At 37.9% G+C, this 271,504-nt stretch overlaps 42 protein-coding genes, 2 long non-coding RNA genes and 2 other non-coding genes across 73 annotated transcripts in view; 17 read left to right on the forward strand and 29 right to left on the reverse strand.

Moving 5' to 3' along the window:
- Nucleotides 1-904: 904 nt before the first annotated feature.
- LOC140759356 (protein YABBY 2-like) lies at nt 905-5,724 on the reverse strand. 3 transcript variants are annotated; one of them, XM_073095897.1, is made up of 7 exons: nt 5,571-5,724; nt 5,290-5,386; nt 3,119-3,238; nt 2,654-2,780; nt 2,496-2,544; nt 2,340-2,415; nt 905-1,255 (listed from the first exon to the last, which is right to left on the reverse strand). In XM_073095897.1, the coding sequence occupies exons 2-7, from the start codon at nt 5,356-5,358 to the stop codon at nt 1,142-1,144; spliced, it is 555 nt and encodes a 184-aa protein (XP_072951998.1). In that variant the 5' UTR covers nt 5,359-5,386; nt 5,571-5,724; the 3' UTR covers nt 905-1,141. The 3 variants fall into 3 exon arrangements, with proteins under 3 accessions (XP_072951998.1, XP_072951997.1, XP_072951999.1); XM_073095896.1 differs by lacking the exon at nt 5,571-5,724 and having other exon boundaries at nt 5,290-5,545; XM_073095898.1 differs by lacking the exon at nt 5,571-5,724 and having other exon boundaries at nt 2,654-2,771; nt 5,290-5,544.
- Nucleotides 5,725-9,387: 3,663 nt separating this feature from the next.
- On the reverse strand, nt 9,388-21,541 carry LOC140759045 (ubiquitin carboxyl-terminal hydrolase 8). Of its 3 annotated transcripts, XR_012104198.1 has the most exons (16): nt 20,917-21,541; nt 20,525-20,767; nt 19,783-19,924; nt 18,811-18,870; nt 18,620-18,712; nt 15,814-16,152; nt 15,559-15,699; nt 15,260-15,430; nt 14,870-15,127; nt 14,587-14,732; nt 12,917-13,471; nt 11,735-12,008; nt 10,913-11,282; nt 10,519-10,573; nt 10,292-10,429; nt 9,388-10,173 (listed from the first exon to the last, which is right to left on the reverse strand). XR_012104198.1 is itself a non-coding variant. In XM_073095507.1 (13 exons), the coding sequence occupies exons 1-13, from the start codon at nt 20,997-20,999 to the stop codon at nt 11,172-11,174; spliced, it is 2,616 nt and encodes an 871-aa protein (XP_072951608.1). In that variant the 5' UTR covers nt 21,000-21,541; the 3' UTR covers nt 10,581-11,171. The 3 variants fall into 3 exon arrangements, 1 of the variants encoding a protein (XP_072951608.1); XR_012104199.1 differs by lacking the exons at nt 9,388-10,173; nt 10,292-10,429; nt 10,519-10,573 and adding an exon at nt 10,581-10,768; XM_073095507.1 differs by lacking the exons at nt 9,388-10,173; nt 10,292-10,429; nt 10,519-10,573 and having other exon boundaries at nt 10,581-11,282.
- Nucleotides 21,542-22,560: 1,019 nt separating this feature from the next.
- Nucleotides 22,561-24,441, reverse strand: LOC140759066 (pentatricopeptide repeat-containing protein At3g62890-like). Its single transcript, XM_073095532.1, has one exon. The coding sequence runs from the start codon at nt 24,439-24,441 to the stop codon at nt 22,561-22,563; it is 1,881 nt and encodes a 626-aa protein (XP_072951633.1).
- A 428-nt stretch (nt 24,442-24,869) lies between these two features.
- On the reverse strand, nt 24,870-34,484 carry LOC140759163 (histone deacetylase 15-like). 4 transcript variants are annotated; one of them, XM_073095648.1, is made up of 17 exons: nt 34,346-34,484; nt 32,749-33,325; nt 32,477-32,588; nt 31,867-31,928; nt 31,147-31,222; nt 30,890-30,954; nt 30,277-30,332; nt 29,604-29,727; nt 29,336-29,461; nt 29,124-29,174; nt 28,426-28,494; nt 27,812-27,920; nt 27,281-27,360; nt 26,634-26,716; nt 26,492-26,537; nt 25,649-25,817; nt 24,870-25,236 (listed from the first exon to the last, which is right to left on the reverse strand). In XM_073095648.1, exons 2-17 carry the CDS (start codon nt 33,292-33,294, stop codon nt 25,064-25,066), a joined length of 1,947 nt encoding a protein of 648 aa, XP_072951749.1. In that variant the 5' UTR covers nt 33,295-33,325; nt 34,346-34,484; the 3' UTR covers nt 24,870-25,063. The 4 variants fall into 4 exon arrangements, with proteins under 4 accessions (XP_072951749.1, XP_072951748.1, XP_072951750.1 ...); XM_073095647.1 differs by having other exon boundaries at nt 34,314-34,462; XM_073095649.1 differs by lacking the exon at nt 34,346-34,484 and adding an exon at nt 33,689-34,064.
- A 656-nt stretch (nt 34,485-35,140) lies between these two features.
- Nucleotides 35,141-35,903, forward strand: LOC140759188 (protein CHLORORESPIRATORY REDUCTION 42, chloroplastic). The gene is made up of 2 exons (XM_073095680.1): nt 35,141-35,441; nt 35,690-35,903. Exons 1-2 carry the CDS (start codon nt 35,182-35,184, stop codon nt 35,790-35,792), a joined length of 363 nt encoding a protein of 120 aa, XP_072951781.1. The 5' UTR covers nt 35,141-35,181; the 3' UTR covers nt 35,793-35,903.
- A 143-nt stretch (nt 35,904-36,046) lies between these two features.
- Nucleotides 36,047-39,911, reverse strand: LOC140759186 (syntaxin-132-like). Its single transcript, XM_073095679.1, has 13 exons — nt 39,730-39,911; nt 39,242-39,352; nt 39,110-39,166; nt 38,692-38,740; nt 38,487-38,575; nt 37,964-38,037; nt 37,835-37,877; nt 37,251-37,311; nt 37,119-37,144; nt 36,964-37,041; nt 36,802-36,882; nt 36,386-36,451; nt 36,047-36,215 (listed from the first exon to the last, which is right to left on the reverse strand). The coding sequence occupies exons 1-13, from the start codon at nt 39,745-39,747 to the stop codon at nt 36,048-36,050; spliced, it is 921 nt and encodes a 306-aa protein (XP_072951780.1). The 5' UTR covers nt 39,748-39,911; the 3' UTR covers nt 36,047.
- Nucleotides 39,912-40,598: 687 nt separating this feature from the next.
- Nucleotides 40,599-43,763, forward strand: LOC140758844 (uncharacterized). Its single transcript, XM_073095181.1, has 2 exons — nt 40,599-40,755; nt 42,135-43,763. The coding sequence occupies exon 2, from the start codon at nt 42,160-42,162 to the stop codon at nt 43,603-43,605; it is 1,446 nt and encodes a 481-aa protein (XP_072951282.1). The 5' UTR covers nt 40,599-40,755; nt 42,135-42,159; the 3' UTR covers nt 43,606-43,763.
- Nucleotides 43,764-43,904: 141 nt separating this feature from the next.
- LOC140758843 (indole-3-acetaldehyde oxidase-like) lies at nt 43,905-53,347 on the reverse strand. Its single transcript, XM_073095180.1, has 10 exons — nt 53,086-53,347; nt 50,786-52,534; nt 49,559-49,818; nt 49,156-49,365; nt 48,023-48,241; nt 46,328-47,293; nt 46,140-46,235; nt 45,938-46,036; nt 45,089-45,278; nt 43,905-44,428 (listed from the first exon to the last, which is right to left on the reverse strand). The coding sequence occupies exons 1-10, from the start codon at nt 53,219-53,221 to the stop codon at nt 44,196-44,198; spliced, it is 4,158 nt and encodes a 1,385-aa protein (XP_072951281.1). The 5' UTR covers nt 53,222-53,347; the 3' UTR covers nt 43,905-44,195.
- Nucleotides 53,348-54,434: 1,087 nt separating this feature from the next.
- On the reverse strand, nt 54,435-58,347 carry LOC140759566 (multiple C2 domain and transmembrane region protein 16-like). The gene has a single exon (XM_073096162.1). The coding sequence runs from the start codon at nt 58,078-58,080 to the stop codon at nt 55,006-55,008; it is 3,075 nt and encodes a 1,024-aa protein (XP_072952263.1). The 5' UTR covers nt 58,081-58,347; the 3' UTR covers nt 54,435-55,005.
- Nucleotides 58,348-59,502: 1,155 nt separating this feature from the next.
- LOC140758936 (uncharacterized) lies at nt 59,503-67,291 on the reverse strand. The gene is made up of 11 exons (XM_073095343.1): nt 67,126-67,291; nt 65,291-66,135; nt 64,961-65,138; nt 64,446-64,674; nt 63,729-63,868; nt 63,159-63,448; nt 62,488-62,700; nt 61,864-62,355; nt 61,116-61,772; nt 60,100-60,624; nt 59,503-59,862 (listed from the first exon to the last, which is right to left on the reverse strand). Exons 2-11 carry the CDS (start codon nt 65,558-65,560, stop codon nt 59,617-59,619), a joined length of 3,240 nt encoding a protein of 1,079 aa, XP_072951444.1. The 5' UTR covers nt 65,561-66,135; nt 67,126-67,291; the 3' UTR covers nt 59,503-59,616.
- Nucleotides 67,292-72,197: 4,906 nt separating this feature from the next.
- LOC140758826 (5-methyltetrahydropteroyltriglutamate--homocysteine methyltransferase 2-like) lies at nt 72,198-77,733 on the reverse strand. 2 transcript variants are annotated; one of them, XM_073095149.1, is made up of 14 exons: nt 77,610-77,733; nt 76,055-76,404; nt 75,859-75,946; nt 75,380-75,507; nt 75,102-75,293; nt 74,823-75,025; nt 74,582-74,745; nt 74,230-74,310; nt 73,973-74,139; nt 73,779-73,884; nt 73,326-73,576; nt 73,168-73,240; nt 72,914-73,042; nt 72,198-72,825 (listed from the first exon to the last, which is right to left on the reverse strand). In XM_073095149.1, the coding sequence occupies exons 2-14, from the start codon at nt 76,402-76,404 to the stop codon at nt 72,457-72,459; spliced, it is 2,301 nt and encodes a 766-aa protein (XP_072951250.1). In that variant the 5' UTR covers nt 77,610-77,733; the 3' UTR covers nt 72,198-72,456. The 2 variants fall into 2 exon arrangements, with proteins under 2 accessions (XP_072951250.1, XP_072951249.1); XM_073095148.1 differs by having other exon boundaries at nt 76,055-76,407; nt 77,610-77,721.
- A 2,539-nt stretch (nt 77,734-80,272) lies between these two features.
- Nucleotides 80,273-86,528, reverse strand: LOC140759788 (25.3 kDa vesicle transport protein SEC22-1-like). 4 transcript variants are annotated; one of them, XM_073096453.1, is made up of 7 exons: nt 86,387-86,522; nt 84,422-85,376; nt 83,274-83,516; nt 82,574-82,734; nt 82,319-82,465; nt 81,967-82,043; nt 80,273-80,775 (listed from the first exon to the last, which is right to left on the reverse strand). In XM_073096453.1, the coding sequence occupies exons 3-7, from the start codon at nt 83,459-83,461 to the stop codon at nt 80,692-80,694; spliced, it is 657 nt and encodes a 218-aa protein (XP_072952554.1). In that variant the 5' UTR covers nt 83,462-83,516; nt 84,422-85,376; nt 86,387-86,522; the 3' UTR covers nt 80,273-80,691. The 4 variants fall into 4 exon arrangements, with proteins under 4 accessions (XP_072952554.1, XP_072952552.1, XP_072952553.1 ...); XM_073096451.1 differs by having other exon boundaries at nt 83,274-83,520; XM_073096452.1 differs by lacking the exon at nt 84,422-85,376 and having other exon boundaries at nt 83,274-83,520; nt 86,387-86,528.
- Nucleotides 86,529-89,202: 2,674 nt separating this feature from the next.
- Nucleotides 89,203-91,601, forward strand: LOC140759175 (plant cysteine oxidase 2-like). Its single transcript, XM_073095662.1, has 5 exons — nt 89,203-89,756; nt 89,840-89,961; nt 90,063-90,222; nt 90,315-90,518; nt 91,287-91,601. Exons 1-5 carry the CDS (start codon nt 89,519-89,521, stop codon nt 91,412-91,414), a joined length of 852 nt encoding a protein of 283 aa, XP_072951763.1. The 5' UTR covers nt 89,203-89,518; the 3' UTR covers nt 91,415-91,601.
- A 227-nt stretch (nt 91,602-91,828) lies between these two features.
- On the forward strand, nt 91,829-100,352 carry LOC140759814 (probable inactive leucine-rich repeat receptor-like protein kinase At3g03770). 4 transcript variants are annotated; one of them, XM_073096496.1, is made up of 11 exons: nt 91,844-91,956; nt 92,499-92,572; nt 93,554-93,620; nt 94,910-95,938; nt 96,054-97,445; nt 97,900-98,033; nt 98,274-98,514; nt 98,614-98,822; nt 98,914-98,960; nt 99,292-99,403; nt 99,587-100,352. In XM_073096496.1, exons 5-11 carry the CDS (start codon nt 96,113-96,115, stop codon nt 99,860-99,862), a joined length of 2,352 nt encoding a protein of 783 aa, XP_072952597.1. In that variant the 5' UTR covers nt 91,844-91,956; nt 92,499-92,572; nt 93,554-93,620; nt 94,910-95,938; nt 96,054-96,112; the 3' UTR covers nt 99,863-100,352. The 4 variants fall into 4 exon arrangements, with proteins under 4 accessions (XP_072952594.1, XP_072952596.1, XP_072952597.1 ...); XM_073096493.1 differs by lacking the exon at nt 92,499-92,572 and having other exon boundaries at nt 91,829-91,956; XM_073096497.1 differs by lacking the exon at nt 94,910-95,938.
- A 323-nt stretch (nt 100,353-100,675) lies between these two features.
- On the reverse strand, nt 100,676-103,643 carry LOC140759468 (ubiquitin-conjugating enzyme E2 2). Its single transcript, XM_073096043.1, has 5 exons — nt 103,391-103,643; nt 103,253-103,278; nt 102,052-102,141; nt 101,806-101,894; nt 100,676-101,179 (listed from the first exon to the last, which is right to left on the reverse strand). Exons 1-5 carry the CDS (start codon nt 103,513-103,515, stop codon nt 101,051-101,053), a joined length of 459 nt encoding a protein of 152 aa, XP_072952144.1. The 5' UTR covers nt 103,516-103,643; the 3' UTR covers nt 100,676-101,050.
- Nucleotides 103,644-107,332: 3,689 nt separating this feature from the next.
- LOC140759069 (LOB domain-containing protein 20) lies at nt 107,333-108,604 on the forward strand. Its single transcript, XM_073095535.1, has 2 exons — nt 107,333-107,656; nt 108,317-108,604. The coding sequence occupies exons 1-2, from the start codon at nt 107,333-107,335 to the stop codon at nt 108,602-108,604; spliced, it is 612 nt and encodes a 203-aa protein (XP_072951636.1).
- Nucleotides 108,605-109,058: 454 nt separating this feature from the next.
- Nucleotides 109,059-113,820, forward strand: LOC140759725 (uncharacterized). 2 transcript variants are annotated; one of them, XM_073096358.1, is made up of 10 exons: nt 109,059-109,263; nt 109,640-109,832; nt 109,913-110,070; nt 110,165-110,310; nt 110,854-110,916; nt 111,059-111,151; nt 111,694-111,855; nt 111,947-112,044; nt 112,111-112,280; nt 113,289-113,820. In XM_073096358.1, exons 1-10 carry the CDS (start codon nt 109,137-109,139, stop codon nt 113,597-113,599), a joined length of 1,521 nt encoding a protein of 506 aa, XP_072952459.1. In that variant the 5' UTR covers nt 109,059-109,136; the 3' UTR covers nt 113,600-113,820. The 2 variants fall into 2 exon arrangements, with proteins under 2 accessions (XP_072952459.1, XP_072952460.1); XM_073096359.1 differs by having other exon boundaries at nt 113,294-113,455.
- Nucleotides 113,821-114,797: 977 nt separating this feature from the next.
- LOC140758914 (BTB/POZ and MATH domain-containing protein 4-like) lies at nt 114,798-117,742 on the forward strand. 2 transcript variants are annotated; one of them, XM_073095312.1, is made up of 4 exons: nt 114,798-115,469; nt 116,091-116,448; nt 116,562-116,835; nt 117,430-117,592. In XM_073095312.1, exons 1-4 carry the CDS (start codon nt 115,048-115,050, stop codon nt 117,453-117,455), a joined length of 1,080 nt encoding a protein of 359 aa, XP_072951413.1. In that variant the 5' UTR covers nt 114,798-115,047; the 3' UTR covers nt 117,456-117,592. The 2 variants fall into 2 exon arrangements, with proteins under 2 accessions (XP_072951413.1, XP_072951412.1); XM_073095311.1 differs by having other exon boundaries at nt 114,799-115,469; nt 117,450-117,742.
- A 192-nt stretch (nt 117,743-117,934) lies between these two features.
- On the reverse strand, nt 117,935-123,205 carry LOC140758915 (replication factor C subunit 5). The gene is made up of 12 exons (XM_073095313.1): nt 122,700-123,205; nt 122,466-122,576; nt 122,329-122,361; nt 122,030-122,198; nt 121,110-121,291; nt 120,491-120,627; nt 120,275-120,373; nt 120,048-120,117; nt 119,897-119,971; nt 119,468-119,513; nt 118,344-118,448; nt 117,935-118,266 (listed from the first exon to the last, which is right to left on the reverse strand). Exons 1-11 carry the CDS (start codon nt 122,781-122,783, stop codon nt 118,390-118,392), a joined length of 1,065 nt encoding a protein of 354 aa, XP_072951414.1. The 5' UTR covers nt 122,784-123,205; the 3' UTR covers nt 117,935-118,266; nt 118,344-118,389.
- A 420-nt stretch (nt 123,206-123,625) lies between these two features.
- Nucleotides 123,626-140,493, reverse strand: LOC140758984 (probable polyribonucleotide nucleotidyltransferase 1, chloroplastic). Of its 3 annotated transcripts, none has more exons than XM_073095420.1 (26): nt 140,107-140,493; nt 139,474-139,542; nt 138,669-138,775; nt 138,548-138,590; nt 137,556-137,639; nt 137,137-137,201; nt 136,891-137,047; nt 136,163-136,219; nt 134,928-135,041; nt 133,646-133,909; nt 132,540-132,614; nt 132,297-132,410; nt 131,111-131,203; nt 130,752-130,930; nt 129,797-129,980; nt 129,617-129,664; nt 129,420-129,492; nt 128,107-128,180; nt 127,899-128,006; nt 127,720-127,814; nt 125,839-125,902; nt 125,466-125,519; nt 125,349-125,390; nt 124,533-125,009; nt 124,169-124,250; nt 123,626-123,900 (listed from the first exon to the last, which is right to left on the reverse strand). In XM_073095420.1, exons 1-24 carry the CDS (start codon nt 140,401-140,403, stop codon nt 124,623-124,625), a joined length of 2,847 nt encoding a protein of 948 aa, XP_072951521.1. In that variant the 5' UTR covers nt 140,404-140,493; the 3' UTR covers nt 123,626-123,900; nt 124,169-124,250; nt 124,533-124,622. The 3 variants fall into 3 exon arrangements, with proteins under 3 accessions (XP_072951521.1, XP_072951522.1, XP_072951520.1); XM_073095421.1 differs by having other exon boundaries at nt 123,626-123,924; XM_073095419.1 differs by lacking the exon at nt 123,626-123,900 and having other exon boundaries at nt 123,978-124,250.
- A 3,529-nt stretch (nt 140,494-144,022) lies between these two features.
- LOC140759382 (cation/calcium exchanger 1-like) lies at nt 144,023-146,130 on the forward strand. Its single transcript, XM_073095927.1, has 2 exons — nt 144,023-144,826; nt 144,921-146,130. The coding sequence occupies exons 1-2, from the start codon at nt 144,163-144,165 to the stop codon at nt 145,961-145,963; spliced, it is 1,707 nt and encodes a 568-aa protein (XP_072952028.1). The 5' UTR covers nt 144,023-144,162; the 3' UTR covers nt 145,964-146,130.
- A 3,848-nt stretch (nt 146,131-149,978) lies between these two features.
- LOC140758753 (glucan endo-1,3-beta-glucosidase 8-like) lies at nt 149,979-152,570 on the forward strand. Its single transcript, XM_073095029.1, has 2 exons — nt 149,979-150,773; nt 151,133-152,570. Exons 1-2 carry the CDS (start codon nt 150,445-150,447, stop codon nt 152,244-152,246), a joined length of 1,443 nt encoding a protein of 480 aa, XP_072951130.1. The 5' UTR covers nt 149,979-150,444; the 3' UTR covers nt 152,247-152,570.
- An 856-nt stretch (nt 152,571-153,426) lies between these two features.
- On the reverse strand, nt 153,427-156,760 carry LOC140758752 (protein SINE1-like). 2 transcript variants are annotated; one of them, XM_073095028.1, is made up of 4 exons: nt 156,609-156,760; nt 154,662-155,784; nt 154,457-154,586; nt 153,427-154,027 (listed from the first exon to the last, which is right to left on the reverse strand). In XM_073095028.1, the coding sequence occupies exons 2-4, from the start codon at nt 155,774-155,776 to the stop codon at nt 153,509-153,511; spliced, it is 1,764 nt and encodes a 587-aa protein (XP_072951129.1). In that variant the 5' UTR covers nt 155,777-155,784; nt 156,609-156,760; the 3' UTR covers nt 153,427-153,508. The 2 variants fall into 2 exon arrangements, with proteins under 2 accessions (XP_072951129.1, XP_072951128.1); XM_073095027.1 differs by having other exon boundaries at nt 154,457-155,784.
- A 306-nt stretch (nt 156,761-157,066) lies between these two features.
- Nucleotides 157,067-157,147, forward strand: LOC140759826 (small nucleolar RNA R12). The gene has a single exon (XR_012104278.1). It is a non-coding gene; the product is annotated as a small nucleolar RNA R12 (small nucleolar RNA).
- A 138-nt stretch (nt 157,148-157,285) lies between these two features.
- Nucleotides 157,286-157,372, forward strand: LOC140759823 (small nucleolar RNA SNORD24). The gene has a single exon (XR_012104275.1). It is a non-coding gene; the product is annotated as a small nucleolar RNA SNORD24 (small nucleolar RNA).
- A 1,182-nt stretch (nt 157,373-158,554) lies between these two features.
- LOC140758754 (NADPH-dependent aldehyde reductase-like protein, chloroplastic) lies at nt 158,555-159,600 on the forward strand. Its single transcript, XM_073095030.1, has one exon. It carries the CDS (start codon nt 158,722-158,724, stop codon nt 159,517-159,519), a length of 798 nt encoding a protein of 265 aa, XP_072951131.1. The 5' UTR covers nt 158,555-158,721; the 3' UTR covers nt 159,520-159,600.
- Nucleotides 159,601-161,299: 1,699 nt separating this feature from the next.
- On the reverse strand, nt 161,300-162,826 carry LOC140758755 (NADPH-dependent aldehyde reductase-like protein, chloroplastic). The gene is given in 2 exon segments (XM_073095031.1): nt 161,300-161,720; nt 161,722-162,826. Coding segments are annotated over 2 exon segments (777 nt in total). The 5' UTR covers nt 162,147-162,826; the 3' UTR covers nt 161,300-161,368.
- A 3,002-nt stretch (nt 162,827-165,828) lies between these two features.
- Nucleotides 165,829-170,675, reverse strand: LOC140759786 (2-oxoisovalerate dehydrogenase subunit beta 2, mitochondrial-like). The gene is made up of 13 exons (XM_073096449.1): nt 170,424-170,675; nt 169,632-169,743; nt 169,341-169,376; nt 169,104-169,163; nt 168,292-168,349; nt 168,123-168,220; nt 167,822-167,911; nt 167,515-167,583; nt 167,357-167,443; nt 166,869-166,964; nt 166,710-166,787; nt 166,149-166,235; nt 165,829-166,077 (listed from the first exon to the last, which is right to left on the reverse strand). Exons 1-13 carry the CDS (start codon nt 170,582-170,584, stop codon nt 166,042-166,044), a joined length of 1,068 nt encoding a protein of 355 aa, XP_072952550.1. The 5' UTR covers nt 170,585-170,675; the 3' UTR covers nt 165,829-166,041.
- Nucleotides 170,676-171,117: 442 nt separating this feature from the next.
- Nucleotides 171,118-174,338, forward strand: LOC140758919 (uncharacterized). The gene is made up of 7 exons (XM_073095320.1): nt 171,118-171,652; nt 172,733-172,787; nt 172,947-173,021; nt 173,111-173,202; nt 173,474-173,555; nt 173,897-173,980; nt 174,080-174,338. Exons 1-7 carry the CDS (start codon nt 171,330-171,332, stop codon nt 174,197-174,199), a joined length of 831 nt encoding a protein of 276 aa, XP_072951421.1. The 5' UTR covers nt 171,118-171,329; the 3' UTR covers nt 174,200-174,338.
- A 232-nt stretch (nt 174,339-174,570) lies between these two features.
- On the reverse strand, nt 174,571-176,791 carry LOC140758918 (ADP-glucose phosphorylase). Its single transcript, XM_073095319.1, has 3 exons — nt 176,208-176,791; nt 175,607-175,897; nt 174,571-174,977 (listed from the first exon to the last, which is right to left on the reverse strand). Exons 1-3 carry the CDS (start codon nt 176,694-176,696, stop codon nt 174,717-174,719), a joined length of 1,041 nt encoding a protein of 346 aa, XP_072951420.1. The 5' UTR covers nt 176,697-176,791; the 3' UTR covers nt 174,571-174,716.
- A 1,370-nt stretch (nt 176,792-178,161) lies between these two features.
- Nucleotides 178,162-185,444, forward strand: LOC140758751 (casein kinase 1-like protein HD16). 2 transcript variants are annotated; one of them, XM_073095025.1, is made up of 17 exons: nt 178,162-178,465; nt 179,199-179,713; nt 179,913-180,038; nt 180,107-180,180; nt 180,265-180,334; nt 180,412-180,467; nt 180,547-180,618; nt 180,714-180,808; nt 180,987-181,053; nt 181,128-181,257; nt 181,344-181,562; nt 181,675-181,805; nt 182,262-182,436; nt 182,534-182,624; nt 183,422-183,579; nt 184,318-184,506; nt 185,121-185,444. In XM_073095025.1, exons 2-17 carry the CDS (start codon nt 179,282-179,284, stop codon nt 185,178-185,180), a joined length of 2,145 nt encoding a protein of 714 aa, XP_072951126.1. In that variant the 5' UTR covers nt 178,162-178,465; nt 179,199-179,281; the 3' UTR covers nt 185,181-185,444. The 2 variants fall into 2 exon arrangements, with proteins under 2 accessions (XP_072951126.1, XP_072951127.1); XM_073095026.1 differs by lacking the exon at nt 178,162-178,465 and adding an exon at nt 178,491-178,885.
- A 197-nt stretch (nt 185,445-185,641) lies between these two features.
- On the reverse strand, nt 185,642-188,801 carry LOC140758750 (pentatricopeptide repeat-containing protein At5g03800). The gene has a single exon (XM_073095022.1). The coding sequence runs from the start codon at nt 188,664-188,666 to the stop codon at nt 185,988-185,990; it is 2,679 nt and encodes an 892-aa protein (XP_072951123.1). The 5' UTR covers nt 188,667-188,801; the 3' UTR covers nt 185,642-185,987.
- Nucleotides 188,802-189,417: 616 nt separating this feature from the next.
- LOC140759303 (uncharacterized) lies at nt 189,418-190,680 on the reverse strand. The gene is made up of 2 exons (XR_012104221.1): nt 190,014-190,680; nt 189,418-189,604 (listed from the first exon to the last, which is right to left on the reverse strand). It is a non-coding gene; the product is annotated as an uncharacterized lncRNA (long non-coding RNA).
- Nucleotides 190,681-192,021: 1,341 nt separating this feature from the next.
- Nucleotides 192,022-198,195, reverse strand: LOC140759458 (glutamate dehydrogenase 1, mitochondrial). 4 transcript variants are annotated; one of them, XM_073096026.1, is made up of 10 exons: nt 197,761-198,195; nt 196,024-196,175; nt 195,568-195,681; nt 194,839-195,060; nt 194,663-194,737; nt 194,331-194,447; nt 193,642-193,892; nt 193,283-193,358; nt 193,119-193,205; nt 192,022-192,547 (listed from the first exon to the last, which is right to left on the reverse strand). In XM_073096026.1, the coding sequence occupies exons 2-10, from the start codon at nt 196,129-196,131 to the stop codon at nt 192,362-192,364; spliced, it is 1,236 nt and encodes a 411-aa protein (XP_072952127.1). In that variant the 5' UTR covers nt 196,132-196,175; nt 197,761-198,195; the 3' UTR covers nt 192,022-192,361. The 4 variants fall into 4 exon arrangements, with proteins under 4 accessions (XP_072952127.1, XP_072952130.1, XP_072952128.1 ...); XM_073096029.1 differs by lacking the exon at nt 197,761-198,195 and adding an exon at nt 196,293-196,533; XM_073096027.1 differs by lacking the exon at nt 197,761-198,195 and adding an exon at nt 196,284-196,533.
- A 3,361-nt stretch (nt 198,196-201,556) lies between these two features.
- Nucleotides 201,557-204,789, reverse strand: LOC140759172 (small ribosomal subunit protein uS13z/uS13y/uS13x). The gene is made up of 4 exons (XM_073095659.1): nt 204,662-204,789; nt 204,383-204,543; nt 204,009-204,197; nt 201,557-201,825 (listed from the first exon to the last, which is right to left on the reverse strand). The coding sequence occupies exons 1-4, from the start codon at nt 204,662-204,664 to the stop codon at nt 201,720-201,722; spliced, it is 459 nt and encodes a 152-aa protein (XP_072951760.1). The 5' UTR covers nt 204,665-204,789; the 3' UTR covers nt 201,557-201,719.
- Nucleotides 204,790-205,399: 610 nt separating this feature from the next.
- LOC140758686 (5'-3' exoribonuclease 4-like) lies at nt 205,400-221,822 on the forward strand. The gene is given in 25 exon segments (XM_073094932.1): nt 205,400-205,743; nt 207,178-207,280; nt 207,377-207,453; nt 207,540-207,731; nt 207,882-208,001; nt 208,076-208,138; nt 208,274-208,426; nt 208,578-208,742; nt 208,915-208,992; nt 209,218-209,304; nt 211,592-211,666; nt 212,202-212,294; nt 212,879-212,949; nt 214,003-214,131; nt 214,222-214,298; nt 214,418-214,458; nt 214,552-214,626; nt 214,735-214,909; nt 214,912-215,077; nt 215,184-215,259; nt 216,595-216,677; nt 217,037-217,721; nt 220,012-220,141; nt 220,633-220,808; nt 220,974-221,822. Coding segments are annotated over 25 exon segments (3,861 nt in total). The 5' UTR covers nt 205,400-205,536; the 3' UTR covers nt 221,538-221,822.
- Nucleotides 221,823-222,278: 456 nt separating this feature from the next.
- LOC140759071 (late embryogenesis abundant protein D-34-like) lies at nt 222,279-222,713 on the reverse strand. Its single transcript, XM_073095537.1, has one exon. The coding sequence runs from the start codon at nt 222,711-222,713 to the stop codon at nt 222,279-222,281; it is 435 nt and encodes a 144-aa protein (XP_072951638.1).
- On the reverse strand, nt 222,698-226,718 carry LOC140758685 (uncharacterized). 2 transcript variants are annotated; one of them, XM_073094931.1, is made up of 2 exons: nt 225,808-226,718; nt 222,698-222,716 (listed from the first exon to the last, which is right to left on the reverse strand). In XM_073094931.1, exons 1-2 carry the CDS (start codon nt 226,296-226,298, stop codon nt 222,713-222,715), a joined length of 495 nt encoding a protein of 164 aa, XP_072951032.1. In that variant the 5' UTR covers nt 226,299-226,718; the 3' UTR covers nt 222,698-222,712. The 2 variants fall into 2 exon arrangements, with proteins under 2 accessions (XP_072951032.1, XP_072951031.1); XM_073094930.1 differs by lacking the exon at nt 222,698-222,716 and adding an exon at nt 224,236-224,699.
- Nucleotides 226,719-227,992: 1,274 nt separating this feature from the next.
- LOC140758688 (uncharacterized) lies at nt 227,993-231,308 on the reverse strand. 2 transcript variants are annotated; one of them, XR_012104142.1, is made up of 3 exons: nt 229,901-231,308; nt 229,399-229,827; nt 227,993-228,097 (listed from the first exon to the last, which is right to left on the reverse strand). It is a non-coding gene; the product is annotated as an uncharacterized lncRNA (long non-coding RNA). The 2 variants fall into 2 exon arrangements; XR_012104141.1 differs by lacking the exon at nt 227,993-228,097 and having other exon boundaries at nt 228,163-229,521; nt 229,659-229,827; nt 229,901-231,307.
- A 598-nt stretch (nt 231,309-231,906) lies between these two features.
- Nucleotides 231,907-233,198, forward strand: LOC140759256 (non-specific lipid transfer protein GPI-anchored 15-like). The gene is made up of 3 exons (XM_073095765.1): nt 231,907-232,318; nt 232,507-232,638; nt 232,898-233,198. Exons 1-3 carry the CDS (start codon nt 231,997-231,999, stop codon nt 233,017-233,019), a joined length of 576 nt encoding a protein of 191 aa, XP_072951866.1. The 5' UTR covers nt 231,907-231,996; the 3' UTR covers nt 233,020-233,198.
- A 1,423-nt stretch (nt 233,199-234,621) lies between these two features.
- Nucleotides 234,622-235,790, forward strand: LOC140759678 (non-specific lipid transfer protein GPI-anchored 15-like). Its single transcript, XM_073096307.1, has 3 exons — nt 234,622-235,028; nt 235,153-235,293; nt 235,507-235,790. Exons 1-3 carry the CDS (start codon nt 234,707-234,709, stop codon nt 235,623-235,625), a joined length of 582 nt encoding a protein of 193 aa, XP_072952408.1. The 5' UTR covers nt 234,622-234,706; the 3' UTR covers nt 235,626-235,790.
- Nucleotides 235,609-238,722, reverse strand: LOC140759677 (protein ANTAGONIST OF LIKE HETEROCHROMATIN PROTEIN 1). 2 transcript variants are annotated; one of them, XM_073096305.1, is made up of 3 exons: nt 238,450-238,721; nt 235,974-237,000; nt 235,609-235,750 (listed from the first exon to the last, which is right to left on the reverse strand). In XM_073096305.1, the coding sequence occupies exons 1-3, from the start codon at nt 238,601-238,603 to the stop codon at nt 235,654-235,656; spliced, it is 1,278 nt and encodes a 425-aa protein (XP_072952406.1). In that variant the 5' UTR covers nt 238,604-238,721; the 3' UTR covers nt 235,609-235,653. The 2 variants fall into 2 exon arrangements, with proteins under 2 accessions (XP_072952406.1, XP_072952407.1); XM_073096306.1 differs by having other exon boundaries at nt 235,612-235,750; nt 235,966-237,000; nt 238,450-238,722.
- Nucleotides 238,723-239,213: 491 nt separating this feature from the next.
- LOC140759056 (proteasome subunit beta type-2-B-like) lies at nt 239,214-241,645 on the reverse strand. The gene is made up of 3 exons (XM_073095521.1): nt 241,402-241,645; nt 241,180-241,303; nt 239,214-239,693 (listed from the first exon to the last, which is right to left on the reverse strand). The coding sequence occupies exons 1-3, from the start codon at nt 241,557-241,559 to the stop codon at nt 239,361-239,363; spliced, it is 615 nt and encodes a 204-aa protein (XP_072951622.1). The 5' UTR covers nt 241,560-241,645; the 3' UTR covers nt 239,214-239,360.
- A 430-nt stretch (nt 241,646-242,075) lies between these two features.
- On the reverse strand, nt 242,076-243,960 carry LOC140759074 (vicilin Cor a 11.0101-like). The gene is made up of 6 exons (XM_073095539.1): nt 243,525-243,960; nt 243,270-243,445; nt 243,105-243,185; nt 242,757-243,011; nt 242,372-242,672; nt 242,076-242,224 (listed from the first exon to the last, which is right to left on the reverse strand). The coding sequence occupies exons 1-6, from the start codon at nt 243,958-243,960 to the stop codon at nt 242,076-242,078; spliced, it is 1,398 nt and encodes a 465-aa protein (XP_072951640.1).
- A 1,588-nt stretch (nt 243,961-245,548) lies between these two features.
- On the reverse strand, nt 245,549-265,302 carry LOC140759543 (uncharacterized). Of its 2 annotated transcripts, none has more exons than XM_073096130.1 (31): nt 265,157-265,302; nt 264,928-265,050; nt 264,299-264,456; nt 262,865-262,909; nt 262,461-262,539; nt 262,305-262,378; nt 261,927-262,033; nt 260,593-260,775; nt 259,957-260,160; nt 259,636-259,843; nt 259,452-259,526; nt 259,022-259,371; nt 258,739-258,931; nt 258,367-258,622; nt 257,948-258,284; nt 256,720-256,900; nt 256,491-256,631; nt 256,115-256,376; nt 255,533-255,985; nt 254,543-255,009; nt 253,531-253,667; nt 253,169-253,350; nt 252,666-253,067; nt 252,425-252,547; nt 252,291-252,356; nt 249,880-251,687; nt 249,524-249,803; nt 248,211-248,441; nt 246,574-247,119; nt 246,287-246,419; nt 245,549-246,063 (listed from the first exon to the last, which is right to left on the reverse strand). In XM_073096130.1, exons 1-31 carry the CDS (start codon nt 265,220-265,222, stop codon nt 245,807-245,809), a joined length of 8,127 nt encoding a protein of 2,708 aa, XP_072952231.1. In that variant the 5' UTR covers nt 265,223-265,302; the 3' UTR covers nt 245,549-245,806. The 2 variants fall into 2 exon arrangements, with proteins under 2 accessions (XP_072952231.1, XP_072952230.1); XM_073096129.1 differs by having other exon boundaries at nt 258,367-258,628.
- A 3,112-nt stretch (nt 265,303-268,414) lies between these two features.
- Nucleotides 268,415-271,504, reverse strand: part of LOC140759782 (type I inositol polyphosphate 5-phosphatase 4-like) — a 5,124-nt gene continuing 2,034 nt past the window's right edge. Inside the window, exons 6-14 of the mRNA XM_073096442.1 lie at nt 271,177-271,504; nt 270,887-271,022; nt 270,510-270,703; nt 270,289-270,397; nt 269,880-270,028; nt 269,541-269,791; nt 269,249-269,327; nt 269,042-269,086; nt 268,415-268,940 (exon numbers count right to left, since the gene is read on the reverse strand). The exon at nt 271,177-271,504 is cut by the window's right edge and continues 170 nt beyond it. Coding sequence (XP_072952543.1) covers nt 269,557-269,791; nt 269,880-270,028; nt 270,289-270,397; nt 270,510-270,703; nt 270,887-271,022; nt 271,177-271,504 — 1,151 coding nt within the window. The 3' untranslated portion in view covers nt 268,415-268,940; nt 269,042-269,086; nt 269,249-269,327; nt 269,541-269,556. The remainder of the gene's footprint in view (nt 268,941-269,041; nt 269,087-269,248; nt 269,328-269,540; nt 269,792-269,879; nt 270,029-270,288; nt 270,398-270,509; nt 270,704-270,886; nt 271,023-271,176) is intronic.

Below are 271,504 nucleotides of genomic sequence, written 5' to 3' on the forward strand. Positions count from 1 at the left end.
CTCGGGGTGCGATGATTACAAAGAACACCCTATCGTTTCCTTATTATCAATTTCACCCAATCTTTTGAACCATCCTGATAGAAGCGACATGCATTAATGAAAAAGTCTGGTCTCGTAGACTTTCTATATATCTTTTACTTTTTACATGCTAAGAAAACACCACGCATGCGTAAAGTCTAACTGCGACATGTATCAAATGAAATGAAAGAAATGGAATGTTCTCTTGATATACCGTCAAATTACTACACAAAAATAGAGGGTGTTATTTGTAAAATTTCCAAGACAATATTAAAAACAAACACAAGAGAGAGAGAGAGAGAGAGAGAGAGAGAGAGAGAAAAAGGCTAGCATAGGTGATGCGGCATGTGACTGTCACCACTTACACATTCTGAAACACTGTTGATAGTGACACTTCATCACCACCACCCCCTCTCTCTCTCTCTCTCTCTCTCTCTCTCTCTCTCTTCATGGGTTTCGTATTCATTGCTGGTCACATACCACAACCTTCTTCACACTAATCATTCTGCAATCCATGACCACTCTCTCTCTCTCTCTCTCTCTCTCTCTCTCTCTCTCTCTCTCTCTCTTCTTTAACCTAAGAACTTTATTATATATCTCTTTTGTTGGCTTTTTGCTTACATGTACAAGTTGCGGTGTTTTTATACGTTGCGTTAGACTTTGACATGTTCCAGTATTAGAAAGAACGAAGAACTGCGAATAGCTTGGCTAACGCTATGATCAATAGTATCTGTGAGAGTTTACGTAGATTCTTTTAGTTTCAGATTATCTGATACATAGAATAGTTTTTCTTGTTCTACAGAGGTTTCAAAGGTTTTGGAAGCTAAGTTAATCATCCTTTTATATTATATCAAAACATCTAAGATGTATAATTTTCTTGCTTAAATGGCTGATAAAGAATGGTAGTATATAGCTAACACATTGGATTTATAGTCCACAGATACATAAGATTACAAAGTTGCTAACAGTCACAGATCAAATAAGAATCTAAGATAAAAAGGGGGAATCATAACATATTGTTCTTCTCAGGAGGAAATCATACTTTGACTTGTTGAACACAAGTTCAATACACAAATAAAATAGCATCGATCTAGTCACAATATATATATATATATAATTCACCTCAATAGAAACCTTGAACTTTTGGTAGGCCAGGAGCAGCAATGGCCTCATCCATCTTTGTTTGCTTACCCCCATCAAGGGTTAGGCCAAAATGGATGTGAGGAAAATGTGCCCACTGCAAATATTTGTAAATAATATAACAATTGTTCGTCAATATTCTAGAGAAGTTAGATGTTAAATCCCACTAGGAAGAACAAAGTAATAGTTGAATCATTTACATGCATGGAGAATCTAGATAACAATGTCCAAAAATAGCTAGGTGGATGACCCAAATTCAATAAAAAAGATTCACTAAGTTGATTACCTATATTTCATTTTAGATGAGACTTTTTCTTTTTTAAATGGTTGATGAGCCATTCATTTTATCCTATAGAATAAGAACTTTTATAACTAATATAGTCTGCAAAAAGTAAACAAATATTGTATAAATGTTGAGTTTGACGTGCATCATATTCATGTTCTCATCCTCTTTTTCTATATTTTATTATGTTGATCCATACGTGTTCCTAGGCATTCTATTCTTTTAAGCAACATTATTGCTGTGTATTTATATCATCTTATTAACTGCATGTAAGGGATAACGTGATAAAAAATAATTTGGGAATGTCGCTAAACCTTATCAAGTTACATGAAGCAAACTGAGGTAGTATTAAAGATCATATGTCAGATTATATGTGATCATAATCTGGTAATCTGATGAAAATGGTAGGCAAAATGATGATGATGATGATGATGCTTATGAAGAACTTGAGACTAGAAATTTTGCATGCTCTTCTAGAAAAGGAACTAAGTAAAACTCATTGACCTCTACTTCTTGAATGGAGAAAAGGTAAAGTCTAATGATGGAACACCACCAACATCAAATTCCTATCCAAACATAATTGGTTTCCTTCTACATCAAACATTTTCCTATGTTCTGCTAGTTTAGGAAATGTCCTTTATCTATCACCGATCGACCTAAGGGATCATGATCTCTTTTCAGCATCAATGGTATTATCCAAGTACTTTCTGGTCTTCCTTTTTCCTCTTTGGAAGTTTCTTTTTGATCTGAAACTTATCCATGGTGCACCATTTATGAATATTTTTTAATGTTAATGTAGCTAATTAAGATCCAATGCGCTTTATTAACTCATATTGATTTATTTAATTTACCACCTAAGTTTCATTTTTATTGTAAAGATATATAGTAGAATACTTACATTCTTTGCTGCAGCACTGAATGCTTCTCTGTGGCTAATGTCAGGATTGTTGGCTTTTATCCTTTGTATCTCCTCCCTGTGAGGAAAAGAACACATGAAAACTATTACAATCAAAAGAAAAAGAAATTACAAAGGTGATAAATTACTGAAAATTACTTGATAAATCGGTTGTATGCAGAAGGAACACGTTGCCGCTTCTCTGGAGCTGGTAATGAGGAAAAGGGTAAAGATTATGGATTAATTTGGAGTGCTAAAATAGAGTATAAATAAAAAGAATTACTCAAGAGAACATAACGAAAAAAAGTAAGGCTTACGGCGTATTGGTAGCATTTGCTGTTGATTATTAGGCATTGAGTACATCATTGGTGTTCTGTTGCATCTCGAAGATGATTCATATAACCCACAGTTATCATAAAATCCTAAGTTGTGAGCCTGCATTTTCTTCAATCAGTAAATGATTCGTTTAGTGTCGAGAACAACTAGTATACTGTACTGAAGAAATTAGTAATGGGAACAGTCACTATAAGAGAGAGAGAGATACATTTTTTTTTCCTGAAGAAAAGTAACTTCATTCATCTTAGAGAGTTATTACATATTATAAGCACATAGAATAATGAGAACAAGTTTCATAACAAAAACCTTAATAATCACCATATACTCTTTTGATTAATCACAGTAACAGGAAGTATATTCAAAAGCCTTTGTGAATCCAGAGAGAGAGAGAGAGAGAGAGAGAGAGAGAGAGAGAGAAAGAGTGACAGAGAGAGGATCTTTTGAACCTGAAGATCTTGGAGAGTGGGTTTTTGAAACAAAGATCCCATGTTCACAGACAGAAGATTAGCACAATGTCCACATCGAACGGTTGCATAGCTGAATACACTGTTGCTTGGGACACTAACCTGCATTAAGAAGATAACAAATAAAACTAATTATATGGATAGCAACTCAGGTAGAATTATATATAAAGTTTAGTGGAATATCACAATGACATTAGTAGTTTATAAGGGATCTATGAAGTTTAAGCTCATATGTACCAAATGCAGTATTAACCATTTAGAAGGAAGAGGAGAAGGGCAGGAAGAAGAAAGAAGACAAAAATGAAACAACAATAAATAATAAAAAAAAGGGAAAGATATCTTAGAAAAAGTTTACACAAAAAAGCCTAGTCTATTTATTACAAAAGGTTAAAGGCTCCATGAATGCATTCCTTTTCTCTTATAATGTTTACAAGGGAATGTTGCACTTTCTTCACTATTCGGCTTTTATGATCGATTCAAAACCTTTTGGAACTGTAGCAGTAGAATACTCCATCAATGAGAGGGATGCATGTTTACCATATTCCTGTACTCCTCACTCATATATTTTGGCATATATCTATATATACTCTATAGAAGAGAATAAAAAGGAAAAACTTATCACAAAACCACTGGTTCAGTGAATTAGCATCCTTTTGAGATGAAAGGATCATGTCAGCTTCTCTCTTCTCTCTGAATCATTCTGACCTCTCTCTCTCTCTCTCTCTCGCAACTCCCCTCTCTCTGACTGCTCCGAAGTTATTAAAAGCAGGTAAAAGCTATACCAACATCAAGAAAGAGAGAGGAAAACGACATGACGAATGGACCCACCTACGCACCTCTCAAGAAGGCGAGAGAGAGAGAGAGAGAGAGAGAGAGAGAGAGAGAGATGGTCTTCGTTATGAGCAACACAGAAGGAAAAGAAGAGCTCTATAGCCCAGTGAAAAGAAAATAGAGATATCCTTTCCTTGGTCGGAATAAATAAAAACAAAGATAACCTTGCGTTTTAGATAGATAAATGACAGAAGCAACTAGATCTTCAAAGCATATAGGTAGGTCTGGTTACCGGACTGCGTTGAAAACTGTGTAATGATCTCTCTTCCACGGAGACTGTGCATTTAGCTTAGTTAGTTGGTGATATCTTATGGCATCTTGGCCAGCCATTCAAGGTATTAGTAACTGAAAGAAATATTTGAAATAACGCAGTCATATGGTGCATGAAGAAATATAAATGATATGTACTTGGCATCTTATGATGTATAAAAAAATATAAATATAGATGATATGTACTTGGTATAAGATATAACAAATCAGTGTGCCTTTTAGAGTACTATTTGAAACCATAATTATAAAACCTCCAAATATAACAAATCTTTGTGCCTTTTAGAGTACTTGGTGTAAGCTATAACAAATCCTTGTGGGAAAGTGATTACATAATTATGTAACCTTGAAACCATAGAGACGTACATTCTCTCTCTCTCTCTCTCTCTCAACAAAAAGAAGAAAAAAAAATGCCAAGAGTACTAGATCTTATCGTAGCTTCAAAAAATAATCAAAAGTGCAATCCTTTATTAAGAAACATCAGATAAAAACAAATAAAGAAGCACATATCCATTTCCCCTATCAACAAACAAATGAAGATTTCTTGCTTGTAATTTTATGTATACAAAAAAAAAAAGCCTTGCGGATCCTATCTTGAACATGAATTAGATCACCTTAGATGTTTACAAAAAAAGAAGAAAAAAAAAACTCGAGGTAGGAAAGAAACTAAATAACCTATTGAACTCAAGAACTAATAACTAAGAAAGAACCCTTAACTCTTCCTTGCGGCAGCACCGGGACATCGCAAATTAACCAAAAGCCTATCTATAGAAGGGGAAGATGAGATCATATATGCCAAGAAAATTCAATTAGCACAATTGAATATCTGATTACTGTTGGTGCTAGTAAACAGTCATCAACTCTAAAATAGCAGCAATACTTACAAAACCCCAAGCATAAAGAATTGTCGATCATCACCGGTGCACCGCTAGAGCAGCTGATAGATATAATCATACCTTGTGATTGTTTCTAGATCTAAAGTCCGTTGTAAGGATCATCATCACTAGTATCATGATTAAGCAAAGAGTACGAGAGAGGTAGGTAGGATCGGGTACCGCGAGGATGGTGTTGCAGAAGTGGCAGTGGACGTAGCAGACTTGCTCCGGTGCAATTTGGGCCGACATTTTCCGATCTCCGAAGGCGAGATGGGGTCTACGTACATATGAAAAGGGAGAAGGAGAAGAGAGGAGGTGAGGAAGAGAGATGTATGATGATATAATTTACTTATAAGATGTGAAAGGATAGAGTTTTCCTTTCTCTCTTTATCTTTTTCTTATTTTGTTTTTTGATTTGTGGAGATCGAGGAGGTACGAAAAGATAGTGTGGGGGAGATAACCTGCAGGGTGGGACAACGGCCGGCTGTGTTCGAGAATTAGGGTTTGAGGAAAGAGGAGGTGGAGAGTGTTATGATTACAACAATGAGTGGGTGGGAGTCAGCTACTTCCTCTCTCTCTCTCTCTCTAGCTCTCTAGCTCAAAATCAAGTGGGAGTAGGAGAGGATATTAATGACTCACAGAGAGAGAGAGAGAGAGAGAGAGAGATACCAAACTGTGATCTTGTTTTGTGGAATTTTACGACAATGAGAATCAAAAAAGAAAAGAAAAGGGAAAGAGAGAGACCTAATAATATACGTAATTACTAGGATTTCTTGTTCCTTGTTGCTAAATATGGTAAATGGGGATATAAAGTTTTGTAGTGCAGCTCTTTCAAACTTATGGAACACAGCTTGCACGCCAAGATTCATTGGAAGTGACCTTGTTCTCATGAGCTAGTCAATTAAACTAAGAGGAAAAAACAAAGACCAAAAGTACAAGAAGACCATTGAAAGCAGTAAGTTTCTCATATTTTTACTGCCTGTTTAACTTATTTATTGACACCATTGATAGAGGAATAAGGGGCTCATAGTGAGATCATGGGTTAAATTTAAGCTTGATGCAAATGGCTAAAATAGTATTCTTACTATTTCGTATAATTATCAATCAACTAAAAAGTTATTACTACGGCTCAAGTTTAACCGGGACACCACCCAATTCTTACTTTTCTGAGAAGAAAAAGAAATAAGATTAGACGCTATAAATAAAAGAAAATCTAAATAAGTTTGATTGTTGCATAGATTAATTACAAAAAAATTAACTAAAAGAGGAGCTCGAAAGGGGAAATAGTAACACTATATAATATTTGAATTAATTTGTCGACTTAATGACTTTGAGAGAGATAGAGCTATAAGCATATCAAGGTTATATTGGCTGAAATAGATATATATATAGATGCAATAACTGTGTTACTACGTAGAAGTAGTACTGTTACTCTTCGAAAAGTACAATAATATTTCTCTGGTCGTACACGTAAGCTATAAAGTAATAAGAAGGGTCTAATGTGGGCTCCTAATATTTGGCTCTTGCCTTACCTTTTGGATGTTAAAACTTAAAAGTACTTTGAATTCATAAATTACTACTGTTCCTTTGCTACCTTGGGTCCAACAACCCTAATAGTACATATAATATGCCTAATTATGGTGTAATTTAATGTGCAACATTACTAAGGAGAATTTGAAGATTCCCTTCCATTCCTTGTTAGCCAAATATATACTATAAGTTTAGAAGGAAAATTCTTTGCATGCATTTTGACTAAATTTTAAGATGTGGTATTTAGTTTAGAGAAAAGAGTACTCTATAGATATCCAGACTAAAATAACGACAACAACAACGAAGAATAAACGGATTCATTTTGCAAAAATATTATGAGAAAATGGGCTCATTTGCAGCATAATTCAGCATATGCAATAAGTTAGAAGAGCATTTCCCACTGTTAATTAAGACACGTACAAATCATGGCAATAACTACACCTACAGGAGCCCAAGTCTAACATCATTTTGATTAGACAGTTGGAATCCCTATCGGAAATCGTGCAATGATTGGTTGGGTTTTTTTTCTTCTTTTTTTAACTTTCTATGGCATTCAAAATACCTTTTTTTTTTTGCATCCTGTTGGTAAATATTAAAAAAAAAGAAGCTTTCCTTCTTCTGATGAGAAATCTATGGCATTCAATATACTTGGTACTATTGTGATCACTTGAATCAATTAACTAATATATCATATGTATTTAATCACCGAGAATTCCACTTGTTCAAGTCTGTTAGACACCTGTCATTTTATTTTCTTTTCTTAGGAGACTAGACAAGCTTTTATATGATAATGACCCTCTCGTTCGGAAAGCCATTAAGATATCCCTTAATTCTCCTATAGCACTCTCTAAGATGATAAAAACAAAATATGTAATCATACTCACATACTTCTCCCGTAATAGAATCTTGACCGACCTCGTACGTAGCATCATCGTGACATCCCATCTACCATGTCGCTTCTCAAAGCATCTACATATTTATATAAATAAATAAAGGTTTTGACATTATTTTTTCAGACAAAGGTGGTGTAAGTTGTAATGGAGAGAGAGAGAGAGAGAGAGAGAGAGAGAGAGAGAGAGAGAGAGAGAGAGAGAGAGAGAGAGAGAGAGAGAGAGAGAGAGAGAGAGAGAGAGAGAGAAAGAAGTAATAAGAATTTATTGACCACATCATTCATGCGTGATACGGTCTGATTGATGTGACCATGCATGCCATCCATAGCGTTACGACCGGCAGTCATGTTAAGAAGAAGAAGAAGAAGAAGAAGATGCGAATGGAAATGGCTACGACGACAAGCGAGGGGAATCGACAAATTCACAAATTTCCTCTTTCGGGCAGGAATCGTCACATGTTTTGGTGGGTCCGGGAACGTCCTTTTCAAAAGCTATGAGGTGTTTGCTATCCATTGACTAGGATTTTCCTACGTGGTAAAAGTATAACTGGAACTTCTTGACATATATTTTGTCTTAGAATTACTAATAACACTCTCACTATCTCTGCTGCAGAAAGACAGTATGTTATAATAATAAACGTCTCAGTATCAGATGGATTTGGATATGGAAATAAACACTTTTATACAACATCTGAGCATAGCTAGTGACAGAGTACTTAGCTCGCTCTAGAAGGGGCTGGCTATTCTTTTCTTTATAAATTTTGAGTGAAGGTAAGAAGAGACAAGGTAGATGAGGCTTGAAGCCCTGTCCCTTTCCATGAGATAAGGGTGATTTGATTACAGGGAGGTTGCAAAAGAGAAAGAGCAATAGGGATGGGGAAGGGGAAGGGGAAGGGGAAGGGGAAGGAGAAGGGCGTGGCCATGTCACATTCTCTCAAAAGACTGTTAAGTCTCAGCCTCAGCTTCTCCATTGACATGTCTGTCCCCCTTTCATTAGGCTTATCAGGTGGCTCTATTCGTTATGGAGGTTGGGGGGACCATTCAACTCTCCCACACACTTAGCTTCAAGCTAATATCTTATATCTTTTATCCAACTGGGCTGGTAAATTTTGACACGCTCTGACACCGTACGAAATTTGAGAGAAGAGATACAGAACGGCAGGAGTTACATAGCCCGGATTTCAATCTCTTGAGATTGAATCCTATTTGATTACTTGTTTGGATTTTGGACGTGTGTCCCGGCTATCATGGTTAAGAAAAGAGAGAGTGAGCTGATGTTAGACTAAAATGAAACTGTTTGAGAGTATTCTTAAACAATAAATGTCAAAGGCAAAAGCCAGATCATGGCGACCCAAAAAGGCAATGTGTGAGAGATAATAATAATATGGTGAGCGACATTGGATTTGATCTAAGAAGATTGTGAGAGTCAACGACTGATTTTGCATGAATGGATGTTTGTTAAACACCTTGTAACTGAAAATTTTATTAGAAAATTGCAAGATAGCGCAAGCAAGATGCCCAGATTACGGCTGGCCATAGGGTGACTCGATCAGATGATAAATATATATAGGTCTTGCGTCTGAGTAAGTTGGTCCATATTGTGGATGAACATTATTAGGCTGCCTGCAGACACTAGTAATCGAAGGGCAAAGTTTTCCATAAATTTATCTCAAAGCTACAACACCACACACTAATGTCCTACCGTGTTCGTGTCCTTTGGGTCTAAAGTAAAAGACATTAAGTGTTGGGCCATATCAGAAAAGGGACAAGTCGTCTGAGTCGATCGCCAAGATTCAAAAGAGCACATCCAATTCTTTGCAAATTGGACAACATGTCTTTAAGGACATGTAACATGACAGCTAGCAAACCATGTGCATCGGGAAAAAGGACTGTCAGCTTTTCTCCGTGCGCCGTTTAACGACGATCACACCGGGCTTGAATGGTTGTGTGAGTACAACAACAATTGATACGGTGCTGATGATAACCTTCAACGATTAATGATGAAGAAGAGAGAGAGACAGATAAGAATACATACACCTTTTGGACTCAGAGAGAGAGAGAGAGAGAGAGAGAAGAGTGAGAGATAAAAGAATACACCTTTTGGACTCAAAAAAGTGATCCTCGCACCCATCAATATCCCAACTGTAGCTATTGCTTGTACTTCGAGTCCACACACACACACACACACCCACCAAATGGCCAACATTAAGACCTAGAACAAAAAGCAGGAACCATGCACATGGAGAGGATGTACTTTGATGTCGATCAAAAATGGTTCTTGTTCACAGGCGAAAAGGATCCATGCAAGGGCGGACACCACACCGTGCTTGGAAATTCCCCAAAATGTTGACGGTTTTGTCATTGTTAGGGCAGGAGTAGTAGCAGGTAGACATCATATTTGCACTTGGCCCTGCCCACGCCACGGGATCTACTAACAACCAAAAATATCATAAATTCGTAATCCAACTGGTCCCTACTCCACCAGTCAGTAGTAAATAGTAATTTCTACTTGCACATTTGGATCGGATCTCTATGCCGACTGGGAACTACTTTGAGCAGTCAGTCCGCTGGAACTGCAGACACACATGACTCTAAATGGGGGGGCTGCCCGGGATGTCACAGCATGGGTAAGCTGTGCTGCATGCCTTGGAAAGAACAGCCAACAGTGCAGGTTAAGACGCCAAGAACATCAAGAGAAATAACAGCAATTCAGAGAGAAAAAGACCATCGAACACATTCTGCACACTATTAAGGGTGGTATACCTGGTGGTTACCGGAGAGTTGAGAAGCCCATTGCTCCATGATATAAGGGTATCGACCTCTTGAATGGGATGAAGTCATATGATTTTGTCATCCACTGTCCGAAGATGTCACTAGCAGTCCACTTTGCTCTCTCTCTTCCTGTACATAATGAAAGAAAAAGAAATAAATCTTGGCATATAGATTTGAATATAAATAAACAAATACCCTGGACCGTCTTAAAAAGCTACCTGTCCATAAGTAAGAATCTAGGTTGCAGCGTCCTTGTTAACCACAATGGAATCACTTCAGACACTCAATAAAATTCAAAGTTGTGTCAGATATAGCCAGAAAATACCATAGAAAGTGAGATACCCCAAAAATAATTCCATGATTCATGACAGTTGAGTTGCACGGGACATTCATCACTTGTAACAATCTTAGAGATAATAAGCTCAAAGCCCAAGCGAAGAACTAGATTGTAAATAAGAATCAAGGAATCTAATAATACAAAATTTGAGAAATAATTAGAATTAAATAGCAGTTGATATGCTCATAAAGAATTACAAGAAATTAGAATAATAAATCTTTCTCCTCATCATGAAGATATTAGTGACAAAGGGATTAGAAACTAGAATAACCAACCGGCACCAAGTATCTCTGTTTGCAAGAAGTCCTATACAGGCGGATGATTCGAAGTAGCTTGATTGAAAGAAGACCTCCCCCATAACTATGTCAATAAGAACTTGTGTTTCTTCCTCCAACTCAATCAAAAAAGCAGCAGGGCTAGAAAGAGCCTCGTTATCTGAAAGAATGCAATGTTTTGGCTCTGGATCATCCAGCAACTCTGCCTTGACTATGACATGGTCAGAATCTACAGTAATGGTGTAATTAAGCTGTCGCTTCATATTCTCCTATAGAAAAGAACATAAGCAGCTGATGTCTTTATGCTTTCCTCAGAGATAGGGCCAACATGGTGATCATCAAAGTCATACCATCGCTTCTCTCCTTCATGCTACAATAAAACATTGTCAACATGAAAAAATTGTCTGTTAAATTTGCAGATAGGAAATAAATTTAATGTGTTTGTGAGGAAGCTCACAGAAAATATCACATAGACAATCAGATTCATTAGGTTTCTTAAATTCATTTTCTAGAATAACAAAATAAGTATGTGATCTATCATCTCACACATCAAGTTAGGCCACGACAGTATGTATGTATATATATATATATATATATATATATATATATATATATATATATATATATATATCATTGAATGTAATAACAGGCAAATGAAAGATATCAATCACTAAGCTGTCAGCCACCAAAAAGTGAAAACAAATGCTCTGAACTATAGGCATTTCAAAAAGAGACCAGCAGCAGAAATTCTTCTCATGATAGGCAACAAGGCAATCAATCAAATGCAATAAGAGGAAACATGCGAGTCAAAATGCAACTCACATAGACATATGCAGTGTAGTGTCCACCCCCCATATTTCCATAATGGTTGCTAATAGCATACAACCGATAGTGGTTGGATGACTCTTTGTTACTATAAGTAATATACGTTGACAAGTCCAAGTCATGAACAGGGAAGTCTACAAATGTCTCCAGCTTGTTTTTCATGAACCGACTGTATGAAAATCTTTTCAGATGTATAACGAGAACTTCAGGCAACCTCCAAAGATCTAATTTCTTACTAGCTTGCTGATGCTTTTTGCAACATGGGCAATACCTGCAATCAAAACATAAACAGATAAACAGATGGAATAACTTTTTACTGCATGTTATCAAGTGCAAGCACATAAACAGAGAAGAAAAGAGTGGTGTGTTTTCTTTGGAAAGGTGAATGCCTGTGCGTGTGAGAGCAAGTAGGGATAGCTCAAAGAATAATCTGAAGTAAGCCATGTCGCATCTTGATAAGAAGAATTATTTTACTGATCACAGTCTATCAACATTACCAACAAGGTTAACAATTTTGTATTGGTTAAGCACTATTCATATTATTCCCAGCTAGATCACAAAATCTGAAGATTCTTAAAAACAAAGGTATTGTCAGAAGTACCCTTACCATATGCAGAAGGAAAATTGAATCCCCACTGCAAAGGCAAAGAAATCTTAATCCTTATTTCCTATGATAACCTAACTCCACCTTTTGCTTACCTTATTGTTCATCCTTCAATATCTAGTAACAAGATCAGATAAAAGAGAGCTGCTTTTAGGTAGCTTGGCAACCAAACATAAAATGGTAAAAGTACTGTTAACAAACTATGAAGATGGATTCTTACAGCTCCTTTTCCTTATTATGGTGATTCGTGAATTGAATTTCCAGCAATGATTTCTTATCTCCCTTTCCTCATATCAGTCAGTCACTGGTCATATACCATAGCCAACCAATTTATAGGAAGACTAGTATACTTATGGTTATATTTGAGATCGCTCATAAGATACAATAATCTAAACAAAAAGTGTTATTATAAACCTAATAATTGCTTTCTAGTTTCTACCACAGAATACTAAGAAAACGGAACACGAAGTGTTAAAGACAACCTTATGTTGTAATATCTTTTCGAGGTTGCTGCTACAGACATCAGAGACTAACACAAAATACAGTACTGTAAATTATTGATGAGTAACACTTACCACATGTCTTCTGGGCCTAGTGGTTCCTCCTTTAAGAAGGCTTCAAGACATGCATATAGAGTAACAGAATCTTGAGATCGCTTCGGGAAAAGCCCAAACTTGTGTATCTCAGGTAAAGAGTTTAGAAGGCAAACATCATATTGTTCCAATGTTTTATCTTGCCAAAAGACAATCACATGCAAGCGCTTTTGTGTAGTAGTTAGCAGAACTGGTTGATCTATTTCAATTTTTGTCTGTTGGCAATGATTCCTTTCATCTGCCAAGTAAAATTGCAGTTCATCATCATCATCATGTGTGTCCTCTTCATGAACCTCATTTGTGCGTTCACAGTCTGGCAGATGCTCATCCATCTCATCAACTTCATCAGCATGACTATTTGTGCAAATTTCTTTATCACCATCATCTAAAATGACATTCTTGGATCGTCGAAATGGATTCAGCAACTTCAGATAAAGAGTGCGGATAGTGGATCCATCTACAGTGTCAGGTAGCGTTTCAACAAGAGGAACTCCAAATGCCTTCAAGCGTGAAGTCATTTTGCCAAAAATGTTATTCCTAAATGCAATGACACAATCAGATGACAGTAAAAGAAAAAAAAATGTGAAAACCAGTATTTAGTATTACTAATAATCTAAAGACTAAAACTACTAATCCTGCAGAATGAAGTAATACCAAACTCCACATCAATTACATCTCTTCAGAAAAAAGGTTAACTGTGTAAGTCAACATTTAAGAGCTTACTCAAAAGACAATAAAAGTTTAGAAGAGCCAATAATTAAGAATTAGTCCTTAAGGAGGTATAGACAAATGCACTTCTATTAATGAACTCTGAGATGAAGGAAGTTTCAGATCTCCATAGAGAATTTTCCTATGATTCTGGTGGTAAGAGAAAAATGATTTAATATAATCTCAACAGTATAATCCAACCATAATCCAACCAACACAGTATAATCTACAAAGCATGAAAGCACAGACTATAGGATAATAATGATGGTTTAAGAGTCAATATTTTCTACATATATGGCAATCAAGTCAGAAGAATGCAGGGGTGATATATTAAACTTTGAAGGCATATTTGTCAATGTGCAAGGCTCCATTGGCATCTTGTACTTGAAAGAATGCACATGTCAGCACTCAGTACAACTGAAAATATCAAGTGACATAATCATGGAAAAATTTAAACTCATTCCACGAAAAACAAATTAATTTTAAATCATTTCTAAGTTGGACTAGAAACTTTGTGTAAAGGTTTAGAAAGTTTTAACACTTTCAGAGCCATTGATTGTTGAAATTTTGAAAAGCTAACCTCAAGATGTTAAAAATTGTCAAAATTTTAATGGGAAGCTTGTAGTTTAACTTATAATTTTTAAGTTCAAGATATGACTTGAGTCATACTTGTTAATAATGGTTCAGATATTCAGACAGCAGAGTACTACAAATTCACAATGGTGCTCATAAGTAAAGATTCATTTTTGATAATCAAAATTCAACATTTAGCAACAAAGCAAGATTGTTGATCATCTTAAGTTCAAATTCCAAATATAAAAGAAGGTAGAAGTTGTGGAGAAAAGCATGACTAAAACCTCAGGGTAGTAAAATTAAGCTACTAACACTGAAGCAAAGATATTAGTTAGCAATAAAAAATCTCTAAAAATTTGAATATAACTTACTCCATGCGTTGGTGCATAAACACCACAAGTGGGGACTTTTCATGTTCTTTCCGTAGCCGGTATGCTGCCAGTTGATCTCCATCTCTAAGTAAGGAGATCAAGTCAGAAGGCTCCTCCAGATAACGGATGATACGGTTATTATAGACCTGCAGAAAACTCTCCCTGTTTGTAAAGTAATTTAAGATATATCTCATGCACAAGCAGCTTGGTAATAGGAAACAGGCACAAGTAGTCCACTGCCTGGTCGCATGAGATAAAAGGTAATGCAGAAGAAAAAACATACCTCAGCAACCAGCAGGCTCTCATCATCTCTCAATGAACAAGCAACACTTAAGGCCTGAATAAAATCATTAAATGTTCCGAATTTCGGCACAGTAATGCTGTAAGGAGATGGCTCTGTATGGCCATCAGTACTGAAAACTGTTACAGTCATCGTTCTCATTGCCGTTGAAGGCAGGGGCAAAGATAAGTACATGAATGGGTCAAATGTGATGGACACTTTGTTGCAAACAGGGCAAACTAATGTGGATTTGTACTGACCCTGTCATTTAGAGAACAAATAATGAGTTACTGCAACAATGAAGATCATGGCAAAACTAAAAGGTAGAATGTCTTTGTAATGAAAAACAATTGATAAATTATCTGAAAGCATAAAGAAATAAATGCCACTTACTTGGCAAATGTTAACTATAATAGAATTATTTCGAGCTAAATGATTTTCCCAGTATTCATCTGCTACTTCTTCATCTGGACGACCATTTGAATCCTGGGCTTCTACATAAGGCTTATGTTTTACACGGTTAAGATCTTCATGCAGTCCATCCAAAAGAAAAGCAAGAAGCTCCTAAATTAAGCAGAAAATATCTAGTCAGAATTAGTATCTCTCTATCAACAAATTTTATCAATCTTAAGCTACCAAGTTTCCTATCACAACAAAACCCGAATAGAGTTTGAGAAAGAAAAACCACTAACTTGTGAATCATGTTGGTTGTAGCCACTAAATTGAAGGGCAAACCGAGCAAGCTTGGCCTTAAAATGACGTGCAGCAACTGGTGTTCTGTCAAGAGCCCATAACCTCCTTAGCAGATCCCCAAATGCCAAAGCAAGTTCACCCTGATTAAGAAAAAATCATCAAATAGAACAACTTATAGCCAAGACCTTTGCTTAGTCAACAGAATATAGTCATTTCTGAAAATAATAAACAGAAAAAAATAAATCTTAACTTACATTCATTCCTAATGGATTGTGATGATTTATATCTCTGTGATAATCTCCAAGGAAATAATCAACAAGATTTGAAGTGTGAGCCAAGCACTGGATTGCACTGTTCATGAAGCATGTATTTCCAAGATTCTCCAATCCTGTTAACCCCAAAGAACTGGCTCCACTGAAGCTTCCACCTAACAAATCAGAGTCCATATCCCTGACATTTCCATTGCTAAAAGAGGAAACACCAGAAGATAAACCAGCGCTTTTAATCTGTTGAGGTGCCAACTCATTCTTTTTTCCATCAACCCTGGAAACCAATGACTCTGACAAAGCATAGACTTGAACTTCTAGAAGAATCTGCATACTCAACACCACCAAGATAATCAGAAATGCAAATGCAAATCATAAGTTTACATAATTTCGATCAAAGTCTTCTCTGGTTGTGAACTAACTAAATGTGTATTAAGACAATCCAGTGTTCCTTTGCTGTTTTCTTCTTTTTTTCTCTTTCTTTTTATAGGTGGGGTGAAGGTGAAACATAACATCAGAAAACAAGAAAAGCACGATTTGTAGCATTGAACCTAAAGTTGAGTCAATCATGAAAAGAAAACGATAGTAGCATAAGAGTACTCCACAGAAAAATCACAAGCAGAATTTTGATACACACAATATGGGATGTTACTTTGTGTTGTCATGTATATATAATAGAAGAACTGATGCACGAAGAACTGATGCACAGAGCAAGAGACAGGCAATAAAGTTTTAGATCCGAGTCGTGACTGAGTCTAATGAAGTTTTAGTTTATCTAAATAATCTCTTTTATATGTTTATATTTCTTGGAGATATACTCTTCTTTTCATAGTAACCTCATGAAAGGGTCTGATTTAGGTACGCTCAACAATTAGTGATTAATTATGTTTTTATAGTACAATAGGTAGATAAGTTCTCGTTTGTCCTATCAAAGCTAATTAAGTTTATTAAGGAATTCTCATCATCTAAGGACGTATTAAAAAAGAACTACCAGATAGTTGTTTGTCCTAACATAAGATATCATACTGTTAAGTTCTTTAGCTGCCTAATCATCATGTAATGGCTTATAGAATAGATATTAACAAAACAGGAGACTCTCATTCTTTTGGAAATTTCCATGATTGTCAATTATCTCACATACTCATCCACTATGGCATCACTATGTGCCCTCGTAGATTGTGCCAGCAATCATGTCGATAATGCAAGTGCTTAATTGCCTAAAAGCTAAATAGAAAGATGACAGGTGATTAATTGTTATCATCATAAAAATAACTATAAGATTATCTAGGTGCCTAACTATCAAATGAAGCATATTGATGGCACATGGAGGAGCTTCAGGCCTTTGGCAGCATAGGCAGTGACAAGAGTCAACTAGCTCGCTTCCTATAGTATCATTTGGTGTGACGGTAAGACTTGGCCATTGCATCCAAAAGGTCATTAGTCATGACTAAAGTCTTGCAAACAACCTCAAAGGTTAGGGCAAGATTATGTACTTCTCCCCTCTCCAGACCCATGTAAGCTAGAGCCTTGTGCATTCCAGACCACATGTAAGTTAGAGCCTTGTGCACTACAACACCTTTTTCTTAACGAACTCTTTTTCTTTGCACATGAGCTATTTGTTCATATTCTAATACAACTCTAGGTTAGGGTCCTCTCAAATGGATCAGAGGTCGGCCAAGAAAGGAAGAAAGGGGACTCAGCTTAGGGCACACGAGTCTGGCTGGCTAGATTTGATCTAGATAGTTAGTGCTTATGAGCATCACGTGCCCTTTTGATATGAATCTGGGCTTGCCACTTGATTAGAGGATGGTCTAGGTCTTAATGAGAGATGACCATGGAGAGGGCCTAAGGATTGGGCTAGGACATATATCAAATGGGCAGAAAACTTAAGACTTGATAGGGTGACATGACTCTATTAGATGCAGCTAAAGCTTTGGGCTAGTTGTGGCCCTTAGAGGTAAAGTTTGGGGCTGAAATTTGGTATAGAAGTAGGCCTGAGTCTTACCTAGATATGGGCTAATGTCATGGTTCCAAATTTTGGTCGTATCGGCCAATCTCATCCAATACGGGCTCTCCCCGTCTCTTTTCTCTCTTTTCTCTCTTCTCTCTATCTTCTCTCTAATTTTTTTTATTTCTTCTCTCTCCGTTGCCCCACTCTCTCATTTCTCTCTATTCTCTCCATTAGATAATAATTATTTAGTTCAATGATGTTAGGAGAATGCACATTAAGTAATTTTGAAGCATCTATTATGTGTGAAAATGTGAAATCCTAGGTACTACTTTTCAATGATGTAAACAATTGAATATGAAAAAATCTACCCAAAGTTTATACATAATAGTTGCATTAGAGCTCATATTGTTCTATATTCTGATTTAGTTTGCATGATCTCAATTATTCACAAAGTTGATCACTAGTCATAAAACTCATACATGCTTACTTAATCAGACAGATTCACAAGTGGTAGATGAGATCAAGCTTTCCAAAAACTTCGGCCTTAAAGTTGCCCTCTTAGGTATGAGCACAAAATCTAGATCATAAAATCCACTGAAAATTTATCAAAATCTGTAACAATGGGAAGAAACTTCAGATGCACAACTGTCGGAAAAGTGGCTAGAGAAAGATGTATAACTCAGCACCACTAAATGATACACCAGATTTTGATTGAATTAATATGAAGGAAAACGTATCCTTAAAATGCAGACCAACTCAGGGAATATTTTTATCAGATAATCATTTCCTCAGGCAAAAGAACAAGATAAAAACATCAATTGCATTAAGTTATTTGCCAATTACCTCCTGATCTGGCTGACGACAATCTAGAGGTAACTTGTTCCATTCATTCATTAGTATGAGATTAGTTTGCCCTGAAAAATCCCAGATATGAACCTGAACCCAATGTAAGATAAAGTGAATAAAATTCCCAGAATTGCTATAAATTTCTGCTTAAAGCTCAAACTGGAAAACATCTACTTGATAGTACATACAGGTTCAGAATCAACAGTAAAAATCTTAAGGGCCCTTTTGTAATTCTCGACTGCATTATCCTGAAAAAGAAACAAAGTAATAATGATGAGGAAGCACGATAATCTTCCATATTTAGATAAATAGTAGAAAAAATGTCACATCTTCACAGTAGCTTACACTTACCGCTGCTACTTTAGCATTTTGTCCCATTATATATATTTTAAGTATAAAAACTAAAAAGAAAACAAATTTTGACCTAAATGTCAAACCATCATTACAACAGAGAACTTAGCTGCATGAAATGACAAAAGTATAAATGATATGGTTATACCGTAAGGCATTTGGTTTGACTTCATTCAAATACAGGTACCGTTAGATTGCCGAAGGAATAAGAGGAGAGGGCAAAAAGGTAGGGGACAGCAAAGGAAAGGGTTAGGGAAGAGAATGGAGGAGGAGGGGGGGGGGGGGGGGGGGAGAGATGTTGTTATACTTGTATCCATCAAAAACAGCATGGTCATGATGGCTAAGCCACCCCTGTAATAGAGGACAGGAGGTAAAGGATCAAAGAAAGAGTCAGGGATATAATGATATAGGAAAAAGTACAGTGACCACAATTGCATAGAGAACTACTATGATGATCTTAAATGGTAAAAGTAGAAAAGTGACGGCTAATTGATGTAAAATAAACCCCATACGTAAAGTTCATTAATTCTAGAGATTACATAAAAAAGTTGTCCTGCTGATAGTATGACATAGCCAGGTTACTTCACAAGAAAATTTATTCAATCTCCCAATATTTTCCATTTCCAACAAAATTCTGATAAAGAAACTTTGTATCTCAACCAAATTACCAACTATAGGGGAAAAAGAAAAGAATTACCAGTGCACGTGTGGGTAAGCATACTACGTAGGACACCAATTAGTGCCAATAAAGGAAAAATAAGATACATGTTCAGCTGTAAGCGAAAGAGCATAGGGACATCGTGACAGACCTTCTTGCTAATTTTTACAGTCAACATATTTGTTTCCCGTATAACTGAAATCCTAAGCATCAAAGGATAAACATCAAGGGAGCCCACTTCAGCAATTGACACGTTCTTGTTGCTCTTTAACATCATATTATAATCACTATGCCTGTGGGAGTAGAGAAGAAAATTTTGTAAATGATAAGCATGAAGAACTCGAACACAAAACAAAGTGGCAGAAAAATAACGTATATCTGCAGGCCCAAAGAAATACCAAACTAAACAATGTGAGGCAACCGGATGTACATACAGCCAACTAAATCAAAGTAACAAGCTCAATGACACCTGTTCTGTTGTCTTTAGTTAAAACCAAAAAGGTATCCACTAAACAAATCGAGCCACCTAAATAACAACTTACGTGCCATGAGCTAAACAGGCAGCAAAATAACATCATCCCTTTTTCCCTCTTTATCTTTTCAATCTGCTCTTTTAAGCCCTGAATTCCTACTGAATCCTTTCTCTCACAAATTAAATCGCTTGCAATGAAAGTAGTCATTGCTACTAAGTGGCCTCTTGCAGCATTATCCTTTTATGGATAGAAGCTTTCCATATAACTTAAGGTGATCGACCAACATCGCTTAGGCATCCGACTATGCAAAATCATGCTACTAACTAAGTTTCCCAATCAAGCAAAGTAGTGCAGAAAACCAATCAAGAAGTATTAGAATATTAATTCCAAGAAAAGAAAAGGACACTAGAAAACACTCACCATTTGATCGCACGGTACCACAAATCCAATGGAATCAGCGCGTAGCTCCGGCTTGCGGCATCCTCTTCTGAGTCGCTCTGCCTCGCACCATCGTTGCGCCGAAGATTGAAAACCAGATCCGAATTGAAGAAGTTGTTGATAATCTTCATCCCATAATACGACGATGACGACGCCGACGTCGCAGCGTAAGGGATCCCCCTGAGCTCGTCCTCCGCCATCGATTCTTGCGCCACTCTCCACCACCTGTCCCGCACAATTCGGACAAAGAAATCGAATCAATCAGTCTTCGGCAATGCGCTATCTCACGCGTTGGTCAAAGGAACAAATGGCCCATTAGGGTTCGCATTAGAACCCTAGCCGATTGATTCGCATCGAGAAGATTAGGAATCTACCGGTAGGGAACGAGGTAGACTCTATCGTCCTCGGCGCCGGCGGGCTGGTCGGAGGCGGCGGCCTCCTCGAGGGCGGTTGCCATTGCTTATAAGAATGGGGAGGTCGGGATCCAAAGAGGAAGAGGAGGAGGGTAAACAAGATCGCGGAGAGGAGAGAAGAGAAGAGAAGCGAAGAGAAGAAAGAGAGAGAGGCAGGGAACTTTATAGGAGGAGAGATGCGGAGAAAGTAGTGAAGGAAAGTGGAGGGGTTTCTAAAAAACTACACAAAATATAACCAGAAGTGGGAACTATGTAGGGGTTGTTGTAATTAAGGAGTTCACAGCCAATCGCAGCTCGACAACTGTGCAGAATCTAGATAACTCGTGCTATTACGAATGCAGGCGATCCGGGGGAGCCTTTGGATATCCTACCATGGAAGCGATCTGGCGTCGCTGTCGCTGGGGCCGGGAAGGAGATGGATTAGGATGGGGATTAACGGTGGATTAAGGGGGGATAAGCGTGGCGTTTTAGGACTTAAAAAAAGAGGAGCTTTCTTGAGGCCGGATTCGGAAAGCAAGAGAGTGGGATGTGGTGGTCCAGACTCCAGAGAGGGAGGCAAAGTGGAAGAAACGGAGCCCAAGGAAAGGCTTCAAGCTTCAGGCTTCTCCTTTTTTCTTTTCTTTTTTTCTTTTTTTTTTCTCTTTTCTTTCCTTTTTATTGAGTCACAGCATCACAGCATTCGCGTGGACCGTGGGCTTTGATGTTGAGCTGGTGGTGAGCAGAGACACGGCAAGGACGCCCAGTAGATAATTTTGCTATGATTTCATGAGTGCTAATGCTAACGGGTATATCTTGGAACGTAAGATTTTTGATAACAAAGTGGTACGAAATAGAAGATGATGAGTCTATTGTAGGAGCACAAATTCGGTATGGAGGTGATCTAGATTGTGTGTATATAACCGTAGAAAGTTAGCATATGAAAGTTTTTTCCTTTTTTGTCTATAACTGGCTAAACTCCTCAAACAGTTGAAATTATCATAGTTACATGTCATCAAAATTATATAACTTTGGCATTTTAACTTCCTCATGCAGAAAAGGTCGATCAAGGATGACAAATTATTGAAATCTAAAGAGGATTTACCTTTTGATGTAGCAGATCCTCTCTGCTTCCAAACCATTATCTCCATACTACAATGAGAGAAAAATCAATTAAAGAATTGTTAATGAGTACAAAACCCTTCAACAATACAGATTGAGCAAGAGCTTACCAATCTTCCAGTGGTTCACAAACAAGCGGCAATCGCACCACCACTTCGATTCAAAAACAAAAGCACACTAGGCACTGTGAGTTGAAATCTCTGTGCTTCTCAAAGAGCTTCTTCATATCTATTATAGTTTTGCACATGCCTTCACTGCATTGGATGCACCTGATGCGACCGAGGTGATCATAGATTGGCACTGTTATGCTCTGGGCTTCTTCCTCACTGCTTCTTGAAGGGATTACCTTGTGGGGCTTCTTTTTCAGTGTCTTCTTCCCGAAGTGTAAATCAGGAAGATGACCAACATTAAAGAGTGCAATATATTGCAGTGTCGATGAGATTCAAAAGTGTAAATCATGAGCTATGTGGATACACAAGATCAACAATTTTGAGTAGATCTAATTGATCACCAGTAATCAAGGCAAGAGCACTTACCTTCCTTAATATGGTGAAACCTACTACCATCTCTCACAATTATCTCCCTTTCAAATACTTTTGTTACCATCTTACTGAACTCATGACAATCCCCACAAACCCTCAAATTTTTCACTATACGAATTGGATGGCCAATCTCAAACACCATTAGACCAAATGCTATAGCCAACCGTTCACTATGTTCCTTGATTACATGAACCTTCTCTTCATCCCCTATATCATGCAAAACTGATGATACATCGGGGAAATAACCTGCCTCTGCCAACCTTCTTCCAACCATTTCAAGGGTTTTGTATATCTCTAGAGAATCCCTATGATTTTTATCTCCTGCAATGAATTTATGCACGCTGCCATGTGCCTCAATCAAGCTCCAACCTGCAACCTTGTTAGTTCCTCGGTTAGACATCAACTTCCTGACCTTAATAACATCCTCCCATTTCTTTGCCTTAGCGTATACACTAGCTAAAAGAACATAATGCCCATCATGGGCAGGCTCTAACTCTATCAGCTTATTCCCTATAGTGACTCCCATGTCCACTAAACCATGCATCTTGCAAGCCCCTAGAAGAGTACCCCACAGTACTGGGTCTGGTGGAATACTCATTCTTTCAATCAATTCAAGGGCTTCAGACATGAGACCAGCTCGTCCCAAAAGATCAACCATGCAGCCATAATGCTCCATCTCTGGCTGAATTCCATGTTCTTCCACCATTGACTTAAAATACCGACGACCTTCAATTACTAAACCAGCACGGCTGCAAGCATTCAGAACCCCAACAAAGGTCACATTTGTGGGATGAAGGCCTTCATGAATAAATTGCTGGAACAGTTCCACTGCCTCCTTTCCCATTCCATGTGTGGCCAACCCACATATCATAGCATTCCAAGCAAACACATCTCGCTGTGGCAATTCATCAAAAACCTGTATTGAAAGCTTGATGCACCCGCATTTCGCATACATGTCCACCAATGCCGTACCGAGATTCAGACTCATCGGAAAATTAATTGACCGAATGATGCCATGAACAAACTGGCCGTTCTCAAGCAAACCAAGTTGAGCACACGCCGAGAGTACCGTGACCAACGTGGCCTCATTCACCATCAAACCCTTATCTATCATCTTTCTGAACAATGACAAGCCCTTTTCCAAGATCCCACCTTGCACATAGCCTACAATCACGGTACTCCACGAGACCACGTCCCTCTCAGGCATTTCAGCAAACACCTCCTCCACCACATCCATCCGCTCGGCTCTCGCATACCCCGCCAAGATCGCATTCCACGAAACCACATCCCTTGCTACCGGGAACTCGTCAAACACCCTCCTCGACCGACCCATCTCACCACACAATGCGTAGAAGTGTATCAACGCATTCCTGACGTACAAATCCATATCCAACCCAAGTTTGACGAGATGGGCATGGACTTGCTCGCCTTCCAAGACATCGGGATCGCCACTACACGCCTGGAGGAGAAAAGGGAAGGTGTAGTTATTGGTCGGCACGCCTACCCGGCGCATGTCGGAGTAGAAGAGGAGCGCGTCGCGGGGCGGCGCGCCGCCACGGGCGAGGCAACGGACGAGGTTATTGCAGGCGAAGGAGTTGGGCCGCTCGATGCGGGAGAAGATGGCGAGGGAGTAGCCGATGGGGATGGAGGGATGGCAAATGGCGCACAAGGAGAGGAGGTGGCCTACGGCGGCACGGGAGGCGGCGAGGCCGAGGACGACGAGCTTGGCGTGGGCTTGGAGGAGTTGGGGAAGGGAAGGGGAGGAGGGGAGGGAAGAGAGGATGAGGTGGTGGTAATGGCGGGCATTGGAGGAGACGGGGAGGAGAAAGGAGTGATTACACCGCATTAAAATTGAGAAATATTATTGGTCACCCTGAGGAAAGGGGTACACGGAACGTTAAACGTAGGCTGTCTCTCAGGGAGATCAAATTAACAATGGAGATATTTTTAGCAGAGCTCACTATCATCGACTATAAACAATGTAGATATTCAATTTTATATGCTAAATTAGAAACAAAGAAGCAATTAAATAACAAAAGCCTCCATTTTAGCAACTCTATTTATTTAAAAAAGAGAAAAAACTCACTCGTGATAAAATATATTTTACCCCTTCAAGGTTAGGTCTAAATTCACAAATAAAGTAAGTAATTGTATGATTTTAGGTCCAGCCAGGAAGGGGTAATATATATTTATCAGTTAAAACTTAGAACTTGCATTAGATAATAAGAACAGGGAAAAAAAAATGCTTGATCCAATAGAGGTGAAGTGGTTCACTTTGAGAAATAACCAACTTTCCAAGTAGAATTTGTATAGCTGTTTAACAAAATAAGCTCAGAACTAACTAATTTCTCATGAAATAGTAAATATCCAAGGCAAAATTCTGTGCATAAAAATCTGCAAGCACATTCTGATGATGATCAAACAAAACAATGATGCAGATTTCTTGACCAGGCAGAAATAAGAAAACTTCAGCTTCCTGCATCATCTAAGTTTGCTGTCAAATCAACAGACTCCTTGCAGTCGTGTGTCGATGACCTTTTCCGGTGAAGACCTTCGTACAACAACTCGTAGATGAGTCTTTTACTTCCCCATTTCCACCAGAATGGTCCGACCAGACGCTTCCTCTTCTTCAGATGGTTTCCTAGGTTCATCAGATAAAATGTTTCATCCAAACAAAACAACCTTCAACAATCAGATACATGACAAACTATTAGAAAGAATGACTTTAGTTGAATATGTGAAAAGCATGAAGCATGAACAAAGTTTGATTCCTATTCATAAATTAGGCAGAAAATTTTAGATGGACTACAATACAAGAGATTCCATCTTCTAGGTTTGCCATTTGTTCTATGCCACCTTATTTATTGAGATATATGCAAGCCCTGACGGACCAGGAACAAGTACAATGCCTTCCGAGTTCCGACTCTATTTTATCATAACTTAGAATAAATTAAGTTCCTCTGGGGCTCGAAAAATCGATATATATGTAACCCTGTGCAAGAGCACATACAATATGCTGATGTTCAATTACAAGAATGAGATATAGCACTTACTGTTGTTTGAAGAAATCAATCCCCAGTGTGACTGCAGCAATGCATAACATGATTCTAAACTTGGCCAAAACTTCAGCTGAATTCTCAAGACTTGCAAAACGGTTTGTAAGCCTGCTTTTGATGGCAGTACATTGGTCATATCATAATTAGGACTCTCTCCAAGTAGCACCTGTAAATTCACTCAAAAGGAAAGAAAAGAACAAAACATGTATAAGCACAAAAGATACATCACCAGATTGACAAGAATTTACAGGAATATTCATTAGCACTAAATTAAAATCCTATAGAAAAGCTCTGCAAATTGTACATATCTATAAATTGAAACTACCAGAGGGTCCTTCAGGATTCTGCTAAGCAGGGAAAACTTAAAAACGAAAAAGTGAAATGAAGGCAAGGCAGACACGTGGAGACCAGGTTCCACAGGGAGTTGTCATCTGTGGTGAGAAAAGTTAGCTCTGATTTGAGGGACGAGGAAAGGCACAGGACTCATAGATAAGGAAAGTCAGGACAAGGGCTTGAGCAGCATGTACGAATTCTCATTCGCAATGTAGACAAGCATTAAAAAAAAAAAAGATGAGGTTTTGTCAACAAGTCAAGATCTACTCAAACTAAAGAGAGGCTAGGAAACCCTTCTCCGAAAGCTCCGCAGGGCGGTAGTAGACTACAAAGCAGCTTGCTAGATAATTCATCCAAGATAGAGAACAGTAGCAGAGGAGGGGATCAAGAGATATTATCATATTAGAATTTAAGAAAAGGAATAGTTGCAATCTGTGATTGAACCAATAGTGATTTACAAATGAACAAAATGCTTCAAAAAGGTAAAACCAAAGGCAAAGATAGTACCTTCACGACCGCTGTGGCTGACGAAGATATTGAATGAAGGTTATACCTATAAATCATACAAGCAACCACATTTTAGGATACACTTGAATGAGGAAAAAATGATTGCAAATGACCAAACAATAGAAAGGAGTGAAGTACCCACCCTCCCTCTAGTATAACCAACATTTTACCCTCTGCAAAAGCAGACAACATGTGTGCCATCTGTGCATATCCAGCAGGAGTAATCTGTTATATAGGTACTTTTAGTTACAACAGATCAAGGGTCAAAAGTGGATTTTCAGTAGGCATGCCATAAGCAGTTAAATCAAGCTTGTATACCACAAATGCAACTAGAATACAATAGCCGCTAGAATCTCCTTGGTAGATACATTCCTATTATATCAAGTTATTAATACATTCAAAAGTGCAGAAAAAAATATTATATCCAAAAGTAAAAAGCATTATTCTTTGCATTGGTAGAATTCCTCCAACAATGCCATCTGATTAGCATATGTAAAAAAGTATTTTTGGTAAAAGATGACATATTCATATGTGAAGTACTCAGTCATCAGATATATTCATATGTAAACTGTAAAGTCCTCAGTTTATCAGAGTACATAATGGGAATATGGTATAACAAGTTTGTATCATTAATAAATTGGGCTCTTTCTTAATTATAATGTACATAAAAAGTAATAATCAAGCATATCAATAGATAAAGAAAATACGACTCGTGGAAAGTGCAAAAGAAAAAGAAGGAACACCTTCTGCATAAGTTGTTGTAGTAAAAGATAAGTTATAAAGTCTTACATCACAACAGCCAAGGGGATCACCCCTTGCTGCATCAAATCCTGCAGATACGATGGTGATATCAGGGGCAAACTCTAAAGCTGCAATTGAAATCAGACTTTCAATGGTTAGTCAGGCTATAACACCAAGTAAACCACACTAAAAAGTTGAACTTATACAGCCAATGGAACTGAACTGATATTTAAAACACATGATAGAAGATGCATTTTATAGGTCTACAGAGAATCTGAGAAATGCTTGGAGCTGGCAATCATGTTTCCTGAAATGAAAGATCTTATCCAAAAGGTTATTCTTCCTGGTTTCAAAGAAGATTGTGGAATCACATTTATAGCTGCATCCTACAATTTTTCTTAAAAAGAACAGTAAGATTTGGTACCAAAAGAGAAAAGGAGATTTACATCTTATAATTCTAAGATTGTTCCTGTGTTACCTACTTATTTGTCTATTAATGATGCCTACAGGATTTGAACCACAAAAACTTTTGAGAAACAAAAAGTATCCCACTGACTGAATACTCAAAAATGAGAATACCTATAGGAATCACAACATGTTGAAAGGCAAAGATGTAATCATTGTCGCCTACACCTCCACAGCTCCAAGGAATATTGACTGAGTATCCTTGAGCATCCATACTTCCAACCTATGATGAAGATCCACAATAACAATTAATATAAACATGATTGCAAACAGTAACAATAACACAACGACAACAAGCCTTTCGTCGCATATATTTGCAGGTTGGCTACATTAACCTAATTGCTTTCAGAAGTAAATGCATGAAAGTGAAAGAAATAAAAAGCTGGATGCATATTGTCAAATAATTAAACCAGAAATAATGTGAAAGGAGAGTTCCCAAGACCAAGTATAATATTCTGGGAATGCAAGAGCTCCTTTCTGGAATTTCAACTTTTAATTCTAACATGGATAGCATGTGACTCAAATTCAAATAGATTATCTGCTCTTAAGTGATGGCAGAAGTCCAGTGATGAAGTAGTACTAAACATTAACACTTAACAGATTTTCTCCCCATTACATTTGAATTGTTTCAACCACTTGGCATTTACTTCTCTGACACCATTCTTGATCTAAGTAGAGATAACTACATGATTGGACAAAGTGATATGGTTGGAGCAAATATTAAGTACCTCCTCAGCAGCTCCAGTCCCAGGATAGAAGCTTCCACCCTCGTGCCGATGCAAAGATATATATAGGACCTGACAGCACAGAAATATCTCAGCTTAGAACAGAAAAAAATCTAAATAGCTGCAAAGAAAAGCTAATCTACTAGCAATTGTAATGCTAAAATAACTTAATGTAAGGATAAGAACCCCATAGAAGGAAAAGAAAGGGAAACAAGGAGAAAGCTAATGATTTTAGAAGTTATTTTGTGTATATGAATAGAGAGACTTCATATGAAAAGCAAAGAGGTTATAAAATGATCTAGCTATCCTCCAAAACATATGCAGTAAGGCCTTATTCTTATTCTATATATACTATTACCTGCATGCATATTAAATATTTTGTACTATCATATTTGTAATTTTCAAGTATATTTGTATTGAGTAGCTTTCCGTCAGTTTCAGGAAACCTTCAATAAGCAGTATATCTACATGCTACTCAATTTTTAAGAGTTCAGGAAAGTTGACACTACGAATAGATCAATCTTTCTTTGCTCATCCAAAAAAAGATTAAGCAATACCCCTAAGAAGCAAGAATTGCATTGTCTTTGTTAAAAGGACATCCATCAGACTGACATAATCGGCTATAACATAAAGTGACAAAGATATATCTTTATGTATAAGGACTCCATAAATAAAGAAATAATCAATCATATAACACTAACCGATTTATTCCCCTCAAATATTTCTTGTGTGCCATTGCCATGATGTACATCCTGCAACCACCATAGAAAGTACAACTTGATCAAGAATTAGCAGTCTGGAATCTCACCATTTCTGTCCTAAAAAACTATGCATGAAAGTTTTTGAAGGCATTATAATGTCAGCAGAATGGCGCAGCCAACAAAAATAAACATGAATAGTCACTTTGAGTTACCCAGTCGAGTATCAAAACTTTCTTGGCACCAGCTCTCTGTGCAGCTAATGCAGCCACTGCAGCATTATTATGAAGACAAAAACCCATTGCTTGTTTTACACCTGCATGATGACCAGGAGGTCTTACCTGACTTATAAAAGACACCATCATTAGTGCACTACTAAATCATCTTTATAAGAATTACCAATAGAAATCTTGAGTATTACCATAAGATATTAAAAATGTAACCAAATAGCTACAAAATTGTAATATGAGAAGGATGACTTACCATGGCAAAACCATTTCGTGTGCACCCAGACATAATTGAGCTAGCAAGATCTGCACATAATCCTGCAGCAAGTCTTGCGGCACAAGCTGAATATTCATTGGCATATGTGTCTGAAGTGAAGTAGCTGCCAGGTGAATCCAAATTGAAGTCATCACATTTGATGTCCTCTTGAGCATTCACACAAGCAAAAAATAGGAACATAAAATTCGCATAGCATTGAATGTTTTCACATCATCACCATGCAAGACTTTCTCACTGAGATGGGTTAAATTTGAAAGCCCTTTCTTAGCAAAAAGGCTCTATGATAGGTAAGCAGACTTACCAACAGAAAAGGATGAAATCTTAAAGGGCAGGAAAAAAAAAAGCATGATCTAAACATTAGAAGAATGAGAACTGAGTTCCTGAGTAGTATTATCCCACCAACAAGTCACACTCTTACAAGCCACTCTTTCTTGACTTAACATTATCCTTGAATTTTTAAAAATTCCACCAACTTGTTGAGGTAGGGAATCATATATGAATATAATTGCCATATACGTTCCTTCCATGGAGCTTTCTCAATGTTGAGCTTTGCTCCATAATTTGATTCAATATTTGATAAAAATTCTTACACGATAATGATGGTTAATGCACATGAAATTACAATGATACTATAAGGTAAAAATCAAATCACCTGTAAAGCATATTCTTTGTTTGTTCAACAGCTTCAATATGATCTGAAGAGTGAACCTGCACGGACTCAGAGCTGAAATCACGTAGGTTTAACAAAAGAACAACGAAGATATCAAAGTATGTTTCCTAAAGTGTTGAATTAGGAATAACAACTATTGATCAATGATCCTGGAAGATGTACAACCTTAACCAAGATCATAAACACAGATAATTTTCAATGGAGTGTGCAGCTCATGCTGACTGAATTGAGGTGAGTAATATCATATCAGTGCCCTACTGAGGTAGATACAGTGGTAATATATCTATACAATGTCTGCCTGGTGACAGCCTAACCATACCAACAACCCACATTGACTGTGCCATATTGAGATCCATCAGGAAGGAACATCTCTACTGGGGATGTTCTGATGTGAGCTAATCATGTTGGTCAGCATGTATCATGTTGATTACTTATCAGCACAGGGTTCCATCATAGTAACTAAACCCTTGGACAGAATAGCCATTTACTACGGAAGAAGAAACTAATTAATCTGGTTCCAGCTAATTAGGCATCACGACAGTGTAACCTCCAAGTGATACAATGTAGAAGCCAACACACAATAGCAAATACTTACCATCAGAAGCTCCTCTCGTGTTATCTCTCTAGCAGGTATCAGGGAGCACTTTGCAGGAAAAATTCCTGCATGATGGAAAGAAGAATTTAGAATAATAATACTGTTCTGACTTTGACAAATATTAATTTAACAATCAATGTAAGGACTCTAAGCATCAGATAAAGCGAGGAAAAAAATTCTTAGTACTGTGAAGAAAATGAAGTACTAAATGCTAGCAGAAATTTTTATAAAGCAGTAACTAGAATCTACTGGTATACCTGCAGCTACAAGGCTGGCTGCAATTGCTCGAAGGCGATCAGGTCTTTCTGGGTGTGGATGTGATTTCATCTCTACCTAATAATCAGAGCAAGAATTCTATGACCAGTAGTCAATTGTTAAACTAACCAAGTATATAGTAGGAGGTCAAGAATATTAAAATAAACAAATTTAATAAGCCATATCAATTTATCAACATTGTAATTTATAAACATCTAAACACACCAACATGAAATGCAATTCACAACTCAAATCAGTTAATAACTGCATCTTAATATAACTGAACTGACATACTATTAAGAACTGACTAAAAAATTACATGGGAATAATAACTCAAGCCAGCATTGTTATGTGTCCCTGCTGACTTCTTAGGTCATTTTGAAACAGCACTAAACCCTAAATAGGCACAAACGGTGGAAACAGAACTGTCCAAGTGTGTGGTGCAAGATTTGTTGGATAGTTCAGTTCACAAAGTAGCAAAGCAGTAGCCAATATATAATCATACTTGGTCTCGTACTGATATGCATATTGTCAAATAACATGGCTTTGACAGTAAATTTGATCGATAATCAAGAATAGAATCATGATATAAAAGTCATAAATGTTTATGCAATTATTACTTTACTACTTCATTACCCTATTATGACCTATCCACTATCATATGTGGAATATACTGAAATCAAAACATCACATCCCAAACAACGCCAATCACAGAGACTTACTTCACAATGCAGCAACATTCTTTCATCAAAACCGATGGCCGTACAGGTCTTTGAGGAAGATGCTGCACATATATTAATTATTTTAATTTCTTAATATGGTGTCCCACAAAACTTCCATAATAACATCCACAATTTTATAAAAACAAATTAGCTATGTACTTATATAATACCAAAAAGAATATTCATGGTAGAGCAGAGATAATATCAGAACAATAGTAAGATTGTATATAGACTAAGTCATTCCTTGTAAGAATGAAAGCTTTTTATGTACATTGCAATTAGGTTGCAGCAAAAAGAACAATAAAACATACAGGTAAGGGGAAAAATCAGAGAAATTAGTATTACCTGCATGTGAACATTTTAAGTTTCTTTTCTATCATACTATATCAGAACACCTATATATAAGTAATAAAAGCAGCTTGATCAACAAGGTAGCCAGACTTATTCAAATTGGGGACCACTTGGCAATTTATACATAAACATACATAAAAAATAAAGATACTATTTGAATAGTCCAGTGGGTATAGCCCCTGACTCTATGACTTTTGCCATTGAACTAATAAGTCCTCTAAAAGAAAGGCATAAGATGAAAGAAATTAGAGGTATGCACCATGATAGTTGCAAACTGCATCTGCATCAACAGAAACACAAGCTTCTTTTCCAACAAGGGATTGGAAAACGTCGTATCCACTTAATTCAGACTCCCTAGGCTCGCCACATACCTTTATCAAAAATAATAGAATTTAAGATAGGAATAATAAAGTATCTAAGAATATGAATATGATGGACTTATTGCAATGCTTCTTTATGATCAGGTTATATTGGAAATAAGCATACTGCAATGCAACTATCACAAAGGAAAAAGAAAGTAAAAAATCATACATCACAATGGGAAACATCATAGAAGTTTGACATTGTGCAATTAGAGCAGAACCATTTCTTGAGAACAAAATGATTAACAGGTTCCCAGTCACTATCTTCATCGTCCTCATCATCATAAGCATCTTGCAAATACAGATCCTCCAATGTACTGCCGTTGTGAGTCCTCTGACAATTTTGTGGTTGTGCACACTCACATGCCTTGCAGCTTTCGTTTTTATCATGCAAGCAAGCATTTTCATCAGCGTTTCCTATGCTTCTCAAGTTCGGTGCCAAATTAAACGTTTCATATGTAGACACAATATCAGAATGGATGGTGCTAGGGTTGCAATGCCCATCATTTTTCTCTTCCAAAAGTCTCTCTTCTAAGTTTCTTTCATTGAGATGCAAAGTGCCATTGACTCCATCTGGAGACGATCTTTTATTGCATTCAAACGGGCAAGAGAAACTGCTCTCCCACGGTGCTTGATGGATCTCACTATGTACTTTATTCTCTTTGGAGAAATTCCTACCCTTTTGACTACCGTTATGAAGTGTTTCAGACTCCATGTCAATAAATCATTGAAGCCTTTGTTTGAACCTGTAAACAGAGTAATTAATAAGTAAAAACTGAGAACGCGGAAACCCAGTATAAATGGGGAATCCAATAAGGCAATAATACATTGTTGCAGTAAATATGAGTATGTACTGCTCTTTCTACCAATGGAACTCTGAAAGGTATTCTTATGAAAATTTTCAAACATAATGAGAAAAGAGGCTTCTCTTCCCCGTTATAGCAAAAGATCTTGCACAAAGATGAATATTTGTCATACTGCAACTAGTAAACAACCATCCAAGAAGTTGTACACATAAGAACGGCAAACTAATGGGAAAAGAGATTTAGCATCCTATCAGCTATACTTTCCAGTGAATAGAACCAAACTAACGAGACAAGCAAATTAACCTTCAAAATTTTCCCTAGTGTGCTATGTTGGAGGATCTGACGGCTCTTCAACAAATAACAGGTGGTTTTCTTTCAAATCTCGATTAAACTGGATATTGCGTTCTCTTATTCCTTTTTTTCTCTGCCCCTCCAAACCTATTCAAGTAGAATAATTCATCCAGATCCATCAAATATCCTACGCACAAGAAACCCATTGCGACAAACCTCGAAATCATGGCATTCGTGAAACTGCACTTCGAGCTGCCAATTCTTGGCATTGACCAGTCAAACTTCTGACCATGCCCACTCTATCGCAACATAGGATAGATTGTCTACCAACCAGAGACCAAATATCTTTCCATTTTAAACCTCCTGTCGCGATCTCATCGTCACGGCTCCAAAAACAATAAACCAAACACCTCACCCAACACACAAATCCCTAATCAAGCTCCAAAAATCCAAGCCCCTCCACCCACAAGACACCGACTCACAACACCCTAGCCCTTCCCGAGGCTACGAGGGGAAGAACCGACGCGTTACCCAAACCCTAATCGAAGCATCAAATCAGGGCAAAGCAGCAAGAATCATCACCAAATCAATAACAAAAAAAAATCCGAAACGGAGAAATCTAAGAACAATAACTTACAAAGATCGCAGAATAGATGGCACGAACGCTACCTCGAGGGAATCCGAAGAGGGCACCAGAGAGAGAGAGCTCGCCGGCGAAACTACTAAGAGTAGCAAGAGACAGAGAGAGGGAATTAATTTACTTTCTTTCCTTCCTTCTATTTTTAATCTAAAAAGCACGGATTACATAGGGACGGGGTACGGCGTTTCAGTTGAGGCGTCGGGCCCAACGGCAATCGGTGGGCCCCCAACGGTAATAATAAAAGACTGGGGGCGCGGCTCACGGTATCGAGTGCCGACTCGTGACTCCGTGATGTTAAAAAGAGGTCTCTTTTTTACATTTTTACACGCTGTCATTTCGCTATTATTAATTTGACCCCTGCCCTTCATTAAATCATAGAAACTTTATTCGAGGGATGCTTTTTAAAAATCAAATAACGAAGTCCCTCAGGGTGTGCTATGGTATTTTATTGGAATCGCAGGGTGCGGATGAGAAAATCCAAATGAAAAAACCCGAATGTATACTTTTTTTTGTGCATAAATAGAATTAGTTAATTGTTAAAATTTGAATCATTTAGATATAAAAAGATAAATATGCTTAATAGTATTTTATCTTTTTATTAATTATTAAGGTTTAATCTTTTTTTATATATGAAAATGAGATATTTATTTGAATTAACTTGAATAGCAACTATTACCTCCCAAAAAAGAATGGTAGCTATGGAACTGCGTTAGAAGTTGGATTATAATTATCCACAGGAAGGATAATATGCGTCTATTCTTCCTTTATTACGTTGCCCAATCTCAGGATTGGTTCATTTATAACCACAGAACACAAACTTATATGTTTCTTATCCATCTCTAAGTCTCTCATTCAGAGAAGAAGAATGCCAATGGCTACTGCTCTCTCGTCTACTCTCTCATCTCTTTCACCTATCTCTCCACTGCTTGAATCCAACTGCTTAAAGTTCCATGCCCAGAGAAGACCAGGTCTAGTGGTTAGATGTGAATCGAGCAGTGGAGAGAAGGAGCTAAAAGTAGGTTCTCCCATTGTTGTTATCGAGGCTCCACCGACCTTGAAGACCGCCAGCCAGATGCCTTCGCTAAGGGTTAATGCTGGCTTGGTGAAACCTGGTGATGTAGGAAGGTAGAAAGATGATATAGGATAGTTCCTCCCATTGTTAGCAATCATGTTAGTTTATGTAATGTTAGGATGCATGGATGTAGTATTTATGTTTAGAGAACATCTATACATAATCTTTAGAGTAGTGTTGTTCTCTAGCAAAAGAAATGAATGGAATGATGAAATTGCTCACTTCTTCAGACATACATCTGCAATTAGTTATACAAAGTAGTCATTTTCTTTTGAAATAAAAATTGATATTTATACTGCAGAATTGTCGCGAGGAAGCCCAAAGATGTGTGGGCGGTCCGCCTAGCGATCGGCACATATCTCATTGATGGCAAGCATTTCAAGCCCTTGGATGTTGATGAATGAGACCTGTAAAGGGGAGGGAAGAGTTTAATTTTGGTACAGAAATTATCAGCATGTAAGTACATGAAGATTTGCTTAGCTCATTAGACTGTGTTCAATCCCCCCTTTGAAACAAAGAGAAAGAAGAAAAAGATCCACCGTTCCACTAAAACGGAACGATCGTAGACAGTGAGGTTGTACTTTCAAAAATTATATATCGATATATATTGCACGAAAGGCAAAACAATTTATAAGTGTTGTGTTTACATCACATGTATCCTAAGCACCCTTGCTCCATGGTTTTATCATAACCACGACAACGATCACAACAATTAGAAGAAGAATAATAATGGCAATGCACATCCACTTGCGAGAATTCTTCTGTAGCTTCTTTGCCTTCTGGAGAGCAACTGTCCCAGATTGCACGTGGTCGATAGCAGTTGAAACCTTCAAAGGAAGCAGCATAGAGACTCAAGATAATTAATCAACTGAATATAAGTTGTCTTTCCTGAAAAGGACTTGTATCTTGAAGTTACATCAATCTTAGCTCAATGAAAATATAACTTCCTATAAGTTTAATGAATATGCTTCCAAACACGCAAAGTTCTAGTTCTTACGTGTGATTCAATGTTATCCAGCATGTCTCCTTGAGCCTCAACCAACACCGCCATATCAAGGAATATCTATGTCAAGATACTGATTTATGATTAGTATAACAAAAATAGTTCCTGATTGAGGTGAGCCTAATATGATATAATTTCTTTTCATATTGAACATAAAAATATGAATTATTATGCATATTAACTTGATCGTGGCTTCAACAACGATACAATGAAACACAACCTTCTAGAAAGATAGTCATAAAGCACATACATGGTAACTGTTGAATATACAAGATACTGTAGTTCGCCTAACCTGAACTTTTTCTTAGATTTAGTGGTCCTTATGAAAACAGAAAAAGTATGATCCCCAAAACTTGTCCAAATGACATACCCCCTTGTCTAAGTTTTAAATTTTGGGCAAGCAGACTTACCTGTTGCAATTCAAGAAGTTTCCTCTCTAGTTCCCTGACCGTGTCATGGCGCTCCTGTATCTCAGCAAGGGTATCCATTACCTGCATTTGCAGTTAAATCATCATGGCAAAATCTGGATGCATATATTTAGATTCATAACAAAAGCATTAGACTTGACAAACTTGGCCTCGCCCTTGTTCTTGGATAGCATCTTTAAATATTTGTTCACTTTTTCCTGTCTCTATCAGTTGGTCAATTGTCTGCGGGACCAAAAGAGTACCATAAGAGTTTCATCAGAGCTTTGACCAATGGATTATTCAGAAAGGATGATCTTTACCTCTTCATTAGCATGATTGCCTGTAACTGTTGAACACAAATTTAGAAACAAAAAGAAAGGGCAAATTGTTAGTCCTACAGCATAAAGGAAGAAAATACTGAAGATTTTGTTCATGTTGAACAATGAGGGTACCAGTGAAAACCCTTCTTTCTACAACTTCTCGATGTTCTCTCTGGATAGTTTCTCTAAGAGTCTGAAATACAAGTAAAGTAAGTACATAGTTATGAGAATTTGATAATTTTGTAAGCAAATTAACCAAAAATGGAGTATTTATCTTTTTTTCTTCCTTTACATAGAACTAAAGTAACACTGCATACATAGTCAAAAACTTCTATTCTCACTCTAATTCTCTCTTTTTCTTAATTCACTGCATTATTCGACAGAAGTTCTTCTTCCGTCAGTTTCCACAGTTCAACTAGATAACTGTAACCAAATTCTCAGCAATATATTAGCAGAATAGCATGATCAAATGATATTAACCATAAGCTAGTAAAAACAATTTCCAATTTATCCATCGTATATTATTTCTACTTTTTCCCTTATCATTTTTTTAGTTTTTGGGCATTGGGTCTTTTTTTGTGCATTATCCCTCTAGATCACATGTAGCAGTTTAGAAGTACTCAACAAAATGTATAGGCACACCAACAATAGCATAACAATTAATTCAGGTATGCTAGGTGGATATTTCATCTGCAAATATGGAATGCAAATACTACCTGAAATTCATCCATCCGCTCTTTCAGTTTCTTTTTCAATGCTCTGCAGTAACCATTAAAATTGATACATGAGAAAGTGAAATAAAGCCGTTCATAAGAGGAATTAAAAATGGTGAAAATTCAAGTTACACAGTGGTTGCAGTTCTTGATCTATCTACACTTGACCCCTTTCCACACCCTGGCCTCTGTCTATTTGTTAAATTCTGCCTCAAAAGAATATCAGCCAGTAAGCCAGAACATGAAACTTGATAGCAACAAGTAGAACAATGTCCAGATGACAAAAAGAACAAATGTTCAAGCTATAAATAACACTTCAATAAGAATCCCATATTAAACATAGATGAATACTATTTTTCTAGAAAATAAAGCAGCATAATTCAAACTCCTTTAGCTACAAGAAGAAGTTTAAGAAAATTAGTTGGTATCATGATTGAATTCCACAAGAATTTATTGTTTGCAGGGGTGACATTCTAGGAACTCCAGGTAGATCCACAAGATTCTATTAAGCAGGACAACAGATCAAAACAAAATTCATATGCTTTTGGATATTGAAAACTGTTAATACATGGGACTTGGTGGCAGTTTATCTGTCATTCATACTTAGTAACAACTACACAAGTAGACTACTACGTTCAGAAGAGAAAGAGCATACATCTTTGTCCAGTTCGTCAACCTTTGACTTTGCTAGACGAGCAATTTTACCCACTTCATCAATATCTGTCTCCATCTGGTGCTTAATTGCTAAAACCAAATGCATCGTTGTGATAATTATGATGTAGAAAATAAGATAGTGGAACGTAAGAAGCATGTGAATAACTTGATCTGAGTTGAATTAGCTTTGAACTAGATTTACTTACCTTTCATAGCAGTTGCCCTGGTAACAGCCTTAGACTCCCGATTTGCACTCTGAAAATATATGAAGCCAAAAGATGCATTAACACTAATTGAATAATCAGATATTTCAGTAAAACCATGATTCATTAATAGGACCACCAAGATTCAGTCCAAGAATATGAACTGATAAAGTTAACAAGTTTTACAGTTATAAAAAAGGGAATCTACCCCACTTTGAGGTGTTCGCTATATGGATCCTTTTTCCCCATTCATACTTATTAACAAGAATCATCCAGATGTTGCTAAAATAACAATGACGATAACATCGCCAGAGAAAGTTAGACTGGTAGACAAACTTGTACAAGAGAGAGCTTATAAGTTCCCTTTTATTTGTCCAGTGATAGACAATTAGCTTAAATTCGAAACAAGGAAAACATATACCTGAAGCTTCATCAATAGCTTAGACAGCTTCTCTATTTGTTTCTCAATTTCCTGAACCTGAGAATAAACCACGGCAATAAATTGAAGTGCCTAGGGCATCCTTTATAAGACTAATGTTATGCTGATTTGCACCTGTTTAAAGAAACATTCCAGCCCCAATTCTGCAGGATTCATTGGAGCTTGATTTCCTAATTCAATATCTCTATCTCTCGAAGCTTGACCCCGTGGAAGCTCAAAAGATTCCTGCAACAATGTACTTATTATCATACACTAGGTTAAGCAGAATACACAAAATGTAACCTGACAGAGATATTTCACATCGGCCAAAACTACCAACTATGAAATGAAGGATACGCACAACAACTATACTCTATATCTAATATAGCCTAAAGGGATCAAATAAATTTTATTCAATGAGATTTCCTCAAAAATAGGGCCTTTGTGCATCCAAACATTTCCCACAGTGAATTCAACAAGATACTCCATTCCAAAAGACTGAAACATGGAGACAATGAGGCATCTCCCGAACCATAAACCCACAAAAAAAAAAATCAAACCAAACCAAACCAGATTGCTCAAAACAGATAGAAAAGAAGGATTCGAAGAGCAACAAATCCTACCGTGAGGAGGTTGTTCATCTTGGAACCAGGCAAGAACCGACCGACCACTAAGACGAGCCTCGAGGTGGTCGAATCGAGCAATAGAGAGCTCACCAACGAGATCTAGGAGCTCGGACCTCGCAATGAGAACGGATCGAAGTGGTTTCCAGTTTCCAACTCGCGACGAGGAGAGGAAGCTCGAACTCGAGATTACGAAGCTGTTACTCTTCAGCACGGAGGCGAGAGGAGAAGGGTGATTAGACGCCACGTCGGATTGGGAGACGTTAGAGGCGGGCCCCACTGAAAGGGTGCGCTGAGCTGGACAACAACTAAGTGGAGCTCATGACGGCCGTTTACCAGTGGCTGGGGTATTAAATAATAATTCAAATTACTTGCTTCTTATGAACGATTTGTCATTAGAGAAAGAATGTTATAATAAACATTTAGTGTATACAAAATAATAAGGATTATCTTTAAACAATTAAACTAATTTATAAAATTATCCTCTGTCCATGTTCACGTTTGGGCTGTGGAAAATCGAGGGAGTTTGAATGGAAGGGATTGTAGTTATTACAGTGAGAGAGAGTTCATTATATTTGTCATATTTTTATTATTTAATATTTAATAATTATTATTTTTAATAATCTAAAATTTTCTATTTAATAAGTATTTTTAAGTTTGACTTATAAATTAGTTAAATATAATATAAATAATAATTATTTTTTAATAGATTAAAAAATAATTTATTAAGCAGTGTCTTATTGGCGAAATTAATTTTCCCCTAGATTTACTTTGGTCAAAAAACTCAAATAATGTCACCGTAATAGACCATTTGGGACTTCCCACGTCCGTCTGGGAGGGGAAGAGGGCGAGTCTTCGTCGCGCCGCGTGTCGAATGTTCTCGATGACGACGCGGCTTCAACTCGGTGTGTCTCTTGCTCTCGAGGGTCCCTATCGAAGCTTTCCCAGCATCCACCTCTATAAAAACCCACCCAGATCGTAGCTCAGGGGGAGGTAGAGATCGATCTCAGAGTCCTTCGACCAGAGGTGAGATCTCGCGATCTTTTCCACCGATCTTACGTTGCCTAGTCTCCTCCTTCCGTCTAATCAATGATAGATTTGCAATTTCCTGCTTAGTTTGAGGATTTTTCTGCTTCTCTTCTTCCTTCCCTTTTGGTATTTAGTAGAAAGATTTGTTTATAATCTTCGACGGGTATTTTGGATAGATCATAGATCTGTTATCTATATTGCATGAGTTTCCTGGATTGATTCGTATGTTTCTGTGATACCTATGATCAAATAGTTTAAGAGTACAAAAATCATCTCGGAAGTAGAATTCAATCCGTCAATAGGCTTGAAATGAGCTACAATTTGGGAATAATGTACTGCAATTGAAATGTCTCCTGTTCTTAATGTGGGGAAAGGGTCTTTACAAGTGAGCTGGTTCATGATAGATGAACCATTTCTATAATTGTTCTAATGCACTACATTCCATGATTTATAGTAAAAGCCATGACAGGATTACATTTGCTGCATTGGTCATGTAAATTTTAGATGGGTTATTTTTCTCCATTCATATGGTGATCTGGTGGTGGTTTATGGGGTTCATGTATATCATGAGAAGGCAAGGTTACATAACCTTGCGTAGGCTTATATAGATGGCTTCTTAACAGAGAGAATTTAGAAGCAAACATACTAGCAAAGTCATCTCGGAAGCATGATCTTAGCCTTTTAGATTGAAAACTTTGGTTGGTTAGCTGCCTACTCGGTCACCCATGCCAGGTTCTATTTCCTTTTTTGAGCTGGATTGCCCCATTGGATTGGCATCCCATCGCTTCTCCAGTCTCAAAGGATGATGAGCAGTACAGTTGCTGATAGACATATGTCTTTAGCCGACTCTTGAGTGACACGAGGTGCCTCACTTTCCTCGTGCAGCAAATGAAATGACCCTTTTCGATCCAAGTTGAACTTCACTCTCCGGTAGCTGGGAAGGGAGTAGTCATTTTCGATCGATCCGCTTATGTACAAAACAAGACAAACCTTCCTTGTACTCTTTGCCTTGTCTTACTGAAACGGATGTCATCCTTGTGATTTGTCGTCGCAAGTCGCATGATGGAGGCAGTGCCCTGACGTTTCAGATATGCCATCTGGTTTATAACATTTTTGTGGATTGTTTCTCTTAAAAACCTTTACCTTGATCAAATTTTCCTGCATCTGGATCATTCTTGTTTCACTTTTTTTATTTTTGGTTGCAATAAACTCCTAAAATAGGGTCTGACTTCCATAATAGCTAGTTGGGAAATTGGAAATTTAGAAGAGCTCCTTTCTTTATTCTTTTAACTGAGGATTATGTTTTTAAAGATGAGCTTGGATCCTTTAGAAGTATGAAGCAAGTATAAATGATCATTTCTTGGTTATTTTTGAAGGTCAAGCGTATCAAACAATTCATAAATGGAGAAGCAATGTGACTCTAGTGCTGACATAGAGGGAGCAGAGTTAAAAGAGGAAAAGAAAGACTCAGAGGAGGAGTTTCATGTCAAAGTTAAAAGCAAAGAAAAGGTTTCAGGGGTAGAAGACGAGAAGAAAGAGATTGAAATTGGAATAAAAGCAAAATCCATGGAAAAGAAGAAAGTCAAGGACGAGGAGGATGAGGTTGCAAAACACAAAGAGGGCAAGAAGGAGAAGAAGCAAAAGGAGAAAAAGGAAAAGCATGGAACAGCTAAAGAGGAAGACAAGGATGAAGAAGATGAGGAACTGAATGAAGAAAAGGACAAGAAAAAAAGTAAAGAAAAGAAAGGGAAAAAGAATGAGAAATGTGAAGACAGGGAGAAGGAAGTAAATGAAGAGTCTGTTGCAAAGGATAAAGAGAAGGATGGAACTGGAGAATCGATGAAGGAAAAGAAAAAAGATAAAGAGAAGGACAAAGATGGAGAGTCTAAGAAAGGCAAGAAAAAGGACAAAGAGAAAGATGAAGATGATGAGTCGAAGGAGGACAAGAAGAAGGATTTGAAGATCAAGGAAAAGAAAAAAGATAAAGAGAAGGACAAAGATGGAGAGTCTAAGAAAGGCAAGAAAAAGGACAAAGAGAAAGATGAAGATGATGAGTCGAAGGAGGACAAGAAGAAGGATTTGAAGATCAAGGAAAAGAAAAAAGATAAAGAGAAGGACAAAGATGGAGAGTCTAAGAAAAGCAAGAAACAAGATAAAGAGAAAGATGAAGATGGAGAGTCAAAGGAGGATAAGAAGAAGGATTTGAAGAACGAAGACGAAAAAGAAGGGAAGAAAAAGGATGAAGACAGAGTATATTCAGTAAAAGAAGATGATGCCGATAAAGAGATCGACAAAAAAGGAAAGAAGGGGAAGAAGAAAAAAGATAAGCATGGAGATTTGGAAGTTAAAGAGAATGATGAAGACTTCGAAGAAGGTAAAACGGAGAAACATAAGGAGAAGGATGGAGACAAAAAGGAAAAGAAAACAAAGAAGGGGAAGGAGAAGGATGAAGAACAAGAAGAGGATAAAGACAAGGAAAAGAAAACCAAGATGGAAAAGGAAAAGGAAGGCGAAGGCCTGAGCACAAGGGAAGTGAAAATTGGAGAGGACTCAGAGGACAAAGATAAAGATAAAGAGGTCACACCTGAGAAAAAGAAGGAGAAAAGAAAAAAAGATGAAGGGGAAGAAGCAAAAGAAGAGAAAAAGGACAAGGGCGATAAAAAGAAGTTAGATGGCAAAGAGAAAACTAAGGATACTGGGAAGCTAAAGAAGAAACTAGAAAAGATAAATGCCAAATTGGAGGCTCTACTGGTCGAAAAGCAAGACATATTGAGAATGATCAAAGAGTTGGAAGATGGCGAAGCAGTGGACAAGCTGAAAGAGGATAACAAAGTTCATGCTGTCTGATATTTGAACCTGGAAACTAATTTGCCTAATTTTGGTGTATGTACTAATCATATGTTTGTGTGTGCGCGCTTTGAGTGTAGCAGTATGTTGCTGGATTTCTTTTACAATAATAGACTGTAAAGCCGAATAATATCTGAATGGAAGAATTATTTTATGCATATCCTTCTTACATATTGTTCTTTTCCCGCATTTGAGATCCTATTTTGTAACTATTAAATTCATTTACTAATGATTGACCTTCTTAGGTTTGAGAATTTTGCTTTACTGAAAGTAGTCTAAAACATGTGAATCTGCCATATATCGTCCAAATAATAAGAACATATGCATTTATCAAAACATAAGAAATTAAAATATATTCTTTTCACAAGTTGACCTTCCAATTTCAGCCGAGACACAGTTAAATTTTCACTTATCTTTTTTTGTTCTATAAAAAAAAATTCATTATTCGCATCACACGGCAGAGGAAGTCTACGATTTCTCCAACAGCCGAATTCATGGTTTTGAAAACAACTCCAGGAAACTTGATGCTTATTATGCTCTTTTTCCTTCATCTAATATGCACACCATAGCATGGAGGAAACTTGATACTTTCATGGACTTGCTGAAAGATTAGCAGAAGGTAAAGTCTCCAAGTACTTCTCCACATTGTCCAGCCCACACAGCTCCTTGACCACAGGCATGGTAGCGGGAACCTCCAATTGGAATGCCAAAGGGGATTCTTTAGATCCAATGCGCGAAAATAGCTCTGTTCTTGCAGATCTGATTGCTTCTCTTGTTGCGCAATGAACTGAAGCTGCGAGAAGTAGAGGTGGCTCCCCCGAAGCTGCAGGAAAGAATCAGCTTCAGTTCATCCAGAAGAGGTTACTATTACTAATCAACAGAAAGTAAGAAACAAATAGCCAAATGGAAATAGTTAACTATATAGCTTCTACTAATTATACTAACAAAGTTAATAGCATAAAAATTTGGTTTATGTAGCTAAACATTGCAATACTGGCTTCAGTGGATCTTCCTTGTTGAGTGAGGCTTTAGTGAATTGCAATCACTCTTCTTACAGAAAACAACCACTTCGAAATTTGTCAGAAGCTAGAACAGAACAGGAAATAGAACACAATATACTAAAAATCATATTAAAGAAATTATTGTAAAAATCATATTAATTAACTTCTCTTTAGGAAGCTATCAACCTTCTATCATTTATAACTTTGATCTATTTATGTACGGAGTGGTTAGCATTTAATTGTCCCGTATGAACAACCCTAACTGGTCCATGTCTTCAATTATTTTGTCAAATATAACTCTTTCCAAAGTACCAAATCAACAAGTAATTTACTATAAAATTTTAATTGCTGGTATCAGTACATCCTCTCTTAACCACCATCATAAGACAATGGAAATCATGAACTCATAAAAGTAAAAGCTAGACACATTTTAGGAAGAGGAGCTAATGTAGAAGTCAAACCAGGGGATAATAATGTAGTACCTTTGGAAGAGAGAATACACTTTTTATGATGTCCACTATTAACTAACTCAACATTGAACTGTTTTGGAATGGTGTCAACTGTTGGGATCTTGTATGTCCAAGTACCATCTGAAATGACCAAACCATCTGAGTTGGTCACGTACTCCTCGCACATAAAAAAGCCTATTCCTTGCACAAAGGCACCTTCAACCTGCAATTGGGGAATAAGGTATAGGATTGTCTTAAAACCAGGACATACAAAGTTGACAGGATTAGTTATGATCTCAGTTGAAGGGGAACAACATTGGCTTTTCTATTATGTAGTTATTAAAATTTTAAAAATTCTAATATTACCACCACTGCATTAGGAAAATGAAATGCTAACTACCATCTAACTAACTAACCTTTGAAGTTTGAACAACCTAGCACATTTGCACAGAAAGCTATATCAATTGATGCATATAGGCATATCTCATATTCTAATAAATTGTCCTTCTGGAAAATGATATCCTTAAGGACAATATGAAAATTTTACCATTACTACTGTTGAACTCAGTCATCACATCAACCTCGCCATAATGAGCACAAAAATCCTAGACAGACACAGAAGTTAGTACTAAAACTAATTAGATGCATGTCATAGGCAAACATGATTGCCAGGACTTTCACAAGTCATTTGATTCTTCTAAATAAGGTGGCAATTCCTCTGAAGATCAGAAGAATAGAAGATCCAAAATCACAGCCTACCTGCCAAGCATACTGCAAGAACTGTGATGTGATTGAACTCACTTTAAATATTGCAGATGCCATCATAAGGCAAGTAGCGACTTACAATCAGAACACACCAGTGAAGAAGGAGGTATAACATACCTGCCCCAAATCCACTGCAGGGTTTAAGCTCTGGCCACAATCATAGCTAAGGTCGCTCCTCAAAATAGTAGTAGCACCTGTGAGAAGATCTACTTCCACCTGCAAGGCCCACAATTTCCTGTGACATAGAACTCAATGGGATTGAAATAAACAAAAATAGACCAGTGCAAGTTTGGCCATAATAAGCATAAGTATGGTGTACCTCGCTTATTGCAGCTCCATAATTTAGATAGCTCTTGGATTTGTGGTCAGGGACCCAGTAAGCACTTGCTGATAAATTTATGCTTTGCAGATACGCCTGCATGTTAAGGGGCAAAACACTAGGACCATATGACCTCACGAAAGTTTTTTTTCAATGTTCAGTTCAAAAGTATAAAATCAAATAGTAACCTGTGAAACCAAGGTATTCCATGAAACTGTGTCGTTCTGTTCTTGTAACCTGTCTTTAAGGTATTGTAGCCTCTCAACCAGGACATTACAGGCTAGCCGAACTGCTTCACAGCTAGACTCTGATGTGGTGCTTCCCGTAGTCCATCCTCCTTGTATCAAACTCAAAGTATCTGCCTGAATAACACGGACCATCTCAAGAAGATCTTGGCTTCCATCAGCCCACAACTGTCCAAGAGAGAATGCTGCCATCTGCTTCACTTTTGTCCAGAGCCCTTGACCTAATTCAATCCCTCCAACTTCAACAACAACAGAACCATCATTAAGAACTGAAACTTTTCCTGGTTTACAAAAAAGCATTACATTGTGTATAATTGGTACACAGGAAATCCCTCGTTTTTTCCATCTGTTGTCACTATTAAAACAGTGAATCATTTCAACACGGCTCTGATAGCTTGTAGATGAAGCCAATTTACCAAAAATAGAAGGTAATGTGTATTCATAACTTTCTCCCTCACTACCTTCATAAAACAACAGGAGGCTCTCAAAGGTATGAAGATTCTTTTGTCTGACAGAATTGGCATCAGTAGACAATGCTGATGCAACATGTTCGATAATAGCTTCAGCAATGTAAGATCCCTGTACCTCTCCAGGGCCCCGCATTGCTGACTTTGTTGAAATATTTGTTTTGCAGACCTTCACATTGAACGAAAGAGCACCCCAATTGTATTTCTTCAGTGCTCCAATCAGATTATGGGGTATCACGGGGCTCACATCTTTAGTTATTCCTGCATTAATCAATAGATCTATATGCAAGGCTGTGATCTTCCCATCAGTCTTGAAGCCCACAGAATAGGACACTTTCATAGGATGCCGTCCTCCCGTCATTATCATATCAGTTTTGCGATCAAGATACATTCGAACAGGACGTCGCAACTTATATGCTGCAAGCGCACATGCAGTTGCCACCTATCATCACAAGACTCAAACCATTAGTTGTTTCTCCTTGTTCTAAGCCGATCATTTGACACTTCTATCTATACAGACATACATAAATGCATGTCTATATATAGGCAAGTGTGTGTAATCTACTTTCTAGTTCAGCACCCTAGATGGAATAAATGATGTAATACTCATATATGGTCTACTGTTATTTGCAGAACATGGAGAAATAAACATTTCTGTATTACTGACAGAACCTCAGTTATCTAGTATAAGCAATTAGAATCTTCTATGAAGCAACTGGTTCCAGAAGTCATATTGCTGTTAGGGAAATGATTGAGGTTTAGGTGTTGGTTTTCAATTTATATATGTACCTTAATCTGGTTTACAATTCTCATTTATGTTTTCTTCACACCCAAGAGTTCAATTAGATAATACATCATTTAATTTTTTTTTTTTAAAAAGCTTGGTCCTTGTAAACAGCTTGATGCACTATCAGCCTTCAACCTTGAAAATGATAACCTGACATGTGGACAGCATGATCATATATGAATATTCACATCTATAAGCAAATCCATGTGTCCACAGTATCCCTCCCAGAATGAGATTTTAAATTTCTATAATTCAAAAATCCATAGGCTTTATGCCTAAGCAAAAAGTATATCAAGGATTCCTTTTTCTATAGTTATTAGCTATTTGTCTAGTTAAAATCATACTATAAAAGCAACTCGACATTGATCTTATCAGTGCACTTACAGGTAATGATCTAATTGCCTTCCCTCCGAAACCTCCCCCAACTCTTCTAGTAATAACACGGACATTGTGGAGAGGAATACCAAGGCACTTTGCAATGACACCATGTGTAATCTCAGGGCACTGACTCGAACTGTAGACTACCATGCAATTATCTTCATCTGGAACAGCTAAAGCTGTTTGTGTTTCCATGTAGAAATAATACTGAGAATCAAGTTTAACCTGGATAAAGGAGTTGCATATCCATTAGTTGTTAAATAATGTTTGCAAAAGGGTAATTACAACCACAGCCAAGGGCCTGAGGAGGTTTAGTCTACACCAATATCACCTTTAAATCTTTAATGGATCGGAGCAAGATAACAGAAGTTTGTTGAAAAGGAAAAGATAATGCTGCAATCTATTTAGTACCCAAGCTGACTAAATCAGAAACATTGTACAACAGTAATAGAAAAACAAAGTTATAATATCAAGTCAAAAAATATTAAAGGAATATGTAAAGTGCATCTTGTTTAAATCAAGGAAGCTAGGTCATATTAATTTGTTTTTTCATTATTTCTGTGGTTACTATTAGAAAACAGTAAAAGACCTTTACTGTGAAAATATCTCATTCTATTCTTTTCTGTTATTTATTCAGAAACTAGATTCCGAACCTGATATCTCTATATTGAAGATATTAATTCTATTCATAGAACATCAATAAATCATATGATAGTTCCGAAGTGGAATGAATCATCAAAGAGACTTAAAACAACATATCCAAGCGTTATCCAAAATAAGTTGATTGACTATGCAAATTGGATAATCAGTTATATGCTCCATGGATGTCCAAGAAGAAGATACATCTGAATATAGGTAAAGCAGTAAATGAATAACAGCTCATTGATCAGATGAAGGGCTATAACTTTCTAGTTCCAGGGGAGCAGATTAGCTGGAGAGCTCTCCAGGTATATTCAAGATTTTCCTTCTCCAACATGAAATTGAGAGTATAGGAGAAAGAGTACCAAAGGACAAACCTAAAATAACAAGCAAAATGATGTGAAGATCTGTTTCCAAGCAAGATTTGATAAGACCTCAATAGTCATCTTGAGACATCGAGCTACAATGAATGAGGGAAGCAAATGAATATAGAAAAACACCTCTGCTGATAGAATTGTGTGATCAGCTTCTGTCATTCCTTTGGAGAAATCACCAATTTGTTTAGGATAAAGTACCGAGGGAACTTCAAAAAAACTGCATCTCCTGACAGCCTCTTCTACAGATAAAATTGGTGGTTCCAAATTTTCTGTGCTATAGGTAACAACTGCATTCTTGGCAGCCATGCTAGCAAATCTTTGTGTTTCTGCAACCTGGATTAGTTACTATGTTAGCTCTTGGAAGTGATACGCAAGGAATCTTACCAAACATCTTTATTCAATTAGAGCTGCGCAACAATTCAATTCAATCATAAAGAAAACCTTAATATAGAAAAAGGAAAGGAAAGGAAAGGGAGTTTTAAGCTTAAGCAATAAACGAATAGTAAAATTAAACTGATGAGGATACCACAATGCTAAGTGGTTGACCAGCATACTCGGTAAGTGATTCAGCAAATAGTGGTTCAGGTCCAAATATGCTGCTCGCCCCAACATTACTTCCTCCTTCTGGAATGTCATCAACAGAGACAATTGCAATAATTTTCCTCGACACTAGAGAAGAGTCAAACTTGATGCCCTTTATGTGAGCCAAAGGTCTTGTGCTATAAACAAATGTCCCATAAAGACAGTCTTTCGGAGAAGGGATGTCATCCACATAAACAGCTTCACCTGTTTAAGTTATCACAAGTTCACAATATTACTGCTAAGAAAGAGAAATAATTGTACTTCTTGTGTTGTCAATGCAAAAGGATATTACTTATTTATAGGTTTAGTTTTTGCACAAGCCCTAACCTACCTTAACATCTTTCCATGGAAAACCACTTCAAGCTGATCTATTTGCAAACTGTTTAGTACTTTAGACCCTTTACAGGTATGTCACAAGAATCCCCTAGAAATTAGTTGCCATTGGGTTCCATCAGTTTATAGGGAACATTGCCCTTCACTTTTTTAAGGTTATTTTTTTCTTCAGCCTCATCCTAAATCCTCATCCTACCTAATCACTCTTGATAGATCTTAAGAGTTGAGAAACAGTCATTTTGGTTAGTGTCACCAAAGATTGGCCACGCACAAAATAGACCACTACAACAAACTAGCTGCCCTAAGACTGATCTCAGGTGAATTGAGTTGTGACTTGTGAGTCCAGCTGGGGTTATTGAACAGAAGTAGGTATACATGGTTAGTTCTTTCCCGTACTTGGTTACAAACCGGCAGTTCCTCCCATGACAAGGAATTAATCTACAAAAAGGTAAACCTGAACCTTGAAGTGGTTTTCCCAATAAATTGATAAAGGTAGACATCACTATGCAAAAAGGAAAAAAAAACAAAGAGAAAAACTGGAACTGTTATGTTATTATTTCAAAAAAAAAATCATTAAGACAACAAAAATTTCCTCATATTACTAAAACAGTGTTGAAGATATTAAAAACTATTAATGACAATGCACTAGGAAAAAAAATCTAGGAGCACCATTATATATAATTTTCTTTCTTTACCAAGCTAAATGAAACAAAAAAGAGGAGAAATAATTCACATCAAGCATGCAGATGTCAGAGAGAATCAAATATGCCACTAAATTGTGAAATTAAAATATGATGTCAATAAATGTTAAGCTCGCCGATAAATGTAAACTACACACCAGAAGCTTGGATCTCAGCTCCAACTTTTTTAGTTGGCTCACCAACAGGATAATAGTTGTTGCTGAGTTCCACAACTTGATTTGAGGACAAAAGAATGTGATGGTCACCATATAAATCAAGTTTTGCAGGTTCCAATTTCTTATGACTGCCATTTGAATACTTGGCACTAACAGCAGGGTTAGATACTTCAGTCTGGAGAGCATTTCTGGGCTCTGCCAAGTCCTTAGCAATTGGATGAAGAAAACTGAATAGAAAGGCAACGGCCAAGCTTGACCTGTAGGCAGCATGTGGTGTGCCTTCTTTTGCTACGACGGTTTTTCTGAGCAATCTGATTGCTTCAAGTAGAACAGAAGCAGTGATAGGTTTACCCACTAAAAAAGTCTCAACCTGCCTAGCCCTAATGGCATGTTCACACCCGTAGGCACCGAAAGCCAAATGCAGATTGTCCAGAACATGATAACCAGATGCTTTATCTAAGGATATGTGAGCCAGAAAAGCAGCATTAAGATAAGCCACAGCACCCCCAAGAGGGCGAGGAGCTGCTCGATATGTTTTAAACAGCACATCTGCTTTTTCTGTAGCTCTGGAACCCATAGTTGCTATATTGCCAGAGAAACTACTGGTACTCCAAGAAGGAATGTACACGCTCACAAGTAGAGTTTTATAATCGCACGGAGGCCTCTCCAAGAATTCCTCCAATTTTAGGCTTAGTATTTCTGATGAGGTTTGGATACAAACAATTGAACCAGCAGCAAGAAGTATCGTAGCAATGTCTGAGGGGAACTGGTTCCTTTGTGCCATCATTAAATTTCCTCCTAAGCTTGCTGTATTTCGAACAAATTGGGAAGCCACTTTATCCAAGTGATCGGCAATTTTATTAAATACTGATCTCTCATCTGAAATGAACATGTAATCATCCTTTTTTCTCAGTACTTCAATAGTCCTGGAAATTGTTACAGCTGCTCCTATTTCGATGCCTTTATGGTCACTTCTGATAATTGTTAGCTCTGGAATCCCCTTGAGATCAATATACTTGTCATATAGGTCTAATTCCTTGTACACACCAGAGCCAGTGTTCCCAACAACCATTTTAACACGACCCTCACTGAATGTTTTTAAATCCAATATTTTATAAAGCTTTTCAATGCTTTTTGGGCGATACCAACAGCCCCCTCCAAAGGATGTATGCTCCGAGACATCCAAATTAGTCAAAGAGGACTTGATCTCAGATCTCAAAAACTCAGGGAACGTGCAGATTCCATCACGATTATAATAGGGAAGTCTGCCAACATTAGCATCTTTATTTCCTTTCTTCCAAAATGCATTGAGGCCCAAATCTTCCAAATCAACATCAGCTGCGAAGCTCTTGCAGGTGTCTACAATCGGTCGATAACCAGTGCATCGACACAAATTGCCTGCAATAGCTCTCTCTGCCTCAGATACTGTGAGCTTTGAAAACCCATCCAGAGGCTCGGGCCTATCATTTTTATCTGCATTGACAAGGGCAGAGAAAATAGACATACACATTCCAGGAGTACAGAACCCACACTGAGAAGCATGAAACCCAGACAGCCTCTCGTGAATTGGATGGAACCCATTCCTAATATTTCCAAGCCCCTCAGTTGTTGTAACTGAACAGAAATTTATACTGCAAAGAAGTGTCAGACACGAGCTCACTGAGAAATCAGTCACCTGCTCAGTGATAGGATCATATGTTGACAGAAGAACAACACAAGCTCCACATCCACCTGCAACAGAGGGCAAATAAAGAAATAAATCTTTTGATTTCTTTCTTAGAAAAGGAACTTGCCTATCAACTAATTCAAGAATAAATATAGAGATATAAAAAAAAACTACACCCACAATCAAGGGGTAAAGAAACTAACAAATCATTGGATTTTTTTGTGCCTACTAGTTCAACGGTGCATATAAATTTTTTACCACGATGAATAATTACTAATCATATAAAAATAATAGTATTCATCCTATACACCAAAGTTTCCCCAAGTGAGTACATTATACTGACTAGATGGAATTTTCCAATTTCTACTCCTTATCCAGTACTTCCCCTGGCCAACTCGAAGAATAAAATGTTCTGAGCACAAAGGCGCGGCCCACCTCATTTCTCATAGCACAGCAGCAGTAGAATACCAAAAACACCAACAAGTTAAAGAAGAAACCAATCTTACTACCAAAGGTACAAAAAAAAGAAATCTAACCAGCAAGCCAAACGATCAAGAATCCATCTCGGTAGCAAAAAAATAAAATTAAAAAAAAAACAAAAAAATCGCTCCATCACCTTCTCCGCAACCAAGCTTGGCGCCCTTATAAGGGGTCTGAGTCCTCAAGAACTCGAGCAAATTAGTCGAAGGATCCACCTCCGAGAGCTCGAGCTCGAACCTTTCTCCGTTCACAGCGAACACCAACTTCTCCATCTCACTTCCCCTCCTCCCACTTCTCCACTACCGGGATTCCATATGCTTCTTATCCTTTCTCGATCGAAAGCAGGAAGAAGTAAGATTATTTACGAAGATTAATAAAGAGCGGCCTCTCAATCGGGCGTCCTTGTCGCCTTTCTCCATCTCACCTCGGCATGGAAGTACCACACGTGGGGTTTGTAAAATTGCAAATTACAGTATAAAAAATATCGTAAATATTATTTTCCGTTTTGTAAAGTTTATTTATTTATTAATAATTTAGTTTATATTAATTTAATAAGACTCATTAATTTTTCTCTCTTAGTCCCTCGGTTAAAATTAAATAATGCTAGATAAAATTAATTACCATTTATCCTTTTAATTTGTAAGAGTAAGTCAGCAGTATTTTATTTCTCTTTTAGTATTATTTATCCTTTTGAAGTCGGCAGCCTTCCAACTTAAACCAAGCAAAACTTTCATTTTACACCCCCACTTTTTTCATATTTACTAGTATTTATAATTTGAGCCCTGTCATTTCACCAAATATTTACAGCAGTAGCATATGAGCAATTTTATTTTATTATTTTTTCTTCTACAAATATGTGATCAGATATGGGGGTTAATTTGTAAATATGAAAATAAATAGAGTCAAAGTGAAACTATTTTTATTATTTTAGATTCGAGCACCATATTTTATTAAATATTTTTAGAAACAAACATCATATTATTAAATATGATGAAAAATGAGGGGGTAAGATTATCCTCAAATTTATTTTTATTTTTCTAGACTATGAATAAATTTGAGTTTAATTAGGATATATTACTTCTCATGTTTAAAATTAAAATTTCCAATTAAAAATAATATGTTTTTAAATTCTGAGTTGAATTTTAAATATTAAAAAAGTCATGTATAAATTTTCCACACATTTTTAAAAAATAATTATAAAAATAAGTAATAAATACTACTTACCATCGAATCATTATCTATCTAAGATAGATACGATTCTTTTATTAGTGTTTTGAAAATGAAACCGAGTCATTATTCGCTTTGTTAAAAATAAAGAATATAAATCAATCGACAATTCGAATCGAATCAAGTGAAACAAACTCAATTTCACTTTCACTACTAATAGTCTAGTAGAATGCAATTAAATTTAATAACAATAACAATGTTTTTTACGTATTCGACCGTATAATTCACCGTATACCCGAAGCTACGGTCTCCTACTCATCTCTTTTCCCCACTCTCCCTCAATGGTGGTGGCCCAATGGGAGCTCTCCGCCTCCGCCTCCGCCTCCGGCTGCCGTCTCCCTCTCCCAAGCTCTTAACCTCCGAGAGCCTTCCTCGATCCGTCGGATTGAACCGAGCTTGGACTATGGAATGCTTCGAGGAACCACGATCGTCCGCTCTTATGGCTATGCCATTTGGGAAGCCAACCAAGTCAGTCTTCCTATTGTACGGCGTTTGATTTGAATGCGAAATGGAAGCTGAGGTGATGATTTGCTTTCTTTATTTGATTCATTTATAGTTTGGTTCATAATGGGTTCGACAGCACACGCGAGGAAGACGATAATTATTTTGATAGGAAGTTAAAATCGCAAGGTTTTGATTCTAAACTTGCTCAGTTAAATCGCAAGATAGTTCTTATTGTTTTAGTTCTCTATATTCTAGTATTAGAGCATAAACTCACCTGCAGAGAATCTATTAGTAGAAATCCAGTGACCTGAGTGATCTACACAGACTTGTCAAGTTTCCAGCCACGATAAACTCAGACCGGCAATGACTAAGAACAAACGGAGCTCTACATGATACGCTCGGCCATGGAGGGCAGCCGGCGGAAATAGTTGAGCGCCCGCGGCGGCATCCTATCCCGAAACATGGGATGCCGGAGATAGTAGAACCCGGCGACCACCGCCACCACCCTCGACGGCACCAAGTACATCACCACCGCCACCGCCACGCACAGGGCTATGAACATCCCCGTCGCCCTCGGGTCCCTCCACGTCACCAGCGCCTGCACCCTCTCCACCTGCGCCGCCACGTCACCCAGCATTCCCTGCACCCTCGCCCCCACCGCCCTCGCCCTTTCGTACCTCGCCCTCACCGCCGCCTCCCCTCGGCTACTCGGCACCGAGTCGAATTCCTCGTCCAGTTCCTCCCTATCCAAAGCCGCCTCCGCCATCGACGCCTTCAGGCACGGGTGCGGCGCCGGCCCGCGTGGCCGTTTCCTGTACCTCCACGTCCCCATTGCCGCCACGTGGAGAGCCAGCGTGGGCACGATCAGCTCCGGGTACCATACCAGCAGCACCAGCACCACATGCGACATCATCGTGGCCGTTGGATTCCGCCACGTCCGCATGTCCTCCATCCACCTCGCCAGGTCGGCGACCCACGTCACCGCCGCCGCGATCCTCTGCCAGTTGGCGCGCACCTTGCGCATGCTGAACCCGCGGGGCTCTGCCGCGTCCAGCATCCAGAGCACCACCTCCCGCCGCAGCGGCGGGTCGGATCGGGACAAGTGGCCGGCGGAGATCCGCGCAGCCGCGAGGCGGAGCGGCTCGCGCTGGGACGACGGGATCGGACGGACATGGTGCATCGTTGGCAGCATCGGCTGGCCGTACACGTGGATGAGGTCTAAGGCGGACCCCGCGCGCGCGAAGCGGACGGCGAGCTCAATCTCCCCCATCCGCTTCGCCCCCGAGGGAAGCATCAGGAGAAGCGGGTAGGATCCGCGGTAGATCCGGTCGTTCTCGAGGGTCGAGATCCGGATCCGAACCTTCCCCATCGGGCGCGATCCGACGATGGGGTCTTTGTCACCGTCCACTGTAGTTGTTGACTCGTCGAAGACGCCGACGGTGAGCACGGTGCAGGGGTCGTAGACCGGCCACGTGTACTGCTCGTTCCAGGCCGGGTCGAAACAATCCGCTACGGTTCGGGTCCGGGCCCATTTAGGTCCGTATTTAGCGACCGCATACGCATCCGTGGACCCCTTCCCTTCCACCGTCCGCATCGGGAGCAATCCCTTGCATCCGATCACACCAAGCTCGACGGCGCCCAACGGTGGCCGCCACAGCTGCCTCGCCGACGGCCGGAAGTCGCTGGCTGCGTACGGTGGCTCGTCCGCCACGTGATACCCTCCGTCCAGGCAAGCTCGCACGTGCAGCCTCCCCCCGTGGACTTGCCTGGTCGCCGCCTTCCTCCCCTTCTTGATCTCGTCGTTTGGGAGGAGGTCGAGCCACCGCGACGCCACCTTTCGATCATCGACGCGGCGCTCGATAGAGGAGAGCCCCATCGTTGCGGAACCCACCGCAATCACCTCCTTCCCGTGGCGGATCTCGAGGCAGAGGACCAGCCTCTGGTCCTCGTCGAATGGTTCCGCCACCGTGAACACCAGGTCCTCGTTCCATAACGGTCCGCCGTTACGGTTAACGGTTGAGCGGGTCTTCAGCACCTGAAATCCGAACGCGGCCCTGACGCCGATCCCGGCCTCCCTCGGAGGCGGCGCCGTTAAGGTGTCCTGCGCCTCGATGACGGTGACGCGGAGGTACCAGAGCTTGGGGGACAGGTAGACCTTCGCCCGCGAGCTGACCTGGCTCGGCGGCGCGTCGGCCTTCCATGCGCCGTTGAACGATTCGTCCGCCTGTGTCCCAATCCACGTGGCAAGCATGAGGTCACCCTTTTTGCTGCCGCCGCCCTCCAGGCGGTACCACTGCGGCGCCAGTGGGCTGTTGGGTGGGTCCCTCGTCGACACCTCCGACACGTCGAAGCAGAGCCCGCCGAGGAAATGTCTCTCTTCGGCGTCGGCCACGGCGTCGGAATCTGGCGGGAGGTCCCACACGGAGACCTCGAGGGTGGATGATGAGTCGACGGCGGAGGGGTCGCGGACGAAGGCGAAGGTCTGGTCCCACTCGAGGAAGGCCCCCCGCCTTGCCTCTCGCGTGCTGACGTGACGTCCAAACGCGGCGACGCGCACGTGGGGCTTGGCGCCGCCGGGGAGGGAACGTGCGCGGACGACGCGGACGAACAGGTACCGCATCTTGTCCACCAGGTCATACTTGGACGCCTCCGGCGTCGCCGGCCGAGGAACGTGACGTGGAGGCGGCGGCGGCGGGACCCATCTCGGAGGCACGTCTTTCTCCAGTTCTGGGGGAGCCAGCGGCGATGGCTCTGCGGCTTCCCTCACGGGCTCCGCTGGAGGTGGCTGGTCGGGCACTGACGGAGAATCGATCGCGTTCTCCTCTAGCGGAGGAGGTGGAAGCTCGGACTCTGCTGGCTTCTCCGCATTCGGCTCAGCTTCCTGCTGAGCTGGCGGCGGTGGCACTTCTGGATCGGAAGTTGAGATATCTGCAGGTGTTCCCGTTACAGCTTCCGCCTCTGGCTCTGCCGGCGCCGGCTTTTCTTCTCCGTCGGTTGCCGCGGGCTCATTACCAGCTTCCACAGGCGGCTCAGCGACCGCCTCAGGAATCGGTTCGTCGACATAATAAACTCTCAATCCAATCTCTCCTCTGATCCAACTAAAGAAGTTCTTCTTCTCCAACGGGAAGTACATCAAAGCCTCCTCCCCCCTCTTCACAAACTGCCGCGAGTCCAACCTCACCCGGCCGAGGAAATTATTCCTCCGGCTTGGCCCCACCCTCACGTCGTGGAACACGTTGACCTCCAACGGCTCCCCGGCCATGTCGACCGACCCGGCGACGTTGAACTCCAGCGTCTCGTTCCACGCCGGGTTGAGCTCCCGGTGCACCGTGCGGGTCTTCCGCCGTTGGCCATCCAAGTCCACCCTCACGTACGGGCTCGACGTCCCCGTGCCGTCCTTGGGGAGGAGGTTGTGAGCTTCCACCACCTCTACTATAAGTTTTCTGCCCATTGCGGCCATATCAAACACAGCGTCGTTAGGCTTCTACGGAACTGGAACAATACTACTTAGGCAATGGCTGTAGTCTTCTTCGCTTAACATGGGAAAGAGGGATTCTAAGCACTAGGAAAAGAGCCGATCAGTATATATAAAAGCTAAAGAGCATAAGAGAGTTTTAGTGTAGACAAAAGATATGCACTAAAGCTAGTAGTACAAAGGTTCTTACTCTCATCTGCAAGTAATCTCTCTTCTACGGACCTTAATGCAGGAACTCCATGCGATGGGGTTACGTGGCAGTCTGATAAAGGCTAATCCTCCCTGTAATCTGTATTATAATATAGTAGTAGCTTAGCCTACGATCCCTCTTATTCCTCTCCCTTTAATTCTCCCCTTTTTCTAATGGGCGGTATACGCTTTACTGAAAGATTCCCTATCTTCTTTCCCATAACTTTCTGGGTAACAGTGCTTCGTGCCTATAATAGAGAATTTTTGACCAAAATGGGTCACTGCATAAAATATTATTCATTACCAAAGTGAGTATTTTTGTTCATTGATTGATTCAGATATAGAAAGGCATGCAGGAAAGTGATGGGGAAAAGCTCACTGTCGCATTGGATCATCGCCGACCACGCATCACCTTTCCTCACCCAATCTCAACGTACATCGCACATGACGGCTTGCTGGATCCTGGTAGGAATCCTATTTTTGTCTGGCCCATAATTAACATTCATGGCGGTGCCTGCTGCTTTTGGAGGAGATGGGAAGGAGATTGGTGTGTTCTTCGAGGCTTGTGACGAAAAAGGAGGGAGAAGAAAGAGTTTTTTTCTTCTTCTTCTTCTTTTGGATAATTAGCAGGTCAGCCAGCAATTAATTGCAAAGCAGAAGTGGGCCTAATTCAAAGAACAATAATAAGAACAAATAATTATTATTTTTAATGTGATATAAAGTGGAGAAAAATATATATTTTTTAACTTTTTTGTGAAATTATGATAAATTTTTAGATAGATCTCAAGGATAAATTAATAATTAACTAGTGTTTAGGATCTTTTATTTTTTTCTTTTTTTGGGATATATATTCAGGCCCATAAAAGTGACAACGATGCTTTTGCTTTTTGTCTCCAAAAAGAATGAGATAGAGTCTTCTTTTACTCTTGAGGACGTGGTGAGTGCTAAAAGAGCCAGTGATCTAGAGACACCTAAACCGAGTAAAGCATACATGTGTTCACTAACCAACCATACAAGAAAAGCATTCCTTTGAGCACAAGTCATTGTTCAGACCGCTCTTTTTATCATAGCCAAGAAGTGAGTGCAGTGTAGTTTAGACAAAAAAAAGTGGGGGGTATAATATGTTTAGATGCGCATGAGCTCCACTGGTCAGCAAAAAACGGTAGGAGTATACACACACAACAAAAGGTTGAGAGAATGTTTACCTGTAGGCTCATGTGGCAGAAGAGATAATTTATTACACTAAACTAAAACATACAAGTAAACTGTACATCCAGTCAGATTTTACAAGGATGGCTAGATGCGAAAAAGGAGGAGATTTTACATTACGGATCACGATGATTGGGGCTGCGATTTGACCAGTTTCACGCTGCTGTAGAAGCGTTTGAGGTCCTTCATCGCTCGCTCCTCTATCTGTATAGAGCGAATAGAAGACGGAGCATCAATCTCGGGCTTAAACCAACGGCTGGGAGTCGAGTCCTTCGGATTACCAAACTCTGACGGCGAGCCATGACAGGGAACTGAGAAGCCTGATGTCCTTATTTTTGGGCTGTGGGAGATGCTCTGATGCTTCTTTTCCTGGTAAAGTAACATACATAGCAATTTCTTTGTTATGACGAGTAGATTTAACTAAAAAGCACATGATGCAAGCAAGCCCATTGCGAAAAAAGAAAAACAAGCGACCTATATATTTATAACATCATGAAAACATAGCCCTATATCTTCTTCACAAGGTCCTAATCCACAGTGGCACCTCAAGATGTAGGAATCGATCACAATATGAAGATTCTACGATGCACAATTAGGGTTCCTTACCTGCTGCATTTGTATGTCCCGTAATGATGGCCGGGAAGGAGTAGGTGAATTTCCCGCAGATGACCAAGGAGGTGTGCTCTTCTCTCCTTCAAAAGCTGACCCACCACGGGCAGGAGCAACAGCTATTGGACTTGTAATTGGCCCTGTTAAAAATGACGCCAGTCGAATCTGTGCCCCACTTACAGCCTCCAATGATTCTTCAAACCGGTCCTTCACTTTCATAGCCATCACCATCTCCTTTGTTTTGCTTTGCTCATTCTGAATATCACGAAGAGATTTGAGTTCTTTTGCAATTTTAACCCCACCCCATGCAGGTCCCTCATTCTTTGGTGTAGGTGGTGGTGGTGGAGTAGGTTTTGGAGAGTCATCAAGCGCACCACTGAGAAACATTGAGAGACCACCTTTCTTATTCTTCTTTTTTGATACAGTTGGACGCGAAGCTTTATTGTCCGAACTAGGAATGGCTTTTGAGCTATGGAGGGATATATCTTCAGAAATCTTGCTTTTACTGGTAGTGTCTATTTCCTGTTGAAAAGCAGAATAGTTTATCAACAAATGGACTAGAATTCCCAAATAAAGCTAAACAAGGTAATCAGACAAATGATTCAAGAGTGATTTATATGAAGTCAAACTTGTTGACAGATTCTATGAACCATAATCATATAACATCCAAGAGACCAGAGAAGTGGAGATGTAGCACAGAGAAGGAAAAAAAAAACAGCAGCCAGCTAAATTCCTTAATTGACAAAAGAGCTATCATGAGAAACAACTTTATGCATATGGAGAAAGAAATTGTGATTCACATCTGAACTTCAAATTAAAAAAACCACCAAAAGAACAAGCAAGTCAAGAAACAAAAAGGATCATATATAACCCTGCGATGTATTCAATATCCATATGCTAGAAAACTCCTAGCTGAAACTGTCTATTAAATAGTTTGTTGTCTAGGGACAATACTGAAAGTAAATTAAAAGCTCAAATTATAGACACAAAAAAAAGAGTTTTTAAAAGCTGACCTCTTCCTTAGAAATGTGAAGAGATATGACATCTTGAAAATCTTTAATTGGGTTCTGCTCCATACTATTTACAGAGAGATTATCAGATTGTGCAGCCTTCTGCTTGTTTTTCCTCCTCTGTTTTCTAGAAACCTCAGGCTTTTTATTCATCTTTCCATCAGATAAATCAGAAGAAGTTACCGGTGCTTCCATTTCAAAGGGAAAGCCAAGCTCCAAAAGTGCACATTCAAGGTCAGATCTGGTCCCAAGCTTTGCAATTTGTTGATCATCGAGAAGATGACCATTCAATTGTTTAGCTTCAAGCATCTCTATCTGCTGCAATTTCTTTCTGATTGCCCTAACTTGCTTAGATACTTCTTGATCAGCATGGCTATTTGTTTGAAGAAAGCTCTCACCTCGCATTTCTCCATGTATTCTTGGTATAGGTTTTTGGTTGTATCGAAGCCTAATAATTCCTCTCTCTACATCCCCCTCCCCGTCACTATCAATGATAGCAGGAAAAGTAGCTGTCATTGTGGGTAGGCGACGGTAACTCCAGGACTCCGAAGATTTTGCATCCAGGAGCCTCTCAAGCTTTGCAAGAATTTCTGATGAAGCATTTGCAATAGCAGGGGCCGCAACTGTAAAAATATAATCAAGGTTCCGTACAGCTATCTCCTGCACAGCATGAGTTGCTAGCTTTCAATACAAGGGAGCTCTTGGAAGATCAAGATTCACAAAATAAAACAATTATTGAATTTTGAAGTACCTCACAATGTTTTCTAAGCTCATCAGCCTCTAGAGAATCTGCTATTTCCATAAGTTGTATCACATTCTTTGGCTCCACAAGTAACTCAGAAGCAAGTTTCTCACAAAGGCTTTTCAAACTTGGTGCAGCCTTGCTACATACATCATCATTTTGTACAGCTGTAATGCGACTATCTGTCTGATTGTCGTTGAACAGGAATTCTTCATCCAGTTCTTCCAACTCAACATTCTTCTCACACAATGGCTTCTGCTGGCTTGCTTGAACTTCGGAAGAACAAATGGAATGATAAAGAGCACAAAGAACTAGCAGATGTGTTTCACCAATACATACTGAAGTAGCTCGCTTAACACCATGCAATCGAGTTGCAACAGGAGTATCATCTTTATACTTCTTCCCATCCCACATATAAACATCTCCAGTTGTTGTGACAGCAGCGGTCCAGTATTTTCCAGCAGATATACTCACTATGTTCCTTCTACACAACGAGTAAAGCTATATGCAACAAAAACCACAATAAATTTAAATAAAGCAAACAAATAGCATGAACAAAAATGGGACATAGTTGCTCATAGAGCAGCCTACGTATCCACATAGTTAATCAATGAGTATCCTTGTAGTCCAAACCTGTTGACATCTTAAATTAGGATCTGCGGAGACCCAATAAAAAACTGCACCATCATCAGTGAGAGCTGTGCTGTGGGTCATTCCAGCAGCAACTGAAATAACATGAAGCCGCTCCATGCGATGAAATTTTAGTGGAGTATTTCCGCTCTTCTTTAAACTTCTAGCGATTACAATGCGCCTTGGGGTCACAAGGCGATGGCCCCAAGTAAACACCTACAAGACAACAGGCACAAGATTAACATATCTCAAAGGTTAGCAAAGTTCCAAGAATAAACTCATGAAACCACCCTGTCCAAAATTGGGATCTTCAAGGATGTGAATATTGATCTGGTTACAAGAAGTCAGTAAGATCATATTTTGGAGGCAGTTTTAAAAATTCTAACAAAATTAAGTCCCTGATACTAGTAAAAAATTCTAGCCTCATGCCAGTTCTTTTTTTACTCAATACTTCAATGAATAACATAGAAATATAAGACTTAAAGCAAAGAAAATACAGATAAGAAAGAATATAGAGAAAAACTTATGCTAGAAAAAATTGTATTAAAGGTATACCCTTCGAATGATGCTCATTGAACAACCCCTATTAAAGCAAATCTCTATTAATATAGAAGTATTTCATCTTGTTTCTATAAAGAATAAAACTAATGGACTTATAGAAGCACTCCATTTACCTCTCCATCAGCTCCTAATGCTATAGTATGATACTTTGCTGCTGAGACTCTGGTGAAAACTTTTCCTTTCAAGTACTCCACCATTCTTGGAATGTAATTTGAGGCAGAGTTGGAGGTTCCATAACCAAGCTGACCTTCTTTATTGCATCCCCAGGTGAAAACTTCTCCAGACTCGGCAACTGCAGCAGAGTGTTTGTTGGCAGCAGCAACAGCAATGATTTTTGCCTTGAGGGAACTCACACGTCGTGGTGTGGGTTGTGTATCAACTGAAGTATAACCAAGCTGACCCTCTGCATCAGTTACTTACACAATTAGGCCAACAAAGGAACAAGAGAAGAAAGAGCAAATGAACATCCAGGTTGCATGTACAATGGAGACAAAAAAGTTTGTAGATGTCAATATGATTGAGTACAGAATGTTTTTATGCCAAACGACTTATTTGAGAAAGGGAAAGAGCATCATTATCCTCGATATACATGAATTTAGAACCATAAATCAAGCATAATAAGTTCTAACAATCTCGACCCTAAACCCAGGAGAAGTGCTATCACTCAAATGAACAAATCTGACCTCTATTTGATCCCCAAGTGAAAACTTCCCCAGCCTCAGTTGCAATTACAGTGTGATGCTTGGCTGCTGCAACAACCTTAACTCGACGAGAGCCCAGTCCTAAAGTCACCAAGCGAGGAGTAATTACAGCAGCTTGGCCACTGCAGCAATTAAAGTCAGCATATCAACTAATATAGTGCGGACTGCTGAATAGATTTCACACTAAAATGAGAAAATACATCAGAAAACACAGAATCACAGATAGATTCCAGCAATTTTGCAATTAACTTAACGAACTAAATCTAAAATGGTTCGCCAAATTCTCCTCCGGACAACCAATAACACGGATAGCTACAGGTTGAAACCAAAACCTATCTTATTGTAGAACTTGAAGAAAGCAGTTATGATCCTTAAAGCTCCATCAATTACCGTATCTTGAAGCTAAGGATGCAAGACCCTGTGGAATATCAACTTAGTGTAACAAGTAACAACACTACTCCAATTCAAAAAGAAAAATCACACTGAGTAGAACTGGAATATGATGTGGTCTAAAGACATTAACAAATTCATGATGCTTTAATTGGAGGCTGCACAGTAAGTTGACACTACTAGGCACAGCCTGGACCTTTGCTTTCAGAACATTGTACCCAGAGATTAAAAATATGAATTTGCAAAAAGAAAAGGGTGTACCAACTGAATAATGCAAATTTGTAAAATGAAGGAATACATTAATCATACCTATGAATATCAAAATCTGGGTGCCCAAGGCGGCCACCCCTTCCAAATCCCCAAGTGTAGAGCTCTCCATTGGAACTAACAGCTACACTATGAAACCTTGAAGCAGCCACAATCTTGATATGTGATCCCTGGAGTGCATCAATTTTACATGGCAACTTCTGTATGTGCGCATTGCCTGTTCCTAGCTGATAGTTTGCCCCACTTCCCCAACTATAGACTTCTGTAGCAACTAAAATGACAAAAAAAATCCAGAAGAAAGAATTACAAATTATAAAAGTAAAAAAAAAAAAACATAAAGCAAAATTAAGAAGCATTTGAATAAGAAAAATAAAATCTCCTATGCAAACAATGAAAGTGGTAAAGTTAAAATGCACGCTCCAGTAAGAATATTCAAAATTGAAATGAACTGTCTGGACTATCCAGTCTGAAAATGAGACAAGTTTTCTGGAATGACTAAACATAATAAGTAGCTAAATATATAATGTCTGTCTCTCTCTCTTTAATGGAAAGAGTACCTGAATCATGTGTACTTCCAACAACCTGAGATACAGGACCAGAGAGAAGATCTACAGGTGTTCGACCTTTCAGGTCCTCCAAAGTGAGGGATGCGCCAGATTGTAGAAGAATGCCTGCTACAGCAAGATGACCAAAATGGAGCGCCCTATGTAAGCTGCTCCAGCCAGATTCCCCGTCCTGAAAGAATTGGAGATTAAGTATGAGCAAACCTGATATGACATCCTCTTCATCCAACCACCATACAAAACCAAATATGAGTAATTTACCTGGAAACATTATATAGTTATTATTATAGCAGAAAAAAAAGGTATAAAACGAGTACAACACACCCTAGCATCAGGATCAGCGCCAGCAGCAAGAAGCCTCCTCACGATAGGCACATGATTTCTCCATGTTGCAATATGAAGAGGAGTAAGGCCAAATGCATTCCTTGTGTCGATACTTCCACCATTCTTCTTCAGTAAGATCAGAGCAGAATCTAATTCAGCAAGAGACCCTTGTTTTGAAATGAGCCACAAGTCTCTAAGAGGACCACTTAAAGTAAGTTTCCGAGTAGGTGTGTGCTTTACTGTGCCTGAAGGTGATATCAAATTGTCCATGAACTTTTAAAGAGACCAGAGTCTCTATAAGAAGGATCACAGAAAACTGCAACAACACTCTGTTTAGAGTGAGAAATCAGTTCTGAGATGCCGAACCAGAAGGAAGATTTACAAAATCTGTCAAAAGCCAAAAGTCCTGTGCTGCCTCGTAAACCAAGTCAGCTAACTGCTTACCCTGAGTATGAAATTTTGTAAGTGCCAAATGCTTCAGATTTCACTTGTAACAAGAAAGATACTATCTTGGACTGTCTAATTTTGACTAATGTCGCGAAACATTTTGCTCTGGTGCATATATCTGAAGAACATTATAAGGAAAACATCAATCCCATTCCATCAATGATTATTAATCTGAAGCGCCAATTTCATTTCCATCTGTCGCAAATCCTCACTAATTCCCAGTGCTAGTGATCAGTCTAGATGTTAGTATTCTAAAGCACCAGATGGTTTCCATATTCCCAATATTAGATATTCTTACAACTTGACCATCAGGTTAGAATATGCATTTCATCCATATTGGCGGCACAAAAACCTGACCCAAGAAAGGAAACAAGCTTACAGGATCCTTGTAACTTTTCCTGCAAAAATGGCATCAAAACAATGTCACAGATATAAATTCATCATATCATATGAAGAAAAGTTAGGGTCTTAAATGTTTAAATAATGTCAAGAGATTCAGAGGCGATATGCAAAATTCTGAAAACTCAATCCAGATTATGATAGCCAGAAAGATACATCTAGATGCATAAAATGAGACAACTAAAACATAAAGATAACGGGAAAAGACATATTCCTGATGACCATCAAAAACAAACTCGCCCAACGAGAATAAAGAGATACAAGTTTACTGAGCAACCAACACCCAGAATTTAGTCAAACAGATTATCATCCATATTACCAAAACAAAACAAAAAATCGACCCAAAAGAAACGTGGAATGGGTAATAAGTTAAACAAGATAAAATTCTTTTATTTATTTATTTATTTAGTGCAATCGAGAAATATACTAAAAAATCAAGAATCCAATTATCAAAACCATTGCCTTGTTAGGAGAAACAGAGCTTACACAAGATTATACCTAAATTTAGCGGCAGTTCACATATCAAAATCAAAACGAAGAAAAAAAATCTACATTCTTATTAAGCCAAATGCACAGGACTCGGGAGATCACAAAAGAAAATTCCAAGCCGAATAATCATGAAGAACAAATCAATCACCGACCGTAAGAACGGTTCTAAGAACAAAGATCCAAAGCCCCACTCGTCGACATTCATCAAAATTGAATCTTTCAACCTAAAACATATAAAAAATGAAAAAAAAAATCAATTATACGAAACCCAAAGGGAAGATTTTGAAAGCATAATCGAATACCCAGACAAGAAAACCGCACAAAAAGTTAACCCGCTTGAAATTCAAGAAAAATAACACGAAAAAGAAAACAAAAACAAGATTCTGGCAATGGAAATTAAACAAACCCAAACGTACCCATTTGGAAACAGACCCAACACTTCAAAGCAGCGCAATCAGATCAGCAAATAACGAATAAAGAAAGAAAGAAGAGGAACTGACCTCGGATCTCCAGAAAAGGCGCAAGAAATGCTTGTGGTTCGCTCGATTTCCTCCCTGGCTTCACGTTTATGGAGAGGGAGAAGAGGATCCACGCACGGAATATACCACCAAGGAGTCTCCAAACCCCAACTTCTACTTCTCTTTCTCTCTCTCTCCTCGCTCTTTTTTCCGTTTCTTGCGTTATTTTTTTCTCTCCACACGGCGTTTCGATATTCCAGGGGCATTTCCGGAACAAAACACGGGGTGTCTCAAGATTTCTTCTCATTGACCAAATTGCCCCTTTTCAAACTTCCCTTGTATACTACTACGAGTGTTGTCAACTTATATGCAAATAAGAACATTTTCAATAATAATAATAATAAAGATTATATTTAATAAAATTCCCCTAATTAATCTCCTAATTGAAATCTCAATGTGTGGCACAAATTAATGTTGATAATTAGGATCTTTCTATGCGTGGTAAGAGGTTAGTTTATTTTGAAACTCTATTGACATTTCTTCAAATTGTTGTCATAAGAAAACATAATCAATTAGAACACTCAAAATTTGGTCTGATTAGTATACTTTAATTATGATTAGAAAATATAATTTTCTCTCTATTTTATTAAGAGTCACACAGAGCACCAGCTCACAAATAACTAACACCACATGATTCAAATCAAAAGGAAGTGGATCTGTGGATGTGGATGACAAAATAAATAAATAAATAAATAAAATAAATACTAGTTAAGCCAATTTGTGCAAGGAGCATGGCAAGGGTAAAATGGTCATTTTACCCACCTTAACAGAGAGATTAGTGGAGCAGTCCAAGTAAAAGCACGATTAGGGCTCACAAATCAGGAGGTTTGGAAATGAAGGTGCCCTTAACATTTAATTAATGACGATTTTGCCCTTCTCATACTATTTACATATGGGACAGGAAGCATCATGACATGTGGCTCAATCTGATCTCCACTTTAAATTGTGCAAATTATTATCTTTCGGGTGATTTTGCAAGAAAATAAAACCATTTTAATTGAAAGTTCCATTTTTGCAAATTTTATAATTTTATTATCTAATTTATAATTATTGAACACTTGTAATTATTAGCGATTTTATAAAATTTTATCTTTTATTTTATGATTTTTTATGTAATTAGTAATTATTAAACATTTATATTTCTTAAGTTTTCAGTTTTATTATGTAATTATAGTTATTAAACACTTGAATTATCTAATTATCATTAACAAAAATTAGTTTAAAGTAAAGTGAGAACATTATGATCTTAATTTTAGCATTAACAAGAAAAAAAAAGAGGGAAAAAATATAAGTGTTGACCGTTGACCTCCCAACCGACTTTAGGAAGAGATGTTGATCTCCAACCGTTAAGGATGTAATCTTCCTTCCTTCAACTACACCTAAATTTCCCCACCAAACTTTATGAAGGCAGTTGCTTTAAATTTCGTTCTTATTTATTTTCTTAGTAACTTAAAATTAACCTAAAGAGAGGTAACACTATGCTTACAAATATTTCTATTAGCAATTTCTTTTTATTTCACTTTAGAATTATCTTCACCGTCCACTAACGAGACAACGGTGTGCTTTCGTTTGAAACTTTTAGATCAACTAATTATCTAATATAGTATCGAGGTTAATATTTCTAAATGCTAATTATTATCCATTTATATGTACATTTGCTCTCTTTTTTAATATATTGACACTCTTTATTTATGTAAATCCTCTAAAATAATTCTTTTATTATTTTGTCAATTATATTTTTAATTAAAACTAATATATAAAAATCCTGTGATAAATTGTAGGCTATGCAATGATCATTGTACTCTTATTTGAGCTAGAAAATAAATGAAAATAATAAATATGAAATAATATATTGATAAGGTCAATTTGTCCATGTGAAGAATTTTCTATGGTTAAAAGGTTATGAAAAAATAACCAAAAAATTATCCCAAAATATAAATAACCCACAAACTATAATTTCTACGTAAATAACTATATTCCATTTCATGGAAAGAGAAAGGTACATAATTAGGGGGTGAAGGTGAAAAGATTCGGTGAGATAGTGTTCAACCTATATCTGAATTCATATTTTTACTCTAAATACGGATTCGAATATGGATATTAAATTGATAATTTCCGGATAGAGGATCGGATCTTAAACGGATGTTGATCGAATTTTAGACAAATTATGATATTTTATTTTAGACATAATTAACACAAAAATATTAACATTTTCACAAAAAATAATTTTTATATGTCAAATATATATAAAATTAGATAAATTAATCTCTACAAATTAATATATAACACATCACTACTAATAATATCAATATTCATTATTTAAATAAGTAAACTAAAAACTTTAAATTATTTAAAAAAAAATATGCAGTTAAACAAATATCCGATATTCGTATCCCAATTCAAAAATTATATTTGACCCGTATCCTATCTATATCCGTATCTGAATCTGACCCGAGTCCAGTCGGATAGCGGGTCGGGTCGAAATGAATCCGACCGGCTTTCACCCCTAATATGAATAATCTAATTAATGTTCCATTGAGGTCATCGAATCCAAGAACCAAATAGAAAATATTAAATATATACCAAATTTTGGCTGGCGAATAGTGGTGGCCCACAAAATGCAAGCTGTGGATTACATTCACAAGCATTGTTTTGTCAACTATGCAAAGTTTAATTTTAATTCCAGCAAAGAATTTTTCTGGTTGACTAAAAATTAGAATTTGATGGTCCCAATCACCAAGATCTGATTGACCATCCTTGGAGGTGGTTCGGTCTTTTCATTACAAGTTAGTTGGTATACAAAAATAGGGAAGTTATACTAGTTTGTGCTAATTTCTTTTAGATTTTAATGGATTTACCTTCGAATTCTTCCCATTTTTTATGAAATTTGCACCCAAAAAATAAAATCTCGTTACCACCCTTTGATATTCCAAAAAATGAGAAAAATTTTTAGAAACATTCTATATTTTATCTTTATTTTTTATTACACTTTTATCGTGCATAAAGATTTATCATTTGACCTATATATTTTAGTTTTAATATTTCATAAAAACACCTCGGTATTAGTTTTTGTAACAATTAAAACATAAAATATCGGTAATATCCTTAATTTAATTTTTGTAAGATTAAGGCGGAATATATTTGATGTTTTTGAGAGAATGGAGGCAAAATATAGGAATAGCTATATGATTAGGGTGGGGGTAATTATAAAAATAAAACATTGTGCTTGTAAACATTGTAGTGCAGATTGTGGTCGGATCCAGGCATTTCAATTCGTTTTAATAAATTGCTCTGCAGGAAGAATAATTAATTTTGTTAATCCAGAATTCTGCACGTTTTCCCAACGTAATTAACGAACCAATTTTATATATAGATACTCGACTGTACGGAGAGAGTCATCGTCCTTGTTTGATTAATGGTAGATTAGGGGCACGAACAAATATAATCGAACGAAGTAATTGCATTAATACTACCAAAAGATGTAATTATAATTAATACTCACAATGTGAAGCAGTGTGATCGACGAATTAACCCTAAGATTAAGAAGTAATGCGTAAGAAGAAACAACTACTACTAGCTAAGTAAAGTAGTTTAGATCGATCGATCGACCGAGTAAATTTATTTATCTAAATCTTCCTGCTCAGCGTCAAGCACAGCCAGACGACCTCCCTCTTGACTTCGGTCTTCTCCTGGGTGACTTCGTCGATGACCTCCTCCTTCACGATAATCTTGTGCCGGAACGCCCACATCTCGACGACGTCGCCTTCCTTGAAGTCCCCCAAGCCCGTGATCAGCCTCCAATGGTGCCCCTTCAGCACGGTGGCTTCCGATGCGTCCCACCGCGTCAGCTTCATGTCTAAACGGAACTGCCTCCTGATGACCACCTTCACGTCCAGGCCACCGTGCTCTCTCCCCAACTCCATCGGCCTCCGCCTCTTCCCCCCGCACTGGCACGCCATCTGGCTGCTCTCCGCGACCGGGTACTTGTACTTGCGCTTGCGCCCGACGTTGTCGTGGGCGTCGAGGCTCGCGAGGCGCCGCTCCTCGTCGGAGAGGATGGGGAGGAGGTTATCCTCCACGAAGCGGGAGGGCAGGAGGAGGCGGTTCTGCTGCAGGTCGAGGTCCGACCTGTGGATCCTCTTCTCCATGATGAAGTACAGACGCCGGTCCTCCACGCTCGGGGTCATCTGCCGGAAGAGGTCCGACTCGATCCACCGCGGCGGGGCGCGGGGGATGTGGACGTCGTCAACCGCCTTGCCTTTCGACTCCATGCGAGTTTAGCCTTTCTGCTCTTAGAAGAGAGAGAGAGAGAGAGAGAGAGAGAGAGAGAGAGAGAGAGAGAGAGAGAGATTTGGAGAGGAGAGTATGAATGTGGGTCACGTAGAGAATGAAGCATAGGAAGAAGGTATATACGTATATATAGGGTGGTGTTCGAACTCCGAAGATGGTTAGGATTAGGGTTTAGGAAACATTTTAGCACTCGGAAAAGGGAGTATAATTAGGGTACTTGGGGCATTCCGATTGGCTGGTGGGATAGATAAATGAGAATGTATAGTTTCCGACTGGGACTGGGAAATGAGTGACCACAGACGGTTATGAGTTTGTGATTCGCATACGATTTCTCCCGGTTGTAAAAGATATGGGAAACTCGTCTAATGAATCTTAGCCGTCCGTAAGTTGATTAGCGGAGCTGATGTGGGGGGAAGGAGTTGATTCCGAGTTGGAAGTGGAACTGGCCCAAATAGTAGTAAATAGCCTTTTTATGGAGATAAACATAAACACTCTATAGATGCGTTCGAACTTTGTTACGACGCCAGCAAGTCTGGATTTGATGAGATACGGTGAACTTTCCTAACTGCCGTGAAATTCCTATCCGGCAGCTTCTCGAATGCATATTTGAATTCAAATAATACATTTCGATTCCAATAAATATTTTCGCAGATATAGTCAGGTGCGGAAAGATAGGAAAATAAAAATGAATTAGCTATTAAATTTACCGATTGAATTCAATGCATAACACAACCTCAAATTTTTTCAGCCCAAAACCCAGAACAGAAGGGAACGTAGAATTCCTACATTTATTAATAACTCATCAGTAGTAGCATCTCATTGGCCTTCCGAACTGACCAGATTACATGACAAACAACCAGCTCAATTAGCTTTAAAAGAGAAGAGACAAAACCGATCAAAACAAATAGACTAATATTCCTAGCCACATGACCCAACATACCACAAAACACATTATTAGGGACGAATGTAGAATTGCTGCTCTTCTTTTCATATCAATGGTAGGAACTAGGAGAGGAATAGGGCTCATTTGGCGCTGGCCAGCTGGGTGCGGAGGAGCTTGGCAGCGGCAACCATATTGGTGAGGGCTGGCTTGACCTCAGCGTACTTGCGGGTCTTGAGACCACAGTCAGGGTTGACCCACAGGATGTTAGTCTCCAGCACAGCAAGCATCTTGTTGATGCGGTCAGCTATCTCCTCTGTGGATGGAATTCTAGGAGAGTGGATGTCATACACCCCGGGTCCGATACCGGCACCGTATTTCACTCCCTCACGGAACACAGAGAGGAGCTTCTCATCGGAGCGAGAGTTCTCGATGGTGATCACGTCGGCGTCCATGTCGATGATGGAGTGGATGATGTCGTTGAAGTTAGAATAGCACATGTGGGTGTGGATCTGTGGAATGGAAACATTAGATGCTGCTTTCAATAGAATTGCAATTTTGCGAAGAAAAAAATTAAGATTTGCAGGCAGCGGAAAGAACCTGAGTGGTGTCTTGGACGCCGCAGTTAGTGATCCTGAATGAGTGGACAGCCCAATCCAAGTAGAAAGCCTCCTCTGACTTGCGAAGAGGCAACCCTTCTCTCAGAGCTGCTTCATCAATTTGGATAACCTGTCAAACCACCACATCGCAGAGAACACAAGAGATCAGAACAAGCACTAACTGCACATCAATTTCATAGAAATCAATTCAATTGCTATCTGGACAAGTTCATCTATACAGGGAACAAGACTGACCTGAATACCAGCAGCTTCCAGATCTTCGACCTCTTTCTTTATTGCAAGAGCAATCTGATAGCATGTCTCAAACCTGGCAGAGAGCAGGTAACCCTTTCAAGTTTCAATTATGTAATGATTAAGGACTTCGTAATGATTAGTTTGGTGATTCGGCTCACCTTGGTTGATCATTCCTGACAAAGGACCAGTTAAGGATGGTGACAGGACCAGTCAACATTCCCTTCATCGGGCGAGAGGTCATGCTTTGCGCCATAGAAGACCAGAAAACAGTCATGGCCTTGGGACGACTCACATCGCCATAGATAATGGGGGGCTTAACACATCGAGATCCATAAGACTGCACCCACCCATTCACTGTGAATGCAAATCCTGATAGTTGTTCCCCAAAGTATTCAACCATATCATTTCTCTGCATGAAAGGGTTAAGTTTAGTTTACGTGACTGATAGACTAATGTCTTTTCATAATGTAGATATTCTAATACAAAGTTCAGCTTTTATTGATTCCTAACAGGCTGTTTCATTTCCAACTCATATTTTCTAGGTCCTGTTAGACATAAATCCAATATTAACTATAGTCATGATGCCATATACAAGAAAAATGAATTCTTACCTCTGGCTCTCCATGGACCAGGACATCAATGTCAAGTTCCTCCTGAAGCTTGACAACCTTGTTAATCTCCTCCTTGATGGCACTCACATATCCCTCCTCAGAGATTCTGATAGAAAATGTTAGGTTAAAGGAAACAGGAGAGAAGAATGTAAGAGGTCAACAGAAAGAATGAATTAAGAAATATAGTTACACACTTGTTTGCCTTGTACTCCCTTCGAACTCTCCTCAATTCAATTGTCTGAGGGAAGGAACCAATAGTAGTGGTAGGAAGAACTGGAAGATTGAGCTTCTTCTGCTGTGCATCTAATCTGGCACTAACATTTGTAGCTCGGCGGTGGTCAGAGCCCTTCAAAGCAGCAGCCTGAGAAATGTGCAGTAGCATGGCCAAGTTAGTTCTTCAAATCCCCTGATCAGAAATTGGAAATTGGAAGTACAGATTTTAGCTACTTACAGCCTTCTGGACTTCTTCATTGTTTACTCTAGGGGATGACCTTCGAGAAGCCTGAGCAGCCGCATTTTCTGAGAAGAACGCCTGCAGACAGATTCCGAGCACGATACTCACATTGATACTGGAATAATCTTACATGCCAAAAGGAGCTTTCAAAAATTGCTAACTTGAATCACTTTATCTAATTGCAAGATACCAAAATGAATTGAAGTTATCCAATTGTTATCTCTACTTCTAGATCCTAAACATAAGATGGCTAGCAATGGATGACCGACCAATTTTAGATAAAGTGACCTCATCTTTCTGCATGTTAGATACAAGGAAGCCATCTCTGAATATAAGGAAGTCATCATACCTCATCTTTCTGACCAGCCAATGCTTTGGCAAGTGCATTCACTTCAACCACCTTTTGTGCGGCAAAAGCCAGCCACGATTTAATTTCACTGTCCAACTTTGTCTCATTCACAAGATCGACAGCAGTGTGCATAAGCGAGCAGGAAGTTGAGACCACAAGTTTGTCTGCAAGAAAACATCATATACCATAAGAGGACATCAAAGGTCCAGCCTAACAAGAGAAAGCATGTAAGTAAACGTACCCTTGCCAACAACATCCTCAAGAGCCTGAAGAGTGCTAACTGAGGCAGAAAGATCATTGGCCCAAATGTTTCTACCATCTACCACTCCAGCAAAAAGATATTTGCCAGCAGGAAAGCCAGCAGATTTGATGACATCAAGGGTCTTTGTTCCACGCACTAGGTCAAAACCAATACCAGAAATGCCATTCAAAGCAGTGATGGTCCTGAAATTGGCAAAAGATGAATGAGGTTAGCATTTACTAATTTTATACATAATATACAAAGTACGAATAAACTAACTTGTATGCTGCTTCAGGAACATCAGCAAAGTAGGTTTCAATAAGCACATTCAAGCCAGAAAATGATGATTCTAGTTCAGAGTAGGCCTCATTGAATGCTTCCAATTGGTAGGAATCAAGATCCTTCACAAGGGTGGGCTCATCAAACTGAATCCATGAAGCACCTGCTGCCTTCAACTCAGCAATAACCTCCCTGCATGTCATTATACCATGAGTATGCAAATGTAAAGAAATCAAGTAAGAAGCCAAAAATAACTAATGGGTAGTTTGGATCTTTACTTGTAAACAGGCAGAATACTTTTGAGTAGTGAAAGAGTAGAAAACGACTTCTCTACACCTTTAGCCGGTTTTGAGAGCAACAAGTATGTCACAGGTCCAATAAGCACAGGTACTGTATCAACCCCAAGCTGCATCAAGGGAAAAAGGAATTAGTCCTTGAAAATTAGATAATGTAACAACTAGACAATCAGATTCACATTAATATCCAATAGATTTTTCATTATTTGGTATCCAGTCTGCATGCTCAATCAATTAGCATTATTCACAAGTAAATAAATGTTGCATCAGGATCCAATTACACCAAGTGAAATTGTTGCAAATGAGAATACCGAGCAACTTATTGTTTGCACTGACTATGACATGTACACAATTGAGAATTAAGATGATATGCTTCTTCTCTCTTTGATTATTATAAAATCTCTACTTGAAAGAAGAGGCCTATCAGCAACACTGAAGAAAATCAGCAACTAGATGCATACCGCCTGAGCTTCCTTGTATTCAGAGACCGCCTTGTGAGAAGAATAGGCGAACTTGGTGTTTGGGCCCAATTCAGGGACAATGAAATGGCTGGATAAACAAAGCCAATATGTCAATGAAAGCGTAGAACAAATGAGAAAATTCTAACAACATCCACTAATAAGGCACTGTATGACTTAACATGGATGGATTACTTACTAGTTGGTATCAAACCACTTGGTCATCTCCATAGCAGGTACTGATGCATTTCCTCTAGCCATAGAGAAATAGGTGTCAAAGCCTATCTCTCCTCCTTTCCATGAATATCTCTCCGGAACAGCACCAAGCATAGCAGTGGTATCAAGCATTTGATCATAGTACGAAAAGGTGTTGCTGGGGATGTATTTGATCCCAGCATGAGCCATTTGCTTCCAAATGGAAGAACGGAGCTCAGCAGCAACCTTCTGCAAATCTTCGGCACTGCTCTTCCCATCCCAAAATGATTCCAATGCAAACTTGAGCTCTCTCTTTGGTCCCATGCGAGGGTATCCAACAATGTGTGATGCCATCTTCTGGTTGCACAGACAGAATAAATTATTAACTCACATGAAAGGCAACTAACTTCTAGAGAAATAAGCTATATAAAGAGAGAAACGATTCGGTTCTAAGGCACATAGCACACAAGAATTATCTATTAGACAGTCCTTTTTAAAATCTTTCTCAAGGCAACAGTAACTTGTCATGCACTATTAATCTTATGTGCATATTTTACTTTTCTTAGATCTGACTGCCTTTATTATCAAAAATGTAGTACATATGCCTATGAAGACTTCGAATTTCCTTATACTTTCCATTTGGAGGGAAATCAGTTACCTAATGAGGAAAGCAGAGTATCTAAGATTCTATACACATCGGTAGTTTTCCCCAAAAAAGTTTCATGCGACATCTATCGACAAAGAATCATTAATTACAAAATGACACTCAAACAAACAACCAAACAGACATAAGCTATGTATAAAGACCAAACTGATGATAGATGCCTGGATCCGTTTTTAAATAAGACAACTACAAGTACTAAAAACAATATATATACGACACTGATCCGACAAATAAAATTACAACCACGTGCAATACAGAAGCGTATCAGATCAAGTAAGAGCAGAAAAAAAAAGGTACAAATGTACAAGACCCTTGGATCTTGTCACTGTAGAAGCAAGAAGAAATATTAGATCTGATCATTCCCATAACCAAAACATCGAACAAGTTCCAGATCCATCAACTTAACTCAATCCAAGAGTAAGATCTAAACCTATCCAAGTAACATCCAGATCCCAATATAAAATACGCACAAATCCCGAATCAGATCCAGAAACTACCCATTCCACCGATCCAGATCTAGGCAAATAAACTCAAATGAAAAAAAAGAGCATTTAGAGCCAGCAAAACACATCAAAATCCAGAACATAACGATCTCCAGAGCTCGATTAGAAGCAAGTTCAAAGAGAAAACTAAACTTAACTCCAGATCTGGACGATCTGCAACGGATCTGATGTCAAAAAGCGACGAGATCAAAACTCACCGGTATAAAATCTCGAATAAACGAATGAAAAAGAAAAAAAAGCTACAGATCGTGTACGAGCAGATCTATCGAAAGGCGATGTTCTTGGAGAGGAAACGAGAGGAAGAAGCGCGAAAGCGAAAGGTATAAAGGCTCGGAGAGGGAGGTGGAAGAGAGGAGAGGAGGAGATCTCGGGAGAGGAGAGAGAGCGCTTACCTTTGGGAGGTGGAAGAAGCGGTCCTAAAGAGGAGGAGAAGGAGAGAGTGGAAGAGCAGAGCGAGTGAAAGAGCGAGAGGCGCGAGTGATGACGAGAAGACGATTATTTATAGAAGTACACAAGTGGGCAATGGGTGGATGCGGTGGCACAGTCGATTGTGTTTAACTAAGATGCACGAATTTCCTGCGTTCAAATATGGCAGCTTCTCATTGGCTGCAAACTCCCGATCAGACCTACATTTATTTTGACACTGTTATAATTTTATTTATATCACTTTTACTTCTTTATAGTTATATCCAAATTAAAATTATTTTTTTAACCTATTTAGCTAATCTATATGTTAAATTTAAGTTTTGTAATACATCTAAAATAATATTAATCGAATATTAAATAATAAAAATTATTATATTTTATCATTTAAAATTTATTCGGTGTTATTTTAGATACATCAAAAATTTATTTAATTATCTAAAATTTTATATTTAAAGAGTATATTTAAATTTAACATATAATTTAATCCATGGTTACCCGCCCGATCCAAACTCTTCTATCTTTTATTTTCATTTTTTTACACATATATTTAGCTTCGTTGAACTCCAAAGATGTAAATTTAATTTCAACGAACTCTAATATATAATTTTTTTTATTATTTTTTCGTTTTCTTCTTCTTCTTCACTATACCGAAGGTTTTTTTTTCACTTATTTTTCTTTAATCTCTTATTCTTTTCAGTTTTTATCGCATCATAGTTTTTTTATATAATTTTTTCTAAAATATTGTAAAATAATTATATTTTTAAATAATATTTAAAATTTATATAATTAAAAATTTTCTGATCCAATCTAATCTATCAATATGACTTATTCCAAATTTTTAATTTTATTTCAATTCGAATATAATAAAAAATAATAATTATACTTTAATCTATAGCACAAGAAAAAAGTGGCAATTTGGAAACAATATGTAATAATCTTTTTTGAATGCAGGAACCTCATAATGTTTTGCAACCATAACAGCAGACGATCTATAGAGAAGAGAGATAGCAGCAGATCTGTCGGCATAGTTGGTGGATATACTGCTGGAATTGGCTTCAGATAAAAAATAAAGAGATACTGCTGGAATTGGATTTGAATTTGGATGGACAAAAGCGGAAAGGAAGGACGAAAGAAACAAGGGCCAATCACGTGAGAGGAAAACAAAGAACAGAAAATTGGAGAACAAGGTGGTGGGGGTTGGTGGGATAAACTGATAAAAGGCAAGTGGTTCTTGTTTCTATCTTTCTTTTATTTTTATTTATTTTTTTTATTGTCGAAGATAATAATTTGTTTGTTTTTTTTAGGGGTTTTAATTTGGTTTTTATAACCCTCTTCAATCTAAGTTTTATATTTGTATAAAGTAATAATAAGCACAAAAAAAAAACTGCCTATTGAATGGATTCAATTTTGACCATTAAAGGGACATCAGGGGATAAATATTATTTTTAGAGGAGTATAAAAGAAAAGAAGAAATACTAGAAGAATATGCATGCAAAAGAAAACCTTGAATTTATTACTTTTTATTAACTTACTAATTAATTTAAAAACTTAAGCGGTCAGATAACAATAGACCGTCACCTGAGATATTTGTGTTAAATTATGGACTTCTAAGTCTTTTGTAATTGATTTTGATAATTGTCATGTATTTATATATTAATCAGGGATGGTGTTAGACAATACGATTGATGTTTAAACCTCCACCAAACAGACCCTGAGCTGGTCACCAACCTTAGAATTGAAGGGAAAGAAACTATGAACAGGAGAAGAAGAAAATTAACTTGCAGCAAAGACTTTTTAGCTTTTCCACCTACATTTTTTGTTATTCACTTTGTCAAGTACTGGAGGTTAGGTGATGAGTCAACACACTTGGGTAGCTGATCTCATAAGGGAACTTAAGATAGTTGTTTTGACCCACCACTATAAACAAAAATTTTAAAAGAAGTGGAAGGCTGGGCTGGCTCATGGAGATTGCTTTATAAATTCTGGAATTTATCAGCCATCCTCATGTTGAAATGTCCTTGTGATAGGTGAGAGGTTTGGAATTTGTCACAGCTAAACTAAATAGAAAAGTATCAGGTTTCCTACTCCTAAGGAGAGCACTAGAGTTTTGTTTGTATAAAGGAAATTTGAGTACAATTTGACAACCATCACTGCTACATTCATCTAACTTCTTTCTGTCGCCATCTACGATCTACCACAGTCAAACAAGTTCTTATTGGGAAATTGAGAATTCCTTAATAGTTGTGGCTCACAAAAATTAAAATTAAAATAATAATTAACTTTTGTGTTAGACTTTATATAGATAGGCTCAGATCCTCACGTGCAATATTTTGACATCCACTTAAATTAAATAAACACTAAAACACATTATCTTAATTTTTAATGAAAAAGAGATGCATGACTTTTGTTAACATTGATATTCTATTTAGAATTATAAATGCTGTATGAGATTAGGTGTTCCTACTTCTTGCGGTAGGTTACCCGTGGTGGGCCACTGCAACATCTCAATCAGGTTAGGTTATTCGACCCATTTGCCCATCAGTAGCTGTGTAACTTCAATTTGATGATGATCTAACTTGAAAGTGCAGCACAGTGTACATGCATCAAGAAATTTCTGTCAGCCATCTCTCATGATGATGTAACAAATTGAATAATAATTCAGAATATCCAGAGACTGTAAGAGACTGGTCCAAACCTCCAAAGGTAGAAGAAGAATACTACAAGTGCAACTATAGCATCTTTGTTTAACTTTAACATCATTACGAAAAAAAATAATCAGCAGAAATGGCATAAACTTTACAGAGTAATTTAGCAGCAGTTGTCAAGATTATAATGAAGTATATCTCTTCACTTTGAGGCTTGAGCTCTCATGGTGGTGAATAATGCAACCATGTATTTGCTTAAAGGAGCAGACATCTGGTTGGCGGAGCGGCGACCAGCATTCATAATATACTCGAGATTGTGCAGGCCTTTCTCCGCACAAACCCCCAAGAAAAGAAAAAAAAAGAAAAAAAGAGAGAAGAGAAACTCTGTTGCCAATCAGCAGAATCACCATATCTTCTTTCTGACCCAAAAGAGAAGCAGGACGACACCCAGAACAATGGCAACAGGAGCCCATTTCCGTATGAAAGCCTGTAAAATCCAGCAGCATAATGTTATGTGGAATATACAAGACTTCAAGTATGGAACAAACTGATATATAAGTATTCTATTTAGGTTATCTCATAACAAATGTCAAAATCTAATCAGAATATATGATCCATTGAAAGAAGAAAATGGTGATCAAAGGACTTCATGTTATGTTACATAGAGGTCATAGAATCTGCAAAATGAAGAAAAGCTGATTGTGGATACCCGCAGCAATGGCAACTCTAAGAGTGAAATATGTAACGGAGCAGTCCATCCTGTATTTGGCCCTCGATGGCTGTCCCAATGCAGGTCTGCCCCTAATGGCTAGTGCATAAAATCTACAAGCTATACTTACTATCAGGAGAAAAAAAGTTAAAAGCTATGAAATGAAGAGAACTTGATCACGTTGCAGACTCTTAGCTATCAAATTCCTAGAAAAATGCCTTTCATACTCTAGTCTTGTTTCAAGATATGACAGGTAAGTGCCCTTTGAATGCGGCGCTTGTTCTTTCATGTTGGCACTAAATTAAACATGTGAATTCCAGATCCATAACAGCAAATTATGTCATGTGTGGAGTCAAAGACAGAAATTATTTAACCATGATAAGGAAAGGTCAAGTCTCCAATTGTCCCCAGGAATTAGTTTTTTATTTTTTTTATTGACAGCCGTCCTTTTCTTCTCAACTGGATGGATCAGGTGGGATGCTATTTAGTTTTCACAAATATAGAGATGGCCAACTAAACTCCTATTTATAAACAATAACCAGGCTATAAAGGTGAAAATGCATGAAGTTGTTGTGGTAATAGACACCTCCTTTTGTAACAGAGAAAGCAAGGAAGTTTCTCTCCTTTTCCCAGACTTCACCAAAAATAGAAATATTTGTTAAGATCTATAAAGGAAATATCTATAGATTGAGTTTTCCTTGAAACAAAAGAATTGAATTATTTCTATGCAGAAAATTGTTCTCAAGGGGGAATGCAAGAACTGACTATAGCATGAGCAAATCCTATATTTGCCTTTGCTACCAAGAAAGACAACTTTAAACTGATGGAATTAGACATAGTTCAAGCTGAAATTTCAGATAGAGAAGTGTGAAGAAAGGTGTCTATGCACGTTAATTTAACATGTGCAAAATTCTCAGGATACCAGAAATGCTCATAAAAGGTAACGATGCCCTACCAAGAAAGCCTTACCTGCCGATTTAGATCCTTTGCCCTGTCTGCATAGATGCGAGATTCTGATGTTAACCTACTAGACATTTCACTGACCTCTGCATAATCATGTAATTAAAAGATTTCAACAGGAAGTACATGAGAACTGATATCTAAGTTGCTGCAAATAATCAGCATGAAAAACCAAAAACCTAATGCTATGTAGGTGAAAAAGTGATGGAACTTAAAGGGCATTAAAATTTAAAACCGTGACAGTTGTGTGAATTAGCTCTCATCCAAGGATTGTTTCTGATAATATGGACAGTTCTGGGGATCATTCTACCAGAGGCTAGAAAATTACAATACTTAGCAACTACAATATTTGTGAACTTACGGTCCAACTTTTCACCAACACCAAGAACTTCTTGAACGTTGCGAGTCATAATTTGGTGCACTTCGTAAAGTTCATCGTTTAGCTTCGAAAGGTTCCGTTGGGTCCGCGTATCTAAATACAATTTCTTGGTCTTCTGTATGAATGTGTCTGCATGTAGCAAGAAAGAGAACAACCAGAATTATAAATCATTATGCAACACAAGGAAGATTCTACAGAAAAGTTAAGATAGATGAAGAACCACTATAAGCAACATACCAAACTTAATAAAAGCATAAGGCCTTGCGGCAGTTTCAATTTGACTCCCATTGACTCTCTCAAATTCATTTTTGAGGTCCTCCAGGTATTGAAAAGCAAGTTTCTTTGGATAAGAACGATCACACATTGTCAGGTAACATACACGGCCTTCAATTATATAGCTGCATACTTGAGTCAAAGGTAACAGTGCAACAGAAACTTTCCTTGACAGAAAACAAGTATAACCATTGAAAGTCACAATTGCTTTAACTAGAAAATGGCAGAACATGTTTCCTATCAAAGGAAACAGATAGTTTACATAACTCACACTGAACAATTAAGGTACAATAAAATATTATCAAGGTATAGCCAAGTCACAGTGCTGTTTAGTTCAATCAGGTTAACAATGAAATAGAACCATAGGAAAGCAATTAAGGTACGAGCAAGGAACTTCAATACTTATTTGGATACCAGTTCAATAAAAAGCCACAGAATGAATCCCCTACAGAATGGTTGAAACACATCCGCAGTCACAAAAATATGGATTGCAGGTATTCTCAACTCATATTGTAGAGAGTTGAAAAACACTCAAGACATAGCAAGGGATAACTGGTTAAGGCTGCCTTCATCATGAATTTCTCACCATTGGAAGAAACACATGCTATGGGATGCCCTTTTTCGAAAAGAAGGTACACACAAAAGAACATAGATTATAGGATACTGGAAATAGTATGGTCCAGTCTCAATTGACATCCGTGAAGCCTCATGATGTCCTTTGGACAGGTTCTTGAATAGAAGTTTTGCTTGTTGCTTATAGAAATCAGAGTCTTTCTGATCACGACCGTCATCCAACCCTTCTGCTAATGGAAGTCCATCAGTCACGCGTGCTATCATTGTTAATTTAACCATTTTACCCCACAAAACTGGGAACAGAGTACAAAATGGTGTGGATGACCTTCGGAACCTACCTACACAAAGAAAAAGAGTGAAGGGGCAAAATAACAACCTCACATAAGATCTAAGAAATGAGAATTCCAATTTTAAATACTAGCAAACGGGTTTGGTATGTCATGTGCCAGATTATAACAATTCACCGGGTCAAGTTTCAACCTGCCAATCTTCATCAACAATGCATTACAGGATAAGAATGTGAAACGTCAGAGCATCAGTAGTTGTTCAACCCGACGAATTCATTATGTGCATTCCATGCTCCCAAATAGCTAAACATTTGGAGCTTCTAGTTACTAATTAGCGACATCTTTTTACCATACTAAATAAAGTTCAGATTCCATATCCAAATCATACCAGGGTTATGCCAATATACATGAACATCCTCATAAATAACCTAGACAGATATCAACAGAAACATTAAATTTTCCAGTACTACTAGACTACTACTCTCTTTATCACAAATGTACAATGTTGAAGCAGGAAGTAGGTTTCACAATAATTTTTCTGACTAATTCCAAAAGTTCCATGAGTGAATAGGTCCCATTCTGAAAACTATTCTCGTGATTCAGTTGATCCATCTCATCTCCTCTGGGCTGAGGATATCATTATGTGTTATTTTCCCGTCGTCCTCGCCAATGTCAAATAATTAAAGACTAAACACGAAGAAACTCGAAGGGTACCAAAGTCTCCACAGACTCCATCAAGATCCAAACCTTTAACAACAGTAAACGAATGTCGTAAAGACTAATAAAACCAGAAAGCAAGATCGACGGATCGATAGATCAAAAGAAGTACTCATCTTACATTTACGAAATCCACGAGAATTATAACAAAAACACTACCAAATCGATCTTTCTTCAAACAATGAGACTCTAAGATCGGGAGAGAAGAAGAGATTACGGACGAATCTATGCTTACGGGGTCAATAGCTGCTGCTCGAGATCAGTGCTGAGGTTGGTATTTGATGGTGGTTTTCTTCCTTCCTTCTTCCTTCCTTCCTTCCTTCGTCGGCGGGTCGTCGGCAAGAGGAGCGAGAAGAAGAGGGGGAGAGAGAGAGAGAGAGAGGGAGAGAGGGAAAGAGGAAACGAACAGTGGAAGGACGGGAGAGTAATTATCGAATAAATTATAGACTGGGTTAACTCGGATCCCGGAATAATTTGTTTAAGAAAAGCACGTAATTAGTATTTAATTACCCCGGTTATAAAGAGCCAAATTAAGATCAAAGGTTAAAAGTTAGTTTGCGAAACTAATTTTATCTTTCAACTCTTATAATCGTTAATCCTCATAAAACACCGACCTATTTTTTAATCAAACAGTAGCTAATAAAATAAAATAAAAATATTCTATTTACTTTTTAAAAGATAAACTTAAATACCTATAATATATTTTATTTGACTTTAATATTTGGTTCTCCTTTTACCCAATATCTAAAATCGAGTTAATTAATTTAACTCAATCAATTAAGAAATCTGAAGGCAAAATAATCGTACGGTATAAATGGTAATAAAGCTTGATTTTAGCAATGTTAATTTTCCTTTCCGAAAAAGAATGGCCTTTCTGATCCCAAGAAATTAATTCAATATAATAATAATAATAATAATATTGCCCTTTTGTTTTCTTAGGGAAAGTAATATTGCTTCCTAGTTAAATACCAATCTACCACCAACTTAATCGAGTGGATCGAAAAAGTTGGAAATTTTGATATATTAATAGTTTGTTTCTAATATAACCTTGATCAAGTATTCTGAGATCATTCAAGAACATAGATAAGAGGGAGATATTCCACAATACTTCTCAGGAACACAGCCAACATCTCTTCCTTAAGATTTGAGGATGATACTCTGGGAGTCTCAAGGGAAAGAAGTAGATATACCTGGTCATCCAGATGAAAGGTTTAAAAGTATAAAGAGAAGAAATAAAGTGAAAATGGCAAAATTATACTATAATCTGCTATAAGGATTCGAGTCAGTAAGACCTCAAGGCCTTACCAACCAAACTCAGAACACTATAACTTCAACAAAGCATGGAAGTATGAGAAGCAGAGAATTAGCACTCCAGAACCTCTCATTAGACTTTGGAGACTAAATCCAATGCAATTCTATAATATGCTTGCGTACCAAATAGAATGATGAATGCCTCACAAGGACAAGGCTTTCTATGTCTATCTTCAAATCTATAACAATAGGTAGTAGACATTCCTCTCTTTCAAAGGTCAGATTACACTCTCCTGCCAGAAGTTAAATTACTAATACTTGAATCAGGAACTGATACAATTGTAATCCTGCCGAACATTGGTAAGCTGTTTCCGGTGACAATGCATATGATTTCCTGATATTGCTCACACATAACCTACCATTCATGAAGAAGTTCCTTGCAATGAGATAAGAAGACAATGCAAATGTTGCAAGTACTTATAGTCAACGCCAAGCTAGTAACTGGCTGGCATAAATAAATTCCTTGCAATAAGTAATGCATAAAAGCTTCACTTTTGGTTGCTTGCTGGAGACTGTGCAATCCTTTTTGCACAATCACGAAAACCGCAACCTTTATATGTTGCTTCTGGATTGAAATTGAAGCCCAAACACGAAAAGATCAATAGCATTTCAACATTTTGAAGAAATCCTGTGTATTGCAATCCTCCAAAGAAGAATGAAATGAGCAGCAGTTTACTTCAAGTCAAGATACTTCTATTGGAGCACCTGGCATTATTCTACTGCAGTGACTAATTCTTAGAAGACATCCTAAGTCTAGAACAAGGATCTATTTCCCTTCTCATATAGAAAATTTTCGTCCAGCTTACAGCTCTAAGCCAACAATAGAATCCATCAGTTCCAAATTTATATGAACTCAAAAGGGACTAATTGCGAAGGGCTAAACCCTTACCACAGCTGATGCCAGTTCGGGGGGCGGCAAAGGCTGCGCGAATACCGGCGCCACCGCGCCGGCCTACGGGACGGCCAACTCCGGCGACGGCGTGGGAGTCGCCCAGATGGGTGGGAAATTTTAAGGGTTTTAAGATTTCTTAACAAACAAAGCTCGAGGACGAGCTACACGTGCCATACACGTGCGTCCGGTTGCAGAAAAGTACCTATAGTTTTAGCTATTTCGGCCGAACTCCGCAACGAGTTCCACGTCATAAGCCTACCCTGCCCTCCCGACTTCAGTCACGAATGAAACATATATGTATAGGTTCCTGTCGTTAGACGTTGCCAACTCATCTACTTCATGACATGTCCCCCTGCATGCAGTTAAGACCACGACACGTGGGTCGCTGACGTGGCCCCCTCGTGCCAAGTGGTCCGAGGAGGGCAACACAAAACGTCGTGGAGGGTAACGAGAGCTATATGTACAGTGGTAAAATAGTTGTAACAATTGATGGGCGACCTAAACGCCATAATGCATAGAATCCACCCAAAAATAGTGAAGCAATTTTCGTTTATCACGAGGAACAAATATATGTTCACAGTACTGGATCTCCCGATTAAGATTTTTCATTAGAATATAGAAGTTTAAGCACGCTTTAATACGAAAAGTTTATTATTAAAAGCATTCATTATTTTATATTATTATCAATCATAGTTTATTATATAAATATTTCTCCTTCAACAGTGACTAATAAGAACCTTTTTCTTTGAGTAAGAAAGTCATAGAATTGATTTCGGTAGAAAAAATTATTTGATAGTTTAGTAATTTAGCTTAACTCAGTTGGTGATTTAGCGACGTAGACGACTTAAAGCCTAGGCTAGACTGATTAGTATATTAACTAAAATTTAGTGCAGTCAAGTGAGATTCTATATACTTTATTAGTTATTATTAGGGTAAAATAAAGATATTTCTGAGAAATTAAAATGTGAACAGTAATAAAGAGGGAAATGTTCGCTGTTACCGCAATAGTATTTAAACATGGACTACTAAGACTACTAAGATTCCCTACCTAAGCTAAGGCGGTAAAAGGCGAGCCCAACTGACGGGTTGGTGCGGTCTTCGCCTCGGAATTCACAACGGCGAAGTGCCACCTGTCATGGAATATTGCCACGTATCCTGTGCCAAAGTGGATAAAATCGTAAAACCCGTGTCGTTTCATGGATATTTTTGGCCAGTCTTAAACAACGTAACGTATACGTGGCGGTCTCTCAACGTGTTATCATTTTCCTTTCCGCTGTACCGGGCAATACCAGCCACGGAGCAATCTAGAAGATTTAAATTTTCCACCGACTTTCACGTGGCAATCACGTGAAATCTAGTGGAGAGTCGAAGGCCAATTGCGACAATGCACACGCCACCTCAAGCGATCCAGATCCCATGCCAAAACTTCCGTTAATACCCTCGATCGTAATAAACACAAAGCCAGGGTGCCAAGCTGGAAAAGACTTGCAATAGGGTCAACGGATCGTAGCCGTTCTTTTTTAGTGGAATAAATCGTAGCTTTTCTCGAAGCGGCCGAGTCGCTTTATCTCCGTCCAATTTCGTGGACCCCGCCACCTGGCGCTAATCGCGACCCCGAACTGGAGCGAGTCGCGTTGGCCCCGCTCATATCCAGACCGAGATGACTAGCAAACACGTGGCTGGCCCCATTCTTCTTTCCCAAAATGGCAAAAGGGAGAGGAGAGGTTCCGGTCGCCGCCGTAAGCTCACCTTCCACAGACTACTACTACTCCGTGCTCTCTAATCTGCGAATAAAAACACGTGAAAACTCCGAGTTTTGCAATTTACTTATATTTAATATTTTTATTTATAATAATGAACTAAGATTTAAATTTTATACGCTAAATTTTAAATTTTAAATATTTTTTTTACACTAATTGCATATTGAGCTCTTAATTATTGCCAACTTTTATATAAGCCTTCTGGTTTTTTCTTATTATAATTTAATCCTTAGCTGTACAATATCCCTCACCTACTACATGGATAAAACGTACTAGATAACTATTTTTATCTCCAACCTTTATAAAATAATTCATAGAGCATTAAAATTAGATTGTGACATATCGACAGTTTAGACACTTAGAAAATTTTCACATAATTGAGAGGGCAATGTGACAATGTGTCTTGTGAAATCGTTCACTTGTAAGGAATAATAAGTAAATAACTATTTAAATATATACTAATATAATCATATATATTTGATCAACTATTATTTTAATCCCTCTCTTTGTTATCCTCATCTTAAACTTAATATCACATTAAATGTGACGAGAACTTCTAAATAAACGACGACTAAAAGGAGGTGGATGTGGTGGACCTACTGAGCATGGTTTTTTATTACTAAATTAAGCTAGATATATTAAACATTTAACCTCTCTAACGCTTTTATCATCAAAAGATGTGCTAATATGACCCTCCTCTATTTATCCTCTCTGGCCCCTACCAATAAACAACTTTTTCCTCTGTTTTCCATCTTAAATAGACAACTACTAATTACTAATTAGAGTACGTCCACTTTAACGGTGCATTGTTTAATCCAAGCTTAATTTTGCATGGTTGATAGAAACTCCGGTTTCCTTTTACCATTTTTGACTTTGGCATCTTGCCAAGTTGCGAAGAAAAAGGAAGTGAAATAAATAGTCTCTCTCCAAGGAGGTGGCAGGCATAGGGAGGGGTAATTGGGTCATTTAATACTAACCGTTAGATACTTAAGCGGAGAGCCGGGGATTTCAAAACTGTGTACGGGTTGGAGAATAAGAGGGGCGATAAGTGTCGAAAACTAGCAGTTTTGGTCTTGGTTGGTTTCATTCTACCCTTTTCCGGAGCTTATCCATGGCCCCTGGTTTTGTTCAACCCCCTTCCTTCCTTTCTTCCTTTATATCCCCCCAGCCCTCTCCTTCCCTCGTTATCCACCCCTTCTCATTGTTACTGTTCTTCCGGAATAACCTATCCGTCCTTGTCCGAAGCCTTGTCGAGGTTGGATTTTGCGATCTGCGTCTCTCTTCTTCTTTTTTTTTCCCTTTTTTGCGGCGGATTTTGGTGGGGGCGGGGGAGAGGCGAGTTTGGAGAGGGATTTCTTGATCGAGCTGGATGAAAGTGGAGGAGGGCATTGGGGAGGAGGAGAGGGAGCGGAGGGGGAAGAAGAAGGGTTCGGCCATCAGGGCGAAGATTAGTAAGAAGAGGAGCTGCGGCCGGCGGGCGGCGATGCGGCGCGTCCAGGCCGATTCGATGGCGATTCAGCGGCTCTTCGTCGCCTGCAAGTCGGTGTTCAAGGGGCCCGGCACCGTGCCGGCGCCGGCCGACGTCGATATGCTTCAGAAACTTCTCGGTATGTTTATTATTTACCTCTCAACTTTCTGCAACATTTCGAGCTTTCTAGCATGACACTAACTTTTGCTGCGGTGTTTGTAGATGGTATGAGACCAGAGGATCTACGGTTAAGCATGGATATGGATTTCTTCAATGCTAAAAAAGCCACAAAAGGAACTCCAATCATTAGATACACGATCATAAAAAGATGCGAAAATTTCTCGGTAAGCAAAAGCATTTCTTTTTCCCATAAAGTTAACGATGGCGAACGTCTAATTCAAGCCCTAAATGATTAATATCTATCGTTCTGCATTCTAATTTGCAGATGGTTATATTCTTTTTGCCTCCCAAGGCGGTGATCCCTCTGCATAACCATCCAGGAATGACTGTGTTTAGCAAACTACTCCTAGGAGAAATGCATATAAAATCATATGACTGGGTTGATCCAGCTGAATCAAATGACTCCAAAACTCCCTCAGATCAATGTGAGAACCCCACCCCGCCCCCTCTCCTGTTTCTTTACCTATTGGGTTTGGAATCCTATAATTAGTCCACTGATGAATTTTAATATGTGCAGCGAGACTGGCAAAACTGGTAGTGGATTCAGATTTCTCTGCACCATGCAACACCTCCATCTTGTATCCAACAACTGGAGGCAATCTCCATACTTTCAGAGCCATTAAAGCTTGTGCGGTGCTCGACGTTCTCGGACCGCCGTATTCGGCGGAAGACGACCGCGACTGCACCTATTACAACGATCAGAATTTCTTCAGCTATTCAAGTAAGCAAATTTGATGGTTCTCCTCAAGATTTATCTGTCCACTGTTATTGATTTCTAACAGCTAGTGATCTGCAACACTTGTTGAGGAAGTAGCACGCAACTATCAAATTTGAATAAGTACTACATGCAATTCAGAACTGATCAGATTATATGCAAAACCCCCAAAACTTTGATCAGTATGTGAATGAATATGGACATGAGTTTTCCCCTTGAGTATTAACAAAAGTTATGTTTAACCTATCTGAACTGTGAACATATCTTTACTGCATATTTGTTTCTTTACTCTTTGGCTTTACCTTTGGTTCACAATTAAAAATTAAGTTAGAAACTAGCTCAGTATCAAACTATATATATATATATATGCATCACACCAAACCAACTGCCCTCATCATCTTGCACTTTAATACTGTACCAGCATATCATAATGGAAAACTACCCCTGTTTCTTGGTAGCCCATGGATTAATCTTTTACTTCTGGGAATACATATATTTATATTTATTTATCATTCTACTAGGGTAGACAGGATACATACAAGATAATTTTTGAAGAAAAGTTCAAATACCATGTGCTTTAGGCTCCCTGGTTTCACATATATGCTGGTACCAAGTCACACTTAGCAACTATCATCCTGCCAAACTTTATACTCTCTACTTAAAGAATATTAACATTTCTTATATAAAAATTATTAATTTTTAACGGCATAAGTTTTTAGAATAGTTGATGAATTATCACTTACTCACGCAAGGATATACTTTTTATTCTAACAGATGGTGCTGCCACACAAAATGGAGAGGGAAATGAACGGATAGGATGGTTAGAAAAGATCGACGGCATGCCGGAGGAATCGTATATGGAATGGGCTGAATACCTTGGTCCACAGATCATTGATGTCTGATTTGAGATAATTTTTACTTTGGTCCTCCATTTTTCTAACAGCAGCAAAGATGTCTTGTTTACTGTTAGTTTCTTGTTTCTTCCTGTACTCTTCTAATCTCTGTGTACTAGAAGATGGTCGGATCAAACATGCAGCTGTAGATTGTCAAATTCTTCAAGTTAATTAATACAACCACGTTTTTTTTTCCTCCTCCTGTTTCTCGTGGACAAAGTTAAGGTCGTGTAATTAAATCCAGTCTAATAAAGGTGATTTAAATGTTAGATTTTTGAGATGCAGTACATTTATTTGAGTTAGGTGGATTTTGTACGATAAAAATGGAGTCAAAAGTCCTCCCCAAGGGACTCTTTTGCAAATATACGGAAATAAGGGTGTGCAATTGTAAATATGTCCAAACGAGATAAATTTCGATAAGATCAGGTGTAAGTACTAAGCGGAACCCCTCTCCCTCGTCGCCGGTTCGATCCAAATTCGATGCTTCCTATCTCGGTTGCTGTTTAATTTCTTCTACTGGAATCTTCGCATGGTGATAATTAGGGGAGAAGGTAACTCTAATGTTTGTTTGGCATCTTTTGGGTCATTAGATTCGAGTATTAGAGAACATCCCTTCATCAATCCTATGCTTCTTTGGTTGCTTTTGAGCAATTCATGCCCTTGTTTCATGTGATTCTAGAAACGAGGTAATGATGTGAAGTATCTTGCAGTAAAGTCTGCAAACTTCACTATCGAGTGTGCTTCTTGCAGTAGATGATGTATCTATTATCTTAGGTAGGAAGAGATATCTTTCGAGTATTCTATAATTGCTTGATAAAGTCTATGTGGTTGTGGTCATATATCTAGTTTAATGGACTTCCAATATTCTATTTCTTGAAAATGTTTGGGGATGGACAAACCCTAGGTAGGGAGTTTCTGTCAGCTTTGATTTCAGATACTGTACCCTTGTCTTATAGCAGATGAAAGATCTTGACTTTTCTCCAAGAAGGATTTGGTTACAGAGGTTGAGATGCTTGTTGAAGAAAGTTTTCACACCCTAATATTAAGATATATGGTATCCACTAAATCTTTTTGGTCTTTAATTATTTCTCAGATGAGCTTTGGATGAGTATAGGAATTAAACTCTCAAGGAGATCTTGGTAGAACATATAATTTCTTGGAATTGAGGTAAACTCAAATCAAATTCATAGCATTCATCTTAAAATTTCATTATTTGAACCCTCTGAATTCCATACTCAAAGTTGCGATCCGACACATTTCTTAGATACCTGTAGGGGCTATAATGGAATTGATTCTGATTGCGGATCAATCTACAATCTTTCTTGAATAAGTCCTTATAAAGTCAGTAAGGATTACATTAAAAGGCTTATTGTCTATTGGAGGCTCTCCCCTTTGACTTGTCTTCTCTTCCAGCTTACCTGTTATTAATGCGGGAAAATGATTGGATAATGACGATGAAGGATTGCACTATGGACAAGTTCTTAATTAGAGATTGGTAACACAGTAAACGTGCAATATTGATGTTGATTATCTTTTGTTTAGAACATTGTGATCTTTGCTTACCAATTGCTGTAGAAATATCTAACCATCATTTTCAAGTTACTCAGCATGCATGACGTCGTCATACTGTATGGAATTTGTGGAATACTATTATTTTCTTATCGTAGCTATTAATGTCATTTAGTTGGAAAACTAAGAAGATAGAAATTGTCTTTTTCTTAAAAAAAACTGAGTCAAGTCGAGCTTAAGCTTAGCTTCAATCAGTTTTGAGCTGGGAGCTTAGCTAAAACACCTGTTTTTTGATGTCATATATTGTAAAGCATAACATTTAGTTCATTCTTATGCATTTCCTTGGTGTGTTTGTAGAGTTGGTAATCACGTCTCTTTGACCCACTGAAGGTCTTCAGTTGGGAGTTTGTTTGGCACCATGAATTTGCTGAACCAAAAAGGTCAATGGTTGCTGCTTGGTTAAGCTAGTTGTCTATTGACACTTAAATTACTGCAGGACTAAATTAGATCAGAATCCAGTAGTCAATTCCTAAGTCAACCACTCCATTTATATTATATGCATCTCAGCTTCTATTGCTTAATGACCAGCTTCAAGGTCCTTGTCCAAGTAAATAATCTAACACATTTCCTTTGTTCCAGACTTGCTTGTTGTACCCGGGGAACAAATGATAATTTATTGAAAAATGTTGAGGAGTTGCAGAGACTGGTGAGTTGTGAGAAGTCCTCACTGAATCTTTCTCTGTAATTGGTGATAGTTGTTTCTTTGTTTGCTCTCGAGGCAATTTAGTAATCATCATAGTAGTTGGGAAATGAAATAAGATTCTATCCATATCCTTCAAGTCTTCAACATAGATGGAAATATTAAACAAGAGAGTTTGCGCTTGCCAGTGCTTGGTATTCTGGGCTTAATTATCTACCTATTTATGATGTTGTTATCAAGGAGCTTTGGGTTCTATGAACTTAAGAAGCTCTTTCTAGGAGTACGATACACCCGACTGCAGGGTATTCCTACGACCGAGCCTTCGGAAACTCTGCTACTGAAGAAATTGGCAGATGCTCACGAACGATTGGCTGGTGATTTATAACAACCACCAACCAACTATAGTAAAATAGATGATCGTATGATTGACTCTAATTTTAAATAATTATTATAAAAAATTTATTTAGTAGTTTAATAATTTAGTTTAACTGTTCGACTCGATTAATTGATGATTCGACGGTGTAATTGGTTTAAAGAAACAGCTCTCCAATACGATAACTTAAGAATATGTCTCATCAATATTTAGCATATTATTTGGAGCCTGAACTTAAAAGCTTATTATATTATTTAAATCTTAGTAAGATCTAAGTACTTTTGTATTCATAAAGGACTGATTTTTTGTCGGACTTATGTTTAGCCTCGGTGCTCATAAACGTACTTTATACAGAACAATTTTAATAAAGTTGATGGGTATCTTTGTTATGCTTATTAAGATAGCAGGAGTTAACTTCATCTCTATGTGCTTATTATATATTATATATAAAATTGCTTAGTCGATAGCTTGGCTCAACGGTCATCAGCTGATTCTTTGGAGCAGCGGATTTCCTACAGAAAGGGTATGAAATGGGGCCCAAGAAATTGATACTTCCTAACATTCGACAGGAGGTGTCGCGCTCACCTTTTTCTTTTTTTTTTTTTAATATAAATTGTTATTAAATTTTAAATTGTTATAGTTTTCATTACATTTCATAAATTATTATAAATGCCACTAATTTTTTTACTCTCATTTTTTAACACTTATAATATAAAATATTTATCAATATTTTTTTTTCTTACATAAAATAAGATATTTTGAATAATTATTAAATTATTTAAAATAATTTATAAAAATGCAACCTGGTCTTCGGTGATAACTATATCATTTAAAAATATATATAGCAATGGTAATTGTGACATTTTGAAAGTTTCTAGTGACAACAAATATGTTTAAAATCTTTTCTTTTATTTTTTTTCAGCGAGGCATACGAAGTAGAGAACGTGGCACGCACTTAAGCAATCATGTCCGCTTAATGCTTCAGTGCATCATAAGACGTTGAATAATATTATTGATAAAGGTTGGTGTTAATTTGCATAAAAATATAATAAATTACAAAATGCCAGGGTGTAAATTCTAGAGAAAGAGGAAAATTTAAGGGATGAGAAGAGGGTAAGAGGCATCCAAGTCCACGAAATGAATAAAATTAATAGCATAATTAAGGTCAAAATATTTAAGATAAAATAAAAGAATAAGTCGAGACGCGTATTTGGACCCCAAAAAAAATATTACAATCAGAACCGTCCAAGCTCAGCCCATCGCCACGAATCGGATGGCCGGGAGGTGCTGGCTCACGATATGCCGCATTACACTACAAATCCACCTGAACGAGGGTATTTTCGTCAATTTAGATTGAATAATGGCGCGAAGCAACGGCCACGAAGAGAAGAAGGAGGGAGACCAACCTGACACCGACGCAACCATCTACAGAAGCCTCTTTTTTTTTTTCTTTTTAATTTTTTTCTTCCTCTCTTCTCTCTCCCTCAAACTCTACCAAAGGCGTCTCCTTTCCTGCTCCACCATAGGGAGAGATGCTCTTCTTTTGCTTTCCCACGCTTTAATGGTGACCGTGGAGGAGGAGAAAAGGAAATAAAGGAATAAATAAGCTGCCTTAAATATGAAAGAGAGAAGAGAAGCAAAGGTGTCGCTTGTCATGGTGGGGAAAAAAGCGTACTTGGGTTTGTCTTATTGTCCTCTCCCCTGCATCCGTTTCAAGCTCAGCTTTCGGAGACCATTTGACCGTTTGCCCATTTCTTATCCCCGTCTTGGAGAGAGACAAGGCATCTGACTCACCTTAACCTCTTCAAAGTTGGGTTTTCTGAATGTTGGGCTTTGGTTCGATCTTGGAGCTAGCTTTTCTATGGGTTGAATCGAGAAAAACGAAATAATCCGATATTTATGTTCCTAGTTTGTGGTCCTTCCATCTACATTGTTGTTTCTGAGGAGAAAGGTACGTTCTTCTTGCTTGCCTGCGTTCAAGTTAAGAATTTTTTTTCCCTTGGTCTAGTAGAAAATATTTCAAAAGGTGGAGATGCCCACATTTATTTTGGTTTTTTTCTGTTTAGTTCTTGTAGAAAGAAGGATTTTCTGTTAGAGTTTTGAGGGAGAAGATTAGTACTGATCAATGGCTATTCGAAGCTACTACTCTTATCTGCTCATCTTCTCAATATTTGCGGTCTTAATCCTTTACACAGAACAGCTGCAGACCTCACAAACATGGTCTCTTCTAAGAATCAAGCAGCTCTTGAACTACCCATCTGTACTTAGTGGATGGAATAAGCACACTAACTTCTGCGAGGTCCAACCCACTGCATCTGTTACTGTAGTTTGCTATAAGAACAGTTTGACCCAGCTACATATCATCGGTAAGCAGGGTTCTCCACCTCTTCCCAGAAACTTCTCAATAGATGCCCTCTTCATTACTCTCACCAGGCTTCCAGACTTGAAAGTTCTCACCTTGGCTTCTCTTGGACTATGGGGTCCCTTACCTGCAACGATTTCTCGGTTATCATCGCTGGAGATAGTCAACATGAGCAACAATTTCCTTTCTGGAGCAATTCCTCAAGCAGTATCCAATCTGACCAATCTCCAGACCCTAATACTTGATTATAACTTGCTTACTGATGGAGTTCCAGATTGGTTGAATGCGCTTCCAGTCTTGGCTGTTCTGAGTTTAAAGAACAATACATTAAATGGTTCTCTGCCTGATTCTATAGGAAAGATGGTATCTCTAAGAACACTTGTGCTCTCGTCGAATAATTTAACTGGAGAATTGCCTGATCTCAGCGATTTGACTAACCTTCAAGTGCTCGATTTGGAGAACAACTCACTTGGACCACAATTTCCGAAATTGGGAAAGAAGGTGGTGTCTGTTGTTTTGAGGAAAAACAGGTTTGGTGGTGGTCTGCCTGCTGAATTAAGCTATTTTTATACACTCCAGTTGTTGGATGTCTCTCTCAATAGATTTGTTGGTCCATTTATGCCACCATTGTTGTCTTTGCCTTTAATTCGTTATATAAATATCGCTGGAAATAGATTCACTGGAATGCTCTTCAAAAACATGTCGTGCAATGACGAACTTGTGTTTGTGGATTTGTCGTCAAATCTTCTGTCTGGCAACTTGCCTGCTTGCTTGAGTTCAGGTTCTAAGGAGAAGGTGGTTTTTTATTGGGGAAATTGTTTAGACACCAATGATCCTAGCCAGCACCCATCATCCTTTTGTCAGAACCAGGCTTTGGCCGTGGGAATATTGCCTGAGACACCAAAGAAGAAATCAGTTGGAAAGGCAGTTATTCAGTTCAGTGTTTTGGGAGTGGCAATTGTATGTGCTTTGCTCGTTGGTCTTCTGATATTTTTCACAACAAAAATGATAAGGAAAAGAAGAATGAAAGAACCCCCAGGAAAGCTAATTGAGCATGCTTCAAGTGGGTATTCTACCAAGTTGCTCGCTGATGCAAGTACAATCTCTCTCTCTCTCTCTCTCTCTCTCTCTCTCTCTCTCTCTCTCTCTCTCTCTCACACACACACACACACACACACACCCCTATCTAGTACTCATATATAACTGGAAGGAGTTAAGTGACATGTAATTGAACAGATAAAATTCTACTCAGTTAAAAGATACGTTATTGAGGGAGCGAATAGGTAGAAGTGTATAGGTTGGCTTTCAAAGTAAGACTAAATATACAGAGCTGCATTGCATCATGTTCCATTTTGGTGATATTTCTCTTGTGGGTTTCCTATAATTTTAGTGTTGTTCTTATGTAATATATGCAAAACTCTTTGGCAATCTTATTGTACTTAGTAATCCTTGGAATAAGTCACTGCATTTCATTTTGTTTTGCTGTTAGTTAACATACTTCATCTTAATTTGAAATGCTACTGATCTGAATTTCTCTTCTCAAAACAAAGGGTATATATCTCAGACAATGAAGTTGGGAGCACTTGGTCTTCCATCTTACCGATCATTTTCTTTGGAGGAACTTGAAGCAGCAACGGATAACTTTGGGACATCAACTTTCATGGGAGAAGCTCCTCATGGTCAGGTATACATTGCTCATTATTGTTATGCAACAGGTTATTGAACTTTAACTGATCAAATATTATGTTGTTAGCACATATTAAGAAATATGTACTCCATTTTGTCCATTCGGGATAACGTGTGTAAACATTATAGAAGCTCTGACAGGACCAAAGATACAATGAGATTCCTTTTTTTCAAAGCATGTGAAATATCATAATGCTTTTACACATGATAGTGAAACAAAAATTCTATATACTTCCAGATGCACCAAGGCAAGCTCAATAATGGCATGTTGGTGACAGTATGTTCCTTGAAACTAAAAAAGAAGCAGAGTTCACACAACTTTAATCGTCACATTGAGCTGATATTGAAGCTTAGGCATTATCATTTAGTTAGTGCACTTGGGCACTGCTTTGAATATGACCTTGACGATTCCAGTGTCAACCAACTGTTTCTCATCTTTGAATATGTATCAGACGAAAATTTAAGGAGTGTCATTTCAAGTAAGTTTACATTTTCTCCTTAATTTGTTGAGCTTACATCCACTTGTTGCCTTATCTACTTCTACTTACAGTAACATTTTGTAAAATGCCATTTTGTAGAGGGACTCGAAGGAAAGAAGTTTATCTGGACACACAGAATATCGGCTGCCATAGGAATAGCAAAGGGTATTCAGTTTTTGCATGGAGGTATCATACCTGGCTTGTTTGCAAATGACCTGAAAATCACAAATATATTTTTAGATCAGAACCTTGTTGCTAAAATCAGCAGCTACAATTTGCCTATACTAGCAGAAAATATGAAAACTGAGGTAAGAAGAAGAAGGACCTTCAAGTAGAGCTTAAAATGTTCGGTCAAGTCAGTATTGTTGATTTGGCATCAACCCTTATGCATCCTTGCAGGTAGGAGCTGGAGAATCTTCTCTTGGGTCGAAGGAATCTATCAAGAGGTAATTAAGAATACTTTGTCATTTTCCAGAAGATTTGAAAGAAAGGTTTGCTTATGATGCAGTGAGCCATTTGAGAGTTGATAAGATCAAGGATATAAAACTCATAGTCTTATCACCTTATGAAATTATAACTTCTTATGCAACTTAATAGAGTGAGTGATCAGTATCCTGAAATACTGATAAACATGCACCCAAAAAGAAAAGTAAAGGAGGCAAAGTCATGCATTGGATGCACTTCATTTATTTTGCATATACAGCAACATGTTTTCTGCAACTCTTGACTCTTAAATGGAAATGATTGCTATAAACCACCTTCTCTGGTTGTTTGCAGGGTTAAGCATGGGGACAAGATCGACATCTATGATTTTGGTGTAATCTTGTTGGAAATTGTGTGCGGAAAGCCAGTCACATCACATTATGAGGTGAAAACCTTGAAGAATCAGGTACAACTTCGTTTACTTACAACTGCTTTTGTTTACATTTAACGTTGATTGGAAGGCTAGTTCTGTAGTTTATTCCATATTTTGCTAATTTTCTAGTTTGATCTTGTGCCAGTTTGTTCTGTAAACCTATAATTCTTATCTAATTATATAAGTTTTTGTATTTAAATTTGGCTACTTGAACAGCTACAATCAAGCATTATAGTTGATGGGGCTGCTAGGAGGAGGAGAATTATAGATCCGGTGGTAAGTAGGACTTGTTCAGGTGAATCGTTGAAGACTGTTATGGAGTTGTGCATGCGATGTCTATCTGAGGACCCAACAGAGAGACCTTCAGTCGAGGATGTGCTTTGGAACTTGCAGTTTGCTGCCCAAGTCCAGGATGCATGGAGGAGAGATTCTCAGAGCAGCGAAGATTTCCCACCTTCACCTTCTCAGGACCCTAATTCACCAGTCAATTAGAGTTGAACTGTTATCCCCGACGGAAAATTGCTAACTGCAATAAGGACAACCTTCAGTTCTGTTCCAAGTTCTTGCCGGTTACTGCATTGCTGTGAAATGAATTCGAGCAAATATATGATCTTGTCTGCTAAAGATGAAGGTTTTATTTTGCAGCTGTATTGCCATCTGTCAATAGGAAACCTTTGCAGCCTCCCAAATTTCTCAAGCTGAAGTTGCAAAGTATCCTGCAAGATGTGTACATTCTGATTTTGTGTTCCCTTTGTTTCTATTCTTGGTGTGCAAAAATGCTACTACTCGATTCACAGATGGGTCATAAGAAATCTGTTGGCTTGACACTCTGAATATGTAGTTAGTTAAGTTTTTGGTTTTTCATCAGATCATTTGAGGCTTTTACATGTGCCTTCGAATGATAGTGGATGCTGGATAGTACTTCCTTTTGCCTTTTTTTCTTGAGAAAACTAAGAATCTGCCAATAATTTTATTCACCTCAGAGAGGAGTTTTTAACTCCCAAACTACCTGATTTTGAGAATGAGCTCACCTTTTTGCATTGTTCCCTTTGATTGACTAGCACATCACTGATTCTTGGGAGTTGCACAAGACAGTGAAGTAACACAATGACATGCACCATTCTTAGCCCTATTACACAATTACAAGATGCAGTATGGTCACTGTCTAGTGCCATTGTGCCACCCCCTATTCATGAAATAAACCATAACTGGGAAGTATCCCAGTTTTCTCAACAGGAAAAGCAAATGCTGCATGAGAAAGATTAATCATGAAGCTACTTCATCAACATTCAACAGAACCCATCATAACCCAAATAAAAAGAGCAATCTGCATTGCAGTTCAGAGTCTTGCATATACAAAATTACTAATATCAGCATCTATATCAGAAGCTGAAGCACTACCTACCAACTTTCTGAAGTCTTTCCCTAGTTCTAAGAAGGATATATCACCTAGGAAATTGTTGGCTATATCTTACATAAAAGCATTTTGATCCACATAATATGGGTGATTACATAGGAAAAACACAACAGGCAACTCAGAGACCAGCACACAACATAAGGATAAATCCACAAACCAATACTTGAAACGAATGCTTGATAGGAGCATCTGACAAGCCAGAAGCGGTAAAAGAGTGGCACATTGCTTAATTGACATTCTGTTGTAGCAGAATTTCCTCGCCCTTAATCTGCAGTCCAGCTCTGCTCAACTATTTCACGAACTTTGCGGTTGTACTCGCGCTTGTTCTCACTGAACATTCGAGCTGCCTCAGAATTTGCAGGAGAGTTCGGATTCGGGTCACAGAGGAGAGACTGAAAAAGGGATGCATAGAAGCTGGGTTGGTTGTTTAATGTCGAAAACAAAAAACTTTTTTTTTATACTAAAAGTGAGTAAATCACGAGTTAAGTGCAAAATAAGCTACAGTAAGCAAACAACTCAATTATGAGAACTACTGCCTCTGAGTAAAGCACTATACCAACATACAAAACTTTAATGTGATAAATACATTATGTTGCCCACTATGTAAACAATCATAATGTCCTTGAAGAACATTGGTGTAAAATTACTAACATCCAGCAGAGAGGCTTCTTGGTTCCATAAGGAAACTGAAAAACTAGTTCAATGTGGACTACTCAATTTCCATGTGTTTATTTTGCATATGACAAAATAAGTACTGAATCCATCTTATCTTCCATGAAATTACTATCAGAAAATAAAAGAAATCTTCTCTTTCCATAAAAAAACTTCTCTCAAACTATTAAACATATTTTCCACATGTAAATAGATTCCAGATATGCCTCTATTGTGCTTGTATAGAGACACCAACGTAGATACTTTAATAATAGACTACTAGGATTTTCTTCGAGTATCTTCGTAGAAGGCTTCTTTTTTCAAGGAAAAAAATACTTTCATTCTTCCTACAAGAAAACAAGAGTACCTGAATAGAAGTAAGTATTGCAGCAACATCATAGATAGGGCTCCACTGGTTTTGTAAAATATCCAAGCAGATGCTTCCATCTGCATAGACTGGAGAAAGAAAAATAAAAAACCATGTAAGCAATGACTACTACTTTAGTAGAGTAACCGTGCTAATCAATTAAGAGTGGTAAATTGGTGATCATATCTACTTTAGTGAAGCAATAGTTCTAACAAATTTAAGAACATATCAAAGGCCGCAACTTACTGTTTGGGTGGAACATCCGCGAGACAAACCTAACAGTTGGTGGTTTGTTAGGATAATCTTCCGTAAACTGCAGGGTCAATTTAAACGTGCCTACATGGTAAATTGAAGAGTTAGTAAAAACTTGACAGTTTACCTAGTAGCAATAGCAGTAAGCAATTCAACGCTACGATTGCGTTCCAAAAGAATTTCCTGTTTTGACTATTTTCCCTTATCATGCACGATGGCATGAGTTAAGATTTTTCCCTATCTCCAAAAATATTTCCTGAGATTACTTGAAACTCAATGAGGATAAGAATAAAGAAATTAAGAAGAATACTGGCACATTAAAAGAGAGGCGCAACTACAATAAGGTGAAGAAGCTCCCTGATACATTCGAAGTTACATTAAATCCAATCTTACAAGAATTTCAAACTTACAAAGCAAGGAAACTCAAATCCTTATGGCCTCTTACGCAAGAAGCACAAATAGAGGATAAGAAAATTCTTAAGGTCGAGATTTGTCAAAAATGTGAACCAAATGTCAATCGAATATATCCATGCAATACATAAACACTCAGCAGCAGATATGCTTTGAGCAAGAAAATAAAATTAGTGGGTATTTCATGGTAAAAGAAAGAGAACATCAAGGTTCAAGGGTAACAAATGCAAAAGGGAGAAGGAACAAAAAATTTAGAATACAATCACATGCCCTAAACACTACCTAGGATTATGTAGTGAAAAACCAAAGACCAAATCAGAAACAAAGGACAAGTTTAGAGGTGGCTTCGGGCCAATAAAGACACACCGAGCAAGTTAACTAGGATACAAACTGTAGAACGACGTCATAGTTTACAAGAACCATTGAATCCAAGCCTTCTCCCAACAATAAGGGCTCATTTAGAGCACAATAGAAGTTGAGAAGGCTCCACAGACGAATATAACATTTCTATGATTAGGTTGGCCTGTAACCCTAACATCACTCTATATGACGGAAGCAAGCGAAGAAAGGAAACATCAGATGTACCAACCCAAGAAGAGAGAAGCACAAGCAAGACAATTTAATTTAGGCTCCCATGGATCCAAATCCATCACAGCAAAAATATCTGAAAAACCTCAAATTTAACCGAGTATTTTCAACAGGAATAACAATCTTAATGGGATCTGCGCCGCAAAAATAACCAAAGATCCAATCTTGACAGGAGATTTAGCACCGATCAACTCACCACCATCCCATGGAGTATCATCGGGTCTGCAGATTAAACGGGAATAAGAAAAGAAAAAAAAACCCATCAAAACCCAATCATCCAAAAGACCCAATCACAAAAAGTTTCCAAGAAACCGAATTGGATCGCGAAACCAACCCGAAGATGACGGCGTTCCACAGCATGATGTTGTTGTCGTGCGGCGCGCCGCTGATCCCCGCGGGCGGATCCTGCTGCAGCCGCTTGAAATCACGCATCAACCGCTTCCTCGCCGGCGTCGACATCGCCGTTCAACCCACCTCGCGAGAAAGAAGTGAGATTTTGGGCCAAAACAAAAGGTGGGATTTTTAATACTTATATAAGCTCCTTCCTCCGTTCCCCCAATACGAGAGAAGAAGAAGAAGAGCTGGATCGCAATGGCCGGGGAGAATCGCCTCTTATAATTGCCATTTCGCTTTCTAAAGTAATTGATTCTCTACATCACTGATTGCAGGAATACGCTATATATCACATATTCACACTACACTCTTAAAACAGTAGCAACTAAGTTGCGGTTTTGATTTTTGTTCTCTCCGTATTGATCTAAGGATGAAACAAAAAATAATTTTGATCGAAATATGATTCGTTTCAGTCGACAATAATCTAAAAGACGGATGAAACTTCGATTAGTAACATCAAATCAAGCATTTGAGCTCATTAGAGTATATTTTTGACGGCATAACTATTCGCATCTATGTTTTAACTGTTTCTTTTCCAAAAAAAAAGGGAATTTTTTTCTTGGCATACTACTGTATAACTGTAGAGTTAGTGTTAGATTAATTTACAGCAGTGAAAAGTACAAGGTGTGAATACTGGAACTGATATATTAATGGCTCAGAGTCCTGCAACTGGAGCTGAAGAGGATCTTAGTACCACTTTGTTCAACTTTCTACTGATTCCACTTATATTTAGTCTTTTATTTGGGTGGTCCATCTTGTGGTGATTGGTGCTAAGATTCCTCCCCCATGGCCACCACCACCCATGCATCAATGGGCCCCTTTATTGCTGTGTGACTTTCCATAAGAGTGCATGTCACTTGTCTGCAATTTGCCTCCATTCTGATTCCCTTTGCTGTCTAAACATTGTGGTAAGTAGAACTCCAGAACTTGGTCACATTCTAGTGGTGAAGTTTTTATGATATGTTTGGAATCAATTCTAGATAGAATTCGATTGAGTTCATCTAATCATGTTGTCTGGAATGAGAGGAATTCATTTTCATAGTGTGTTTCCTTGTTTTGCTCATAAGCTTTATTGATGATATAACAAGTTAAGGTTTAGTTTTGAGATTTGAAATATAACTTAAGTGGCAAATGAACTTCATTTAAATCTGATCTAAAATCATCGAATTTCATTACATACATCGAAATCTATTTAATGATATCAATTAAAATCCTGTCACTGGTTCCAAACAGCAAAATTTGGTAAAATTAAAATTTTGAATCAATTGAACTATACCGAATTGGTGATTCAAACATGGTGTTTTTGTTTAGGCATCTAGTTGCAGATCATTCCCATCTGGGTTGTTTATTTTAATTTATATGTGGCAAAAGTGAAGAATTATTCATCAATATATATGTAGAGAGAGAGAGAGTGAGAGAGAGCATAAGGAAGTTTATTACGACTCTAAAAAGTTTCAACAAAAAACTAGTAGCTCAAAAGAACATGAAAGGAGTCATCTCTTCTTCTTCTTCCAAGGACTTGGAGAAGACTACATCTTCACCAGGAAAAGTTACATCCTTTTAGCCTCATCAATGATCTCTGAGTTCAGGAACTCTGAAGCAACCTTACCATATGCTCTCTCTATCAATGAGCCCATGTATCTCTCTTGTGCACCCTTCCTCATTTCTACGTGCTCCTCCACCTCCTTCTTGAAGTCAAAATTAGAATAATTTATCATTAACAAACCTGACATACTATAAAGCAATCTTCTTGGAGAACAATTAAAGACTACCTCCATTTGATCTCGAAGAGTGCTGCTCTGACTGGTTGACTCACAGTGAACTCCAAGAGCATTATTGCATTTAGTATCTCTTTCTCTGCTCCAAGAAATATTTAAGAAAACAAAAACAAAAACATTGTTAAAAAAGAAGAAGAATGATTCTATTGCTTACTCAGTGTCTGCCGGCACGAGATTCGCCCGATCTTCGGAATCCAGTCCTCCGATGAGCTCTCGGGTCTCTGGTGTATAGAATTTTATGTCATCTTCTTGATCTTTAATGTGATTTGCACTTGTGTGAAGAAGAGTAGAGTCTGAAGTACTACCTTTCTTTGGTTGTTCCTCCTTGGCCTTCCCTGATTTACAATTAGCTCTGTACTTCTGACAAGCCGAGCAAAAAAAGAGAGAGAAGAGTTTACAGAGGATGAAAGATTGAATTAACTCAAGATCGATGTATAGGAGAGTAGATACTACTTGGAGATGGCTTTTGACATGGCGAAGAGTTAGGCCATGAACTCCCATCGCCTCCATTGCTTGCTTTATGGCAGTAGGCTTCGCTTCTGCAGTTTGCAGTGATAAAAACCTTCAAATCTCTTCATCATCAAACATATATTGTGATACAGCTTCTTTGATACAAAATCAACATGCACTTTCAAGACAAGAACACGAAAATCCTAACCGTTTGGACCTCCAAGCCGTGCAACAGCTACAACAAATCGATCATGGAGATCAGAATTCCATCGAAGGCGATGTTTTGGATAGAAAGCATAGAAGCAAGACGCAAACAACGACGACGACGATGACGGTAGAATTTGATTACGAGACATTCTCTTTTCCTTTTTTCTCTTTGTCGAGAGAGATCCTGAACATAGGAAAATAAGAATAGCTAAATTAGTCACTAAACTAAGCTTAATTAATTCCTCAAAAAGAATAATAAATCTTACGAAATGGTTATATATTATTCTGGAGCAACACAAACTACCCTGGAAGCAAAGATGTTGTTATGCATGGGCTCGTTATATATGGCTTACGGCCAACTCCTTTTCTGGGGGAAAAGACTGTTATGCCCTCAAAAGTTGTAGAATGTTTGCTTGTAAGAGAAGGGTAAAAGAGTCTATACGCGCCACTGTTCGTTGATAAAGAGAATCCACAAAGTAGATATCCTACTACGTACGGAGGACGCTAAATCTAACTGAGAGTCTGAGATCCAGTGCTATATTATGCATGGAAATGGATACGCTAAATCTATCGAAGATATTCTTGTCGTCATCAACTGAAATTTCGCAATTTAGATCATTTGCTAGATTCAACTTAACACGGAATTAATTAGATATTTATCTCTCTACGTAGAATGCCTATCGGGTTAAATATTCTTGTATTTACTGTCTTAAACTTTGTTTTGTATTTCTAAGTTTTAGTGTATTTTAACTAAACTATAAATACAAATGCCATTAACTAAGGTGATAACTTAAAATTAATCTTATTTATATTATACATATATTTAAATAAAAGGTACCATTAAATTCTCAAAAATACTCTATCGTAGTGCACTGTAATTTCCCTGCAATTAACGTACGCTTTTTTTTTTCAACTTAGTTACATTATATTTTTTAATTGCGAACAATGGATGCTCAAAATTATTTACTCTTCGTTATGAAAAAATAAATGCTTGTAAGAAAATATTCCACTCACTTTTGCAACAATATTGTTGGACATTCTAGGAGACGAATTTAGTGAGGGGGGTATTTTAGATGTTTTATATTTCTTATTTTGAGAAGTAACGAGATAATGCCTGTTGGAGGGTGTTATTTGAAAAACTGCCAAAAAGAAAAATGAAATATTGCAGAAAGACAGGGTGAGACGAGAGAATTCACCATCCTCTCTTGCATGCATGCAAGAACCCTCAAAAAGATCTCATCCTCCCCACGCCACAATTCTTGCGTGCTGTCTTCTTGCATGCCCTCCTCCTACCCCCGCTTTCAAAAAATAAAATAAAAATAAATAAATAAATCTCGTCTCCTTCACCCAATCCCCCACCACGACTCCAACGTGGGCGCGCCCACACACACACACCACAGTATACAACAACTGCACGAGAGGACGGGCGGCACCATCGGCCGGAATGCATGGCCACCCGCGGCGGCGCGAGCGAGTCACCGGGCGACAGGTGTCCTAGGCAGGGCCAGCCGCCGTGCGGCGCGTGCAAGTTCCTGCGGCGGAAGTGCACGGCGGGGTGCGTGTTCGCGCCGCACTTCGGGTCGGAGCAGGGGGCGGCGCGGTTCGCGGCGGTGCACAAGGTGTTCGGGGCGAGCAACGTGTCCAGGCTGCTCTCGAGGGTCCCCCTCGGGCGGAGGGACGACGCCGTCGTCACCGTCTGCTACGAGGCCCAGGCCAGGATCGCCGACCCCGTCTACGGCTGCGTCTCCGCCATCCTCGCGCTCCAGCACCAGGTCGTCTTTAATTGTCCTTCGTCTCTTTTGCCTTTTTCTCGTCATTTTTCATATTAGATCTCCTTATTCTGTTTTGTGACACTTTGGCCCTCAACTATATAATATCTCACACCTTACATAAATATAAAACATTTTAAAAACAGTTTACCTACAATATTTTTTCATTTTTCTCTCTCTCTAAATAAGAGTAAAATAGTTATCGAAATGCTTAAAATTAATCACAAAAAGAATTTGAAAGAGAAAAGCAAATCGATAATTTTATAATTTACACCTTGTACTATCTTTATTCCCCTGAAAACACCCTAAAGTCAAAAGAGAATAGGAGAAGGATAAATTTGCCAAATGGGAACCAGTCCTGAGATTAAAAGAAGAAGAAGAAGAAGAAGAAGGATAAGCTGAGTATTTTAGTTTTCTAAATTTGAAAGGGATAAACTTATCTTGACAAATACTCATCTGCGGGGGTTTAAATCAGAAAAATTCTCTAATTTTTTGAGAGACCGAATATCGAAGCCTCCTTTTGCAAATATTGAAGATGTAGGGATTAAATCATAATAAAAGAACACGAACGTTGCAAATTTCCCTACTAAATAAATAACTCCGAGCTTTCTCTCTTCTTCTTCTTCTTCTTCTTCTTCTTTAACCTCTTCCTCCATTTCGAAGGTGGCGGCGCTCCAAGCGGAGCTCTCGATCGTGCAGTCGCAGCTAATAAACAGCAGGTTGGCCTTCGCCTCCACCCACGCCCACTCACAGCAGTTGCAGCCCGCCTTCTCCAACTCCTCCTCCTCGGCCGCTCCAAACCACTCTGCCAACTTCGCCGCCGCCTTACCATCGTCCTCTGCGTTAGATCTCGCGGATTCGGATCCTTCTTCTTCGCAGGGCCTTGATCACGAAGAGGAGCGCAAAGATCCGATTGCCTTCGCCAATCGCTTCCTCCATCATCCCAAGTGATTTAAATTAATTAATCGTTGTCTAATCATGTAGAGTGAATCAATATTATTTGTTTCTCTGTTTGTTTTATTAGATCATGGATAAGAAATAAAGTAGTATTAGGCAATTTGAGTTTTCCATTATAAAAAATGCGAATATTATTTTTTTTTTCTATTTGGTAAAAAACCACCTTTGGTTTTTAAAATTTACAATCTACTCCTCATTCTTTGGATGATAAAGAATATTATATATGTATTCCTCGTTTTGTAAATGAACATACAAAGAAAATGCGGGATATTTTGACTAAAAATCTGCGAAGGTGTAAATATTTAAAATATAGGAGGTTTCTCGTATAATCCGAAGTATGGGTGATTATTAACAAAAAGAACCCCTAATTATTGGATTTTCTTATTCATAATTCGGGCCCCGATAAGAGAGGCCTTATGACCCGGTAACTCTATCGGGCCTCTAAACAATACGGCAGTCCAGTCTTCGGCAAAAGGCGAAACCCGCGCTAGTGCCTCGTTTTGCGTGCTCTCTCCACTACGGGGAGATGGGAAGAAGACCTTCCTCCACTACTCTGCCCTCTCTCTCTTCTCCTCTTCTTCCCCTTCTTGTCCTTCTTCTCCCTCTCGCCTCTCTCTTCTCCCTCTCTTCGAGCGAGCAAGCGCCTCTCAGAGGTATTCTTCTTCGCCTTCCCGAAAAGAAGCCTTCTTTCTTCGTGTACGATGCCCTAGAACTGATTCGAAGCTAGAGGATTCGGTTATGGTGCCGAGTATATGTTTTTTCTTTTCGACTTATGGGTTAGAGTTCTAGGGTTTTCCGTTTAGATACAGGTTTATTCTTAAAACCTTTTGCGGTTGATCTTTGTGTTTTTGTAGACTAAATGGTTTTCTTGTACTTTCAGAACTTTCTTCTATGTTAAAAGGCATTTCTGAGGAAAAAAGCAAGTATATTTTCTGATTTTTTATTGCATTTTTCATCTCAGAACCCATTTGTGATTGTAGCAACGTTTTCTTATAACTCGTTTGATCTCTTTGTTTTGGGCCATGACAGAAGTTAATTTGGAGAACCCTAGTATACGCTTTATTCCGTCGTTCATTGCCGGACAATTTTGCGAGCGAATCCGTATTTCTGGCATATCAAGGTTAAATCTTAGGAGCTATTCCAGTACGAGAAGGGTTATATTCAAGGTTTCAGAAGCCGTGCCTGAAAGACTTCATGGGACGACAGAGGTTTGCTTTCATAGGTAAGTGATAAGATTCTGACTCTTTGGAGTTCGTTGGAGACTTAGATCATTAGAGAATCTAATTTGGAAACTATTTGCAGGAACAATTCTATTGGCTTATGCAAATGCGAGATGGACGAATGGCAAGCTCTCCAGAAAGGGCAGTGGCGTGCTACAATATCTCCTTATGCGAACAGATATCTTGATGTAAAATTGAAGGATAAAATATCCAATTCCTTCACACTTTCCATTGAGGAAGGTATTTGAAATGCCTTTTATTCTAATTCTTAAACATTGATTTGATGTTAGTTTGTTCACTGAAGTTGAACATGATTTTCCTTCCATTCATGCAGAGTTTCAGCAATGGCGGTTGGTTTGCCTTGGTATTGGTTTTGTCCTGCTGCTCATGGCACCCATTGTTAGCAACTGGGTTCCATTTTATTATAGTAGTTCCATGGTTTTGGGAGTTGTACTTGTTGTTCTGATCATTCTCTTTCAGGTATTGTTTTATCATTGTTTCAAATATTTGAAGTTCTTATTATGAAAGATTCCTAATCCTCAGTTGGCCAAAACTAAAACCTAAAAGACTTGTTATCCAAACCCACCAAGCTATAATGATTACATACTAAAGCCATAAATTATGTATCATGACATCAGGAAAATACCAATATTGTGATATTGTATAAGAATGTTCATGTGGACCTGCACATATCTGCTGATACATCCTGATAAAACTAGTGAATATTTTAACAGTAGTAATTAGTTTGACCTTATGTCTTCCCAATTGATTGCTATTCCCTAATGTGGATTTTGTGGTATTATGTCATGAAACAGCAATATGTGTATTAAATCAGAGATCAATTTTTGTTGAGGTTTGTAAAAGTTAGTTGCTGATAGGTTACTTGAGAAATGACTGAACTTGTAAAAGTTGTCTTTCATGCTTTTCTTTAACTTTTTTTTTTTTGGCATTTACCATGGAAACTCTATTTGTCTAGGAATTTTCTATTGCTTACAGGGCACTGACTTTCTTGGATGGCTGTAGGGGATGAAATTGCTACCCACTGGAAGAAAAAATATCTTCTATCTAACAATTTATGGATCTGTGGTATGGATTAAATTTATTATTTTTCCATCTTATAGCTTGTATATCTAAGATTTTATAATTGGAATTCTGATTCATTTTAGTATGAATAGGATCATCTTGGCCTACTGTTTCTGATTGTTATTTTTTTTTTCCTTAATATTAGTTAGGTGTCGGTTCGTACATTGCGCACTACTTCTCCACATTGGTCAATTCTATTCTTGTGAATTTTGGGTTGAGCGAAGAGATGCATAACCCAGTAAGTCCATCTACTTTAATTGAAGCAGTGATATGGTATTATGATTCTGATTACATCCATATGTGTAAGCAGAAATTTTTGGTGTCAACTTCTCAAACTCTACACTTAAATATGTTATTTTTAATGTATCTAGTTCATCAAATGTTTTTAGGTAGTGATGATAATGTTTTTATGAATTTGAAGTCTTTAAATTTGAAGGAATATGGACATTGACCCTCATATTTGATCAGATTATGAAATACCACTTGGTGGCAACATGCCATCTGAAATTTTGATTTTGGAAACATATGTGATGATTGCGACTTCAATGAAGTTGAAGTTTATAATAGTCATCTTCTTTGAACTTGTTTTTTTTATTTACGCTAATTGAAGTACACTGGTGCTTTTTACAGTTTTCTTATTTTAATATGCCTCGATGCAGTAGTAGATTATTCTTTTTCGCTTCGATTTTCTTTTCTGGTTCTTGTTGTTAGTTGTTACTAGTTCTGTTATCTCTATTGCCAAATTTTCTGCACATTGCTGAAAGTTTGTGTTGATTACAGGTTTCCATTTTTATTTTAGTAGGAATAATCTTAACGGGAGCAGCTTTAGGCTACTGGATTGTGCGGAAATTTATACTTTCAAAAGAGGGCGGTGTAGATGCTGGGATAGCAGAATTTGTAAAATGGACGATGCGTGTTATTGCTCTTGTATTTGTTTCCCAGGTGTGTTTTTTTAATGATCTCTTTACTTGAATCATGTTTTGCGCTGAATCTTGTAGTGATATATATGTTTCTCTTTCTTGTTTCTTGCCAGAGCACTCTCGATTCTCTACTAGCATTGGTTGCTGTTGGTGTCTGTTGGAGTATTTGCTACCTAATTACTAAATGGAAGTTGTCACGAACAATTAAATTGTAAGTTCCACATAATCTGACATTTATTTCACGCCGAGACACTTAATATCTCAGTTTTGGATGCAGACAGCAGACACCATTGAAAAATGGAAGTTTGTGGCAGCGAAAGGTTAGGCAGGTATCTGCAAATAATAAACAGGCAGAATTTTTCAGTCGATCAACTAGGAAAGATCCGGGACAGAGTATTTGGGGGAGCTCAAGCAGTCCATATGCTTGGTCCAGATCACCAAAGAAAGGTAACAAATAAAGTGGAAAACTTAGCTTAATGGCACTTCTTGATATGTTTGTCATGTTCTAACTTGTGCTTTGTTCAGTAAATTTTGATTAGGCACTGTGTGCTAAGTTCATCCTGTTTGGCCTTTTGGGGATGTGATAACTTTTTCCACAGCTTGCTTTGTTGGCCTCTGTACATGGGATTTCTTTGGCATATCAAATATTTCAGCATGCCATATATAGATCATCTGAATGTGCTATTCTTGTCAAATTTGCCCGGCTATGAGATTTTTGAGTATAAAATATTTGGGAACCATAAGAAAAAGAAAGAATAGACATATATAGGATGAGTGTTAATGTACATTCCTTCTCACCTTGCTGTTAATAACAATGAAGATGCTAACCTTCAGTGTATTCATGAAGTAGCTTATTGAATAGGGGTATATGTAGATTACATCTCTATGGAAGAATTAACATATATCAGCTGACACCCACCCCAACTTTTGGTGAACACTGCAATGCTACTGACCTGGCCACCCATTGTGGATTTCTAATCTTGGAGTTTGATGGCCTTGAGACTTGAGACATAATTTGCTGGGGACTTTTTTACACACTGCATCAAGTCTCCTAATATGTGATGAATGAGCGGACTAGTATATAGTTAGACATATCTTCTTTCTCATCAAGTTGAGGACATAGATACTAGGTATTGTGTCCTCTGAGATCCAGTATATGATGTATTGCCTTTTTGTGAGCTAATTTATACTGATGAAATAGTTTGGTTTCCTTTATCTGGTTAGCTTATAACCATCATCTTCTATGTGCCTTATGCCAGTTTTCCTTGCATGTTATGCACTGATCTAAGAATATCTTGTGTCCCTCGTTAGTATTCTTCTATGTTTACTTCTAGATTTTATCCGATACTTGCTACTTTTATGGTGAGCAATTTCCGGCATTTCATAATTCTATTGTTTTCCACATACAGCACTTTTTCCTTAGAGGTTTTGAAAGATATAACCTTGTTCTTGCAGGACAGATCTTCACATCACCTAGCATGAAAATGATAAACCAGTATGAAGATTATTACTCAAGTTATCATAAAATGCCAAAACGCAAATTCTCCAAGAAGGATTGGGAGGACTTCACACGTGAATCAACTAGGGAAGCTCTGACTGACTGGGCTTCAACCACCGAGGTTGCAGAATGGCTTGCTGATAATGCTCATCGCCTGCGGGTCGATCGAGATAGCAGTTCTGACGAGAGCATGGCAAGCTCATCAGGTTCGTCTGAAGAAACTGCAGTGGAGAATTGCAATGCTCTAAGTCTCTTAAAGTGGTACTAAACTCAGCCTATTGTTTTGTTCATGTGTAACATAACGAAAATGAGGATGAACTGGACTAAGCTACCTCATTTTTTTACTTATCTTTTCCATGGTGGTCCTGTTGTCCCCTTGTCAAGCCAACTTTGATGGCAATTTTGGTTACTGTGGTTCCTCCCTCCTATTAGGTGATGCACAGTTGATGTACTTTGTCTAACGTGGTGGTAACTCTGGTTTTTCTTTTCCATGGTGGTCTTTTTTCCTTCATTTTTGTGTAATATGGCAATTGTAGTCGTGTACTTGTGTATAGCTACGAGGATAGCTACAGTTTTTCTGATTCTTTTTGTCTTCTTGAGGTAATTCTGCTTATGCTTATGCTTCCACAGGTTTCACATCTAAGTCACCATCCTTCCTTTTTCTATGATTAAGTCAACTCCTTGTAGAAGAGCAGTATATTATCAGGTTGTTCCGAGGTCTACCATCAGTTGAAAATTTCTTTTACTGAATGGTGGCTGAGGACAGAGAGGAAGTTTCAGAGAAGAGATAGGAGAAAAAAAGAAAAATAGAGAAAAAAGAGGCAGAATACCTCTCCTCTCCTTCTCGTTACTTAGGCGAAGAGAGGGAAGAGAGGAAGCTTGTCGAGAAAAACCCTCTCTTAGTAGGGAGAAGATATTCTATTCCTTATGTGAGATTTATACCACATATTATTTGCATGTAAGGTGAGAACCAAGTTTGTCATTGTCTGAAGGCTACAGCAGACGTTGATGTGCTGCATTTATCTACACACTCTTCAAACTTGTTGATCTATTGCTTTCATATCTCCCAGTAGATGCTTTTATTACCCCGTGAGTTAGTAGGAATCAACCGTACGAGCGAACGTTGACTAGTTTTTACGGCACTCTATCTTCCTCACAAAATAAAGTAAAATTTTAAATAAAAATAATAAAAAAATTTAAAAATTTTACTTCTAATTTATTTACTAAAATATTAAATTATTTTTACAACTAAATATATAAATTTTTATATAAGCCAAAAAAAATTTGGCTACTAAGATATTTAAATATATATTTTTAAATATTTAAGAGGCTAATAAGAATAAGATCAAAACTCGAGCAAACGGATAAGCTTGAGTCCAGCTTTGTTGTTGTACTGGTTGGGCTGACCGAAATGTATTTCTAATAAGATGGCAATTCCCTTGCAAGAAGGCCCCTCTACTCTTTCATTTTAAACCTCGCTCCTTCTGGGGACTAAAAAGAAAAGAAGGGAAAAGGTAGCGCTCCGATTTCCGAGAGAAACCTAGCCGTAACTCCTCCACCCCCAAATCTTCCCCCAACCAATCTCGAAACCTTTCCACCAATTTCTCACCCTTCGGAATTATCCCCTTAAATCGACCCGAACTCTTCCAATCCCGACGAAAACTTTACCAAATCTTACCAGGCGGATCGCTCCATGGTCGCATCGCACCGCCACCAATGATCCCAGAGCTCGTCCACCCCCCGCCGTCGTCTTCCTCAGCGACGGCGAGGGACCTCGCCGACTCCCCGACGAGTTCTCGATCCGTGACGGAGACCGTGAATGGATCCCACAAGTTCGTGATCCAGGGCTACTCCTTAGCGAAGGGGATGGGGGTTGGGAAACACATCGCGAGCGATAACTTCACGGTTGGGGGTTACCAGTGGGCGATCTACTTCTATCCAGACGGGAAGAATCCCGAGGACAATTCCGCGTACGTGTCCGTCTTCATCGCGCTCGCCAGCGAGGGCACCGACGTGAGAGCGCTGTTCGAGCTAACCCTAGTGGATCAGAGCGGGAAGGCGAAGCACAAGGTGCACAGCCACTTCGATCGATCGCTCGAGAGCGGGCCGTACACGCTCAAGTATCGCGGTAGCATGTGGTAATAGATCGCGAGTATTCCTCTTTTTGTTTTTCTGTTCCAAAATTCTGGAATTTTCATGTCGGATTTCTTACCCTTTTTTCTTTATTGGTGAGTTGTCCATGAATTCATAGGGTAAGATTAGCAGTTGTTGTTGTTGTCGTCGTCTTGCTTTAATTTCATTTCCTTAATCTGGTATAGTTAAGTTGCTGAAACTTGGAAATTTCTTGGATGGATTATATTGGTAATTGGCTACTGTTGTTGCTGTAGCATTATCCCTCTTTGGACAAGCATAAGAAATATAATTTTTGTGCTAATCAGTAGCACAGGTTTGCACAATTGGAAATATCTGATGGTTGAAGTTTCATCTAACTTGCATTACAAGAACATTAGCAGCTAACCATATTGCTAATAATCTAGATGTAAAATATAATTAGTTCAATCCTAACACTTCATGCATGGGAGGCATTGTTGCTGGGTGGCTAAGTTTTAAGCTGAATATATATCATTTGAAAGCTGTTATAAAACTTCTTAGGTATTCACATATGCTTTTTTCTCTTTCTAATTTCGTTAATATTTGTCGCAGTGCGACTGTTATCTTGTATTAGGCTTCTTAACTTGTAATGTGATTTGTCTCCTTAGGGGTTATAAGCGTTTCTTCAGACGAACGGCACTTGAGACTTCAGATTTTCTTAAAGATGACTGCTTGAAGATAAATTGCACTGTTGGTGTTGTCGTATCTGCTACAGATTGTTCCAGACCACATTCAATACAAGTACCCGATTCTGATATAGGTTTGCACTTTGGCATGCTTCTTGAAAATCAGGAAGGCTCAGATGTTGTTTTTAACGTGTCTGGAGAAAAAGTCTATGCCCACAAGTTGGTTTTGGCTGCTAGATCTTCTGTATTCCGAACTGAATTTTTTGATGAGTTGGATGATGGTAAGGATGATGGTAATGATGAGATTGTCATTTCTGATATGGAACCAAAGGTCTTCAAGGTGAGGATGTTTGTTATCTTCTCCATAACTACATTATCATGCTGTCCTAATGAATGCATAACTGCTTAAAGGCTGCTCATCAATTTGGTAATATCTGAGTTTTTTTTTGGCAGGCTATGTTGCACTTTGTCTACAAAGATACTCTTGTTGATGATGACTTGTTAGGTGCATCAAGTTCTGTATCTTCAGTATCCGACTCTTTGGCTGCAAAATTATTAGCCGCAGCAGATAAATACGACTTGGGAAGGCTTCGATTATTATGTGAATCTTACTTGTGCAAAGATATATCTGTAGATTCTGTTGCAAGCACTCTTGCATTGGCTGATCGTCACCATGCCATGGAACTTAAAGCAGTTTGTCTAAAGTTTGCTGCTGAAAACCTTGCAGGTATTTAATTTTTTATTTGTAGCTGTTATTAGCTCTCATTATATTTAAGAGGCCACCATAGGGTCAAATTGTTAAAGGAACATGCCCGGATTTTGTTAAGGGGGAACATTTATATTTTACCAGTTTGCTGTTATACTCTTTGCTGGTTGGCAGTTTCAGTGCATAAAGATCTACCTTTTGCATGGTTATTTGTTGAGTACATGTTCACGCGTAGCAGCCATGCCAACTTTCTTGATTGATTTGCATTTCTTTCTCTAGTTAATTATTGGCAATTTCAATGTATAGATTTTAATTTTGTAGAAACAATTCATGCTCAGTGTTAAGAAGTGGTTGGGAATATATGTTTATTGTAGGAACTTCCAACATAATTAGATGATTTTTGTTCTCTCGTCAACTTTGGGCATCATCTTCTGAAAAGCATAATATAGAGTAATAGCCATTCAAGAAATCAGATCAAATTGTTAGTAAATATCGCATTTCTCTCTCGAATATTTAGCTATCTCTATTGAATTACTTGAAGCAAGCTCTTCAATTCTACATTACTGAGCTTATGCTGTGGTTTCAGTCGTTTTATTAAACTGTATGACATTCCAGACAGCCTTGTCTCTCTGCAGCTGTAATCCGGTCTGATGGATTTGAGTATCTGAAAGACAACTCTCCATCACTGCAGTCAGAACTTCTGAGGACGGTCGCAGGTTGTGAAGAGGAGTGCAGCAGTGGGGGAAAGAGCCAGAGTGTGTGGGCACAGCTTTCAGATGGCGGTGACACCAGTGGCCGCAGGGTGAGGCCAAGAACTTAATAGTGATTAACTGACAAGCTCTCTTGTATAAACAGACTCAATTTATGCGTGTCAGGGTCTGTAATACTGCATTTTATTCTATGATGTTATGTTCTCCATTTTCGTTTCTGTCCGTGGTAATGGTGGCATTAGTCTTATCATTTACTGGTATGTTGACAATATACAAAAGTAAAATAGGCAAACGTGATTGTCATTAATTCTGAAGAATGTGTCTAATAGCCAATCAAGAATGATAGATGCTAACTCAATTGGTTTTCAACAGAGTTTGAGACACATTCGAATGGTGTCCTCGGATTCATATTTGTTTGGCTTTGCATCTCAATTTATCTGAGCCAATATCCATATATCCATCATTTAAAGAACAAAAGGACAGCCTTTTATAAATAAGACTGCATATTTAATGAGAAAAGCTTCGGATCATACAAATATCAAGTTCATAATCAAGGATATCATCTGTAGCGCCTGCTACGTAAAGATTTTGCTAACAGCAACAAACAACTCATTTCTACGGTTTTGACTGTGGGTAACAGCAAAGAGAACGCCAGAATATTGTGATCCCATACATATAACATTATAATGAAGCAGAGAAGAATGAGGTGCCGACACCGATTGACTCGAACTGGATTTGTCAGCTGACAAGAAGAGAAAATTTTGAGTGTGATTGATCGACAGAGACATTATCTATTTAATGGTGAAGAAGCTGCAATACCTTAAAGGTTTCAGATGTTTCTATTCCAGAGCTTGCTCGATCTCATTCAGCCAAATGTTGCAATAAGGAACTGTTTATAGATGCTCATGAACTTCGCCACAAAAGCTGTGCGGTGATCCCCAGTCACGAGATTACGTTACACAGTATATGGAAAAATAAATCATATATCACTTTATTACATTACTCAATCCTTCAAACATCTGAGACTAGCAATGAAAATCTTAAGAAGAGCATCAGCAAAAGTAAAATCATTAAAACATCCAACACGCTCCAAAATTTACACTAACAATCTCTACATGGGAACTTGTCACGATGATTCTAGATTATAGAACTATGAAAATAATAATAATAACCAATCCGTCATCCAACAATTTGGAGTTGGCTATGTGGATCCTTTTCTTTCATCTCTAATAAGTGGATTGGTTTGTGTCGAGTGCGCTATGATATCTTCTCTAACTTTCTCCCTGCATGTTAGTTTTAATCTTCCCCTCTTAAGGAACCTTCTTTGTCCAACCAACATGATCGACTTCAGGACTTTATGCCAATAATATATCTAAATTTAGGTAATTCTTGCCATTTTCCTGACTTCGGAAGCAGAAAAAGTGAAATAATTTTGTTCTGCCTTTAGCTGCTGTATGAGAATATATTTGCTTGGAGAAGTTACAGGGTTCTGCTTCTGGTGGCAACAAGCTATTGGGTAGTCGTGCTTGTGGGGTCAACTCAATATGTTCTAAAAAAAAGATTGAATAGCCATGAATGGTGATTGGATTGGATTGATGATAACGTAGAATTTTGGGTCCATCAAATCAACACATAAAAAAAGAAAAAGACTTATGGAAAAGAATATGATAGCTGGTAGCTCGGTAGATTTCCCACGTACATTATCAAGCTACCAATACAGTATCAATCCCCTACCTATCTACCATCTAAATTTGTGCACTATTCCACAAATCATGACATATCATGGCTGTGGCCTTGACGTTTTAGATGAGGTACCACTCATGTCACTAATATGGACCTGATGGCTCTAACAAGATGCTACTAACACTAAAGGACATAAAACAAGTATGAACATGTATATTAGAAAAGAATGTACAACTTGCTAGAAAGGACAACTCAAGCACCTTCTATGTGGAATATTGGTTTTGCCCCAAGACGCATCTTGTGTTCCTGCAAAAATACATAAAAGAAAATATTAAGGAAGTAAGGCCTCTTTCAGCACCTCGATATCATAGAGGGGTCACAAGTTTCTCTACAAAACTGAAGGTAAAGCACATTTATAAATGAAGAAATCGGAATGGAATGTCACTATAAATGAGGAAAGCGCTTAGTCCTGGGTGAAGGAGCAATTTGATTGTCAATAGGAGGATCAGACTCGCACTCACCATAAGATTCTGAACATGATGATCTTTTCATAATTTTGATGGTTTTGAGTGCGAACATAAAGTAAGAGATCTCTAGGATCTAATCATAGCTATCAGCAACAAATCCAACCTCAATTTATTGTAAATATTTTATTCTTGACAACTTAATTCTTTACCCGCTGTACTTACATAGTATGCAGCCCAATGACAAACTTCATGTTTTAACTCAGAATCCAACTTCTTCAGTAATTCTGACAACAATTTCTGCAAAATGTAAACAGCTAAGTAAAGTAGAAAGGGAATAATCAATTGAAAAAACATTATACGATTATCCTTTCACCTTCAAGATAACTTCAGGAGGAATACAATTAACAAGTAGCTCATACAATTTTCCACGAACTGAAAATAACCTGGGAACATGGAGAGCAGAAGTGTTCACATATGAGCTCTGTAAGACAGTTCAAGTTGGTAAGCTAGATAAGAGTTTTATCAAAGAGAACCAAAGTGAAACACAGTCATGTAAATGACAGACAAGAAACTTTTCACAATAAAGGAAAAGATTGAAACCTTTTAGGGCTCTGCTCCTTCATGATATCGGATGCTATCTCTGAGACATACTGCTCCCAGTCAAGTGGTGGCACCACTTGATTATCAGTAAATGGATATCTAGAATCCAGATAATGACATACTAACATCAAACCAGATGTTATGAGGCCCGAGGTACAATTACAGTAAATATAAAATAAAATTATGTAAAGAGCACAAGGTTTCAAGAAAGCTTACTGCTGCACTCGGCAAGTCTCAAAAAATAATATTGCCCTTCTCAAATTGCGATTGGATTGTGCAGCTATACGAGCTGATAATCCAACTGGAAGATGTAGCTTCTCCTTCTTTCCAATAAACTCTAACACTCCAATAATCTGCACAATAACATATCTACAAGGCTTAAAAAACATATTCTAGTGAACTCTGCAACACAAGATTATAAGAATGGAAAAAGTATATATCTCTTGAATTTCCCTCTTCTGCCAACTTTGATGATAACAGATTTCTAGAATTAAGTCAATTTGCTTCAAGACATTTTTAGGACTTTAAGTCATGATGAACAGTGCAAGTTTTCAACTTGGAAGACTGATTAATTTACACCAATTCAACATGACCTTGTAAATTCAATTCAGCTTTTGATATTCTCAATGTTTCCTTTATAGTCTTCATGCATCTCAAATAGTTTCATCTGTACCCATATATGAAAGATCTCAACAGAATATGCCCTTACTCAACAATATAAAGAAGACAAAGAAATCATGTGCAGAAGGGCAACAATGCTAAGGTAATTAAAAAAAAAATGCAGGTAGGAAGCAAGAAAATAGTGAGCAGCAACACTTCAAATAGAAAAATTAACCTGTTCTTCAGTGGGTGCATTAACACGCACATTCAGACAACGAGACCTAACAGCCTCAGTAACTTTTGAAGAGCTATTGCAGCACATAATTAGCCTGCAGGATGCACTATATTTTTCCATCGTTCTCCGGAGAGAATGCTGAGCTTCTCTTGATAGCTTGTCAACTTCATTAAGTACTAGAACTGCAAGTTACAAAATTTTTGTTAATGCAGTATTATATTAGATCCTTTGATTGTACTTGCCGTATTTTGCATAAAGAGGAAGTACTGTAAACACATAGCTGGATTCAATCCTAGTCTAACTTCTAAACCTAAGCCAATCCACTGAGTCAATTTGGATCTGATACCCAAGACACAAGAAGTCCAAGAAAAAGTCCCAAGACACAAAAAGTCTAACATGACATGACCAAGAAATATTTTTGACTGCATTGAAATACATTTTGTGAGGTTTGCATAAGTTTGCTCCTATGGTTAAATTAGACCTGCTAGAACTTCTAAAATAGATCCTCCAATAAATAACACTGGATTTATACAGAAACTTCATGGTTTCAGAAAAAATAAATGTAAACAAATAACCAACAAAATTCTAAGAAATTCTGGCTATCAAATGTATCAAATAATATGCAACAGTAACCTTAGTTCCCTATACGGGTATTTGCTTAGAAACTTTAAAAAAACTATTTAATATAAATTAATTTCTTAATATATGAATAGCTTAAGATTTTACACAACATGATCTCTTCACATTATATCAGAGCAACCTGACATTTCTCTGCTACATTCAGGACTACATCTAGGTGTAATTCCCAGTTAAGCAAGCATAAACACAGTTTGCAAATTGAGCTTCCAATCTCTTCAAGGACACAAAAAAAGGGAAAAATCCTACATCTGCACTACTGATAATCTAAGAAAAAGTTCTACCTTTAAAACCCTTTTTCCCTTTGGTGTCTATTGGCCTATTCTTTGCCATCTCTTTAATGATCTCCTGAACAACATATCTATCCTGAAAACCTGCATCACTTGGATTCATCTCCACATGGTGGCTGCTTGACAACATAGTCAATTCTAGCTCAATTGTCCGAGTACCAGCCTGCACAAGAAAATTTATTTTCCATATCTTAAGAGATGAAACTGAAAAGCACCCGCACCTCATGATAAGTTCCAATTCGACAGGAAAATAACAAAGAAAGGATAAGAAAGAAAGAGAAATTAAAGCTCACATTAATCTTCCACATCTTGCTCTCTAATTTCACCTGCAAAGATGGTACAAAACCACTGGATCAAAGAGAGAGAGAGATGAAAATATATCAACTAGAATTCGTTGAATTAGAGACTAATCTAGAAAAAAAAAACATACCTTTTCCGCTCCGGGCCCGAACATTTGCTTGATCAAGGCCATGATTAGGGTTTTCTTGCCCGAGCCAGACGGGCCGTAGAAGAGGAGATGGGGACAGTCCTGCTCCGATACCTACCAAGAGAATCGAACAAAGATCCTAAAGAATCCTTCAAAAAATGGGGGAGACTGGAGGACCGCATCAAGAAACCCTAGACTAATGTGAGGGAAATCGGAGAAGGTATCGGAGTAACGCACCAGCTTCTTGAGATTCTTGGCGATGTCTTCGTGGACGACGATCTTGTCTAGGGTTCTCGGCCGGTACTTGTCGACCCACAGCATCTTTCCTCGTCGGGGGGAGAGAGTGAGAGAGAGAGAGAGGGCAAAAGAGGAGGAGAGAGAGAATTATGAGGGCAGTGAAGCGAGCGAAGTGGCGGGAAAGATGACTGTCGTATAGAAGAGGCAGGCGAGAGAGGGACGGTCGGATAGGATTACTAAGCTGATCGTCACCGTCCAAAAGTATGAAGGTTGCTGCTTTGCTGCTAGGGTGGTAACGAATCGGATTCAGGTTGGAGAACCTACTCGGATGTAGTAATCCATCATTACGTAAAAATCGAGTGTCTTTATGCAAAAGTTGGCAGGATATTGGGATCTGAGCACTAGCAGTTGGGTTAATAAGTGGAACTATCATTTTTCCCTTTTTAAACGATTCTAAGCACACCTTGTTGAGAAGCAATTACAAGTTTACAACTCATAGATCATTTTTATATATTCACAATAATATATTTGAATCAAAATAGATAATAGAGCATAAAGTTTCAACATTTTAAAATTTTCTTTATATTTATATATATATATATATGTTTCTCGTTTGAGGTTTAATTAAAATTATTACATTCATTATCTTTCATCTTCACAACAGCATATCATGTCTAAAATAGACTACTGAATATAAGGTTATAATCTTCCAAACTAAACAGTTCAAAATCTTAATAAAATATTAAACAGTTTAATACATTTAACAAATAATGCGATTAACTATTCTATATTTAATATAAAAAGGTATAATCATCTTCTTTTTTTAGTAAAGCGCTGAAATATTTGAAGTTTTCTTTCAATAAAAATACTGATAAAATCTAAAATTAAATGTTAAACTTATCTATGTTCTCCTGACAGATACGATAAACGATTTTAATAAATAAAGTTAGTTTAGTCAAAAAAAAACTCCTGATATGTTTGAAAGTACCTGTAGATTTAAAACTTAGAAGTACAGATCACCTTGAAGTAAAACAAAATCTAACGCACTAAATAAGCTGCTTCGCTTGCTCTTGGGTAATGGAGAAACCCACTTCAGTTTTGAACTTCTATCGTGCATAAGTAATTCAAGTTCAACCTTTCAAGATAGCTTCTGGTCCACTTCACATGCTCTATGCAGAAGAGATGTATCTCCTCTCCTTACCTGTAGCACAAAATTCTCACTACCCTTTGTAAGAATTGGATAGCAAGCAAGCAGCAAGCAACCGATGATAAATTCCAGGTCAGCAGATTGGTAGCTGTCTTATATAAATGGTTTTCACTATACAAAATTTTAATTATCTTTATAGCCGATGACTTGATAAATTAGAACCACAACGGTGGAATCAAAAATTATACACTCTAGCTACTTGGTTAACTTAGCTCTTACAAAAATGGGGGGAAAAAATTGCAAGATCAATTTAACTTCTTACTGGATACGACAGATGATAAAAGTATCATGTGATTGCTTGCACCAAGGAGAAAGTAGAAGAATTGCACCTCCGCAGGGACAATCTGTCAAGAGAAACCAAGAGTAATTGATCAATGATTGAAGAGAAGCTTTATATAAAAGACAAAATCAGAATGCATATGTCTGAGGGTTTTGCTTATGTAACTGTAAGGCTTGCATCATGCACCCTTTTTTGCAAGTTCTTGAGTTGTTATTCAAACTTCAGTAAGATGACCTTTTTAATCGCCAGAAAGGGTCATAATACCGAGTAAACAGTAACAATTGAAGCCTGAACCTATGTAAAATAAATTGTTATAAACCAAATTATTCAGCTCCAAGAGACCCACCAGGTACATCCTCTGACCTCAAAATTTGAAGATACTTTATCCATGTATCTCTTTTGAAATTCTTCCCACTGGAGCTTAGCTGCTGCTCTATTAACTGACTTTATCTTCAGAAGTAACCATGCCGGTAACTGCTGTACTGTTACTCTTCTTTGGTTTGTCCATATCAATGTTAACTGATGTCTTGGTGAACTCCTGTTTCTTTCCAGCAGACTTTCCTTGCTCTGAAGCAAAATCCTTTACTGGTGTCTTGACCTTCTTCTGAAGGTCCTTGTCCATCTTAGCTTTTTCAGGTGGTTCTCCAATCTGCTCGCTTTCATTCTTACGTAAAGGTTTCCTTGTTGCTATCTTAATAACCCCATCTTGGGGAGGTATGTTTTCTTTCATGGAGCTACTTGTTTGTTGCCTACTGGATTTCTCTGGATTTACGTCAGGAAGTAGGGCTCGATAACTCAATCGAAGATGGCCCTTTTCATTTATCTGTATCACAAGATAATCAACACTCCAGAAAGCAAGTAAGATAATCAACACTCCAGAAAGCAAGTACGATAATCAACACTCCAGAAAGCAAGTAATTCCTACTCATAATAATTGATTCCTCAATCTCTCTAGGATGATAGAAGTCCATTTGTAGGCAGTCTTTCTAAACCAGCTTAAATAAATAACATAAAACTTCTTTGTAATTAGATAGAGAAGATCAGGCGCAGAAGTTACTAATGCATAAGGTTTTGGAAATTGGTAACATCAGGGAGAAATAGATTCAAGCTGACAGATAAGTTTTCATGTTTTATAGCAGGAATACATGAAAGAGAGAGTAACCTCAATAAGTTTGACATCAATACGGTCTCCAACTTTAAAGACCTGAAAAATAAGAAAATAAGCTCACAGAAGTAACAAATTAAAAAAATAGAATTAGGCAAAAGACATTGTCCTCACATCTTCAGCCTTTGCTAACCAATTTGTACTCAGCTCACTGATATGGCATAGACCCTGGCAACAAAGGACATGACAGAAAACTAATAAGCATAGAGAATGAATCACAACTGACACTTTCAATATGAGAATATGAAAATATGCAGCTGTAGACAAAATAAATATGGTTCATCAGTAGCATCAAGTTTCAATGATCAATGACAAGAAAGATTTTCGTGCCAATTTTTGTCGGTCACTATATTCAACTCTTGGACATGTAACAACTAGGAAAACTGTCGCTAATAGCATTCTCTGCAGCACAGGAATTATTACTATCATAAAAGGCATGTCTATTGGCTAAGCTTCTTAGCCTACATTATAAGAAAGTTAAACATACCTCACGCCCAGGAACAATTTCGACAAAAACTCCATAAGGTGCTATCGACTTGATCTCACAATTCCTGGGAAAATTATTAAGAAAGGCCTCAGATTTCGAATTTGTTAAGAAATATTGTAAAAAAAAAAAAGAGAAACTATCCTTCAACACAAACCCAAAGAAAAGAAGAATAAAATCCTGAACACCTACAGTTCCGCACCAACATACACAAAGAAGAAAGATATACTCACAACATAACAATCAAAAGTCCTTTCAATTTCATTGAAGGACAGCACCATGACATCCAAAACTTGCATGATAGAAACAGCCAACTCCAGAAGATGTTTATACTTTATAGAACTTTGTGTACAGCTATAAATTTTTCTAACACTCATTACTTAAGTGTAAAATTGCTATCTAATAATGGAAACTACTAAGTTTTAATACTTCAATGATATATTTGTCAACACACATTGATTTCAAATGTAAGAGCAGGGGGTAACTATTTGGTTATTGTCAATTAAAGCTCTGAGGAATTGATTTTGAAGGAGCAAGATCTGAATTTAGATCTGTCAAAATAAGGGTTAATTGAAGTAGGAATCTTTTTTATGTTTACTAGTTATCATTTTATTCATGTCACTGATGAGTAACCGTAGCCTGCATTTCATCTTCAATCAATGAATTGCAAAATGTTTGCAAATTTTGCTGGATAATGCTTCATTAAGATAGCCTCTCTCTTGAGCCTTTAACAATATAACTGCTAAATTGAGTTCTCAGAGTAAAACTTAAACTCTCCTTATTAAGAAATGAAAAGATAAGCTGAGAAACAATTTTCTAATTCTTCCACAGGAGGTGTCATGCAGCTCAAAGAGGAACACTTGCACAACTATTTGCTTTTTCTGGATGATACTGGATGTTCAATCATGGTATCGAAATTTGTTTTCAAGTCATGCCTGTATTACAAACTGTTAAATGTATGGACAGGTCTTCTCCAGGTGGCACTCTTAGGCAACATCTGGATGTGGTTTAGGTTTATTTTTGAACCAGTTTAGTGAGCACCAAATTGATTTTAGTACAAATACCAAAGGTAAAATAGGCTTAAGACGACCTACTTAAACCTATTCTTCTTCTCTCCTCTCCACTCCTCTTTCATCCAATTATTTATATTTACCAACAAAATTCAATTACCATATTTTCCTTGAAAATACATCACTTTAATTCTTCCCTCCCTCTCTTTCCTCTCTCTTCTTTCTTCTCTCCTCATCCATCCATTATAAAGGATATTTTGACTATTTGATAGAAGATATCTCTTACATTCACTACTTTTTTATATCATATCAAGTGTAATCATGACACCACTAAACTGATTTATATCCAAATACCATATTTTTTTAAACGGTTTAAGCTAAAGTTATTCAAGTTTAAGAAATAATAGTAGCTAACCAGGTTTAGGAGTAAAACTACATCCAAATGCCACCTTAGATATCACCTAGTAACTGCAATTCTAAATAAATGATAATGAGGACTGAACAAATATAATCTTTGGTCACCAGTAATCATTGTTCTCGATTGTGGTCCGTAAAAGACCATAAACATTGAATCAATGTTGGCTAAAGTTAGAAATGATGTGTCGCATCTTGCCAATTGGTACATAATGGAATGCTCAGAAAGGAATAAGGAAGTCCCTGGTAGCAAAGAATGTTGAAGTGTAGGACAAAAATTCAAAAATATATACATATATATGTTTGTCAAGTCTCTGAATAATGAAAAATAAAGAAGCCAAGGTTGTATTTTTTAGAAGCAACCAAATATCTAGTTAGAAATAAAGGTTAAGTACTAAGAGATTCATATGTTCAATAATTCATGGAATGTCCCAGATGTTAAAGAGAAGGAAAATAAGACCTGTAAACATCACCAATGGTTGGAACCATTGTCAGATTGGCTATTATGGCTTTTGACTTCTCTAAGCTCAATAGGTCCCTCGCAGTAATCTTCACCTGTCAAATGCAGCAATCTAAAGTTGACGACAATACAATGTAAACAAATAAAAGTAACAACATAATTTCTCATTTTGTCCTCACCAATCCATCATCTTGGGTGTCAATAGCTTCTACACCGGTCTCTTCTATGATGCTCTTCACCTTCTTCCCACCGGAACCAATTATTAGGTTAACTTTCTCAGGCTTGACCTAGAATGTTATTGTGCAGAATTTAAAGAACAGATTAAAAGGTTATATCCAATATTTGGATAATTCAAATAAACTAAGGTGATCCATTTAAGAGTCTGACCTTCATAACATGAATTAGCGGAGCATACTGGGAAAGTTTCTTGGATGGTGGAGGTAAGCACTTGGACATTTCGTCTGACGAAACAACAAAATTATGACCAATTATTAGAATTAGAAAAAAATGCTGTCCAATTATGAATAAAAACCATCTTGACAATATAAAGATTGCATCTTTCTAGATAGCACATTAGCAGCATGTCCATTTTTATCTGGATATTGTTTAGCATCTCAAGAAATGGTAAATTACTGACTAAACTATACATTACTGCCACTATGTGCCAACTGCATCTCTTGTAGACTTTTCACTGCAAAACCTCTCCCAATAGAAGTGCAGAAAACATGACTACTAGTAGCAGTTATGCATGGGAGAGATGCAAACACTATAAAATTGACTGTCCGAGAGAAAGCTAACTTATATTATTTTGTTATGGCTAATTCCCTCTAATATTAGAAATGCATTTCCAGTTCAGCTGATAATCATTCCCATTGAGTTTTTGTCGAACTACACTCAGACGTAATTTAGTTGCATTGATTTTCCTCATAAATTTAACTACATAACAACTAGCTGCCTAGCACTAGTTCTATCCTGGTAATTGGTATTCAAGGAATCATGGCATGCCACTTTCCCACCCAAGTTACCCTGTAAATTAGTTGCATTGACATCCTTTTCTCAGAATCTGATAAATTTGCATCTTTCATGAATTAGTAGTCAGATAGATCGAGCTAATATACGAAAGTTCAGGATTAAACTAGGGATGTAAAGTGTAAATGAGCCGAGCTTGAGCAAGCTAAGCCTGGCTCGGTTCGGCTCAAAATTGGTTGAAGCTGAACTCGAGCTCGGCTTGAACTCGAGAGAATCCTAAAATATGGGCTTGACTTGCTAAAGTTATTGAGCTGGCTTGACTCGGCTTAAGCTGGCTCAGTTTTCAAAAGTTTTATAACATATTTACTTCCTAACTACAATACTATAATTTCAGATGATATAAAGACAATTCCTACTTCTTAATTTCCTGATGTGATGTGGGAGTACCGGAGTAGATAGCATCCCAACCAATTAAAAAGATTAATCTCCTTACATGTATAACCAAGGACTCAAACCCGAGCCCTCTCATTTGAGGTTGAAGCGCACGAAGAACTGTGCTAGAACATATTTTTGCAAATTATAAAATAAATAATATATCTTATATTACATTAAATATATATATATATTAAGATAATTCGAGCTGAGCTGAGTCTAGCTTAGTTAGAGCTTGAGCTGAGCTCACAAGCTTCACAAGCCAATAAGCTTTTTTGAGAACCCTAGATTAAACTTACTTAGAACATGCTTTCGGCCATCTCTTGCTTGACGAAGTGCTTCTTCCATTACTGGTAAAGTAACTCCAGAAATCTGATAGATTAACATATGTACTGAGTTTATTTGAATACTTAACAAAACCAAAGTTAGAATTACAATAATATGTTTGAGGTCCTAAGATTTAATAACTTCTAAAATGTGGTATAACAAATATAACCTTAATATCCATTTGGAAAGCAGTGATACCACTCTCATTTCCAGCAACCTGCAATACAAGATGGTGGCATATCATTAGAAGGATATTCAGAATACACCAAGACAGAAAGGAATCATGAATTTACTAGCATAGTTGCTGAATAAAAGAGTTGAACACAATTAAAAGGGGATAAAGCAGGACCTTAAGATCCATATCACCAGAAGCATCTTCAGATCCACTGATATCAGAAAGAATAAGAGGCCGGCCATCTCCACCAAATTCTATTGTGTCCATGACCAGACCCATTGCTATTCCAGCAACAGTGCACTTCAGAGGAACTCCAGCATCCAGAAGTGCCAAGCAACCTCCGCAGACGGATGCCATGCTGATAATCAATTGCAAAAGTCATAGCATTAAACAAAAGATAAATTTTAACAGTGGAACAGCAATACAAGGGGAAAGGGTAGGACAACATGAAAAGATTTTGTTACACAAGAAAATACATGTGAATGCAATAAGCTCTTGTTAGGCCATTGCCACATTATTAGTTTCTTCTATATCCCCATGTCAGTTGAAGTTAATAAGCAAATTACAAGAGAAACTAGAGAGATCAAGGAAGTTTATCTCCCAATACATGCATGTTAGAAATCATGATCCTGATCGTACGATCTTACAATCCTATGGTCCTGATTTTACTAAATGATCCAGATCATGGTTAAAAGTCATTTCAGACCTTCGGTAAGGAAGGCCTGGATCAGGATCTGGACCCCTTAGAATCATAGGATTATGATCCATTGGCTGATTTAAGTGATCCTAGTACTAGTTATTGTGAACATTGTGAGGCGTTGATTCTGATCAAATGCCTCACAGCTAAGTGACTTAGAAAAAACCCTCGCATGAGAGCCAAGGGTGTGCATGACAGCTCCCTTGTTTCTTCCCCTTTCTCTCTCATTTCTCTCGCAGGAAGGTGCCCTGCCAATGGCAGCTTTATCTGGACCTGTGCACTCCAAGATAGACAACTTAGAATATTGCAAGATCTACAAGATTCCAACCTCCTTTCTACAATAATGCAAACCAGGCAGTAGATTTCAAGTGCACTAGGAATTAGGCATCCAATCAAATCCCTCAAGAATATTAATTGAGACGATGGAATCACCTGGATGATCCATTACTTTCAGTAATGGTACTCTCAACACGAATAGTGTAAGGAAAATCTTCTTCTGAAGGCAAAATAGGTTCTAATGATCTTTCAGCAAGCATTCCATGACCTATTTCTCTCCTACTAGGTGCTCCCATGCGCCGAACTTCTCCAACACTGGATGGTGGAAACGAGTACTGCAACAAGGAACAAATTGATGCCAGTTAAGAAAGTTTGAAACAGAAATTATATAAAACTATAAACAGCTTTATCCTTGTTTCTGATAAGGTTGTTTTCAAACTTATGGGATATTTATGAATAGTAAATTGGTTAGTGTTCAGAAAATTAGGTTTACCAGAGAGATCGATTTAACATACCTGAAGATAAAATCTCTTCAATTCCTCCGTATCTACAAGGTTATCTATTCTTTGGGCCATCTGTTTATCCCCAAGAGTAACCACTGCTAGTGACTACAGATCAATAACATAATACATCAGCAAAACATTATCTACTCTATATCTAAACAAAAGCATGCTATTATTAAAAAAATCACACAGAAAGAACCCACCATAACTATTCAGCATTATTAGAATTTGCAAGTCGTAGGACAAAAGTAGTAAGCAAATCGCACCTATATATCTCAATGATTACAATGCCAAATTGATTATTCAAGTGCGGCTTTCTTCTTAATTACAATATTATTGCATTCAACTTGTTAAAACTTGATGGAAAAAATGAGGCAAAATTCAAGTCATTGTTGCTGGAAAGAACATTGAATACAGTGTCTGAACAAGCTATTAGTAGTACATTTACATCCCTTTTTGTAGTACATTTACAGGATATTGTGCTAGGAAAGTTGAACAAGAACAAAGTGATGTCCAAGCAAATTATTAGATGGGGAAGTGTATGTGAAACTTGCAACCTTCTGCACAGCCCATATACTATATTTGATAGCCATACAACAAAAACTGGCTCAGCATGTGGAAGAGTACTACAACAGGGTTTCCTGGAGTCCATGTTAAAATGCAATAGTGTTAAAGAAAGGTTGCTGTCTTCAATTCTAAATGATGAATTTGTGATGTGGCTTGTTCGATTGCCCAAACATACCAGGCACTGGTTTTGACATTGTCACCGATAAAATCATTTCAGTTGGATATTTTAATATTTTTCATACAGTTTTCACATCACTACAAACTTTAAGTAAAAGTCTTTTTACCAACAAGATTCACATCAGAATTTGTTTAAAAATACTTCCGAAGTCTAATTCTAGATCCAATCTAACTTCCAATTTTGAAAATTTAGACTAAAACTATGGACCATATTTGTTCTCGAAAAACAGAAGTTAGGACTTAGAGCTGCTCAATCAGAAATAATTTCTTTGAAATCACTTACAAATAAAAGTTATATTTGGAAAAAGAAAAACACTTAGTAGTAGAAATTTAAAATCAGGGTCTAGATAAGATTATGTTACTGGAAACAGGGAAGGCACAAAATAGAAAAAATTCCAATAAGGAAATCAGTGGACCTCCTTAATTTATCAAATTGACAAGCACATTACCTTACCTGTGTTTCTCCTCGTGTAAATAGTGCACTTCCATGTGCTCTGGGAAGAAATCCACATTGTGAATTGATTGGACGAACCTCCAAAGGACTCCGTCCATCACTTCGTTTTCCACCCTTCAGTCAGCACAAAGCCACAAATTTAAACTAAGGATACTAGAAAACCAATAAAGCATGCACAGGAGTCGAGTTTCAAAATAAAGACTAAACCTACGAAAAAGATGAATGATAAGAACAACTGTCCACCTCCACAATACGCTTGCGCAGAAATTTAGATGTAACTTCCTTGAAGACCAGCTTCACATCAACATCAGAGAATAACTGTACAAATAAAGATAACGCACATCAAAAATGAAAAAATAAATAATGTAACCTTGTAGATGCTCATGTTGACTTAACATGGAGTATTTCAAGTTTTTAAGTGCAGGTAGGCACAGTAAAGAAGATGAACAGCATTGCATCATGATCAATCAAGAAATAAGCAAAATACATAAATGCAATAGCCATACAGAAGACAGTAAAGCATATAAAAGTAGGAAAAGAACCTAGGAGTCCTAATCTCTTCACTTTTCCTAGAGAACTGGAGTGATAATAGAAATCTAAGCGAAAAGAAGTTCGTAACTATTAGCATAACTTAGCTGAGGACTATCCAAAGCAGCTAGGAAATCAGAAGCAGCAAATATCATATTTGAGATGCTTCTACCCTCGTGGATAAGAAGTCAGACATGAGATCCATCCCAACGCTTCTGGAATTTTATGTCCTTTAATGCTAAATGATCTTTTACGAGCTTAATTTCAAATTTATAGAAGAACATGTATCAACCAGACCTCATGTAATGGTTAAAAGGTAATTGTCTTTGACGGACAAGTGACACAAATGCAGAACAGGTCATAGCAGCAGTCAACAAGCATAAGAGACAAACTCAAGAAAATGATATAGCCGGAGAACAAATGATTCTATTTCTTATAAAATTCAACTCATCTCAGCGTACCAAGTCTGGAGAAGACTTATTTCAAGTGGTAACTGAGCTCAACATAAAATGGTTTCTGGCACTTATACCTTTAGCAATTCAGTAAATTGTACCTCTGCTGATTTTCATTGAATCCTAATAGTCATCAATTCATCACACGCTTAGGATTTCTGTTACTCAACTAGAATAAATACCATAGTACAGAATTACAGTGTACAGCTCATATGCAAAATAGATCATGTTTTCCTACCCTAAACCTGGCTCTTAACCAAAATTAAGAAAGTTAAAAAGGAATAATTGCTACACATGGCTAAGCCAGGAGAGCTCAAAGTAAAAGAACTTTTACATTACAACATCAATTGATTTAATAGTGACCCTTACCAAAGGGATCGGCTTCCGTGGTATTGGCTTTATATGAACATCGCCTTCATCCACTTCACCATCTATAACTTCTACCTCGTCCTCGTCCTCATCCTCGTAATCATCTGTTAAGACTTCCACAGCTCCAGATGCTTCATCCTTGAAAACATACCCCTGTTCAGAAAGTATTGTTAATACTTTCTCCTCTAATGCAGAAAGAGCTTTCCTTCTCGGAATTTTGTTTCGTATTTGCAGTGCCTTCACCAACTCATCTCCAGCAATATCCTGAGGATTAAGAAAAAGTATTTTATATCAGCATACAGAATAGATTAATGAATTAAATTGAACATAAGTATCTTGGATCTTAGAACATAGCACAATTTTTTGCCAAATCTCATATTAGAAAAGTCAAAAAACTACCTGCGCAAACAGAAAAACTGTCATTCAGCAACTAATACTGCTTGCAAATGGCACATATGATGAATGTTAAACAAGATGATCAACTTAGCAGATAGCCACAGGACTTCATGTAAGATAGTGCTGTCATTTGTTTTATCATTTAAAGACTGTACATGCTACTGCAAATCTGCCAGTAGACACATGAAAAGGAAAGGCAAATATACTCGCAAAATAACCCTCGGTGTGGGGCAACTCTCAGTTCGGCAAAGTTTCAGGGCCCTGAAGAATATTTCAGATAATTTATGTCATCCAACTAATATTACACTCTAAGATAGGTTCTCCAGTGTTTCTATGATTCCCAAGTGGTTGAGTCAGGTGCTCCAGGAGCTTTTATACCTATATGGTTCCCTTCATGTGCAAGTAGGAGATGGTCTACGCAAGAAGAGGAGCACAACTTAATGGCTTCATGTACTGCAGCATAATGACTGTAACTTTTGGCAGTAGAACACAATTCTCAGCACAGCAAAATCACACTCAATAATTGCAAGAAATGTTGATCATAGGAAAACACTTTTTACATCACAGAGACAAGTACTTTCTACTAAAATAAGTAAAGAACATGCATTTCTAACTTCTAACAGAGAACCAGAAGGATGTCATAAGTCCAAAGACACAGATTTGGGGACTGAAAAACATTTTAGAAGTTCAATCATATAATTAATCTTGCAGATAGTAGTATTTCTCAAGGAATCGAAGAGGCAACAGAAAAAGGTTGCATTAATCATAGTACAACATATTAGAACCATATAACAGTGTCCAAGACTAGTCAAGAAAACATAGAAAAGGGATTAATCTCTAACAAAAACACGTGCATTCTTAAAGGAAAGCTGATGGAAGCTCATACCTCGACATGCCTATAGAGCTCACTAGGAGGTAATTTTATAGCTTCAACCATTTTTGGTTTTCCACACTTCTTGACCAAAGCCTCCACCTCATTGCATATATTTCGTATCGCCACCTGGTAACAAAAGAATATAGATGTTATATGAACAGGATAAACGAGTGAGAAGGATATAAAGCAGAAGAGATTACACATTGTTAAGTTCGCAAAAATATTCTTCATAAGAAAATTGATTTTTAGGAATTGCAGTACATTTCTAGAAAGAGTGCAGGAGAAGAAAACAAAATGTACTTTGAAATAGTATCAACAATGCCTTCTCCATGCCATATACCTTCACCATCGACTCAAAAGTAATCACATACTACTAGCAAAAAGAAACTGACATAATCTTAATGAACATTATTAGAGATGTGACAATGATGCATTATCTTCGAAATGCAAAATCTGCAACCAGAAGGTAATTGAAAACAACGCTAGTTCATCACATTCTCAATTTAGAAATGGCAGCTGTTTAATTGGTTCTAGGTAACAATTTATGCATATGCAACATATGCATACAGCAAATAACAACTTATGCACGTACACCACACAGGAAATTCCAAAAATATTTGGAGATTGTCAAGTACACATGCAAGGCATAGATTAAACTCCAGAAAATGCATGTTTATATGAAAAATATTGCAATCCAAAGCATTTCAAAGTGGTGCCTTAAGTTTGAATTATTACATCTTTCATCAAATGCATAAATATTCAACAGAATACTTGCAGAAACAAAAAAAGCATTCATGTTAAGTTTGTTCAAATATGCTTTAAGATGTTAACCCCAGAATAAAGAGTTCTATCACATAGGTTCCTCATTCTACAGAAATAAGAACAAATGATCTACAAAAGCAAGTGCAGGAATATATGCTAATAAAATTGTCTTGAGTTGGACCAACTTGGGTGAGAGAAAAGAACAAAGAAGAAAATTTTAAATAAAAAAACAAATAACTCATAAAATATGCTCCGTGCATTATTGAGAATTATTTTCTTGGACAAAAAGTTGGCACAAAGCTAAGCATAACAGTGAAGAATTAGGTGTAACTGGAAGAAAATGGACACAACACCATGACCAGCATTCAAATGCTTTATGAAGCAGAAGTGAAAAACTAAGTGAGAGCAAAGTCCGTATTATCAGTATTACAACAACATAAACTGTATATGATATATAGCAATAAGCATGGTCACAACATATATACCTGCCCTATTTCCACTGCTTGAAGCAACCTCTCTTCTGTGAGAAAGTCACAGTAGCCCTGTCAAGAAATAGGGGCAAAATTCAATAATAGACTTACAGGAATACCAATTCAATAAAGAATAGATCTTTTGCTAATTATTTCAGGTAAGCTACTATCACCATAGAAAACAAAGCACTGAAACTTCAGAAATATAAAGTTATATTATAATGGCTATATATCAGGAGGATGTCATTTTATGCTTCGCTTTCCCTTTTCTCATATTTCCACGGGTTGTTCTTTCTTCCATGTTAAGTTTCCTACTCTTTGTTTGACCAGAAAGCTATGCTATACACTACTTAATCCAGTTTTGAGCTCTTGTTTAGTTATAACATTCTCACTAAGGTAAATTATATTCGCATAGCTCTTAAATATTTGCACTTTACATGATACTAACAGAAAGGGTGGTTTTCATGAAAAATCAGTAGAAACCCACTTCGACTTACATTAATATGTTTCAGAAAAGGACAAGAAACTTAATATTAGCTTCAATTTTAAAGCAAGTGTGTAAGTAGAACATAGCTACTAAGAATTAAGTGGCACATTTGGACCGTTCAATGGTTCATAATTAGACAGCCAAAGTTCTTAGCAGAACATAAAGCATCTACAACTGATCAAAAAAGGTTTGAAATTCAAGATAAATGCATATAACATTGGTGGTGGAAATAAGACTAAGTTCACGGAATGCATACCTCTATCATCAATATAGCACTATCAGTCCCTGCAATCATTAAATCTAACTCAGACTCCTCCATTTCTTTAGTAGTTGGGTTTACAATAAATTGGCCATCAATGAGGCCAACTCTTACACCAGCAATTGTTTTTGTGTTTGGTACTTCTGATAGAGCTCTGCAAATAAGCAGCAGGCAAGATTTGGTGTTTACCTTACAACATCAAGTTCTAGCTGTAAAGCAGGTAAGATCTGGTGTTTAACTTACACTGCTATACCAGCAGCTGTGACAGCCAAGCAATCAGGGGAATGAAGACCATCATAGCTGAAGACCTACAATCATTGGATACAGATATTTAGCTTAATGCATATCCTATCAAATCCAGCATCATGTTGATAAAAGGCCACAGTATATAACTCAACATTCACATGATAGACCAGCTAAAGGCAATTACTTCTATCCACATAATGCATAGGTAAGAAATAAGAAAAGTATAAATGCTGTTTATCCCTGGATGGAGAAGCTAGGACCTAGGTGGAAAGTTTAAAATCAAAAGAAGGCATCATTTAATTCATTACATGTTAAATGAGCATAGTACTGATGGAAAATGAAATAAAAGCAACGCCCTGTATGCAACAAATCTAAGGACTGAATCCCAGAAAATAATTAATGTCAGGATGTCTTACCCAAGATAAAATTTGTGTGTCATAGTAGAAGCCCTTTGGCATGGTAGGACGCAAGGGTCTGTCGATCAACCTGCAGATGAGAACCTGCACATGTAACAAAATATATGAATCTGTACTGAAATCTGGAATTAAATAAGAGAAAAATGCATACTATGTTGTACTATCATTGCATAGCACTCAAAGAAAAAGATATGATATCTAAACGAGCTGACAGTATAGCAATTTTTCATCAAAACCAGTGTGTTGCATGTGTTTATCTGTGATAAAAGGGGCATAGATGCTGATCACATTATACTATACGAAAATGGCATAGCATATTAGAGCAGTATCATGTATCTCTACCAGATTGAGTGTATTGACATCATAACTCATAATAGAAAGAATAAGTCAATACATATTATAATCCTATTGTTATTTCCAAAGTTTCAAAACTAGGTATCAGAATCGGGATCTACGGTTAGAAAAAACAATACGTATCAACCACTAGTATCGAATCAGACTATTTTTAATTACGTAAAATTTTAAATATTATTTAAAATGCAGAAAAATTTCTAAATATTATTTAAATTAGACCTAAATCTTTTTTTAAAAATTAGTTTCAACCGATATTGTTGATTTCGGCCAATACATACCGGTCAATCCTAGACCGAAACTAGTCTAGATCAAGATCGGTTATGGCCGATCCAAATTGGGATTGGTTATGGCCGATCCAACTCGGGATCAGCCGATTTTAGAATCCATTGTTATTTCTTTAATCAATTGCAAGAAATTATTGATCGATCTGGAAATGGCCCGTGGATAAATTTTTACTTTTCCATAAAAGAGGCCAACCATAAAGGAGAAAGAAGTTAAGGGTATTCGGCTTTCCAAGCACAGAAGCAATCATACTGTATAGCACACAAGTAAGACAAGAAACAAGAGAATATCAAAATAATACAGAAGTTTGATACAATAAAATTAGATGCTCCATTTTGGAATTTAAGTCCTCGTACCTCATGGTCTTTCGCCCTTCCTTCCCGTTTGAAGAACCCACCACTGAGACCGGTGGCCCAAACAATTACAAGTTAAAAAACATAAACATAATAATGATAAGGAAAATCATTCAAATTATACCTAGTCCGTCCTGCAGCTGAAAGCCGTTCCTGATAATTAACTGACAGTGGGAAGAAATCAGAAGGCTCACTAGGAACATCAGCCAAACAAACAGAAGAATAGACAATCTGTCAAAGTCAAAAGAACTTCCAATGAGATTTAGTAGTTAAATAATTACTGATCATCCTCCGAGATAAACCATTTGAGAAAGCTTATTCTAGTATAAAGCATAATTTATATAAAATGGAGAAATGAAAATATTAGGTATGAACTAAATGGTAGATATCATCCTCTAAAATTAAGCATTTGAACATGCTTATCCGTATAGAAGAAAATTTGTTTAAAATAGAAAAAATAATAAGATCAGGTATAAAACAAGATATCAAATTAGACGACAATGACGATAACAACAACAACAAGGTTAGCTGATGGAGCATGACCTCTTCCAATATATTCCAAGATATATGATCAGAAATTAATTATCAAAACCAATGTGGACCATGTAAACATAGGAAACAGAATATTTTATAACTCTTTCAATTATCCACCTGGTCCCAAACAATTCACAAGTTTCTTGGTCTCTTCTCACCAAAATGTGCCTTTTCTTCCTCTTCTAGATGCAGAGAGACCATGTAGTACTATGATAGATTTTAACAATATGCATTGCTATATCATGTAAGCCCTTTGCTAATGCCTTTGAGCTTTTTTATAATTTTCCAGATGGATGTCCATCTAGTTCCATTACTATGTGGCCTTTGATCTTGTCAAACCACTTCACTAATCAAAAGAAGATATCAAAATAATATCAAACAAGGTCTCAACTTACAGTTTCGCCATCAGTAACCATCACAGAAGAACTAGCTTGCCTCCCAATATGGCCTGTCTCCACCAGGATCTAGAACATAAACCGGGTCTGGTTAGCACAATTAGACAATACATCGAATTGGGTTTAGAGAAAGAGAACATATTTTCATATTAATATTGTACATGACCCAGAAAAAATAAACTGACCTGGAAAAAATTACACAACTTATAAAATCCAACTTACTCGAAAGAAATATGTCCCACAAAGTAAGAAATTCCATGTCGATAGGCAATGAAATTAAGAATTGTGACACTTTTTAGAAAGAGAAATCAAGCTGAGACTGGAAGCTTCACTATATCTACATCAAATCGGGTGGGGGGAGGTATGGAAGAACCTTCTTTTTTTTTTGTTAAACAAAAAATTTCAACTTAGTAGGCCAAGTAATGGCACTTACTTAGACAGAGAAATCAAACTCCACCTAGATGGCAATAACATACCGAGAAATCGTTTGCCAAAAGTTCCAAGCCCATTATTGTCGACAATTAAAATAAAATTTCACATCAATAGGCCAAAACTCTTAGGACAAGCTCAAAAATATCTTTTCAACTACAAACGTACCAACGAAAAACAAAAAATTAAGACGGGAAAACTCACGTGTCTGTTGCCCACTGGAATCTTCACGGAGTACTTCTGGGGACCCGGGACGACTCCATCTTCAGACGACTCCAGTACGCTCTCCGACTGCTGCGAATCCACCATAGCCCTAACCGTAGAACATTTCTTGATCCTTAGCGACTGGAGCGAGGAGAGGGAGCTCAAGGACGGCCTCGAGGGCCGAGGAGAGCAACGGCACGAGGACGAGGTCAAGAAGAGCCTCCTAGACCGGCATGGATGCAGAAGGGACGGTGGAGAAGAATGAGCTACGCCATGGAGGCTAGGGTATGCGAGCATTCTTCTTCTTCTATATCCCTCTTGCCTGGGCTCTGGAGTGCGACTGTGCGAGAGAGAGAGAGAGGGGGGGAAAAGAGAGCGAGAGGGAGGCAAAGCTACACGCTTTATCTTATCGCTCGTTTTCTTTTTAAGTAAATAATAAATAATTTCTTTATCTGGATGACAATTTGCAAGATAATTCCCTTTAACGATTGCATTAGCAAGTATAAATTAAAATGCATGTTATTTGCAAATAAGTACTACTTTAGCTTATTAAAGAAAGGTTTAATTATGTAACACTTACGGTAAAAACTATATCCGATTTTCATGGAAACCCCCTAAATATTTTAAATTATAATATTACTCCTAAATTTTGAGACAAGTGAAACGACGAAAAAATACAATGACATGACCAAAAATACATAACAACCAACCATACCACTAATTAATTTATCATAATATTATTAATTAAAAAATATTAATAGTAAATATCTTATCGTCTTCTCTCTCATGTCTCTTAACTTACTCTCTTATGTCTCCTTATTCTCTACCATCTCCACTTGTTCTACTCTTTTCTCTCTCTTTACTCTCGCGACCTTCTCTCCGTCCCACGTGACGCAGCAACTTGGGAAAGGAAAGAATATAAGTGAGAGGAAAGGAAGGAGCGAAGGAGATCAGGAGTATAAGAAGACCGAATATAATATAAGAAAAATAATTCTTTATTATAATTTTTTTTATTCTAATTTTATTAATAGGCCGTGTAAAGATTATGAGGGCAGATAGGTTATTTAGAATTAATTACATCTAATATAATCGTCACGTAAGATGACTCGTCAATTTTTGACAATATTATAACCTAAAAAAAATTAGAGGGTCTATGTGAAAATCGGGTATAGTTTAAGTGGTATTAACATAATTAACTTTTAAAGAAATTACATCATTTGTTATGCAATGCTCATCTTTATCGATATATTTTACTTGATGTAATTCTGGTGCCGCCAATACATTCTCGATGTTGAAATGAAATCTCTGACTGCATTCATTCTCTAAAAAAAGAATCATCTGTCTACCCAAAATTGAATTAAATTTTTAAAAAAAATATGAGAGAATTTTAGCAGCTCTTTCCAAAAAGGAGAGCAAAATAAAAGGAGGAGAAACGATGGAGGAAAAGAATAGGGCGAATGAGCAACTCCTTCCAAGGCAAGATATAATTCCGTATTGACAAGTTTCCACCACCATCTGCATAGTAGAGAGAGATACTAGCATATCTACAGATTTCGGAACACTGAGATCTACTTGATCCTTTGACTTGCAACCCAATCTCCAATGACAAGCCAGTCAAAACCACTGCAAGAAGAAGAACCTCCTTTCTAGTGAAGTTGACTTTTACAAGGACAACCCTGCCACTGATCAAAAGTATTTTAGGGGACCATCTCGATAATCGCCTCAAAATTTTGCTACCAATCCTAAATAGAAAGTTCATTTGCCTTGTATATATGGTAATCTCGGATATCTGACCGAAAGCGAAGCTGCCAAGGAACAATCAAAAGTATGAAGGATCCAAGAGCAACGAGATTTCTAGAAATTGATCTTGAACTCTAAGATAGATTCAAATAAAAAGGAGAATAAACCTTTAGATTCTTAAATGAAGAAATATCTAATTTCAAGAATAATATGATGCTGTTGCCAATGGTTTCTTCCATCTCCCCTTAGCATCTCTGTCTTAAGAGGAGAGGAGGGGGCATTTCCTCCATTCTTGAGAGGCTATTTTTTTTTAATAATATTTCTTTATGTCTTTTTTTCTCCCTTTTTTTTACCTATTTCTCTTCTTTGTCCTCTATCTCTTCATCTTTTATACTATTGCTCTCCTCGTCTCCGTCACCACCTCCCATTTCCTTCTAATGTCGCCCCTCTGTGTTACCATAGCTCTCCTCTTTTCCGTCGCCACTGTCTCTACTATTCATCAATGTTGAGCTATACAATTCACTATAGGACCGAAAGTGATCTGGGTTTGTCATTTTCGATATCTTTTTTCTCTATGTAGTGTAGATAAACTCTTTGGCCGGCCCAAATTCTTAATGGTCGTAGTGAAATATTAAAAGCTAGGTTTTCATATCATTATAGCCATTTGGGCAAATTTTTTTCATTTTATTCTATGTGCCCTTCGAGTTTGATACAATGTATATTCTTATCAGGCCCTTTTTATTTTTGTATTAGGCTTGTAAACATCTAAGTAACATGAATAATATATGTCATATTCGGGTTTTGTCTAAGAAATAAAATGAGAAAAAAAGATTCCTCAGCCGCAATTCTTTTTAAAAGATACTAGAACTGATCGAGGAAAGACAACGATCAAATATCAATGATAATATCCCAACAAACTGAGTCAAAAACTTTTTTTTGATTTCAAACTCTAATTTGATAAGTAAGCCTTATGATTGACTTACGTTAGACCAAGATAATAATAATTAGCAGCCATAAAACTATCCAAAATACTTCTTCCTTTGGTGAAAGCCGATGATTGATTAGGAGGGATAAAGAATCCATAAAGCACACAAGCCTATTTGCCAGGAACTTAGTAATAAACTTCTTAATATATTACCCTCCTATACACAGTTTTAACTTCAGCATCTATAGCATATTATCTCAGGAACTTACACCTATGCTAAACTATAGAAGGGAAGTTTTGAAATATAGAAAGCATAATCCATGGAGTAATATGCAACAAGTAGGACTAATGCAGGACATATATGTTGAAATATAAGGACATTTAATGACTATGCTCCTCATGTTATCTATTAAGGGTTTTTTAGTATATATATTATCTCAAAATTTTCTTATTCCTTGCCGTCGTTTTCTATATGACTCTTCAATTTTTGTTATTGTTGTGATACATAGATTCTCTGAACTATTCGTTGATTTTTCTATCCATAAGTTATCGGTGCAAATCACGTGAGTAGTTATATGATAATAATAATTCAAGAGTATAAGTGTAATTATCCTATATTTTTAACGGAAAGAAATATATAAATATAAACTTTAGAAATATATACACTGAATAAATAATTTGAGAAGATTTGCATGAAGAGAGAAACCCTATGTTTTATGGTCAACCAGTTGAGAGTATTTTTTGGATTGATCGTATATATATTTATAACTTTGGCCTATTTAGTTATTGTTATCTACTGGTACTAGTATTCTTGGCATTTGGGAAATTTCGTGGAAATGTCTTCCTCCAGAATGTTCCGAACGTTTAAAAAAATAGTCCATACGACATGACATGTGAACCAGGCCATCCACTTCTATTCACCCTTAAATTTTCGAATCGCCTCTGTTCACACACCAAACACCGGAAACCACCAACCACGTACATTATTTCTCTCATACCCACCAATTGTTTAACGAAACATCGCTATTTGATGCACGCCGTTGGGCAGCTAATCTTCGAGTAGTTGGGAATAGCCTTACTACGCCATTAACGGAACCGGATCGTCTGTATCCCTGGGCTGCAGGAAGGATTTGACGGCCATTCAGAGTCCGCCAAGTAGAGAAGGACGTCCCTTTTCTTTTTTCCCACTCAACAAACGAGCTTATATAATGGTGAGGAATCCAAAGCAATCCAACTCCTCTCATACTTGCCACCTCAAAGGCCGGCGTAGATCGAGCAAAGCCCATGTCGTCTTGGATCGAAACACTTCTTCTTCTGAGCCTTTCTCCACCCATGTCTTGGATCGAACGCTTGTTCTAAGCCTCTTTGTGCATGCCAGTTCGATCGATCAAATGGCTTTCACTCTCTCGAGCAAGCTCAAAGCCTTCATAAACGCATCGTTCCTTCTCTTGTGCTTTTTCTTAACATCTCACATCCGTTCTCCGACCACTTCGATCCATCTCACGTCTAGCCTTCAAACTCCTAGAGGGTTTGGTTGCATTGAGCTGCACAAACTCAAAGAGCACCATGAGAAGTGCCACTACTTGCAAACTCACATCCCTTGCGTCTCCCAAGGATATGTTAACTATCTCAGAGTCTTCTACTGCCTCTGTGGGAGTTACCCTCCGATAGGATACGCATTCCTAGTTATGTGGCTTTTGGTGTTGTTTTATTTGTTAGGTAACACTGCTTCCCAGTACTTTTGCTCCTCGGTTGAGAGCCTCTCGCGGCTGCTCAACCTCTCCCCCACCATCGCCGGCGTCACGCTGTTATCGCTCGGCAACGGCTCGCCGGATGTGTTTGCGAGCATCGTCTCGTTCCGTGCGGGCTCGGGCGAGGTCGGGCTCTGCAGCGTGCTGGGCGGCGCGTTCTTCGTCTCGTGCGTCGTCGTTGGAATCATTAACATATGCGCCAGCTCGTTATCGCATGTTATTCGCGTCGACCGGTCGAGCTTCGTTCGCGACGTCTGCTTCTTCGTCGTCGTGCTCTCCTCCCTTCTCGTGATACTTATCGTCGGTATGACTTTTCGCTCTCATGCCAATAGTAACTCTGATAAAAGTTTTTTAAGCTTGGTAAAAGATGATAATCTTATTGTTATATATTCTAACAGGAAGGGTCAACATATGGGGCGCCATGGCATTCACATCCCTCTACTTCGTCTACGTCTCCATCGTCTCCGCGACGCACTTCTGCAGGGGGAAGTACGACCACATGCTCGTGCCGATTCTCGACGGCACCAAGGACGACCTCCACACTCCTATCTCGCTCGAAAAAGAAATGAGCTCAGAAGGGAAAGAAGAAGAAGAGGAAGAAGATAACTCGCAGCCGCCGCCGTCGCCGACGTACGTCAGGCTTACGACGATGATGCCGTACTACTTCCGATGGTTCCTCTACCTCATAGACATGCCTCTATACCTCCCGAGGAGGCTAACAATCCCAGATGTCTCAGAGGAGAGGTGGTCAAGGCCATTCGCAGTGGCTTCAGCTACACTTGCACCGGTCCTAATCGCAACCCTTTGGAACTCAAAGAAAGGAGTGCTGGGCTCCAAAGAAGGCTTGACCATCTACCTGTACGCAAGCCTGGTCGGGTTCGTGTTGGGTCTCTTCGCACTTCACACGACCCTAAAAACGAACCCACCGAAGAAGTTCTTGTTCCCATGGCTAGCAGGAGGGTTCTTGATGAGCGTCCTGTGGACATACATCATAGCGGAGGAGCTGGTGGGGCTGTTGGTCTCCATGGGCTACGTCTTTGGAATAAGCCCTGCCATTCTGGGGTTGACCGTGCTTGCATGGGGGAACTCCATTGGGGACCTAATCGCAAATGTCGCCATGGCCATGAACGGTGGCCAGGACGGGGCCCAGATTGCAATCTCAGGATGCTATGCTGGGCCCATCTTTAACACGTTGGCTGGGTTAGGGTTATCGCTGGTGGTCTCGGCTTGGGCTGTGCACCCTAATCCCTTTGTGATCCCGGTGGGCCCGGCCCTGTTTGAGATTGTGGGGTTTATGATAGGTGGGCTGCTGTGGGCCCTCGTCATTTTGCCGAGGAAGGACATGAAGTTGGATAAGATGCTGGGAGTTGGGCTCCTCGCCATCTACTTTTGCTTTCTCACCCTCAGACTCTCTCAGAGCATTGGGTCGGTTCATCTGTGAAGGCTGTTCTTGTACTACTTTTCTTTTCTTTTTCTTTTTTTTTTAATTTCTTTTTTTCCTCTGCAAATGCTAGAAGAGGCAGATTGATTGCTAGTAGTGGAAAATGGGTTCTTTCTTTTCTCCAGAAAGAAAAACTCTCCCCCGGTTTATGTAAAGGGGTAATTTGCAACGACAAGAAAATTATCTATTTTCGATCTGTGATCTAAGGTCAACTTTTTAATTTTCGATCTAAGGTCAACTTATTTAGTTGTATCAAATACATCTTATAGCATAACATAAACAATCTTTTCTTCTCCATTGATCGTTCAACCCTCTAAAGGGAACAAAATAAAAAACAATAAGCTCTCTTTTTTCTCCATTTTTCTTCTCTGTTTCTATGACAAAAAAGAAAAACATTCTCTTTTCTAAAATCCCATACCATATGCTTATTCATGGTTACCCATTATGTTGTAACATGAAGTGTTAGTATTAATTAAAAATATAATCGGAATATGAATAAGAAATAGGTTTTGTGAACTATGACATAATGGCAAAAGATGGGAGGAAATTGAGAGAGAAGGGAGGACAGAACAAATGAAAACACTTGCATTTAATGCGATGGGTTTCAGTGGAACTCGTATCCAACCAAGTTGGAGATAGAGATCTATTTGCAATAAAGCCGGTGGATCCCATTTGGACATGTGTCGAACATAAGCGAGAAGTGATGTTTTGGGGGGAAAGCTAGGAGAAAAGTGAGCAATTAGATTAAAAATCTAATAACATATCCATTACATATAGTCTATATTAATAATATATACTAACTTCTTTAGCCTCTAAATCCTAGCAGTTATATAGATTAGGTCCCACTTCCAAAATGCTAGTGGATGTTAGCATCGTATATTAAACTAAAAGCTCAAACGGTTTAATAACAAATCAGTGTCATTCTTCAAACTCATCATATTAATAGGTTAAACTGCCTTTTGTGAAAGCTAAACGCCGTCCAGGTTTGAAGTTTATTCATGCATACTTATGAGCTTTCCGGCGACCAGTTTCCCTGAAAAATAAAGAGGTTTATTATGTTTTTCGATCACAATCTGAAGTCAGAACTGACCGGTTTGGCAGCTTTTGTCTCTTCCATGATGTCATAGAATCGTGGAAAAACAAATGAGAATCAACAAGACTACATGCATGAGAAGACAATATGCTTAGGCTTTTTGAGAGAAGCTATGTTTAGCTTTTGGCTTACACTTTTTATGGTGCTCATGTTATCCTTTTTTTCTCTTGCTTTCTTACTTTCTTTCTTTCTCTTATTTTGTTTCGTTATCCTCCTCCTGGAGCTCTACACGGAACCATACGACGCTTTCAATTAAATTCTGGGCTCGTCTCCGTGATGCCCATGCAACGCCTTTTAGCTACTGTCCCTCGTAGCTACCGAACTTTTCTAGCAGCAGCAGCAGCCAACAACCCTCGCACAGTTCTCCGGCTCCAGTTACATGCATGGTACAGGAGAAGAAAGTTCAATTCAATTTGGAGTTGATGAGCATGAGGAAAAGATTACACTGGAAAATGACAAGAGGTTTTTGGAAATTAGCTCTCCAGATTCCATCACTGCTCGCTGCTAGTACTTGCGTCACTGTTTGTCTATATGATCTGTTCCTCTTATTGGAGGGAAGGAGCTCCGAAAGCTTCGCCTGGTCGGACAGTCGTCAGAGCAGCAGCATCGATCTTGCTTGGCCTTTCGACGAGTATCCTCTCTCTCTCTCTCTCTCTCTCTCTCTCTCTCTCTCTCTCTCTCTCTCTCTCTCTGCCTTCATTTTAATGTCAGCTAACTTTTACGGAACGCCTTTTCTTCTTCTCTAATTTGGAGGGATTAGTTTGTTTTTAAGAACTCTTTCGAAGGAATAGACGTCGGTCTCCGGTTTGACTCTCGTCACCGAAAGCGAGTTCCGCTTTCGCTGCTAGTAATTAATGCCGCTCTCGGGCTCTCAGATATTAACGCTCTCCCTCACTCTCAGTGGTACCCTTGTTCACCGTGCGCGTGCATACAAATGCTATAAATAAAAATAAATAACTCATGAAAATAAAAAAGTACTCGTTAGAATTAAATAATATTTTGGAATTAATTTTCTTTTGATAATAACTTCAGCACCTATAGATTTATTTTTTTTAAAATAATAAAATCTATGTATAAACTCAGGTTTATATACTACTAAATTAGATATTGAAAAAGAAGTCCGCCACAGGGCGGACCCCCCCCCTCCCCTTGGGGTTCAATTCCCGAGAGGCGCCGGTGGGGGCCCAGCTCGGGAAATAGTCGACGAAGGTGGTGGGCCCCAGCAGGCTCAGTGAACAGGCGGGGTCCCACTTTATCTTTAACCTTTTAATTCCTGTTTCGACTTCATTTCTAACTGTTGCAGTCGCACGGAAAAGGTGTCGCATAGGCGGTCATCGTAACGTCATCTTATCATTTACATAGACAAAAGTGGTCCCATTATACGGCCTAATCAATACATAGAAATGTAGTAAATTATTGGCCATCGATTCTCTTATTATATTATTATTAAATACCACTAGAGCATATATATATAAATTAATCATATAAAGTTTTACCCATCATCCAAATATATGACATAAATATGGTTTAATTAGTTCTCCGGTTTCATCATTGCCTTAATACTTATATATAGTTTAGAAAATGATGGTAGAAAAAAGAGGAGGAGGGGGAGGAGGAAAAGGTGGCGGTGGATGGAACAGTAGGCGGTAACGGCGGTGGTTGGACGAGGGGGAGAGAGGGGAGAGAGAGAGAGAGAGAGAGAGAGAGAGAGAGAGAGAGAGAGAGAGAGAGAGAGAGAGAGAGAGAGAGTGAGACAAAAAGTACAGAAAAGGGGGAAAAAAAGTGAAGTTTGACTTAATACTGTTCTTTTAAAAGGGCGTTTACTGTGGAAACTTCCCTCAAATTCCAAAGTCCTACAGGCTACTTGTGTGAATCCAAAACAGTCCCTTAGTTGCAGAGGTGGGTGCTAGGCCTAACAATGATTCAATGTACTTCAAAATTGTAGGCCCAAAACCCTAGAAGAATGGCCCAATAACTGGCCCGAGAAGCTAAGAGAGGAGCAAGAAGAAATGGGTCAGTTGCATGACTAGAGATGCCTCTCTCTCTATCTACCATGAGGATTGAACAATTCCAGTTGTTTCTGAGGAGAGGTGGCCTAAATTCAGAGTAGAAGGTAACAGTCTATTTGTTTGGTGGATCAGTGGGAAAAAATAAAGTATATTCAATTTCGATATGCAGATTAATTAAATATAAGAGTGAAGTAAACTTAGACACAACCATCAAGATATATACAGTTTATTTTTTTAAATAATAAGATGGTTATTATTATTAGAGAACAAAAATAAATTATACGAGAAGATAGAAGATTACACGCGTTTCTCTTGTTAAATTAATTTTTCTGCTTGGTAGTCGATCGCTATCCGTATGGTAGTTAGCGAAATAATTAGAGGTAAATATGTTCTGTTACTCTATCACAACATGCACCAGAATTTTCTTGAAGTCTTGAAACTTTCTAAAGGACCAAATGGTTCTTTAATCATATTTTAGAATAAAACTGGAACCTGAACTATAATAATGAGCCGTTATAATCATACTTTAAATTAAGTTATACAACAAATTTCCAAAGATCCCACTATTTTTCTAATAATTATTCAAATAGCTTCCTCAATAGATAGCCAAGGGGATATTTCGGTCAAAGGAACAATAAAACGGTCAAAATTTTCAAATGCAGATCTAATCCCTCTGGCTGCAGTGCTATTCGGACAATAAAAGCCCTGGATCTTCGAATAAATAACAAAAACGCCCTCGAGGCCCTCGAGTCGTGCCATGGACTATGTGTATCCACCCCCCCCGCCCCAAATGTCGGCTGCTGTAAGATCTCGACAACGCTTGCCACGTCATATTCAGCTCCCTAGATCTCCTTAAATGATAAAACTACCCCCCGACAAATGATTATATTTAATCACATACATCACATTGCGATCCTCTCTGCCCATTCCATATCTGAGGAGGAAAAGGGGCAGAGGAAGGCCGCAAAGCTCTATAATACCTTATCCTGCCGAGCCTTTTTGCTATCCTTTTTTCACTTTCTTCCGTTCGTTCTTACAGCTACTATCTGCATGAGAAAACCGTGTTTTTGAACTGGGTTTTTGCTTAAGATCTAGCTTCTATGTTCAACAATCTAAAGGGAAAAAAATCCGAGCTTTTTTGGTGTTTTCTTAGTTTATTCGTGTAGAAAGGTCGGATTTTTCTTGTTTTTCTTGGTGAATCTCATCTCATCTCATCTGGGTCATCCTCCATTCATGCCTTTGTCTTGGTCATATTAGATAATAGGCAGTAGAATAATCCCCTATTATTCTCCAGCTGAATCTTTTCCAGGTTTTCTCCTACATCCTATAAAAAAGATCCCAGTTTTGCGCTCCTTGAAGGTGATCTTTAGCCGCAATACATGGGCAATCTTAGATGGGTGATATGGGTATTCCTACTTGGTCTCTCCTATTCCATGGTTGAAGGACTTGGGATGAACTGGGGAACAATGGCGACTCACCCTTTGCAACCTAACATAGTAGTTCAGCTCCTCAAGGACAATGGGATCAAGAAGGTCAAGTTGTTCGATCCCGACACCGCAACCATGAGGGCTTTGGCTGGGAGTGGCATCGAAGTCATGATTGCTATTCCTAACAATATGTTAGCTAAGATGAATGATTACGACGCGGCGAAGAAGTGGGTCGATAAGAACGTCACTCGCTACAACTTCGATGGAGGAGTTACCATTAAGTAAGTCTGAAGCTCTTAATGGCTGAACTGAATTGAGTTGCAGAAATTTATTTCCTTCTATCTTTGTCAGATTTGATAGTTATGTTCTGCAAGTTTTAGAAAGTCTATACTTGTTTGATGTTAATAGATTGATCTAAAGGTGATGAATCTACCACAATGAAGCTATAACTTTCAAAAGATTGAACTCTTGATCAGACCAATGATTGTAACATTGAATTCTTTCGGATACTGTAGATGATATATTGCAACTGAAACAAGTTAAACAAAAATTCTTGTGTTTAGTAGCTTCAAGTTGAGTTCAAAATTTCTCCTATAAGGCGCGGATTAAATAACGAGTTCCTTTCTAATGCTTCATGCAGATATGTAGCAGTTGGAAATGAGCCCTTTCTCTCATCTTACAATAATTCATTCCTAAATATCACCTTTCCTGCTCTCCAAAACATACAAAATGCCCTCAATGAGGCAGGAGTTGGTGACACCATAAAGGCTACCGTCCCTCTCAATGCCGATGTGTATAATTCCCCTGCAGACAACCAAGTCCCCTCTGCAGGAAGATTTCGGACAGACATCAATGATCTAATGACTCAGATTGTCCAGTTCCTCAACCAGACCGGCGCGCCCTTCACCGTCAACATATACCCTTTCTTAAGTCTGTATGGGAATGACAACTTCCCCCTGGATTATGCTTTCTTTGATGGTGTGAGCAATCCTATTATCGATTATGGAATTCAGTATACCAATGTGTTCGATGCCAATTTCGACACATTGGTCTCAGCTTTAAAGAGAGTTGGTTTAGGCAATTTACCTATCATTGTCGGAGAGGTCGGTTGGCCAACCGACGGCGACAAACATGCCAAAGCATCCTATGCGCAGAGGTTCTACAGTGGTCTTCTAAAGCGTCTAGCTGCAAACCAAGGGACACCTCTCCGGCCAAACCAGTACATTGAGGTCTATCTCTTTGGCCTAATCGATGAAGACGCGAAAAGCATTGCTCCTGGTAGTTTTGAACGTCACTGGGGGATCTTTAAGTATGATGGGCAGCCAAAGTATCCAATGGATCTCTCAGGTCAGGGACAGAACACGATGCTTGTGGCGGCGAAGGGCGTGAAGTATTTGTCGCGAACTTGGTGCGTGTTCAATCCAAATGCAAAAGACACAAGCAAGCTAGGTGGTAACATAGACTTTGCTTGCCAGTATTCTGATTGCACTGCACTTGAATATGGTTCTACATGCAATGGCTTGGATGCCAATGGGAATGCCTCATATGCCTTCAACATGTATTTCCAAGTTCAGAGCCAAGTGGAATCGAGCTGCTTCTTTGAAGGTCTTGCTATGGAGACAACACAAGACCCCTCAGCAGATTGCAATTTTACCATCCAAATTGCCGCATGGCGATCATCTGCTTCAGCTGTCTTTCTCGCGCCGTTGCTTGCGGTTTTCATGCCGGTATTTTTCTCACTTCTCTTACTCTAGTTGAAGCTACTGTGGAATTCAAGCACGGTGGTTGTTCATTGATTTATTCTTAATAGCCACGTAAGTGTGAGATTGTGAGGTAGTTCTATTCTGGTGGATTGAAGAAGACTTCAATATTTGCAAAGGTGGCCTTGCTGAAATTCTACTCCTCTGGGTTTTCTTGGTTTGAGAAGCTACAAATCTTTATCACTAGTTCCTGTGGGCTTCTATTGTATTTGTTGCAATCCCATGTGCTATTTATTAATAGAAATGATAATGGAATGTGCATTGTTGAACTGCACACCAAGGTGGTAGCTGATACTAATAAAGAATATCCTGTTCTGACATCTGGATTGGTTTAAAGAACAGAAGAAAACTCTGTGGGATAAAACTGTTGTATATTATTGCCATACACTAAATCGATCCAATTCTTGTTGTTCTTTTCAAACTAAATTGACTTGGTCTACAAAATATACATCAAGTGAAGCCCGGACATTCGAAATAAAATGTAAAAGCTGGCAAAGTTTGAATGTGGAACTGAAAGACCAACCTGGACTAGTTGTCATGCCTGACATCAATTAATTTTAAACTGATCCTTTTGCATGTATATTGCAAGTAGAGGTGTAGAGGAGCTGAGCTTGAGTGAGCTGGCTTAGTTTTTAATATCAAGTTGGCTTAATTCAGCTTGAGCTATCTTAGTTTTTAAAATTTTTCATTATATATTTACTTTTTAGCTATAATAATATAATCTTTTGAGGGTTAGGTAAATATAAATATAATTTGTAACTCTTCATTTCCCAACATGAAATTAAATGTCATCCAATCAATTTAAATTATAATATATTACTATAGATATTTAAACGGAAGATATATTTAAAAAAATTCATTTTGAGCTAATCGAGCCTAGCTCAAGCGAGTTCTAGCTCGGCCTGGTCAATTTGTATTTCGAGCTAGAAAATCTAGCTCAGCTCGGCTTATTTAGAGCTAGAGCTAAATTCGAGCTGAGCTTACCAGCCATCCAAACTTTTTTTATGACCCTAGTTGCAAGTTGTTTATAAAATCAAACTGCGCTGCTACTTCAAAAGCATGGCCCACTTAGTTAGAGAACTCCGAGCCGTATCAAGATGAAAAATGCAACTTGGCCATAGCCATCTTTTTAGTAGTCAAGGCCAACAAAAAAATGTGAACTTTGCTTCCCATGATTAATAACTATCAGATGTACAGAATATCAGCATGACAACAACAGAGATGGCAGAGACAGAAAACTCCTTAGAGGCACCAGCTTATGTTGGAACTACATGGAGAGTTCTATCCTCGCCAATCCACAAACTTGACAAGATAATGGCAATAAGCAGGACACAAAGACAAAAAATGAAACTCGGAGCACCAATTCTGCATCCAACTCCTTCTGTGTTCATGATTTGGATGTTACTGTCTTCATAAGAAAATCTGCACGAGCCTTTGCAAGCACTATCTGCAAGTAAATTGCCAGCAGATGATGCCATGTCTTCTGTATTGAGGTGAGCTTCTTGAACATGCTGGTGCTCGTTCAGCTGCTTCAAGTTTGCAGAGGTCCCTCCTCTGAAATCATGATTGTGATCCTGAGGAAGATGATCTCCACTTAGTGCCATTGCTGAACCTCGTCGAACCTGACTTAAAGCTGGACTCGGGGACATCCTGCCACACATTCTCTCATGGTTCCAACAGACAGGGTTGTCTGCTGAATTCTGATGATAGCAGAGAAACTTCCTTGGAGTTGAGCACATCTTTACATCACCAACAGTAATTTGAGACCTGGATCTCTGTGATACAAGCATTAGCAGCGATATCGTCTAAGTTAACTTTAGTCCAGACAAGTTTGAATTCACAGAACATAAAAATGCAGTGGCATAGTTTTAAAATGCTGCAATTTATTGGTGATAGACATAAATGACTTTGGAAAAAGCCTGCGACAATTTAGAAAGTCATTTCCCCATCTCAATTTAAAAATGACATGCTCACCAATAAGCACATTGTATTCATGCGCATTGAAGAAAGTGCTCTAGCATCAAGCCCCAACAGACATGAGGATTCATCTTGGTATATTTGTTCTAAAGATTAATAATTTTACCCAAACATTAATGAAGAATAACTATTCTATTGCCTGTGAGAGAGCAAAAAATATCAATGCCATTTTGATGCATATCCAAACTCAGGAGGACACTGTTGCAACCAAGGTTACTTTGACGTACCTGAGGTTTTGGAGATGTGACTTTGTTCATCATGTATGTGATACTTTCATGGACATCTTTGCCTGGGTGTTCATTATGTGGCTTAATTAGCTCGAGAGGGACTACTGAATCATGACAACCCGAGCTGGCCCTGTGAAGAAATCCATTATTACTTCTAAAAACCAAAGCATCAATATCTTTATTCAGTTGTCTCAAGTTTCCTTGCCTAGAAAACTGATTGCTACATGGAGACAGCTGCATTGATGATGGGGAATCAATGAGAGAACCATGGCTGACAAAAGAATCACTTGTATGCAACTCACGAGAAGGACACTCAGATGATCTAGTTGCACTGAAGCTGGCACTATCTATAGCACTCCATGAAGTCCTCCTATGGCATCTATCATCAAAATTTGATCCTGTGAAGGGACTAGAGATTTCTAACTGATATCCTTTACCTTCAACTATTACCTGGGCAGTTTCTAATGTTTCCAAAGCTGCAGCAGTTACAAATGGCATCTGATTATTCTGACAATTTTCCAGAACATCAACTATGTTGACAATTTCAGAAGATATGCTTCTTGAATCTATGCACTCCATCAAGATTTTGATCATCTGAATGGCTGATAATTGCCTCTGAGAGTTGCTCTCATTAATACCTGAAATCAAAATTTGTAAGCCTGATCTTACTAGAGATCTGGCATAGGGCTCAACCAACATAGGATTTTTCCTTGTTAAAGCTGAAACCAAGCCTAAGTGTGAATTTGTCTGAGTATGCTTCTCCTCAAGAGCTCCTGCAACTTTCACGCAAACCTCATTCACCAATTCATCTGAAGCATATTGCCAGTTCTCAGATTCCACAAGAGCCTTGAGGCAAAAAGCAGCCCCAGATGCCGTATTCTCTTGCATAACCATCAAGCAATCAAACAGTGGCCTGGAAAGAGATCTAATAATCCTCTTCTTCTCACTGTCTAGTGCCAAAGGATTAATTCCATAACGAGCAATTGCAGCTACCACTTTACAGCAGGACTGATTAAGCGATGGAGACACTTCACTGGAATACATGGTTGCTGTGATTTCTGACATCATGCTGTCAATATGTGGCACAATATTCCGACCATGAACTCTTGCAAGTACTTCTAATAGTGAAATTGTACACTCTTCCAAAGTTGAGCTAGAATCTTTGGTTCCAAAGAGAAAATTTAAAAAGAGAGGAAGGGTATTAGAGTCCAGGTCTTCGATATAAGACTTCAGAGATTTCATTGCTGCCTTGCAGCTCTCTGCATCCCTTCCCATGTTCTCCAGTTCTTTACGAAGCAGTAGGCCAATATTTTCACCCATGATATGTCCTGGAGAGATTGAAGGATCATGAGTTAACACAAATGCAATGGAAAGTACGTCTTTTACACATTCAGTGCCACTTGTTCAGCAAAATCCATTCTATGTGGAATAACATCACATATAGACATGATTATTTGATGTATACTTGCACTTCAATTCAAGCATGAGATAATCTATTATTTTTCTTAATAAAAAAAAAAAATACTCCATTCACTTGAGCATGCAATTTTCAAGATTAAAGCATGCATAGTAAATGCAATTGTATCCTTTTAGCACTATTGTATTAGACATTGCTAGAAAAAATAACGAACATGGGAGCAGTCATACATCATTCCGATGTCAATTATACAGCATATTAATGTCTAAATGATTCAACACAATGATAGTTATCACAGATCGTTCATAATTTACCATGGCAAATAAAATCTCATATTACATGAAATAATTATGTGAGGCATGATAGAAAAAATAACTCTCTAATTCAAGAAGCACAACTGCAATTGATCCATAGAAATATTAACTTCCCAACTGCAATTATCAAAATCTTTGAAACTTTCCCAATTAATCTTTTTAGAAAATAAATAAATAAAAATCATTCGACAAATAGAGGCTCGAATCCACTTGGCAAAAAGAAAGAACTAAACTTTCCAAGAACCACATACCGAACAACCTAATAAGACATGGATCCAAAGTATTCACAAGGAAAATCTAATTTTTCTCATTACGATCGATTTATCCACCGGAAAAGCTAAGCAAAGCAAACTCGAAACGCAAATCGGGTTCTTGCTACTTCATAATCTAATACTTCGATGCAAGAAACTAGTAGAAATACCTGAACGCGAGAGCAAGAATATTCTTCGTGCCAATTGGTGTAGAACCGTAGAGAAGAGAGATTGGGGTCTGATTTGATTCGGGAATGGCCGCCAGAATTTAGAAAGGAGGCTCTTTTAGGGTTTTTCAGAAACGGAAAAGGGCTTCGGACAAGTCGAGTGAGATTTCCAATCCGGATACCTTACAACGGAGAGGGGGGGAAGGGGGGCATTCTGGGATTTGAATTCTTCCGGAAATTTACAGCCGTGCCCTCGGCACATCTTATAGCTTATTATATCCCGCGGGACACCAGAACAGTAGCCTACCGCCTATATAATAAACCGAGGAGGCACCAAAAGAGAGATCGATTAGGGTTTCTCCACCCCCAAACCACAGCTTATTCTTCGCAGCTCGTGATTTATTCAAAATTTTCGATCTTTTCCTCTTGCTTTTTCTTTTTTCCTTCAAATTGTTTGCATGATGTTGGATGATGAAGCAAATCAGACGGATTCCCATTGATTTCTATAAGATGATGTCCTCAACCAGCTACTTCTGACTCATCATGCAATTTTGGGCCTTCTATGGTTCTTTTTGGTGGCATTTTTGCTCGATTTCTTTTATTTGTTTGTAGATTTTTCTCTTTGTTTATGAGGCTATGATCATGTAGATCGATTGGAGAACCTAACGAGGATAGCAGTGAACCAATGAGGTGAGATAAGTATTTGCTACTCTTGATGGGTTTTAAATCCTATCTGATGATCACTATCCACCAAGATCTCTGAGGCTCCCGGCACTCTAATTTTTATTAAAATGCACTTTAATCCCGTGTAGTTTATGGAAACTTTGGTCGTGTGATTCTAATTTGTATGAAACTGCCAGTTTTTCGATTAAGCTAACAATAAAGACAATTTTCTATTAAAATTTTTGAATAATTTGTGTATTTTGAATCTTATATTTTCGCGTTTTAAATTTTTTGCAATGTCTAAAGTGTACAAATAAAAAGATTAAGATTAAAAAAGGCGCATAAGACAATAATTTTCTCAATTTTTTAATTAATTGTTGTATTGAGATGGTTTGTTTAGATTAAAGAATTGATGGTGTGTTGTTGATAAAACGAGAAATTTTAACCGTTAATTTTTCCGTCGTTAGATAATAAAAATATCTTCTCGTGTTGGATTTTTAAGATAGTATTATTAAATAATCAAAATAGTCGCTTGACACTCAGTTTGACAGAAAAGTTGTCACTTTCACTTCAATAATTTGGAGATTATAGAGATTGATTTTAGAAATAAGCGTTGAACGATAAAATATATGTCAATATATATATATATATTTATATATGTATAAAGTTATATCGAGTAGAACATTAGCAAACTAAGGCTTCATTATTTTGTGCTTAAAAATTTAAGGATATATATATATATATATATATTTCTTAAATACGAGTAAGGTACTGGAAATTTACCGAAATTTATTGTATGATTGTAAAATACAGATAAAATTATAACAAATAGATAAGTTTATATAAGATTTTTTTTAATTATCAAATTATGAATAAGTATAACTAATAAATTTAATGCGTTCAAAATATTGTGACGTCGAGTTAGAGCAATTTTAACATAAAAAATGACATCATATGAATTCAAAAGATAAACGAAATGGGGAGTTAGGTGCGAGGATATTTTGATTATTTTTTGTTAATAAAAATTCTACTGAAAAGTCTGCTTGATTTTATAAGATTTTCTACTTAATTTATCATGTGATTTACTTTATAAAAAGTTTAATTAAAACATATATAAATAATTATTTGATTACAAAATATATTAAAAAAATAATTTATAAATAATTATTCTGGAATCAAACGTCATCTAAGTAAACAATGACTTACTTTTTGTTTTTAATTTTATATATTTTTTGGTCGACTCATTTAACGATCGAATCGAAACGTCATTGTTTACGCAATCAAATAATCGATAGGATACGGGACTGCTCTCCACCACAGAATATCCCCCCTACCGGCTTAAATGAGGACATCTTCCTCTCCAATTTCCATCGTTCTGATCCCAAATCATTTCACTCTCTCTATATATGCCAGCATATGAAACCTCGTGAACTCAAAGCCAAATCCAAACCCTATGGCTTCTTCCTTCTCCGCCTCTGATCGGACTCCTCTCCCGCTTGCCGGCCGCACGGCGATCGTCACCGGCGCCTCCCGCGGCATCGGCCGCGGCATTGCCGCCCACCTCTCGTCCCTCGGCGCCGACCTCATCCTCGGCTACTCCTCCAACTCTGCCCAAGCTGACCTCCTTGCCGCCGACCTCAACTCCTCCTCCTCCTCTCATGTACGGGCCGTGCCGGTCAAAGCCGACGTCTCCGACCCGGACGGAGTCCGAACCCTCTTCGATCGGGCGGAGTCATCCTTTGGCAGGCCGGTTCACATCCTCGTGGCCTGCGCCGGGGTGCTCGACCCCAGCTACCCCTCGATTGCCGATACGGATCTCGAGGCGTGGGACTCCACCTTCGCGGTCAACGCGCGGGGGGCCTTCCTCTGCTGCCGGGAGGCAGCGCGGCGGCTAGAGCGCGGCGGCGGGGGGCGGATCGTGGCGGTGACGTCGACGCTGGTGGAGACAGCGATGCCGGGGTACGGGGCGTACACGGCGTCGAAGGCGGCGGTGGAGGCGATGGTGAGGACGCTGGCGAAGGAGCTCAAGGGGACTCGGATCACGGCGAACTGTGTGGCGCCGGGGGCGGTGGCGACGGACATGTTCTTCGCTGGGAAGAGCGAGGAGACGGTGAAGAAGATCGCGGGGGGATGCGCGATGGGGAGGATCGGGGAGACAAAGGATATCGCGCCCGTGGTGGGGTTGGTTTGCAAGGACGAAGGTGAATGGGTTAATGGGCAGGTTATCCGGGTTAACGGTGGAATAATTTAGAATAATAGTGGAGGGGATTTATCCTACTTTTTTTTTTCTCGTCTCTTTAATCGTACTTTTATTGCTATTTGACGGAGTGCATTAGCTAGTCTATCATTTATCTTATAAATGTTCGTAGATAGCTTGCTGCCTTATTCGGTTCCCGCAACTCCACAAGGGGTTATTACGTGCTTGTCATATGTAATGCTACATGTAAAAGTGAAATGGTTAAAATGTAAAAGTAATAATAATTCAAATATATAAAATTCCAGGGGTGCAAAAAGAACTACGCCCTGAGCTGAGCCAAACTCAAGCTAAGTCCGAGATTAATTAGAAGAGGTAAAGAAGGCTACTGTGATTTGTTGATGGAAGAGGAGGCTAACGGAGAGGAGGAGGTCGTTTGTTGATAGAGAATGAGGAGAGCGAATGAGAAGGTGAAGGATGAGGAGACCATGAATGAGAAGGTGATGGATGAGGAGACCATAAAAAGAGGCCAACGAGTTGAGGTGGCATTTTCGTTGAGGGTGGGGTGATTAGGTTAAGGAACTGATTGAAATGATGGAGAAAAAATAGTGATAAAAGGCAATGTGAGCCTCGTTGTCGTTGAGGGTGGGGTGACAAGGTTAGGAAACTGATTGAAATGAGTGACAAAAGCAACGCGTGCCTCATTAACAATAACAATGTTTAAATACAAGCCAATCTTGGGACATTTCAATTTTGATTTATCTTGAGATCAAGGGTGTAAATAAGCATATTTAGTTGAGTCTAGACGAGATTGCCCTATTTCAGGCTCGTCTTAGAATTCAAATTGAACTTGATTAAGTTGAGTCCGAGTTTGAGTCGCTTATTTATTTTGACAACCTTATTTGGATAGTAGACAATTAGAATAAAGAGAACCCAAAAATTAAAAATTAAAAATAAAAATAAAAATAAAATAAGAGTGAACCCATGAACCCTGTTTTTAAAATAAAAAGAGGAAACATGATCACTAAATATGAAAGTTTTAACAACTTATATAAGGAAATGGCACAGTTAGAAAATATATTAGTGGCTTAAGATTATCCTCTGAAATAATCCGCAAATCCACCCACCCACACAGACACAAAACAGAACAAACAATCCATGAATTAACGGACTTGCTGCCACCCAAACAAATATTTATTGACAAATACTTCAATACATCTTTAAAATTTATAATCTTAACCATATTACATAAGAAAAAAAGTATATTAATCAAGAAGATTAATTACGTGTGCCTAACTTCTCAATTTTCTTGTTATACCCTTATCTTAACCATTAGATCTTCATCAAGTGATTGATAAATAATTAACTTTACGGTACGGAAAAAATGCTCTACACGTTTTTTTGTCTTCCGTTAAGATTTTTCTCTTAAATATAATTATACCTTAATTATAGGAGAAATCATTTAATATTAAATAATTTAAATTTGATTATTTAGAGATAAACTTTAATTTAAATATAATTCTCTATCTCTATCGATTAAAATTTAATTTAAATCAATCTTAAACTAATATGAGATATATATAAATAATAAAAAATAATCAAAAGATAAAATGTAATTAAATTTTTACCAAGTTAATTATAAAAGACATCAATACCCTTATTTTGATATATATATATTACTCTCGTTTAATGATATATATATATGTCTTTTACTTAATAAAATATTAAAATAATATAATTGTTAAAAAATAATGTGCAAGATTATATATCTAAAAAAAGCTACCTACTGAATCGATAATATATTTCATTCCTATTATACACTTAAAATTCTTAAACGTTGAAGAAACCCTCTTATTTATTTGATAAAAGAAAGAGGCAAGTATAAGCCTACTACCTATCCTCGCTCTTAAATATACCCACCGTTGACCCGAAGGACCTGCCCGTTGACCCACTCCGCGGCATCGGTGCAAAGGAACCCGACCACGGGCGAGATGTCCTTCGTCTCGCCGAGCCTCCCCATCGGATTTATCTCGACGAGCCTCCTCACCACCTCATCGCTCTTCCCCGCGAAGAACAACTCCGTCGCCACCGGCCCCGGCGCCACGCAGTTTGCCGTGATCGCTGTCCCCTTCAGTTCCTTCGACAGGATCCGCACCATCGCCTCCACCGCCGCCTTCGAAGCCGTGTACGCCCCGTATCCGGGGGACAGAGCCGCCACCAGTGACGACGACACCGCTACCACCCGCCCGCCGCCGCCGCGCCGCCTCCCGGCAGCAGAGGAAGGCCCCCCGGCTGTTGACCGCGAAGGTGGAGTCCCAGTCCTCGAGATCCGTGTTGGCGATCGAGGGGTTTTTGGAGTCCATCACCCCGGCGCAGGCGACGAGGATGTGCGCCGGCCGGCCGAAGGAGGATTCGGCCCGGTCAAAGAGGGATTGGACTCCAGCCGGGTCGGAGACGTCGGCTTTGACCGGCACGGCGCGGGTTTGGGAGGAGGATGAGTTGAGGTCGGCGGCGAGGAGGTCAGCTTGCGCGGAGTTGGAGGCATATCCGAGGATGAGGTCGGCGCCGAGGGAGGAGAGGTGGGTGGCGATGGCGCGGCCGATCCCGCGGGAGGCGCCGGTGACGATGGCCGTGCGGCCGGCAAGTGGGAGGGAAATCGGAGCGGAGGCAGGAGAAGAAGCCATGGTGAGATTTGATTGGGTTTAAGGTTTTGGATTGGGTTTGGATCAAGCGGGTATTATATATATATAATAAGAGGATTAGAGGAGATCTGGAGATGGTTGGTATAGTCAACAAAAGAGTTGGAGAAAAGTAGCATCCTTTCGACGAGCGTAGTTTCCTGAAGATTCGTGAATGTCTATGCGTATGCGATACGAAATTATGCGGGAAATGGACAGGAATTATCGGAGGAAATCCAAGCCAATCTGAATGAAAACTCTAACCATCTCCTTCTATTATTCATGATACTAACCAATGTTGGTTAGGGGTGTAAATGAGCCGAGCCTGAGCGAGCCGGCTCTGGCTCAGGCTTGGCTCGAAATTACTTTCGAGCTTCATAATGTTGCTCAGGCTCGAGCCGAGCTGAGCCTAACCGCGGGCTCGATTAGAGGATGAGGCGGTGGCGGTGGCAACATGGACAGCGGCTTGCCGAAGGAGTCGGAGACGGATGGAGGAGGAGGAAGCCGACGGAGTGAATGAGGAGGAGGCCAACGGCGGAGGAGGAGGAGGAGGCCGACGGAGAGGAAGGCGTGGCGTCGTGGTGGTGGCCTGTCGTCGTTGCCGATGGAGGCCAACGGGGAGGGAGGAGGTGGCGGCGCGTGGGGTGAGGTTAGGAGTGGTGATCGGGTGGATGAAGGTGAAGGTGAGGGTGGGTGGGGGAATTGAGGATGGGGAAGGTGATGTGATGGGCTGATTAATGAGGGTGGGGTAGGTGAGGGTGAGGGTGATGAATGTTGAATGTGTTACTCAGGGGTACGTGACAATATTTTTTTATGCCACATGTCCTTAGTTATAGGGAGTCAGGCTATCGAGCCTATTATGATGGTTCGGGCTCGGCTCAGCTCTGATCGAGTCGAGCCAGACTCGAGCCGAGCCCGAGCCGAGCCCAAGCTGCTCGTCAAGCCTGACAGCCATAACGTTGGTATCTTGCTCATTCAACTCCAACCCTAAATAATATTGTGAAAAAATTATTTGGTAGTTAGTGGTTTGGTGGCTTAGCTCGATTCTTAGCGGCGTTTGATTCGAAGCAATTATTTGGCGATATATATAATTTGAAACCTAGACTAGACACAACTAAAAGCTCGGTGGGGCCTAAAGTGCCTCTGTATCGAAAGAGGGTTGGCCCTTTGTCCAACCTATATCTAGCTTTCGGGCTCATGAATGATAAAAAAAAATTCATTATACTAAATAAAATAAGTTTTTACAACTAATTCACCAACAAACAAGGACAATTAACCTCCCTACAACCTATCCCATAGGAAACTAACAAAATTACCTAACTAACGAGACTAATTCTTCCCAAAGATCACATGATTTTATTACTATTTGACCAGACAGACTCTTGGGCTCTTGGCTAACCTAGTAAAGGAACATGTAACATCCATCCTCCCTTCAGGATCTCTCCTCAAACCTCCATCCATCTTATTGGAAATGAGCTTATTTTTCTATCCAAGAGATATATCACACTAACAAGCTATAATAATAACCCCAATTAAGAAAGAAATATAATTTAATAAATACCAGCTCCAAAGAGAGTTAAAATATTAAATTTACGTAAAAAAACTCTTCTCAAAGAGAAAAATCACAGATCATAAAACATAATCCATATTAAGAGAACCGGTACAAAAACAAGTTCTCTTAAAATCACAAAAAGATCATCCACAAGAAAATTAATAATTTTAACTTCAAATTATAAGGTTTATAGTACACCTCTAACAGAGAAACTCAAATTTTTTTGTAGTACGAATACCATTGCAGATGTAAAGAAGAAGATAATTGTGTCTTAATCCCAACTAAGAAATTTCTAAGTGTAAACCATTGTTTTGTATAGAAAAATCCTCTTATTTTTTCTCTTTTATTCACTCTTCCTCTTTTTGGATAGCAAAATTTAAAACCATATCTTAACTAAACGGATATGAATAATTTTCGGATAGAGGATTAGATCTTAAACGGATATTGATTGAATTTAAAAGAATTATAATATTTTATTTAGATATAATTAACACAAAAATATTAATAGTTTTACAACAAATAAATTTTTTGTATGTTAAATATGTAAAATTAGAGAAATTAATCTCTATAAATAATATATAATATATTATTAGTAACAATATTAATATTTACTATTTAAATAAGTAAACTAAAAACTGTAAATCATTCAAAATAATATGCAGGTAAACGGATATCCGATATTCGTATCCGAATCTGAAAAATATATCCAACCCATATCTAAATCCGTATCCGTATCCGTATCCGGATCGGATAAAAATTTTCTATCCGAATCTGATCCGAATTGGCTTGGATAGCGGGTCGGATTGGAGTTAATCCGACCCGTTTTCACCCTACCTTACCACCATCCATCTCATCTCTCTAACCTCAGTGTCGACTTCATCATTGTCATTGTTCGATCTCTCCACCTTCAAGTTCATTTGCCCTAGCTCCACCTCAAGTTTCGAGTCTTCACCTTGCCACAATCTCTGCCTTGGTCGTAACTCGCAAGGGCTACACCGCCCTCCTCTACCCTCTTCTACTTTGTTGCTTCCATTTTTGATTTTTTTATTATATTTTTGACTTCGACCTTGGTAAGCATGTGTTCCTGCTAGGGGTGAAAACGGATCGGATACGAATCGGATAGTGCTCAACCCATATCCGGATCCGTATTTTTAGTTCGAATACGGATATTGGACGAATATCAAAATTTAAAACCATATCCTAACTAAACGGATACGGATAATTTTCGGATAAAGGATCGGATCTTAAACAGCTATTGATTAAATTTAAAATAATTATAATATTTTATTTAAATATAATTAACATAAAATTATTAAGAGTTTTACAACAAATAATTTTTTTGTATGTCAAATATATAAAATTAGAGAAATTAATCTCTATAAATAATATATAATGTATTATTAGTAATAATATTAATACTTACTATTTAAATAAGTAAACTAAAAACGGTAAATCATTTAAAAAAAATATGCGGGTAAACGGATATCCGTATCCGAATCCGAAAAATTTATCCGACCTGTATCCGATTTTTTTTCAAAAATTCTATCCGTATCAGAATCCGAATCCAAGTCGGATAGAAATTTTTTATCCGAATCCGATCCGAATCTGGTTAGATAACGGGTCAAGTCGGAGTTAATCAGACCCGTTTTCACCCCTAGTTCCTACTATAGCTAACTCTATTTGAGAATTTTTAGTCTTCCAGAACTCTAGTTGATCCTATTTGTGGTGCTGTAGCTATTGGATATGTGAGAGACTTGCTTCCAAAATTGTCACCCTACTCCCTCGGTCTCTTATCATGCATAAGTGATTGTACTTAATACTTTACCTTTATTTAGCAAAGTGTGCAGTAGATCATCACTCTATCTCCCATTTTTCTTCTTATGTATTAACCTGTAATCGATCTATTTGATTCCTGTTGATGGCTAATTTTGGCTCAAGTGGAATGCCACCAAGAGCTTGGGACTCAGGGTCAGTTCGAATATGTCATACCATATGCACCAACAATTTTACGTGTTTGAGGATTTCAATTGCATTTATTCAAATTCCTCAACCACTTTGTATTCACTTTTTTAGCATGATTGAAATATTCAAATATGTGCAATTGATGTATTAACACACATTCAACGACACGCTAGATTGAACCGGATGGATCGGCTTGCACCAAACCAGCCTTTGTCACAAGTTAAATGCATGACTAATATTTAGTATGTCCGAAGGCAAAATGGTAAATATGACTAGACTAGAAAAATAGATACATTATTGATTTACCCCCTTTATATTACATACAGAAACCACTGGATCAGTAAAAGGGTAATTTAGACCTGAACACAAGGAGTATTGGCTGTCCAGTTAGTAATCTACAGTTGCTTTGATTGCATCCAAGATCTGCAAGTAAGATTGTGGTTAGTGTCCATGCACGAATTCCAAAGGCAGGTATATAAATGAGAGCAGCTGACCTTGTTCTTTGTGGGCATATAGAAAGGTTCATAAACAAGAGGAAAGGGAGTGTCGAGTCCACATATTCTGGCTACAGGAGCTTCCAACTGAGATAATCATAAAAAATTTACATTTATATGTATAGATAGCATAGGGAAAAATAAAGAGCTGAAAGAAGAGCGTATTACTGATGACTCCAAGTTTGTCATACAAAAATTCAGCAATTTTCAGTGACACCATCAAATTAATACAATGAAAACCATCATAAACAGTATGTTTGGAACTAGTCATAAAGAAGAGAGATATTTGCTTTCTCTTTCCCTAGAAAAAAAAATCTTAGCATTATCTTTATTCGAAGTTTTACACAGTCATCCATGGACTTGTTCTCCTTGGACAAACCACATCGTTAGCAAGGACTATGCCTTGTATATTAGCCTTCAAATTTAAATACTACTAATGCCTGTCATGTTGACTACGAGAATTGCATCCTGATGTATAAGTATATAACTAGACACAGATAAAAGAAATCATTTTCTTGTGAGACTTTCTAATAATAGCTTACATAAAATGAGAAGATTTACCCTTAGGAAGCAGCGTTCAACAATTGAAGCAGATATTTCAGCGCCGAATCCTCCGGTCACTGGAGCTTCATGACTAACCTGTTAGATGATAGGAACACATCAGAGCTGAAGTTTAGGTAATAGTGACCAAACTCCTACAGTCAAAGGAACTCATCTCACCAGAAGTCTTCCAGTCTTTCTAACAGAAGCTTCTACCATTTCCCTATCCCATGGTATGAGTGTTCTTAGATCTATGAGTTCGCATGAAATTCCTTCCTGCAATTTCGTTGCATTGATTCAATCATAACAAAATTATTGTAAACATGACTCGAATTAACAAAATCTATGAAGGACTGTCTGATTAATAAATCACATGCAGGATGACGTGTCTGAAGATATGGTATGCAGAGAGGGTAACTCAATCCAATCTCAGTCTTGGTTGAACAAGAACTGACAAATTTAGCTCAACGAACACTTTGAGAAGCTAGAGGATGGTCAAGGGTTAGGGTTGCACTACGTGTGCAGGTTGGAGCAGGTTTGAACAGCAGAAACATTGTTTCTAGTAATAATGGAGTAAGGCTGCGGATGTCATGCAACAGTAGACCCCTTTTATGTGTTCATAGTTCAACTTCATACTTCATAGACATCACCAATTATAGACAACTGACCTTTGCAGCATCTTCACAAGCTTGTTCTAATACAGAAAGTTGAGCTCCCCACCCAACAAGAGTTATGTCACTTCCAGGTCTAATCACCTGGTTAGATTTCAAACAAATTAATTTTTCACAAACAAACACAACTAAAATTTTAAAAAGGATAAGCTTACCTCTGCTTGAGACAAAGGTAACATGTAATCATGCTCAGGAACCTCTTCAACAGCCAAGCGATACAGCCACTGAACAAGTAAACACCATAAGTTCACTGAGATAAAAGAGCTAAACTGAGTTCTCCCAAGAAATTGCTATTCATACCGCAGGTATGCCTTCTTCCAAGATATTTTGTCATGTGATTAACTTGTTTAATATTATTTTATACTGATATAATGATCTCATGTGATGGGTATGATCCACATGAAATGATTTATATTCTGATATTGAAATATCAAGATGAACACAAGACAAGGTCATTCGTACCTTTGGTTCAAAAAATACAACTGGATTTGGATCTCTAATGCTAGCCAATAACAATCCCTTAGCTTGCCTAGGGCTTCGAGGGATCACCACCTGTAATAATTTATTTCTTGAAATGTTAGAAAAAAAAATTGAATATATTCAATCTAGTCTTGCTCACACAAAGAACTGAGAGTTAATTTGTGAAGCTTTTGAGATGCCATATTCTGAAGAATTAATTTAAATTCAAAACTGGACCAGGCCACTCTTAGTTGAAGAAACATTTTGTCTGACAGCTAGAGCTGAGTATCACAGGGAGCATAACCTTAAGACCAGGAACATGACAAAAGAAAGCCTCTGGTGACTGTGAATGATAGTGGCCACCATGCCCAACAGCTCCATAAGGAGATCTTATTGTTAAACCTGTTACAGAAGTATATCACATCATGAAAAGCAGCAACAGAGCATGTCAGCCTGCTAAAGAAAAAGCATACCCCCACAGTTAAACTCATTCCCACTTCGATATCTGAATTTAGCTGCCTCATTGACAATCTGCCAAGGAAGCATGTCTTGACCTAATTAGTGTAACGAAATATTTAAGTTCTTATGCGATTAGTATGGTCATTACATTTATAATAAAATAAAATAAAAATATGATTGTTGCATGAAGATACCAGGAACGTATTACCAGCTACATCAATATGATTAGTATAGTAGTATAATAAGTCAACTATTCAAATGCTACCTCATAGTAAAAATTTGCGTAGTTCCCAACTTCATCAATATATACTGCAAAACTATATATTTACTTTTTATAGCACCTAAATTGAATCTGAAAGGGTATCCATGTTCTAAAACTTTGTAAAAGTAATTTCATCATGTTTTTGCAGTCAATCCAAGGATTTATTTTTCTCTCTTGGAAATGCCAGTATGCAAATTATGAAATTACAGAAACTTAACACAGATTTTCTCTAAAGGAGGTTGAATTGATCTAAAGTTTAAACCTTGCTGATGCAGGTTAGCAGCAGGGGCCTTTCTATTGTGTTATCAATGAACAAATTTCTATTTAATCATCAGATCAAAAACAGTGTTTTATGATTTCCAAAAAAGTAAAGAATTTTAGTAAAAATTCTAGTTTAAAAGAATCAGAACGAAAGGGCACATGCAAGTTGCATGTGCTTCACTGGCACTAAATGCTTGCACTCTGCTGCTTGTGAATAACAAATCTGTGTAACATAGGGTTAACTTTCTTAACCTATTATGAAAAAAAAAACAGAAAAAAAATAGGGTATAACAAATGGCATGCCTGATCAAAAGCAGGGAATATATAATCTGCAAACTGTATTTCTGCAATAGCTCGATTACCCTGTAACACAAAGAAAAAGAGTAATACAACTCTGAAGTTTTCTATCAGCACCAAAGAATTTTGGAGTATTTATCCACCAATCACCATAACATGGAACTTTAAAATACATAAGAAAATAAATTTTAGTGGAAGAAAGTTGATAAGCATATATAACTCTGAGCTTTCCATGGTACTCACCATAGCAGCTAGGCCAATTGCAAATCCAGCAATACCCTGTAAGAAAGAATTGGTCAGAGAAAGAATGTGTTATGAAAGTAAAAGCCTGAGGTTGATATATAAGGGATCTATTGTGAAATTAATAAAAACAGCACAGCACAATAAAAACAAATGCTGATACAAAACCCTCGATATCAATCTTAACAAATCCAATATTGTGAACAGTTGATTCTGTTAGCAAGTTTAAGTGAATCAATATAAATAATAGTAAATGACAGATTGAGAAGTTGAAACATATGTATAGTGGTATACCTGTTCACATAAGGGTGTATTGAAAACTCTATCTCTTCCAAATCTATCAACCAGTCCTGTAGTGCAGCGGAACACACCACCAAAACTCACATCCTCTCCAAATACGTAAGAACTGTAAGATAATTTTCAACTTTAGTACAATATGAACATCAAAATAGTGTGGAAATTGAAGAGAGCACCAGAAGTGAGGACACCAATGACTTTAAGAGCAATTAGGCATGAGAAACTTTAAAAAGTCACATGTCATCACTTTAAAACACAATGCAGATAGTCAAATCTTTGTTGTAGTTACTCCTTTAACAAGGAAAGGATGAATCGGATCAAATGAATGAGAAGCATACATAAATGAGAAATACATGAAGATATTAAATAACAAGACATGACTTTTATGCAGGATCTGAGGAGGGCAAGATGTATAAAGGTGTTATTCCCATTGTTGAATGTGCTACTTCTTTGAAACGTGTTTCGAAAAGCAAAACTTTTACCTTTACCTTTGGCAAGGAAAATATCTCAATCTTTCCGTGAAATGACTATTTCTGCTTCAACTTCTATAACAAATTAGCCAAAAACATACAGAAATAACCAAGAAAAAGGAATTTAAAACTTATAAGGGCTTCAGACTCGGATTGGCTTCTATATCTCACAAGAAACTTTTCAAAAACAATGTCACATTTCGAAATCACAACCGCAGGATTAATGCCTAAATCAAATAAATCATACGATACTACTCCTCTCTCTTAATACTTCTGAGTCCACGCAAGGATCAAATCTCAAGAAACAGCGAGGGCTCACCGTGGATCGGTATCGAGAGCGATGTGGAGGGCTTGGTTGATCGCGGAGAAGAGATTGACGAGCTTCCCTTCCCCCGTGAGCTTCTCAACCTCGCTCGAGCTGGAGAAACCTCTCACCCCGATCGAAACCCTCCTCCCTAATCCTCTCAGAACCGTAGCCATCTCCTCTGGTATCCCGCAACGGAGATGAAGAAGAAGAAGAAGAAGAAGATAATGATTAGATTGCCCCAAAACTTCGCGACGAGGAGAGACAGGTTTGTAGGAGTACGTCTCTTTCTTTAAATTTGTCACGTGTTGATTGGATAAACACTGACGAAGTTTTAACATGGAAAGGTCATTGAAGATAAGAAACCTTATTGACCACGTAGTTTTGCATTTATACCCTCTTAATATGTCTTATTTGTGTCTCTAGGTTGAAACTTTTAACACGGACAACCCTCCAAGATAAGCGGAAAAGTAGGGGTTGATAAGGATAATCCGATAATTCCTTTTGAAGCCTTTCATTTTTACACGGTAGCCCTCCAAGTTAGCCGATTTAGATAAGCAGAAAAATTAAGGGCTGAGTTAAAAAAATAACGTTAAACTGGAGGGGTTGGTCTGGATATACGTAAACTAAATCAATTAAATGGGCCCCCTATTTGGCCCACCCAGACATTTCCTCAAACGACTTGTGAGCATGCCAAGAATCCCAGTCTCATGCGCCGGAGATATTCCTTGTGCTAACTCAAGAACATGTGGTTGTAAGCATTCTCCAGTTCCCACACTCCACAGAGCTCCTCTTCCAATTTCTTTGCTTTCTTTCTCCAAGCTGCCTTCCTTCTCTTCCCCTCCTGCCGAATAAAGCCAAGGCATAAGTTGCAGACAATAGCGGATAGAAGAGAATTAAGTATCTATCTTTATCCAGTACATGGCCAAGTTCGCAGCCCAGGGAGGTCTTGGGCTGCCCTTTAGTGGGGAAAGGAGCTCCTTTGGGTGTGATCTGAGAGACCCATTTCGGTTTGGGGTTGGAGACGTGAGAAGGCTCTCGAATTGCCCAGTTGGGATCCGGAGGAGCAGTAGAGTGGTAAGGTCTTCTCCTGGGAATTGGAGGGTCTTGTCTTTGGGGAAGAAGTCGAGCAGCTCTAGAGCTGAGGAGCATTTGGATGGGGAGGGAGATGGTGATGAGCAAGAGGAGTTTGAGACTGATGAGTTGTCTTGCTTTAGAGGATTGGTCTTGGATATTTCCTATAGGTAAATTCAGGTCCCTGCTTTTTTTCTTCTTTCTTGTTCTCATCTGGAGATTTTTTAAATTCTTTGGAGTAATTGATCATGGTTCTCTTGTACCAAAAGGGGAATAGATTATGAAATTACCTTCTTGAATGATGAATAACATTTTAATGTTAACAATGTTTGTGCACTTGAGCCATTGTAGTAATCTAATGTGTATTAAGATAAATTTTAATTTAGTTTTCTTTAGATGAAGTTGTATTTGGTTGATGCCCATTCAACTCATCAACGTTCAAATTCTCAAGATTTTACATAATTGGGAACCAGAGATACGTTGAAGTAATTTTAAGCTTCTGATCTTTACATTGCTTTTTAAATGCTTGTTGATCATTTCTTATCTTGGCGTTCTAGTGTAAGAGTAAATTCAAATGACAATCATAATTTATTAGCGAGCTTTGATCAGTCTGAGTCATATTTCTTATGCTATTACATTACAATCAGTGGTAGCCACTCCTAATCACTTATAACTTCTGGCATGAATGTATTAACTCTACTGCATCATGAGTACAGATATCAGGTGATTGATCAATGTCTTGACTCCTGAAAAGCTTAAGTCTTATATAGAAAATTGCAAACAAATTCAAAATACATGGTACGTATTTTTAGTCCAATTGACACTGACTAAGAAATCTTTTACTTGAGTTGCTAAAGTTAACAAAGTCATCACCTTTGATATTAGACATTAGTTCATATATAGAGCTCCAACACTAGTTAGCACCACTGCTCTGTGGAAAGTTTTATCTTCGCTTGCAAAATTGATATTCTTACACAATGAATATGATATTAGCAAGGAGAAAGGAATCTATTTTGGGGAAAGATAATCTACCATGAATCATAGGGAACTCTCTTCTGTTTCATGATTGACCTCTCTCTCTCTCTTCCCTGTTGGATACCCATAGGCCATAGCATGTTTCTTCTGCTCTTAGCATCTTGTAATTTATGCGTGTTATGTTTATTGCCACATGGTAAAAGTTCTATATTTAGTACCACTTGGAGGCACAATTATCTCCGGTCAAAGATCTAATTAATGTATGCCCTTGCTAGGCCTGTCAATGTTGTCTGCTGGAAACGAGCAATCTGTCTGGAATTTATGGAGAAGGTTAGATTGCTATCAAGCTCATATTGGTGATTTTCCATTCATATCCCTTAAAAAATCACTTTTTAAATGAGATGCATCATTTGTTTCAGAACTTGAATCTTTATATTGATTTATCGTTTTAAGGTTTAGACTGCAATTATCATAGTTTTGGTCTGTCAGGCTGATGTTTTGGAGTATTACGACCAGACAGTATCTTCACCTCGAGGATCATTCTATATTCCAGCAGTCTTGAGGGTACAGTCCTGCTGTTCACAGTTTCAACAATAAAATATCTATTACATTATTCCTTGATACCATCTAATTACATTCTCATTGCTCTCCAGGTTCCTCATTTGCTCCAAGTTGTTAAGAGAAGAAGAGTCAAACATAGCCTTAGTCGCAAGAGCATATTCTACAGAGATTCTTACACCTGTCAGTAAGTATTTTTTCATCATATTACTTTCGTAAGAGACATGGGAGGAGAGCCCAGAGCTTCCATTTGATTGGAAATACAAGTTCTTTTGGCAGACCATATGAAGTGTCTTTTTTGAATTTGAAGTAGTGGATACTAATATAGGTTAAATATGGTGTTGGTAAATTTCTTCCATAATGATGAACTAAAGTTTGATTGATTCAGCTTTTGTATTAATGGGGTAAGGCTTTCCATTTAAGGTTGAAATGGAAAGAAATCCTTTTCTTCTCTGCAGGTATTGTTATTCTCGTGAAAACTTGACCATTGACCATGTTTTGCCAACATCACGAGGCGGTGAATGGACATGGGAAAATTTGGTATTTACCTATCAACACTTACAGTTCCTAGCTGAAATTCTTTGATTTCTTGTCATCAAATTACATTTGCAGATCTAAATATCTAGACCAAGTTGCATGTAATTCTCTAGGGATGTCTCTGGCAACTAAGTGCTTTTGTTTTCAACTGCTAAGTACTTATGTTTGGTAGCAGATTGTAATCGAGCAACAGTTTTACTATCATAAGGCGCCATTCGGTTTAAGTTGTACCAATCTGGTCGTGGATACTATGATTTTTCAGATAAAAAGCCCATCATCATAAATATCTGCCCCGATATTCTCGATTCAAACTTTTATCTTCTCTAGCACTTTCATTTGTTCAGGTAACGGCGTGTGCAAGATGCAACTCGAGGAAGGGTCAGAAGACTCTGGAGGAAGCAAATATGAAGCTAACCAAGATACCAAAGGTGTCCATTTGCTGGATTCTTTTTTGTTACAAAAATATATTGATTCCATTTTGTGTCTTTTTGGTAATCCGAAGCATTATGTCTTTAATTGTCTTGCAGATCCCTAAGGATTATGACATTCTGGCGATCCCCCTGACATCATCAGCTGTCAAGATGCTGAAGACGAGGAGAGGAATTCCTGAAGAGTGGCTTCAGTACCTTGCAAAGCCCAGTCCATAATCATGTAACTAGTAATTCCATTGGTCATCCTTCAGTATATAACTAATTCCTTGCTCATATGATACGTTCTCTGTAATCTATTACAAGGTTGCTCACCAAAGATTCGATTTCATAATATAAGGGTTGCCTTTTACACTGACTTCTGATGATCACTGCATATTCATTCACTATTGCCAACTAATCAACCTCTTACAATCTAGAGAAAAGGAGAAGAATAAGAATGTACTACTTTGACTATATTTTTCTTCTTTTTTTGTCTTAAGAGAATATGAAAAAGAAAAGGAAAGGTAAAAGAAAATGGAGATTTAGTGCACATATACTCCAGTAATTTACTAATTACATGATCAGGTAATCAGGATCGAAAAAAAGTATCACATTCTCAAGACATTGAATCATATCAATGCAAGACACCAGGTTTCTACAGTTGTGACACAAATGAACAAGTTACTGATGACAGTACTCTTATTCAGCTGGGAATACGTATAAAAAAGATCAATTGGGGTATACAATCACATAATTATGTCGACAAATCAACTTCCCTCAAAACTTTTGCTGCATCCTCTGGGAAGACTGGATTAATAAAACATCCGCTTCCAATCTCAAACCCACCTATCACACCCAATTGGGGCACTATCTGAAGAAACCAGTGTGTGTACGGTAAGCAAGTAGCTGATAGCTCAAGCGGTGCTGCGTGGATCATAAAGTTGAAGGGTGGATCATTGAGCTGCTTAGACAATTTCTGAAGCATGAGCTTTAACAAACCGCCAAGATCCACAGCCTGTCAAGAAGATCCAACAATTTCAGATTTAATTATGAAATCAAATGATGAAAGTTAATGGCACAAAGAAAACAACATAAGGCACCTTACGATTCTTGTTTCGGTAATTTGTTTAAACTTTGAAGCACCACAAGGAAATAGAAAGATTATGAGGTTATCATGTTATGTGTGACAAGCCTCGAAAGGATGCAATGCACGACATAAGGCATTTCAAAAGTTAGTCTACAGCACTATTACTAATGGGAAGATGATGAAGTTATCAATGTTATACATGGCAAGCAAACAAATGATGCGACAGACATAGATAAGGACCAGTAGCTAAATTCTAATGTTCTTGATCATATATTTATCATGGATTGCAATAAGAACCAGGTCTAGTGCCCATGTCATGAAGCCAACTATACTTCCAAGAGACAACCGATAGGAGAAAATCAACAATTACCTAACTACTAGAAAAGCCTTGCAGGACTTCTCTATGAGATGAGAACATAAGCCTCATTATTAAGGCTAAAGCACATACAGATTGGAAAAATTTTCTTAAGAGTAATTTATGTAGCTAGGGCAGCAAGTAAGCAAGTATAACAAGTAATTTGCAAAACATTGTAACAAATTAGCAAAATAGTCTTTACCTTCTTATGATCTAGTTCATGGAAATCAGCAATGTGTTCTCGCGGAACTATCCAGATCTCAAATGCATAAGTAGCTGCGAAAGGAACAATTGCAGAAAAATGGTCTGTTTCATCAATCAAAATATCCTTGGATTGAATCTCGCAAAGGCTACACTTTCCTGTCCTGTCAAACACCTCCTTTGTGTAGTTAAGCCGTGCAGAAACCGAGGGAGGAACCAACGGAAGGCCAATGATCTGACTGTGTGAATGTGTCATTGATGCCCCAGCAGATGCACCATGATTCTTGAACACCTTCCATGCATTTATAAGAAAACAAAGGTAAAAAGATCAGCTTTGAGCAATATAAGTTCTCAAAAGAATTACAAGAGACATTTCAACAATTAAACAAGGACTTATACTAAGAAGAGACACCATTAACCAGAATAGATAGCAATGAAATAACAGTATACTGTCAAAATTTGGGCATGTTATTTACTATAAAATTTCGGACATAGCGTGGATAAGTGCAGGAGATAAGAGCTTTGATCATGCATATGAAAAATCTTAAAATTTTGGATTTAGATTCTAAAAATAGGCTTATAATCTATCGTCAGCTATCTACCTGCACGTACTTGACGGATCCATGGCGAGAGAGCTGGAGGATCCTCTCCTTATACGCGAGCAGTACCTCCCCCACTTCATCCACCGGAAGATCCCACAACCTGATGGGGTGGTATGGCGTCTCAATGACCACATCATGGAATCCAAACCCACTAACCTTGCACGGCCCCAGCTCCGGGACATCCTTCGGCGGCTCCGCCTCTCGCTGGAGAGCCGGGTACAAATTCTCTATAACCCGAATCTTCCACTCTCCGGCGCCGCCATCACCGCCGACGATGCGGAAGATCTCGGGGGCGCATTCGTCCTCTCGGCCGATGCAGAAGGGGCAAGAAGGCTTACTACTAGCGTTAGGGTTTGAGACAGGGGAGTGCGATCTGAAGTCGGAGGGGCGGCGGGCACGTGCGGGGGAGAAGACGACGCAGCGCCCGAAGACGGCATCTCGTCGGATCTCGGAGCTTCGAGAAGGCGACGACGACGACGACGACGACATCCTTAACCTTCGTTTATTTCGTGATTAGATAATTAACGGAGGCTTTCAATGGGGGCGGTTTGAGTGGCATATTTGGTAATCGGTGCGCGTAGGGTTGACGCTGAGATGGGGAAAGGGACTTGAAATATGACACTTGGGATTTTTGGGAGGTAGTTATTAGAGATGGGCCCCATCGGGTGGATGGACGGGTATCTGTATTGGACAATCCTGTCCGAAGTTTTGATGTGGCCTTCCTTTGCCGTCGATTTCAAAGTCCAAGATCCTCCGAGCGCGAATCTTGAAGGATTAAGCTCAGGATGAGTGGTTTAGATCCTCTACAATGCCGTCTGCAGGAATCTATTAATCTTGGCAAAATTAGTAATTACGCAGTAGAAAGTCAAATAAGGACTTTTCTTCTTGTGGGATTCAATCCTGGCAAATATTCTTGGAAGGTTGGTTTTGGTTTCTTAAAATTTCAAGAAATTTTCCACCACCAACCTTTTACCACAATCAGATTGAAGAACACGTGCCATCATCTAGATTTTTCTTTAGTCAATAAGATTGGAAATAGTGTGGTGTTTGACATTAGCGAACCAAGAACAAATAATTGGGAAGGTTGAGCAATGAAAAGATGTAATTCTAACAGCATTCCACGTGGACAGAGATTTGTATCACATCCTAGTAAATCTTACAAGTTTCAACTGTGTGAATAGCCACCGATTATTAGACATCATTATTATTCTTATGAGGAGCACATTTTCACTGTTTCAATATTTCAATTTAGTCATTATTATTTGATATAGAAGAATTAATGCATCCGATCCTATCAGAACTTTAATCGATGAAACATAAGATAATTTATTTGGCAATAAGTCAATAAAATTACAAGTGGATTTAATGCTGATTGACTCCGTCTCGATAATATTATATTAGCTTTCATTATGGGAGCCCTCGTTATATTTGACATCGAGCATCAATATAGTTATCAGATCTATACAATTAATGCGTTGGTATACATCTAATATCGCACATGCAGATAAAGAATAGTATTATAAGTCTTTTTATAGTTTCTTATAAATACAACCGATAAGTAATATACATGCGTAAATACATGAGACAATAGTCGGTAACTAAATCATATCCTACTCATCGGTAGCATTTAAAAAACCTTACATATAGCTAACCGAGAATGTGAAGCAAACCCTAGAGAGAGCATCATCTCGCCATGGAACTACCAAACTACATACTAGGGCAAAGTGGTAAAATAAAACTCTAGGAAATTCCAATCCAATCCATCCAATAAAGAAGATAAGAGTCTTATTTTAAAGGAAAAAAATAATAATAGAGAGAGAGAGAGAGAGAGAGAGAGAGAAAAGAATGGAAATCCTCATCCGAACCCATCCATTGGTGTGAACTGTGGACGAGGGGAGGGGTCCACTCATAATATGATATATACATAAGATACACGCATGCATGAATTGAGCACATAGCACTGCAAAGATTACGGACAGCGGTGAGAGAGGCTGCGTCCAGAGAGGGGTATACACACAAACACATCACCAGCTCCCACATTTTGCCTCTCCGCCCATCACCTTCTCCCCTCTCTCTCCTCCCACTCCCTAACAATCCAAGAAGAACCCGTCCCGATTCCCGAGGGGACTCGCGAGGAAGCCCTAATCTCGGACCGATCTCCCCGCGCCGCATCCGTCGTAAGGAGCTCGATCTTCCGCTCATCCGCTCCCCGATCGTCGGTTCCCTCGTCGATCCTTGCGTTCTTTTCCCGGAGAAAGGTGATCTTTTGGGGTTTTGTTTGCCGGGCTGGGTTTGTTCGGATGATCGGTTGCATGTGGGGGTGGGGAAGTTTGAATCTTGGATTTGTTTTGGTCGAGTAACTTGTGGAGAGGTTGGATCGGGAAGTTTGATTTGTTCTGTTTATTTGGTGATCTCTTGATCGCCCGATATAGTAAGAAGATCGTCTGGTGTTGTGGATTTTTTGTGGGGGAGGGATTTGGGGAGGTGGTTGTTTGTTTGGATGGATGATCGGATCGGTTTTGGTAGTAGTGATTACTGTTTTGGTGATTGCTGATGAGTTTTTTCAGCGCGAAAGGTGGGATTTTTTTTATGCTGTGAAATCTGGTCATCGGAAGATGGAGATACCTCTTCTCTTTTGCTACATTCGATTCCTTTCAAAAGCCTGTGGCGCTGGGAAAGTAGGCTTCCTCTTTATAGCTATTACTGGGCAAATCATCCCTAGTTCGATTCTATTCTTCTTTTCCTGATTTGATTGATGAGAAGATATTTCATTTGATCTTTCTCTCATGACTCAGATGTGGAAATATGATCTGTGCTTTCGTAGTACATGCTACTATTGTGATCACATCAACATGTGATATAAGTTTATCTTATTGTTCCAAGTCTTAGTGGCAGTTCTGATTGTTTGATTCGTAAGCGAGTCTTTTTTTTGGCCCTTTTCTTTCTTTTTCTTACCATTCTGTTCTTCTCTGTGGATCTTGCTATGTTCAGATTCTTCATGGCATTGCTGTTGGATAAGGAGATTGGAAGGCATTTCAAGGAACATAATGTGTGACTGAATTGTATGGGAGATAATGCCAGAGCTGTGTAGTGGAGTCCGGCAAGCTCGACTGAAGTCCAAGAAACTTGACGATCTTCCATCCCCCAAACAAGCTGAAGATTTGGTTTCGCCTACGCCTCAAAGAGCAGGAAGGCGTGCCGGTGCAGGAAGCAGAAGAGGAAACAAGACTGCAGCAGTACCAAAAGGGCCTTCAGCAACACCGACTAGGGCAAGAGTAGGTGGTCGAGGAAGAGGTCTCGTGCTGGTCGAGGCAGGCCCTCATCAACCTTGTGAAATTCTGCCCGGTGCTGCTGCCAAGAAAGCTGTTGTTGGTGGAGGCCAAGACCTTATCTTAAACCAAGAAGCTGAGGGTACTGGTGGTAAACATTTGCCAATGGATGGTGAAAATGCTGAAAAAGTTGTGGGAGCTGAAGACGAAGCAAGAACAGCTCCAGTCCCTGAACGGGTATACCTTGCATTCTGTTAGATTGTTATGAAATGAAGTTAGTTAGCATGTTGTCATCGATATGTAACTGTTCACATGCTGAGTCTTCATTTGGGTCTTTTATTGCCTATCTCCTTACTTGCTATGTTAGATTAGAGATTATCATGAAACAGTTCACACTCTATTATACTTTATTAAAAAAAAATTATACACATTGCAGGTTCAAGTAGGTAATTCTCCTGAATACATCACTGAGAGAAAACTGGGTAAAGGTGGTTTCGGTCAGGTCTATGTTGGGAGAAGAGTATCAGGTGGAACTGACCGCACAGGGCCAGATGCCTTTGAGGTAGATCTCTAGTAATTTAGCCAGTTTTGAGGAATTTTATTATCAATAACATCCCGTGTCATATGTAGGTGGCACTGAAATTGGAGCATCGCAGTAGTAAAGGTTGCAACTATGGTCCACCATACGAGTGGCAAGTTTATCAGTAAGCACTTAGCACTAATATGTTTTATTAGTTTAGTTTATTATGCTAAGTTATTTATTTGAACCGTTGGTCTTTGATCACAAGCACTCTCAATGGATGTTATGGAATTCCATCAGTTCACTACAAGGGTCGGCAGGGGGACTATTACATTCTTGTGAGTTAAATTCTGTTAAAAACTCTTAGATATCTCAAATATGTAGATTATTAAATTTGACTGAAAAATGTTTTCAGGTGATGGATATGCTTGGACCTAGCCTTTGGGATGTTTGGAATTCTGTAGGGCAAGCGTAAGAGCATATACTATTTGTGTTCCACTCATTATATTATATCTTGCTCATCTAATAGAGTTGTTAACATCTGGAACAGGATGTCACCAAATATGGTAGCCTGCATTGCTGTGGAAGCCATATCAATTCTTGAGAAACTTCATTTTAAGGGGTTTGTTTTTCATCATTGACTCCTTTTTTCATTCATTCAATGGACATTACCACCATTTTCACCATTCACTACCTATATACTTCCACCTTGATCAGGTTTGTGCATGGAGATGTAAAGCCAGAGAACTTTTTACTCGGTCAGCCTGGAACCGCTGATGAGAAAAAGCTTTTTCTTATTGATCTTGGTTTAGGTATGTCTCTGTTCAGAAAGTTTCATTTTATATGTTGAAAACTAGTGCATTGCAACTCATGAATATTCTAAATTTAATCAACTACCCTGCTCAAATGATTTCATTTATAAAATATTTTAGAATGAGTTTTTGTTTCCAATGAATTCTTATGGTGCTACAAATGTCTATATTTTTGCAGCATCTCGATGGAAGGAAGCGTCATCAGGTCAACATGTTGATTATGATCAGAGGCCAGATATTTTTAGGTTTGTTGTTCACTAGTTCACTATACACTCTGGAGTTAAATTCTGTATTCCATTCTAATGTTTTTCTCTGACAGAGGAACAATAAGATATGCAAGTGTGCATGCCCATTTAGGACGCACAGGAAGTAGAAGGGATGATTTGGAATCACTGGCATACACTCTAATATTCCTCATAAGAGGAAGATTGCCCTGGCAAGGCTATCAGGTATGTTTTATCATACTCCTATGCATTGACTTCCCACCTGTTTTTGTTATCTCCCCTTTTTTTTAAACGTTATTTATGTAATGCAGGGAGATAACAAGAGTTTTCTTGTTTGTAAGAAGAAAATGGCTACTTCCCCTGAGCTGCTGTGCTGTTTCTGTCCACCTCCTTTCAAACAGTTTCTTGAGATCGTCACGAACATGAAGTTTGACGAAGAGCCAAATTACTCCAAGCTCATTTCCCTTTTCGATAGTTTGATTGAACCATGTACATCTTTGAGACCTATCAGGATTGATGGAGCCTTAAAGGTTTTTATTCTGTAACAGGAGAGCTTGTCTTGTTGTTTCTTCTCACTGTTTATAACTTGATAATGTGTGTTTCTAGTCTTTCCTGAATCTGATCAAAACTATACTTATTTAGGTTGGCCAGAAACGTGGAAGGTTACTTGTAAATCTTGAAGAAGATGAGCAGCCCAAGAAGAAAGTCCGATTAGGCAGCCCAGCAACTCAATGGATTTCAGTTTATAATGCTAAGAGACCTATGAAGCAGAGGTAACTATTTAAATGTTAGATATAATGCAAACCCCATATAAATGTCATTAGTGTAGAACTTTTTTTTGCGTATCTGTATTAATTAATATTGGTGTCTGCAAGCTGTAGTTATGATTTTGTTTTTGGTCTTAGTTGACATGGAATTAAGTGGAATGAATGAACATTAATGTGCATGTACATGTGTCTCTATATGTGAGAGTCCTGATTTAACATGCCATGCTACTATCTGGCATATTAGCTTGGCCTTTATGCAAGAGAGATGCCGCTACACCTGATATCTAGAGGCATTGGGCTTTGCCCAGAAATTTTGATTTCCTTTTTCAGCTCTTGTATTTTTCTTTGCTTTCCTTGTTGTGTTTTACCATCCTTTTCTGATTGTCATTTCAAAATCTTTTGTGAGAATATAAGTTCCTTGTAACCTTGGTATCAATCAAATTCTGTTATTTGTCTTGTTAGATACCATTATAATGTAGCGGATGCGAGACTCCAGCAGCATATAGAAAAGGGTAATGAAGATGGACTATATATTAGTTGTGTGGCATCAGCAGCAAATCTTTGGGCACTCATTATGGACGCAGGGACTAATTACTGTTTCCAAGTTTATGAATTGTCACCTGTTTTCCTGCATAAGGTGCGATGTAGCTAAATGAAGAATATTGAATCTCTTCATGTTATTATTATTTCCATGTATTAATCGTGATACTATTTCCATTTGGGTCCAATGGCAGGATTGGATTATGGAGCAATGGGAGAAGAATTATTATATCACTGCTATAGCTGGTGCAACCAATGGAAGTTCATTGGTGGTCATGTCTAAAGGTTTGTGCTAATTGTTCTACCTTCCAAGTAACTGTAGATTTTGCTGTGATATTGTTTTTAGAGTCTCTGAACTTTTCTAGGTCTTTTCTGTTGTCATATTTCTTGGGTTCTGTGGCATGAAACTTCTGTATGAGATTTTAATTTCTTGGCATCAGTCTAGCTGCAAAGAATTTTTTAAATTAGTGGGGGAGAAGAAGTTTGTTACTGATCTAGCTGCTCTCCACGACAATATCTGTTATAAAGTCAATTTTGGTAACATATTTATTGGCAATTTCCAGAGAAGCCTTGTGACCTTTAGGAAGCAAGACGTGTATGGGCATTGATAGGTTTTACCGTGATTGAGCTAAATATTCTCTTAGAGAAGGTTGTTGATAGTAACTTAACCAGGTGCAGACTCTCCGGGGAAGTTTCTCTACATGAAGCACCAGCAAGAAACTTTACTAACCTGAAAATATCAATGTGATTATTTTGCTTATAAGATAATATGAAGAGAGAAACATCAATAACTTTCACAAAGAAGTAGATTATGTATCAGTCTACTTTTTTCAACATTTGTGGGATGATGTGGCCTTAATTGTAGAGTGCGTGATGCAAATGCCCAAATATGCACCCACAAGCCAATACCCGTGTAAATATTCTATAACTGTACTTGGAAAGATAAATTATGTAATAAGTCCTTCAGTCAGGGTACTTGTTCCTACTTTACCAAACTGTTTGCCTATGTAAAGAACCACTTAGTGTTTATGTACTTATTATTGAAAGCATATTTTTGTTTAACTATGATCTTATTCATGCAGGAACTTCATATACCCAACAATCCTATAAAGTCAGCGAATCATTTCCTTTCAAGTGGATAAACAAAAAATGGAAAGAAGGTTTCCATGTTACATCCATGACTACAGCAGGAAGTCGCTGGGGTGTAGTGATGTCAAGGAACTCCGGTTACTCTGAACAGGTTCTGCATTAATTGTTAATCTTGTAAAATTCTCCTGGCACTTAGCATGATACCATTCTGCTATCATATTCCCTGAACATGTTTCCAGTTGTGGAAGTTTCAGTTCTTTCATTTATATATGACTTTTACTGTCAAATACTGCCTTCTGTTTTGCTGGTTCACTTTTTCTTTTTCTTTATTTATCTACAAATGCAAGTTATTTTTGCACTTATTCACATTTTTTTCTTTTGTCTGAGGGGCATTATATAGGTTTTGTGTGTATTTTGCTTTTTGTCACTAAACATCTGAAGATCTGAACAGAAACTATTAGTTTGTCTATCTAGAGAAACTCCTCCATGGAAATGTTGAATATGGATATCTCTATCTCTGTTACTAAACACTTGTGACCACAATATTCATCAGAATAATTAAGTGGTTCTGACTTGAGTAGTTTGTCTATCGTGAGAAATTCCTCTGTTAAAACTTTGAAACATGCAGATATGCAAAGTCCAGTCTTGCATATTGTCTAAAGAAGTTGACTTGATTCCAGCAGCGATCTTTCTTTGATAATCGAATTTGCCTTGTTTTCTTTCAAAAAATGTTTGAACTCTTTTCAGAGTAACTTACATTATTCAAGTTATGCTGCTTTGGTTACTAATGATAAACTTTGATGTTGAATTCTCACTGCTTAATGACTTGGTCCATGAATGTCCATAGCAAGCGTTATTATATAGCTTATTGGAAATTATGAAAATGCAGGTTGTAGAACTGGACTTTCTTTACCCAAGCGAAGGTATCCATAGGAGATGGGAAAATGGTTACAGAATAACTTCAACTGCAGCCACTCCTGATCAAGCAGCTTTTATATTGAGTATACCGAAAAGAAAACCAATGGATGAGACACAAGAAACCCTCCGCACCTCTGCTTTTCCGAGCAACCATGTGAAGGTATGCATCCGAGTTAGTGTCATGGTAGACTGCTTATATTAGATACTTGTGCAGTAATCTTACTCGTGTTGAAGTGGCATAGAACAAGCTTGATGTTGCTTAATCTTCATGCCTACACCTAACAAAGTATAGAGCAATCAGTAAAGTTGCACATGCCAATGAATCTAGCCAAATACTTTGTAGTTCCGTATTAATTTTAAATTCCTTCGGCATACTGGATGCTTCTTGCAAATGTTAATTATGATTTGACTACCCTCATGAACGGAACGTGCTTCTTTCAGCTCTTGACTTGTATTCTCTGTGTCTTGGTCCTTTTGTAGATGAAGATATCACTATGTCATTATCTGTATATCTAGTTTCATGTGTGTTTGACTCTTTCTTTCGATTACCTACAATCACATCCTTACTTTCTTCCTTTTTCTGCTGTTGCTGTAATTAATTTCGAAATGCCAATTTGAAGAGCTTAGCGCAAACCTTCCTTCTGATGCCATCTACTATTTCTTGATGAGAACTTCTATCCTCTTGCGATTTAGTCATCGTTATCCCTCAATGTTTTTATTGAGATCTCAAGCCAAACGAGTTTAAGCAAATCTAATTGCAATACTATTTTGCAGGAAAAATGGGCCAAGAATCTTTACATTGCTTCAATTTGCTATGGTCGGACAGTATGTTGATGATTGGCCATTTAAATACTCTACTCTGCTGAAATGCGGAAGGTATCGTCCGACATCTAATTTTTGAAGTTTTGGAGGATGCTGCTTCAACTATGCAGTGCATATGTAAGTTAATATTGCGTCTTCATACCTTATTAGATTAGGGCTTAGAAAAGGGAAGCAGCATAACCCTCCAATACTCTATGGCCCCTGTAAAAGTGTTTTGAGGTATTGTGCCCACACAAAGCTTACCCTTAATTATGAGGCTATTGATCATTGCATACATGTTTATTTTTTCCTCCTCTGCATGATTGGGAGCTAAATTTTGCTTTGAATATTGCTGTAGCACCTAAATTAATACAGGCAAATATATATGCAACTATTCGGCCGTTGAGCTGGTAAGAAATCCTACATCCGATTTATAAGCGAAATATCTCTTTAACCGCGAGATGGTTATTAGTATTCCAAATCATCTGGTGGGCATTATAATGAACAAAGATGTTGCGTAGAGAATTTAATTCTTAGAGAGAATGGTAAGTTTAGTGACCATCCATTGAGCCAAGGAAGAAATCTTGCACATAGTGTTAGAGCTTAAAAAAGATAAGAAAAGCCTTTCCGCTTTGGAATGTTCTTTATACAATGGGAGTAGGTATCACCGTATCAGCCTTGAGGAAAGGGATAATTATAGGAACATTCTCTTTTGCCACAACATATCAAAGAAACTTGGCCAAAACTACACAATCAACAGCTTTGCCAAAAATTTGTCCACTTTATATTCTTCTGTATCTTTTTACAGAGGATACAATAATTGAACACCTCTGGGATATATCACCAGTAGTCCCTACAAGAACATTGCCCACCCTTGAAAATATGAAATCCAGAGGCATCTCTTATGGAGATCTCTCTTCCAGTCACAGAGGAAGCATGCTTCATAAAATTATGGCAATCACCACATAGATGTATGTTCTTCACAACCCGCACTGCTTGCCCCGGGCTTGTGGTTAGAAGTCCATGCATGACTGCTAGCTTCGCACTGTGGTAGAAAAGGAAGTATCTCTTTTGGTATTCCTCTACCTCATGCAGCACAAAGCTCGAATCAGGTTCATATCCCGCCTTCAAGCATTCAAGGATCAGCACATCCAAGCCACTGTAGATGTCTTTGGATTGTGTGTGTGATCGATCTCTTGCATAGAATGAATGTATCACATTTTGATGAACAATCCAGCTTCGTGCAGGATGCTTACGGAATCCTTTTTGTTGCATCTCTTGCCTGACTTTCTCTGAGCAATGCCATCTCCCAGAGGCAGAGTAAAGATTTGATGCGAGGATATACGTGGACTGGTCTTGTGGCTCTAAAGCAAGTAGTTGTTGCATTGCCTGCCTACCCAGATTCAAATTTGATCGCAATCTGCAGCTATCGAGTAAAGATCGCCAAACCGATGCATCAGGTTTGAAAGGCATGCTCTCTATCAGCTCTTCTGCTTCGTCAAAGCAATTCCAGTAGCCAAAAACATCGATCATGGCAGCGTAGTGCTCTGAAGTGGGCTTTAGATTATACAAGCCTGTCATTGAGAGGAACAACTGCTGGCAAATGCTTACTGAGTTTGAGCTTGTATATTTGCAAGCTGATATAATTAAAAGAAAGGTGATGGAATTAGGATTGATGCCCAATCTTTTCATCTCAGCCCACAGATTCAAAACCTGATCACCTTGCCGATGAAGAAGATGAGCAGTGAATAATGCATTCCAGGACACCTGATCATGGTGAGGCATCTGATGAAAGACACTAATTGCATCTGCCAAGATTCCACACTTTGCATACATGCTGAATACAGCATTCCCTACTGCTAGATCAGATGAAGCCCCAGATTTAACAATAAGACAGTGCATTTGCTTTCCCATCTCAGCAAACCCTAAGGCACCGCAGATTCCAAGTACGGTGGCTAACGTAAACTCATCCATAATCAAAGCATCATTAACCTTCAACATAGTGAGGAAATGGGATAGTGCCTCCTCAGGTTTCCCATTTCTAGCATATGCACATAGCAGAGAATTCCAAGCTATAGCAAAACTCTCTTTATGGACCCAATGCTTGAAGATCTTCTCAGAATCTTCTACCCTATCACATTTGGCACACATATCTATCAATGCAGCGTCGACCCAGGGACTTGGTCTGCAACCACACTTGATCACAAATGCATGAATCTGCTCGCTCTTCTTCTTATCGGAGGCCATGGCACAAGCGCTGATTACACTGGTTATTGTGAAATCTGAGATCCCCACACGATCCTCGATCATTTGGCGGAAGAAATCTAGAGCCCTAGAACCTTCACTGTTCTGGCAAAATCCAGATAAAAGAGCATTATATGTAATGTAGTTCCTCTCAGGCATCTGATCGAACACCTCCATAGCAGAATCCACTAAACCAAACTCCATATAACCAGTGAGCATTCCAGTCCATGTTATCACATCCCTTTCCGGCATTCTCTCAAACACACTGATCACATCCTCCGCACAACCATACCGGGAATAAAACCCGATAAGAGCATTGCCGACACTCAAATCCAACTCTAGCCCAGATTTAAGAGCATAAGCATGGATAGCCTCCCCTTCCTCTCGAGCAAAACCCTCTGCAGCAGCTGTCAGAAGGGTAGATAGCGAAAACTGATCGCCAACAGTCCCATTCATCTGCATATCATGAAACACCTCAAATGCTTCACTAAATCTGCTCTCCTTCACCATACCCAACAAAATTGCATTCCACGACGAGACATCTCTCTCAGCCATTTCGCCAAACACTTCTACTGCAGCATCAACAAGGCCGCACCATACGTACATCCCCATGAGCGCATTAGAGACATGAAGACTGTTATAGTGATAGGTTTTGATCACCAAGGCGTGAACTTGAGAACCCAACTGGGAATTCGACTGCCGGATGCAGTTAGTCAACACCGCGACGAAGCTGAAATCATTTGGCTCGACGCCAACAAGCCTCATCCGGCTAAAAAGACCTACCGCCTCAAGTTCTCGGCCAATTTTAGCGTAAGCCGAGATAAGCGAGGAGTAAGAGACGACGTCTGGGCTGTGCATCTCGTCGAACACCTTACGCGCGTCGGACAGGCCCCCCAGCTTGAGGTAGGTGGACATGAGTGAATTGACGAGGTGGGTATCAAAGTTCCCAGCTTTGACGACCATGGCGTGGATCGCTCGCACGACGGAGAGGCCCACAGCGAGGCGAAGGAGTCGGCGGAGTCGGAGAGGGGAAGGAGGAGGGGGAGGGGGAGGGGGAGGGGGAGGGGGGAGTTGGTCGCCGCCATTGAGGAGAGGAAGGGAAGGGAGAGGGGCTGTGAGCAGAGGTGAGGATAAGGGGAGCTGAGGGGATTTGGGTCTAAGTGGAGAGAATGCTAGTGGGTAAGAAGAAGAAGAAGAAGAAGAAGGAGGAGGAGGAGAAGAGATTCTTGAGGAGAATGGAGCGAGGATGGGAAGATTGGAGATGGTGGTGGCCATTCATTTCTTTTGGGAGTTCTGGGAGGATGTTATTTTATAATAGGGGCTTAGAGTTGTTATAATAGTGGGAATTTGCATGAGAAAATTGGTTTCTTATCAAAACAGTGTGAAGTATTTATCATTTTTTTTATTTTTTATTTCTTTCAAAGAGAAAATAAAGTATATTATTATTTTTAATCATAGACCGGACATAAGAGTTAGTTTTCGATATATAAGTTAAATATTAGTTTTCATATATAAATGCTCCATATACTAAGGAGGTATTTATATAAATTTTTTTAATTTTTAAAATAGTAAAATTGGTTATTGTATGTATGTCTTATATAATTATGTGTACTTTATTATAATAAAGTTATGCATCTAATGTAAAATTCGAATTTATTTGGTTAAAACTCTATGCCACTATCACCAAAATGGCAAAATCTAGAGGGCTTTTTATGCAAATAATCCTGTATTATTAACACTATACTAAAGTAACTAACTGGCTTTTACCTTCTTCTTCTTGTACTTCTAGGTAGGAAGAATAAAAGAGAGGATAGAAAATTCTTCAATCAAAATTCAAATAGGGAGGCAAAAAGTAATCTTAAATCAATCCCACACTACTGTTAACATTCTGCTGCATTTCAAAACAATCAATCACCAACTTTGCTTTGCATAATTATATAATTTGCTTAAGCTGTGGTTTGTGATTAACAATAACCCCTGGTCAAGAGCTTATACAGCTCAATATGAGCCTCAATGGAGATGAATAAGGCATCAAGAGAGCAATCTGGCCATCTATTTGAAAAAGGGTAACAATTAGCAACCAATTCTTTTCCTCAATGAACAATTTAATTACAGAGATGAATCTGAGGCTGGCTCATTGAATAACACACTTGCAGGAAGAGTTCATATCGCCGTCGTCATCGCAGTCGCCGTCCTGCGAATCGTCTGATTCGCTGTTTGATAAAATGAGAGTTAGAATCAAGAAGAAGAAATAATATGGCATTGCTAGAGTTTTTAAGATGATTCTTGCATCAGAAACTAGTCGAATTTACTTTTGATATATCAAATCTGAGGATTAAAAAGCAATGCAAATAGCTCAGATTCAGAAGTAATTTGCTACTTGGAGTTCATTGAAGATCTAAAAGTCACCTAAATGATCAAGAAAAGAAGAAGAAATTAGAAAACAGGACAGAAGAAGTGCTAAATTAGTGTGATATGTAATCCATGCTTACACCTTTGAAATGTTATCTACATAAGCTCATTGGAAAAAGTATCATTGAACATTAAAGAGGAGTAAAAGATTAAATAAAGATGATGATGATGATGATGAAGAAGAAGAAGAAGAAGAAGAAGAAGATCCACCTGGGTTGGAATTCGCGAATCTCGACGAGTTCTTCACCCAAAAGATCCATCCATTTCACATTCCCTTTCCCAATTTCATCTGAATCCGATCCTGATGGCTTCTTTAAACAGCTCTTCAAGATAAATTCTTTATTCCCATCATCAACCAGCACACAATTAACCTTCTGAACTGAGGATTTCTTCTCCAGGGCAACAGGATCGTTGAATTGGAGAAAGCAAGGCAATGACTTGGAGCAATAGATACAGAAGCAAATCCTCATCAAGATCAATCAGAAGAGCACCATCCCATGACCCAGGAAAGGAAACCCAGACTCTGAACTCAACCTCCTCCGAAGTAGGAAAGAATAAATAAATCAACCATCCAAGGGATCAAGCGATCTTTCCCTGGGGAAACAACAAAGCAATGCATCAAACTGCCGACCAAAGATGGGATTTCTCGATGCAATGATTCAGCTAATCTGCCCCAAAAAGAAGGAACCGCAAAGAAAAGAAAAGAGAAGAGGGAGGACAAAAAGGGGGGAAATAGAAGGAACCCACCAGACAAAAAGATTGCAACTTGCCGCCTACCACTGGAAGACGAACTACCAAGCAATGGATAAAGAAGGCAGGGTGGGAAACGATCATGTGGATTTTTTTTAAACCTATTAACAAGTTTTTGAAGGAGACTAAGAAACTGTTCGTATTTCTTCGCCTTTTTAGAAGAACATCTCTTTTTAAACTTCTTTTTTTAATATATAAATATAAATATAAATATAAATTTATTCTACGGTTGTTACAACCGCTAGCAGTAGAATCCAAGTTTCACTGATGGCAACAGTTGAAAGTTGAAAGATTCAAAGCTTAAAGAGCTTCTACGCTTCTACCCAATCATCCGAGTAGAAGACGGAGACCTCTCTCTCTCTCTCTCTCTCTCACACACACACGAGTCATATGAACCTCCTTTTTAAACAAGCTCAACAATTTTTTGACAGTCATACCTATAATATACTACAAAGAGCTTGGAGATTAGATATGGATTAGATAAATAACTCTCTTTTGATACAAAGAGAGTTCGAACTTACTAAGCTTTTAGCTAATAACTATTTGTCGAGCTAAGTTGTGATGGACTTGAACTTGTGACCCTCCCAACTTTCTAAGGTTGGGTTAATAATATTCTTGATTTGCCTTATTATATATTAAGAAGTTATTAACAATAAATGTAGCAGATCCTCTGGGAGATAGATTGTAGGGATTTTCCACATTCAGGATACTGGGCAGTCTGTGGTTGAGTGCTGCCAGCATCCAATTGTAGACAATCTTATTATATGGAAGACATCAATTATACTACTATTAAAAATAAAAAAATCTAAATTACCAAGCTGATTGTAGCCCAATGGTCAAGATTTATGATAGAAGGTTATGAGTTTAATTCTTTACTAAGATTGATATATTTGATAATTTTTTTATTGGACCACTGTATGCATATAGACTGAGACCATTGTGATTTGTTTCTTAGGTGGAGTTGACTTATAATTAGCCTACGACATATGATTAAGGGGAAAAAGAAAAGAGATAAAAAAAAAATCCAACCCACCATTTGTTCTATCAATGTTGTTAGATCCTTCAGAGCAATTCATCTTTTATTAGGTTAGTTGCACTTAATTACTTGAGCATGTGGTCCTTAAGTTTCACAATAGCTAAGATGGTAACAAGGATGGTTCACATCATAGTTGGCAAAATGAAACACTCCATAGTGGGTAGGTCTCAAGTAGCTGGCATATGGGTCTCCTTGTATCCTATGACAACACTATCAGATCCTTCAAAATCGATACTTCTGTTGATGTGAAGTGAACCACTGATTGCTTTAATAGGCCAAGAAGATCCATCAAACTAAGGTCTTCTTAGGTTGCATTAAGAAATTATAAGAGACAAATAGTGTGCAGATTGTAAGATAAATTTCCAGGGAAAGGCAATTTAATGAATAGTAAAAAGACTCTACTTCATAGGCAACAATTTCTGAAATAAGGCATTGTAAAGAGAAAAGGAGAAAAAAGTTTTGATTTAACTGTTAATGATCAACCATATCATATAATCTTGCAGATTTTCTTGGAAATAGAGTGTAACAATCACCTGCAAATGTAGCAAACCCACTTCTTTCTTCAAAGTTTGCTCAGTTCTATGACTAAATTAAACATTAGATTTGATTTCCTGAAAGACATTTATGATTCATCAAACAGAAGCCAGTCTTATTACATATTAGTTCTAGCATCTGTAGCAAGTTTCAAACACCCAAATCTTGCTTCCCGGAGAGCAGGAAATTATTAATTTTGCCGCAAGAGGAGAAAGGAAAAAAAGAGAGAGAGAGGCTCTTATGCTCCCCATCCTCTAAGGACAGTAGCTCGAGCTACACGGTTGACTCCGAGGGTGAAGGCTCCCATGCGGAGGTCACAGTTGTGGGTCTTGCACATCTCCTTCACACCTTTGAACCCTCTTGTCATGTATGTCTTCAACTCATCATTCACCTTCTCTTCATCCCACATGAACCCCTGGATATTCTGCAAGCATAGAATGTATATAATTTCAAATGAGAATCCATAGAAACATTACTCAATTGCCCAAAAAAGAGGTTCCAGCTCAGTCTTGAAATACCCTTGGCTAATTTTCTGCAGATAAGTGTTCTATTAGACGAATGAGAAGCAGAAATTGGACCACTTTGCACTGAGGCACCTAATGCCTAGTAGTGACAATTGGAGCTACATGGTTGTACAGCAACTTGGATATTTGAAACAAATTAGGTCATAAACCTCTTAGTTGCACTTTAACTTGTACTAATGTTGAATCGTAGGACAAACACAAAATATTTGATTGTTTTTCTCTAGGCCGGACACCTATGGAAAAAGTTATAGAGTATCCATTTACAGGACGTCTTGACTTTATATTGAAAGAAAGAAAAGAGAAGTCAATTATCATAACGGTGATGCAGATTTTAGGCAGGTAGTTAGACAACACAGTGCTATTGATTAGTGCTATTGATGATTACTTTGACCATACTTTCCCTGATTGTAATCAACTCAATTGAGGTGAAATAAAATTCAACAATTAGAAAAGAGAGAGAAGCAGCCTAACCTGAACCCACTCAAAGTAACTCACAGTAACACCACCAGAATTTGCTAATATATCTGGCAGAATTAGAACGCCTTTCTTTGATAAGATCTGAAAAGGGAGTATGTGAGTTTGCAGGTATCTATTTTATTTTAGAACAAAATAGATTAAACTGAAGTTTCACTAACCTCATCGGCATCAGGGTCAGTTGGATGGTTTGCTGCCTCAATAATGAATTTGGCCCTTATATCATTCGCATTTTCCCTTAATTAACACAATATAAATAAAGTAAACAGAGTTTTCCTTTTCGGATAACAGTCTGGCAGGTTAAGCTAGAAAAATGATGGAAAATAAGCAATGAAAATAACAGTGACTCGGCCAGCTTTGAGTAGATATAAAAGACAATGACAAGATAAAGAACAATTCTAACTCATACTTGTAACTATGCAGCCTTAAAATTTCAAGAACTATTGATCTTATATTACCCAATTCTATAGTGTCAAACTTTTGAACTGAAGCACAGAAAGATATATTTGAAGAAACCAACCTGTTTATGACACCACCCAGGGCTGCAGGGATAAGAACGTCACAGTCTTCAGTTAGCAATGATTTTGGATCGAGTGATTCTCCTCCACTGAAGCCTTTGACACCACGATTCTCTAAGGTGTGCTTAAGCAATTTAGGAATGTCAAGACCGTTGCTGTTCTTAACAGCTCCTGTGACATCACTAATAGCAACAACTTTTCCACCAGCTTCGCTAATGAGCTGAGCTGCCCAAGAACCAACATTGCCGAAACCCTGAAATGTTGAATCAAACAAGTAATTTGATTTAAATAGCTTAAGCAAGAAAAAAAGAAGAGAAAACTCATCTGAACATTCAAGGAAGGAGGTCTGTATAAGTGAGGCTGAATTTCACTTGGCATATATGTTATGGGGCATAATATGCTTCCACAGAATGTTGGATAAATGAAAAGAGCATTACAAGTGCAACCTCTGTGCATATATACATTTAGGTGAGCAATAAGTAAGATACTTTTCTGTTTTATGTCATCATGAAATTTACTTTTTTCTGAAAGGATGAAAATTTTGTGGTTGCTTAACTTGAACTTTTAGCTTCGATATCCAACAGATAGTATTGCTCTTAAGTAACTTCACCGTGTGCCATGCAGTGTGGATTTAGATTGTCTAAGGCCTGCCAGATGATAAACTAGCTATGTAATTAAGAGGTTTATTGACCTGTATGACAAACCGTTGGCCTGCAATGCTTTTCCCATGCTCTGCAAGCAGCGCCTCTGTTGCAAATAGAACTCCTCTTCCGGTAGCTGCCTCTCTACCAAGTGATCCGCCGAGATCCTTTTTTGGAAAAGAGTAAACATTTGTTAATGGACAACTGGGTCGTTAGACAAGCTGTCCTCAGCCAACGAGAAATCAAGTTTGTATATATGTTGTTTAGCTTTCGGTGGCAGTTCCAGGAGATTGTATCACCATAAAATACTCACCCATTTCTAATGTCAGTGGAAAACTTTCATATAAGGCAGTAATAATTTCCACATATAATGTGTACTTACAACAGGTTTTCCTGTCACAACTGCTGGTGAATAGCCATGGAATTTTGAGTATTCATCCAGTATCCAAGCCATTGTCTGCTTCCACACACATAAGAAATATAATGTTAAAAAAAGCTGCGTTACACAAGTCAATAATTACCAAATTTATAGATATGAGAAATCAGAAGTAGAGCAACCTGAGAGTTAGTTCCCATGTCAGGGGCTGGCACATCAGTATGAATGCCAATTAAATCATGTATCTTTTGGGTGAAAACTCTAGTAAGACGCTCGAGTTCAGAAAGACTCAGTTCTCCAGGGCTGCACCCTATTCCACCTTTCGCTCCTCCATATGGAATATTAGCCACTGCTGTCTTCCAGGTCATAAGCTGTGCCAATGCATTGACCTCATCTGGGTCAACCTGCATCATCCAAAGAAATTCTCAAATTTATACCTTACTACGATAGTCTGTCTAGCCATAAATCAGTGCCTGATCTGAAAATGCTGATAAATTTGAATCTACATAGATCGGTAATAATTTAATAAGAAACGTTCATTTAGAGATATAGGAGCAGCTATAGTGCTAGAAAGCAGAGAGGATTGAAGTTTGCATGAAAGCTTATGCTAGTCCTTACTTGAAGCCCTCTTTATTTATCTTTTCTATTGTTGTTTTCTTATAAAAGAGAATATGAGTATCAACAGCCATTTTCACGGTATCATTGCAGCACTTAAGCATCCATTTCTTTTCCTAGAAGATCATACTAAGTAATTGTATGACAGTAACATTGGCTTCATATGAGAATTCTTAGCACCTCTAAAAGTAAGTAGGACAACAACACTAATGGACCTCATAAGACCATCCAGAACAAATTCGACCAAGTTGGGTGGAAAGAAGTAAACGAATCAGTGAATCACTTCAGAAGCACACCTCTGGATGGTATCTGATTCCGCCCTTCATAGGGCCTCTGGCATTGTCATGCTGCACCCGAAACCCGACATAAGATGCTAAAGTACCATCATCTTTGGGAATCGTGCACTCGACCTGCAACAACGTTCAGATGTGTCACTACAGACTCAATAAAGAACCTTCTTTTTATTACACCACGAACTTTACGTGATTAGCAGAACAAGAAATCAGCCTTTAAAAAATTGGAAAGAGAAATGTCAAGGAAGGATTAAATCATGATCAAGCTCATGCATGTCAAGTGGATTTCAGATAAAGATAAACATTTTTTTTTTGGGGCTTAAAGATTGAAAAGGAGACACCTTTCGTTCAGTGAGATTAGCAGTTCCTCCAATGGTTCAAAAATCAACAAAACCAAATAAGAACAGAAACACCAACTCCAGAGAAAAACCAGCAACCAAGTGAGTCTGGGAGTCTTACCTTGATCTCTCTGAAGGGGATCAGCAAACTCTTCTCCAGCTTGGAGTCCAGCCCCAGCAGCTTAGCTGCCTGCTTGAAGTTCCTACTTGTTGCTGCTAACGCATTCATCTTATTCGATGAATTCCCTCAGAGAGACAGAGGAAGGATTGGCTCTAACAAACGAGGAGCAAAGGATCAATACATGAATACTACATACAAACCACAAGTTCACAAGAGAGAACGAAAAATATCCAACAAGGTGGTAGGCTTTGGTCATCTACTTGCTTTACCACTTCTTGCCGTGTTTGTCAGCAGTCAATGACCATCAAACTAAGGGGCTTTGTAATCAGAGCTTAATACCCGTCGAACCTTGAAAGGTATGCATAACAGAAGGTGAGGCATTGGGCACCCCACGTGAGGCTTGCCTACCAAAAAGATGCCCTTCTTTGGTGAAGGGCTAAATTTGAACCAAAAGTCCTCTGATCACGACCGTTAACCCAACGGAAATATAAAACAGTAAGACAACATTTCAACAATCTTATACCAATTGCAAATTTGGCTCATTTAGAAGTGGAATAATGTCACATTCTTTTGGAGGCTTTTCAATATAAGCAAGATTATTAACCCAGAGGCATCACTTTGAAATTTCTCATGTGAGCATAAGAATTCTGATGGAGATTTATTCTTCCACATATGAGTTCCCACCCAACACACACAATCAATGAATATAATTGTGTAGGCTATAAATTTCTAGTAAATAAAAATGCAACAAAAACGATATAAATGCCAAACACAAAGCTAAGACGAGGATATTAAATACTATAATAATTAGTTGACCCTTTACACGTAGGCGTGACATAGATCAAAGTGGAAGTAGGATTCTTTACCCCTATGATCTAATCTCTATAATACGTTTCTATAGGAACAAATCTAGAGATATTATTATAATAGTAATTTAGTTGTCGAGTAGGATAAGGGCCCCATGTGGCTGGGCCAATAAAAGACAAGTAGAAGGCAATTAAGAAATGGGAGCACATCGATAAGAGCAATATCTCATATGAATTGTCCACTAATGAAGCAAGCAGCTGAGGGGATAAGACGAGATATAATTATATTTTAATCTAAGATTAGGTAGGCGCGTTCGGCGCATTAAGGGAAGGGTCTTACTAATATTAAATGATTAACAATATTGGAGAGAAGAGTACTACCAAAATTTTAGAAGTGCCCTTAAAATTGACTTCTCTCTCTGCTTATTCTATCCAAGAACTTTTATCCGCATTTGTTCCAATCATAAAGATAAGGTTTTGAGCCTTTAAAATTTACAAATCACACCCTACTTTTTAGGTTTTGAGCTTCGTTTTCTCAACTCAATTCGACGGAAAGGTTTCAAAGACAGGATATTTTTTATTAAAATTAAATTTCATTTTATAAAATATCCTCTTATGTAGTACAAAAGAGAGGTTATTTGTAGAAAAAAGAATCTTAGATTTTAGTAATAGTACGATTTGACTTTTGAAACTGAATTTATTGGTAAGAGATATGCATAGAAATTTATTTTTACTATTTTAAAAATTAAAAGACTTTTTAGTCCGAACGACATAATCAAGATTAAAAAAGATCCATTTGTTGATTTACCCTGCACTTATTGGAGAATGTGAAACTGGAAAATATTGGGCTCAAAATGTAAATGTAAAAAAAAAATGTGAATCATAAATCCGAGAAACTATAGGGTGTGAAATTTAAATTTCGTGTTCCTACCTTACGCCGGCAAATTAACCTCCAGCAACGAGATCCCAAATCTGAAACTGAAATCAAGAGCCCTAATCGGAGAAAGCAGCAACCAGAGGAGGCAGACGAAGCAAACAAAGATGACCTCACTCGATCCTCCAGTACCGCGAGGGGAGGAGGCGAAGGAGGAGGAGCTCTTTATAGGAGAAGAAAGCGGAAGGAATCCAGGTTAGGCGCTACTCACCTTTGAGCTGCTGCTTATTATTCCTAGCAATGGAGAGGTGGTGGGGGAGAGAATAGAATTACTTAACGAGATCCTTCGACGCAGAAGAATAAGAGATTAGAGTAGAGAGTGGGAGATGGAATCCATCCAATTTTGATGAGCTCCTTTGGCGGTCCCACGCCCAATTTCTTCCGCCATTGGGTAGAAAATGGCTAATAAATGTTTCCGTTTCTAGGAATCGGTCAGGAAGAGGAGAGCAGCCACGAGCCGCACGCTGCCAATGTCGCTTTTAACAGAGCAAGCCTCTTTGACTGTAACTGTAAGCTTTCTCTTTGCAAACCTTTTTTTAATACTTTGTATCTACTTCTTAGTGTACTTAGATATAAAGATAAATTAAATTAGTTATTCTGTGGGCCTCCAGATTAATCTCGTGTATAAAATTAATACACATAATTAGGACTCCAAATCCGAGATTATATCCCCAAAAGATAGGATATAAGATGATATATCTAGATGTATATGAATAACAAACTACAAATTTTACTTTTAATTTTTTGATCTTTTTATTAGTATTTTATATTTATTTAAATTTTTGCTATTTTAAACAACTTTATATTATTATTCTTTACTAAACATTTTTATATTAACTTGTTCTATTATTTATATTATTTTTTGTTTTAATTCTGATTATTTTGAATTGAATGTGATTAATTTTGACAATTAACATAATATAATTTAATGATATATTTTAAGTTTGAGATAATTAATAATAATTTAAAATAGTAATTATCCGTATCCGTTTAGTTAAGATATGATTTTAAATTTTACTATCCGTCCTGCATCCGAACTAAAAATACGAATCCGGATATGTGTTGAGCACCATCCCATCCGTTTTCATCCTTATTTGTGATCCATGATACACTTTTTCATTTGGTAGTAGTCCAGCTCAATAGTATTTATCATCTTGTGATATTATTAAAATATTTATATGATAGATAAATATGGTAGAATTTGAATATTAACTCACCAACTAGCTCTTAGTATTTTGATAGACCTTGAAAACGAACAGTTTAGAAGAATTGGACTTGATAACTTTGATATGTTACCATTTGAACTCATTCTATCTGAAAAACTTAAGCTGGAACAGTAAATTTTATACCTTATAACACAATATACCTTTCAAACTTTTTCAAGGATAATATGATCTCGGCATGCATGCAGCTTTAGTGCGTTATTCTTTGTGTTTGATTTGTAGAATATTTATTAAATATAAGAAATTGTTGAACTTAGTGCTGCAAAGGAATCTGAATAGTTTTCCAATACCAAGTGCCAATACACGGCACTCCCACCAAGGTAGGATATTGGAAAAGAGTTATTAAAGATTGTTTCCATTGCTACTGGTACATGCATCAATGGAAGACATTAACTCTTGGAGTGACATTTTGGACACCCATGAAATAGACCAAAAGTTAACACCTTTGTGAAGTGTTACCTCCTGGTGAATCTTTTCCACTATCAGTTACGTTTGGGAATCAAGCAAAGTGAGCAAGAATCTTATAAAGAAATTTAGAAGAAGTTGGCCTACTTGATTGTTGCCATTAGAATAATGTTAGTTTCTTTTAGAGAAATGTGAGAATTTAATAGTGTTCTAATTAAACCGATGTTATTAAGATTCGAATCCAAGATTACTTATAAGATATGCCTCGTTAACGAATTAACCACTATCCTATTGGCTATTAAAAGAATGTCATTGATTAGTATCATATATGCAGCAATCACTTTGCCAATTGAACTTGGTTGGCACACTTGAGAAAGTTGTTCATCTTCAAATGAGAAGAATATATCCCTAAGGAAAACATCCAAAGGAAAAGTTTTGTTCAAGAATATGATCTTGCTTTTCACACATTTGGTCAACAGCCAAATGAACATTATCTTGAGATTTCGTAATTGGGGTCGGTTTTATATTAGATATTTACAGCATAATATGAGATAAGAGCTTTATATAAATTATAGTTTTGCTTCTATCATATTAGATGGTTATCACATTATCGGCTGCAAAAAGGATATTTTTAAAAAATTATAGTGATTCCCTTAGCTAATAAGAGCTAATTGTCTCACACAGCTTCACAACAATAGCGAGAGGTATTTCAATTTTTATTTTCGAAAATAATGATATATTATTTATTCTCTGTTAAATTTGACTCATGGTATTATATTTTTTTTGAGGCAAAGAAAAAAAGAAGAGATTAACCATATAATTATCCCAGACAATCCAAGTAAGCAGTTTCCACATTTCACTATATTCTTTCTTACTTTTTTTGCTGACAAGCTGAAGATGACTGTTTTAGAATTCATTATATTCCTTGCTCTAGATACTCTAGTTTAGCAGAGTGACATTCCTTTTCCTTCACCACCATGAAGCCAAATGGGCAAATTTGGATTCCAACAACCCCATTACTGTGCTGCTTTTATTCCAAACATTAGTCTTTGATGGCTCCCTCCATTGCCCTCTCTTTACCTTTGTCATGGAAGAAGCATCACAACTCACTTATATATGCAAGTGACATCAAGAGATCTCTAGTCCTCATTTGGATAAAATGTTGTTGTCAGTGGCCCACCAAGGTCTTCATTTCTACATCATAATGCGAAATGATTAGGATGGGAGTAAGAATTTGTTGTGTGCTGTGACTGGTCTTGTAAGTATCTGAAATGGTATTGGAATTGGCATTGTTGTAATCCAACTGACATTGTCAGGGTAGTGAGGATTAAAGTATAGCCCAAGGACTAGGATGGCCATTAATGGGTGTTAGTTTAATGGATGATGAGGATCTAATAAGTCATGGGAGATACTCCTTGCATTAGTCACCCATGAGCACTATCCATGCTAATAGATTCTCTCTGAATAGAGAATCAAGCCAAGTTCAAGATGGTAAAGTGAAATCAATTATTATTATTTTTTAACATTTAGTTGGAGAGCCTATAAAGAGTGTGGCCAACTCCAATGCAGTGCAGTTATCTGAGGTTGAATAGGGCTTGATCTAAGTCGGATTCGTACATAGTTTGGCTCCAATCAAAAGAGGTTGAATAAATATGATTAAACTAAACTATTAGGCTAAAACCTGAAGACTGCAATTGTAAATTAAGTTTCTATGCTTGAACATTGATTGGCACTTTTAAGGCCAATTTTATCAGATCCATAAACTAAATAATTGTTGTTAATTTTTTTAATTACTAATAATGAACCATAGTGTGCTATGTATTAAATATATGCACTATATTATAAGTAAATATGTATTTGAAATTATATATACTTTGTTTTATATACTAATATATATAATTAAACTATAAAAGCCTCATAATTTGTCCCTGATTGGGACGAGAATCAAACACTTACCTAAATGATATCCAATTCAACAAAGAAGAGGATTAAATATAACTGCATCCAAGAAAAGAAAATAGCTGATAACCCAAGTAAACTGCCCAAGGCCAAGGCTAGGAATAGAAATACTTTGCTCCACGAATGACATCAATGACTCCCTGGTCCAATGTTGAGGTTGCAAACACCATTCTTTTTAGAGGTGTAACCAAAGGAAAAGCACATAATAATGTTAAGGTTCCATAGGCTATGAGAACTTTTACTCAAAAACAAATTATCTAGTAAAGAGATACAAAACATAAAATAAGAAAAGTCCCTCTACTAGAACTGAAAGTTTGAAGACAAAAAATCAATATAATGCTAGCATGAGGCAGATACTGAAGGCTAAACTCATCGCTTCTTTGAGACACCGACAGTCTTTCCCCTCCTGCCAGTAGTCTTTGTGTGCTGACCGCGAACGCGAAGACCCCAATAGTGTCGCAAACCGCGGTGGTTCCTGCAGCAAAAAACAATGACAAATAGAGAGCAAGCTTGTAAGCAATCAGAGGTTTTGATTATTAACAATTCAAAGCAAGTTTAAGTTGAAAATTCAAAGAGTGCTGAGTGACAAAAGGAAGAAAAAGAAATGCCAATGGTGAACTCGAAGTGTGTCAAAGTAATTATTTTACTCAGCACATGCAATTAGTTTTGGGAGTGCAGAGTTCTCAATATACTGACATTCTTCATGGTTAGAGAGAAGGTTATTACTTATTAGACATGAACACACGTTAGGGCATGGATCTCCTGTTCCACATAATAGTTCTTCATTATTATAAGCAAATGAACGAAATATTGAAATCTGTATGCCTGATGCAAAGAACGTGGATATCATTTTGATAAGTTCCTCATTATTAACAAAACTGTCTGCAGTAGTTAAAAAGTGGCTAACATCTTCTAAGTGCAAATATACAAACGTGTCGGAGATGTTACAACTCTGAAAGTTAAATCACAAGGACAGGAATAACATCGAAAAGATCTAGTATGATATCACTGCTATGAAATATCTGTACAAGAAGGCAAATACTTCAATACCATCCTAAAACAATCCTCTAATGGCTATAATAGCTAGTTTCCATACTCAGTACCGGTTCTAACACCACATTATGTTAAAAATAAGATATATAAATTATTCAAAAAGATTAGATTACATACACCTAACTCCTAAGTTACACATTATTTTCTTTCATTAAAATTTCTCTCTTTTAGGTATTAAATATGATAGATATAATTTATGCTTTGATTGATATCGCTTACTACTAGACATAGACTTCAATTACATTTTGATTCTCTATCTTTATGTATTATCAAATTTTAGTTTAAATCAAACTTAAACTAAGGTGTAAGTAATTAAAAGACAATCAAGTAGATAGAATTTAATTAAACTTTTATCAAGTTAACTATAAAAAGAACATCAGTACCTTTATTCTGATATATATGCATAACTCTCAATTAAGGGTATATATGTCTTTTATCTGATAAATTACTAAGATTATATAATTGTCAAAAAATAACAAGAAGGATATACACATAAATATAAAATTTAAAAAGATATATATGTAATTTGAGGGTTTATATAACAAAAAAACTCGTTAAATAGTCGCTAGTCGCTGACTTAGAAAGGTATATATATACAAATAAGAGATTTTTAGAAGGGTGTATAATCAAATATCAACTTTAGAAGGATATATATGCAAATAAGATATTTTAGAAAAGTATACATGCAAATATTAAATTTAGAAAGGTATATATGCAAAAAAAGATATTTTCGAAGGGTACACATGAAAATATTAACTATATAAGGACATATGTGCAAATAAGATATTTTAGAAGGATATACATGCAAAAATAAGTATCTGATTTAACACGTCATAACTTATTTCTATATTATAATTTCTAGGTTTGCACTATTTAACGAGTTCTTTTGCATATAGATCCCCAATTTTTTTTATTTACGTATATATCCTTTTATATGTATACTCTACATGTTATTTTTTAAAAATTATATTATCTTATTAATTTATTAGGTAAAAGACATATATACCCTTAACTGAGAGTAATATATATATATATATATATATATATATATATATATAAGAATAAGGGTATCCGTATCTTTTTATAATTAACTAAGTTTAATTAAATTCTATTTCATTAGTTTAAGATTGATTTAAATTAAAATTTGATAACAGACAAAGATAGAGAATCAAATTTAAATTGATTAAAATCTATCTCCTATAAATATTAAAAATTAAATATAATTTGTCTAATATTAAGTGATTTCTCATATAATCAATGCCTAAATATATCTAAGAGAGAGAAATCTTAATAGAAGAAAAGATGAAAGTTAGGCACACATAATCTATTCTTCTTGACTAATATATCCTTCTTTTTTTATATAATATAGTATTGGTTACCGGGTACGAAAACCAGTTATTATAGTTGTTAGATTAGGATTATAAATTTTAGAGAGGTATTAAAGTATTTGCCAAGATAGCTAGCTAAAACAAATAAACTTGTCAGCATAATCAGCAATAGATTTTGTTAGTCCTCATTGAAATGGATCTATGTGTTTCTAGAGTACAAGGTTGTAGACCATATAAATAGAATCAAAAACCAATTTAAATGTTACGAATCACCAACCTAATTTTCTTCAGCCGCTCGAGATCGTCCCTCAGCTTCATGTCCAAAGCATTTGAAACAACTTGAGAGTACCTACCATCCTTGTAGTCCTTTTTCCTATTCAGGAACCAATCTGGGATCTTGAACTGGCGAGGATTAGCGACGATGGTCATGAGGTTCTCAAGCTCAGCAGCCGAAAGCTCACCAGCCCTACAGATAACAAGAAAACAAACTTGAAAAAACAGCATTTTTAATTCCAAAATTAAACACTAGAACTGTAGAACATAGAATTGCACACATTATAATCGATTAGTAGAGTCAAACGGAGTAAGAAAAATCAATACTGGTACACATTATAATGGATTACAACAAGGGGAAAGGAGCCAAATTTAGACCTTTTGTTCATGTCGACATCGGCCTTCTTGCAGACGATGTTGGCGAAGCGGCGGCCGATACCCTTGATGGAGGTGAGAGCAAACATAATCTTCTGCTTCCCATCCACATTCGTGTTCAGCACACGAAGAATGTGCTGGAAATCCTCGTTCGCGATCAAAGACTAAAATAAAAAGATCGACTCAATTAGGATGAAATCAAATAAAAAACCAGTGAGAAGAATAGAAGCTCGATTGATCGAGGAAATCGAGTTCAGGATTAGGAAGAGAAGAAGAAGTAACCATGGCGGCGGCTAGGATTTCTCCTCTCGAGTCCTGCCGCTTAAGCCCTAGCTACGGCGCGGGGAGAAGGGGAGAAGAAAACAGGCCCGCAATTATTTATTGGGCTTTTGTTGCAAATAACGCCTCACAGTGGACTTGTTGCGAAATTGTTCCTCTTTTCACATATTTGCATATCGCCCCTCACATTGTGGACTTATTACGCAATATTCCAAATCACTCCTTAAATTTTGGACTTATTGCGAAAACATTCCGCTTTTATATATTTAAAAATCGAGCCTTCAAATCATTAATTTGTTGCGTGTTTATGTGTCATTACCATCTAAAACTTTCAAAATATCATAATTATTATTATACTCTTTAAAATATGATGATATTTATCAAATCCATCTCTTTTTAAATTTAAAATATAAAATATTTATAAATAATTTTTGTTTGACATAAAAAGATATATTTTTCATTGTATAACAATATTGGGTAAAATATTGAATAGATGCAATTATAAAATAGTCTTTTTTTAACCTAAATTTTGCTTTAATTATGATTAGTTAGATATAATCAACTGGATGGTATTTAAAAAAGAGTATAATGATTTCAGTGATAATTATAATATTTTCAAGATATTTTTTAGTAATTATGTAAAAATCCTAATTTGTTTTAATGCTGAACTGGGTGTACTAATTAAGTACACCAGAAGCTCCCACACACGCACCGCCGAGTGGTTGGCGTGGTAAACGAGCTCACTTCCGAGTCGTGACTCGTTTCTTCCCTTTGTTGTAACTTTTTCCGCTCACTCTCCCTCTTTCTAGATCAACAACCGAGAGAGAGAGAGAGAGAGAGAGAGAGAGAGAGAGAGAGAGAGAGAGAGAGGAGGAGCCATGGGAGTTCCAGCTTTCTACCGCTGGCTCGCGGATCGATATCCTCTGTCGATCTCGGACGTGATAGAGGAGGAGCCCATCGAGATCGAGACCGGCGTCGTCGTCCCCGTTGATCTCCGCCGGCCGAATCCTAACGGCTTCGAGTTCGACAATCTATACCTCGACATGAATGGAATCATCCATCCCTGCTTCCATCCTGAAGGAAGGGTGAGCTCCTTGCCGAATCGCGATCCTTTTTTGTTTTCTTTTTCCTGCCGTCAGTTTTGTTCATTTTCTTGTTATAAAGTATCGGTAGTACTTGTAGTAGTGGGATGTATGAGACTGAGAGGTCGATCTAATAGAAGGAATTGGTATGTTGAATACTGTGTTTGTTTTAGTTGTGACTTTTAGGTTAATTTCCTTTTTTTTCTTTGGTTCATTTATTTAAGATTTGGTTATCTTTATCTAATTTTGTGTTTAGTTCTCTAGTCTTTTAAACTCATTGTCTCCTCTTGTTCTTGTGGCACGAATTGTCAAATGTTACAAATTACGTGTACGATTGAGTTCTTTCGTACAAAATGCCACTTAGTCAAAGTTGAAAGAATATGTTAATTATTTGCCTGAGAGTTGTATTACGTACAGTTTCCATTGGTTATCCTATAAGATTTCAAATTCTCAAAACTAATGCTTCACTCGACATCCCAAGCGAACCCTAGATTACCCATATGCTGTCCAGATATGTGTTTTTGTATATTAACGCTTTCTAGAAGGCAATTTATGTATGCAGGTAGACAAGCATGCAAAGTGCAGTTTGGAGAATGCACTTATAGCTTGCATATTCAAGAAGTTAGAAAAAAGAATAGCAGTAAGGTAGTAAGTAGTAATTATTAGGGTAAAAACTAAACGTTGAGCTTTTTGGCATTAATTGTGATTTTTGATTCTATTGATTTTGATAGAAAGACAAAACTTATTACCGTTTGATTACAAATATTTGGAATCTTCCAAGTCAGAAGAAACTCAATCTTTTGAACATGTGATGATCCTCTCTTTTGCGTCCCACCCTTTTTTTCTCAAAATAATTCCAAGAACAAATCTCTTTGTATTGAATATGTATTGTCCTCTCTTTTCACCATCTAAATTGCTAAACTACTTTTTGCCAGATCTCATGTAACCTACGCTGAGAGCTTTTTTTGTCCTAACAGCTGGTTATACTCTTTCTATGTGACTGAACTACATATTTATGTGGACTAAGTCTTTGTTTTGAATATGCTGCCACATAGGTGCACCTAGGACCAATATCTGTGGAACTGATTGTCTAGAATAGTAGAATATTAACATGCAATAATATAAGATGAGAAAAATAGTTGATAACACATTGTCATTCTTCACTTACACCTTAATCATTAACTTGTGACATATATAACCCTTTTTGCAAATTTAGCTAGTGGACAAGATGTAGAAAAGACATATAGCCTTGGATTGTTTTTTGCATAGGGCGTTAGAACTTTCTATATGGAGTTCTTCTGCAATGACAGAGTTAATTCAAAAGATATCAGTTATCGAATACTAAACGTTGAACTTCCATTGTAAAGAGTCCTTCTACAGCAGCATGTATTACTTTACATGGATGCACATTGAGAAATGAATATTTTCCTTATGCAGCCTTCTCCTGCCACTTATGATGATGTTTTCAAGTCAATTTTTAACTACATTGATCATCTCTTTGGACTGGTTCGCCCAAGAAAACTGTTATACATGGCAATTGGTGAGTTGCTTGTCTTCTAAAGGCCTGTTGTTCCAGTTAAAATTTTCTTTCTTAGTTTGACCTGGTCATTTCACATCACTATTTTGAATTTCGCAGATGGTGTTGCTCCTAGGGCTAAGATGAATCAACAGCGTTCTCGACGTTTTAGAGCTGCTAAAGATGCAGCAGAGGCGGTAATATATGGTTGTATTTATATGAGAGTCATCTAACTCTCTTTAATATTTGGATCCTCACTTCCTCAGTTAATGTGGTTCCTCAGGAAGCTGAAAAGGACAGATTGAGAAAGGAATTCGAAGCCGAGGGAAGGATTTTGTCTACTATGGAGAAGCCTGAGACAACCGATTCAAATGTCATAACTCCGGGGACCCGATTCATGTCCACACTCTCAGTAGCACTTCAATATTACATACACTTGAGATTGAATAAGACTCCTGGATGGCATTCTGTTAAGGTGTTGATCTAGATGATGCCCGACTTATAATTCTCTCAGTTTACAGCGATGGGATCATTGCTGGTTTTATTTCGTCAATCACTTTGGTTTTCAGGATACTTCTCTTTGTAAATATATTCACGGAGCTCTGCATTGGGTGATTATTTGAAGGTAATACTATCTGATGCGAATGTTCCTGGAGAGGGTGAACATAAAATCATGTCATACATCCGCCTGCAACGCAATCTTCCTGGTTTTGACCCAAATACACGCCATTGTCTGTACGGCTTGGTGAGTCTTATTGTTAATTTCCATTATATGTTTCCAAGTAATGTATTTTACACATAGAAGGCATTGATGTGCAGGATGCTGATCTGATAATGCTTTCTTTGGCTACCCATGAGATCCACTTCTCCATTTTAAGAGAGGTTTGAAAACCTTCTCCTAATTTCCTCAATTGTACACATCTATGCACATACATGCATCTATATGGACATCTGACATGCAGTAATACAGTATTTTTAAGTAGAACTTTGACTACAAACTTGCAACTGACTTTACAGGTTATCTCCATGCCAGGGCATCAAGACAAATGCTTTTTGTGTGGTCAAATCGGCCATTTTGCTGCTGACTGTAGAGATAAATCTGGGAAACAATCCTCTGATGTGGGTGAGAAGGCTGTGGATGACACTCCGATTTACAAAAAGAAATATCAGGTGTTGGACAAACAGATAAAATTACTTTATATTTTCCTGTTTTTTTTTTTAAAAATGTTTCAATAGTGAAGAAGTCTGCAATTTTGTTCCATAGTTTCTTGTATGTATTATAATTGTCCCGTGTATTAATATTTTGTTTTCTGGTTGGCAGTTTATTAACATATGGGTATTGCGAGAGTACTTGGAGAATGATTTGCAAATTGACAATCCTCCATTCAAGATAAACATCGAGCGTCTTTTGGATGATTTTGTATTTTTATGCTTCTTTGTTGGAAATGACTTTCTTCCTCACATGCCAACTTTGGAAATTCGTGAGGTTGCTAGTTGCTAAGTTTTAATTGCTTTGTTAGACAAGTCTTTTTCTTTGTTGCAGCATGCATTTCTTCTTAATTGTCTTATTTTTGGAAGTCTGACATGCAAGCATCAATCTATCATCAGCATGAAACATTATTAAGATTATATGTACTTAGAAACTTTTTGTGTTGTAGGGTGCAATAAATCTACTGATGTCCGTTTATAGAAGGGAGTTTGTGTCAATGGGTGGTTACATCACTGATGCGGGTGAGGTAATATTTCTCCATTTCATACAATGTATTTTGTCAAAAGATAGGAGACATTATTATTGCAGCACTGATGCATCTTTTCTGTCAAACCATTTGATCAGTGAACCTACTAGTGTTCCTGTTATATCTTTGTTCTTTCTGTATATAGTTGTTAACATGCTGCCCTAAATAACATAAAGGAACCCATCCTTAATTATACTCTAATTGTATGAAGTTTCATCTTTTTAGGTTTCATTAGATAGGGTAGAGCATTTAATCCAGTCAGTTGCTGTGTATGAAGAACAAATTTTCCAGAAGCGTGCTCGTATTCAGCAGGTAATTAGCTATTTCTGTGCTGTTGGCTGTTTTCTTCTCCTTAATTGGTTAATACTTGCTTTACAGTCCTGTGATGGATGTGATTATGTGGATGTCATAGTTTTTTAAAATTAAATTGGTATCTTTCATTCTGTAATTGGATATTCTTCTAGCTTCTGTTTGCTGTTTAGCCTTGTTGCAAATATTTAGAATGTCAGATTGTGACAATGACACACCATTGGATAGTAATTCAATAATTGAAATTATATCTGCTTATAGGCATTCAAGAGGCAAAGTTTTGCCAAGAGAAACATAGAGAAAATTGTGAGGTAATTTTAACATCTTTGGGGAATGATGACATGATTTTATGCATCATCAAACTTTGAAATTATATTGCATATGAAATAATTGGAGTTTTTCTTTCCCAGTTAAAGCCCCCTCAAAAATATGGTTGCACATTTTTTCCCATTCATTCTCCTTTTATTTTTCTTCTCATTTCAGTTCTGCCATTTTCCCTTTTGAACATTTTTCTCTTCTTTAGCATTTATGCTCGACCAATTCCTGATTGAGTGGTGGCTGGTGGGAAGTGCTAGACGACTGAGCTTATGATGAGCTTTCCTATGGAGGCTGTCAGTTTATCAGTTAAAAGTGAAGGCTTGACCTGTGATTCTTATTTAGTTATACAGGATGATTAACAACAGTTAAATGTATTATGATCTTCCAATGTTATCCATTAATGAAGTTGGTAGTCCTCTTCCTACCAGATTCCTCTACTCTACTTCCTCTGTTCCCTCCTCGTCTGTACTTCCTCCTCTCATGTACTGCTGATCACCTCATATCAATGCTCTTTTGGTCTTTATATTTTGTCCTTCCCGATTCCCTTTTTCTTACTATGCTGACCCAAATATGGTACAACACAGAAATCAAACTTGCCGTTTGCCCATATGATCCCCTAGTTCAGTGTCACCAACACTGCAACCTAGTTCTTTCTTCAGATAACCAAGCACATGTTCAATGTTCTATAATTCATTTCTGGTTGTAAATCGACAGGAGAGCCTGTACTACTCTTTAATGTCAGGCCTAACCTAAGGTTGCTTGTCTGGAGCCAACCATTCTCATTCTAGAAAGAATGTTTCATTAATTTGCAGGGTCGTCCCCTCTGGTGGTTGCTTTAATTCACTGAGACTACCTCTTCAGTGACAGTTCTAATGCAAGCTTCCCTAGACTCTGCGGTAGCTGGAGCCTTGTATGCCAAGAAATCCTTTTTGCTAGATTGAAATAGGGGAACATAATTGTTAAAAGATCCAAATCCTTCTCTATAGATTTTTTGAAATGAGATGATAACCTGATGTCTAAATTATTGTAGGTCCTTGTAGCCTTTTCAATCTTCACCACGAGAGGAAAGTATAGTGATTAAAAGCTTTAGTTTGTGGGCTTATCGCAAATAAGTTGGATATACTGATTATTTGCACTTTGAATTGATTTATCTTCACAGCCATGGAATTTTTGAAACCAAGATATCTATTTGTTAGCATCTTGCTTGATTTCAATTTCTCTTACCTTTTTGTGAACAACATTACAACAAATAACTGATTTATATGTTTGTCCAAATTCAATAGTACGGAATTATAAATGAGGATGATGAAGTTTAGATACACATCTGTTCCCGTTTAGTGATGTTCTGAGGAAAGAAGATATTTTTCTCTCATAAAAGGAAAATATAGATCCTTATTGGGATGTTTTCACTGCAATTAAGATGCAACCCCCACCTTTGGCAGACAGACGCATAAAGAAAAGTGAAGATGGATTTTTCAAAAAATAAAAAATAAAAAATAAACCAAAGGGAAGATGGAAATAGATGGTCTTTGCTCTGCTTAGTCTGAAAGTAGGCAGCATGTTTCATACGTAAACCAGGGGCATAAGTGTTGATCGTGCTGTTTGTGTTGTACTAAGCTATATAGTGATATTGAAGAGAGATGAAACCATTCATTATGAATGCCATAATTGTGGCTTCATTCAGGACAAAATTGCTGACAGACTTGTTTTGCAGATGTGGTTAGTGGTTACCTATCATTTATTATTTGAGTTTCTTCCTGCATTTACATAATAAAATGTATGGTTATTGGCACAGGTATATATTGAACATTTTGAACTTACTCCAAGTGTTTATGCATTATTTATAATTTGATTAATTCAGCTAAATGCTGATAAGCTAACTACGACTTTTGTTCAATTGATTATATCACTTTCCAGAAAATTTTCTCTTTGCACCTTTGAGTAGTTAATGTTCATTAATAATGCATCGCAGGCAATAGACAATAATGAAGAGATGAAGCTTAAAATGCAGAAAGAAACTTCTGATGATCAGCAGCATATAGACAAGGTTTGCTCTTTCTTTTTATAGTGAAGTGTATGTGCATTATAGCTGCAATCAATACGGAGAAGGTGGTCCTTGGTGAAAATTGAGTCATACCAGCTTGTTCTTTCATGTACAGCATATATGTTGCCTAGCATTCTTTATCTACATTTTCTTTATAGTTATCCCAGTTGGGAAATTATATGAAAACATTGTCCCAGCTCTAATCAATCCCTTTTCTAACATACAAGCTAGGAGAGGACTTGGGAGGAACACTCAGCAATATGTGATATACAGAAGTATATCTCAAAATTAATAGAAAGGAGAAAATGATTTACAAGGGCAGTAAAAAGTAAAAACCTTTTTCAGTGACCTGAAAACTTAATTCCTTGGCTATTTGTATTACAATTGCTTCTGAATTATATCCAAGAATTTGTCAGCTCATTATGGAGTTGAAACCTTCTGCAATCTTTGTACATACATGTTCATGTCAATACATAAAGTGTACTAGTGGAATCATGTCAATTCAATATGGATTTTGATTATGCTGGCTGCTTGTCAGGTAAAATTAGGAGAACCAGGATATAAGGGAAGATATTATGCTGAAAAGTTTAAAGAAGAGTCAAAGCCGCTTGATGAAGTTCGGAGAGATGTTGTGAGTTACAGTTCTTTTTAGCCAAGGAAATGTGTTTTTCCATGATAATATTACCTTTTCTTGTAACTAATAATTAGTCATCTTCTCTTGTATTATTGTGCTTATAACATAGAGCTATTTCCACTTCACACCTCAAAAGTTCTATACTATTTTTTCCCTGCTTCTGTCATGAACTTGAACATCTTGACTAGCTATATGAGCAGGAAATAGGTTGAGCCAGACATGTTAATGCTAGTTTGGACTCATACACATGATCCTGCTTTTGGCTGGTCAAATTATGAAATTAGAATATTGGGAAGTCCATGTGCTGGACTGCTACTGTCCCTTGAAGCGGCAGTTACCGGAAAGATATACAAGGATCATTTTGAGTTCTTTATTGCTGGCCTATGCAGTAGTTTACTTTCTTTTGCATAAAAAGATGAGCTTTTGAAATGATTAAGTACACTATACCTTCTTAGGAAAAATTTAATACAGTAAAGGTATTTCCTTTAAGAAGTATTTTGACTATTTTCATCTTGAAATAAATGGAATTTTGAGTAAACATGGAGCTTTGTATATTGTTTTAATTTTTGTCTACTTTTCAGGTCCAGAAATATGTGGAAGGCCTCTGCTGGGTCATGAGCTATTATTATCAAGGTGTTTGCTCATGGCAATGGTATGTACTTTCATTTCTAAATATCTAGTTCAAGCTTAGCTATTAGGTTCAGGACAAATCATCACTTGTTTCATCATTTGCAGGCAGATATTGTCATTTTATGATATAGTGACAAAATTTAATATTTATATATGATAATCATCTTGTTTTCCTAGAGAATATTTATACTTGAATGCTCACACAATGTTTTTAATATAATTTTAGGTAGTGAACGATTGAGTGGTGGCCAGGGGTCACCTAGTATTTAGGTGCAATGCGGACACCTAGAATTAAGTGGTTCTATCGCACAAAAATTGCAAAATCTCAAAATATTCATATATATCTTCTTGATTTCCCATAGAGAGACCCACATGAGAACTTGTTGCTTGTGCAGGCGAGGGCTGTTGTTTTCAAAAGGAGTAGTAGCAGTAACCTTTCGCTGCTGTTCTTACTTAGTTGTGATTCTTTACTAGGGCAATAACACTCACTTAGTAGGAATTTAAGAACCATTATAACTTGAATGGTTGGTAGATTTGGTTACCCAAGAATAGTCCTTTGTACAAAATATCTATACTAGTTCCGCTAACGGGCTCAAAACTACCTGATTGCCTGGCGCCTAGCACTTGATTGTCTGAGAAGGTAGGTGCTTAGGCTCAAACCGCGTTAAAAGTCCATCTAACATACAGATGGGGCATTAGGCCTTAATGTCTGCCCTTGAGCTCATAGTTCAGGAAGTACAAATTAAAAGCTGTTTTGACCAATGCCTCCTCAGCTGTTTTGACCACCTTCTAAGACCTTGAGCTCATAGTTCAGGAAGTACAAATTAAAAGCTTTATAGTATTATGTGAAAAGGGTGTTTTAGTGCACCAGGCTCCTTGCCTAAACAATGTCTGAAGAGGAAAGATGTACGCATTCTCACTCTCATATCTAAGGAGGCTTTCCAAGACGTGGGCCAGTGACCTTTTGGGTGAAGGGAGAAGCCTTAGTGTCACACTAAATGACCACCTCTTTTTAGATTTTCATCAATTAGAATTTTAGCTTGACCTGCTATGAATTTGTGCTTATTCTCCTCAGGTTCTACCCATATCATTATGCTCCTTTTGCCTCTGATCTGAAAGGCTTGGCGGAATTGGAAATCACATTTTTCTTAGGTCAACCATTCAAGCCATTTGATCAACTAATGGGAACACTACCAACTGCCAGGTTGGCTATTTTATGTAACATTGTCCAAAGTGTTAGCAGGAAAGTTACTAAATGTGTTTATAATCTAATCATCTACTATTCCCTCCATAGCTCTGATGCACTTCCGAAGCATTACAGGGCATTAATGTCTGATCCAAATTCGCCATTAAGCTCCTTCTACCCTAAAGGTAATAATTGATAAATTGGAATAATTTTCTGATGAGAGTTCACTTAGTATTTCATATTTTAGAAGCATATCATATGTCATCTATTTGTGGCCCTAAAAGACTTCTTGTTTTGTATTCAGATTTCGAGATAGACATGAATGGAAAACGTTTTGCATGGCAGGTGAGTCATGCATGTGGCTCAACTAATTTACTTCTATTGCATTGATTTATTTAATGGTGGAGAATTTATGCATGCTAATGTTCTGGACCTTAGGGCATTGCAAAACTACCCTTCATTGATGAAAGACAACTGATTGCGCAAACAAGGAAACTTGAAGACACATTAACGGTACAGAGAATTTACTGTACTTTTCTAGTGACCCTCCATTTCATACACTTTAATGGTATAGACAATTGATTGTGGTTTTGAATGCTTATACATTGGGAGCTGCTACAGGAAGAAGAGAAGTCTCGAAACAAAATAAAGTATGAGACAGTTTATATGCATGAAATTCATCCTTTGGCTGCTCAAGTGGGCTTACTTTATCAACTGTGCTCTCAGTTACCAATTAATGAGCCATCGTATTTTATTCCAATTGATACACGTGCAAGGTTAGTATGAACGATTAGTGTTTTCTGTTTCTTGTGTACTTTCTCTATAAACTATCAAAATTATTATTTCTTTTAATTTTCAGTGGTGGAATGAATGGATTCCTTTGTTTGTGTGAGAGTAACCGGTACAGCATAACAGTAAATTCTCCAGTTAAAGGATTGAATGGTGTTGTGAATAACCGAGTTTTGTAAGTTTTTTACCTGTTTCTTTTGCTTCTTTTACTCTTTTCAGTGTGCATTTGTATGTTACGAATGCTTTAGTTGCTATATTTTAATTTTGATTCTATTCCTCAGGAATGCCACTTATCTTAATCCTCCATCCCACAAACACATTCCAGAGCCTCCTGAAGGGGTCATCATTCCTGGAAAGGTACTTTCAACCTTCATAACTTAACTGTGCTTCATACTAGTAAAAATCTTAAGCGCATATGATCACCTTTTTGAGTATATATAATAGTGCACATGCATTCAATTTGTCCATAACTGAAAATAATGCCTCCTGAGTGTTTTTCTTTTTTGTCTATGAGGTATTTCTTCTGGCTAATTGGCATAATGCCTAGATTTGATTCAAACCTTTTTTGTGATGAGTATCTTGCTAATTATCTTCCAAAGAGGATTGTTTCCTGATATTTCTGTGCATTAAGTTTATTGATCTATTTAACTCCTGCACTATGCTGCCAACCTGTGAATGTATGCTATACTGTCATGCATAATTTAGGCACTACTTGTCTACTTGGAATGGGCATCTGACAAGCCTTCTTAATTCACTGGCAACATGCAAACAATCTGTTGCGACAAATATTGAGGCACTTTACACTAGTGGAACATGAATGAGCTCACCATACTCAAGCTCGTTGTACATTTAAGATAACTAGTTGACTTGCCTTTAAGCACATCAAGCTAGGATGCTCAAGTTTAGCTATTTTCTTGGAGCTAGGACTTGGCTTCTTTGCTCAACCACCTGTAGCAGCTGGCCCATATACCACCCCCTATTGGGACTTGACCCAGTGGCCCATGCCATCAAGGGCTTATGTAGAGGAAGACAGACAGGATGTCGGCAGCATGATGGCGGTGATTATGAAGGTTGCATGATGGTTCTGAGAGATACTGCTAGCATTTCCTTGTAAGGGCGATTTAAGATCTTGGAGTCAGTAGTTAAGGTTGAATATGTGAGCCTCTAGTCTAGCAAATTGAACTTTAATATACTTATTTTGTAGGTTCAAGATGATCTTTAATTTTCTTGCATTAAAATATGGTTGAGGAATTAAGTAATTTAATTACTCCTGTAATTTTATGTCTTATCTATTCGTCGTTAGATACAAGTAAAGCTTTTTCTCATTGTAGTATTATCATATTATTACTCCCAAAACATTAAGTCATATGTGTTGGCATGTAAACTGTTCTACTTTATTATTTTTGAACATTGGAAGAATGTCGAGTGCCACTATTATTGTCATCTAACACAATCTAGAGTCACCTCATCAAATTCTTGAGCACGTCAATAGTATTTCCATTTAGCTCGTTTTCATTCCTGTTGACCAGTAAAAGATAGTGTACTCAACAAAAAAGAGCCTACCATTGGTTAACAGATAATATGGCCTTTTTGTGCATTTTACAGTCAAATCTCAGAACAATTTCTTTTGTTCTTCTCTTTTGAAAGTAATGCAATTATCTATCAAGTCAATCTAGTGTATTCTGTTTTCAGGTTTTGAAGCCTCAAGATTTTAAGCCCTTCCCAGTTTTGTGGCATGAAGACAATAGCAGCCGTCGCCAGAAAATGAGAGAGAGGTATAGCGTGATCTTTGTTCTTTCGGTTGCATGCTTTTGGCCAAACTTCTTTTGGTAATTCTACCAAAGGTGTTTATGCATTATCTATGTAGCTCAGCTATTTAATTATTCTCCTGTAGTATTTGTATGTGGATGAGTGTGAGCTGTCTAGCCACTTTAAGATATCTCAATCCCAGAAGTGAGGAGTGTTGAAATATAAAAGATAAAAGCCATTGATCCCTAACAAGAACATATGATTTTGCACACTCCAGTAACCTCTAGCAAAATAAATAATTGCAGAATCAATAGAGCTTGTTTGGAATCTTCCTATCTGACAATTTATTATTATTATTTTGCAATTTACTGTACTTCAACTACAGACCACAGGTTTCTGGAGCTCTCTCAGGTTACCTTCTAGGAGAAGCAGCACATCGGCTTGTGAAAAACTCTCTCCAAATCAAGTCCACCAACACTGCAGTATTGCTTGATATGCCATTCAGGAATGTCCCACATTCTGCCAGCAGCAGAGAAAGGGGTGGACCATGGGGATATGGAAGAGGTTTTGTTGAAGCTAATTCTACACATAGTACTGGAAGTTCCCCACATCCTCGTTCAACTCACTTCTTTCCTGACGTTCAAGTCAACAGACCGAATATCAGGATACTGGAACGGTCAAACTACCAAGACAGAGATATTAACATTAAAGCAGGAATGTCGAAATTGACAATTGAAGAGGGGCCAAGTTCCCAACAATATCAAGGAATGCCAAATGCTGGATACCGGCCAAATCAGCAGTTCATCCAGAATACCGGGTTTCCACCACAGCGATCTAACCAGAGCGCTGGGTTTCCACCAAAGCAACCAATTGAGAATGCTGGGATTCCACCACCTTTTCCACCTATGAGCTGGATTGACAAGCCAATGAGTGGAGGTTATGTTGGTGGGTTTAACCAACAAGAGCCTATGAACCTTACTGACAGGGAACCTGCGAGGTTTAACATGGGTGGGTTTGACAGGCAAGATAACTCTAGAGGTTTGTATGATAAGAGGCAGCAGGTTAGCAGGGTATACCGAATTAAATCACAAACTTCCAATGACTTATCAGATTCAAGTAATCCTGCTTAAACTTCTTTAGTCGATTCTAAACTTTTTCTTCCATGATATAAAGGATGCTGTCTTGTTCAACAATATATACAGCAATGAATATCAGAAAATATTTATGGTGGAATGCCTCTTCTTATTTTTATTTTGCTCGTACTTCTTCAGTAAGCCTAATTATTTGAATGACTTCAGGAGATAATTCGTTTAGTGTGCTGATGAAACCTAGTCTAGAGACATCTTGATAAACTTATACGAGAGAGTTTGGTGGTTGACTAAGATCTGTGAAGGAATCTTGGCATCTTTTTGTGTTGGCCATTACTTGCTCAGCGTATCTTAGCTGGCAGGATTCTCCTTCTGTCCTGCAGCCCCAAGTGAATACTCGACTGCCTTGAGATGTTTTTTAGTTGGGATTTTTTTTGTTGGTCTTCTGGTTACGTTTTCAATTGATTTTATTGGAGGTTTGCCAACGCTGCAGTGACGAGCAATTCTTTTTTATTCGTCCTTCGTATCTATAAAAAGCTCGGTTGATGAATCGACGATAAGAGATTGGTTGATAATATTACTAAGATGTAACAGCCGTTACTTTGCATTTTCATTTGAGCTTTCCTTTTTCCTAACTAAATGAAACATAATCTCTTTCTTCTTCTTCCTTATTTCAGATTAAGCCAAACAGAGCTGTCTCACCAGACTCAAGTTTGACTCTAGTTATCTCGTTCTAACTTCTAAGTTAAATATAAACTGTTGTGTTCATTAACCATCTAAGTATTAGAGAACTTGTCTTTTATATTAAGATGTCAGTTGTTTGAACGCTTCTGATCACGAAACCAATATTTTTAGTGCCCATATCGTTCATCCCCAAGCAACTGCGAATGAAAGAATTAGATTCATAGACAAATTATATCTTACATAGTAACTTGGGTTGTTAATTTAGAGGAATAACTCACCATTATACCTCAGTGGCTAAATCTTACCAAGTGATGGACGTTATGTTCGATTTCTCCTATGAATATTGAGGCTAATACTTGATTAATTTTCTATCAAAGTGTAATGTGCGTATATATTTTATATATCGAGAAGGGTCCGACGAAGTCCGGATCGATAAAAGAAAAAGAGATAAGAGACAACAGTAGCGAACTACTTCTCACCGGGGGGTCACCACATTCCAAGTACTATTCTCTCTCTCTCTCTCTCTCTCTCTCTCTCTCTCTCTCTCTCTCTCTCTCTCTCTCTCTCTCTCTCTCTCTCCTTATTCTATTACCCGTCACACTTAGCCTACAGCCTTTTCCCACTTTACAGTGCGCAAATTCCACGCGTCTTCCCGCCATTTGCTCCTCCACTGTTCGCGTTCTCCCCTCTCTATTCCTTTTGCCTTCCCCTTCACCTTTTGGGGCTTTCCCCTTCCTTGCCTCCGTCTCCCCTTCCCCCTCCTTTTCCCTTCTAGGATTAGGATTCGGGTTGGGTTCTCTTCTTCCTCCTCCCTCTCTTCTCCTCTCTGGATCGACGAGGAGATCGAGCGATGGGCTCGGCTTCGGCCGGCGTCACGACCTCGATGGTGCGGGAGAGCTTCGCGGAGCTCGAGAAGCAGCGAGAGCTCATCGCGAGCTGCACCGTCCTATGGAAGGAGCTCTCCGACCACTTTTCCTCCCTCGAGCGCGGCCTCGAGGCCAAGTCCGAGTCCCTCCGCTCCAAGCGCGAAATCCTGGACCTCAAAACCAAGCGTAAACTCGACTCTCTCGACCGCCGCGAGCTCTCCATCGACGCCGCCGTCGACCTCGCCCTCGCCAAGCTCGACGAGCGCCGCGGCGCGGTGGTCCAATTCCTCGCCGATCCTAACGATGGGAAGGAGGATCTCGTTCCAAAGCTGCGATCTTTGTGCACTAAGATGGATTCAGACGGGTTCTTCGATTTCGTGGTGGCGAAAAGAAAGGAGGTCGAGTTGCTTCGCTCGGAAGTACCTTCGGCCCTCGCGGATTGCATTGATCCGGCTATATTTGTACTGGATGCGATCTCTAGGGTTTTCCCCGTTGATAAGAGGGTGGTGAAGTCGCCGAATGATCTCGGATGGGCTTGCATAGTGATACTTGAATCGTTGGTGCCGGTCTTGGCAGATCCTGAGCTCGGGTCAGCGAGGCTCTTGGTGACGCAGAGCGTGAAGGAGCGGGCGAAGGAGATGGCGGCGGAGTGGAAGGAGGTGATGGAGAAGCGTGGTGGTCTCGAGAGCGCGAAGCCCCCTGATGCTCATTCTTTCCTGCAGTATGTTGTGACATTTGGGATCGCAAGCAAGGAGGACAGGGATCTGTACCGGAGGATTGTTGTGAGCTTTTCATGGCGGCGGCAAATGCCGAAGCTCGCTATTGCTCTAGGACTTGAGGATGAAATGGAAGGTATGGTTTTCTTTCTTCTCCTATTTGTATATGATAGGATCCTGTGGTCGTCTTAGCTTATCAGAAAATAAGCAAAATGAATAGAAGAAAGAGATACGTGATCATCTTTGGGGGGATTGGACCTCCAACATTTGCTTCAAGTACCTTCTTTAGCTTTTCATTGATAGATCTGCCATAGGAATTCTACAATACATGTTGTATTCTATTCATTGTTAATGATTCTGAGTACAAACTACCCTTCAGGAAACAAATACCATATTAGAATATGTCAATAAGTATGGGAACTGAAATTTCTCAAATTGTGATCACCTGATTCTTTATTTTGGTCATGTATGTGTGGGTATTCGATTTTGTCCAGTCTTAAAATATCGAACTAAGTGACTTTCTGTATGCTCTTTTCTGAAATGACCCTGCAGCCTCTGGATCTATGTTCTTTCTTTCTTTCTTTTTTCTTTGTTGATTTTTCTCCACAGTTTCAATTTAATTTACAGGTATAGTTGAAGAACTTATTGGTAAGGGACAACAGCTTGACGCAGTGAATTTTGCCTATGAGGCTGGACTTCAGAACAAGTTTCCCCCTGTTCCTCTTCTGAAATCATTTCTGAAAGGCTCAAAAAAGGTCCCAACTTCTACCTCAGATGATCGTAATAACACTGGCCAAGCTGTGGTATGTTAGTTAACTATTAAGTTTGCAATGACCAGATGAACTGTTCTCATTTAATCCCTTGTCGTAGTTCCTTTTTCTCATGTTATTTAGTAGTCATTTTCTTTATATTTGATGTCTGAATTGTCCTAACTTCAATTTTTCTTTTCCTTTCTTTGTTCACTGCAGAATAATGCCAACAAAAAAGAGCACGCGGCCATTCGGGCCGTTATAAAATGTATTGAAGACCGCAAGCTTGAAGCTGAGTTTCCCACTGAAAGCCTTCAAAAGCGGCTTGAAATTCTGGAGAAGCCTAAGGTGGAGAAGAAAAAGCAAGTAAGTGGTGGTGGTGGTGGTGCTGCTGCTGGTCCTGCAAACAAGCGCACAAGGACAAACAATGGTGGACCAATGCCTCCTGCTAAGGCTGGCCGCCTAACAAACAATGCCTATGTCTCATCTTTTCCAAATGCTCCCACGTACGTGCGGTCTCCATCTGCCCATACCACATACTCAGCAGCAGCTCCTCCTTATCCTTATGATATTCCATCTGCACATGGAGTCTATGGCAGCCGAAGCCCTCCGGGGTTCAGAGAGCCATATGCATACACAACTGAGGAAGTAGCCAATGCTGGCCTTGGTATGTCATATCCATCTCCTCCAATGAATTATACTCCTTATGGAACATATGCCACTGGCTTGGGAGGTTATAGTAATCCAGTGGCACCAGTGTTTCAGCACGCATATTATCGGTAGTGTCAGTCAAGATCTGAATGACAATCACTAATGATCTCGAGTCACTTGCTCAATGGGCATTTTGTTGTGACTGACTACTAGGGTAGAATTGTGTGTGTGCTTACCAGCTTGGCCTAGTTCTTGCTTAGATCAGTTGTGTCTCGCCTTCAATTAATAATGCATGTAAATATTTATGAAGGCAGTCTGCTAAGTTTTAATCCTTTGATTCAAATACTGAGACATATTGAAGTATTTATATTAATTTCAAGCTGAGTACATATATATAATCAAAGTTCAGTTTCTGTAGTTGATTATGTGCTCTGAATTGAGGGAAAGCATTTTGCTAGGTTTACATTCAACTGATCAATGACTGGTGTTCTTTGTATTGTTATTTATGACCTCTCCCTTCTTTATGCTTTGCTTTCAGGGAACATTGCACATGACTTCTCACTGTTATACTTTGGTTCTCTCTATTATGAGATGTTAAATTAGCAATTTATTTAACCTGTCTATAATGAGAGAGGTTTATGCTGTCTATTATTCGATCTGGCACTTCTTATATCATACTAGAGTTTCTTCTATCCATCAATATATATATATATATATATATATATGTTATTTGATAACTAATTAATTCCTACCTTAAAATGTCCTCCCAAGTAATATTTGTTCCCTAATTTCTACAACAATTCCAACTAGATTATATTTGTATCATATTTTAAGCATAAAGATGACATAAAACTCTCTTCTTTACTGCAACCTCTACGGACCTCTCTCCTCGTTAATCCTCGCCGCCTCCGTCAAGGCCGCGGCGAGTCCATCCTCCTCCCTCTCCTCCCCCTTCGCCAAATTCCCCTCCTCCGCCTCCCTCACTCTCTGCGCGTCCTCCCACGTCACCGCCTTATTCGCTGGCAGCACCGCTGCCGCGTTCCCAACCACCTCCGCCAGCCTCGTCTTCTCTTCCTCCTTCTCCGCCCTTGCATTCGTCGCCACCGCCTTCTGCGCAGCCGAGCCGACGCCGCCGGGAACCACGCCGGAGAGACCCGTGGCTCGCATCTCCGCCGTTTGCACAGCCGCCGCGTCGGCGATGTCCACCGGCTTATCGCCGGCTGTCATGGCCGCCACTTCTAAAGCCTCTCCGATCGTCACGCGGGAGGACTCCGCCATCGTCCGCTCCGGGATCTCGAACTGGGCCATTACCTTTGATCAAGATGGTAGAGGGACAGAGTTATTTAAAAATGGAGATTTTCAAACAACACCCTTTATTTTAAGTGATCTTTCTACTATTTTTATCCAACCCCTTCTATTATCTATAATTTTTATATCATACTCCCTAAACTAATTATTAATAAATAAAAAATTATATCATACACCCTTCTTATTTTCAAAGGGATAAGAGGCTTACAAAAAAGCAACAGTTTTGTAAATGAGAAGATAAATATCTTCACGGTTAAAAAAGGTTCTCATTGCTATTAAATGTACAAAACTAAATATCTATCTAAGATTTGCTAACCAAAATACAATTTTATTACTAATAAAATTTAATAAGATATTAAAAAATTATGACCAGGTTACCGACACTCACAATATATATATATATATATATATATTTGCATGTAGACGTAGACGTGGCAGTTTACTATCGAATAGGTGGTGAGATAGCAACAGGTGTTAAAACTGCATCAGATACTGTGAAGTTTTTTTTGGCCCAGTTTGATTCTGGATAAGTGGAGTTTATTCGTGCATAAATTGATAAAATCCACCCCGAAGGTTAGAATTTAATCAGGTTAGTTAACCCATTTAAGATTTCATTTCTTTTTTTAGAAAAGAAGAAGAAGAAGAAGAAGCTCTTCATTCGACAGAGAGGTCGTCAATTTCATTTCACACCATTGTCTCTTGTTCCCCACTGGGCATTGGGGGGGCACCACAAGAACCGTCGAAATTGAACTGCAGGTCTTTTCTCAACATTTGCCTCCATTCCTTTTCCATTCTATGAATAAAAACCAGTCTAATTATTACAAATTAGTCATCTCATCTTTCTACCCCATGACTGCATCACTTTACGAACGATTCTTCTGCTATCACCGCTCGCACGCAATGTAAACTTTGGATTCTTATGCCGTCATAAGCTTTAGTACAATAAATCATGCAACCTTTGTGTCAAATCACGTCCTAATATGAGTCATTTTCTGATTTGTAGGAAGTGATTTTTTTTAAGAGAATTAAAATAATTTCTATATAAATTGTTAACTGTGAGTATATTCTAAACATACTTAATTTCGTATTTAAGGGCTAGGATTAATCAAAAACTCTAAAATAAATGAAGCTAACTTTGTGTCACATCGCATCCCAACTTAGCCCAAGGTGATTTACTAGAAAATTAGACCACCGCCAGGTTAGGTACTAGGTACTAACCCCACTGATTGATAGTTTCGTAGTGCTTCCGTGATAACCAAACGTGGATAACGAGAAGCATATGTCCACACGTCCTGCAAATAGATAAGCTGGAGTACTACTAGAAGAAAATTTTAGTCACGGAAGATGAACAGTACCATCTTTTAAACAAAGATTGCCAATAGATTCTCAAGTTCCCACTAATATCAATGATTGCTTCCATTTAACAGCTCCGATCGTTTATCTATAACCTTTCATTATTATTTTTTTGGGATGTGATTGATGCTATCAGATAACTGTGATCCATTCATTCAATGACGCACTCGAACCCACACTCATAATTAGGCGGTGCACAAACATCCACTTCAATCATACACAATAATGTTAGATGGAACAGATAAGAACCAACGTTTAATCCAGTAGCAGATAGATAGCTCATTGGATTTGAAGATAGTTTGTTAATATATGATACACCCAACGAGCCACATCAGGCCTGACCTGCTTGAATGAATGAAGGTTGTGGGATAATTAGAGATGGTCAACTCTCCTTCATCAGAGTCTCCTGGTCATTATTGTGTGAGGAATGGAACTTCCACCGTATGAAATGGGAGGCTAATAGCAATTATGCCTTATTGACATATACAGCAGTGGCTACCAAAAGAGAGGCTGCAACTAAATACTAATCCTATACCCATCTGTAGAGTCTTCTTAGAGATAGCCATAAGAGATGACAGATGGAGAAGATAACTTCTCTGAGAAGCAGCTCAAGTGGCAAATTCACGTAATGTACTATATGAAAGATAAATCAGCATGTCAGAGTCTGGGAGTCCAGGAACTAGATAGATAGAGAAATTCAGAGGAATGTATGAGGATGCATAATTCTTACAAATGACTATTGATAGTATGAGTAATAGAAAGAAATAAAGAGAGATTAATTAGAGATGAAGATATGGTACTTTCGAGGAAAAAAAAATAGCCATTTTTAATACCCATCAGGAAACGAAAGATTGCGAAATAGGATACTTAGTGTAGGCTATGAAGAATGTAACATATAGCAAGTGGCATTAGTAAAAGGAGACTGATGTATATACTCTAAAATGGAAAGATAAACTGGAGAGTACTTATAATAGATGAGTAAACAAAATGTATAAAGGAGAACTTAATGCTGAACAATTTCTTAATGTTGAGAATTTAATTTAAAGGTGCTTAATATCTCTAAGCCCAATTCCTTGGTTTCAATCACTATTAATCTATTTGATCTCAGTAAAGGGCTTGTTTGATTTGAGGTAAGCCTGAATTTGATTAATTAGTCTCATTCCTTAGTCTTGATTTTTTTTTTAGCATAAACTTAGTTAAGTAGAAAAAGGATAAAAAGATGTTTAATTATTTAACCAGATTAGGGGCCCCGGAACCGGTTCAAGGACCCTCCTTGAAACTCAAACCAAACAGGCCTTTTATGTTTTACTCTCTCATTCTATCTATATAAGGTCTGTTTTACTAACAGAGGACAAATTTAGCCCTAGAAAATATTGAGAAGCTTCTGCAGAAGCTGAATAGACCACCACTATTATATGCTAATCATGTTGCCGAAGGGGGTCTACCTCCACCAGCTAGGAACAAAAGTTGAAAGATTTAATGCAAAAAGTCAAGTAGAAACAGCATATTTCGAAGCAAATAGTGATCATTCCAATCCAATCCTAATTGGGTATCAAACAATTCACCATGCCCTACTGTCCTACAGAAGAAATCAAAGAGATGAAGATGGATGACTTCATAACAACCAAAGATTCGAACTTGCTAAGAAAAAAAGCATTGTCAATCTCACATTAATTACATGAAAGATCGTTCATTTATTATCCAAAACAAGAAAGAGCATGGAGTAAAAAGAAACAATTACCTTACAATCACTAGCCGGCCGATTTCGCCATCAACCTCTCCTCCACTCTCCCCCTCGTCCTCCTCGGCCCCCATCGCCTTCGGAATGACCACAACGAGCTCCCCCTCGACGTAAGCAGCAGTGGCGAGAGCCGGCCGGGTGCACGGAGGCAGCCGAAACCTCCACCTATTGAGCTCGAGCGCCCCGTCATCGATCTCATCGTCTTCGGCGGCGTCTGTGCCGTCCCTAATCACGACCTTCATCACGCCGGGGTGTATCGCGATGGCCTTGGCCCGGACGTCGCCCCAGAGGTCATTCGTGGCCGCGACGAACCGGAAGCCGTCAGAGTCCTCCTCGACGGTGACGTCGGCGTCGGCGCCGAAGGGGAGCTCGAGCACCTTGCTAAAGATGTGCGGGAGGCGCCGGAGCTTCTTCTGCCGGCCGCCGGTGCCGACACCTGCGGCGTAGCGGATGGCGCCGTTGCGCTTCTTCGGCGCCGGGTGCACCCTCATGGTTGGCTTCCTTCTCGCCTCGAGAACTACCGAAACCCTAACCCTAGAAACCCAAATCGATGGGGAATCCAACCCTAGCTCAAGAGAAGCCAAAGAAAAAAAAAAAGCAATAAAAAGCTATCCTTTTCGACGCAAAAATAGCTCGATTTGAGCGGGAGGAAACAGATTCGATCCCCCAAAATCGTCTAACAACGGAATCGACGAGAGGGATACAAGAAACGCGGATTCCAAACCCTTAACCCTAGTTCCCCAAATCCAACTCGAGAGGAGATAAATGGGAATGGAATTGGATAGTTTGATCAGAGGAAATACTGGTCGAAGAGAGGGCTACTTGGGAATAAAACTAAGACGAGAGAGAAGATGCGGAATTCGTTAAAGCGGATAACATCGAGAGGCGCAAATAGTTATACAGAAAAGGTGTGACGTATTATTGTATATAAATTCGTCCTAATTAAACTCTAATTGGACTGAAATTATCATAAACGCCATCAGATATTATTAGACGGTTCGTGCGGCTTGCTGACCGTGATACTGCACTGGTATCCGATGACTGCTTTAGGGCAAATCTAGACCCTCAGATTTTAATCAGACGAGCAGGTTCTGGTCACGCCGATATTGCCTGTTTCACGTGGCCAGAGCATGCTGCCACGGTGCTTGGGTATAAAATATTTTACTTCTTATATTTTAAAATATCTCACATCAGGGACTGCTTATAATTAAAGTGAAGTCCATTAAATTTTTATTTATTTTTATTTTAAAAAAACTTAACTAATTGTCACTAAAATGATTAAAATATCCTCCGTAAAATAATGATGCCGGTGCTCAGTTAAATTTAATATAAAAATTAACAGTATCATTTTAGTTATAAATATAGTATACGATGGTAAAATATATTTAACTTAAAAGTGTTAGATTTTTCTTTTCAGTTCTTTAATGCTCTTATGGTTTGAAAATCAATATAATATATTAGCGGTGTAACATGGCGTTTCTAAGTAGGAACATTCACTTTAAGCCCCCATTGGCTGAAGTGGGCTGAGAAATAAAGGCCCTTTATTCTGCTCCGAATTGATCATTATAATTTTGTCAGGCTAAACTAATGCCTGAAAATGACTCAAAAGGGTCAAGTGAAGAAGAGACTTACATCCAAAGTATCAAGATTTCCATCTTTATGAGATTCTGAAGATTTGTTGCCTGCCAATTTAGTTTCTCTTGTGTCTCTATTGTTTAGCTCTTGAAAGATCTTTAGTTTGGATTTGTTGTCTCATAACCCTTTAGAATCTGATTCAGGTTGCTTTTGACTTTCACATTCCAAGCTTTATAAAAAGAACAAGGAATGGTTGTTAGCAAGAGAAGACGAGTGTCAGGAGATGTTGAAGAAGACCTCAAGAAAGGTATTTTTCTGGAAGTTTGAGAACTAAAAAAACGGAGAAATTATGCATATAAAGTAAAGTCATTGGCATCTTCAGTAAGCCTTCCTTGAATAGTTCTTCAGATCTCTGCATTGAGTTGAGAAAACCAAATAGAAACATCGAATGCAGTCATCTCTCAGCACCAAAGAAGAAGCCTGGAAGACTTCAGACAGCTCTGTTCTGATAAAATCCTCTGTACATTACAACAAAACATAGAACAAGAAGATAGAATAAAGCACTGAGATCTTAAGGGAAAAACAAGCTGAGCATCCACAGGAATCTAACCAAACTCAAGACACTGATGCTGGTTTTGACAAGTCTCCAGATCTCCTCCTCAGCATTTGCCTCATCCCATCTGCGACGCAAACTGCGGGGTTCGATTTAATCCTCCTGCAGAAAGACATGTGAGCTTTCATGGCATCTTCCAATCCATAGCTCTTCTTCTTCTTCCCCTTGCTCATGAGTTCATCTCTCACTGCCTCAGAGCACAGCCCACAAAGCCATATCCCTCCAAAGTTAGACTTCACACTGGTTATGTACTCTTGGGTGCAGTCTTCTCTTAGGCCACAGCATTCACACCTCACTGAGTCGATCTCCATGGCTTGATGGATGATGAAGATACTGAGGGAGGGAAGGCCTTTTGTAGGGGAGTTGTTATGGTTGAGGCAATAGGAAGGTATTAGTTGTGAGAAGGTTGTCATAATTAATTAGGGCTCCATGTTCTAAAGTGTCATATGAGACAATGTTAGTTGGGTTGTGGGAATTGGGTCCTATCTATCAAAATCTAAATTGATTTGTTGTCACAGTACTGTCATCCTCCTAGTTAGTGTCAAATGTTCAGCCATGATCTTTTCCATGGCATATGGGCTTAATTGGATAATGACCCTTGGGATTTGCCTTGCCACTTTGAAACTTGATTGAGTGGCTAATCACATTATATCGCTTAATTGCTTGAGTTTTAGTGGCTCTGACATTTATCTTTGTGTGTAAATTCCACACAAAAAGTATATAACCAAAATCCAGATTTGGAGGAGCATACATATAAATAAAGAACTTTATATGTGTAAAAATGTGCCACTAAAATCTGGTTTTCGTAGACTTCTTTGGATGATGAACAGATACTAATTAACAGTATGACTGCAAGGGAGACAACCTAATTATTGGTGTTTGTTGACTAAATGAGACAACCTAATTATTAGCGTTTGGTTTGTTGACTTCTTTTGAACCCTGCTTTCTTCTTTAATGAATAGATATATCATCCACGGGGAAGTAATGATTGCTGCTAGATTTGGCTCCCTAACATGATCTTAACCCTTTACTCTGGAGCTTGCTTAATAAGCCATCATCAAGAAGTAAAAAAAAAAATTCTCTTTTCTGGAGCAAGGGTGAAATTAACAACAGTAATGAGGAAAATGTGCAGGCTGAAACTAAAAAATAAAAAAGAGAAGAAGAACATAACCAATTATACTACTTGAATAATTCACCTTTCATACCTTTCGTCTAGTTCATAGGATCTACCTATTTCATATCTTTCATATGGTTCATGGAATCTAGCCACTTAAGGCATGTGAAAGCCTACTCTAAATAAAAGAAGCAAGCATGAGTCATGTTGTGCATGGAGCTTTTAAATTATATATTGACACAATTAAAAATATGAGGCATGAAGACTACATTTCATGTGAATTGTATACCTGCCAGAAATTTAATGTGACGAACATTACATGTTATATTTATGTGGCGACCGAGACTGTGCAAACAAAACCATGTGCTTGAGAGATAGAGGTTTGAGACATGTAGGTGCAAATAATGAACACCTGGTCCAGGAGAAGCAACATTGTAGTAGAAATAAGAACACAGCATTAAATTCTATGCATAAGTATTTATGATGATGACAGGATTACTTAACACATAGGCCATCATGGAAGCTTTTCTCCTTCAATAAGTTACTCACCATTTAGATGTAGCATCTAGCAATTTTGGAGGCAGTTTTTTGCTTCACAAACTTGTATCTTGGCACAAAATAGTCCTTAACATTGATGCGGCATCCACTGAGAATTCTCTGTTGAAAATGATACTGCTTTTCCTACCACTGTCATTTTTAAGGAGCCATCTCTCTCCACCTGAAGAAAAACAACAACAATGCCAGATAAAAATTTTGTGATGCCTCACAGAACCACTGTAAAGTTGCCAAACCTTGAATTAGTTTTGTACGTGAAGGTGTCACAATGCAGACCATGGTGGTGAGCAAAGGAAGGTAACTCCCAACTCGTGCAATCTCATCAGCAGAACATAGTAGTTCTGTAATTTAACAATGTTCTCTTATTGATGGTCATATATATCTCTCCATCACTATCCCATAGCAGCACACTTCCACAGGATCAAGAAAGGAATAAAACTTAGCACATAATAATTATCCAATGATGATAAATCTGCTCATGTTTTCCAAGCAAGCACAAGAGACCATTAATATGTGTAGGAACATAGGAAGGATGGTGGGAAGAACTTTACAGTTTAAAGAAGTTCATGTGAACAAGAATCTTAGTCGATAGGAAAAGGAAATAACATCTAAAAGAGACAATGGTCTTACATTCATTGATGGACAATGGGTGAGCATTAAATTAAAACTTTCTTGCTATCAATTAAGATTCTCTGAAGCAATTGGACAATTAATAAATAGGCTAGAGAAATTTGCAAGGCTTACCATGCGAAAAGTCACAATCAGTTCTTTGATGCCAATGCTACTCTGCTCTTTCTAGTATCTAATGATAAATAAGATCGTCCTTTCCATATTGAAACATATACCTTATATATATGGAATGAAGTGAAAAGAAGATGTAAATTAGAAGAAAATTTAATACTTTTCAACCAACGATGATTTGAAACAAACTAGAACAAGAAGATTGAGAAAGTTATAATGCTGCTAGCATATTGAGATAGCAAAGGATTTCCTGTGAATGCTTGCATCGATGTACAGAGCCTTCAAATGTCTTCTAGGACCTGAAATAGGGCTTATATTGTCCCATAGGAGCAATTCAATGCAGTAAAACATCCTCGCAAAGCATCTTTTCCTACAGCCAGACCTGCCTGAAAGCAGTATCTCCTAAAAAAATTTATCATGACACATTGGTACCTATCTAAGGGCATGCAAATTAGGGTTAACTCATAATAGATAGAAGGTTTCCTTATAAACTCCCTCTCTGCAACCAATTCTATACGACTTCTTCGTTATTTTCCCAGGATTCGATTCATAATCTAAAGATTAGAAATTGATCAGCAACCACAGCATTTATCTAGCAAACAAGAACAATAATTCAATAATCAAACAAAAATAAGCCCCAAACAAATCTCACCTCATCTAAAACTATTAGAGGAATGAACTAATCTTACAAGGAGAAAATCTCAGATCAAAAGAATTCAAGAATTCATTCTTTGGTGATCAGAGCACGTCATCTCGATCTCGGAGTACTCCGAGCCGAAATAAACTTCTCGTATCCTCCTCCTCATCGTCGCCGTCGCACTCAGGCGGCCGCGGTGGAGAAACAGAGCCAATGGGAGGAGGAATAGGAGGAGGCGAATAATTTTCGTTTTGGACTTTTCTTATTTCACACCCTACATTTTGTCCTTATTTCAGTTGGCGTACTTCGTAACTTCTTGTGAAGTGATTTGCGAAATAGTTCTACTATATAATCACATTAGCAAATATAGACCACGATGGACACACAACGCATACTTGCAAATGCGAGTTCTATTCCAATTTTGCAAATGTTTTATATAATGGAATTAATTTGTAAAAAACCATCCCTAGACTAATTGATACAATTTAATTAAGCCATGATATCCATACACATATTTGAAATTGAATATCTTGACACATATACGAAGATTCAATAACAAACAAAATCAAGAGTGTGACATTATTTAATGGCACTTATCTTAGATACAACTTATTCAACAACAACAATAATTAATCTACCAATCTGGGCCATGCATGACCTTGGTGGAGGAATCAATTAGGGAAGTTGGCCAACCCCAAAATATCCAAGCTTATTCTCACTACCAACTTCAATCAAACACCATAGCTTAAAAGGTCCCATATGGCACCTTCCCCTATTCCAACACTATTCCAGCCGTTATTAGGAATAGTTGGCCACCTATCCAAACTCCCCGCCACCCCTTTATAAACCCTAGCTGGTGATCTTCTTCTCTCCACCAGCACAACCACACATCAAAGCCCAATAGTTCGTATAGATCACCTCGCTCCTATCTATCTACTTCTATTGGACAACCAAATGGCTCGTGGAGTGATGGCAATTAGTCTAAGCTTGGTTGTAGTAGTTGTGTTAATGGCACAGCAAGCCTCAGCTCAGTCTGGGTGCATGACTGCGATAGTGAGCTTATCTCCATGCCTTAATTTTATCACCGGAAACACGTCGACGCCGAGCTCATCGTGCTGCTCGTCGCTCGCCAGCGTCGTGAAGTCGCAGCCGCAGTGCCTCTGCGCCGTGCTCGGCGGCGCCACGTCGTCTCTTGGCGTTACCATTAACAACACTAGGGCTTTGGAGCTCCCTGCTGCTTGCAAGGTCCAGACACCACCTGTGAGCAAATGCAATGGTAGGTTGTTCTAATTTTGTTACCTACTTATATACTAAATATTTAACGAGTTTCGAATTTAAATTTTTTATTAATAATTTTTTAATCTAGATTCGATTTTAATTACAGTCAGTTAGATTTAACTAATGAAATATCATTCTCAAATGATCACAATAATTTCAAAGGCAATTACGATATTTTTCTTGTAGCTCTTGCTGGGGCACCAGCGGCATCTCCGACTGCCACACCTACGCCGGCGACGCCATCGACGCCATCGACGCCATCGACGCCAGAGACTCCGTCGACTTCGTCGACGCCTTCGGTGCCAAGCGTTCCTTCAGGTGCGTAGTGATAATAACATTTGGGGAACTTGTATTTTAATAAATAGACATTTAGATCCTCATGTTTTATATATGTATACATAATATTTTTGTTACTTTATTGAGAATAAAATTGCTGTCATGACTGAAATGTAAATAGTAAAGTCATCTAGAAGAAGGTTAATTTTCTTCCCTAAATGGGATTAGATGTCTAGTATTAATTCTGTAAGCAAAGATTAAGTGCTAATTTCTCATCACATATAATTAAACTACGTTACAGGAAGTAGTTCATCGAAGACCACCCCATCAACTACAACTCAATCATCGGATGGAAAGTCAAACAAATTGGCAATGATTCCCGTCGTCTTCCTCGGATCACTCGCATCGCTCGCCATCTTCTAAGTACATCTTGCAGCAAATTAAGAATGGGTTGGAGTTGACTCGATCTTCATGGGGATTTGTTTGTTACGTGTGTTATTATATATGTATTCTTTTTCTCTGTTGCTTTGTATTAATTAATGCTGGTTGGAAATCATTGTATATTGGATGGTATGAATATAAGTTCATTTGTTTGCTTAGTATATATGATGGCCGGGTGAAAGAAGTGTGCAATGGAAACGAGCATATTAATTATGATATTTAGACTGATATAACCAAGAAGAAATTGATTCATAAATAAATTTGTCACAGAACAACTGGAGACAAAATTATACAATTATTTTTCTTCGTTTAGTTTGACTTCACATTGTTCAAAAGAGACGTGTTAACAATGAGGGAAAATGGCTGCCTATTTTCTATTTTTCAACTCGACAGAGTGACAGACAATTGTCAATTGATGTTATTAAATAGGCTGACCTCGGTTTAATTGGTATTTTTTTTTATACTTTCTTAAAAGAAATTGAAAAATAAAATGGTAGGCCGGCTGGCTACATTATTTTAGTACTATATGCATATAATTTAGACTCTTTATAATCTATTTATTATGAGGGTTTATTTTATTGTCGGTATTTTTTATTTTTCTGTTTTAATTTATAAATCTCTAATCTTTTTATATTTTGATAAATAGGAGCAGTTTGATAATTTGATATTAATCTAAATATTTTAAGAAGGTTTGAGTTTAATATGCGAGATCGAGTCGTAAATAATATTGATATGTCTAACTTGATTACAAACTGGGCATGTTTGTGCTTATTACACTGACGCATTTACCTGATTTATGATACAATAAATTAATTATGACCTAAATAACTCACTTATCACTCAAAATAATCTATTTACAATATAAATAAATTTATTAAATTTGAATACTTTTTATAAACACAAATCACTTGTATAACTTAATAACTCATTTATGATATACTGGCTTAAATTTGATTGATCCGAGCTAATCTAACACGAGTTGATTGCCACCCCTATTGACAATATCCAAACAAAGGAATAGACAAAGTCCTAAAGTTCAAACCCAATTCAGCTCGTCCGATGATCATGCATCCCCTGAATCACATAGGATAATATGATAATATCATTTGGCTATGAGCAGTTATCAGTGCCTAGTAATAGTAGAATATTTTCTACTTAACTTGGGGGGCTATAAAGAGAATAAACAACTCATTAGCCCAACCTGGTTCATAATACTCCACTGATCATCACACATATGGATTACGTTTCCTACTTGGGGTCAAGATTAATTAATTACTAATTAATTAGTCCTAGTTAGTTAACAAAAGGATCTACCAACTGGTTCATGCATGAATCCCTTCATATTAATTTGGTGGAAGAATCAAGCAGGAAAGTTGGCCAACAAAAATCTAATCTTATTTATTTCTACCACCAAACTCCAATCATTTCCCCATAACTAACACTACCAACATCAACAAACCAAGCTCAGTTCCATGTTCACACATGGAATCTTACTCATTTTCTACTTCACTTGAGCAGCATATTAGGAAGAGTTGGCCACCTATCAAAACCCTAGCACTCCTTTATAAACCCGAGCTAGCTAGTCTTCTTCTCCACCACCACAAGCAAAACAAAGCCCAATCATATCACTTAATTAGATTCTATCTGTCTTCTTCTATTAGACAACCAAATGGCTCGTGGAGTGATGGCAATTAGTCTAAGCTTGGTTGTAGTAGTTGTGTTAATGGCACAGCAAGCCTCAGCTCAGTCTGGGTGCATGACTGCGATAGTGAGCTTATCTCCATGCCTTAATTTTATCACCGGAAACACGTCGACGCCGAGCTCATCGTGCTGCTCGTCGCTCGCCAGCGTCGTGCAGTCGCAGCCGCAGTGCCTCTGCGCCGTGCTCGGCGGCGCCACGTCGTCTCTTGGCGTCACCATTAACAACACTAGGGCTTTGGAGCTCCCTGCTGCTTGCAAGGTCCAGACACCACCTGTGAGCAAATGCAATGGTACGTAGGATATACATATCTTTATAGCTGATTAAGATACGGACGCGAGTTACGTATGTAGAGATCCATGCAATAATTAAGTAAACTTTTATGATAAATTAATTAATCTCGTGGAATTTTGTAGCTGTTGGTGGAGCACCAGCTGCCTCTCCGACGGCCACCCCTACGCCGGTGACACCATCCACGCCGGTGACACCATCCACGTCAGCGACACCATCCACACCGGAGACGCCATCAACACCGTCGGTTCCAAGCGCCTCCTCAGGTAACGTGATTAAAGTTTATACTAAGTAAAATGTAAGAACTCTATTTGTAATATAGTCAAACATAGGGTGTTATTTGTAATTTTTTCTAAGAATAAAATAAAACAGTAGGATGTGAATAGTAAATTTGTAACATATTCGGTGTGAAATGTAAACTTTCCATACCAATATGGGATTAAGCACTGCTAATAGGATCCGCCTTTGTTTTAACACAGGAACTACATCCAAGACCACCCCATCTACTACCACTCTATCTTCCGGTGGATCTTCCAACAAAATGGCAGTGATATCAATCGTCTTCCTCGCAGCATTCGGATCGATCGCCATCTTCTAAGTCTCGCAACAAAATTTGCATTGCAGTTTTAACTCATCCTGGAGCATTTGTTTATGTGTGCCATTCTGCATTCTTTCCCTTGTATCATGCTTCCTCTGGATTCATCTTCTTTGGAATCTTTGTACCTGTTTGTTGGACGAGATGAATAAAATTCTATTGCTTTAATATGATGAAACATCACTGCAATATAACAGGTTACAATAACATCCATCAACCAAGTGATCAACACTGATCATCACATGCACAGCAAGAGAAACGTTGAACTGCATCATAATTTCATAGCATGACTAGCAGTACAACACACTAATCTATTAATGTTTCAAAAGTTCAAAGAAGATGCCTGATTACAGTGATAGATGTCTGGCAAGAATCTCTCTCATTGCCTTGCCGTGGGGATCCGCTTGTTGACTACTCTGTTCTTTGTAGCCAGCATCATGATGATCTGATAAGGTAACGTCAGCATTGAGTTCATCTCCATAGTCTATGAGGATGTTGTGAAGAAGACAACAAACAAGGATGATACTTGGCAACTTGTGCTTGTCTGGTCTCCACATGACTTTGTGCAAGATCCTCCATGCACCTTTTAATCGCGACAATGCTCGCACGGCGAGCATCCTTGCGGCTGTTTGTCTGGTATTGAAGGCTGTCATTAAAGCTGACAGGCTCTTACCTTCATATGGAACCATTAGCCAGGGAAGAAGAGGATAGCCTGCGTCACCCACTATGAATTCCCTGATCTCTGCCTTCCCTGAGGACATTTTTACTGGGCCATTCAAGCGTTTCCCACTTTCACAAAGCTTGAAAAAAGTTGAACACTTGAGAAGGCGGGAAAAGGTCATGCTTCCAGGCCAGCCAGTTACAATGTCAAGAAACCTCATCTCGTGGTCAACGATCCCTTGTAAAAATATACTGTAGTTGCTCTCACGGTCGCACCAATCTTCTGATGATTCCACTGCAGGAAGTGTCATGATGATATGGGTTGCATCAATGGCCCCGCAGCAGTTAGGCAACCCAAAAGTTGTTTCAATCTTGGTTTTGATTTCCTCCATTCTGGCAGGGTCAGGCCAGTTGAGGTGATGTTTAGCTCGCCGTTCCATTGACTCGATAAATCTCCATGTCACTTGTGAGACTGTAGATTGGCCAACACTAAAGGCAGCCCCTACTGATACTTGAGAATCACCGGATGCTAACCTTCTCAAGGCAATGGCAACTTGCTTCTCAACGCTGAGAAGCCTACCCTCGATATTTATGAGACCAGATGGAGGCCTTGACACCAAATCCTGCCTCACAAGGGAACAAATGTATTCAAAGGTCCCTCTTGATATCCTGAAGAAATATTTGAATGCTTCCTCTTCATCAGAAGGAATAGCTGGTCCTGCATGCCAAGCAATCAGGATCTTCTAGATTCATTATTAGGAAGAGAAAGAAGTCATTAAATTGGCAGCACATATAACATTGATTCTTTCTAAATGACCATCCGCCCTACGGAACAATGAGTCAATCACAATGCTCTACAAAAATATGGTGCCATGTAACATGCACAACAAGTTAGAGAAGTACATATTCTGGTGTGTTTTATTTGTCATCTATCCTATTTTTTATCTGCTTATATTACCAAGTATAAGCATAACAATAGTGGTCATTTGTTTGTGTTAGTGCCAACAAGTGAAATAATTCCTAAATGATGGAGACTGATGATGCTGATGTGAAGAAGGTTCACGCAACCAAAACGAATAAGCAAATCAGCCAATACTTATTCAGTATCCTCTATTCTCACCGTTGGTACTCTTTTGGCTTTATTTACACTAACCTAAGATGAAGATAGTAGATTCAAAGATCAACTTGATCCAAGCTTCAAGTCAGCACATACTAATAGATAGTACCTACATTACATAACTAAAGAGATTCTCACCTTCAAAAAAAAAAAAAAAAAAGATTCTCGTACCTCTGCTTAGGTTTTTTTCTTTTATGTACCATCTGCCTATAAGACAGTTATTCTACCTCAATAATTGAAACCAACTTCCCTTGATGTCCTAGGCACCCTTGCTCTCTGTATCTTTCAAGATTTCTACCTTCATCATATTGCATAACCAAATGTTTTATCTAGACTATGAAAGCTTCATGTTGCAAACCAGAAAACAGCAAACGGCATCAATTACAATGATTGACATTCTCCCTATGGAAGTATCGTGACACAAAATTGACAAGGATAGAAAGTGCTGTGAACCTCAAATGTCAAAGATTGAAATGAGAATGCAGGCAAGATGGAAACGGTAGGAGCAATTGGATGCATATTAAAAAAGATAAACTGAGTTAGATTGGGAATTGCTGGAGAACATCTCTTGCCAAGTCACTATTTCATCCTCCCGATCACAATTTCTGCAATTTGGTCCATATGCATAGCATAAATGAGAATCCTTTCTTACAAGAGTTCGAGTTATTTTCTCAAAAGTCCACTTCAAGTTTGTTGATATAAGTTTTCATTGTAGCAGATCTCTTTAATTCCTTCATAAGAACTAATCAAGCCAAGAAATCAGGTGAGTAACCAAATTTTAAATAAAGAAGAAAAAAAATCTCAGGAAAAAAGAAAAATTAGCGAGCATTCCTATTGTCCGTGTCGTGTATCCAAGGCACATTAAGAGGACTTATGAAACGTTTAATTACCCCGATAAGTAGTAGTATTCATTGAATGCAACTTCACTACTAAGAACCTCCCCAAACCACATTAGCAACAACTCTACTTGCAAATTGGGAACAGAAAGACCCAGACCAAAACGATTCGCAATTAAAGTAAGATATTTCTCTCCGGAAATCGGTCGAATACCTGAAGTGCTGTTCTTGAGCAAGAAGCTATACCACCATTCCGTCTCCAAAGCTTTGGATTCGGGCGGCTCTAATGGGATGCTGCTCTTGTCGCCTTGTTTAGTTGAATCCTTCGCTTTTCGCTTGGTTTTCTTCGATTTCTTCGGGGGAACCATCGTTATGGTCGAGCTTCTTAGGCTTACTGCCTCGAATTTTCCCCTTCTTTTCCCTTCAATCTCCCACCGCAGCAGTCACTGGGTCATCAAAAGCTCGCATCGCCTGGGTTTTGGCCTTTTGGTTGGTAAGTTCGTGGTGTTTTTTCTATCACCACCTAAACTTCAACACTATTGCGGAAAGCTCCTTTTTTGCATTATATATTTATTACAGTTTGCACCCTTTCTTTTAAATATTTTTAATTTGATATCTATATTTTCAATAAATGTCAACCGGCCATTGGATTCACAAAACACATCCCAAAATAGGATGTTTTATTTTTCTTTTTCCTTTTTTAACAAAACCCGAGTTAGCAAGCAATTTTTGCAAAACGCCCCTTCGTCCAATTGAATGTCCACTCAGCAAGCCTGCTTATAAATATACTCGTCATTTGATTGAAAACGAAATATGGCTTTTGCTCTGTAATCAACAAAGAAGGTTTTCCAGTTTTGACTGCTAAGACTATTCTAAAAATTATCGTGTAGATTAGTAAACCTTGAAGAAAAAAGAATTCAGTTCAGCAAGAATCCAGTACGTCAAAGTCCACTGATGGCAAAAGATAGGAGAAAAATATACCTCAAGAAACCAAATCTTTTTAGTCAATCGGCATGTTTCTTGCTTTCATACAGAGCAGAGAAGTGCTACTTGTGGAATCAATAAATATCAAGACAAAATAAAGAGTATGTGTCTTTAGTTTCAATCATAGATTTGTTACAAAAATTAGGCTGTTGCAACTTTATCATTCTTAACGGATTCGCGCCAGGCATGCTGTCTGGCTCCATCCTTGTCAACAATCTTGATCACAAAGTTTGGTGGTGCGACAACCAGCCTGGTTCGGATCTCCGTTATGCATTTGTCAACCAAATCGATGGCTTCTTGCAGAGACATCCCGCTGTGGTAATGTCTGTCCATCATTGACAAGCAGAAGTAGGAGCCGTAGCCGAATGCACCCTTCTCGATTTTGTGGAGAGTTGCAATGTAATCAATGTAGTATAGAGAAGGGCCTATATCCTTGTCGTAACCAGCCAGTAAAATGTTCACTGAGTATGGATTCTAGCAAAACAAAGCATAAAATTCGTAAAGACGGTCAAACAATGTAAAGATTGCAAAATCGCAAGCATGAAAACAATAACAGGCCATGTCCAACTATCAGAAAAGAAAAGAGTTCTGTGGGAAGAGAATTGACTTCAGTGGTGCTTAAATATGTGATTTATTCAACAGTTAAATTGATTCTAATCAAAGTACAATGTTAGGAAAAGATATATTTGAAACACAACTTGTCCAAAAATCTGCATTCTGCGGCAGCTGAGTGAACTCTCTTCACCTATTATGACATTTTAACGAGTACTGTTTTTCCTTATCAAGGATATAAAACATTGTAGGAAAGACGTATCAAGCATGACATTGTAAAACATATTGTCCTGAACAAGAGTATCTTTGACAGTCATAATTTCCCAAAAAATCTGCAATTATATTGTAGCTCAATGGGACCTCGCTGCGTCGATTACAAATTTTAAAAAGTATTGCGTTCTTGATCTCTGATCTAAAAGGTTAAAACATGGAAGATAAGTTCCCGACACTATGCTAGCACAATATCGCTGAAAATAAAGTAAAATGAATTCTCACACAAAATGGAAAAAGCATCATCATCATGTTTTGATCCCTGCAATCAAACACTTATAGTTGTATGCACTTGGCACCATATTTTCAGCAATTTTATTTTCAAGCCCTTCGGAGTAGTAGATCAGCTCCGGCAGACAATCTCATAAGACCAGGTCCCGTGAACTTGGATTTACAGTATATATGTATAATGCATACAGACAGAAATAATTATAAACCACAAGCCTGAGCATTATTTCAGGTTAGAAGGAATAATGAATACAGAGTAGAAGGATTTATGTGCAAGCTAAATAGGAAATATTAGACAAGGGCATTTCTTTTTGGAAATGAAGAGTTTTCAGTACTTCAATGTAGTAAGAAGTCGTTAGCGAGTTCGAATGCAGCACTTATAAATAATCTTAAAGAGGGCAAGGTAGCAGTTTTGCTTCCAATAGTATTATATTAAGTTATTTATCATCTCAAAGCCTCATTATTCCCTCTAGTGTTAAGACTTTTATAGAATTATGCTATAAATCTTTTATCTCCTCTACACCCATAATTTCATTCTTTGGCATGTCTATATTACTGTGTATATTCCCTAGTTCCCTTTCTTTTCACACCTGTAATTAGTAGTCTCCTTCAATTTGACTCATCTTGCGAAATCATCAAAAGAAATATTTTAACATTCAGTATTACTATTCTTATCGGGAAAATAAGTAACTTTAGGTAAGCATTCTATGTGTTCCCATAAGATACTCGTAATAAGCATTCTATGGTACTGTTTACCTACTACTACTAGTAAGATACATCAAATTCTCCCAGATGCATTGTGAAACAATCAAATTGCGTTAACTGTAACAGACTCGAAAAGATTTAATTCCAAACCCTAACTCCCAAAACAAATCAAATGGAAATCAGAAAAGAAAAAGAAAAAACCAACCTTTCTAAGGGCAGTCGCGAGCTCTCCCCTAGTAAAGTTAGCCGCGGCGGCGGTAGTGAGGGGAATACCATTCCTAAACTGGTACAGATGCACGTTCTTCTGGATGTATTCCGTGAACTGCACCCTACGATCATACGGCCACGAGTTAACCAAATTGGCAATCGATCAAACTCTCGGATCGAGGAGCAGAACAAAAAAAGGAGACAACGGGAAACAACGCACCGATCCCCTCCTTCGCCGGAGGCGCCGAGTAGCTTGTGTGAGTCGAGGAGCATGACCTTGTCTTCATCGGACTTGTGGACAAGGATGCTGTGCACGGCCGACGTGTCGGCCACGATCACGGCGAAACCGTCGCCCACGAGCCCGAATACGCACTCCATTAGTTCGATCGCGAGGTGTTCGACGAAATGGCGACGATAATATAGGGAGGAAGGCAATGCCCTACCGGCGTCTAATTTCTTAAGGAGACGAAGAAAGTAGACTTGAAGGACAAGTTTGGGAAACTGCAGGACTTGTGGAAATTTACGATTTTACCATCATGTGGGCTGACATGGGCCGAGCCATATTTGGCCCAACGCAATATAGCGAACGGTAATTTTTGGATTTGATACAGTACGTCATGCATGAAACCTGATCCTACTGCTCAAAATTGTTAAGATTTAGTTAAACACTTAAACTAATTATAAAAACTAATAATTAAGCACTTGATTCCATACATGCATATATACTTACATCCTTACAACTTCTCATATTCTACTCCATATTATTCAAAAGCTCTAGTCTTTACATACATACTATAGACCTACCTACAAGTAGCTAGCTTAAAAGCCAAAGATCTACTTGCTCACTAATTAATACTTCATTATTGTTAAGCAAACCTAAATCCTAATAAATAATTAAGCCATGAAAGGACCCCTTCCCTCTGGTGCAGGGAAGAAGACAGACTCTGGCTGAGCATTGAACACTTCATCCACCTCTTCTGCTGGCCAATCAAATGCAAGCTCCTTGGCCTCCCTCTCCATTTGATTCAATACATTATTTTTCCCTACAAAATATACAAACAATAGAAGTAAATGATCGACATGGCATACAAAGAGAGAGAGATAGCATTGTTAATTTTAAATGACAGTTAAAGTATTCTAAAAAGCTTCATAATATAAAGCTACATATATATACAATATAAGTTGAAAACCTGCAAGGAAGAACTTGTCATTGTTCTCAGCCCTGGTACCAAAGCACAAGACCAGAAGGTTCTCATTCTTGGATGCAACTGCAGCTACTGGGTGTGATGCAGGGATCACAAACACTGAACCACGTCTAACTTGGGATCTCACAAGGTGATAACTTTGACCATGCTCTTTATAATTTCTCTCCTTGCTTTCTTCTAATTCCTTGGAGATATGAGGACAAGCCATCTCAAAGTACCCACTTCCTTGCACCACCAGGGCTATCTTGGTGGACCTCGAGTTGTAGTTTGGAGCCATCATTGATCCCTAAAGAGATTAAAGATTTATATAACTTAGAAATATAGAAAGGAATTGAAATAATTTTTTGGGAATTAAGGGCGGTGTAAGCACCTGGCTGATGTTGGCTATGGATATATCCACGTCAAGCTCACGAAGGAATTGGTAGTCATTGACGTTGGCTTCATAGAGTTGACCGTAGTTGTTTGCATGAGATGGTTGCTTGCTTAGTACATTGAATGGAGTTCTTGGTCCACCTTCACCTTCTGTGGAAGACTTGCTTAATGCCGTAATTTGTTCTTCTGAGGCCCTAATGATCACTCCCTTCTCCTGCTTTCCGAACAGTCTCTTTAACCTATCCAGGGGAGTCTAAAAATATTCCAATTAAAGCAAGAAATGAGAAAAATATTGCAGATATTTAAACCATATATATAGAGACCAAAAAGTGAACTAAAATCCCACATTGAAGGCTGCTTGAAGGACTTCATTGCTAAAAGTGGTGTAGAATGTCTCTGGATTCTTACCACCTACTCCAAAGAACTCCTGAACAATTAACACACAAATTAAGAACAAGTAAAAAAATTAAAGGAAAGAAGAAGAAGAAGAAGATCATTATATAAAATTAACCTCAAATCGCCCTGGTAAGGAGACAGGTTGGAGAAGCATTGCAATCCGAAGCTTCTCATTGCTATCTTTATTGATCAAATACACAATTACCCCAGATGGAATGGTCATTATATCTCCTTCTTTTATATCATAGGACTCCCTATTTCCCTCCCATAATAGCGTTATAGTTCCCTGTCCTGTAACAAGTTGAAGAACGTTACATACAGTACTGCAATGCATGACATTATATAAACACGCATTAGTTAGTGAAAATACCTCTAGTGACGTAGAATACTTCGTCAACATCCCAATGGCTAGGCATTATAAATGTATATGGCTCAGCCTTCAAGATGGCTAACCGATAGTTCTCGATCCCAGCCAAGAGCTTTGATCTCTTGGAGAACCTCTCGAGCACCTTGAAATGGCCATGCTGGGTTCTAGTCCAGTGCTCGTACCTCTCCTCACCAAAGTAGTAGGGGTTGTGCTTCTCTTCTCCTTTCTTCTCTTTGTTCACATCCTTCTCACTTGCTTCTTGGTGGTGGTTATTGTTGTTGTTGTTGTAGTACCAGCTTAGGCAAGTCGTCTTGCACTGCTCCTTGATGTGGTCTTCTTGCAAGCTATGGCATATCTTGGAGCATCTCGTTTCGATATCCGAAGCTAAGGAGGGAGTCAGGTAGGTGAGAGAGAGTACGATGAGGAGGAGCGATGCCATTTAGTTTTGTCTATGACGAGAGTGGTTGAGGAAGGGTTGCTATATATAGGGCGAAGGTAGAGAGAGAAAAGGTGGTGAGATATAGTTAATGCGAGATATTTACTATGCCAGGAGGGATGAATGAACGCATGCATGCATGCATGCATGGGTGGAGCCAAGTGGAGTGGTCGGATCCGCGTGGCGAGATATGCATGCCACGTGAAATAAGGCGACAAACTAACCAAGTCGACCACCATACATTGTTGACAGAAATAGCTATATATATATATATATATATATATCCTCATTCCGATCAAGTCCATCTTATATAGCAACACATCTCGACCCATGAGCTTTAGATCTCCTCGCCACGTCATATGTGACCTTGAGACGTGTGGAGGTGGCTCAACGCCACATTTCCACGGAGTTCGCCATGGCATGAACTCTGATATAAATGGTAAAATAGCACAAATTAAGAGCTTAAACAACGCCCAATATATATTATATAACCAACCAATAACTTGTATCTTAATAAGAGACTCCATCAGATCATGTATACCCCTTCAAAGTTATTTGCTTGGATAGCTTTCTAATTTTATGTTTAAATGTGTATATGCCCGGCCAGAAAACTCAAGGTCAAGGGATTTGCGTATCTACTACTCTTGATGGTTGGAAGTTGAAATTTTACTAATTTAATATACAAAACTACACAATTAATACTAACAATATTTTTGTTTTTTTTTAATTATGTTTAAACGGTAATCATGTAATTTGTAGAGTATACAGCAAAAAGAACCCTACATATTATTATTATTACAACTCATGACCTCAGAAACCAGAAACCAGCGCCAAAATCCGAAAGGCCATGCCCGCTCCTCGTCCTCATCCTTTGCCGTCCTCTCGCTGCTTCTTGATACTTCTCCTGGCATTGCCTCTCGCATAGCTTCTGCTACTGCTTGCCATGGCGGCCGAGCTTGCGCCGCCTCAATTCTTGCTCTGGGTCCTTGTTAAGATAATTTATCCCACGTCGGCTCTCTCTTTGGCAGTCCAGCTCACACCGCCTTCGTCTACCCCGGTAGAAGTATGGGGATCTCTCGCACTTCTCTTCGATCCAGCGTTGCAGCTCGAGGTCGTCTCTGTGGTAGGAGATGGCTGCTTCGGTGGTGAAGAGGAGAAAGATAAGCATAGACGAGAAGAAAAAGGTCGCCTACGTGCAGATGTTACACGCGACCAACAGTTGAAGACGCCCTCATATACTAACACGTGTGAAGTCGCATGTTGGGCTAATTATATTTTCAATGAGATAACCTAGTTCACTTGTGGAGAGTAAAAGAATATATACTCTAATATAATTCTCGTTATAAATAATCATTTATTACTATTAACCAATTTTCTCTTCTCGCTTCTTCTTATCCAATATTTTATATTTACTAATTACTATCATTTCAATCATCTCTCGGATCTTCTTATCCTGTATTATAAAGACCAATTTTATCACTTAAAATTTATATCTCATCAAAATAATTATTCAATACTATACTAATTTCAGAAAAACATTATAATAACTTTAAAAAATAAGACCTCTTTTATGCAAGCATACGTATAAAACTTATTTCGCAATTAAACACCTTTAAATTAATAAATATAGAAAATACAGTGATAAAAAGTACAATCACATAGACAAAAAGAGAGGCCTCACTGTTTGGCCAAAAAATTATACATGTTTTACTATTACAAAATCACCTCATCAGACTAAAACAAATGCGAGCCTTTTAATCAAAGAATAAGCTTTTAAGGTGGAGATAAGTTTTGAGACTGTACACTTGTAATTCTAAGTTGCAACAATCATTGTGATGTTACAGGCTTACTACCTCCTCCATTTCGTCATCTTCATTGACATTACTTTCCTTTTCTTGTGCTCACGATGCTTCGCGGATATGCGCAACTTCCTCTTAGCATAGCGCATAGGGTTGACGACCGCAAGAACCTTCTGCACTTGCTTTCTACTCTCCCTCCTGTGCTTGAGGTTCTTCCTGATCTGGTTGTAAACTTGCACGAAATTATCCACTCCTATCACATCCCTTATACTGTCACGGACCTCGTCAGCTAATTGCTTAATTTCATCTGAAGACAGAGAGAAAAAAAAAAAAGAACAAAATTTTAAATAATAATATAGATGTAGAACTAGATATTAACTATGTTAATGAAAATGGAAGTCTGTTCATCTAAGTTCTGTGCCTGTCACGCAAACAATCTGTTGAAGTTACACTACACTCTGGTGTATAGCAAATTTTAGTATGTCAAGTTTCAACAATAGATATTTAGCATTTAGGAGTGATGAACTCACCACTAATGACCTTCCCTGCAAATCCTTCACATACTTTATACAATGGAAGCAGCAAATGAACTGCGTAGGCAAGGGACCCGCCAGAACCAATTTGTGTCGAAATCAATCTGAAGCAACTAAAGATGATCTTCATCTGCAGGCATCACAGAAGATATCATTGTGGTGCTACATGTCAAACGTCTCAAGTATAGTGTCACCATTACAGAGAAAAAAATATTATCATCATCATATCCATAGCTGGACAGCAGTTAGAAATGGAGAAATAGATGGTAAAATATGATGTTTACCTGGACATCTTCCATATCCATTGCAATTTTTCCCATCCTCTTAAGTAGAGGAGCAACTAGCAAGGATTGGAGGTCTTCACTGGTGTCGTAGTTAGGTTGATCTTTTTGGACTGAAGACACACTTCTGCTGGTCGTAGAGAGTAGGAACTTATTCTTTGCTTTTCTTGAGCCAAGCAATTCAAAGCTCTCGATGTAGCAGCCTTGTTCAGCAGAACTAAGAGTAGACCAAAACTGATCCAACGCTGATATTTGTCTCTGTTTACAGAAAGAATGCAAGCCACAAACTGAAAATACAAGATTTTGAACAATGAGATTGTTTGCTGCATCATCACTGAGATCTCTTTTGAGCTGGTTCATCAAAGAAACAGCAATGACAAAAAGTCTACTTGGATTGACAAGTGAGAAAGAGTCAATCCTCAACTTCTCATTATCACTTCTTCTAGCTTCTGAAACCCCAGTAAAATATAAGGCCACAAGCCGGCTTGAGATATTCCGCAACCATATGTGTGGATGCCGCAATAACTTACAAATCAATACCCATACATCCTGGGGATATGAAGAGAAGATCAAATAAGTATGTGTATATGGATATAGCTAAATAGTCCCTTGAGAATTGGCATTTGGCAAGTTAAGTAACTATGCATCAAAACTGACAATCAGCACAGTTCATTGCGATCCTATACCGTCTAAAACACCCATCAAGCAAACATGGAAATGCTCTACTTCAATATGATGAGCAGTTTCACAACAAAAATAGAACTCTTTCTTGTTTAGGCCTCTTACCTAATGACTTGGATTTTAACATCGGGAATTGTCAAATATGCAAACATTAAGAATTATGCAAACCTTCTATTCAGATATCTCATCAGATAATTCATGGAATGAGCATTGCTTGTTCCTTAAGGACAACCAAGCTGTCATTATAAATATGTGAAAGAAGGGCCAGACCAAGCTGTCCTTATAAATATGTGAAAGAAGGGCCAGGTCTTTCTGGGAACAGAAAAAGGTATGAATTGTACAGGCAGGGCACAAACAGGGCACAAACACTATGAAGTCTCAGAAGATGCTACAAGCAACTAACTAGTGTAACTAAACCTCATACTTCTCAAATCCCTATCATAAGCAAGCACAGACAGTCACCAACTGCACATCCCTGCAACCAACATTAAACATTTAATTTTCTGATGTCACCTCAGCAGCCATTTCAAATCCATGCCCATATCCTCCACACCATGTGCGACCCATTCCTTCCACCCAATCTTGCCATATTTCCCATAAGCCTCCCACAATTCTAAGGCACAGCCCCCTATGATAGCCATCAAGCATATACCTTCAATTCTTCTACCTCATAACAAAATCTATCTCAGAACATTACCTTTCCTGTCATTCAACTGTAATTGCGATATTTGAAAGCTTGAGTTGAACCTAATCAACTCTTACAGAAATACACATACAGTGCGTATGAAGCCAAGGCTGGCAGTGAAGTACTCACTATGACACACGAGACAATTTGAAAGTTCACAACTTACATCATGCCGACCAGTCATAATGTACCATGACACCATGCATTTGATTCGATGTTCAAAACATTAGACTCCAGTATATGGTTTATCAATACTAAAAGACAAGATTCATACCTCAATGTTCCGCTTGAAATACTGCTCTGGGAAGTGAAACAATATCTTCTCCAGCATAACGAGCGAGTAATAAGCCTCCTTCCAAAATGGGGTTCCAGCTTCATTTGAAAAGTCTTCTACATTGCCAGCAGCAAGAGTAGAAGCTTCCAGAATACGTTTTGCAACTATTAATATATTATCCATATATTTAAGGAAGCCTTTTTTAAGAACTTCAACTAGTAATCCAAGGACCTGCTCACCATATGCAATAGCAGTTGCTATAAACATCAGCAAAATGAAAAGAAAAAAAAAATTACAAATTAACATAAGGAAATATAGAACTCTCTACGACTTTGCACAGCTCTGACTATATTGCATAACTCAATTCATGTCTAGGTACAATGCATGATTATGGCATTACATCTCTAAATAAAAACATTTATATACGACTTTCAGACTGATGCATGTCTGACCAGCATTATATACAAACTCAACGTAAATGAATGATACATGAGTATTCCAAGAAATTTGATCATGGTGAGTGGTCAAGACAAGCAGTATAGAAAGCATTTGGCATACATGCAACAGATTGTACATTGTTATTGAAGATCAAAATATTTGAACCACATATATCATAGCAAAAAAATGGCTCTAATTCTTGATCCAACAAAAGCTGCTATGGTGCTCCGCCAGCTTCTCAATCCAAGGATATGGCCTTCATCTTTGAAAAACTCAAGGACAAAATTTTTCATTACTTCCTGAAGAACAGAACTTTATGCATGAAGTACATTAAAAAATGAATAAATCCTAACCAACCACAAAAATTTAGAAGAGTTTGGGTCTGTGGGAGTATTAAATTTTAAATATGCGTGATCCAATAATAGTAAATTGTGATCTTTACAGTAGCAACCTAGCATCTAAAATAAATTCTATAATAATGAAAAAGGGTTAAGAAGCCAGCTTCTACTTCTCTATAGACCTACAAAAACCAGAGAATAAACAAATAATACTCAAGTTGGCAATGATGTATATGGAAAACGTCTGAGGCAAAGGTTTGGTAGTAGTTGGCAAGGGGGAGGAAACAAGTGCTTAACATGCATGAGATTAAAATTTAATAGTGGCGAGGGAGAATGTTAAAGAGCAAGATGTGCTCTCTTGTGATCATTGTTCAATGAGATTCACAGACGTGCAAAAGAAAATATAAAACAATGATTGTGAAAAAGAGAAGGATGGCAACTTTTCCAAGTAACTGTACAAAACGAATTTAACCAAGTACAAAAAACAATAGAAAGTTATAACAAAAATAAATTTTGAAAAGATATGGGATCACATACCTGAGCTGCAGCACTCCATAAATGTTGCTTGTCACCCATGTACCAAGAAAGACTATAGTCCATAATGGGATGCAATGAATGCTGACTTACCCGACCTATTAACACTTTTATTACAGAGGCAACCATAGAACGGACTTTATGTTCATGATCATTGGCTAAAGCAACGACAAGATGGAGGAAAAATGTTTGTGCCTGACTATCAACGACACTTTTAGGAAATTTGATCAGGATAGCATGGAGCATCTCAAGCACAGCTTCTCTTCCAGATGAATGTTCATAGCTGCAAATAAAAAAGGTCGGAAAACTTAGTTTATGAAAAGCATTGGTACTTTTTGGTGAGCATGTCAAGTACTTGCCTCAAATTTGTAAGTAAAAAATCTAGATGCTGCTGTAAGCGTTTGTCAGAAAGACGATAATCCAGAAGAAACTGCAGTAGAATTTGGCTGCACTTCTTGCGTATAGGTTCTGACTGACTTGTTACCATCAATTCTGCAACTCTCATCACAATATCATAGATCTCATGGACCACCAGCTTTCTGCTAACTATTGACTTCAAAAGGGACAAGGCAATAGGTGAAGGATTAGTTTGTAGATCAATAAAAATTGGGAAGTGAATAAGCATGTAAAGCTGATCATTTGAAAGTGAAATCCTGCAGCTTCGTAGTAAAAGTATTAGGAGTCTTAGGCAGGATTGCATCAAAAGACTATTTGTTTTTCCAGATTTCTGGGCAATGTCCAGAAGCAAAATCTTGATCTTATCGGCCTGGGTTTCTAGGGATGGCAACGGCAGCCCTATCAATGGACCAAGACATCTAAAAGCAGCTGAGAGGACATCTTCATACTTGGAATTCAGGCACCCTCCCAAAAGTTCTACAAACGGATCTAACAGTGATAACAACTGTTCATCCTTCTTATCCAACTTCATTTTCTTCAAGCGATTGAGCAATAAACCAAGTGAGAACTTCGTAATTACATGAGCATTTTGTGATCCACTCCCATTAGCATCCCAAAAGTTTCTTCGATTAACTTTCTGAACAGAATTCTGATTAGTTCCAATCATGGATGCCTCTTTGTTATTCAAACTAACTTTGACAGTTGTATCTTCAATGAGCCCGTAGACAAACACAAACAATTCCGAATGTTCTGCAGATGGGTTACATTCGATCCCTAAAGCTATATAATGTAACATCGTTTCAAGCTTTGTCTTCATCTTTGGCGTAAGATGTTTCTGAAGATGTGTATTGATGGGAGAAAGCAACTTTGGAGCATGTGTTCTGAAGGTAATACTTTCAGCAACTAATTTCAAAGTGTCAAAAGACTTGTTTTTCCGAGTCTCTTTCATTTTGGAAGCAATTTTATCAACTTCTTTCTCCTCACCAACATCTCCAAGAATGTCACTCTCGATTACAGAGAGAAGCTCCTCCAAACAATAGTCAAGCTTACCAGTGGTGGCATGTGGAAGAGTCTTTGATAATATGAAATTAACAGTATAACCCAAGACATGTAGCTCATAACCTCTTTTCAGTATAGCTTGCAAAATTTTGACTATAAATTGCAAGTATTCCAGTCCCAGCTCCTTCAGGCACGCAGCCAAACAAGACCTGGCATCACCACGTATACTTTCCAGACGATTCTTCAAGAAGCTACAAACATGATGTACAACGGTTGAAAGCTGTGATTCCATAACTTCCACCGGTAATAATTTCAGCAATTTGAGGGCCACAAGACTAATGCTAACATTGACTTTCTCAGAATCCGATTCTGATGCCACCAACTTTTGAACCTGTGGAAGGACTACCTTTTGCAGATATTGCTGTTTTTCAGAGGGGACAATTTGTGAAAAAGAATTGCACAGAGATACATCATCAGAAACACAAGCATCATCTCCAACAGCTTTCACAGAATTGCTGGAATGCATGTCAAAGAAATGGAACACATCTAAGATGGCACATATCAGTCGCAACAAGATTTTTCGTTTGTCTGGCTTAATTGTCAGCTCACGGAAGGATCTCATCAAGATGGTACGATAGGACTCCCACTGCACCTGACTTGCTATAGAAGCAAGGGTCTCCACACATGCATTCCTTAGATGCTCTCCCTTCCCATCTTTCACATCAAACAACATATTAAAGAATAGTTGAACAAAGATTTTCATAGCCACATCCTGCAATACAGTGAAACAGTCAAATTCGGTATGACATGATGAGAAATGGTGGTTGAAAAAAAAAACACTGTATCTAGCAACAACGACAACAAGAAGACATCAATGCAACTAGTATGGGGTCAGTCATATGAGTCCAGCTATATTTAGTGTAAGGTTCTTTATTTAAATTAAGTGCTTCCATGTTCTTTCTCACTACTTCCTCCAATGGCATCCCCTCCCTCTCAACATACATGCAATGTCCCTATTTTGCAAAGAACAAAAAAAAAAACATTTATTTAACCAAACAGTTTATCCTGCTGCAGAACGCCAAAATATCCTCTCTTTTTACTGCATGGGGCATTATGTCGCAGCCTGTGTGCAATTCATAGGGTAAGAAACACTTTCACAATCTTTATGCCAGATCTACAACCTCTAACATATACTGAGGGATTACAATAAAGAGATCAATCACATCACAATAATGTATGACCTTAAAATAGTTCACTACTCGGTCAAAATCTTTTATTTATTAACAAATTTAAGGAATCTTTCACAAGTTGTAGAAGAAGAAGAAGAATATTTTAATATTCAGAAAATGTTTTCCTTGATAACTTGACTATTTACCTCAGAGAGTTGACCAGAACTAATTGCATTTCTGAAGCGCGACAGTGCTCTTGTTCTTCTATGAATCTGCACCGTGAATGAGAATTACAAATGAAACCTCATTATGATTAATGAAAGTACTCAAGAAAACTTACCTGCAGATGAAGAATGTTATTGAAAAAATCCACTTCGGGATCCTCACTACAGAGAGATCTGAATGAGGTTAGAGAGGGATGTTGAAGGCTATAAACCATATTTCGTAGCAAAGCAATCCATTCCTGAAGAGTGAACCCACTAAATAATTAGATTACAGAATGCTGTAAGCTTATTCAAGACTATTATTTAGTATTTTTGAAAAAACAGAACAAAAGCAAAAAGGGCAATAGTAATGCATACTTTTTGAATTGATATATCCTTCTTCATTGCTTCTCCCATGTTCTGTAAATAGGTTTTCTCTACTATTCGGTGAATGCATGTTTTTGTCCAAGTGCCAACATTATCTTCTGCAGATTTTAAATCCGTACTGATTTTACTCGATCTGTCATGTAACAGCATATCTGGGACAGATGAAACAAACTCCAAGAATGTTTGTAATGCCCTTGATGCACTTTGCCGAAAGATCAACTCTCCAGATGACATGTCATAGACACAATGAGATAATATTGCAACAGCATGCTCTTCTTTCATTTGAGAAAAGAGGTCTCTATTTATTGCATCATATGCTTTAATTCTTGTGTCATAATCTACTTCACCAAGTTCTTGGGCAGAAACTGCATTCAGTTCTCGTAAAAGTCCAGCCTGTGACGAAGATCAGTAACTATTTTAAAAATATCAAAGAATCACTTAGAAGGATATGATAAAAGTAACAGAAAATGACCCGTATGTATTATAATCAATACCAGTAAAACTAATGAAGGATCGCGTGATGCGAGATTCTCAAGAATGTCACAAACGCACAACCGCAAATTAGATCCAGCAGTAACAAGCAGTGGTTGGATTGCACTCAGAATTTTCCCAGTTGCATCAAAATCTAAAATTGGGACTATTTCTTTAACAACAAGGAAACCTTCCAGCCGCTCATCTATAAATTTGAAACCAGAGGAAACAGAACACAAACATTAATCATGACTAATCACAATGCATAGATCACATAAATTAGACCTCTATGTAACATCAAACTTGCAATTTTTCAAACAGCAACACTTCATGACAAATCTTATTCATCCAACTTAGCATAAGGATGGAAGCAAATAGGAAATACCAGAATTCACATCTTTCTTCCTGAAAAATGGAAGCAATATATCTACGAAACATGCTGCTGCCTTGGGGTCCTTGATGTACTTCACCAACAGTTTAAATATTCTCAGTTCTCTTTGCCCAGGCCAAATGGTAAATTTCCTGTCAACACCATCAACTAAATGTAAATGAACTGAAAATGTTGAAGGCAACATGGAAGAAGAAGCAGAATTTTGTAATGATAATCTTAGCAGAAGATGTCATTTTGAAGCCATATATTCATGCAGCTGCACATAATAAAGGGTATTTCATCCATCTCAACTCTTTTCCTCAGAAACACATGAAACTTTTCATATTAGTACTTCTTACTTCAAAGGTAGTTCTCTCCCTCCCTCCCTCTGATACTAATACAAGGTCATGCCACAAAACTTAAATTCTTGTTAGTATGGTTTTCAAACATAAGATGCTCAATTAGATTTTTCTCAAGGTTGAAATCCAATTCATCCAAGAATTGACAGCATTTTCACATTTCACATGTGCCACCAAAGTAGTAAAAACTAGCTAGACAACTGTTACCCAAGGTAATAGAGCTTTCTGAGTGTACGATAATGGACTTATTCACTTAAGTACCAAGCAAAAGAGAACACGGACTAGGTAATACTTCAAATTCGATGAGTGAGCTTTATCTCCATAACATTAACTTAGAAAACTTGAGTGACCATAAAACTGAAAATTCACCAATGTGCACTCAAAGTTATGCATGTAGTACCCCACTTACGATAATGGACTTATTCACTTAAGTACCAAGCAAAAGAGAACACAGACTAGGTAATACTTCAAACTCGATGAGTGAGCTTTATCTCCATAACATTAACTTAGAAAACTTGAGTGACCGTAAAACTGAAAATTCACCAATGTGCACTCAAAGTTATGCATGTAGTACCCCACTACAAACAATATAATATGGTATTACATTGGAGAAGAACTGCACAAGGAAAGAAAAAGAAACTCTAAACAATCTAAATGAAAGCATTTACCTGTGAAACTCTTTGCGGGACTGAAAAAGATCGTGGAAACTCTGAATAAGAACCTCCATATGAGGCTCTAAAACTCTTTTTAGCAAGTCATTTCCTTGATGGTCCACATCATTATCTAACTTCAACAAATTCTCAATGAAAGTGAGCACACAAGATATGATAGCATCAGATGCAGTCTTCACAGTCAAAATTGAGAAAATCGTGGGGATAAGGTTAGTCTGCCTCCCCAAAAGTGAAACTAATACTGGGTTCTGGCTCATTGCAACGAAGCATAAAAAAAGTGAACTTGGCTTTTCACTACTGGAACCCTCCTGCTTAAAGCTGTCAATTAGAGGCTTGACAGACGTAAAAAAGATGTCCCAGAAGTTCGAGCTGAAGTCATGACCCTCATACTTACATAGTGCAAAATAAATAATTTTCAGGCATAGGGACCTCAAGTCCTTGAACTGATTAATCGAGATATTCATCTGCACAACAGGAAGTTTCAATTCATACTTGAGGGATAGATGCTCATAAGTGCAGTTCAGAAGTAAAGGATGTCACACAAATTTGCTAAAGAAATGGAGCAGTAAAGCCAGTGATATTGTGCAAACTATCTAAAAACGCATGGAACATATTATATCTATGACCAAGAAAAAAATTAGGTCTGCAACAGATATGTAAAAAAAATTATATAAGAACAAAAAGTCCAGAAGCTGAAAGGTCGGGATACAGATTAGAAAAGCACATTGCATCTCAATTAGTTGAGTGGGAGACAAGCTAACAAGCATAAAATATCAAGAACATACTTGCTTACAAGAGATTTAATTTTCTAAAGTTTGTTACATTTGTCAATTGTTCAGACATAAGAAATATTGCATTCACTTGCCATTAGAGCCAGGAAGCCTATTAATTACTTAAGGCACATCCATGACTATACTGATCAGTAATAATATTTCCATTATTAAGATGAACAAGCACATTAGGTTCAAGTAAGAAAAAAACACATACCGCTATAGAATCTGGTGCCATAATATCTTTCTGATCGACCTTCAATATTACAGAAGAATTATCTCCAGCAGGATGAGTATTTTCATAATTTTCACCCGCAAGGTTGCACATGCATCTTTCCAGCATTCGAACAACAATCATCAACAGAGGGTTAAGAAACGGCTCAATGTGGATCACATCAAAAGTTTCTAGGATATCTTCAAGTACATGGAGAAACCCGTTTGAGTTTTTCAGTGGAAGACTATCTACAGTAATTGACGACGACAGTTTCACAAGAACATGCTCATCTGTGAACTTTCCAGATAGGTTGTTAGACTGGGAATCAAAAACTTCAAATAAAACGGACTCGGGAAGTAATGGCTTCAGTAGTAAACAGAAAAAGAGGTGGAGCTCATTGACATCAAACTGCAGAAAGAAACGAAGAATTGCCTTTCGATGGCTGACACCTGTGTGCTGAAAGAAATCGAAACATTTCAAAAAAAAATTAGTTGTCTAATGAATAGGTTAAGAAACTACAATTGTATCAATTATGCATAGCAAAGAAACTCATCCGGCAAAATGACAAAGATCCAAGTATCCAACCTTACGAGATCCAAGTGTCTTCAGCTTCCTAACTTTTGGTGTTAGCAATCGGACAATTAAAGGAACTAAATGGCCTCTATGTTCCTCTTGAATGGACTGGTGCTCTTGTGAGAATGACCATGTGGTAAGTTCTTCCCGTAGGTTCTTTGAAATAACCAGATTCTTAAGATGCTGGTCATATGGGATCAAAAATCCATCTTTCCAGTTCAATAGGCAGTCCAGAACTTTCAGTTGTATGTCAGGATCGACTTCATCAAGAAGCCTAAAAAGAAAAACTTAATAAGCTACTATTTTCCAAAGTCCAACAAATATTTATAAGTATTTGCAAGCTTCAGCATCTATCAAGACTTCTGAACATTCAATTGGATTCACAAACCTTTTTTCTAGAACTTCCTTAAGAACTCTGCTTTGATATAAAGATCGAGCATCATGCATTAGTCTCAACAAGTTCAACCATTCTTTGAGAATCATCCTCCAATCCTTTCCTTTACACTTATGGGTAGTATACAACTCAACACTATGAAATCATCAACAAAGACATTTATTAAGATCAACCATTGAAATAGGAAGTTCTTCAATCCGGAGGAAAAGAACAAACAAGGTACCTTACAGCCTTGTCATCGTTATAACCCATAAAATTTAAGAACAATGGTATAAGCTGTCGAGAGCGAGATTCTGCAATGTGAGATATCTTTTGAAGTGCTTGAAGCAGCAGAACAGTCACCGTCATGCACGGTGTGCAATCAAAATCGGGAGCAAGATATAAGTTGAAGCAATCAACAAGAGCTGAGGAAGAAAAAAAAAATTAAGAACTATTTACTGCAAACATCAAATTGATTAAAAAAGAAATTACTGTCGGTATCCATTTTATCATCCTCTTACAAGACCGCAGAAAACTAAAAGATGATTTTCAGATTTCTTATCTAACTAGAACTTATGTCAAACATTTAAAAACAAAAACAAGTAAATGCATCTTGTACATGAGCAGCTTTCATCAATATGCCACTTCAAGGCAAGCAGGCTAAACTCATAATAAATGCACATGCATACACACATAATGCACAAGCCACCCACCATGCATGCACAACTTGCACACAAGGAGAAAGGAAAGCATGTCTTGATGCATCTTAAATGACAATAAACAAGTTGCGAAGAGAGAAGAAGCAAGAAATGCTTTGCAATTTCCCTTCATCTGCCTTATTAGGCTGCATCTGAGCATAACTCCATCACATCCTCGTTTCGAGTGGACGGAAAGACCATAAATCCTGGAGAGCTCAATGAGGAAGGGATATGTAATCAAGAGGAAATAAATCATCCAAAGGAAATAAACAATGGAACTAGCAAGGTGACATTGATGCATGTAGCTAAAATAGCATGGTCACTGGTTGAAGGAAGAAAAAACAGCAGATAAGCTGGAAATTGCAACCTGCAAACTGAAGCAGCAAGCAGCAGCGGTACAAGTTATCTCCAAAACCATTCATGCATAAAATGCAAACTAAAGTCACATGAATGCACATAAACAACATTGTCATACATATAAAAGTAAAAATAAATTAAAGATAAATATACAACGTGAACATAAAACACCTCAAAGCATGTGAGGGTAAATGTTGTTAGACAGGCACACTCAAGAATATAGATAAAAAATTAAATAACGATGGCCATGAGAAGCTTCTATTTAGTTGGCTGGCATGAAGAGGATCTTTTTGCAAATAACTATTCATGCCAAGCAGGAATGAAGTCTAGAAATACCAATAAAACAAAAGTATAACATGTCTATTCACTAGAGGTCACAGGTACAAATCTAACTAGTAGAGTTTAATATGGTCATACTAAGTGGTTGAGGGCTTCCACTACTGAGAATCAGCAACTGATCTCCAAAGGATAAAGATTTTGCCTGATGAGTTCCAAGATACGAGACAAATATATCCCACACAAGATCCTTGTAATTGCTTATCAGAATAGCCAAACATTCCAGTGCAGGCTGCCACAGATAGCTAAATCGATTGTACAATATGCCAAGAATCCCATTCAACAGAAGAGGTATGTATTCATCATTGATTTTTCCGGAAGAAAGACTCATCTGTATCCTCGAAATTAAGATAATAATCTTCCGACCGGTCGCGATTGAAAGAGGACTTGTCTCAACAGAGAGAAGAAGCTCGATGACCTGATTATCAGATGCTAGTTAAATAAAGTGATCAATTATTTGAACCAATTAAGCACAAAATATTTAAAAAGAAAGTACATACATTAGTGCATTTAATATCTTCATTCCCTGATACAGACTCATCTGTTTTTAATCTCTTATTTGGGCGCTCCTCACATGCAGGTAGCCGTTGATCTAATAATGAATAATAAGATAAAATTCTCAATGTTGATACGCGAACTGCCTTATTTGAGATGCTTAAGTTATCGGCAAAAGTGCTGAACACATTTGCAGCACTCTCAGCATCGAAATCATGTACTCTGCTCTGAGAAGAATATGCTTCATCAGGGCACCTCCCACTGTATCTAGAAAAAGATGCAAATACATACTTCCAATATAACATTATTTATCAAAAATGAAGTATTTAAAATGAAAATAAAGAAAACAAAACTGTCAGAAACACAGTTAACCGTACCCAACCACAGTCTCCAAAAATTCAGCAACAGCAGATAGAACTTGAGGAGATGTCTTGTGTCTCTTAGCAAGACTCAAGAAGAGATCGATTTCTGAATTTCCAGAATTGCGAACCACTAAAAATTTACTGTAAGATGCTAATGCAGCAGCAAGTAAACCATGCCAAGTGGATTTTGAAAGACCTCCCACACAATCTACAAAACAACCACAACCAGTAATTTACTGTCAATAGTGCTATTTCCACAATGAAGTATAAAACATCAAATAAGGACAGGTGCATCTACCAGCCTCAGCATCAATAAATTGATCGATCTTGGCAATTAGAACTTTAACTGATGACAAATTATCTTCCAAATTTGGAAAATGCGGATAGCAGTTAAGCACTCCCCACAATATTGCAGGTTCCAATTCACTTAAAAACTTGTCTGATCGACTGCTGCTTGCTGCTGTGTCATCCAATAACTTGACCCAAAGACAGCGTTTCATGTTACAATAATCAAAAAGTTTCTTCATCTTATCTTCTGACTCTCTGCTTACTCCATCAAAAGTAAATAGCTTATTTTGTTTGTCGAACAACTTCAACAGAATAAAAAGAGATTCCTCAGGTGAATCTTCAATATAATCAGCAATGACACTACAAGTCAAAATTGCAACATTAATATCTATGAAGAATGTGATGGCCTCAAAAGAATCAGCAAGACTTCTATCAATCACCTTATTATATGGCTACCAAAAATATGGGCAACTTGAGGATCTTTTACAAGAAGTTCCTTGATGAACGGGAGCAGGCTGAAAAGATACATGACATCCCAGCCAAAATATAAGTAACATGAGAAAGAATCACTTAAAATTACAAAAGAGTACAGGATATGTTCCATCATCAATCTATAGAAATTACCTTGGACTTCTCAATCGGAACACAGGAGTGTATAACTGAGATACTTGCACCAAATCACTGGTAAAAAGAGGGACATCCAGAAGGCAAAGCAACAACTGCAAAATCCTATTAAGAATTTCAGAAGACTGATTTTCCAACTCCATACCATTGGCTGGCATGATATATCTATCTACAAGTAGTTGAACAAGCTTGACTATTGTCACAACATCTGCAACATGCATAAAAGCAGGGTTTGAAAGCAAAGCAAAATTAGAAAAGCAAGGACAAAATAACACAAGGGGAAGAAACATCAAATAAATAGGTTAATGTTGATCAGCTTACCAAAAGTTTTTCTTTGATTGCTTTTATTGATAGCATCGATAAGAAGAACTAGCATGTGATTTAAGTGTTCCACACACCCATCAATAATGCTCTTCTTTGTTTCCTCAGACAAGCAAGTATACATCACTTTCAATTCCTTTTGGTCCACCTCACTGCAGAGTCTATCAAAAATTCCACTTATAACCTCAAGAACAGCAACAGAACCTGCAAAAGATCAAAAACTAACTAAACCATTTCAAAAAAAATAGTAAGAAAGGGCCTAGCAATCTGCCATTTTCCAGAGAAAAAGGATGTTTCACATGATCTCGAAAATATTCTTTGTAGATTTTGCAACAAATGAGCACTTTTACTTCGGATAAAACATTGTCACCCTTCTTTTAGTGTTCTTGCTGACTAACCACGATGATATTATAACAAATTAGCAACAACTCTGTTTCTTGCTTGTTATCATTTTAGATGATTGTGCTGCTCCACTCATTCGTTAGATAAACAATACCAATGCAGCTCCTAGAAGAAGATCACCCACATGTTCGCATAAGAAGATGAAGAACATGCACTTAAAACTTCAACTAGACAGTTGAAAAATGGAAACAAATATCCACCAAATATACAATACTTCAGAAAAGATAAACTTACCTTCAGGATATTTATCATTAATCCTAAGAATGGACTTGTCCATCAAAAACCTCAACACTTTGTCAGCTCTTGAATGCAGCCTTGAGGAAGTCCCTCTAATAACATGCCACAGCAAAGCTGTAACTCCAGCTTTTCTTGTTGATGATGAAATTTTAGCAACCTCAATGATAACCTTTCTTAAACCTGCAGCATCAGCATCCAATATAATCAATCCCAATTTTATGACATTATAATAGATTAGAGCTCCAGTATTTAAAAGAGAGAAGCACAAACACAATCAGGAAGTAAAATTGTGAAAAAGATACCACACAAGACTGTTGTTAGGGGCAGCTAAGAAATGAGACCTACAATATCAAAAGAGAAGAATTTGGGATGGGGATACAATCAGAGTTAATACTTAATACTTAATCAAACTTCATCAAATTGAATTGGTAATCAAATATACAATCCTGTTCCAGATCATGGCATACATAATCCATAGTATACCACCATTCCCTCCACGAAGGGAAAAAAGAGAAGGAAGAATTACTTGCATATCGCCACCTTCATCTTAGTCGTATCGCAGCAAAAAAAAATCCTTTCGAGATGATTGCAAACTGACTTGCCACTTAGTAGGTATATAGACAAAAAGAAACATCTTTCATTACCATCAGCGTAAGTCCTTACTATATGTGGCTAAAATGCCTTGCTTATTGTGTCGCTTTCCCCACCTCACCAAGTAACAATTGCAAAGGTATCTTCAGGATCCACTGATGATATTCGTTACGAATGAACCATGGTTGTGCTTTGGCAAATGTAGGAGTAGATTTGCGAAATTTTCACAAAGAAAACAAAATTGCAGTAAGACTAAACATTAGGTGGTCATGTGCAAAAGAAATTCAAAAAATAGAAGGTTCAGAAAATAAAGGAAGAATACATAGTTAAAGAATTTTGAATTTTCTACTTCACAAGTGGCAAGCAGATCAATACATTATGTAATTAATTTCCATTCGTTCCACATAGACTCCGCTCTGTTCAGTTAAAATAAGGCCATAATTCCAACACTAACCCATCATATAACCATTTATAGATAGCATAAAGAAAACAAAAAGCTTGCGACGGATAATGCTTGTCAAATTAAGCTTGTTTTGGTAAGAAGAGCATCCGAGCATAAAGAAAAGACCTTGTAGCTTAACAGCATAAGCAATGACATCACATAAATAATATCACTAATTATCCCATGCATCAAGCAAAACTCAAAATAACTATTTTATCTATTAGACATATCTTCCAAAATCCAAATCACACATCAAAAAAGATGATATGTTCTCAATGAAGCAACAGAAGGAAAATACCTCTCATAAGTTGCTCGATAGGTGCATTCCTCAGCAAAAAAGAAACAGCCTCGGCCATGAATTCTCGAACATAATCCTTGGAGAAAAATCTTAATTGGAGTGTAATCCTTCAATAGTGAAGTAAAATAGAAGAAAAAATATTACAACATTAGCTGAAACATAATCCTTAAATGAGCAAAAAAAGTTCCACGAGGACTAAGTGCACATGCAGAAACGGTAAGTTCATGAGAACTAAGTGCATACATAGGAAAAGGTGCACCAATACTGAAAAAGCACAGCACATGCAAAGAATTACAACCTTACATTTGTAACTTTAATTTCACCAGCAGACTAAAATTAAATTTACAGTCCACACCAATAAGATAAATTCATACTCACTTCAGAATGTGAACAAGATCCTTAACAAGATACTTCTGCAAGTGCATCAAGATATACGACCAAGAAGTGAAGACCTGGAATTTAAGAACCATATGGAACTTAGACATGCCTGATAGTTCAAGCAATTAGAATTTCTATAAGCTTCATATCAAATACCTGCTCGAGGATTTCAGGATCACGATCGCCACCATCTTTCAGAAGATCTACTGTACAGCTGGTAAGATTCTGCAAGAAACTGCACACCAAGAAAACCAGTGAAAAGTGCAGCCAACCAAAAGGGAATAGTCAGCAAGTTTTCTAAGTGTTCACAGATTATGAATATTCATTAACCATATATCAGATGATACAATAATTCTGCTAAGGTCATCGCCAACACTTGAGTATAGCACACGAAAATGGGCCGCATAACAAAGAAAAGTAAAGAAGCATATGCACCTGATGTATTATTAAACTATACACAAACCAAAATGGCAAGAAAAAAAAAATGCAATCATGCAATTACATGGCTGACAACAATTAAAGTATAGCAACAAATACGAACATAGGAGAGGAACACTTACGGCATAAAATCCTCTAGGATATCTCTAGAGAGAGCAGCAACTAACCTGTTGAGGCACAACAAACAGCTTTAAAGATTGGACTGCACATGAAAGAGTCTAAAACAACAGCCCTAGAACAGCAGACAAAAATAAACATCCAAGCATGTAATCAAGGAAGAGGTACAAAGACAAAGTTATTAACTTGGCAAAATCCTAATAAGGTAAATACTCATTTCTTTCTTCCTTTCTTTTAGACATGAAATTAACACCACAACATGAAGGACTTGCATAGCATTTGTAAGTGTATCAAAAACATCAATAAAGCACAAGATTTCAAAAATTACCTCTGCATTTAAAGCTTAACCAAAGCTAGAATGTTTCATCAAAAGTGAAAAATTGCTAGGAAGACCAAATTCCAATCAAAGTTGGCTATTTTTAACCGTCAAGGAAACTACATTATCTTGGCAAATTTCTGTGAAATGCACTATGCTGCCCAATATTTTAAGATGCTTCCTACAAAGCTCAATTCCCCAACTCCTATCTTTTGTGACTGTGATTCACCGTGTACCCTAGAAATGAAAAGGAGATATTCTCATGTATTTCCAAAAAAGTGATGCTTGTTTGTTTTGCTACACATCCATCCTTATGTTTATGTTCCATGTGACTAGTTCAGTGATACACTTCCAATTGGTGTGCCAAATCCAATTCGATGCTTGCAATAGAGGCTGGAGCTGTGCATCAAAGGCAGACAGTCCTGAAGAAATACCTTATATCAAATGTTTGCACCAAGATGAATTTGTTGCTGCCTGCTAACATCCTCAATGGTGTTCATAAGGCTCTGTTGTCTACTGACTCCACAATGGATGACATACTTTCTTTTACTCAAACAATACCAAAATTATAAAGTCAATCATGTAAATGCCAACAAATATACTGCTTGGCTTGCCTATATGGGATATTTTTGGATATGGACAACAGAGCTTTATTGTAACCGTGGTGATTAAGTAATGCTATATTTTCATATTTTGAGAAAAAGAACTTCCAATCTAACTATTTTACCTGTACTTTTGTAAAACATGAAAGAACAACAGCCTCATAATACTCCAAAGCGCTAATCTCAAGGAGAACTTCCTACTACCATAATCAAAAGTTTCATTTCTCTCCATTTGACATCTTGAGCAGTTCATATATCATACTTTCAAGTTTCAATTACCTCCTGCTTTACTATTTAGACACACAAGCATAGACAATTGAACAATGTACCAAGTTGTTTAGCAACTCACCCATTTGATGTACATAAATATCACAGTAAAGAAGAAAAGAATATAGGGGGTGTGTCCTTAATTTCAATCTAGGAGCTACAAGATCTTGCATGACCTGTGAAGTATGAGTGACATGAAGATATCAAAGAAGAGGCACCAACTCTCAGAAGTGAAGCAAGGATTAATCACTTACATCAGTATAGGTTCAAGAGACAATCTTGCTTTTACGTTCAACCTCTTAATAAGCTCTGAGAAAATCTTCTCTCTGTGCAGAATAACTTGTGGCAAAGTCTGAACTAGCGGCATCATCTCATCATAAAACGAGATAAAGTCCTCAGCAGTATTTAATTCCTGAATTGATTCAAGATGAACACACAAGCATCAGCATCCTGAGCAAAACAAATCGCTCTATACAATCCAGATCGAACTCAGGCATCAGAAACAAAATTCCACATAGAAGTTGAGAAATTTGCAAAAGAAATCAAAATTTAGTTCCTAAACCGAAAAAAATGGCCCACAAATGGATTCCTCCCAACAAAAACCTACCGCCTCTAATCAATCAAAACACACAATTCAAGTGGACTCCAAAGATAGATAACCAATTTACATATCAATAGTGAGAAACTCGTAATGTCAATGAACAAGTATTTCCTAAATCTAAGCAAGACCGCAACCAGATGGCATCCCAACCAAAAGCCACCACTCTAATCAACCAAAACTTACAATTCAATCGGACGCCGGACGTCAGAAGCCAAAATTCACATGAAAAGATGAAAATTTTAAAACAAAGAACTAGGAACTGCGAAGAGAGAACATTCTTACTCGCCATTGCACGAGGCTCTCCAGAAAGAAAGAGGTGCCCCTGGAAGGCTCGGCTTTAACCGGATCCAAGCTTCGGAAGACATCAATGTTGATCTCCTCTACGCGCTGGGAGAAGCTTTTGAACTATAATTCATAAGAAAAACACAAGAAAGAAGAGATTAGAGGAGGCAGCTGCATCGATTGCGACGAGAAGAACAGGAGGGGAAATAGGTTTTTTCAATAAGCGTACGACGAAGCGCTTCCTTCCAGACGAGGTGTTGAGGCACTTGACCGCCATGGATTGTGAGGTCGCCATGGCCGAACGAGAGGAGCGCCCGCCAAGAGAAAACCTTGGCGAGGAGAGAGAGAAAAGGGTTTCGAGGGTTTAAGGGTTTTGAGGCGGTCGGTCGGCTATGAAATATTTGCAAGACAATTCCATTTTAATAATCATATTAGAAAATATGTTGCAGACAGAGGATATTTTCAGTTTATTTGCAAATACGGACCCGTTTTAAGATTTGGGTCGAATCTCTCTTATACTATATGAATCGGGCCCTAGTTTGTCTGAAATTGAAGTCAAATGGGCCATACGAAGCCCATTCAGAGATAAAAAGAAATATCATCTGGCCTCAAGCCCAATTATTTTCATCCCAAATAGCCCGGCCCATTGAGCCTAGTGCCGAGAGTTGGGTCACAGGTGCCAACTATTGATATCCCGATCTCACAACTTCGATCACGCTAAAAAAGAAATATAGAGTGGTAGAATTTAATCAATCATAATCAAAGTCGTCAGATATATATAACGAATGCATTCGCATAAATTGGACAATGCATTTGACTCACACTAAATTCCAATTTTAATTAGACCTACCAAATATTTAATTCAATCTAACTAGTAATAAACCTCGTCATAACTACTATAATTATTAATTTCTAATTACAACATATTAAAGAAGCTCCTGAAATAATAAACAAGTTATTCGGACCATAATTGTGTTATGGTATCATAAATACGTTAAACCTAAATAAATTCTCAGGTGAGTCAATATATTAAATACAAATAATACAATAATAACAAGAATAACCAAAAAGGGACTCCCCACGAGCGTGCCTGGTTCATGGAATCATAAGTTCACCGCACCACTGCTCGCTCTTTCCCTTTCCGGCAATAAAATGCCATGATCTCAACCCCCACATAAATGCATAACTTGGCCGCAGAGATCATCGCCTTCTCGAGATTCGCGTTTGACCTTCCTTCCCTTCCCTCCCCCTCTTGTGCACGAATCACTGAATGGCAATTAATTGGGCATGGTTAAAATATTCGCATCCCATGAGTAGTACTGTGTCGATCTGAGCATCAATATCACACCATCTCCAGCAATTAATATACATATACATATATATATATATATATATATCTTCCCATTTCCTCTAAGAAAAAGTTAAAAACTCCACCACTTCTTCTCCTTCTTCTCCTCCGCCTCGTCCGGAATAATAAGCCTGACAACTTATTGCACACGCCAAGAAAAAGTAGTGGAATTTATTAGGCTACGTTCGATCGCATTACTCCTTTTTATGCTCGGGATTTGAGGCTTTGCATGTAGCAGTGTCTTTGCTTCAATGCTTCGCAAACGTTTCCATGCTAGGAATAGAGTCTCATACACACCATTTAATTCACATTCAATTATATATATATATATATATATATAATATTAAATAATATCTGCTATAATTAAGGTATATTATATTTAAGAGAGAAATCTTAACTGAAGAAAAAAAAAATGTAGAGTAAAGTTAATTGTTTATTAATCAATTTGATAAAGATCTAATGGTTAAGATTTTCAATGGTATAATAAGAAAATTGAGAAGTTAGACACATGTAATTAAATCTTTTTAACTAATATACTCTTTTTCTTATGCAATGTGGTTTTGGAACCAAAAAACCAGTACCGAATATAAAAACTAGTTATTATAACTGTTGGATTAAGATTATATATTGCTAGTAAGCACTTGATAAATATGTAATGGTTAAGATTTTCAAGGGTATAATAAGAAAATTGAGAAGTTAGACACATATAATTAAATCTTCTTAACTAATATACTCTTTTTCTTATGCAATGTGGTTTTGGAACCGAAAAACCAGTACCGAATATAAAAATTGGCTATTATAACTGTTAGATTAAGATTATATATTGCTAGTAAGCACTTGTTTTAACGTACCATGGCTCATGATTTAAATCTATATAAAGTAAAATGGTTGCCTACCGAAGATATGGGATATTAAATTATGAGAATCTTTTAAGGAGATCTTATGTTTTGTTTTTAATACTTTAAAAATATTTTGAGTTAGCTGTGACATAAATATTTTCCTCTAAGCTTATAGTTTAACCTTAATAAAGATTACCTGATAATTATTAATATCATGGCTACATCTACATGGGTAGATAAGTACAAGATGGGTGGGATTTAATTGGGTGATTTGATATGTGAATTTTTATGCTAAAAAGAGCGTAGCTTACAGAACTTGTTTATATTCCAGAAGAGGTAAAAGGAAAAGGTGAAAAAGAAAATCTCAAATCTATCGAATTACTTACCTCCCCTGACGTCATACAGTACGCCTCTCACGTGCTGATCCGTACTGAAATCTGAGACGACCTCGGAGGCTCGGACGTCATCGTTCCGTTATCTCGTATCTCGAGGCGCCCGGGGACGTGCGAGGCTGACGCCCGCGTCGACGTCACTGCGTCTCCCACGTAGATTAAGCTAGACGTATGCCACAAGTATAGTATTCTATAAATGGTAAATATATCAAATGAGATCGCCATGCAACTCTCTCTCTCTCTCTCTCTCTCTCTAAGCTTAAGTTGGGAGAGCATTAGATTACAGATCTAAAAGCAGCACTAAATTTTAATTTATTTTTTTTATAATTTAAAGTTAAGGATTCAATCTTTGTTACCCAAACGGGATTACCATCAAAGAGTTTCGGTTTAACATAAATATGAGACACTATTTCTGATCCTGACACTCCCCAGCTACACTCTGAAAATTGTAAGCTGAATGATGGCTTTTATAGTCTAACACAACTTGCCCACTGGTGGTGATTCACTGTAGTTGACTTGTATATAGTTGCAATCCAAAGATCCACAACTTGAGCTGCAGATTGCTCAATAAAATTAAATATATAATTGCAACGTGGAACTAAAATAATTAGCCAAGTGGATTATTTGTTGGACATTTGGAAGCATTCAAATATCACATTCTTGGCATCATCACTCATTCTAACTCGTATATATATATATTTTAAAAAATTTCTTCCTTTTTTTTACTTCCAATGCCAGGAAAGCAGAATCCAAGGCAGATTGGCAGGATATATATGATTGGTTGCATCTGTTTCAATTTCAATTTGAGTTCATTGCAATAGAAAAATAAGTAGGCATTTGTTTGAGTGTCCAACTTTAGACCAGCCTAGGGGAGTCAAACTAGTCTTTTCATTTAACAAAGATTAAATTGCCCAGCTGTTATAATCTCACGCTGGAAAAGAAGCAATAGATATGAACAAGGTACAACCATAGAGCAACTATGGCATCACCTGTTTCTGAGAAGCACATAGTAGCTCATTCTTTTTTATCATCATAGTTATGAGTACAAATGCAGACCCCACTCCCCCTTTTCAAGTTATATAACGGAAAAGAACTATGCACATGATTATTTCTCTGTAATCCCTCTATCATCATCTCTCACTACAAAAAATTCCCTACAACTAAGTTCAGAAGAATCATGTCATGTATAATATAGTTTATGACTATAAGGCACCACCCCTCTCTTTCCAGGTTGCAAAGTGAAGGAGCTACTTCCAGAGTTCCTCCAAGTAGGATTCAGGGCCATCTTGGTCAGGATCATCTAGAGGCTTCAAGAATGCGAGGCGAGCTGGTAGATTGATGCAGTTAGTGACTGACTTATTATGGACAATGACTGACTCTTCATTTCTTCGCCGATTATCAGTAGCAAAAAGGAAAAAAAAAAGGCCGAGTATCCTGTAACAACAATAGGGATGAGAAAGCAATACAGAGAGTTAATCCTCTGAGCTTATGATATGATTTAGAATATAACAAATTGAGAGGGAAAAAGGGGTAACCTTTAAGTTAGTCTTTTGCAGAACGAAAGATTCTTTTTCTGCTATCTGGAAGCAAGTAGAAGATGAAATTAGTGTCATTGAAGTTCAATAAGTGTAATGGCTTCAGGTAATAGTTGTCCTCGCTGTACTGTAAGTTGCTCGTGAAGCAAAAGATTTAATCTGTTGAGATGATAAAGATCAGAAAGATTTAGTCACTTCAATTCTCACCTAATGGCTTGCATGGGATTGTTCACCAGCTGTGTCCGTCGAAATTGCCATTCGTATTATTCAAGTTATCCAGAACAGCCTGCAGTAACCATAGAGAGGGATGATAAGTTCGACTCTCTGAGAACTTTACTGGAGAAGTTCTATCACAGGCATATCTTAACTAAAAGCACTTGCAACTAGAAAACCAGGTGTTTTATCATTTATACTCTCTTTGGGTCAGCTGAGAGTAAAAAAATCACTTTTCGAAAAAAAGACAAGTATAAAATCAAACAGACAAAATAAAGATGCAAACCTTAAGTCTTGCCCAATCAACCCCATCTGTAAAAATTGAAATCTGTGTAACCATGGGGATATGGCAATAGCTCTTCCACCTCTACTCTAGAGCTAGGACAACCCATGTTCTTCCTGATTCTGGTGAAGCTGAATATTTCAACCTCAGCAGTGAAAAGGCTATAGACAGGTCTGTGGTCAGAGAATCGGGACTCTCCACGAACATATGATAATTGATTGAGGCCTCTACCATACCATAAAATTCGGTCACACCTATACAGAAGGAAATAACCTCTTGAGTTCATCAATTAGCAGAATATATTAAGTAATATCATCTTCAACAGACAATATTATGGTTTACCATGCAGGTGTTCTCCGCTTTTCCTTTGGATGCATGCTATCTCCTGTATATCGGTCTGAGTTATTTGAATATTTATATGTTGGTGGAAAATATATCCTTCCTTCTTTCCAGCCTTGGAAAACACGCCCACATCTTTGCTCTATTCGAAGCTGTTTTAGGAAAAGCAAACAAAGATTTGATGCCATGCTTTGACAAGAATAAAGAATAGAAGAATATGAGAATCACAGCTTTCTGTTAGCACAGAAGATCTTTGTTGCACAAAATATAAAGGAAAGAGAGCGCATGGCTTTCTTGCTCTGATGGTGTCATGTCACCCTGAGATGGATCTTCAACAAATTTAAACTCGTACTAAGAAGCATTTGAAAGGAAATACTAATTTACAGCTGATGGACAAAGACTCCAAAATTACCTGATCTTTCTCCAACAGTTGCCTCCAGTTGTGCATTTCAACTAAAGCTTTCGCTGAGCAATATGAAAGCGCAATCCGGTAATTCAAATCCCCAAGCCATATTATACGACTGATAAAAATAGAACAGCATCCAAATCAAATTATTGATTTGTCACTTTTCCAAGAAAGAAGTTCTGTGTATACTTAATCAGTTATTCTGATAAAACGAGTAGGGTTCTTACTCATGCTCCAGAATTGTTTCAGGTGATTTCTCATCGCCTACTCCATGCACCCGTGGGAATCTAGTCTTCCTCAGAATCTCCATAACATCAGAGTTCCTCCGCAATTCATCTCCCTCCTTTTGTCCTGAGGTCAAATGACTACAGATAAAACAGAAGCTTGTTTGGTGCAAAGACATGCTGATTGATATTGATCCCTGGAAGAAAAAAGGAAGACAACAATTTGAATAAGCAAAAGACAAAGTAGAAAGAAAAAAAAATGCATGACAAGGTCTTAACCATTGGGTTGATGATCTAAAGGAAAGTTTGGAGCTGAAGATAGTATTAGAGGACATATGTAAGCACAGAAAGAAGAAATTAAAAGAATTCAGCTAACTAACCTTGTTTCCAAGATAACCCATTAATCCCCTGCCCACGCAAGAAACCTTTATGTTTCTCACATCATCTCTTAATTCACACCGCACCCAAATTGTGAGAAATATGCCAACCATCTGCTTGCTGGCGACCAAACAATACCTGGTTTGTTCACAAGTTCATTTTTTAGGTTAGTTTAGCAAGGATAACATTATTAGAATGAACCTCGTATTGTAAACCTAGAAATTTTAGAAAAAGCTATCAGAAAGTTTAGCTACCATGAAATTGATAAAATAAGATGCCCTGCAATGAGTACCTAGAGTTTCCGGACTGCCTATCTCTTTCTTCCATAGGTTCAGGAGCACCATAGCCATACGGGATTGGTGAGAAAAATGCAGCATTAGTTGGCTCTTCATCTATGTTCTCATCATCTGATGACCCACCCCAACGATAATTAGCGTCAAAATCACTTGGCCTGCTCCCGAAGCTGACTCTGTCACATACGCTAAACCTACGGTCCAGCCTTGGTTGCGGAGCCATCATATCTCCATCAAATCGGAAGCTTCGACTGGATTGGAATGACCGGCGATGGAAAAAAGAAGAATTCTTCTGTCTCATTGAGGATCCTTCAAAATCAGCATCTA

Source organism: Typha angustifolia, chromosome 4, assembly GCF_048772165.1.
Source record: "Typha angustifolia cultivar Huaian chromosome 4, ASM4877216v1, whole genome shotgun sequence".
NCBI lineage: Eukaryota > Viridiplantae > Streptophyta > Magnoliopsida > Poales > Typhaceae > Typha > Typha angustifolia.

Coding starts and splice junctions, on each gene's coding strand:
- LOC140759356 (XM_073095897.1), bottom strand. CDS start 5,358: ATGTCGGCCCAAATTGCACCGGAGCAAGTCTGCTACGTCCACTGCCAC. Junction 2,781..3,118: donor CCACTCTCCAAGATCTTCAG/GTTCAAAAGATC, acceptor TACTGATTGAAG/AAAATGCAGGCTCACAACTT. Junction 1,256..2,339: donor TCAGTGCTGCAGCAAAGAAT/GTAAGTATTCTA, acceptor AAATATTTGCAG/TGGGCACATTTTCCTCACAT.
- LOC140759045 (XM_073095507.1), bottom strand. CDS start 20,999: ATGGCAACCGCCCTCGAGGAGGCCGCCGCCTCCGACCAGCCCGCCGGC. Junction 16,153..18,619: donor GTCGTCAGCCAGATCAGGAG/GTAATTGGCAAA, acceptor TTGAGTATGCAG/ATTCTTCTAGAAGTTCAAGT. Junction 13,472..14,586: donor TTTATGCACCAACGCATGGA/GTAAGTTATATT, acceptor CATTGCATTTAG/GAATAACATTTTTGGCAAAA.
- LOC140759066 (XM_073095532.1), bottom strand. CDS start 24,441: ATGCGGTGTAATCACTCCTTTCTCCTCCCCGTCTCCTCCAATGCCCGC.
- LOC140759163 (XM_073095648.1), bottom strand. CDS start 33,294: ATGGAGTCTGAAACACTTCATAACGGTAGTCAAAAGGGTAGGAATTTC. Junction 29,175..29,335: donor AAGTTTTGATACTCGACTGG/GTAACTCAAAGT, acceptor TGGTGGTTGCAG/GATGTACATCATGGCAATGG. Junction 26,538..26,633: donor TTGGTTATACTAGAGGGAGG/GTGGGTACTTCA, acceptor TATGATTTATAG/GTATAACCTTCATTCAATAT.
- LOC140759188 (XM_073095680.1), top strand. CDS start 35,182: ATGCCAATGGCTACTGCTCTCTCGTCTACTCTCTCATCTCTTTCACCT. Junction 35,442..35,689: donor AAACCTGGTGATGTAGGAAG/GTAGAAAGATGA, acceptor TTTATACTGCAG/AATTGTCGCGAGGAAGCCCA.
- LOC140759186 (XM_073095679.1), bottom strand. Junction 38,741..39,109: donor AGCTATTGATGAAGCTTCAG/GTATATGTTTTC, acceptor ATATATTTTCAG/AGTGCAAATCGGGAGTCTAA. Junction 38,038..38,486: donor TTGACGAACTGGACAAAGAT/GTATGCTCTTTC, acceptor CTTTTGAGGCAG/AATTTAACAAATAGACAGAG.
- LOC140758844 (XM_073095181.1), top strand. CDS start 42,160: ATGGAGAAGCAATGTGACTCTAGTGCTGACATAGAGGGAGCAGAGTTA.
- LOC140758843 (XM_073095180.1), bottom strand. CDS start 53,221: ATGGAGAAGTTGGTGTTCGCTGTGAACGGAGAAAGGTTCGAGCTCGAG. Junction 52,535..53,085: donor CAAGCTTGGTTGCGGAGAAG/GTGATGGAGCGA, acceptor CCTCTGTTGCAG/GTGGATGTGGAGCTTGTGTT. Junction 46,236..46,327: donor GGAATACCTTGGTTTCACAG/GTTACTATTTGA, acceptor CTTAACATGCAG/GCGTATCTGCAAAGCATAAA.
- LOC140759566 (XM_073096162.1), bottom strand. CDS start 58,080: ATGGCCGCAATGGGCAGAAAACTTATAGTAGAGGTGGTGGAAGCTCAC.
- LOC140758936 (XM_073095343.1), bottom strand. CDS start 65,560: ATGGACAATTTGATATCACCTTCAGGCACAGTAAAGCACACACCTACT. Junction 63,449..63,728: donor CACTTGGGGATCAAATAGAG/GTCAGATTTGTT, acceptor TAACTGATGCAG/AGGGTCAGCTTGGTTATACT. Junction 61,773..61,863: donor AGCTTAGAAAACATTGTGAG/GTACTTCAAAAT, acceptor CATGCTGTGCAG/GAGATAGCTGTACGGAACCT.
- LOC140758826 (XM_073095149.1), bottom strand. CDS start 76,404: ATGGCATCACACATTGTTGGATACCCTCGCATGGGACCAAAGAGAGAG. Junction 74,746..74,822: donor TGAGGATGTTGTTGGCAAGG/GTACGTTTACTT, acceptor GTTTTCTTGCAG/ACAAACTTGTGGTCTCAACT. Junction 73,885..73,972: donor AGGGAGTACAAGGCAAACAA/GTGTGTAACTAT, acceptor ATTTTCTATCAG/AATCTCTGAGGAGGGATATG.
- LOC140759788 (XM_073096452.1), bottom strand. CDS start 83,461: ATGGTTAAATTAACAATGATAGCACGCGTGACTGATGGACTTCCATTA. Junction 82,735..83,273: donor ACTGGACCATACTATTTCCA/GTATCCTATAAT, acceptor TCAAGTATGCAG/CTATATAATTGAAGGCCGTG. Junction 82,466..82,573: donor TTATGCTTTTATTAAGTTTG/GTATGTTGCTTA, acceptor TGCTACATGCAG/ACACATTCATACAGAAGACC.
- LOC140759175 (XM_073095662.1), top strand. CDS start 89,519: ATGAAAGTGGAGGAGGGCATTGGGGAGGAGGAGAGGGAGCGGAGGGGG. Junction 90,223..90,314: donor CAAAACTCCCTCAGATCAAT/GTGAGAACCCCA, acceptor TAATATGTGCAG/CGAGACTGGCAAAACTGGTA. Junction 90,519..91,286: donor GAATTTCTTCAGCTATTCAA/GTAAGCAAATTT, acceptor TTATTCTAACAG/ATGGTGCTGCCACACAAAAT.
- LOC140759814 (XM_073096493.1), top strand. CDS start 96,113: ATGGCTATTCGAAGCTACTACTCTTATCTGCTCATCTTCTCAATATTT. Junction 98,823..98,913: donor CAGAAAATATGAAAACTGAG/GTAAGAAGAAGA, acceptor GCATCCTTGCAG/GTAGGAGCTGGAGAATCTTC. Junction 98,961..99,291: donor TCGAAGGAATCTATCAAGAG/GTAATTAAGAAT, acceptor GGTTGTTTGCAG/GGTTAAGCATGGGGACAAGA.
- LOC140759468 (XM_073096043.1), bottom strand. CDS start 103,515: ATGTCGACGCCGGCGAGGAAGCGGTTGATGCGTGATTTCAAGCGGCTG. Junction 103,279..103,390: donor TGGAACGCCGTCATCTTCGG/GTTGGTTTCGCG, acceptor TTTAATCTGCAG/ACCCGATGATACTCCATGGG. Junction 101,895..102,051: donor GCGGATGTTCCACCCAAACA/GTAAGTTGCGGC, acceptor TTCTTTCTCCAG/TCTATGCAGATGGAAGCATC.
- LOC140759069 (XM_073095535.1), top strand. CDS start 107,333: ATGGCCACCCGCGGCGGCGCGAGCGAGTCACCGGGCGACAGGTGTCCT. Junction 107,657..108,316: donor TCCTCGCGCTCCAGCACCAG/GTCGTCTTTAAT, acceptor TCCATTTCGAAG/GTGGCGGCGCTCCAAGCGGA.
- LOC140759725 (XM_073096358.1), top strand. CDS start 109,137: ATGGGAAGAAGACCTTCCTCCACTACTCTGCCCTCTCTCTCTTCTCCT. Junction 109,833..109,912: donor ACAGAGGTTTGCTTTCATAG/GTAAGTGATAAG, acceptor AACTATTTGCAG/GAACAATTCTATTGGCTTAT. Junction 110,071..110,164: donor CACACTTTCCATTGAGGAAG/GTATTTGAAATG, acceptor CCATTCATGCAG/AGTTTCAGCAATGGCGGTTG.
- LOC140758914 (XM_073095311.1), top strand. CDS start 115,048: ATGATCCCAGAGCTCGTCCACCCCCCGCCGTCGTCTTCCTCAGCGACG. Junction 115,470..116,090: donor AAGTATCGCGGTAGCATGTG/GTAATAGATCGC, acceptor TTGTCTCCTTAG/GGGTTATAAGCGTTTCTTCA. Junction 116,836..117,449: donor TGCTGCTGAAAACCTTGCAG/GTATTTAATTTT, acceptor GTCTCTCTGCAG/CTGTAATCCGGTCTGATGGA.
- LOC140758915 (XM_073095313.1), bottom strand. CDS start 122,783: ATGCTGTGGGTCGACAAGTACCGGCCGAGAACCCTAGACAAGATCGTC. Junction 120,628..121,109: donor ATGCACCCACTGAAGAACAG/GTTAATTTTTCT, acceptor GTTATTGTGCAG/ATTATTGGAGTGTTAGAGTT. Junction 119,514..119,896: donor GTCATTGGGCTGCATACTAT/GTAAGTACAGCG, acceptor GTATTTTTGCAG/GAACACAAGATGCGTCTTGG.
- LOC140758984 (XM_073095420.1), bottom strand. CDS start 140,403: ATGCTCGCATACCCTAGCCTCCATGGCGTAGCTCATTCTTCTCCACCG. Junction 139,543..140,106: donor TTCCAGTGGGCAACAGACAC/GTGAGTTTTCCC, acceptor TTTATGTTCTAG/ATCCTGGTGGAGACAGGCCA. Junction 138,591..138,668: donor TCAGCTGCAGGACGGACTAG/GTATAATTTGAA, acceptor CACCGGTCTCAG/TGGTGGGTTCTTCAAACGGG.
- LOC140759382 (XM_073095927.1), top strand. CDS start 144,163: ATGGCTTTCACTCTCTCGAGCAAGCTCAAAGCCTTCATAAACGCATCG. Junction 144,827..144,920: donor TCTCGTGATACTTATCGTCG/GTATGACTTTTC, acceptor ATATTCTAACAG/GAAGGGTCAACATATGGGGC.
- LOC140758753 (XM_073095029.1), top strand. CDS start 150,445: ATGGGCAATCTTAGATGGGTGATATGGGTATTCCTACTTGGTCTCTCC. Junction 150,774..151,132: donor GATGGAGGAGTTACCATTAA/GTAAGTCTGAAG, acceptor TGCTTCATGCAG/ATATGTAGCAGTTGGAAATG.
- LOC140758752 (XM_073095027.1), bottom strand. CDS start 155,776: ATGGGTGAAAATATTGGCCTACTGCTTCGTAAAGAACTGGAGAACATG. Junction 154,028..154,456: donor TCACATCTCCAAAACCTCAG/GTACGTCAAAGT, acceptor CTTGTATCACAG/AGATCCAGGTCTCAAATTAC.
- LOC140758754 (XM_073095030.1), top strand. CDS start 158,722: ATGGCTTCTTCCTTCTCCGCCTCTGATCGGACTCCTCTCCCGCTTGCC.
- LOC140759786 (XM_073096449.1), bottom strand. CDS start 170,584: ATGGCTACGGTTCTGAGAGGATTAGGGAGGAGGGTTTCGATCGGGGTG. Junction 167,444..167,514: donor TACCTTTGTCTCAAGCAGAG/GTAAGCTTATCC, acceptor AAATCTAACCAG/GTGATTAGACCTGGAAGTGA. Junction 166,078..166,148: donor ATATGCCCACAAAGAACAAG/GTCAGCTGCTCT, acceptor TCTTACTTGCAG/ATCTTGGATGCAATCAAAGC.
- LOC140758919 (XM_073095320.1), top strand. CDS start 171,330: ATGGCCAAGTTCGCAGCCCAGGGAGGTCTTGGGCTGCCCTTTAGTGGG. Junction 173,203..173,473: donor AGAGATTCTTACACCTGTCA/GTAAGTATTTTT, acceptor TCTTCTCTGCAG/GTATTGTTATTCTCGTGAAA. Junction 173,556..173,896: donor AATGGACATGGGAAAATTTG/GTATTTACCTAT, acceptor TCATTTGTTCAG/GTAACGGCGTGTGCAAGATG.
- LOC140758918 (XM_073095319.1), bottom strand. CDS start 176,696: ATGTCGTCGTCGTCGTCGTCGTCGCCTTCTCGAAGCTCCGAGATCCGA. Junction 175,898..176,207: donor GATCCGTCAAGTACGTGCAG/GTAGATAGCTGA, acceptor AATGCATGGAAG/GTGTTCAAGAATCATGGTGC. Junction 174,978..175,606: donor ATGAACTAGATCATAAGAAG/GTAAAGACTATT, acceptor TCTTCTTGACAG/GCTGTGGATCTTGGCGGTTT.
- LOC140758751 (XM_073095025.1), top strand. CDS start 179,282: ATGCCAGAGCTGTGTAGTGGAGTCCGGCAAGCTCGACTGAAGTCCAAG. Junction 180,468..180,546: donor TGGAATTCTGTAGGGCAAGC/GTAAGAGCATAT, acceptor CATCTGGAACAG/GATGTCACCAAATATGGTAG. Junction 182,625..183,421: donor ATTGGTGGTCATGTCTAAAG/GTTTGTGCTAAT, acceptor TTATTCATGCAG/GAACTTCATATACCCAACAA.
- LOC140758750 (XM_073095022.1), bottom strand. CDS start 188,666: ATGGCCACCACCATCTCCAATCTTCCCATCCTCGCTCCATTCTCCTCA.
- LOC140759458 (XM_073096026.1), bottom strand. CDS start 196,131: ATGAATGCGTTAGCAGCAACAAGTAGGAACTTCAAGCAGGCAGCTAAG. Junction 194,738..194,838: donor ACATGGGAACTAACTCTCAG/GTTGCTCTACTT, acceptor GTGTGGAAGCAG/ACAATGGCTTGGATACTGGA. Junction 193,893..194,330: donor GCCAACGGTTTGTCATACAG/GTCAATAAACCT, acceptor TCAACATTTCAG/GGTTTCGGCAATGTTGGTTC.
- LOC140759172 (XM_073095659.1), bottom strand. Junction 204,198..204,382: donor GATGTCGACATGAACAAAAG/GTCTAAATTTGG, acceptor TGTTATCTGTAG/GGCTGGTGAGCTTTCGGCTG. Junction 201,826..204,008: donor GAGCGGCTGAAGAAAATTAG/GTTGGTGATTCG, acceptor TTTTTGCTGCAG/GAACCACCGCGGTTTGCGAC.
- LOC140759071 (XM_073095537.1), bottom strand. CDS start 222,713: ATGGCCCAGTTCGAGATCCCGGAGCGGACGATGGCGGAGTCCTCCCGC.
- LOC140758685 (XM_073094930.1), bottom strand. CDS start 226,298: ATGAGGGTGCACCCGGCGCCGAAGAAGCGCAACGGCGCCATCCGCTAC. Junction 224,700..225,807: donor GGCCGGCTAGTGATTGTAAG/GTAATTGTTTCT, acceptor TCTTTCATATAG/TACATTACGTGAATTTGCCA.
- LOC140759256 (XM_073095765.1), top strand. CDS start 231,997: ATGGCTCGTGGAGTGATGGCAATTAGTCTAAGCTTGGTTGTAGTAGTT. Junction 232,319..232,506: donor ACCTGTGAGCAAATGCAATG/GTAGGTTGTTCT, acceptor TTTTTCTTGTAG/CTCTTGCTGGGGCACCAGCG. Junction 232,639..232,897: donor GGTGCCAAGCGTTCCTTCAG/GTGCGTAGTGAT, acceptor ACTACGTTACAG/GAAGTAGTTCATCGAAGACC.
- LOC140759678 (XM_073096307.1), top strand. CDS start 234,707: ATGGCTCGTGGAGTGATGGCAATTAGTCTAAGCTTGGTTGTAGTAGTT. Junction 235,029..235,152: donor ACCTGTGAGCAAATGCAATG/GTACGTAGGATA, acceptor GGAATTTTGTAG/CTGTTGGTGGAGCACCAGCT. Junction 235,294..235,506: donor GGTTCCAAGCGCCTCCTCAG/GTAACGTGATTA, acceptor GTTTTAACACAG/GAACTACATCCAAGACCACC.
- LOC140759677 (XM_073096305.1), bottom strand. CDS start 238,603: ATGGTTCCCCCGAAGAAATCGAAGAAAACCAAGCGAAAAGCGAAGGAT. Junction 237,001..238,449: donor GCTCAAGAACAGCACTTCAG/GTATTCGACCGA, acceptor CTTGGCATGCAG/GACCAGCTATTCCTTCTGAT. Junction 235,751..235,973: donor CTTGCCAGACATCTATCACT/GTAATCAGGCAT, acceptor TCCAACAAACAG/GTACAAAGATTCCAAAGAAG.
- LOC140759056 (XM_073095521.1), bottom strand. CDS start 241,559: ATGGAGTGCGTATTCGGGCTCGTGGGCGACGGTTTCGCCGTGATCGTG. Junction 241,304..241,401: donor TCCGGCGAAGGAGGGGATCG/GTGCGTTGTTTC, acceptor GTATGATCGTAG/GGTGCAGTTCACGGAATACA. Junction 239,694..241,179: donor TCGCGACTGCCCTTAGAAAG/GTTGGTTTTTTC, acceptor TTGTTTTGCTAG/AATCCATACTCAGTGAACAT.
- LOC140759074 (XM_073095539.1), bottom strand. CDS start 243,960: ATGGCATCGCTCCTCCTCATCGTACTCTCTCTCACCTACCTGACTCCC. Junction 243,186..243,269: donor CCTTACCAGGGCGATTTGAG/GTTAATTTTATA, acceptor TTAATTGTTCAG/GAGTTCTTTGGAGTAGGTGG. Junction 242,225..242,371: donor TGACAAGTTCTTCCTTGCAG/GTTTTCAACTTA, acceptor TATATTTTGTAG/GGAAAAATAATGTATTGAAT.
- LOC140759543 (XM_073096129.1), bottom strand. CDS start 265,222: ATGGCGACCTCACAATCCATGGCGGTCAAGTGCCTCAACACCTCGTCT. Junction 264,457..264,927: donor AGAGCCTCGTGCAATGGCGA/GTAAGAATGTTC, acceptor GAATCAATTCAG/GAATTAAATACTGCTGAGGA. Junction 258,932..259,021: donor ATTTATTGATGCTGAGGCTG/GTAGATGCACCT, acceptor GTTGTTTTGTAG/ATTGTGTGGGAGGTCTTTCA.